Genomic DNA, 286,983 nt, shown 5'->3' with positions numbered 1-286,983 from the left:
TCGAGGAAGAGCGCTCGATGTCATCTACTTGGATTTCAGCAAAGCTTTTGATAGGGTCCAGCACAGGAGACTGGTGAATAAAATGAGAAGCTTAGGAGTGAGTGCCGAGGTGGTGACCTGGATTGCAAATTGGTTGACAGACAGAAGACAATGTGTGATGGTAAATGGAACCTTCTCTGAAGAGAGAGCAGTTTTAAGTGGTGTACCGCAAGGATCGGTGTTGGGACCGGTCCTGTTCAATTTATTTGTGAGCGACATTGCGGACGAGATAGAAGGTAAGGTTTGTCTTTTTGCGGATGACACTAAGATCTGCAACAGAGTGGACACGCTGGAAGGAGTGGAGAGAATGAGAAGGGATTTAAGGAAGCTGGAAGAGTGGTCGAAGATATGGCAGCTGAGATTCAATGCCAAGAAGTGCAGAGTCATGCATATGGGGAGTGGAAATCCGAATGAACTGTATTCGATGGGGGGAGAAGGACTGATGTGCACGGAGCAGGAGAGAGACCTTGGGGTGATAGTGTCTAACAATATGAAGTCTGCGAAACAATGCGACAAGGCGATAGCAAAAGCCAGAAGAATGCTGGGCTGCATAGAGAGAGGAATATCGAGTAAGAAAAGGGAAGTGATAATCCCCTTGTACAGGTCCTTGGTGAGGCCTCACCTGGAGTACTGTGTTCAGTTCTGGAGACCATATCTACAAAGAGACAAGGACAAGATGGAGGCAGTACAGAGAAGGGCGACCAGGAAGGTGGAGGGTCTTCATCGGATGACATACGAGGAGAGATTGAACAATCTAAATATGTACTCCCTGGAGGAAAGGAGGAGCAGGGGTGATATGATTCAGACTTTCAGATACTTGAAAAACTTTAATGATCCAAAGACAACGACAAACCTTTTCTGTCAGAAAAAAATCAGCAGAACCAGAGGTCACGAGCTGAGGCTCCAGGGAGGAAGATTAAGAACCAATGTCAGGAAGTATTTCTTCACGGAAAGGGTGGTGGATGCCTGGAATGCCCTTCCGGAGGAAGTGGTAAAGTCTAAAACTGTGAACGACTTCAAAGGGGCGTGGGATAAACACTGTGGATCCATCAAGTCTAGAGGGCGTGAATAAAGAGGAGGCAGCAAAACACTGCACGGAGCGGCAGTAGCCACAGAGGCATTCAAACACTGCACGGAGCGGCAGTAGCCACAGAGGCATTCAAACACTGCACGGAGCGGCAGTTGCCACAGAGGCATTCACGGAGCGGGATGCCAGTGGCCAGTAGTTGATGTTCCACCTTCACGGAGCAGAAGGATGGAGGGCTGCTATCTCAAAAAAAAAACAAAAAACAAACAAAGAAAAAAATAAAAACAGGGGTGGGTAAGAGTATGGGGTAAGGGTGTGGCTGACTTGTTACAGCAGTTGCTACCCCTAATTGAGCTGGACGTTCACTTGGATGCAGATACGGAGCTGCTCTCTAAATTGGTGGTGGGGTGAAGGGGAATTAGGGCTGGAGGGTACTGGAAGCCAATAGTAACAGTTGGGAGAGAGAAAAAGGGGAAAAAATGGATAAAGTGCGAAGCTTGCTGGGCAGACTAGAAGGGCCATTTGGTCGTCTTCTGCCGTCATTTCTATGTTTCTATGTTTCTATCTACATGGAATTTACATGTGAAGCGCACTACTAGCTATGCGTTTGGGTGTGCGTTTTGGATGCACTAATCTCCTTATTGCATCGGGTGCTAGTCTAGCATGTCCAACCGCACATAAACCTGGGTGCTAGGCTGGGTGCACATTGTTGCATTGGCTTGTTGTATTATCTTGCGCTTATATATCTTGAGCACTGTTTGTATCTTAAGTAAGCTGCATCTCTTTATCTTGGTGTTTTTTTTTAATACCCCCATATTAAGGTTACTTTTATGGAAATGATCATGTTTTTGTGCTGTAATTTGTATTTTTTTCTTCTATAACAAGTCCATAGATTGTGTATATTAATCTTGGTTTTTATTAGAAATACTGTAAACCTAATTAAATTGATGATGATAATAATAATAAAGCACCAGCACTTTCCCCCATGCAAATGTCAGACGGAAGGCAAAGTTTGCACCGGCGCAAACCCACGGATGGGTTTGAAAACTGTTCCATTCATTGTGAGGATGATAGCTGCTGGATATCCGGATTTGTGCAGAAAACAATTAAATTGAATAAACTAGTAATACTGTATTATCTCTTGCGGAGCACCGGATGATGATCAGCTGGCCAGTCTGGCACACGATAGCCCCAAAGGCTAGGACAATGGTCAGCATGTGAGGAGCTTTTGAATTGCATGTGTGTTTGATCTCCGATTAGCACCGCCGGAGTCTCTTTGAAGTTCACTCTTCTGAATGGTAAAGGAATCCCTCCAGGGGACGATATCCCATTGTGGAGACTTCCCTCTGTAAACAGGAGGAACAAAGACCATTACATTAGACACTTAATTCTGCTTTCCTAAAGGAAGATGCGTTGGTTCACCCCCTCCCTCAAGACTAGAAGAATGGACCGGAGCAAGGGAAACGCCTGGAAAGAAGAGAGTTCAGCTTTGTCTGTGGTCCAGCAGTTAGAAGGTAGGTAACATCTTCAACCGTAAACAGGACACCACAGGAGGGTTAGGCAAAACTGATCTGGGTTAGATTTAGCTTGAAAATGGTGGAGTTTCTGAGTAGAGGGTGTGGACTAGAGCCGGGCTTCTCAACTCTGGACCTGGAAGGCAATGAGCACTGTTCTGAAAACATTCATATGTAAATACATCTGATGAATATTCATTGTGACTTTCTAGTTGTGGTCCTGGCTTGGAACCGCTGTACTAGAGGTAAGAATCTTTTGTTCTGTGCCTCTCACTTTACCCATCTGCAACTGGGCGACAATAATACCCAGTAACACAGAAATGACAGCAGAAAAGGACCAAAAGATCTATCCAGTCTGCCCAGCAAGCTTCTTTATGGTTCAGGTTACCCCCATGTTTCTCTTAAAGACAGAATAGTAACTGCTGTTCTGTGCAGTTATCCCCAAGCCTTATGATAACCCATAAAACATTCTTATTGCGTGAGAAGCCTTTCTGAAAATTCAGACAGTGCTGCTTGACCTGCTTTGCCCATGGACTTGGCCTTAGAAGCAGTCCTGTGCTTTTTCCCTTATGTCTGCGTATCAGGAGCCCAGACCATACATGTCAGGGCCCATGTTGGTTATTGTCTGAATCCAATTCCCCTTCTTCCTACCATCCAAGCGGAGAACAATGCTGCAGTTGCCCAAAAAGCATCAAGGCTTGTTGATTGAGTGTAGTAATTCTGTTCCTTCTGTTAAGGTTGGTAAATGCCGCTCAGTGCAGGTTAACCCCATGTCTATCAGTACCCCAGACCATTGCTGTCTGAATCCAATTCCCCTTTTCCCATCAAGGCTGATCATAATAATAATAATTGTGTTCCTTCTCTTTCTTGTTTTTGATTCTCAGATTTTTTTTCCAAGGCTTTCTGATTTGTGGCCAAGGGGGAAGGTCTGCCCCAGGCTGCCCAAGATTGAGAGACATGCTGGAGGCAGTGCCCGGCGCTGCCCGCGGCCCTTAGTGGCTGGATTAAGGGTCCTGGTGCCTGGCCCCCACCTGAGGTTCCTCATTGCAATGACCAGACGGAGGTAAGTAGGGAGGGAGTAGAGAGGAATATTGCCCTGGTAGTTGTGAATGAAGGCTCCTGGCTCCATATTTGATCCCAGCTTCTGATTGAGCTGGAAGCCTAAAAGAGCAGGAGGACCCTCCCCACACAAAAACAAAATATGTAAAGGGGATTCTTCTTTGTTTTTTCTAACTAGAGTCTCTCAATTATTTTTTTAATCTTAGCATGAATTCAGATAAAGCAATCAGTGTTTTTGGAGGATGGGTAAGAATATTCATTTTTCTACTTGTTCAATCTTTCCCTGAAAACAGCAGTAGGGCTTGCCCTGCTCTTTCCTCCCCCCCCCCCTCCCCGGATGATGATGAGGGGGAGGGGAGCTTTACCCTCAACTCATTATGTCCCAGTGTGCTATTTAGAGGGTAGTTTCTTTAAAAATTGGGGACATAATGAGTTAATGAAACTTTAATCTGTCACTGTTGAGACAACCAAGGCAAGATCCTGTAGGCCTTTGTTTTCCTGTTGTTTGATTGTGGAGGTGGAGGTGGAAGTAGATGAGGAAACATGAAGCCCCTTGTTTTTCACTTTCAGAAATCCTAACATACAACATGGTTTGTACAATACCAGACTTTGAAGAACATTCAGCAGTAGTGCTGGGTAGATCTGATCATTCACCTGACAATAAAAATAAATCTACTACCCCACCCTATTCTGATTATTTTATGTGACTATTTTTAATCTCACTTAAAGCTGGTCCTACAGTGCCAGCCCCATCTTTAGGAGCCGATGTAAATTTGGGAGCTGCAGTACTGATCATAGAAACAGAGAAGATGGCAGCAGATAAAGACCACATGGCTCATGCACATCTCCTGCTCAGTGGAGATCCTCTCTCTGTGTTTGTCTCATGTGTTCCTGAATTCTGAGTCTGTCCTCCTCCACAGGGAGGCTGTTCCTTGGCAGATACTAATGCTGTAATCAAACTGAAACAGGCAGTCTGAACATAGCAGGAATGGTCACACAGTGAATTCAGGAAGAGAGATTTAAAAAAAAAAAAAAAAAGGGGGGGAGGTTTTCATAAAAAGGTAAATAGAGTACATATAAGAAATGAAAGGGCAAAAAGGATAAACACAACACCTAAATTGGCAAAATCAAGAAAGACAAGTTGATATTTTAAGAAATCAAACTAGTGCTGTGTGTTGTAAATGTGATGCTGGTCTCAAATAAGTCATGCTTAACCTCGACCTGAGCATTACTTAATCTCTACCAAGAGAAAACAATAGGCTATACTTGTTTCACATTAAAATGTGTATATTATGCCTTGATGATATTAGCAGTGACATCTAGTGGCATAAAAAGTAGGGCTTCCTCTTTGCTCTGTTCTGGCCTTGCTGTTCTGTCAGAAAGAAAGTGCTTTTTGCTTCCAGTTTGGGCTGCCTGCTTGCTGCCTTTGTTTGTGCTGCCTGGCACAAAAACCAATGGAGTCAACATTTTTCCATGGAAGGTGTAATAACAAACTTTAAACTTGTGGCCTAGCTCTCTTTTTTGGAAAAGCTTGTGGGAGGAATCCTGGGGAGAGCACCAGAGAGAACAGCCTGCCTATGGAAGTCTCAGCATTTATCTCAGCCTCTGAATTAAGTGACCGATCTGCTACTGAGGATCTGTGTTGGATTTTACCAGGAATGAATCCATTCCCTATGTTGAGGAGTTTGTTGCACTGTTGAGGATATTTTGGTTTTGCTGCAGTGTGTTTACTGTGGAACTTGATGGAGACACCCTATTTTTATGTTTGAATGCATTTGGACTGAACTGTTTTCCAAGGCTGGGTTCACCTGAGGTGGAGATTGCTGGTGAATTGTTAGATTATGTACGCTAGTTGGGGTTACATAAAGTAAATAACACAATGGGGTTTGAAAAAGATTGGATGTGTTTCTGGAGGTCAGGTCCAGTAACATTTATTTATTTAAAATCTTTTCGATATCGTCACAACGGTTTACAATAAGGCACATAAATTACTGTTGCTAAATGTATTAAGTTATATCAACTACACAGGTGCCATCAAGTTACGGTAACATAGTTTCATAATAAATATTAATTGGTGGGTGTGATAAATCATGTCCAATCCTATCTGTATCAGTTTTAAATAAAAATAGATTAATAATTGTATCTTATCCTTTGGTGGTGAACGAAAAATAAAATAAAATACACATGTCTTGGTTAAGGTGATGTGTGTGTGTGTGTTCTACTGTCCGCATCCTACATCTACTCTCCGTTCTCTTTGTAATACGCTTGTTTAAAGAGCCATGTTTTTAAACTTTTTCTGAAGGTTTTGATGTCTCGTTTAATCTGATCTCTAAAGGCATGGTGTTCCATAATATTGGTCCTGCTAATGATAGCGCCCTTTCCCTTACTGGGGTTAGCCTTGCTGTTTTGACTGAAGGAATAGTCAGTAGTGCTGACTATTTAAAAAATCTAGGCAGGTGTGGGAATTGCCAGCTCTTACGTCTGGGAATGAGAAACAGGGAAAGGATCTTCCCAGTGATCCGGACTGGCCACTGTTGAAGACAGGATGCTGGGCTTGATGGACCTTTGGTCTGACCCAGCATGGCACTTGTTATGTGGATCACAGAGTTGTGAAAGGGCTGGGTTCCTATCCCGCCACTGCTGTCACTGTGCGCGACCTGGAGCAGATCTACCGCCTTTACCAGTTACATTCTACATTCTTTAGTAATTTATCTCACAAAGTATCAGACCCAGAATGCGCTTCTGGAAGTAGCATTGCTGCAAAGAGTAAATAAAGGCATCTCACAGCGGTTTACAGACCTAGGAGGGGGATGAAAATGGGCTAAAAAAGGTGCCATTCCTACATCTTGGCAACAGGGAGGAAGGACAGGGCTGCTGTGTACAAATCAATCTCCGGAATGGTCGTTGTGAAAACCAGAGCTGGAGGGACCCGAGGCTGAGATCCCTGCTAGGTAAAATCAGCAACATGGAGAGATAAGGAGGGGAGAAATTGGTTATGGGGGTTCAGTAAAACAATCTCTAAATAAAGAGAGAACATCTTTGTGTAATGATATAAGGGGTCACCGGCAAGCGGCAGAGTCTGGCAGGCCAGGCCAGGCCCTGGCAGTTTCCAAGTGGCCTGGGAGGGTTTGCTTTGAAGTGGCTTCCTTTTGTCACAGCTGGAGGCTGCAGGCGCCAGCATCAAAGAGCCTCCAGGGTGAATGATCTTACAGGATACTTAAGCACTTCGGGTTGGCCGGCATGGGGGTGTGGGCATCCCGTGGCTCTGGTGCCTGAGGGGCTGACCCCTTGCCCATTAATGACTGCTGGGGGATGGGGGCAGGGTGGATTATTTGCCTTTTTATTTTTTTTTACCGGCCAGATCCTGCTGCCAAAAGAAAGCCCCGGGAGGCTGAGAAAAAGCTGGCGTGCAAGGGGGGGGCCGGGCAGTCACCTGCCTCCATTTCCCCCCCCCCCGAAGAGAAGGCTGGGCTGCTTCCCCCTCAAAAGCAGGAGGCGGAGCGGCGTCGCATTCAGCCGTGAAAAGGCTTCCTCGGTGCCCAGCGAGGGTCCGGGCCCAGGAAAGGAAGATTCGCTCTCAGCGCCAGCTCAAGCCTGGATCTGGGCTGAATTCACCTCCCAAGGCCTCATGAAGATGGCTTAGTGCAGGACCGAGCACGCTCAGTCATCAAGCACAGCAGACGTAATGCTGAGAAATTGCTAACGCAAAAAAAAATAGACGAGGAGGCGTGTGCTAATAATGTCTCATAAAAAATAGGCGACGAGGCGTGTGCTAATAATGTCTCATAAAAAATAGGCGACGAGGTGTGTGCTAATAATGTCTCATAAAAAATAGGCGACAAGGCGTGTGCTAATAACGTCTCATAAAAAATAGGCGACGAGGCGTGTGCTAATAATGTCTCATAAAAAATAGGCGACGAGGCGTGTGCTAATAACGTCTCATAAAAAATAGGCGACGAGGCGTGTGCTAATAATGTCTCATAAAAAATAGGCGACGAGGCGTGTGCTAATAACGTCTCATAAAAAATAGACGACGAGGCGTGTGCTAATAACGTCTCATAAAAAATAGGCGACGAGGCGTGTGCTAATAACATCTCATAAAAAATAGGCGACGAGGCGTGTGCTAATAACGTCTCATAAAAAATAGGTGACGAGGCGTGTGCTAATAATGTCTCATAAAAAATATGCGACGAGGCGTGTGCTAATAATGTCTCATAAAAAATAGGTGACGAGGCGTGTCCTAATAATGTCTCATAAAAAATAGACGACGAGGCGTGTCCTAATAATGTCTCATAAAAAATAGACGACGAGGCGAGTGCTAATAATGTCTCATAAAATAGACGACAAGGTGTGTGCTAATAATGTCTCATAAAATAGACAACAAGGCGTGTGCTAATAATGTCTCATAAAAAATAGACGACGAGGTGTGTGCTAATAATGTCTCATAAAAAATAGGCAACGAGGTGTGTGCTAATAATGTCTCATAAAAAATAGATGACGAGGTGTGTGCTAATAACGTCTCATAAAAAATAGATGACGAGGCGTGTGCTAATAATGTCTCATAAAATAGACGACAAGGCGTGTGCTAATAACGTCTCATAAAAAATAGACGACGAGGTGTGTGCTAATAACGTCTCATAAAAAATAGGCGACGAGGCGTGTGCTAATAATGTCTCATAAAATAGACGACAAGGCGTGTGCTAATAATGTCTCATAAAAAATAGACGACGAGGTGTGTCCTAATAATGTCTCATAAAAAATAGACGATGAGGCGTGTGCTAATAATGTCTCATAAAAAATAGGCGACGAGGCGTGTGCTAATAATGTCTCATAAAAATAGGCGATGAGGTGTGTCCTAATAATGTCTCATAAAATAGATGACGAGGCGTGTGCTAATAATGTCTCATAAAAATAGACGACGAGGCGTGTGCTAATAATGTCTCATTTCTAGAACAGTCAAAGCATTGCCCAAAGCCGGCACATCATAAGGCATAGCCTCCTTAGTCACCTGGACCCGATTACTTTGCTATTTAAGGATCTGATTTGTTCTTTCTGAAAATGGCAACAGACTGGATGATAATCGTATGCCCAAATGGAATGGTAAATTCATTTCTCTGGGGCACATTGAAGGCATTCTGTGTGTGCCACTCACTCTCAGTCTCCGGGGGGCAGAACAAGTAAGAAGAGAATTGCAGAGATTTCCTTTCGGTGCCTTTTTTTTCCCGGTTTAATGGGGAAACTTTTTTTTCCAGTTTTGGGCTTAGATCCATACGTTTTCTGGGAAAACATGGTTTTGGTCTCTAGTTTTTCTATGAATGCACCCATCCTGAACATTTGGTCGCTGTAGGCACTTGTAAGGATGTGCATTTGTTTTTCACAAATGCTGCAAATGCAAATAATGAGAACATTTTTGGTTCCTTTCAAATGGAATGAACTGAAAATGGACTCTGGTGAAAATGCCTGAAATGTTTCAGAAATTTTGATTTGTGCCTCTCAGAAGCTCTCTAACCCTCCTGCCTGCAAAAAGAAGCTGGGGGCCTGGGCCTACCAGGCTAAACCTCCCCTGGCCCCCTGACCCTCCCCCTCCCCAATCCCAGTCATAGAAATCTAGCCCAGGACCTAGGTCTGGCCGTCCACGCCCCTCTGATCCCCTCTCCAACCTTTTAACATTTTACAAAGACCTCCCCAGCTTCCATTTACCCCATTCACAACAATTATTTTTTTTGGGGGGGGGGCGGGCAGAAACAATGCCCACTTGCTCCTGCCTTCACATCCAGCACTTTAAAAATGATGCCAGAGGTGACCACTTTGGCATCCATTTCAGGGATGGTCGGTGCCATTTTCTTGTGCGGCCCTACACAGTGTAGTGTGAAAAGTATTTACACTAAAATCATGGCCCGGCTTCACACTGCATTTTCAAGTCAATCTAATTTAATTAACCAAAATAGTAACTAGTAAAAAAGTTAGTCTTACAAGAGCTAATCAGCTATAATTAACTATTTATCTAACTGTTTAGAGCACTGTGAATTCTATTTTACCCATTGGATTGGTTAATAGTAGATAAAGACTGACTTCATTTCCACCTTTTACATTTCAAGGCACCTTACATTCAGGTACTGGAGGTTCTTCCCTATCCCCAGAGAGCATAGGATCTGCGGGGTAGATTTTCAAAGGGGTATGCGCGTAAGATACGCATGTATCCCCCGAAAACCTACCCCAAACCCACCCTGCACGCGCCGAGCCTAAGTTGCATAGGCTCAGCGGCGCACGCAAGCCCCGGGACGCGCGTAAGTCCCGGGGCTTTGTAAAGGGATGTGTCGGGGGCGTGTTGGGTGGGCGGCACAAAGTTTGGGGCGGGGCGGGAGGCGTGTCGGGGGCGTGACGCTGGCCCGGGGGCGTGGTCGAGGCCTCCGGACCAGCCCCCGGGTCGGGTGATGGCGCACCAGCAGCCCGCTGGCGCGTGCAGATTTACACCTGCTTTCGGCAGGCGTAAATCTGCCAACAAAGGTAGGGGGGGTTTAGATAGGGCCGGGGGGGGGGGGGTCGGTTAGGTAGGGGAAGGGAGGGGAAGGTGAGGGGAGGTGGAGGGAACAGGCAGCACGCGCCAGGCTCGGCACATGCAGGTTGCACAAATGTGCACCCCCTTGCGCGCTCCGACCACGGATTTTATAAGATACGCGCGGCTACGCGCGTATCTTATAAAATCCAGCGTACTATTGTTCGTGCCTGGTGCACAAACAAAAGTACGCACACGCGTAAATTTATAAAATCTACCCCAGCAGGTGTAAATCTGCGCCCGCCAGCCCGCTGCTGGTGCGCCATCACCCGACCCGGGGGCTGGTCCGGAGGCCTCGACCACGCCCCCGGGCCAGCGTCACGCCCCCGACACGCCTCCCGCCCCACCCCGAAATTTGGGCCGCCCACCCAACACGCCCACGACACGCCCCCTTTGCAAAGCCCCGGGACTTATGCACGTCCCGGGGCTTGCGCGCACCACCGAGCCTATGCAAAATAGGCTTGGTGCGCGCAGGGGGGGGGTTGGGGTAGGTTTTCGGGGGGTACGCGCGTATCTTACGCACGTACCCCTTTGAAAATCTACCCCTATGGTTCTTTACACCTCCACAGGGCCAGCTTTAAGATTGTGGCTCCCATAGGCAAAGTGCCACAGTGATGGCCCTTGGAAGCTGTTCTAGCACATGGCACTAAAGCAAGCAGAAGGTATTTGGTGCCTTCAAAATGTGGCACCCTAGGCAATTGCCTGAGTTATTTGTGCCTAAATCCAGGCCTGCACCTCAACTTCCATTATCTCAGCAGCAAGTTTTGGAAATGTTAAACATTTACTGAAGCTAGTGAGGCTGCTGCCTGAACATCTGGGCTCCTAGATGCCGTGACTGTTCCTGGCCACCACCAGCCTGCCAGCTTTCTGAGCACTTTTAGCTGTTGGTAGCTCATGGCCTGTGGTAACTCTGTGTCCCCCTTTCTTTATCTTCACTTTGGTTTGTCCCAGGGCCGTGTGCCGTCATGAGCGATGGCCCATTGGTGATGTCGAGAAGGGCCAGGTTGGGAAACCTGACCCCCCCCCCCCCGACTTCTTATTGGAGGGCATGCTGGAGGGGAGGGGAAGAGTGACGCATGATGCATGCTCGACCCCCTAACCCCCTTCGAGCATGATCGCGCGGTGACATCATCGGCTGGGGACGGGCGTGCGACGATGATGTCGCTGGCGTGATTTAAAGGGCCGGCACATGCTTGCCAGCCCCATTTCCTCTCCCCAGTATGTGTAATAATTGCTTTAAGTCATGGTGCCATCCCGGGGGGGGGAATAGCCCGAGGCATTGGTGCTGGGTCTCTGCATCACTTCTTTTTACCTCTCCCCTCACTTCTCTATTTACAATAGTTCAGCCTCCCAACCCTGTTCTTATATTTGTCCATGCACAAGGTGTGCTTTTTGTGAATCACTGTTCCTGCATCCTATTCATTTTTCTCTGCAGATAAAGTTTTGTGCTGCATGGATCTGGCACTAGAAATCAAAGCCATAACAAGGCATTTTAGCATTTGGGGCAGGAAAGTGTATTTGCACTCTTACCTTGATTCCTCCTCCTCTCTTTCTCCACCAAAAGTAATGTTCTTAAAACAACAATAACAACAACAATAATAATAATAAAAATATATCAGGTCGGGGCTAATGGAGCCTCTGTCTGCCACTCCAGCTGTGATGAGGGAAAAGGATGCAAGTTACAAAGCTTCCAAGTCAGCATCCTGGCAGAGAATCAGCACTGCCCTCTGCAGGTCTCTCTTCCCTGCTCCCCTCTCTGACAGTAGGAGGAGAGCTGCACTCTTCCTGGCTCTTCATCTCCCATCAGTCCACACTTGCATTTCAGTTACTTTTCTGTCCTCCAGCTGCCCCTCTTGCTCATACCTAGTTACAGCCTTGCTAGGAATGATTTCCAGTTTAGGACACATTAAATTAGGCTTTTATTGTATATGTAAAGCAATGCCAGAAGCTTATTTCATATGTTATATGGTTGAAAGTTTGCATAAAAGCTGAGTTATATGCACATTCAGATCCTTTCTTTGAATTTGACTCAGTGACTTTTACTTGACTTGGAGGTCACTCAGACAAGGTCATCTTACCCCTTTAACACCTTCTTTTTATTCCAAAAGAAATGTGCAAAGAAGACCAAAAGGAGACTCAGAGTTGATATTCTCAAGTATTTAGCCAGCAGCACTGGTTATACAAATTCATGACTACCAGTGAATTATTTAAATTCTGTAGATTGGTTTTGCTGTCATTACCAGCTGTTGACGGTGAACTGCAGACTGTGACTGCAGCATCATTAGAAAACTTTTTTGGAAATGGCTTTTTAGCTGGGAGGAATCCTTTATGCACAAAATGGGATATGAACAGAGACACTGACCAACTCTGTTTTGTGCAGAGAATTCTGGAGTCGGCAATTCCCAATCTTCAGCCAACTCCAAGGAGAAACTTCCTCCTGGAGCCACACTGTGCAAAGAATCTGCAAGGCAGCACTTGGAAAAGGTCTTCTTTGTTAGGCACCTAGCAAATGAACTGGGACAGCAAACAAAGGAAACCCAGTGTCAAAGAACACAAATGAAGTGAGAAGTATAAACTAAGAGTTAATTCAATCATCACCACTGAGGAGATCAAAAGGTGATGGGCAAATGGCTGAAGGGAGGAGAACTTAAACTACAGATGCAGCACAGGCCAGTAGGCTATGGAGAAGATGGTGTAAAGTGAGGACAGAAAAATCTGGAAAAATAGACAGAGTCTGCAGCACAGGACTGGCTATGATTTTGCATCTAGTGCTGGGTGCGATGTGCTGATATCAGAAGGCACAATACGGTGGCAAGGCTCATCCACTGGGTAGTGGAAACACTGTCACATCAGAGTGTAAGAGAAACATTGGGCTCACGATCTTGACAGAATTGCAGAGAATGAAGACGTTGTGATTACCTGGGACATTCCTATACCAACAGATAAAAAACTCAATGCCAGAAAACTAGACATAGTGGTAAAAGAGAAAAACACAAGACTGGCATTGCTAATAGAAGTGTCAGTACCAGGTGACTATTCTGTGCTGTGCGTGGAGAGACAGAATACCATCAAGTACCAAGAGATGCAATCAGAGACTAGGAAAACGTATCAGAAAGACACAGATTTCTTCGGCACCACCAGCCTGATTAAAAAGAACTTCATACCCACCTGTTTGATATTACCCCTTACCTGCTCAAGAAGGAACGATGAAAGTATAAAGAGCATTTGGCAGAAAATGTAAGAGACTGAGATTGTATCCAACCAGGGGCAGATTCCCGATGACGACCGGCCCGGGGATTCGCCGCCCAGGCCAGCCCAGGACATACCACGTGGTCTGCCGAGCGCGGCTCTGCCACCGATAGGGCAGACCGCCCCTGTATCCAACAAACCCTGTCTTATGAGTGATGTCACAAAGCAAACCCATTAGGAGACTCTGTTTTAAGAATAATTATCAAATCTTAACAAAGATACCAGATCTGGGCACATTACAGACCTAGAATTTGCATTAAGCTGATGAAAGGTGCAGAGCTCTCGAAAGCTAGTTAACATTGTATTAAGTTAGTCCAGTGAAAAGATCACCTATAACAGCTCCAGTTAGGTCAACCCATTCATTGTACCCAAGTTACTAGTGCTGAGTCCGAAGCTGGAGCCTTTGGGAACAGAGCTAGGTGCAGGTTTAGATTGGAGGACTTCCCCTCCCATCACTCCTACCCTGCTGGTGCCATCGTTCAGAATTGGTGCCTGTTGGTTTTGAATGATGGTGCCAGCTTCAAAATTGGGTAAGAAGAAACCTGGTGGGCGAGGGCATAGAAGGCCAGCAAACTGGGGGGGGGGGGGGGGGGGGAGCAGGATATCAGCCAGGGGGAAAGGGCTTAACATTTGTTCTTTTGTTTGGAAGGGAGGGGGGGGGCTGTATCATGCAAACCCCTCTTGAGATTTTTGTAACTAAGGCAGTCTTGCGTTGGTGATGGTGGTGGAGACACAGTAAAGCTGATGACATTAACTGGCAGTAGAAAGTATGACTGGTGACAAATCCTTGGTCTTTCTTATTCACTTTAGCAGACCCCTGGCTAGCCACCGAGTGCTTTGGCTCCCAAGAGTCCGAGATGCCACTGCTTTCAGTTTCCACAGATTATTGACTGGAATTGTCTCTGGGTATGTATTTAGAATGTAAACCCTTTGGGGAAGGCTCTTATACCTTTATCAACTTGTGGTTTAGGACGCTATATAAATGTAAAACAAGAAATGGAACGCTGAGTAACCTCTTCCTTCTGGGCTACAGGATACAGGAAGTTAATCTGAGCCAGCTTTATTGTGCATTTTCCCCCTATTGACATAGAATGGGGGAAAAATCCGGCCCCTGGTTTCTAAAGTCAGTCTGTATGAAATCACCAGTCATAAAAGAGAGCACTGCATAGCAGGGAATACGGAAGTAGGAATTAGCTAACCCTAAGAACCATGCTGTGGCACCAAATACACCTTTAATGAGTTTAGCTGGAACTCGGCTTTTCTTATGCAGACTCCTAGGAGGCCTGGTTCCATGCAGCCTTCCTGTACCCCAGTACAAAGGCCGAAGAGGAGGCTTCCCCTTCTTGATTTAGGGCCATGGGTTGGCACAGCTTCAAAGGGACACTGCTGTGCCCCTCAGTCTGTGGGCAGCAAATCTAAGAACATAAGAAAATGCCATACTGGGTCAGACCAAGGGTCCATCAAGCCCAGCATCCTGTTTCCAACAGTGGCCAATCCAGGCCATAAGAACCTGGCAAGTACCCAAAAACTAAGTCTATCCCATGTAACCATTGCTAATGGCAGTGGCTATTCTCTAAGTGAACTTAATAGCAGGTAATGGACTTCTCCTCCAAGAACTTATCCAATCCTTTTTTAAACACAGCTACACTAACTGCACGAACCACATTCTCTGGCAACAAATTCCAGAGTTTAATTGTGCGTTGAGTAAAAAAGAACTTTCTCCGATTAGTTTTAAATGTGCCCCATGCTAACTTCATGGAGTGCCCCCTCGTCTTTCTACTATCCGAAAGAGTAAATAACCGATTCACATCTACCCGTTCTAGACCTCTCATGATTTTAAACACCTCTATCATATCCCCCCTCAGTCGTCTCTTCTCCAAGCTGAAAAGTCCTAACCTCTTTAGTCTTTCCTCATAGGGGAGCTGTTCCATTCCCCTTATCATTTTGGTAGCCCTTCTCTGTACCTTCTCCATCGCAATTATATCTTTTTTGAGATGCAGCGACCAGAATTGTACACAGTATTCAAGGTGCGGTCTCACCATGGAGAGATACAGAGGCATTATGACATTTTCCGTTTTATTCATCATTCCTTTTCTAATAATTCCCAACATTCTGTTTGCTTTTTTGACTGCCGCAGAACACTGAACCGACGATTTCAATGTGTTATCCACTATGACGCCTAGATCTCTTTCTTGGGTTGTAGCACCTAATATGGAACCCAACATTGTGTAACTACAGCATGGGTTATTTTTCCCTATATGCATCACCTTGCACTTGTCCACATTAAATTTCATCTGCCATTTGGATGCCCAATTTTCCAGTCTCACAAGGTCTTCCTGCAATTTATCACAATCTGATTGTGATTTAACTGCTCTGAACAATTTTGTGTCATCTGCAAATTTGATTATCTCACTCGTCGTATTTCTTTCCAGATCATTTATAAATATATTGAACAGTAAGGGTCCCAATACAGATCCCTGAGGCACTCCACTGTCCACTCCCTTCCACTGAGAAAATTGCCCATTTAATCCTACTCTCTGTTTCCTGTCTTTTAGCAGTGGGCTGAGAACCAGCATTCGTATCCCACGTCATCCTCTGTTGCCTCAGGTGTGAGTTTGAGGCCTGATTTACTAAGGCTTTTCTCTCCCTTTCTGTGTCTCTGGGAAAAAAAGCTTAGCAAATGAGGCCCTGAGCTTCTAAGCCCTCTGGGGACAGGGAACCACATCCTGTACCTGAATGATTTTATATTATCTTATTTTATTGCTATTGACTGTGCAAACAGATAGATTTTGATTCTGTATGTTGTAGCTGTATACTGCTGGGATTTATTAAGTAGCAGGCTAGAAGCCTTTAAAAATAAAAAAAATACTTAAAATCTAATCATGGCCTCACTGTTTTAACTCAAAGCCTCTTATTTGTTTGGTTGTCTATCTGTTTTGACTAGATTGGGAACGCTAAGGTGGAGGGACTGTCTATATCTATGTGTCTCTGTACAGCGCTGTGTACACCCAATAGCGCTTTACACATGAAAACAATATCTCTCTCCCAGGGCAGGGTTGGAGCCAAGGTGCAGATAACTAAGCACAGGCTAACCTGGCAGATGGGCTTCAGAAGGGATCAAACATTGAACTTCCTGCTTCCCTCTCTGCCCTAACCCAGACAGTAGGAGGAGAGCTGCGCTCTTCCTGGCTTTTCATCTCCTATCAGCCCACACTTGCATTTCTGTTACTTTTCTGTCCTCCAGCTGCCCCTCTCGCTCATACCTAGTTACAGCCTTGCTAGGAATGATTTCCAGTTTAGGACACTGCTCGCTAGCTAGAAACCAGATTAGCAGCGTAGTTAGTTGAATAGCTGACTTGTGAAGTCTTCCATGGACCCCTGGAGCTTGGCAGCTCTTTTTCAGACCTGCAGGCTGCACTGAGGAAGCTGCAGGCAGTGCTCATCCCTTTGGGAGCAGTGGATGTTTCCCAGGCCTGTGCCCATGGGCCGTAAAGGGATAGGAGCTGCAGGCTGCACTGAGGAAGCTGCAGGCAGTGCTCATCCCTTTGGGAGCAGTGGATGTTTCCCAGGCCTGAGCCCATGGGCCATAAAGGGATAGGAGCTGCAGGCTGCACTGAGGAAGCTGCAGGCAGTGCTCATCCCTTTGGGAGCAGTGGATGTTTCCCAGGCCTGAGCCCATGGGCCATAAAGGGATAGGAGCTGCAGGCTGCACTGGGAGGGAAGGGAGGCAGTGGGGGGCCTGGGGGCTCTTTTCATCCCACGGGCGTTGAGACTGGCAACAGGGGGTTAGAGGTGGAAATCTTTCGCTGTGACGTGTGCCGCCCCCAGATTTTTGCCACCCTAGGCAGAAGTCTAGTGTGCCTGCCCAGATATCCATTCCTGGCAGTAATCAATGCTAGCAAATAAATAAATACGGATAATTCACTTGGCAGGTAGAGCACAATAACAGCAGATGCCGCTAGAAGCAGTTCAGTTGGCTCATCGAGTCTGCCCTGTTACTCCTGGCCACAGTTTGACAGATGAGAAGCTTGGCCTCCAGGGCAGGTGCGAGGGTATTAGGCACCCCCCCCCTCCCCTGCTGCCGGCAGGATAGGCTCCGCTGCTGCCCCCAGGCCTCCTCCTGCAATGTTTCCACACCATCAAAGTGCGGTGAGTTTGCCTAATGGGAAGCCTTGGCCCTGTTGGCCTCTTGTAGGATATTTCTCCTGATTCACGTCAGTTTTTGCTTTACTCATGATTGCCATCCTGGGGAGATGTGCACACAACATACTATCCCCCTACCCCCATGTCTTTCCACCACGCTGTGTATTAGATAAGATTATGACAAAGCATGGCAGTTAAATCAATCATCAGGAGTCTTACCCTTTTTTCTTCTGAATTATAAGATATTATTATTATTGTTCAACCTCTTTGCTGACCAGGGCCTGGCTTGTTCTTATGTTCTTTAAATGCAGGCAAAGTTGTGTTTATTTAGATGGTTTGCCATAGTAAGCGAGTGGCATTCGTAAGGCAGGGCTTACTATTTATAACTTCCCATCAAGTGGGCCATGAGGGTATTAGAGCTTAAAATAGTAGCAAGAGAAAATCAATGCTCCATCCAGTACGCAGCTTGCACACTGCACTGACACAGGTGTGCATCGGTGCTCGCTCTTGCACCGTCTTTATTGGCTGCCTGCCTTCCTCCTACCGGGTTCAGACACTGAGCTGCACGTTTGGGTACCAAGGGACCCAGCACAGCCAAACCACATGACACAGACATGTAAGGTCCATCCACTCTGTCCGATTTGCTTCCTTTCCTAGTGCCCTAGTCCTCAGCCGATCTCTGTCTCTCCTGCTCTTTCCGCACAGCTGTGGCGCCAGTGGGGCAGGAGCCACCAGGGATGGCTCCTGCCTCTGGGACCCCATTGGGCCAAGGTAAGGTGTAGGGAGGAGGGACCCTGGAAGTGGGGCTCAGGGGGTGGAGAGGCTAGAAAGGCTCCCCTCCCCCTCCCTAAAACATAAATGAAATAAACTGAAATGAGCAACAAAGGAAAAAACATGGTTAGGTCCTTGGGTTTCATTTCACAGGGCTTCGGGTGCCGCATTTCTCCGAAATGCCTTTACCCTGGCCATGTCCTCTCGGAGGTAGGGCCTCCGGAGCAGGACCCAGAGCTCCTCACTAATGATTAGTATTACGTCCTCTTATCTACTTCTTATTAATTTATATTTTTACCATTATTATGTGGGGTCTGCAGGTAGTGATTTGTCTATTGCGGGTGAATTCAGATCCCTTAGAGCTTTGAATTTGTCATAGGTTTTGTATTATTTCACTTCAAATGTCCATTTTATTGGTTGTGCTCCTACCTCCGGCCTCTGGGAAAGGTGCTTAAAAGGAATGATAAATAAATGTCACTGCCTGGGCTCAGGCTCCTGCCCTGTCACATTCTTTTGCTATTTGGTGCACATCAGTATCTCAGGTCCCCCTCCCCCTGCATCCCCAAAGCGCAAGGCCAGGCTTTGCCTCGCAGCCCGAGGGCTCCTGCAGCTTGCTTAGATCACATCTGGGTATCACTGACATCCAGATGTGTGCACAGGTCCGGGACTCAGCGCTGTGGCCGGAGCCCTTGGGGGGCCGGCTTGACCCCAAGCCACACAAGTTGCTGGCCTTTGTAACCCATTTCTTGCTGAGGGCTGAGATTTGCCTGCGCGACCCCCGAGCCAGCTGCGGCGGTCCCTTTAAGGAGGCGGTGGCTGTACCCCAAGGCGGGAAAGTTCCCTCCCAGCGCCCTCCCGCTGCCTTCCCCTCTATTTAATCCCCCACTGTGCGTGCGAGTGAGCGCTGGGAGGGAAGGGGCTCCGCTAGCTTTTCCGTGCAATCCTGCCGCGTCCGAGGGAACAAAGCCCGGCTGCGGTTTGGGGTTTTTTTTCGCTCTTTAATTGATTGCATTGCATTTCCTTCCCATTAAAACAAAACTTTTTTTTTAATTTAATTTTAGTTTTTTTGTTTAACTCGGCCGCAATGTGGGATCTCTTACTGCTGGGGAAGCCCCGCTCCTGGGGTCCCCGGCAGCTCCTCTTCCTCTTCTTCCTCCTCCTCCCCCCGGCCCCCTGCCGGTCCTGCCCGCCCTCCTGCCAGTGCTCGGAAGCGGCCCGGACCGTGAAGTGCGTCCAGCGGGAGCTGAAGCGGGTCCCGGCCGATCTTCCCGCTTACACCCGGAACCTCTTCATCACCGGCAACAGCATCAGCCTGATCGGTCGGGGGGCTCTGCGAGGACTGCCCAACCTGGTCACCCTCTCCCTGGCGAACAACAGGTAAAACGCGTTCGGGGGTGGAACTGGAACCGGGGTCCGAGCACTGCAGGGCATCCTTTGTGGAGTTACTGCACTTGCTATTTCTTCCGATTGAGCTCGCACCTTTCCAAGGTGACTTACGATCGGCCAGCGGGCCACATCCCCTGCCCCGCAGGGCTTACAACCTTAAATGGGTACCTGATGCAACGGAAGGGGAATTGGCTGGCCCAGGGTCACAAGCAGTCGCTGAGAGAAGGGGATTTGAACCCTGGTTCTCTAACTCCTAGGGGCACTCGTACTCCACTACCAGGAGTCCCGGAAACGTCTGACCTGCCACGATCGGTGCACGGTAAATGAAAGCAGTTTTGTTTTTTCTTAAAGGGTAGTCCCTGCTTTTCTGTGCCGGTTACCCCAAATGAATGTGTAAATCTGAACAGTGTGTGCTTTGAATTTCACAAACTCCTTTCACTTTATATTGGCGTCGGGCGCACGGCACTTTTCAGACCATTCTGGCTTCCTAAATACGCGTAAACAGAAAAAAAAAGGTGGAAAATAATCCAAAATCTGGGTTTTCTTTGCACTTTCCAAGACTCGCGCAACCGCAGCCTCCTTGCACTTCGGAGAGTCCTGGGGGCTCCCCTCGGTTTCTGACTTTTGGGGGGGGGGGGGGCTCAGCGCCTCTGACTCCTGACAGGTGGATGATATTCATTATCCTCTGCTCGTGGCGCCAGGACTGCCTCGGGGGGCTGGGAGGAGGTGGGACGCCTTGGTTATTTATAAGCAGGTGGGATGCCTGGCTAGGAAGGAATATTTATTGGGGGCTGCTTTGCTGGGTGTGACTGGTAACGCAATGTATAAGAGATAGATTAGCCCTTTGAGGGTGTGAGGCCTTCCCTTGAGCTGAGGAGGGTTCCGTTCCTGCTTCTACCTCATTTGGAAAACTGTGGGCAGTTTTCTTATTCAAAAGGATATAAACCTTCAGCTACTGAAATGGTATCGCGCCAAAGATCTAAACATAATAATATACCCTGGCCTAGAGGGAAAGCCAGACAGGGGGAACAATGAAAGAGACGTGTAAATACCTAAAACAAGGGGTAGAGTCCGGAGTAACCGCAGGAGATATTTCTTTACAGCTGCATGGAAGGGCCTCCCTGTGCAGGTGGTAGAGACGGGGACGGGATCCGAATTCAGGACAGCGCAGGGGGTCTCTGAGGGAGGGATGAGAATTAGGGAGGTAGATGGGCCATGGGGTCGTCTTCTGCCTTTCTTCGCAGGACCAGAGGATATTAACCCCCTGCTCACCCAGCTCCGCTGGAAATACTGAACCACCTCGGGGCGAAGTTAAACAGAAAACCCACACCTTTCCTTACCTGGCCCCAGATCTGCAGGGTGGGATAAACCAGGGGAGGTGCGTGTGTGCGGTTTATTTTTCTCCCAAGGGCTCATGACAATTTTACTTTAAAAATCCTTGGAGTGAAAATTCAGCGCACGACAGCCCTGAGAGGAGGGAACAGCCTCCAGTTGAATTTTTTTTTTTTATAGCGAATAAAATCCCAAACAAACTTAGACTAAATCACAACTACATCAACCCAAGTTTATGTGAAGCCATTTCTATTCTCCAGTGATATTTGGCTCTGGACGCTGCCTGCCCGGCAGAGGAGGAGGAGGAGGAGAGGAGCAGCGCTGCCCCTGAGGTCCAGCCTCCTTGGGGATTTTGCTGGGGTATCTTAGATGAGATCCTCCTTGGGAGGGGACTGAACACAGCGCCCGCAATTACCGAACAATTCCCAATGGAAACCTTTCTTTTTTTATTTTTTCCCCAGTTCTGAAGTTGAGTGGGAAAGCGCTATTTCGGATGCTTACCTGCCTGAAAAGTGAAGGCTGTAGCAGGTTGACAAAGCGATTTTATTTTGGGAGGGTACTAGAAGGGTCTCCTATGTGCACCCCTATACCTAATGCAACCAGACCCCTCATGTAACGCAGGTCCGGGAAAGGGGCAGAGATTTATCTCCCTAAGTTCTCACATCCTTTTTTCTTGAAATGTCAATTCTTAGACTTGGGGAAAAATAAAGCTCAAAGAGTGCATAACATCGGACATCACAAGTGCTCAGGGCACAGGGACGCTCTGGCCTCCAGGGCAGCATGGGCTGAGCTGGCCCTTCGGTTGGATGGCGAAAAAGGCTTCAGTAAATGCAGCACTGGCAATATGTAAAGGTCCGAGGGAGTCTCTTCCAGCGAGCATTAGCATCCGCTAAAGACGAGTGCCCGAGATTCAGGCGGGTTTTATTGCCCTTCCTCGCAGAGCCTCCTCCCGGATCTTCTTCTCCTGGATCTGCTGCTGACCGGAACCTGGGGAAGGGTCATTAATAGCTGAACAGCACATGCCAGAGATGGGGGGGTCGTCTGAACCCAGGGCAATCAGTACTGCCCTGATATGCGCCTGCTGGCCCCTTGGGCTCTCCTATTCATCCCCCCCCCCTCATTTTCTTAAATTATACTTTCAAGATGCATGAAATTGTTAGGTATTTGCCCAAGCTCTCTCTGCCCGAGGAATGTACCCTTGAAATCTTCTTATCAAATGAGTGGTGAAGGAATCCGATTAGATATGAACTTCATCACAATCTCGGTCAGTCTGGTAGCATCTTTTTTTTAGTTTTGCATTTCGTTTTATAGAAAAAAAAATTACTAGATCTCCAGCAGAAAAAAAAGAGAAAACTTTAACTTCATGCCTGTACAGTTGTGCTGAATGTATCTGCCTTAAGAAAAGCAGTTTACAATTTCTTTATTCTCTAGCCCTGTAATTTCTAGATTAACTTTTATACAGAGCTGAATTTCTTCCTAATGTAAGTGTAATGACAATGCCCCCTCCTTCCTTTTTGAAGCAGGCATGGGGATTGACTTTATGATAGCCGGGGCCGTGCTATTAATAGAATCTGCACCCCGCTGCCAGATGACTTCTTATAGGTAAAGGTTTACAGTGCAGAGCCGATTCCAGCGGTTGGAATGCTGGGGCACAGCTGGAAAGAAAGGGGAGCGTCAGATCTGAGACCGGGAGATGTTGCCTACTCAGTACTGGGCTCTGGCCAGCATAAACCAGTTCTGTTTGACCTTAGGTTGTCGCAAGGACGCGCACGTGCTAAGGCTGTGGCCTTAGCCCTCCAGATTCTTTTGTTTAAACATGGGTTAAGGAGTCCGGCACACAGTTACATACATGGGTTAGGAGCCATGCACAACTGTACCTGAAGCAAGTTCCTTCCTTTAGGCTCTTAGCATGACTTGTTTCCAGCCCTCGAGGAAAGAAGCTACCTGTCAGGACCATAGCCACCCCCACTACCAGTCCCTTTCCCCAGAAACACCACGGCAGAGCTGCACCAGCTCTGATTTTCTTATTTAAACTGCAGCCATGTAGCTTGGTGTTTGCTGCTCAGCCCCCCCCCCCCCCGGTTCCAGTTGTGTTATTTAAGTAAGAGGAGGTCCAGCTGTAATTGGGTAATTATACAATCAATTTGTAAAGTGATATAGAAGAAGGAATGCATTAGTGGAAAACAAATGTCATGGGATGGAAGTAGAAAAGAAAATGTATATAATGTAAGACTGAATCACGTGTGCCCCTGTCCCACCCTCACCATGGGATCTTTGGATGCATTTTAGCTCTTATCCTATCCCTTGTGCGCATGCGAGTTCTGGAAGCAGACTTTTAACAAATAAACGCACATTTTAACCAGGTCCACGTGCAGGTCGTTATCCAAGCTCAGATGTTCTCTAGTCCACTGGGGACTGTTGCACCTGCCCATCCTGTGACGCAGGGGGAGGAAGAACGTTTTGTCTATTGCCCTAGCAGTGTCCAGAGCTCCCAGCTGCAGGGAGAGCCAAGCAATGGTTGGTGGGTTCCAGGCAGTCTGGTGGTCAGAAGTGTAAGGGTAAGAAACTTTGGATGTAAACTTAACAATTACCCACATTGGTTTCCTGTGTCCTGTTGCTGGCTAAATCTTCATTTACACGTTTAGAGAGCAGCAGCAGATTAATATTCTTCCAGACCACGGACCTGACTTAAAGAATGCACAGTCAGGGAGAGGGGGGCCACCCAAGTGAAGAGAGAGCTGTGGGAAGGAATGAGCCAGCAGGCTCCATGTTGGCAGCTCTCCTGGGCATCTGTTCCCTGGAGGTACTGCCGTACTGTGAGCCAGCACTGCTGCCACTGATCCCAAAAACACCAGCTCAAGCTTCAGTTCCACTTTAGGTTTGGATCTAAAATTGGATGATGTGTGTGGGGGGGTTAACCAGCTGAAATTATTCAGAGTTTTAGAAAACAAATAACATTTTGAAAGTTGGTTGTGCTCTTATTTTGGTAGCTTTTACAATCCTTTCATGAACTCCCATCTCTTTCCTCTGTGCCAGGGACCAGCAAACAGGATTTTAGCATGAAGCTAAGGTTTCCTGAATATATATAACCATAAACGTAAAAAAACAATTCAACAGGCTGGAGCAGGGCTTCCCAAACCTGTCCTGGGGACTCCACAGCCAGTCGGGGTTTCCGGATATCCATCATGAATATGCATGAGATACATTTCCATATCATGGAGGCACAGTATATGCAAATTCACCTCATACATATTCATAGTGGCTATCCGGCTGTGGAGTCCCCGGGACAGGTTTGGGAAGCCCTGGTCTGGAGGGATGAGTGGGGAGAGTTCCAACAAATTTAAAGAGGCTAGCAGCCACCTCTTAGAATGAACTAAGAAAAAAGATGGGATGGTAGGAACTGACCAGCGATTATCTTACTATAGACTATATATATTTATTTATTTTAAAATACCTCAAACCATGCAAATCAAAACTAACAACATTAAGTTTTAAATCCCACCTTACCAGTTTGCTCAAGGTCATGTACAAGAAGATATTACAAAAATATACAAATATAACTGTAACATAAGTAATACCTTTAAAATCGGCCCATAACCACGATGATGATAATACACGTAACACAATACAACCTTAAAAACTAGCCGCTTAAAAATAGCAGAAACCATAAAAATCACAAAATTGTAACAAGTAAATCAATTCCCTGTTTATAAAAAATCTCTTATTCAAATTTAAACAGTTTCCTCCTGCTACTTTGGACTTTGAGTTCAGTTGAAAGAAGCCTCTAACTAAGGGAACTGCAATGCTATAAACCTTGATTCTCCCTGTTCTAGGGTGGGGGAGGAGGGGTGTAGGTTAGGCTATCCAGGATGTATGCATCCCGAGACTGACCAAAAGATCCTCCTTTGTGCAATAGCAGAAGTTCCCTTTCCTTGGAAGCTGTGAACACTGCCTGCGTGTGCAGTATCTCTGGCTCCCAAGAAATAGAAGCTGGGCTCGGGTATCAAACCCAAATCTCCTGTAGAGCAGCGCACCTTACCACCACCAAACCATTGGGCTAACCCCACTGTGCTCCGCAGACTCCTCTACCCGGACTTCTGTTTGGAATAGATTTAGGACCTGGTTCATCAAGTGTATTTTACTATTTGGTGGCTAAGTTAGGCTGAAGGATCAGTAGGTTGGGTTTAAATTCCTTTCAACTTTCTTCCAGTACCATTTTATTTTTATTTTTTTTTAATATTATAAGACTCTGTAAAGCTGAGTGTAATGCTAGTACATAGCCTGACACATCTCCGATACCTACAGTAAACGAAAACCTTTCCACTGAATATGGGGGAAGCAGCTCTGGCCGCAAGTCTATACTGTAAGGCAGATTAGTCAGGCTGGTGACTGATAATTGTGCCTCTTGCTCTTACGGTCCAGGGGAATGGGGACTCAGAAGTTGCCTCCCTGTACTGCGGATGCCTCATTCTGAGCAGAGGCGTAGGGTGACTGCTGAAGTTGGTGGCCTGTCAGAAACTTTTCTGCTGCCATGTGATCAATTCTACGAGCTGCCTCCCCAGCCTGACATCATCAATAAAGGCCAAGCTCAAGGTGTCTCCTTTGACATGCTGACGCGATGATGCTGATGTCAGTCTGTGGGAGGTGGTAACTGATGCCAGCAGTTAGGGACAGCTCCTGGCAATCTGCTGCCGGAGGCGAGGAATGGGATAGGGTGAGGTACCCAAAAGGGATGCGCTCCCCAAGAGAGAGCCCACACCGGGCTCAGTAACAGCCACACAAACACCTTTTACTGCCAGAAATGTTTAGAAGTAACAGCTGGGAACTTCTGGTTTTCAGTCACCCTGAGGTTGCCGTGGATGGAGGGGAGCAGGAAACACAATGCACTTTCTCCTCTCTTCTTATTCCCCCTTCCCTCTCTCTCAGGTACACACACACACACACGCTGGCTCCTTTCCTTTCCTCTGTCGCTCCCACTCACTACCACGCAGAGTCTCTTCTCACTGGGGCGGGATGGGAACTCCTCCAGCACTGCTGCATAGGGCCAGTGCTTGCTCTTCTGCTTCCCTGTGTGAACAATTACCATGCTGGCCCCTCCTCCTCCTCCTGTTTATTTTGGGGGTATTTTTTAAACATTTAATTTGTATTCTTTTTCTAATCAGGGCCCGTGCAAGGGTATTAGCCCAGCCCTCTCCACACACAATTTAAATGTATGCATTTATAATACAAGGTTTTGCATGAAAAAGTGCAGTCTTTTGAAACAAATAATCTGAGGATTATTTGAAGGAGGTGGGTTGTCTGTGTCAGCAGGAGTAAGAAATGATTCCCTATAACAGAGGTGACTGCACACATATTTTCATGGAGATAGGGGCATTATCAGGTGATTGCAGGTTGTCGGGGCACATTAAGCTATATCCATTTTATCTATGAACTTGTAGTCCTGGTTTATGCAAGACAGTGTTTCTCAAACCTTAATAAAGGCAGTGCATTCAGATCTACACAGGGAGAATTTGAGGATATCATGGAAACCAGACTGGATAGGGGAGCATAGGGTTCTCCAGGACGAAGTACTGTATCACCTCAGGGACACAGCATGCTCGAGAGTTTTAATACCACACAGTAGGGCTAACTGATGGTTTTCTGTCTTCTGGGCCTGAACTTTCTTTTTTGATTTTTGTCTTGGCATCTCTGACCTTTTTCATAACCCTGTTTTGTGCAATAATGCTATATTAAAAAAAAAATGAAAGTGCACTCAGATTCTGTGGAAAACAAACCTTGCTAGTGATGATCCGAGAGGTAGACAGTCAAGACCTGCCTCGCCTTTGCAATGGTTGTATATTTTCTCCTTATAGCTTGTTTGATTGAAAATCAGCTTACATGCATAATGTCAGACCCCTCCCAGTAAATGCATTGGTGCAAAACACACAATTCTGTATCTTGTTGTATCCTTGGAAATTTGAAGGTCTTCCTAACCACTCGATATCTTCAGCTGATGGATAGGAAAATACCATCCTCATAGGCAGCGAGACAGCTGTACTATCCCATGCTGCTATATAAAATGATATGGAGCTTTCACACGTGGCACAAGCCCACAGATATAACCATACGTTCTTTGGCTCAGTTTTTTTTCTAACTTTGTCTGTAAATGATGACCCCATATCCTATTTCTAGAGTTGTTTCTTTTGTTCTAGGGCTGGTTCCCTCTAGCAGAAACTGAAATAGTTTACATGATTCAGGTGGAATCATGCAAGGAATCAAGGGCTGGTGAGCCCTTGAAGGGTTCTCCTGATGGCCTGCAGTGCCAAACGTTAAGTCAGGAAAGGGCTTTGTGTACTCGGGCTTTGTGGTTCACCTTGCACTTGTTGCAAATTGAACTTGATGTATGCAACATCTTCTTTTGTGCAAACTTTAAATGGAAGTTTTGTGCATGCTGAACGTGGGCAGATTTTTAAAAGCAGTTCCTTTTCTGGTCTGGAGGAGGCACCATGATAGGATTCTTTACCAGTCAGTTCTTTACATTTTCCCATTGTCAGTTTCTTTGTGATTGATTTATGGATCTCAAATACTTGGGTTTAAAAAAAACCAACCCAAAAAAAACAAAAACAAAAAAAGGCCAACAGGGTTTTTGACATTCGCTTTACTTTCAAAGTCTGACTTTTTGGTGGAGAAGATGGGCTCTTTGCTTATTATTACATCATAATAATAATAACCTGTAGTCAATAACGCAGACATCACTCAGTTATTCCAAGATTCAGATGGTATTTGTAAAGGTAGGGGAGGGGATGGCAGATGAGGTGGGGGAGGAGCATTCTCTGTTGCTAAGGGTTTTAGTAAGGAGAGGAATGGATAGAATAGGGAATTTCATCTCATGCATAGAGAGTAAGAGCAGAGACGTATAGGATCTATAGACACTGTTATGAGTGGTAGTTGTGACTTGAGTCTGGAAGGCTGAGTACCACAGAGGTTGATTTTAGATGCTTTTTGAAACTTTTTTTTGTGAGCAGCGCTAGAGGGCAGGAAACCATAGCAGTATGCTGCTGTCAGGTAAGACTTTCAGAGATGGCCCCAATGCAGGGGCTCCACCTTAGAAGTGGCTCTAAGTGGGAACCTCTTTCCTTGGACCCTTCCTGCAATGCAGGGACTGTTTGGGTGGAGTTTGTACCGACTGCTTCCTTCATGATGGGTTTTTTTCCCCTGCACTAAGTTGAGTGTTCTTGGTTATTCTGCATATGTGCTGAAACATTTTGCTGTCCATATTCATTTTCTTCCCCTCCTCTCTGTTTTTCCAGGATTAATACCCTAGAGATGCAGGCATTCTCCTCCCTGCCCAACTTGCGCTACCTTGACCTCAGTAATAATTTCCTGACCACTGTCCACCCCAATGCTTTCAGCACTGGGAACAACTCCATCCAGGAGCTGAACCTGAGCCATTCCCTCTATAATTCCTCTGTTATCCAGCAGTTGGCAGATGCGATCTCCAATGGAGGCTTCCACCACTTGTCCAAACTGGAAATGACTGACAATGGTATCGTCTCTCTGCCCTATGGAATGTTTTTTGGGCTTTCTAGCCTGCGGCAACTTGACCTGAAAAACAATTCACTGGTGGACATTAAGAACTCCACATTTGCCAGCCTTAACCTTGAGAGGCTTGACTTGACTTTGAATGCCATCAAGACACTAAGAATGGATGCCCTGACTGAGATGGGGAAGCAGACAAGTCTTCACCTTTTCCTGAAGGACAACCCCTTTGTTTGCAACTGTGATATTGAGGACCTGGTGGAATGGCTGAACACCAGCAACAAGGTGGTTGATGTGGAGAAACTGACTTGTGTCTTCCCCCAGGATCTTCAAAATGCATCATTAGTTTCCCTTCAGGAGACTGTTTTGGGTTGCCATGCCAATCAAGACCATCAGAATACATTGCAGACCTCATATGTCTTTCTGGGTGTGGTTCTGGGTTTTGTAGGTGTGGTCTTCCTGTTTGTTCTCTACCTGAACCGCAAGGGGATCAAGATGTGGATAAATAACATGAGGGATGCCTGCCGGGATCTAATGGAAGGATACCATTATCGCTATGAGATTGACTCTGACCCACGAGTCACACGAGTTGCTACTTCAGATGTTTGACGCCTATAGGACCAATTTAGGACTTCTTGAGGAACTGAAGGAGAGAGCCTTTGTGTTTCTGGTCTGGTGCTACCAATTCTTAGAAATTAATCTTGTTGCCAAAGTCATCCTCAGAGTTTGAAGAACTCTCATGTATCCTAATAGGACTTAGGAAGGAAGAGAAGCCCAATAGTGATAGGAAGTTTTAATGGTATCTTGCACTAGTAATATTTTAATTCCAAAAAGGTCATCGTTGTCCATTGGTTCCTATAACATGTAGAAAGTACCTGGACTTATCAAATTCTCAGTCCATGTGCTTTCTAGAGGGTTGATGGATCAAAGAGGTTTTGTTGGGCTTGGCCCAGATTTCTGGACTTTTATATTCATTCTAACAGCTCTAAGACAGTTGTCTCTGGTTTCAGAAGCCAAGTGGTTCCTGGTATTTCAGAATGCACCTATTGGTTTGTCAAGAAGTTTTCCAACCGGAGAAAAGCTAAGAGATGGAAGTGTCTCCCTAAATAAGAGAAGCTCTATTGATTATAGAAAAGCAAGTATTCTGCAGTCTTGAGGATGCAGCAGAGATGCGGCTTGGCATTGTTCCTCACAAGCACCTCAGAGAGCAGAATATGCTTAAAATGCTGCCTGTAGCAGGGTGACATGGAATTGGCCCTACCACTCTTCCTGTCCTTCTACCTCTGGTCTGGTCTGGTACTGGCACCTCCCAGGACTATGAACTAAGAATAAGGAGTTTTGGTTTTAATAAGGTTTGCAGGAACTTCAACTAGAGCTCCTTAAGGAAATTCCTAAGATAAACTTGAACTGTAGGCAGTCTCGCCTGATGCAAAACTCAAATTGCTGCCTCTTCAGGCACTTTGCTGAAGATTTGTGCTTTTGCAGTATCAAGGGTGGGGAAATGTCCTGTTTTGTAAGTCTCTTCTGGCCACCCTTGACTTTCTCTTTTTTTTTTTTTTTTATAAAATTGTGAATATTTGTACAAGATTTTAAAAAGAATGTATCAAACATGCATGGGAAATGATATACTGAATGCTATGCATATCTCCTGCCTGGAATAACACTTTACTTACTTGTGCATGCACTGTATACTCAAATGCAGTCTGCTCACTATACACACACAGGGTATATATGCATGCTTAATGCAGTGTACAGACACTAACTGACCACTCTACACCCACTAAGTGCCTATGCTCTGCATACTATATTGTGTACATTCAGGTCTTTCTACACCCATACATCATATAAATAATTACTGCATTTTACAAACACAGTAAAGGCTCACTCACATTTGCATGCAGGGCTGCATATTTGCACATTGCAATCAGGTCTAGTGTTAGATACATTGGATCCCTGGGCAGAAACTAAGTAGTAGGCCCAATCAGTGCCAGGTGGAGCTGTGCCTCAGTGACAGCTTGGCTTGGCCAATGGGGGGTCCCTTGTAGTCCTGGGGCCACAGGTTATTGATCTGCCTGGGCTTCCCTGGCCCTGACTGCAATGTAACCACAAGCTGCTCATGTGCATACAATAAGGTACACACTAAACTGATCTACTAAACCCACTGTTCTGTGAATACAGTTTGCTCTACCAGTGTATGTAATGTATACATTGTACCATGTACAGTCCCTTATTGATATCCCACATGTGTATACAAACTGTGTGCATGTATGCACAGACAATACTTCCTAAATTACTGCGCAGCTAAAAAATAGACCTAGAAATAGCATGAGTAATACCTGATACATGAGCCTGCGAAAGTTGGACTAGTAGATTAATTTTTGGAATTTAGTTTTTTTTGAGGGGAGTGGGCGGTCTTTTGGGTCCTTGCATGTCCTATATGCTGAATGATGTCTGTTCATTACTCCTGTATCTGACCTGATCAGGTCATTCCTCCGGGGGGAGGTGGGAGGGTAAGGAACAAGGTGGTGGTTACCATGAAATTAAACTGTTCCTCAATTTGAAATCTCTGCGGCAGTATTTTTTTATTATTATTTCCCAGTAGATCACCTTTCTTTTCTTTGGGCTCCTAAGCCTATGTGCTGCATGCTCCCTTCCAGGGGGACAAGTGACCGTAATTAATTTCTAGGATGACTTCTTGACTCAGATTCCAATACCAGAAGGGGATGGCCGAGATGCCACTTCTCAGGCATCTCCTACAAACGCAGGCTGTTTATAGGAGAGCTGTCAAAATAGGATATACTCTTCACATTCTGCAAGGTTCAGCTCTGGCTCCTGCATTCTTCTGTTTAGCACTGGGCGGACAGCATAACTGATTGATTCAACTTAAGAACAACAACATCCCTCCTGCACGGGGTCTTACCAAAGGCCGTTCAGCTTGGCTTCCTTCCTTGGACATTGGCAAACAGCCTGCGTTTATAGGAGAAGCCTGAGAAGTGGCATCTTGGCCATCCCTTTCTGGTTGGCATCATTCTTGGGATGCATCCTTGACTTACATAGTTCAAGATTGATTGCTCGATCTTCCAGAAATTTGGCTGTGAATTAGTTATAGTATTTGCCTCTAAGTCCTATAGCATTGGTTCCCACTGCTGATGTTTAGGTTCGTGTTTCTTGTGCTCTATAATTGTCTGGTGAGTAATTGCCTGCTTATGGTGCCCAAAATGCATTCTGTGTAGTTTAGTCAGCCAGAATTATTCAGCTATATTTAATCTCACATCCACCTTTTTCACTTGCATCATGTCAGCTGCGCAAGGTCTGGAGTTGGAATCCTGCCTCTTTCTGTTCCCTGATGAGGAAAGAACACTGCGCAGGCTTCCAAAGCTAGGTTAGCTCTGCAGTAGCTGAGTAAGGCATGCACTCTGGCACTAACCTTGCTGGCTTTCCGGGTGTGGCTCAGGGTTCGCACATTGGGCTTGTTTGCATTGCTTTTGCACAACGGGTCCCATCTGACTCTTACAAAACAGAGAGATTTTTCATTTTAAAAGAAACAGGTTGAAGAGAAAAAGTGTATGTACTAATGGGTCTGTCTACTTGGGAGCTAAAATTAATTTGGAAATGTTGCTATAGTAACGGTACTCAGCTCTTGGCTTTGTGGCATTTCCTTTTTAGATCAACTTTCCTGAAAACCAGGTACCTAGCACCAGCTGCTTGGTTGCTTTCACACCTGTCCACATGACCACATTTTCAGGGTATCCTCAAATGAATGAGAAATGCTGGTACACACCTGGTCCCAGAACTGGGCTGCTCTGTATGTTCTGTGTCCCCGCCTAGGAGCCAACTTTTCAAAATGATTGGGGAATGCCAAACTCAACACAAATTACCCCTCCCTGGATACAATAAGAGCGTTTGTTCAATCCCAGGGAGGTGATCAAGCACCAGCAGAGTTGGTTCCTTTGGTCAGGGAAGGCATGAGGTGGGAATGCTGTGTGAAGAGTTTGTGGCTCGGAGACTTGTAGCTGTGCTTTTCAGCAATCTTAAAAGCTGAGCAACAGATGAATGAAAATCCCCAGAAGCTTGCTTGCACTCCTCTAGTTTAAGCTCATGGTGTGTGTTTTACGCTGATTTCCGGCTCCCCCCATATAGTGAAACTTGTACTGAAGATGACAGTGGCCCCTGTGTTGTGTATAGAGAAATTCTAACTAAGCACTATAACATGAACTGGGTGCAGGAAACTTCTTGGTACCCATTGGTGCCTGAGCACCCCAACAATGAGAGAACTCTTTCACAGTACTGAGTTTTGCAAAGCTGGCTCCTATGTTTGTATCCCCTCCCCCCTCCGCCGGTGCGAGGATTCCAGAAGGACAGGGACTCCTATAAGAGAGGGCACAGATCGCAACCTTCTTACCCTGCCGGCCTGCAACAGCTAGAGCAGGGTTGAAGACGTGGGCGCCTGTTTGGCCATTAGCAACGGGAGTACAGTAATTTCTGACAGGGCGAATGTTAGTGCTGAGGGTTATATTAGCATATTCCTGTATTCAGTTATAATTGCACATTTAAAGTCTTTAAAAAGGTGCCTGGAGACAGGAACTTGTGTATATAGAACCTCCTGAGCTCAAGTAATGTCTCTGGTTACAATGAACAATGTAAGATGCTTTGTTATATTTCACTAATTCATGTACAATTAATTGAGAAATGGGCAGGGTATACTAAATCCCCTCTAGAGGTGGGAGATGAGAATTACAGCAGCTGAAGGTTTTAATCAGCAGGCATGGATCCTTGTGGATAACGGGTGGAGTTCCTGAATGATCGCTGCTTCTGCTCCTGCTTGAAATGCTTGCTAGGACTGCTGGTATTACTAAAAGGAGGTTCCTCCTGTGTTAAAGGTGCAGATGGATTGGTGTCCTGACCCAGGCCTCCAAATTCAACCAGCCACACCATGCACTGGTAGCTGATGGTAGAAAGGACTTAAGTGAACAATGAGCAACCTGCGAGCCCCAAAACTCTCAAATGACAGAACCAAAGCCCACCAAAGTGGAACAGTCCAATCTAACCAGCTCCCACCTTTCAGTACCTGAATTAGCTATGTACTGTTAAGAATAGCATCCACCCTGCTGCCCCCTACACTGGCATCAAAATGGGGGCTACTGTACTCCTTGGTCCTTTGCATGGAGGTAGTGCTAGGAGACCACTGGCTCTGGAGAAGCTGCTAATGAAGGGATTGCGTGATATAATGACAGGACCATTTGAAAGGCTCCCTCTGCTGAGAAGTTACTCATAAGTTGTCTTTATGCTTTTCCTGTCATGAGCAGCATCCCAACATGCAGATGCTCACTACCTCTCTTCTTTAGTTAACTCATCTATAAAATGGTAGATACAGCAGGCAAGAGGGTGGGGACCTCTCCTCTTGTGGGATGCTTGGCAGAGGGGCATAATGAGCAGAAAAAAATGGCCGCCATTCTAAAGAGTTCCTTGCTATCGCTATCAAGAGCTGACATTTTACCTTGGAGAGAAATGGAAGAATGATGGGGGGCGTGACCGAGCCAGGCACTACTGTCCTGCCTGGGCCGCTGGTACAGAGAGAACCTAGTCATGTTATCCTCGAGCAGGCTTTCCAACATCTCTGTAGTAGAAGGGGTCGCATTGTAAGCATAGTTATTATAGGGTTACTAAATGGCTCCAGGTCCTCCAGGAAAGCCTGAGTCAGGCCTGGTTTTGCTCCACTGAATACACTGGGCAACAAATTTTCACAAAAGTCATGTTACGGAAATGAAATTATTCAATTTTTATACATTTCTATGTGCTAAACATGAATGTGACACTGAAAATGCAAAATTGGCTCTAGTTTTTTTTGTAATATGCAATAATATAATTACATCTTGAACTGTATGCCAATAGTAGACCTACGGTTAATACCGTTTGAAAAATGAAGTCATAGACTACGTCTTAGATTTCTTTGCTTGTCTCTTGTACACCTGCTCGGGAGCATCTCTGCGGAGTGTCCAGCAGTAGTCAGCCAGCATGAATATTTCAAATGCTCACCCTTTCTGACTGGGCTTCATATAGTACACTGCTGACGTCAGCTTACTCAGCAGCAGCATGGCAGTAGAACTGCATTGCATCAGAAAATGATGTAATAAACTCTGGATGATGTGTGCATGATGGTATTATGCAATATGATGCAATATTACATCATTCTAGGCTTATTTACAGTCCTGGATAAATTTACATGACTAAACATAGAAAGTGAACTATATTAAATATCTTCAAAACGAGAGCCAATAAAAACTTTTCATGGTCATATTCGTGTTCAGCACATCAAGATACTAAAGAGTAGGACCTTTTTAGGTCTGTAACACTTTCATTGTTGCCCAGTGATACATGAACTTATAGTTCTGACTTCTAAGAAAATCTGACTGCAACAGGACACTATCAGGGCCTACTCAATCTGTTCTTTATGACCTAAAGCCTTCTGATAACCCTACTTTAAGATCAATCTCTTTTTATGCATCATTGACCTCATTTATTTAATTGGTATCAGCCTTTTAGACTTTTCCATTCTATCCCACCCCCACCTCCAAAATCCAGGTAAGCTTTAAAAATATACATTAAAATCTTTTTTGTAGTAACATCCCTTATTCACACCATCAACTGAGGAAGGGACCTAAATAGTCCCTAAAGCCAGATGTTAGCCTTAAAAAGCTTATCTCCTCCCTACCCAACTGCTAAGTTTTGTTTTGAGGGGGTAGGTTTAGCTAAGTTGGAAACTTCACTCATTTTACAATAAGTTGCTTTAAAGGGAGTGAAACAGAGGGACAGGATAGATGGGGCAAACAAGAATTTGTTGCCAGGGGATGTGGTCCGTGCAGTTAGTGTAGCTGGGTTTAAAAAAAGATTGGATAAGTTCTTGGAGGAGAAGTCCATTACCTGCTATTAATTATTAAGTTCTCTGTATTTGACTATGGAAATATTTTTTCCTGCTTTTTCTGTTTTATGTAAACCGGTATGATTTGCATTTTAATGTAAGAATGTCGGTATATAAAAATTATAAATAAATAAATAATTAAGTTGACTTAGAGAATAGCCACTGCTATTACTAGCAAGGGTAACATGGAATAGACTTAGTTTTTGGGAACTTGCCAGGTTCTTATGGCCTGGATCGACCACTGTTGGAGACAGGATGCTGGGCTTGTTGGACCCTTGGTCTGACCCAGTATGGCATGTTCTTATGAGTAGTAAGAGAGACAAGGCAGGGGAAGACTGACATGGCAGACAGCAAAGGTTGGAAAGTGATAAGTAAATAAATATTCCATCCTCAGCCTCTCACTCCATCATTGGCTGAGGATGGAATAACCTCTGCAATTACCGGACACATGTCACAAGGTTGTCACATCCAGGTCTGCTCCTATTAGATGTCTTTGACATGTGAGTGTCTCCAAATGGTTTTGATTTGCACTTCCTGTGACGGGAATGAACCTCCTTCTCAAGCTAGGGCATGTTGGGAATCATCTCACTCTTTCACATTCACTCATCGTGTCGTCTTTCTTATTCCTCGCAGAGTGCCAGAGACTTCCTGCTGCAGTTATGTGTGGAGGTGCATGGAAGTGGTAACCTGACCAGTACAATTAGGGCTGTTTCTTTCTCTTTCTGACGCGTTTTGCTGGTCTCTGATTACAGTTCTTAGTACATAATGGCTTTCTGTCTCTCCATACCTGGATCAGAATAGCTGCTTGATACTGACACTTTTATTAGCAATGCTGTTTTTGTGTTTTTCTCCTTTTACTATTATGCCTGGTTTTCTGGCATTGAGAATATTTTTATCAGTTGGTATAGAAATGCCCCCACAATATCTTTATTTTCTGAAATTCTGTCAGGGTTGTGATCTCTGTGTTTTTCTGATTCTGTGCTGTTAGTGCTTACAGAATTTGCAGGGGATGGACTGTGCTACCTGATTTGTGACTTTCTGTATCCAGGCCTTCTGACACCGGCACGTTGTATTCAGCCAAGAAACTGGAACTCATCTATGGGGGCAAGGGGGGTGCAGGGTGGGAAAGGAGGAACTCTGGTGTCCATGCTGCAAATAAACTTCCTCACGGGGTCCAAGTTTAGGCTGCAATCCCTAGAATGATCATTTCACCTCTCCCCAGAAATTACACTGTCCTGCAGCCTACCTAAGATGGGTGGTGACACTGGATTATCGGGTAACCCCCCCTTCCCCTCTGGAATCAAACTTGACTTCAGAGAGAGAGAGTGCCAAACTCATTTCACTTGTCTGCCTCTTAACGTGGTCCATGCAAATTAAACTGCACAGAAGTTTGGTGTAATTAGTTGTAGAAAGCTTCTGGTCCCAGGCCCTGGGCTGATGATGCTGTCCTGCTGCTGCTCTGTGCTGAGGTGTAACCCCCTCCCCCTCCCCTCTCCACACATATCACAGTTTTTTTTCCTTTCTATAAAAACACATGGACGTGCAGTCTGCCTTTCCCAAGATCATTCTAGCATGGTAAAGTCTCCGTGCGGATACTCGTTCTCTCTGTCTCTGTGTGCTTTGATTGATTATGCAGTCCAGGCCCGGCTGCTCTGCTCATTTGCAGATAAAAGCTGGGTTTTTTTTTTCTTTCCTCTCCCTGCTCTGCACTCCCCTCCCTCATCCTTTATATCACCTTGCACTATGTAAAGCATTCCTGGGTGCAGAATGAAAGGTTCCTCAAACTGAAACCTTGGTAAAATTGGGCTGGATGTGGGAAGGGAAACTTTCAAAACCATTGACAGGGCTCCACCTCTGTAAAGTGGCCAGCCCATGCAGCTAAAAGTCAATGCATGGCTTTAGTCGCATTGATAGGGGCAAATATAGGCCAGGGGAGCAAGATGACACTTTCAAAGCTTTGCGCGGACCTTTTCCGGCAAAACTTCACCCGCAAGAAGAACGGGTGCAAGCACCTGCCTGTGCTTTGTCCCCATGGCAATTTATCAAAGTGAAAGTCTGCATGCAGTCTCCCTTTTAAAACTGATGCAAAAGCCATGGGTAAAGACTAACTGTGGACATTCACCCACTCGGCTACCTGCACTGGGGCGGCGTTTTCAATGCGTCCGTGGGAAATAGGCTCCATTCTCCGCTATCTGCACCCATCTCCCTGCGTTTCCTGCAGTTCTCCTGGCTCTGGGGCTATATTTGGCTCTTCCTTTTCAATACAAGCAGGGTAGGGAAGGGGAGAAGGTGCATTTGACTCCAGACCTGCATGCTTCTCCTGTCTTAGGATATATTCATTCGGATTTCTCTTATGCCATAGATATGAAATCGGAGGGAGCGAGGCTCAAATAAATTGAGGAACTCCTTCACTGAGAAGGTAATGGACACCTGGACCAGACTTCCAGCAGAGGAGGTAGGGGCTAAAAGGGAGGCAGAACTCAAGCTTGCATTGGACAGATGGAAAGGGAGGGAGGAAACCACAGAGTAAGACCTGTGACAGCACAACAGAAGGTACAAATAGGCAGGCTGCATTAGATCAGACACTCCTAATCTGCTGCTGGACCTTTTTTAGATATAAAATTGTTTTTTTTATTTGTTCATTAGATAAGCTTAAGGAAGCATTAAATGCATCTCTGGTAAACAGGATTTAAAGTCCTTTGTTTGATTTCAGAGCTATAAGCTACGGTCCGTATTTGGAGTAAAGCAACAATATGAATCGTCTGATCCTAAGAGCAGCATTTGCAGTGCCTGGTTACATCACAAACGGACCCAAATTTAGACCAAGGTACCAGGACACCCAAGAACCTGCTTCTGCCTGAGTTAGGACTCTGCTCTAGTGCCGCTTCAAAGGTGGCCCCACTGCGGCACGCTGACCCCTGCTTCCTGACCCCTGGGGAGAGGAAGAATATCCTCCCCTCAATACCAGTCCTACCTGTAGCTGCCAACATCTGCAGCCCGGATCATAAAGGCACTCGATAGTGCCAGATAGCAGGAGCTGGATAGAACCGCATCAGACACTAATGCAACATCTCTTTTAAACAAAAAGGGGCTGTAAAAGGGTTTCTGATAGAAACATTGTTTCCAATCGACTTGCTTTTAATGAAAGAAAGTGGGTCCAGAATTAGGGTAACTTGTAGTTTTCCACTTTGGGGTTCTCTCATCCTCATGAGTGTTAATATCATTTATCTATCTATCAGACCCATGGTGTCTCTCTCTCTCCCCTCCCCCCCCCCCCCCATTTGTCTGCCTGCATCATCACATTCCCTCCTTTTCTCTCTGCAGCACTGTACAAATGCATATGAAAGATAGTCCCTGCTCCATAAAGCTTACAGACAAACATGCAGGGCCAAAGAGACTTTTGAAATTTCATTTATGTAAAAAAAAAAAAAAAAAGGTTAAAACCAATAAGACTGTGAGCAGGATCATTAAGAGGTTAAGCGTTAAAAGCAGCTTAAAAAAGGTGGGATTTTAGACTGGATTTGAAGGAGGCAGGAGTGCGAGCATGCTGACTCAAGAAGTCTATTCCAAGCCTATGGTGCAGTCAGGTGGAAAGCATGGAGTGGGCGCTGAAGGAGAAGGGCATAGATCCGAGCAGGGCTCCACCACTTCTTTTCAGATTTAAGGGCAAGAGCAGCAGGGGTTGGAGCCTGGAGCAGGCACTCTGCTCCCTAATTCAGCCCTTGCTCTGCCCCCTCCCCTCCTATTGTGCAGAGACCAAGCAGAGTGTGATCCTGCAGCCTAAAGAACAAAAACAAAAGGGTTGACTTAGCACAAGTTTGAAATTTGTGAGCTGTAATACCAATCATCAAGGCTTTAACTCTGGCGACTACCCTACTGCTCACACGTCTCAAACTTCTGCTAAATCAATGCTACCCAGGCTTTAACTTCTGAAAGAACAATCTAGAATGGTGTTCTGCTACCTTTTGTACAGGACCTGAGGCAGTGGAGCAGTATAAATCAGTTCTGCTGGGTGCTGACCAGCCAGGGACTGAGCACTGGGCTAAGGAGGAGGAAGAGGGGGTCCAAGTATGGGTCTAGAAGTGGGGGTTTAGGTGTGTTTGGGTGACAGAATCCTTGCCCCACCTTATGCTCTTATGTTGCACACGTGGCACCTGTCCAGATCCCCTCCTCTTCCTCATCAAGCTCCACAGCTCCACTTTGTTTTTATCTACAAATTGAGCCCTGGATAAGAGTGACTTGCCAGATGAGCAGAGTTCACAAAGAGGGGTGTAGGAAGAGGGGGGAAAAATGATACAGCTCTCTAGAACTGAATGATAAGACTTCTCTCTCCATTCAGCTGCCTTGACACGTGGGTTTTTTCTATTGGACAGGAATAGCTGATAAACTTTCCTAGAAGTCATTCTCTCTCATCAGTGGGGAATGAGAGGTGGTATTCCAGCATGTCCCTCAGAAATAAAGGGAGAAAGGACAGGCACCAGGCAAGTTTTGGGGAGTCCTAGGGACTCGGACCCTGTCCTCTTTCATGGTGGCAGAGGATCTGTCATCTTTGTGCTGTTCTTATAAGGAGCTTAGGCTGAGTCCAACTTCTCAAGGGCGCACTCTAGTGGTCATAGATGTGAAAGCTGATAGAAATATTAAGTCAATTATTGAAACAATGGGTTATAGTAAATTCTACATAATAATTTGCATTTCTCTAATGATTTCCATCTTCCCAGGACCTGAACATGCTTTCTACAGTCTTATCTGGGGGAAGAGTGTGGTAGTAAAGGGGCTGTACCCCATGGCAGCAGCTCTTCCTATACTCAGCTTGGTATGGACCATGTTTCCCCCTACAGAAGGGAGTCTGTGCATAGCATTGAGAGAATAACCCTTCAGGGCAGAGATTTCTGGGATACTTTATTCTCCTTCTCTCAGGACCTAAAGTGTTATAAACATAGGAATATTTTACTGAAAGTTAATAATCATGTATTTTCTTTCCCTGGAGTTGCCCGAACTGCCTCTTCGCGCCCTTCATGTCTCTTCTTTTCTGTTTATCTGTTTCAGCAATAATTTATTTAATAATTTGTTTAACTGTTTCAGCAATTATTGATTTAATAATTTGTTCTAATTGTTCCCTAATTGTTTTAATTGTTTTATCTGTTCAATGTAAACCGCCTTCCAGGTGATAGTTAGTTATTTCCTTGTAAACCGGAGTGATATGTATATTATACAGGAACTTCCGGTATAGAAAAGCCAAAAATAAATAAATAAATAAATAAATAAATAAATAAATATTGCAGCAGAAAAAGACGGCAGTGCGTTTCTAGTCTGCCCACCTGCCCAGTTAGGTTAGCTTTACAATTCCCATCACTCTCTGAGATCCCCTGTGTTATCTCATGCTTTCTTGTCTCTACCACCTACACTGGGAGTTAATTCCATGCATCCACCACCCTCTCTGTAAATAAATATTTTCTTAGCTTTCCCCCTCATCCCATGATCTCCTCGTTCTAGATCCTCCTTTTTTTTTTTTTTTTTTTTGAAAGAGGCTTAACTCCTGTGCAGGTAAACCTTGGAGGTGTTTACAGTAAATGTCTCTATCACCTCCCCTCTCTAGGTTACACATGTTGTCCTTAAACCATCAAAAATAAAAAGCCACAAGTGGTCATCGAACCCTTTTATCGGATTAGTGTAATCTGTTTCTGACTGACCTTAACAGGTCGTTGCCACCTATGTAGGTGGTGATCCCAGATACCTTGTATTATTAGGGTCCTTTCCTACAGCTTGTTGGACCTTTATTTGTAGGTTTCGCAGAAGGGAGATTCTCGGCTGATGTTTCTGAGATCAGATTGAAGAAAGCTGATTTAACTACCTGTGTGCACTGGACGCGTCTTTCTTGCAGGCTTGGCAGCATTTAGAGTCCACCCACACGTCGCCTCTGTATGTCGGAGCGCCCTGTTTTACCTCCTGCCTGAGGCCCGGCCCGGCCCTCCCCTTCTGGGTGGGTGAGTGAGTGAGTCAGGCTTAGGTGGCTGGGGCTGAGCAGAGCTGCAAACACCACAAGCATGCGGGAGGGAGAGGCCGGCGCAGACCTGGACTGTGGGTGCTGAGCGAGGGCTGCCCCCTCCCCCCCGGGCAGGACTGCAGTCCTGTACAGAGCTGGCGACTGGGGGAGCCCCCCCACTCTCCGCCCCCAGCAGGTAAGCTTCCCTTCTGCCGAGAGGTGGAAACTTCCACCTGCTCCACGGGCTCGGTGGGGGGAGGAGAGGACTGGCTGCAGATGTTGCTTTCTTAAAGTTTACTCCGCTGCCTTTCGCGTCCGAGTTGGGCACGCGCTCCGGGTATTTGTTCTGAGGAGCCTGTGGTCATCTTCCTGTACATGGTAGCCGCGTACCCTGCACCGCTCTCTCCACCTCCTCGCTGTCTCCAGTGAGCAAATGGCAGAGCTGCTGCTGCTGCCTACTCGGGAGTGTGGTTCCTGCATGGGATGGACCCTGAAGCTCCCTAACCTGAGAGCGGGGTGGGTGGGTGGCTGCTGAAGCTCTGTAAATACTGGGAGTCAGGGGATATAAAGAGATGCCTGATAGACCTGCTCGACCCACCTAACGCAGGACTGCAGATCCTACTTGCTCTCTGGCGTTACCTTCACTTCCTCATTGCTAGAGTCATTCGGATCCTGGAGGAAACGGGAAACTGGATTAGGGTAGTGCTACTTTCTGTAAAGGCCTAACAAAAAAAAAAAACCAAAGAGGATGTAGTCCATGAGCTTTCCAGGCCTGGCATGCTCTCAAGCGCTTAGGCACTGCAATATTGTGCTGCCTGTTCCCCACTGCTGGGCATGCTCTGCACTTGTCCTATACCTTGGAGAGCTCTTCTGTTCCTTTTATCCCTGGCTGGTGGCTATTCATTCCCCCATTACACTGTCAGAGCATAGGATTCACACCTTCTAGGAGGATTCCAAGAGATTTCTAGTCTATTAGCTTGGCCACTCACACCCAAAAATAATATTGGTGCTGTGTCTATCTTTTGTGGGTGAGTGGAATAAGCTACCTGACAAGGGATGGATGCAGGAGCCCTCCAACGTGGCAGAAAACAGGCGGCATGGGATGGGTACACAGATATCCGACGTTTTGGGGGATTTATACTAGAGAGGGTAATGAAGTGAACCAAAAGTCCAATACCACCCATCATTTCTGCTACTTAAAGTTTCTACCAGATGTACGCAGCACTGTACAGGTGCAAATGAGACAGTCCCTGCTCTGTGGAGCTTGCAATCTAGACATGACCTGCAGAGAAGACAAACAAGAGAGTGCAGGAAATAGCATTGAGAGGGGGGGGGGGTGTTCCTGGATGCGTGTTTAGGTCAGGGGAGCACATGGACAATATTTTCAGATCTTCACCTGGATGTTTCCAGCAAAAGATCCACCTACAGACAAAGCAGGTCCCAGAGAACAAGGATAAAGAAGTGTGTGTGGTCTCTCCTTGTCCCGTGCCTCGCGGGGACTTGCAGTTATGTGGCGATTGGCTCTGCAGAGACCCTTTGTGTTGTCAGTGAAAGTCACCCTCACGGCAGAGTTCTTCTCTTGGTTGACTTTGCTTCAGTTACTATTAGGGTTTGCGTTATCTGACTCTGGTTTGAGCTTCATAAACAAACTGCCGATCTGACCGCAGGTGCTCAGCAGAAGAATGCGTAGGCCTTTGGCACGGGGGAACCAGAGCGGAGCGCAGCCCTGGCCCTTGCCGTGGGAAGCACCAAAACCCACAGGCTCTTCTAGCCCTAGGAAATAGAAACCAACATCCTTGAGTCACAGCTGCGGTCCTGCTCCCAGCCTCTCTCTTTCACGCCTGTTGCTTTCCTTTTCTCTCTCCTCTTACCTGGCTGTCATTCTTCTTAACCTAACAGCCAGATTGCTTAGGTTAGAAATGATATTCTGAGCAGGGCTGGATTCGGCTCAGCAGATCTCACAACGCTGTCCAATGACTTTGTCGCACCCTGTTAGTTTGATCCGAGTCCTGACTCTGTGTATCCTGCCCTCGGAGGGGTGCACGTTCCAGGTTTGTAGTGCTGTGTGCAGACCTCCTGCTTTGGCTGTTGGGAATGGCTTGGCCTGCGAGGCCTAAGGCTTAGGATCTCAGCAGGAGCATCTGCCCTGGCTCTGTATAGTGGGACGCTGGGCAGCTTTTCTCCTTTTTCCAGTGCTACTTGATTGCCAGGTGTGGAAGTAACAGGGGCGGCTGGATCTCCGGTCCTTCGTTACGGGGTTATCGGGGTTTCCGTTCAGAGCCTCCTTACTGCAGCTTCTCCACTCCTGTCTTGCTCTTAGGTCTCGTGCATGTTACCAGCAGTAACAAAATTCTAAGGGGGTTTATAAATTGTTTTTCTTGGTTGGCTTTGCATCAGTATTTTGTATCTGATGAAATGCAGTGAAAGCATGGAACGCCCGCCCGGGGAAAGTGGTGAAAATAAAACAGTAATGGATTTCAAGAAGGCTTGGGATCCTAGGAGAAGTAGAGAGGATCTCAATGTCAAGAGGGAAAGCCAGAGAACAATCTGGGTCTGTGGTATTATTGCGCCAGGAATGAAAAAGGGCAGACAAGGTGGGCCTGATCTGGCATTGTATTCTCTGCTTTTCTCTGGGTCTGACTCACTTTCCTGTCCTGTAAAGACAAGAGCAGGTTAAGGCAGTCCGGGGCCGTCTCCACGCACCAGTGAGTGTATGGTCAGGGAGGAAAAGAGCTGGATGCCAGGTTGATCGCCCCCTTTTCACCTGCAAACTCTCCTGGTTCCTCTCTCTCACATGCATGTTCTTAGTCTCTCCTACTCATTTCCCCATTTCCTCTTTTGCTCTGCCACTTCTCTCTGCTGCTCCCACAGTGTTTCCTTCTCGTTCATTGGAAGGGAGCGAGTCTGTCCTGGAGAGAGAGAGGTGTGTGTGTGTGTGTGTGTGTGTGTGTGTGCGCGTGCAGGGGGGAGGCAGGAATGGGAGACAGCAACATTCAGGCCACACAGTGCAGTGGAAAAGCTGGCCAGACTGAGAGGTTATTGGATTTGACCCCTGAAAGCTTTAGTACTGGTGACCGGCAGGTGGCCTGTGTCCTCCTCGAGCAATCTGCATTAAGACCTTAGGAACTCGAAGAGCAGCACATGACACAGCGGACACTGGAAAAACCTGAAATTCTACTCGCCTGCTTCTAGTTGCCTAGATCTGTGGATCCTGTGTGGGTTGTGGCGAGGGCTATTAAAAGCACAGTGCCAGCCCTAATAACCCTTGTACTGTGTCAGAATTCCCCAGGTAAGCTCTGCTGGCACGGGATGTCCAGCTCCCACCCAAGACTCTGGTTTTAATGGATTGTGGGCCAGAGCTTGAGGTCTTGCCTTCGTGGTTAAGACCTGCCCTCTGCTTTGGACAGACATTGTAGTTGTCTTGCAGGACAGATTTTAGCGTCTGGTGTGGGGGAGGAGGGAAGAGCATTGTGTAAGACAATGGGAAGATGGGATTTCAGGTTCCATGTCCATTCCAGCTGCTGAGATGTTTGGGGAAGCCAGGTGTATATATACCCAGCCTTTCTACAACCCAAGCCCAACTTCTCCCTATCCACCAGTAGATAAGCATAGACGTCCAGTTCCACTCTTCTGTCTCCTGTTCGCAGATGCGAGAGTCCTTGCCCTTTCGGCCCACATTTTAACACAATTTTGTCAGCGTAGGACAGCCCTAAGGAACTGATGGGCTGAATTCTCATTCTCAGCTGGAATACATTTGCCTCTGAGGTAGTTTCTGGTTGACTGACTCCTGTATGGGTGGGGAATGGGTCACCGTCTTCTCGTGTCCATTCAGCGTCCTATTTCTCTCCAGTGATGAGCACATTTCAGCACATGTGAGGGGCCATCCTCAAGCAATGCGCAGACCCAGAGCTGGTGCATGGTCTGCCTCTCACCACAGTTGCAGGTGTCTGGTCTGCTAGATCATCCCCATTTAGTTATGTCCTACTTGGGTACAGAGCTGATTAAGGATCGTCCAGGTGGTCCATTCCTCCTCCTGCCTCTCCTAAGATTAGTTGGTTTAAGGCACCCTGTGACAATTCATCAGCTGTAAGTTAGGACTGGACAGATATTTTTTTTTCTTTTTGCTACATAGGCAGACTGTTCCCATGCCAGAGGGGCACACTGGGCAAACAAGGGCATGCCCAGCTTTTCTAATTGTAGCTGGATGTATCCTCCGTTTAAGTTTGCAAGCTTATGGATGATGTTTCTTCTCCGTTTCTGTGTGGATTTTGAAAGGTCCGTTCTACACACAGGATCCCTGCGGCCTAGAGAATGGAAATAAAGAAATGGGGTAACTTGGGAATAGCCTGCACAGAGCAGCACTTACTATTACACAAAACAACAACAAAGACACCTGACTGGGCAGGCTAGATGGACCGTGCTGGGCTTTATTTGCCTTCATTGTGTTACTATGAGGGGGATTTTAATTTGAAACCTCTGTTACCCAGCTAAACTGCTGCAGATGACTTTTTATATTCAGGAGCCATGTTGTAGCAGAGAGTTGTTTTCCTGTTTTTATTTTACTCTACCTCCCAAAATTTAGGTGACTAGACAGCTCCGTATGCTAATCCTGCCTTGGTTTTGGCCCATTGCCTCCTTGGATTTGTAGTTTCATTTTCTGGAGAAAAGGAGGAACCATAAGTCCATGCATGCACGGGGGGGGTTGGGCATGGAGCTATCGGCTCACTTTTTCCAAAATACACTGAAGTGGTGCAGTGCAAAGCTGCTAAGTGTCCCAGTCTCTGGAGAGAATCCATTTCTGGTGTTTGAATCCTGCCCCCCCCCCCTCCCGGTGCACTGTGGGATTTCTGGTCCCTGTTTTTTCCCCCCATTTCAGTTCAGCACTACAGCTCCCTAAAATGCATGAAACTTGGGTGGGAAACTGTGGTAAAAAATTCCAGGCCTGGCTTAAAATCACTTGGCAGCGCTGCTAAAAATGACCCCTGAAGCCATCTATAACGGAACAGTCCCTGAGCAATCTCCTACCCCCTGGCCATGCCGCCTTTTAGCTTTTGAAAGAGTGAACACCTTGGCTACCTAGCTGAGGCAGGCTAGGGAGCGGTGGAGCAACTGGGCCACCCTTTGCTTTATGGGAGACAAAGGCTGCGCTCCCCACCCTGAACAAATGTTTTCCTTCTGGGAGAGAGCCTCAGCCGCGCTGGTGCCGGCCAGTGCTGACTCTCTGCCAGGTCACCCACCTGCAACTTGTCTTCTCTCTTTGGAAGGGAGGCTTCCTTTTCCCTTCTGCAGCCCTGACCCCCTACGTTTTTATTTTACATTAGAAAATCGCGCTGGGTTCCAATCCCTTCCGCCTCTCCTCTTACCTGCTGCCAGGTCCAGGAAACGGAGCTGCTGTTACCTAATCGGGCGCCTTTGTCAGCTGGAGCGGGAAACCCTGCTTTATTTGTTTAAAGATAATCTGTAAATATTTAAAAAATGTAGTAAGCGGATATGCTAGGTTTATTTATTTATTTTTTAATATTCTTTCCATTGAAATTATCATATACATAAGACAATCAAAAACATGCCTTTAAGAAAGCCAGAATTTAAATATAAACTGTCCTTTATCTCACCCATAAAAGTCCCCAATATATTTGGAAAAGGACCTACTTTGACTTTGATAAGAGAGAAAAAAAAATCCCCAATTTCCCAATATCTTATAAAGAAAAAGCATAAAAAATAATAGAAAAACAAATGACTGGCAGGAAAGGAAAATCCATGGCTTAAAAAGTTTAATTCGGTCTAACATAGGGCTGGAGGACTCCCAGCCAGTAGGTTTCTCAGGATATCCACAATGAATATGCATGAGATAAATTTGCATGCACTGCCTCCCTATCATGCAAATTTTATCTCGTGGATATTCTGAAAAACTGACTGGCTGGGAGTCCTCCAGGTTAGGTTTGGGAACCTCTGGTCTAAACAGAAGAGACATCTGAATTCTCATTCAGGCCGATACTGGAAAGCGTGCTCAGCTGAGCGCACTGTTTAACACACTGTTGGGTGTGCGTTTTGGATGCACATCCCCAATCCCTTGTGCAATAAGGGGTTTAGAGCGACCATAACATGCATCCACACCCCCTGAAACTAATAGTGCTCGTTTCCTGCAAATGCATTTTGATGAGGTTATTGGCTATTCGCTTGGGATACAGTAACAAAGAAATGTGTGCCTGATCCACGCATTTTACACTCGGAAATTAATGCCTGCCCCAACAGCAGCCCGAAAAAGTGACAGAAAAGCAGAACATACTGCTTTTCTGTACACCCTCCGACTTAATATCCTAGCGCTATTAAGTCGGAGGAACCAAAAAGGTAAAAAAAAAAAAAGTCCTGGTGGGTCAGGTTAGGAGAACGGATGCTTGTAAAATTGAGCATCCGTTTTCTGAACCTGCTGACAGCCACCTCTCCTGGGTTTCTGCTGCTAAGGAGGCTCTAGGGATGCACTATTGTCCCTAGTGCTTTCTTTTTAGCGCTTCCCCTTATTTAAATACAGAATCGCGCGTGTTAGGAGAGCGGGCGCTCAACCCTGAGCACCTGTTTTCCCGCGCACTTTACAGTATCGGTCAGACTACGACAGAGGAAGTCTTAACCGTATGCAAACACAAAAGCTACCCCTTCCTCTTTTGTTTTTCAATTGATCTGGGTGAAAAATTCCAAACCTTGGAACTTAACTGAAAACACTGAATGGGATCTGTGAGAAAAGTTTATCTCTCACTCTTCCAGTGATTGATTAAAGAGCCTCCCTATCCCCGGGGCAGTGCTAACCCCCACTTTAACGCTCTGTGGTTCAAGATTTGCAAACATCATGTACAATCCTTCAAAGCCATTTCTAGACTTTCATTTAGGAAATGTGATTGAGGTTCTTAACCTTAAATCGCTTCTCTGCATTCTGAGTCTTAGCTTCTCTGTTGTTGACTCTCAAAACTCTGACACGTTTTTCAGCGAGCTCTGAATCTCGCCAGCCTTTTCCACAGCTCTTGCTGTAATCGTTTCATGCTGAAGTTTTACTTTACTTTATTTTATTTTTTTAATTGCCTGCATCCTGTTGCAACAAACTCATCCCCTGCTGTCATTGTAGACTCCGAACTTGAGAAGGCCCAACTTGGTCATTTTCTTTAGGAGGAAGAAGGACTTTTCAAATTGATCAATTTTCAAAAGGACCCTAGGACTCTGGAAGTGAAGAGCAATGAATCTAAAAAATATAGTCCAAACTGCACAACTCTCTCGGCAAACGGTCTCCCCGCTTATCGTCAGAGTACTCTGGGTCTCCCAGGTGAAGCTGCAGGGCCCCACGTAAGTCCCACCAGCTGAAGAGACATCTCGCATGGGCCATCTGCAGCACATGCCCAGTGTCGTCAGCCCAGAGAAGAGGGCTCCATCGGTTCTCCCGAACTTTCTCTCCTGTGTAACCACAATAGAGAGAAGCAGATCATTCATCCCCCATTTAACAAGTTTTTCAAAACTTACAGGTCGATGCAATACGGCGTGGGGAAAACGGGCGCTCGTGACTGAGTGCCTACTCTCCCGACGCACGCTGATCGACCTCTCCTGGGCGCCCGATTTAATATTTAATTTTGGTAAGTAAAAGTGCATGTCGGGAGCATTTTTTTTTATTTGCATTGGCGGGAATAGATAATAACATGCACTTACATGTGATGAGCGCTATTACTGACACGCTAACCCCCATTTTGCATTGGAGGTTATGGATGCGCGTCCAATTGCACATTGCGTCATGCGCTGCGGCCAGCGCACAGTATTGCATCGGCCTGATTTTTTTTTTTTTTGAATCGAGAGAATCACAAATAGCTTCATCAACATGCATTTGCATGTGATGAGCGCTTCTAGTTTCGTGGGGGGTTGGATGCACACTTTGGATGCACTAAATCCCTTTATAGAATAAGAGGTTGTGGACGGGCGTCCTGAACTCGCGTCCAACCAGGGGTTAAACAGTGCGCTTGGCTGAGCGCACTGTCTTGCGTCGGCCTGAAAGTGGAGTTGTGTGTGTATTGGAGTGGGGGCTTTCAAGGAATAAGATTCTGCCACTGAAGCTGCAAGAGGAACTTTGCTTAAAAACTTGAGCAAACAAGGAGGAGGAGAAGGTAGCCAGCCTCTGCTAGCCACCAGCAGAAGGCTGACGTGACCATCTGGTTCTCTTTTTCGAGGTGGTCACAAACTTCCTAACCTTTTTTTTTGAGACTACCTTAACCCTCCCATCCCATGATGGAACACAGGGATGTGGGATAGGTGGAATTAATAGTCAACAACAAGTTGGATGATACCCTTTGTTATTAGAATAAAAAGATCTCACCTACAACTGTTTGTTGAACCTTAATTCCAGATATGCAAGTGTAGGACTAACCCAGCAGTCACAATTCTTTGCTGCTCAGATAGGCCTTCCCTCCCCTCCTGTGTCCGTTCTCTCTTCTGCTCTGCTTTGGGATTTCTCCTACCTTTTCCCTTCCTTCTCCAGCTCTTCCTGCAGAGGGAAGTTTGCTGACTATATTTAAGGTGGTCTCATGAGTTTTGGCTCCTGCCGTGACTTGGAAGTATGAATTGCTTTCAATGTGGCAGTTTTACGGTTTCTCTTTCTGCTGCTTAATCACGTTTCAGCTTAGCTGAGGAGCTTGTGTATGTAGCAATCTATCGACTTTGACAATTTTGAGTAATGGGGTTTTTGTTTACTTTTTAATTTTCCTCACCACCGCAGCACATTCCGTGTGCCCGAACACGTCTGCACACGCACACGGGTGGGAATATATTCAGAAAACGTAGGCGTTATTTTGATGCTTTACTTTCTTTTTATAGTTTTAGATTTTCTAAATCTGTGTTTGCTTCCTTTCCTTCTATTTTTTATGTGCTTTTTGGATTTTTGGGCGCCAGATGACTTGGCATCGATCGTCGCCTTTTGTAGGTGAGCGAGTCCTCGTCATTCTCTGCAGCTTCACAGAACCAGTGACCCGAGCCTGTAAGGACTTCTCTGTACCATTCACCTCTCCTGGCCTTGGACGCTGCCACCAAGGTCTGCAGCCTCCTCTGGCTGGGCCTACTGGCTCCTCTGGTACGCTTATAGAAACATAGAAATGACGGCAGAAGAAGACCAAACGGCCCATCCAGTTCTGCCCAGCAAGCTTCACACTTCTTTTTTTTCTCCTTCTTATCTGATACTCTTGGCCCTTATTAGTAACTTTTTGGTTCTATTTACCTTCCACCCCCACCATTGATGTAGAGAGCAGTGCTGGAGCTGCATCTAAGTGAAGTATCAAGCTTAATTGGTTAGGGGTAGTAACTGCTGCAATAAGCAAGCTACGCCCATGCTTATTTGTTTATCCAGCCTGTGCAATTCAGTCCTTGTTGGTTGTTGTCTGAATATAATTACACTTTACTTCATTCCCCCCTGCCGTTGAAGCAGTGAGCTGCGCTGGATATGTATTCCAAGTGAAGTATCAGGCTTAATTGATTCGGGGTAGTAATCGCCGTAACAAGCAAGCTACATCCATGCTTATTTGCTTATCCAGACTGTGTAATTCAGTCCTTGTTGGTTGTTGTCTGACTATAAATCATCTTTTCTTAAACATCAGTGTATCTCTCCAACTTTCCCAAAACCCTTCTGGGTCCAGTAGGATATGACTGGACTGGGTGGAGTTCTGCCCCTCCCTCGGTCCCACTCTTCTCCTCATGTTACCTTGGTGCAACATTTTATTAATGCCTCTTTCCCAGTGCTTTGGGGCATGGCTTCTGGCATTTCTGGATAGCACCACTTCCTGCTGCAATGTATATATGTCAGCACTTGGTATTCCAAATCTAGGGCCTGGAATGTATTATTTGTTTAAGGTGGCTGCTGTGTTTAGGTCCAGAGTCTGGCAGTAGGAAGTGGTGTGATAAAGTGAGCACCCCTGGGTCTTGCAGAACATTGGGTACACAGAACGGTCTCTTGGTAAGAGAGGTGGTGTAAGAGAGCTGCTTCTGTGGTTTTTCACAGAGATAGATCTGCATATCTCTTCTACATATTCATTGTGGATATCCTGAAAACAGGGACTGTTTGTGACTCTTGAGGTCTGGGCCACTCCTGCACTAGTAGATAATAAATAGGTGGGTGGAGAACCAGTAACAGCACTGGTAGTGACCAGGTTTACTCTGGCAGGAACCTGATGTCAAACAGGGACCACTGAATAGCAAGGAACAGAGGGCAGTCATAGTCTGTGTGTGACATTCATACCAGAAAACTCCTAGGGGCCACATGGGTGCTGGAAAATAGCTATAGCTTTGCTGCCTTGTCCTGCGTTGCAATCTTTGATCTGTTACCTGGGAGCTGTTGATATTTTGTTCATTTAACCACATCCTGAAGAGCAATTTACTTCCCTCGCTGAGCAGGGCAGCAATAAGCAAAATCCTGCAAGCACAGCTCCTCTGCAAGGCTAGCCCTGCCACAACAGGCCAGCATCTTGCACTGCATTGTTTACCAAAGGTGAAAACTAAAGGTAACGTTTAACCAAAAACAAAAGGATTTCTAATGCACATAGTAAGATGTAACTTCTGGTTACTACAGACACCCAGTGCTCCATAGCGGATCCTGCTGGATGGGGCTAGGACTGCAAGCTCCCCCCACAGAAACACCTTTCCACACAATGGCACCTAGCAGGGAGGGGCTAGCGCTGCACAATATGTGAGCTTTCACCACAGCTAGGGCTCCTTATCATTCTTCCCAGTGACTCCTAGTGAGGAGACGCTGGCACTGCATGCCACATTCTGGGAGCTTCCACCACAGCTAGAGCTCCCATCCCATTCACGTTTCACCTCGTGCTTAGAGAAGCAGGTGGGCTCTTGAGTGATACTGAAAGATGTCATTACCCATATTACGAGGATTTAACAATGACAAATCCTATTTCCTGGTACTACTTGACCGAACAGCAGCCTTTGACACCGTTGACCAAACCCTGCTATGCCAGCAGTTGAGAAAAATCAGAATTGACGGCAATGTAATGAAATGGTTCTCCTCCTTACTATCAAAAACGTTATTCCAAGTCAAACTGGGCAACCACTTATCCGATACCTCTCTCGGCAACTCTATTCAACATCCATATGTTTCCTCTATGTAAACTTCCAACCGATCTAGAAATCATCTTCTACCTATACGCCGACAGCATTCAATTCTATATACCATGCACTAAATCTATTGAAAATAAAAAATTTACTCTAGCGACCCACATGAAGGCTATACAACACAAACTATCCAAACTTAAACTAACTCTAAAACTAATAAAACTGAAATCATTGTATTGAGAAGAATTCTATATACAGTGACTCCTCAAACACTTGACATGGGTAACTTCAGCATTACATCCTCTGACCAAGTACGGGACTTAGGTATACAGATTGACAAGAACCTAACAATGGAAAAGCACGTAAATAAATGAATCAAATCAGGATATGCCAAACTGCGCTTACTACATAGACTGAAACCATTGCTGACTCACGCAGACTTTCGCACAGTCCTGCAGGCCTTCAACTTCTCAAACTTAGAGTATTGTAACTCACTTCATCTCGGAGTTCCCAACTGTCTTCTAAAAAAAACTACAACTATTACAAAATGCCATAGCTAGACTCAACAAGTTCAAGGAAATTCGATCACATATCACATTCACTGATAGCTCTTCATTGGCTACCTGTACAATCGGGATCAACCACAAAGTCCTAACATTAATACACTCCACCATCCATTCTATCATCTCTGGCTTGGTTGATGTAGCTCTACAATCATACAGGCCACAGAGATCATTAAGATCTCAAAACAAAGGACTTCTAGCTGTGCCATCATTACAGAATACTCATCTAACAAAAATAAAAGACCGCATGTTTTCAATAGTTGGCCTAAATGATGGAACTCTCTATCTGAATATCTAGGACTGACCCCAGAAACAAAAGAAATTCAAACATGACCTAAAAACATGGTTATTTCAAAATGCCTATAACCTAACTTAAAATCACCTGAACACAAAGTCATTAAGAACTTATCTTGTGAACTAAATACCTTATCCCAAGTATGTGTCAATTTTTAATATGTATGTTGTTTGATCTCATTAAGTCAATGTAATTGTCGATGTATAATATGTACGTCATGTTGTAAAGCCGTTGTGATCTTATTTGGAACAATGGTATATAAAAATGACTAAATAAATAAAATGTTGCAGTAGAACTGTAAATACTGAGGCTGCATTTGTTTTGTTTTTAATGACTTTTGCTTTGAACTGGGGCCAGCTGGGCCTCAGGGTCCTTATCTGTTGTCTCTTTCTGTCTGTTTATGATGACAGGAAGTTGACTTTGCATGTGGTCACTGGGGAGCCGAGCGTTGCCTCACTCGGGCTGTATCAGCTGCATGCAGGCAGGCACACGAAATACAGACTGAGGTAACGCGTGCAGCGCTGCCTTAACGGAGCGGGGAAGGCTCGGTGACTGAGCGGAGCCTGGCGCATTGAATCAGAAAGATGATCAAATAACGCAGAAGATGGCGGAAAATAAAGCAATTAGGTCCATCTGATCTGTTGGATCTCCTCCTGTCTCCACTGCTTCAGCTCTTAGCTCTTCAAGCTTAATTGAGTCCTACTTGTGCAAGTGAGTTTTATTATCTTCCCTTTTATGTCCTCTATAGGCCGGACAAATAACTTTCTCTCTCTCCCCCCCCCCCCCCCCCCCCCCAGGTGTTATTTCCCTTTGAAAATCTGCAGGTCGCAAAGTTCCTGCGTAAAAGCACCCGTGAGCTTTCAAAAGAGAATGCACTTTCAGCTGAATGGAACAGGACCGTTTTCAGACGAGGGGGATTTATGTTAATTGCTTTGACAACTGTCCTCTTTGTGTACATTTATCTGGCCCTATAAGATCAGGCGAGAATCCAACTCCCCGGCCCAACGTTTACCTGCCCAGCCTCTCGCTCTCTTTCCCCTCTTCTTTCTGAGAGCCCTCCAGGTTGGCCCTAAATGTGCTCCTGTTCTCTCGGTTCTGATTTCCACCACTGGGGCTGGTAGGGAGCTTCCACCCCTCTTTCAGTACAGAAGGAGCCTCTCTCCCTCCAGCTTCCTAGCACGATTTCTTGTCCTTGAATTTCTTTTTCTTATGGAAAATGACATCACCTTGAACTTTGTTGAAGCTTGCTAAATATTTGAATGTTTCTATCCTCTCCCCTTTCCTCCAGCGAGTGCCCTCTGGGGCCGATGCAATAAAAGCGCGCGGTAAAACGGGCGCTCGTGTTGATGGATGCTGGGGTTTTTTTTTTTTTGCATCGGGGGCAATAACCTTATCTACATGGCATTTGCATGTGATGAGCGCTATTGGCTACGGGCTTATTTCGCACATTTTGGATGCGCTAATCTCCTTATTGCAGCTGGAGTTATTCTAGCATCCAGCTGTGCTTTAAGCTGTGTGCCTGGCTGAGCACGTTATATTGCATTGGCCCTTCTGTGTGTAGGGTTATACTGCAAGCCCCTGTACCATTTCAGTAGCCCTGCTCAATCTGCCCTGCCAGTCTCCTCCACCATCTTTTCCCTCCTTTCTTGTGCATGAGATTGATTCAGGTAAGAACATAAGCACATAAAAATTGTCAAACCCAAGCGTCATCTAACCTTCAGCAACCTGTCCGCTGGTGCATGCAGCAGGGGCTTGGAGGAAGTGCAGGGGTTAGTGCCTGTGTGTGGTAGTCCATGCCTTGTTGTATCAATCCCTAAAATCTGGATTTCTAGAAACTGGATGTCCTGAACCTTAGAAACATCTATCACATCACTGATGGGTATATAATAGGTCTAATTTTATCTTTATTTTACACCTTTTAGGGGTTCATAGAACAAACCCCCAAGGTGTTATGTTTTGAATATGATCCATAAACAAGCTGAACAGATTTTGACAGTGTAGTCAGTATGAGCTGGGCCTTTGCCTTCCCTCACCCTTCGGGAGCCAAACCTCTCCCACCACACTTCTCCATCTCCCCTCTCACTCGGGTTAAATCTGAAAATACATTTAATCAATCTTATCTAGGCATTTTCCTTGAGGCTTTTGCATACATCACTGGCTTGCCTGATCTTCCTCTGTTGCACCTACTTGGGGGTCTGTGTGTGGGTGTGGTAAAGACCCAAAGGGCCAGCGTCCCCTGGATAACTCCCACTGGTGAGATCCGCCACGCCAAGACACAAGGCCGGTATCCTGCAGTCTCCTTTTCTGACAGTATGGGCTATGCAAAACCCTAATCCACACTTGCACCTTGAATCAGTACGACTGTAGCTTCCAGGGTAATTATTATGTGTGCTTAGTTGTGTTTAAAACAGCAATACAGCGGAGATAATGCACAAAGGTAGCAAAGACAATGATAATAATAATAATAATGCAGCGTAATATGATCGTTTTGGACTGGGGGAAGGGGAAGACTGTTCCCTCTACCCTGAATCCACAGCACACAGAGCAACCCAGAATGCTCTCTCACTCAGGGGCCGATTCAATAAGGTGCGCCCAGCCTAGCACCCGATTTTATGTGTTGTTGGAGGGCACGTTTTGGATGCACTAGACTAGCGCCCGATGCAGTAGGGAGATTAGCGCGTCCAAAACGCACACCCTAACAAATGCGAATGTGATAGCGCGCCCATCAGACGTATGTTCCATGTAGATGAGGGCAATAGTTATTACCCTCCCCCCCCATCCAGGAAAGCGCTGGGCACCCACCGCACACATTTTAATGCGGCAAATTTAACTCCAGCCCCGGAGGTGGAGTAAAATCAACTCTCAGTCAAGGGCTCACAAAAAAAAAAGAAAAGAAATAGGATTTCTGTGTTGCAATGCGTGTCCCTCCTTCTTAATACCGTTGTGTCACTTTAATTTACTGCTTTAGGTGGAGAAAACTAAATGTATATTCTGATTTCATTAAAAGAAACTCACTTTTCTTATTGGACTTCCATAGCAAGGGGCACCTAATATTTTCCTGAGGCTGCTGAAGTGAATTATAACAGAAAAAAAACCCTGGACGCTCGTATTGAGCGCCCGTTGCAATAATCTATTGAGCGCCTCGGACTCCTTGTCTACTGTTCCAAAATAAGACATTTTAGGGCTAATTAATGACTCATTTATTTCCTTGTAATCACATTAGAGTAATAATGAAAAGTTCTGCTGTATCCAAAATCCCAGGCCATCCTCACCTCACTATTCCTTTCTTCCTGGAGCTTTCTGCTGCCCCCGGCCTCCCACCCCCCTAAAAGCATCTATTCAGCTCTGAATTTCTGCTTTCAGTTCTAGAGCAGTCTCTTTGCCCAGGAAAATGATTGGGAGGACTTCCTCAGGCCTCGCACCAGAACCAGAACCTCCCTGTAGGATTCCTTTCTTATGGAAAGCCTGACACTCATGTAGGTGAGATGCATATTTCAACGGCTCATCTTCTTCTTTTTCTAGGGTACCCTACCTTCCAGCTAGACCGAAGGATGCCTGCATCTGTCAGCATCAGCTGAAGAAACCTTCCCATCCTGGACATTGACCAATGTGGTCTTGTGGAAATACAATCAGGGAGCTGAATTCCTGGCTTGCATATAAAACCTTCATTTGCCTCATCTCCCTTCCCACCCCCACCGAGGGTAAAGCGATAGCTGCTACTCACCTGCCCATTCTCCCCAGGCATGGAACGACTCGGGATCGAGTAACCCAGGCTATTCTTGTGCCCTGCTTGAGGCTTCCACAGATTCTCCACTGCTCTCCGGGGGCTGCCGGGCAACTTGTACTTCCGCAGACTCGCCCAGGACTGAGCTCGTGGGACACTTCTCTAATTAAGCATCTCCGCTGAGCGAGGGAGCTGCTCGGACCCCCTGCTGCCCCAATGTCCCTGATCCTGTGATGTCGCAGGACACAGATGCAGCTGCGTTGCTGGACCTCAGCTTCCTGACAGAGGAGGAGCAGAATGCCATCGCTGAAGTCCTGATGAGGGACGCCCAGCTGAGGCAAAAGGATGAAGGTCGTATCCGGTGAGAGGCATGAGTTTTGGTTTCTCTCTCTCTGCAGGGGTGAAAAACTGTCCAGCCAATATTTGAGTCCTAAGGTGTAGCATCTTTCAATATTCATGAGGCGTACAAAACTTCTTTCTACCTGACTGCTTTGGCGATTTTATCTACCCCCTATGCCCTTATTGTATTCGTGGTGGCTTGACATTACACACCTGCTGTCTTGTCTGAAATATCCATCCCCTGATGCGCTGCTTCCTGTTAATACTTTCTCCTCTAAGCAGACGGGTATAGGACACCATGCTTACTGTGATTTTCTGGAAAAGGGTTTAAAATGTATTTATTTATTTATTTATGTTGTATGAATTAAATATTTGAAGCACTGTAGGAAGATAAGTACAAGGATCCTTCCTCCTACATCTGCTTTATACACTGGATCCTGCCTTCCACGGGGAATCCTGAGGAGTAGGCAGGGGAAGGGAAATGTTAGCTGCCCCCAGGTGCCAGAGTACAGAGGATAAATTCTCTGGAAACCCCGAGAGAAACAGGGGGTAACCAAGGAAAGGGCACCTGCATCTCAGGAAAGAGACGAGGAAGGGTGTTTGGTGCTTCCCAAAGACCTCGGCTTTGTACTGTGCATAGGAATGATCATCCATCCTGTCCACTCACTTCCTCTAACCGTTACAGTACCACAGACCCTCCATGCAGAATGTTCTCACTGGGAAAAAGGGGGATGGTTTCATTAATATACCCGAACTAATATTTTCTAACTGGAGCTTCCTTTAGCAGAGGAATCTTCAAAGGCAATTCTCCATTTTATAAACTGCCCGTCTGGTAAACTTACACGTGGGTGTCATGCATGCACATATGTGTACTCAGACTGAGCGGAGGCATTCCCGGTGGTGGGGAGAGGCTTGCACTTAGCGCATCCTATTGCCTTTTCAAAAGTGAGCGTGTAGAATTTGAAGAATCATCAGTGCATGTCACAGTCGGTGTAATGGGGTGCTGGGATAATTTCCAAAGTGCATTTACACTCGTAGATCTTCTTTGAAAATGGGCATAATTTAGGTGCATATTTGCAGGATAACCTATGCACGATATTACCTCCCTCCGCTGCCCCCCCCCCCCAAAAAAAAGTATAAATCCTGGGGTGTTACAATGCAAGGATTAAGCGGTTTGGGTTGTGCAGCTGCAGGATCAGGGATGACTTTAGGCTGAGGCAGGGCAATAGTGCAGGTGCACCATTCACACTGATCCGAAGACCTCCCCGCCGTGGATATCTTGGTGGAAAATCCCGTTGAGCCTGCCTGAGAGACCTTATCTGATGTCCCACAATGGATTTGGGGGGTGGAGGGTGGGGAGTGCAACCTCGTATAATAGCTGTAATATTGATGGTCCATCCACACAGGAGACTGCGGCAGAGCATCTTGGACCCGGGCAGGCTGAAGGTGCTGACTGGAGACTGGTTTTCTGATGTCCGGGCCAAACGACACAGAGACCAGCAGTTTGCATCGGATATTATTCGGGCCTCGATTCGCAGAAAGAAAAGGCCTAAAGGTAAATAGATGAACGTGTGGAAATGGATTTTGTGCCCTCTGGCTCCTTGTGTCGGTCGCTCTCTGTTGGGAGGGTTCAGGCGTTCTCTTGTTGGTAATATTTGCTCTCCGAAGAAGGAGCTGCACTTTGGGATACAGCTGGGTTTTCCGGTTTCACAGCTCCCAGGCAGTCTGCGCTACAGATCTAAAGCCATTTCTTCTGCATTGTGCAGGTCTTAGGTCTCAGCTGAACAAAGTGACTTATCTCCAGAGGGGCATTTTAATTTAACCCCGCCCTCTATTTGCATACATTTCTTACATTGCTAAATTCCTGCTGCTGTTTGTGCCTTTATCACATTTGAAAGCATTAATCAGGTTCCAAGTGGCCTAATTTACATTCCCATTTCTCAATGTCAGATTGAGGGCAGCAACAAATGCCTTTTGAAGGTAAAATGCTCTTCATTTTAAAGCAGCAGTGTTCGTGTACAGGACTCATTGAAGCCTGTGTGGGACTCTGCTGCAGATCCACTCTACAGTCGTCCATGCTGTATTCTTACTCTGTGTACCAGTCTGACACCTGCATGGGGCTCTGATATAGCTCTGCGCTTCAGCTCTCCGTGCTGTAGTCGTGCTTTGTGTGTGACACCTGCACGAGCTCTGATGCAGATCTGCTCTTCATTTTTCTGTACTTTATTCAAGCTTTACATGTAAGAGTATGAAGTTGGCAAGGGGCACGCCATGCCGAATAGTGCGTGTACTTGTAGCTGCATGAAGGGTGGAAAATTCCCCAAACTGCTTTTTTCCCAGGTAACTGGCTTTTGAAAATTACCTTCCCTGTGTATGGGCATGATATCCGCACGGATTCCTGAAGAGGAGATTAGCAGTACAAGACACGCTGTGCCTAGATTCAGAAGGATGCGTGCAGCTAAATAAGACTATTTTTCGGTAATCATTTCTTCTCAGGAATGATACAAAAATCAGAATTAAAAAGTGGAATTTCATGGCTCTTGTTGAACTGTCAAGTGATTTTATTTAAAAAAAAATTGCTTGCAGAGATAACTGTAGTGATTCTCTCTTGTCTCCCCACTGTCCCCTCTCTATATGGACATGCCTGCAGCTTCTATTTGCTCACTCAGCTCTTCCACTGCCTTGCCCATCATATTCTCCCTTTTCCTGTATGGTACATCTGGGCCTCTGAGCTTCCTTCACCTTTTTCAGGTGCACAGGAGCCAAACCTCTGGCCAGATGAGCTGGACGTGATTGGTGAGCCGGCCGAGGAGGAGGAGGAGGCAGCTGCGGTGATTGATAGCTCTGATGTAGATGACAGGTGAGTTGGTTTCTAGGGCTGGAGACTGCAGACTGCCCGCCCCTCGCATTCCTGATGGTATTCAGTTAGCAGCTCCCAGGATCTGCCGCCGTGACTTACTCCTGCCTTCCCAGTTCTTTGCTGTGTAAGAAGTCGGTGACTGCTTCTGTGTTCATCTGAATGCAGGGGTGACACAGCCCCCAAATACCTCTTAGTAGGTTAAAAATGGTTTCCCAGGGCACGGACTCCAAGGCGTGTTGGTAAAGACCTCTCCGTCACGTTCGGGTGTCTGCCTGGACGCTGAGGGCTGGTTGTATCTGCGCAGCGCAAGGCCGTCTGGTGAAGGCGTAAGAGGTTGCCTCGTGTGTCTGGAATGTTCTGTTTGACTGTGGGGTGGGCTTCTCCCTATGATGGCATCCTGGGTTCTCCCTTTGGTTCTCTGACAGTATAATGTCTGCTGGGGAAGAGATACTATTCAGTCCAGTGCTTGGAAGCGGAGGACTGAATAGAGAGGCAGGAGAACGCCTAAGGTTTGAGTTGTAATCCCTCCCAGGAGGACTTTGGATAGATTTATTTATCTTCAGTTTGGACACGGTAATTCAATAATAATCTTGATCCTATGTGGGATGTGTGTGTGTGTGTACAGGACCCCTCCTGCATACTCGGATTCCTGCAGGGATATCTCCCCTAACTTGCTGCTGGGGGCCAGGTGTCCTGCCTTGCAGGAGATGGGTTCAGCTCTTGGGCTGGGGCTGGGGGGTGCTGCGGAGGCAGTGCAGGGGGACCCTAAGTCTTGGCCAGACTTAGGGTCCATGTTAGCCAGGTTCTGGAAGGAGCCAGGGTTTGTAATCCCTGGCATGAAAGCTCTGTGGAGGGGAAGCTGGAGCAGCTGGGCACTGTAAACCAATACAGACCCGTTTTTCATTGAGCTGAAAGTCAAACCAGCAGAAGGAAACTGCCAGGAAACCCAGGGGAGGGGGGAACCCCAAATGCATAAGAATATGCAAGCTGTCAGTCCCAGATCTGCTGCACACGCCTGTCGGGATCCTGCTTGGAAGAAAGGTGGGAGGCAAATGCAAATGTACCTAATGCTGGATTCAGACTCTGTTTGTTCCCTTCTCGCATGGTGGCGTCCTCCCCTTCCCTTCCTCCTATTAATAGACGGGGTGAACGCCGGCTCCTTGGAAGAATGCAAAGGATCTTATGACCGCCCTGCCGTGTCAGCGAAGACTAATCACCGCCTCTCTCTTGCAGGGTCCCCGAAGACGCAGCGCCTCCAACACCGCAGCCCCTCGCGTTCCAGGTCGGTTCAGCACTGACATTCGTGATTTAAAGTCATCATTATAAAAATTACTCTTCCTATCATAAAAAAGAAATCCTGTTTGTAGGCGAAGACTGCCCTGCACCGGGCTCCCTCCATGAGGCTGCCTCTCCTGTTCCAAGATCGGTGACCTATGGAGCCGTCCCACGGCGGCTGCTGATTTTTAAATTTCTATAGTAAATGGGTCAGCTTTCAAAGGGGTAAACTTTGGGAGCTGTAAAAATAAATTCCCCACTTGCTGACCAAGTAAATGTAACCACCTCATTTCACAAGGCAGCCAAAGATAGCTGGGCTACAGAGAGGCACCTCCAGGGGCAGCTTTAAAAGCCGGTGCAAACGGCTTCCATTTAAGCCGTTCTACCTCTGTTGCACAAATAATGGGCCTAAATCTAACTGGCAAAGTTTTCAGGGCTAGATTCAGCCAAAAGCCCTGCCCAGTGTCCTCAGATCTCCCAGCTCTGGAAGGACAACTGTAAGCCAGTGGGGATGACTGGTGCAGGTTAGGCAGGATGTCGACAATACCATTGTATGGCCGTCTCCATGAGGGGCAAAGCTGGAAATGGATCAAGATTAAAACCAGAGGAAACCTGTACAGGCAGATGCCCAAGTTATGAAATAAGTTACCCCTGCAATTGCTTGAGGAGGCATTGCTAAACTATTTAAAAGGAATTGGGAGTTATAGGTTTCCCGCTTGGCGGGCAGTGACCGACACAAATATCTGTTTCTTGTCTCCTATTCTATCTGCCTACAGGATACCGGCGATGACTCCTTGGAAAAAGGTTCCGGTGATAAATCAGGTCAGTGTTCCCTGCGGTCTCCTGAGGGTCAGCCCAGTCTCCCTCATCCCATCTCCCCCAGCTGGGTGAACAGCCTAGAAACCAGAGGCGGCCTCCATCTCCAGAGCTTCACAGAGGCATTCGTCAGACTTGGGCGCTTTGTTTTTTTCTCCAGGTCCAGTGTGGTGAATAGACCGACGTGCGCTCAGGCACGGTGATCTTCTCCAGGATGCACTGTGGTTCCCGGGAGTCCTTCTGACTCCTCAGACCTGTGCACCTCAGCAGCGAGCCAGCATCTGTCCCTTTTTCTCAATCTGAGTGCTCCATCTTGGGCTGTTGGAGGCACGGCCTGCACGGATTGGATGGGTTAAGCACATCTCGGGGTGGATGCAAGATGAACGGGATACACACTTTGCTCCGGCACCCTTTTGCAAAGTAGGGGGAAGGAAGGGGGTTACATGCATGAGGGATGACTGCGTGGGGACTTTATCTCCATCATCCTACATTAGCACTGCCCTGGCCTCCAGTGCTTTGTGCCTCAGAGAAATCAGGCCCTAAATCTGTGACGTTATAAACAAAGTAGCTTCAAGCATGGTCTAATGGTGAAAATATTGAACTTTGAGTGACGACAACTCCCTGGTCACAGGTGCATATCCCACCCTCAGCAAATCTTTCTGCAGCCTTGGTCAAGTTGCTTTGTCTCTATGTGCATCTCCTTACCGATATTAATATTAATGCAATGCAAAGGAGGTGGGTAGAGCTGGTTATGTGTTAGGGTGATTACACATTGCCTGAGGAAAGCACTTCAGTTTGCATTACAAAGTAACTCATTAGCCTACTGAAAGTAGCAACTGTACCCAACTATTTTGGTTTTCTTTCAGTAAATTTGATTTTTGCTGGGTTAGCAGGGTGCTCCCTTTCTGCTTTCAGTAATAATAATAATCACAGCAATTGCATTTCATCTCCACTCTCCTTGGAAATGGTCTGCAGCCTTGGTGCCAACAACTGTGCTGCCAGGGCAGCCTCCCTGGAGCTGGCTGCATGTTTCTGAATTACAGACTTGCAAAGCATTGGGGGCCGAAGGCGCTTCGCTCTTCCTGATATTACTGTTGCGATTGGGCAAGACCTCAGCCCTGCCGAGACGAAACGCGTGCCCCTTGTTTTCTGTTTTCCAGATGCAGAGGTCAGCAATGGCGTTCGGACCCAGGTCACGGGAGATCCCGGGGAGTCGGATATGGAGGAGATTGTTTTATCGCCTATGGCCGTCACTGTTCAGGTAGGGGGGGGGGGGCAGGGACTTGCATGTGGCACAAGGCGGCCCCACCCTCGGGCTGGGTGATGTCTCTGCCTAGTAGTCAGGCTTTCCCCCCCAAATGCTAATGAATCTCCGCCCCCCCCCCCTTCACCTAGTCTCTCCCCTGTGGGGTAAAGGGCTGGCATTACCAGGTGTACCATGCATCAGCTTGTTGCATTATAAGAGGACATCCTAATTCACTGTTAACTCTTTAGTAGGAACAGAAATAATGCCCCAGGCAGTTCATCCCTGAAATGGTTGCCGTTTGTCCAGGAGCTCAGTTTGGCTGTCTCTGCAGCACGTGGCCACTTTACAGTTGGTAAATAGAAAAGCAGATAAATCACTGCACACATGTCTGCGGGTTATGGCGATAACTGAGAATAGTGTGAGATTAGGGCCTTGCTCTGGAAAGCTGCCTGCAATGTGATGAAAACCAAGTAGGAACATAATAGGATGTTGTTCCTGTACTTCTCCCCTCCCCCACTCCATGCTAATGTAAATAAGATCATCTGCGCCTTGTGAAAGTACTTTCACTGTGCCACGGGGCCTTTGTGCTACGTGCTGGCCATTTGTCAGTATTTGAAGGCCTGCTCAAGATAAAATTCCTGCACCAGTATGGTAAAATGCCCTTAACTGTCTGTGTGTGGGGGGCCTATCCCCTCGTACATAATTGGGGCATGTGTCTGACTTGCTTGCGTCCTTTTTTATGACTGACTTTAGCGACGCCTATTTGCCTGGTGTCTGCTTTTAGGGCGCGCACTCACATTCCACCTGTGCCGCGTTTTTTATTTCCCTGCATCCCAGAACCACAATGAACTGGAGAATGGCCACGAAGAGAGTGCCGTCATCAGCGCCCCGATCCCCCGCCATGCTCTGCTTATCAACAGCTCTTCCGTGTCAAGCCTCAGCTCGTCCACGGTACACAGCTAGCGCCAAACATCTGGAGGCTGCCCCCAGAAGGGTGATACCGCTAGTAAAGGCAGGGAGGCAAGAGGTGGCAGCAGCATGTAGTGTGTGGGAGGAGTAGAAAAGTGATTGTAGCTACTACCAGGGGGTGGAAATAAAGGATTGGAGGTGGAAAGGACCGTTAGCGGGAGGGTGCCTTTATGTGAACATCCTGGGGTGGGGGTGGGGATAAAGGAGAATGGTTAGGAGGCGATGGGATTGGAGCTGGAGAGGCTTAAAAAGCGGAAGGGTATCCAGACGATGTGAGTGTGAAATGTTGAGGGTAGATGGAAGAGACAGCGGGAGGTTGTGCCTGTGTTACTTTTAGTATATTGGGAAGGATGTGGTGCGGTGCTGGGAGTGTTTGGCAGGGAAGGAAAACTGAAAGCCTCCAGTTAACCCTAGTTTGTGTCTTTCTTAAATGGAGCCATGGATAATGGAATATTTACCCCATCTCTCTGAACCTCCATGCTCTCTGTTTGCCCGAGCTTCTCATCCTACTTTTCCAATGTGAGTGTCTGTAAGCGTCTCTCTCCCTCCTTGCCCTTAGACTTCTCTTAGCTTCTCTCCTCTAATGCATGTGTTGGTCTCCTGAATGCAGCTCAGTGGGAGCATTATGAGCCTGTACAGTGATGGAGACATTGGGAATGTGGAGGTCAAGGGCTGCATCCAGTTCTCTCTACAGTATGACACCAGGAAGAAGGAGCTGCATGTGGTCATCATCCAGTGCAGGGACCTGGCTGAGGCCAAGAAGCACAGAGCAGACCCGTGAGTACATTGGGGGAACTCCAGAAGGGTCTTTCTGTTCCCTTCCTTCCAGGAGGACAGGAAGGGGTTCCTCAAAGGGGTGACTCCAGGCATTGGACTGTCAGCTCCCTCACCAGAAGCAAGGAATAATGTTTGTTGGCGATAAACCATTAGGAATCTGCTGTGCTGCTCATGCTAACATCAGTTATCCCTGTGGGGGAATCCGTGAGATGCAGCTACAGGCAACTGAGCAGGAAAAGATATGCACAAGGCAAACCTAGAAGCTGCAAGTGACATTATCTAATGCTAACCTTTTTTTCTCTCTCTTTCACTAGCTATGTGAAGACCTATCTCCTTCCTGATAAGTCTTCTCAAAGTAAGCGCAAGACAGCGGTTAAGAAAAGGTGCCTGAACCCTCTCTTCAATGAAACTCTCAAGGTGAGGGAAATTTATTTATTTATTTAGACTTTTTATATACCGACATTCTTGATACAAATATCAAATCGTGTCGGTTTCCATTATAACAAAACAGTCGCGGCTAAGGCGTTACCTTAAACAAGGCATCTGAACAATAGAACGTAAATATTAAATAGTAATAAATGTAACATCGAACAGCGTTAATAGGCGTGACATGAAATGCATTGACTTCTTGGCGCGAGAGGGAGTGAACATCCAGATCTGGAAGAGGTGGATCTACCCCCACCCCCAATCAGATTTCAGGGAGCGACCGCTGCTGAGACAGGGGAGTGCAGGGTCCTTCCAAGGGCTCCATGAAAAGGCATGCATTTTGTCTCCTCCTGCAAGCACGGGCAGCGTCGTACTGCACTGCTGCTGCCTGGTGCGCCACACCTAACCGAATCGCTGTGCTCTTTACCCCGATGTGATGTTGCACTTGGCGGCTCTTACTCAGCCTTTTTAAAAGAAGAAAAAAAATCAAAGGTGGCAGGACTGAATTTTAGCTATTGAAAGCATGCAACAAAATGCTGAGTGGTAGAGAAATCTTGATGTGTTAAAGTTCTTAAAATTCAGAAAATTAATTAAAGCCTGGATGTTTACAAAGTTTTCCATCCATATTTCTTCATTTTCTGGACTTATAGTTTTGACCAATTACTTTTTCTTGATATTTTTTTGTTTTGACTGTGCTGAAAGTTTTGCCTACTTAATTATGATTTTAATTTACATTTTGTTAATAATGTTAATGTTAATTTTTTTGTCTTTTTTTTAATTATAATTTTAGATAAATAAGTTTCATTCAATATCTTTTTATTGTAAACCAGTTTGAAAATGTATTCGAAATCAGTATAGTAAATAAAGATTACCATTACCATCTTTTACTGAAGAAAATATAAAATAGTCAAGTAGCATTTTGCATTATTGTTTCATCTGCTGCTGCTGATCATGAGGACTCTGAATTGTTTGTTTCTGATTTCCCCTGTGATAAAGTACTGTTGGGGGCACTAGCAAACACTGAATACCAACAGCCAGTAAGAGAAAAATCTTTAGTTTTTTTATTATAAGATATCTTATAAGAAGCAGTGCTTATCAAACAATCCAGAATAAACTCCAGCTCAGAGTTCCCAAGCTTGTTACAGTCAGTTAAATATGTCACCTCAGGTAAACTTACACAGCAATGAGTTTCTTAGTTTACATACAATTTAAATATTAAACTGTTAGAAAATGTTATCTCATATACTAAGATTGCATTCTTATAAGTCATGATTTCTTGTAAATTGAATCCAGAAGACAGAAACAAATCAATATTGACCTTTGACATACTAACTAACCTTTGGCATAGTTTTAGCATTAACACAAACCAAAGCTGTTTAATCTTTCTGGGTTTTCTTCACCATCAACAAACTAGTCTGGCTTCACAGAGAATTTTTTTCATTCAATCCTTACAGTACAAGATAGAAAAGTCAGAGCTTCATAGCAGATTCCTCAATCTGTCAGTCTGGCATCATGACTCTTTAGGAAGGAACTTGTTTCTCGGTGAGGTGGAGATTGGGCTGAGCACTTGGGACTGGACCCAAACGCAACCTTCCTGGTTTAACCTACAGCCAAGGGTGAGCTCTGATGTAGAGGTGTAGCCTCTGCACTGTTCTCCATTCTATGCCTTATTAGATCCTTTTCCATCATCTCTTTCATCTCATTACTTGCCGAACTTAACCTTCTCTTATGTTAACCATATCTAACACTCATATACATCATTGTAAGGTTGAACGACCACCAGATATCTACTGATTCCAACCTTTTTCTGATTTCCTAACAGCTCTCTCGACAAACATTGCTTATTTCTACAAGCATTTTTCACTAAATTCATATGCAGCCTATCTGGTGTGGAATCAGATCTCATATACATCATTACTGTTTAGATTCGAGTAGTAATTACCATGTCAGGGCCAGCAACAACCTCCACTTTCCATTCCAGCTGCAACGGGGAAAAGAAAGCAAGATGAGAAAGGTTCCAAGTCGGTGACCTGGAGGAAATCACACTGGATAATTCTTATCTTGGCCCAATAAAAAGTAATGACGGGCTCCTCTTGGAATCTATTAAAACTTTTCAATTAGGATTATAACTCTGTAAATAGAAAAATTACTTACCTGATAATTTCATTTTCCTTAGTGTAGGCAGATGGACTCAGGACCAATGGGTATAGTGTACTCCTGATAATAGTTGGAGATGGATCAGATTTCAATCTGATGTCAGCCCTAGTACATATACCCCTGCAGGAAGTGCAGCTCTTCAGTATTCTCCTGACTGAATAATTTGAATAACTTGATTAACTTTATAACTTGGTTAACTTAATTAATTTGAATCGGTTGAATTGGTTATAGCTGGAGACCACCAGAACCCTCAACCGAGAAACCTCGACACTCGGTAGGATGGGTGTCCTAGCTGAAGGAAAGCATGGCTTACCCGTGAATCACTCGCTCTCGGGGATGTCACTCGAGAATTCCATGAGTAATGGCAGCCGTGGGTGGGATGCTGAGTCCATCTGTCTACACTAAGGAAAACAAAATTATCAGGTAAGTAATTTCTCCATTTCCTTGCGTGTAGCAGATGGACTCAGGACCACTGAGATGTATAAAAGCTACTCCTGAACTGGGTGGGAGGCTGCCCGTGACCCACTTAGTACTGCCCTTGCAAATGCTGTGTCCTCCTGAGCCTGAACATCCAGGCGGTAAAACCTGGAGAAGGTGTGGATGGAGGATTATGTAGCTGCCCTGCAGATCTCGGCGGGTGACAGCATCTTGGTTTCCGCCCAGGACCCTGCCTGGGCTCTAGTAGAATGGGCCTTGACTTGTGAAGGCGATGGCTTGCCTGCTTCTACATAGGCCACCTTGATGACTTCTTTGATCCAGCGGGCTATAGTTGCTCGTGAGGCCGCTTCCCCTTGCTTCTTCCTGCTGTGAAGGATGAATAGATGGTCCGTCTTTCGTACGGATTCCGACCTTTCCAGGTATCTGACTAGGAGTCTGCTGACGTTGAGATAGCGTAGACTTCGAGCCTCTTCCGAATTCTTATGCTCATCTGTTGATGGTAGCGAGATGGTTTGGTTGAGATGGAAGTGAGACACCACTTTGGGGAGAAATGACAGAACTGTGCATAACTGGATGGTTCCTGGGGTGAGTCTGAGGAACGGCTCCCGGCAGGACAGCGCTTGTAGCTCGGATATACGACGGGCCGAACAGACTGCCAGCAGGAAGGCTATCTTTAATGTTAATAGTCGAAGAGACAGGCTGTGGAGAGGTCTGGAGGAGGTTACTGCTAGGAAATCTAGGACCAGGTTGAGGTTCCAAAGAGGCACCGGCCACTTTAGGGGTGGTCGGATCTGCTTGACTCCTTTCAGAAAGCGGGAGACATCCGGGTGAGAGGCTATGCTGCCGCTCTCGCTCTTGGTTCTGTAGCATGACAATGCTACAGAATGGAGTTGATGGAGTTGAGAGACAATCCCTTCTGTAGGCCGTTCTGCAGGAATTCCAAAATCACAGGAATTTTGACTGAGCATGGTATGATGTCGCGGTCCTCGCACCAGGCTTTGAATACTCTCCAAATCCTTATGTATGTTAGGGATGTGGAGAACTTGCGAGCTCGGAGTAGGGTGTCAATTACTGCCCCCGAGTATATGCTCTTCCTCAGGCGAGTCCTCTCAATGGCCAGACCGTAAGAGAGAATCGAGCTGGATCCTCGTGGAGGATCGGTCCCTGTTGGAGCAGGTCTCTGTGTGGAGGTAGCGGAAGGGGGCTCCCTGTCAGCAGTCTTCGCATGTCTGCGTACCACGGTCTTCTTGGCCAGTCCGGGGCCACTAGAAGTACTAGTCCCCTGTGGTGTTCTATCTTGTGGATGATTGCACCCAATAGGGGCCATGGCGGGAAGGTGTATAACAGAGTCTCCTGTGGCCAGGTCTGTACCAGGGTATCGATTCCCTGGGACTGGGGGTTCCCACCTGCGGCTGAAGAAACTGGGCACTTGGGCGTTGGACCGGCTTGCCAGGAGCTCCATGGTTGGTGTTCCCCAACGGTTTACTATCAATTGGAATGCTGTGGTCGACAGCTTTCATTCTCCTGGGTCTAGACTTTCTCTGCTGAGGTAATCCGCAGCGACATTGTCTTTCCCGGCAATGTGGACAGCTGAGATTTCTTGAAGATTCGCTTCCGCCCATGACATTAGGAGGTCTATTTCCAGAGACACCTGTTGGCTTCTGGTTCCTCCCTGATGGTTGATGTAGGCCACTGTTGTGGCATTGTCCGACATTATTCTAACCGTTTTGTCTCTGAGTCTGTGACTGAACTGTAGGCAGGCTAGTCTGACTGCCCGGGCTTCTAAGCGATTGATGTTCCATCCCGACGACTCTTTGTTCTATTGCCCTTGGGCGGTTAGCTCCTGGCAGTGTGCTCCCCATCCTCGTAGGCTGGCATCCGTGGTGAGCAGGATCCAGGTTGGTGAGGATAGTCTCATTTCCTGGTTCAGATGGCCTTCTTGTAGCCACCATCGTAGTTGGGCCTGAACTCTGTCCGGGAGCTGAAGACGTACGGTGTAGTTCTGGGACAGTGGATTCCATCGTGATAGAAGTGAGCATTGTAGGGGGTCTCATGTGAGCTCGTGCCCATGGCACTACTTCCAGTGTGGATGCCATGAGACTGAGGACTTGTAGGTAATCCCATGCTGTGGGGCGAAGTTCGCTCAACAGGGTTCGTAACTGGGTCATCAGTTTTGATCTCCTTGTCGGTGTCAGGATGACTTTGTCTTGTTTGGTGTTGAACCGGACTCCCAAATATTCTAGAGCTTGGGAGGGCTATAGGCAGCTCTTGTTTGTGTTGACCACCCACCCGAGGCTCTCCAGTAGAGTTTTGACTCTGTTGGTTGCCTGGTGGCTTTCCTCTGGGGATCTCGCCCTGATTAGCCAATCGTCTAGATAAGAGTGCACGCGGATTCCTTCCTTCCTCAGTGTTGCTGCACCACCACCATGATCTTGGTGAACATCCGGGGTGCAGTGGCTAACCCGAATGGTAGTGCCCGGAACTGGTAGTGACGGTCCAGGATCGAGAAGCGTAGAAAATGCTGATGCTTTTGATGGATCGGAATATGTAGGTAGGCTTCCGACAGATCCAGGGATGTAAGGAACTCTCCCAGTTGTATCACCCTTATTACAGAGCATAGGGTATCCATGTGGAAGCGAGGAATCTTCAGGTGACGGTTGACCGCCTTGAGGTCCAGGATGGGCCTGAACATTCCTTCTTTCTTGGATGATAAAATAGATGGAATAATGTCCAGTATTTATTTGTTGTGGAGGCACCGGTGTTATAGCCTCTGCTAGCAATCTAGTCAGTGTAGCTTCCACTGCCATCCTCTTGGAAGGGTCGTGGCAGGGGGATTCCACAAACTTGTCCGGAGGGAGGTGGTGGAAATCCAGGTAATATCCCTCTCGAATGATGGATAGGACCCACTTGTCCGAAGTTCTCTCGACCCATCTTTGGTAGAATAGGGCAAGTCTGCCCCCTATGGCTTCTTCCTTTGGACGGGTCGGCTGATTTTCATTGTGGTGTGCGGCTGGGGCCTGGGCCCGAGCTGGCTCCCCTTTTGTTATGCTTGTTTGAAAGGACTGGCTTTGGCCTGCGGGTTGGGCCGCTTGATATGTGCTTCTATATGGGTTGAAGCACTGTGATCCTCTGCCCCTGGAAGTTCGGGGGAAGGATCGCTGGTTTCTCTTATTCCTGTCCTCTGGTAGCCGTGGCAGTGGGGACTCGCCCAGTTTGTTGGCTAGTTTCTCTAGTTCGCTTCCAAACAGGAGTGTTCCCTTGAAAGGCATCCTTGTGTGTCTCATTTTGGAAGATGCGTCGGCCGACCAGTTTCGGAGCCAGAGTTGTCGTCTGGCTGCCACGGCGGATGACACTCCTCTAGCTGCGGTGCGCACCAGATCAGAAGCGGCGTCCGCAAGGAATGATACTGCTGGTTCCAGGGCCTCCCCAGGAGTGTTATTCCTGGTCTGTGATAAACAGGTGCGTGTCACCATGGCACAGCAGGCCGCGATCTATAAAGACATAGCGGGGATGTCAAAGGACTGTTTGAGGATAGATTCCAGACGTCTGTCTTGAGCATCCTTGAGTGCTGCTCCTCCCTCCATCGGGATAGTAGTGCGCTTCGAGACCATGCAGACCATGGCAGCCACTTTCGGACATGCCAGGAGATCTTTGGTGGCTGGGTCCAGAGGGTACATGGCTGCCAGAGCCCGTCCCCCTTTGAAAGTAGTTTCCAGGGCATCCCATTCCAGGTCAATTAGTTGCTAGATGGCTTGTAATAGTGGGAAATGGCAGGAGGTCTGACGGAGTCCCTCTAGTAGGGGGTTCGTCTTAGGTTCCCCCGAGGCACTTGTGCCCGGGATAGCAAGCTCTTTTAAGCTGTGTGTGACCAGGTCTGGAAGCTCGTCCTTGGTGAAGAAGCGTCTCATGGTTCGGTGGGGCTTTGTCCCTGGTGGGAGTTTCCCTTCCTCCAGGGGTTCTGAATCCTCATCAGAGTTGTCCGTGTCCCCAAAGGTGGGGCTTCTGGGCGTTGGAATCACTTCCCTGGGCATAGAGGGTCCCGGGATGTTGGGGTCCTCTGGTGGAGGTTGTGACCGTATTATAGGAGGCCTCGGTTGCATGTGGACGAAGGTATGCAGACCTTTGAAGAATTCCACCCAGGAGTTAGATGCTGGGTCTAGACTAAGGAGCGCCGTGTCCTTGGGGAGCCCCGTTTGAGGGAGGCTCCCGCTATTCAATGCTAGGTCCGGTGTACTGCTCGAGAGGCTAGAACCCGGTATCGGCTGGGGAGGGCCATGAGTTGGATCCCCTAGGGCCTCTTCGCACTGTATATACAGGGCCGTGGCCTGCTCATACTGTGCAGCTCTAATGTGGCAAAGGCCCTGAGCCTTGAGCTTCTTTTCCGGTGGTGCCATGGCTTGTGCGCGTAAAATACAGTTGTGCGCTTCGGTGCGTCGAAGTTATGTGCGTAGGTTTGGTGCGCACTCAGGGAGATGTGCGTGCTGTTGTGTACACAGATCGAAGTTATGCGCCCGGCACAGTAAGCATGTGGCTATGTGTGTCGCTTGTGCACACGGTACTTGGGCGCGCGACATTGTGCGCACAAAGTATTTGTGTGCACGGCTCACCTCTGTGCGCACGGATCGGAACGGCAGACAGGGCGGCGAACGGATCAAAATGGTGACGGCGACCACGCAGACAATATGGCGACCACCTCGGAGGGTCTCCACGTGGGAAGACCCTCGGATCTGACCGGGGTCTAGCCCTGCTAGGGCAGATCAACCCGGTGGCATTGGTGCAGGCTGGTGATCTGTGCGACTCCTCGAGCTTCAGGGATCGGAGGCTTTTAAATAGATTTCTACATTAATTTGTCTCGGCGCTTCCCGGTCTCGTTCCGGGCGGTCTCCGGCTGCGGGGGGAGAGGGAAAATTCCTTCACCACCGCGCTCTAAGTTGTACCCGCTGCCTCTCAGCTTCACCCGATGTCGGAGGCTAGGTCCCCACCGAGGATCGGCCACCGGACCGAGGCTTACCTCCGAGGGATTGCAGAAATCACCTCGGGAATTCTCAACTGGGGGAGGGACCCAGCAGGTGTCACCGCAGGAGAGCGGGGCTCATCTGTAGAGGTAAGATTTCTTCTTAATTTGGTTTTCTTTGGTAAAATTACTCTAATGCTGTGCGAGCGTCCCTAATTGCTATGGAGACAGAAAATACTGGAGCACTGCACTTCCTGCAGGGGTATATGTACTAGGGCTGACGTCAGATTGAAATCTGATCCGTCTCCAACTTCTATCAGGAGTACACGATACCCATTGGCCCTGAGTCCATCTGCTACACGCTAGGAAATTGCCAAATTTTTATATGTACTAAGATCAGATGCATATTGAAACTCTTAAACCCCTCCCTCCCCCCCCCCCAACATATCTAAATGAAAAAAACTTAGTAAATGGAATAACTCAGGAAGCTGTATGCACAGCATTTAGACGGCCATGAAGATCCCACATGCAACGTGTGTTTGCGTGCCACCTTATGTTCAGAACTTGGCATTATAAAAGCCTTTCTCATCCCAGGTTCTGTCTTCTCCTCAGACGCCTGTCTCTGTTGATGGCATTGGAAGCCGAGGAACGATCACCGTGTCCTTGAAGTTTATCCCGAATGGAACTGAAGGTGAGATTTGGAAGGTGACCATTCTCGAGCATTTTCTTGTTTCCTTTTTAATGGAAGATTCTATGCATTATTTCTTTAGCAATATGTTCTTTTTATTCCTGATGGAATTTTGATTTTATTGCCCAAGAAAGTACATCATATTTCTTCTGAGAAAACCCATGAAACCTCAACAAACTATAGTGCCACAAGCACTGTAAGATGAGGTGCCATGAACTGGAAGCCTCATTGCTCGTTGGTGCACATGAAGGGGGTTCATCTAGCCCAGGTCTCCCAAACCTGTCCTGGGGACCTCACCACCACTTGGGTTTTCAGGCTATCCACAATGAATATACATGAGATAAATTTGCAGTGCAAATGTATCTCAAAAAAAGATATAGTTTCACTGGAGAAGGTACAGAGAAGGGCGACCAAAATAATAAAGGGCATGGAATGGCTCCCCTATGAGGAAAGGCTATCAGCTTGGAGAAGAGATGGAGGGGGGGGGGGTGGGTATGATAGAAGTTTACTTGAGTGGGTAAATGTGAAATGATTATTTACTCTTTCAGATAATACAAGGACTAGGGAGCACTCCATGAAGTTAGCAAGAAGCACATTTAAAACAAATTGGAGAAATCTGTTTTTCACTCAATGCACAATTAAGCTCTGGAATTTGGTGCCTGAGGATGTGGTTAGGGCAGTTAGTGTAGCTGGGTTTAAAAAAGGTTTGGATAAATTCCTGGAGAAGTCCGTAAACTGCTGTTAATCAATGGGGAATAGCCACTGCTTGTTGCCAGCATCAGTAGCATGGGATCTACTTAGAGTTTGGGTACTTGCCAGGTATTTGTGACCTGGATTGGCCACTTTTGGAGACAGGATACTGGGCTTGATGGTCAGATACTTGGTCTGACCCAGTATGGCAAGCCTTATGTTGTTGTTATGCATACCATGGAGACTCAATATATGTAAATTTATCTCTTGCATATTTATTGTGGATATCGTGAAAACCCAACAGGCTGTGGGGTCTCCAGGCAGGTTTGAGAAGCCCTGATCTAGCCCTCTAAACAGCTGATGCCGGCTTCCTCTTGATAGTTAATGACTGGAAGACTGAGCTAGCTGGGGGTCACGTCTGCAGCACCCAAACACATCAGTGCAGTGCTCCTAAGCCCTTCCTGTTCTCCTTGCTGAGGTCAGACCACACGCCAAGCCTTCCATCCTGTTATCCTTTTCTCATAATAAGAGCCATTTTTCCACAAGTCATTTGTTTTTTTATCCCATCCTGTTGCATTCATCAGTTCATCTTCACTACTCCTCTTTGTTATTCCATTAATTAATTCTTCCATTGGAAAGGATTAGAAATTAGTTTTTGTTTGATCATGCTGGCTAAGGCTGCTTATGTCAAGTGATTGCAGTACTTGAAATGTTTTAAGTAATTGGAGAACAGATTTCTGTAGGAATATGTTTGTGTATGAAAACTCTAAAATCCTAGTAATGTCCTGACTGGCCCTAACCCATTTGTGAAAGCAGTTCATTGGACTATGAAGTATGCTAGTAGTTAAGAGATCAATGCATCCACTCCCCTGCAGAGTGCATAGAGGAGGACCTCAACTGTCATCAATTTGAATGCATAATAAATGCTTAATAATGCTATCCTCATTTGTTGTTGGTGAGTGATTGAGAGACTCTACCTATTCCCACTTCTCTAATGGAGGATTTTCTTCTGTTGCCTCAGGGGTCAGTCTGCCTCCCACTGGCGAGCTCCACATATGGGTGAAAGAAGCTCAGAATCTCCTACCACTCCACACCGGCACCGTTGATGCCTTCGTGAAATGGTAACGCTTGAAAATTGGGTTACGGAGGGCTTTCAAAGGCTGGATCTGTCTTGAGTTCAGACGATCCTAGCGGGGGAAGAGATGCATTCCAGGAAAGGGAGACCCTGTTAGGGTGCTCTGCATTGGGCCTCTAAGAACGTATTAGGATGATCTGCATGGAGGGGCAGTTACAACCCTAAACAGCAGTGGTATGATTGCATCAGGGCCTGCTTGGAAAGGAGATAAGAGAAGGCTGCGAGGTCAGGCAGAAGACATGGATGAGTGGAAGCTGATGTATATGGACTCATCTCAACTGCACAGCCTGGCTGGGGCCATTTTGGTCTTTATCTGCTGTCATTTACGAGGTCTTCTCTCTTCAAAGCATACTGTTACAGATAAAGATCTTTTTTTGAATCTGTGGTCAAAAGTATAAAGGAGCAAAGCAGCTCCAGCAGCCAGAGAGGAGAGTAGGGCACACGCATTCCTCTTCTCATTGCTGGCCTATTTCTCCAGCTGGAGAGGCAGCAGGACAGAATTGGATGAGTTCATGCTCCACCTTCATCAGTTCCTGGAACTGCTCTATCAATGACGGGATAGTCACGGTGCTGCAGCGGGGATGAACGCTGGTTGGAGAAATAGGTCAGCACTGTCAGGAAAACAGGTGGCAGGCTGTTGAAATCCTTCCATGCTTGCTGCACCTTCCAGTGCTTCTCATTCAGTTTAGAACCTGGGGGGAATTCTCTCTTTACCCCTCTCCCCCAGATGTTTCCATTGTCCAGGTAATTTTGGCTTGTGTAATATGAAAAGTTATAAAGAAAGAGTAATAATAAAAGAAACCTTCAAGTTACCAGATAGTTTCCCCAGCTCAGCAGTTCTTCTTAGCGAGGCTTGGAGTCTCCTCAGTCGAGATTAAGCAGCCCCTCCCAGCTCCTTCTGTCCTGTTTGATTTTTCCTTCTGTTTGTTTGCCAAATGACGATGTGGCCTTGTACATACCAGTTCCCTCCATAAGGACTAATGTATTCACATGTGTACCTAATGAGGTTATAAATCCAGTAGGATCTGATGCCTTCATTTACAAAATAAAAATAGCATTTTTTTTTTTTTTTTTTGTAATTATAGTAACACTGGAAACAATGGCAGATAAAGATCAAAATCGTCCATCTAATCTGCCCAGCAAGGTGTTTAGGGTTGTAACTGCCCCTCCGTGCAGGCTGCCCCCTTGTCTTCTCTTTAGGGTTGTAACTGCCCCTCCGTGCAGGCTGCCTCCTTGTCTTCTCTTTAGGGTTGTAACTGCCCCTCCGTGCAGGCTGCCCCCTTGTCTTCTCTTTAGGGTTGTAACTGCCCCTCCGTGCAGGCTGCCCCCTTGTCTTCTCTTTAGGGTTTGTAACTGCCCCTTCGTGCAGGCTGCCCCCTTGTCTTCTCTTTAGGGTTGTAACTGCCCCTCCGTGCAGGCTGCCTCCTTGTCTTCTCTTTAGGGTTGTAACTGCCCCTCCGTGCAGGCTGCCCCCTTGTCTTCTCTTTAGGGTTGTAACTGCCCCTCCGTGCAGGCTGCCCCTTTGTCTTCTCTTTAGGGTTGTAACTGCCCCTTCGTGCAGGCTGCCCCCTTGTCTTCTCTTTAGGGTTGTAACTGCCCCTCCGTGCAGGCTGCCCCCTTGTCTTCTCTTTAGGGTTGTAACTGCCCCTCCGTGCAGGCTGCCCCCTTGTCTTCTCTTTAGGGTTGTAACTGCCCCTCCGTGCAGGCTGCCCCCTTGTCTTCTCTTTAGGGTTGTAACTGCCCCTCCGTGCAGGCTGCCCCCTTGTCTTTGTTGTTGTTTTTTTTTTTGTTTTTTTTTAAGGTAAGATGGAAGGCGCTTTTAACCCTAGACAAGGTGAAAATGGTATTTACATGCGCTGTCCATGAGATTTCTCCTTGAGGTCTGACAGCCACTGGCAACGCATCTGCTTGGCTTTTCAAGGCTGCTCACTGACACGAGGAGGGAGCAGCAGGCATTAGGAACACGGGGATAAAATGCTGCTTCTCCCAGCCATCCGTGAAGCTCTGCGCCAGATGCTGCTGATAATAAAGCGGCAGCTTGACTGCAGGCTTCACACTGATTCTTCATCGCCAACAGGAGGAGCTCCCTGCCTTTTCCCTGTCCCACAACAGTCAGAAGGAGGAAAGAAAACAGAGCCTTTCCTGGGGAGAATTCATTTTATTCTGTCTTCCTCTTTTTGAAGGTGCCTTTACGAACCTGTCCCAGCTTGCCTGTCTGGCAGATGCTCGTGGCCTCCGTGCTTGTTCTAGAAGCCCTCAGCACTTGCTTCTCCTAGCCCTGATCTCTGATGGGTTTCAGTGCTCTTTTCCAGCAGCACTAAGCAGCTGCAGACAGCATTTGTGGGCCGATAAGCTCCTTTTAGCTCACCCAGTTTGCGCAGTCTCATCCTTGCCTTACGGACTCAATACCAACCCTCCTCCTTCCCACCCTCGTTACTCAGGGGGGAATGGCGTGATGTCATGCAGCAGAATCTTCCGTCGCTGCAAAACAAAACCTCAGTCTCTCAGCACCAACATTTTCCCTGTAAAAAAAAACCTATATCTATATATATATATTTGCAGCTCATCTTCAAAATCCTGCTGGAGTCTTCTGCTCTCTCTTTCGCTCTGGCTTGGTTCCTGGCCATTCCATTGCCCCTTTGACTCATGGTGGACCCATCGATCACATGGTCTACGGTTCCTGGAAGACATGTTGATCAGGGGCTGAAAAGAAGTCGATTTTCAGACTGCACGTACTTTCTCTCTGAAATCTTCCATGTGGACAATGCACCAAAGGGCTTTGGCTCCCACTTTCTGTGGGGGTAGGTAGACTTTCTTCGGAAAATCCACAACGAGTAAGCATTTAGCATCGGAGGCACAGAAAGGCTTCTAAATAAAAAGCAGCCGTAGACATGACAATACAACAGGCTCGCGTTTCTCATCAAGGGAATGCCTCCTCTAACTGCGCTTGCACCTCGGCTGAGGCAAGGCGAATGTCAGGCGAGCCGGCTTATGCTTGGGTCTTCCCCAGGGAGAGCGAATCGGCTGCTGCCACCGCTCAGAGGGCTTTCTTCCTCCAAGCAATGCCACACCTGTGAATTAAACGCGTCTGTGGAATTCACAAACGTCCATCACACTTTCTGCTTCTCGATGGAATTAAGAGCCAACATTTTGGCGTGCACTTAGAAGATTGTCACTAAAGTCCTGTACAAGGAGCCTGTGTTAAGCCTCATGCAGCCTCTCTCTCAGTTGCAGATTTAGTGGGGTTAGAGATGCAGAATGCTGGGGCGGAGGAGGCAGCAGGGAGAGTGCGATAGAGAGTAAGGGGGATGCATGGTGGGTGTGCCAGGGTGATGGAGGGGAGGTGGGGTTAAGATCACAAATATTTTGCAGGTATCTGCTAGGAGTGATTCTGTTCAAAATCCTCTCTCCTATCCTCATGCATCCAACAAAAGCTTTCCCTTTTACTCACACCCCTTTCACCCTTATGCCCCCCCAAAGACATTTTGGCCAAACAACAGCTTGGGAAAGTGACCTCTGATCAGGGCTTCCCAAACCTGCCTGGAGACCCTACAGCTAGTTGGGGATTTCAGGATATCTATAGTGAATATTCATGAGGTAAATTTGCATGTACTGGGTTTCCAATGTATGCAAATGATTCTCATGTAGATCTGTTGTGGGGATCTGGAAAACCCTGCTTCAGATCTCAGCAGACAACCAGAAAAGAATGGGTGGGGGGAAGAGGTTGCTGGTTTTACGACCTCTGTGAATCTCTGCTCCCCATGCCTCCTGCTGTCCTTTCTTCACCTCTGGAGAATTTAGGAGGGATTATTGGCTTGTTACTTTTTATGTGTTGAATGGAAAATGAATATCTTAGCAAATGTATATGGTTTTAAAATCCTTCCGTAAATATTACCCCCAAAGATGGAATGCATGCCTGCATCTGTATCCTTCTGCTCAGCTCTAGGTGGCCAGGTGCCACCTCGCTTCGAGGCTTGGTCCTGCTCTGGTCTGGCTTTCAGGTGATCCACAATGAACGTGTGTGACCGTATTTCTCCAATCTTGTTCGCCCTCCGCTGGCTTCCCCCACAGTGGTGGATAAAAGATTCAGACTTATGACCCTGGCACATAAGACTCTGAGCAATGACATCCCTCTTTTGTAAATCAGTCAGAACATTGATCATCGCAGCAAAATTTACTAGATGTACCTTTGCTGAAATGTGTAAAGACTGGCCGAATTCCAGCATCGGATGCATGTGGAAGACGTCCCTCTGCAATTCTGTCTTGGACAAGCTGAGAGCAGAAGCCTGCATTTGCACTTAAGAAAACAATGGAAAGCAGAGCATTTGTGCTCAAACCTTTGGGCAGAGCGAGGGTTAAGGTTTTCTTTTGCAGTAAGATGACTGTTTTGTGCTCAGGCTTTTCTTTTATGGTATTCTGTAGGTTGGGACTGTATTTGTGTTAATCTGATGGTTGTGTCTTTGGCTATGGTGCACATGATTTGTGATTCTCTTATTAATTGGAGATTGTGGTGTCTGATTTAGTGTTTTTTTTTTTTTAGATTATGTATACTGTGCTGTTACACGATGAAAGCTCTAGCTTGTGTGGACTACAATTGTTTTTTTTTTTTTTTTAAATAATTATTTGCATGTGCTGCTTCTCCAACCAATGCAAATATAGCTCATGCATGGTCTTTGTGGATAGCCTGAAAACCCAACCCCCCTAGGTTACACTCCAGGGATTGGGTTGGAAAATGCTACCCTAACCTCTTCCCCTCCTCCCCGCAGTCCAGGCAGGATCCACCATCTCCACACCGTCCCGAACTTGAAATGCTACATTTCTTGAATTGCACTTAGCTGCTTTGTGCTTCTGACCCAGCCTCCTATGCTGGACGTGCGTGGTGGTTGCACATTCTGCAGGCTTTGCAGAATCCCAGGGGGTTAACTGCCTGCCTCTCCCCTCTGCTTTCCAGTTACATTCTTCCAGATGACAGCAAGTCAAGCCGCCAGAAGACCAGAGTGATTAAGAAGAGCTTGAACCCCGTTTTTAACCACACCATGGTGTATGACGGCTTCCGGGCTGAAGACCTGGTGGAGGCGTGCGCAGAACTCACGGTTTGCAACCAGGATACCTTTTCCAACCAGCAGCTGGGGGGTATACGCCTCAGTCTCGCTAAAGGTGAGCGAGGCTACTTCTCTCATAAACCTTCCTTGTTCCCGAACCAGGGCTTGGCTGAGGGCATTTTGCCATCAAGTTCTGGCTTTCTGTATAGATGGTGTGGTCTGGTCCACGTTTCACTGAATGGTTGTCACTTTTTTTATACTACGAATTTATCTTATTGAGAGCAACCCCGGATAAAAGTGAATTTCTTGCACTGCCAAGATCAGGTCGAAGGGCCTTCCGTATTCTGGCTCTGGTTAGCAGGGGAGCAGCAGCACTTATGGGTACCGGAGAGTTGCAGACTTTGAAACCCCGTATGGTTTCAGGCACCTCTCTCTATTATTATACAGCTTATTAGTACGTAGTGGTAGTGAATAATTATCCTTTCCTGGGCTGTCCTGCAAAGCTCGCCAGCTTGAGAGAGCTTGGCAGAGGGATGAGCGCATGAGAAAGATAGGAGAGTTCAATGAGACATGGGCAGGTAAGGGAATCTTTAGGACATCTTAAGTTAGGTGGGCACAGCGTAAAGCTCCAGCCTGGTTTGGGACTGGAATAGTGAGGTCATAGGGCATGACTTGCTTAGATGGCTGAACGTAATTAGCGTGGGCGCTAGTATTCTCTATCCCACTCCCATGCTAGCACACAGGAGGGGATCAGGGATATGTGACTGCGTGCACACTCTACTGGTGTCCCGATGGGATGGAGCAAGCCTGAAATCAGCCAGGCCTAGCCAAAATCTCTTTAAAGCAGCAATTCCGATCCAGGTACAAAATGTGATTCTGTCCTTGGTTCCATCTGGGGCTGTCAGGCTGCCTTCCCTGTCAATTTCAGGCCAGTCTGTTTGTCCTCTCTCCTTCTGCATGCTGGTCACACGTAGGCACTCACCCCCCCATTATGCAGGGAGAGGAAGCTGGTGCTAGGGAAACTTAATCAGGGCCACGGCCTGGTCCTCCCATTAATTCCAGAAGGCTATTGCAGGAGCAGCATTCGGTCCAGGTACGCAATAAACATACGGGTAGGAGGTTGAGATAGCCGCATCTTTTTATGAGAGCAAGGTGAGAATAATTCAGAAATTCTGTACTGTCCAGGCAAACCAGAATAGAATTAAGGAGCATCTGGCACTCAGAAATGATAAGATTACAGAGGCAGAGAGGTAAGAATAGATGTGGTCAGAACTGACTTAAGATGAATCCCTGTGCTATTAAAGAAGGAAGTTTGCATTTCTATAGAACAGCATTATCTCCTCTCTTAGGTCTAAATTGTAGCAATGTTATAGAATAAAATGGACTACTGTAACTCCCTCTTCCTAGGCCTCCCCTACTCCTCCATAAAACCCCTCCAAATGCTGCAGAATGCGGTAGCCAGAACCATGTCCAACGCCCGTAAATACGACCACATCACCCCTATCCTCAAAGACCTTCACTGGCTCCCGATCCCTTCCTGCATCCTCTATAAAACCCTTACCACAATCCACAGAGCCATTTACACTCACAATTCCACCTGGCTTGATGAGCCCTTCCGCCTCACCCGCTCTAACCGCCCCACCAGAGCCTCCAATAACGAGAATGGAGCACGGAGGAGATCGCTCCAGGACCCCCGCTGGACCACCAGGGACTTTTGGCAAGTCTTGGGGGGGGGGGGGGGGGTCAGGAGGGTGGGGGGTTGTAGTTAAAAAAAAAAAAAAAAAAACAAACCCCATCCCAACCCTTTAAATTTAATTAACTTTAATGGGAAACGAATACCATACGTAACTAATGGACGAATCGGGGTCCCCCGAAAACGGATGTAACTGATTTGGTCCCAACGAATACGAATACTGAATCGAACGTATCCGTCCCTGTTGCTCATCCCTAGTTTTTGGATATTAATACATGCACTAGATAAGACTGAAGCTTAGAACAGCTGCTACCATGCCTGAGTGCAGGAGATCGCTCCAGGACCCCCGCTGGACCACCAGGGACTTTTGGCAAGTCTTGGGGGGGGGGGGGGGTCAGGAGGGTGGATGTTTTATTCGTTGGGATACGTTGCATTCGTGAGGATTCGCCATACGTTTCGGAACCCCATGAATACAACAAATAGGGACCTACACGTTGCGGATTGCGCATTCGTTCAAAACGAATGCACATCCCTACCAAAAACTCCACAAAGGACAGGTGAGGAAAGATGGAAAAAGATTTATAGCCACATGAAAAGGACATGTACTTTAAAAGAGAGAAGGCGGGCATGGAAAATGTGATCATAAAGTGAGGGAAGTTATTCAGCCTTGGTTTCAACCTGCTCTGTCTCTCGCAGGGATGAGCTATGGCATGCCCGTCACCTGGATGGACTCCACGGCAGAGGAAAAGCAAGTCTGGGACACTGTCATCCACAAGCCCAATGTATGGGTGGAAGCGTCACTCCCTCTAAGGACCAGTCTGACTCCCAGAACCTAACCCCCTCCATCTGGATGAAACCAGCCCCACTCATGCCCAGGGCCGGTTCTGGCTTTCTTCATGCAGAAGGTGTGGTGATCAGCACACTGCAGCGGGACTTTTGGGGTAAACCTTACCCAGAGAGGCATCAGTGCTCCGAACATTCATAGAGAATTTTATGGCTGCATAAAAATAACAAAACAACTCTTCATCTACTCTTAGCGCAGTGGCCCCTGTACTGTCTAAGCTGAGGAGCCAGCCTGAGCTGTGTTTGGCTCAGGTCATGGGGGGAAGATGTGAAAGGTCAGCAGCTAGCCTTTGGCTTAGAATAACTGCTGTCACCAAAGAGCATGGGCTGTATAGGAGGTCAAGATGGTGGCTGGTGAGGGCCACCATTCCTTATCCAGTCTAGCGCTGCTTGCAAGAAACTGTCCTACACCAGAAACTGGTTAATTTCATCCCTGCCTTCAGCTAGGGGCCATGGTTCCCAGACCAGATTGTGGGGTAGCTCAGGGAGTTTTAACATTCATACCTACCCACATTTTATGACTTCAGTTTATTATTTTTTTTAAAGACTTAGTGTGTGGGTTTAACCAGCAGGCATCCAGTTTTAAAACAGCAGCAAGGAATATTAGGGGTTAAGCACCCATATTTTAAAAGAAAAACGGGTAACCCTGCCTTGTGAAAGCACAGATGCCCCTAGCCCGTGTCCCAGCTCCCCCATCTTCCTCCTGGCAAGCTGTGAAATGGACTGTAATATCCATGCCCACCTGTGGGGCAAGAGGGACAGTGATAATGTAATCATCGGGCTGTCCTGTAAAGAATGAGGACACAGCCTGGCTACCCCCCCAACCCATGCTCACTTCCAAACAGGAAATGAGTGAATCTGCCCACTCCTAATCCTATAGTGAAATCTAAACCTGAAAACAAACAACGTGGGGAAAAAAAAAAATCAAATCAGGCCACCGAAGGAGGAATATTCAGAGAAATGTATAACAGAAACGGAAAAGGTGAAAAGAAATCTGTAAGAAGAAAACTGGGTGTGTTTTACCTTTAAGGATTTGTATCTGTAATGCAGAATTTTAACTTCCTCATCCTGTCATAAACAGGCGGAGCCTGCTGCGTGGAGCTGGAGCTCTAAGATATTTGCACTAGGGGAAAGGTCTAGCCCTGCCACCGCACCCCCATCTGTTTTTTCTCTTCCTCCAATAATAATAATAAAAAATGCTTTGCAGAGATCTCAAGGCTCATTTTGTTCTTTTAAAGACAGCTAAACTCTCACAAATTCCCCTCAAACCTCCTCCGATCGCCTCCAGCCTGTGCAAGGTGGCGAGGACAGCTGCCCACTCCGTCTGCCCTGTTCAGATCCCGTCCTAACTTGGGCACCCTGCCTGTTTCGGTGACTGGGCCAGACGTGGTCATAGGACGATGACGCTCTCTCTCCTGCCCCAGGGGCTGTGAGCGCTGCCCTCCACTGCATCCCCAGCCAATCCAGGTCCCCTCCACGTGGCAGTGCTGTGCTTGATCACTGAGCCATCAGGCCGGACCGGGCTCTGCTGTCAAAGCGCATATTACTTTATGACCGAGTGGATTTACACCTTTCATCCAAAAGCAAACCAAGCCCAGGGACCTGGAAAGTCAATCCCCGAGGAAGCAAAGCAAATGAAATTAAAAACAAACAAACAAAAACCAAAACTCTAGTGTTTCAGCTCCTGCTTGTCACCCATGGAAGCCCAATTCTGCTGTTATGACAGAAAGTTAGAAGGATATTTAGCAATTCCCTCTTTCCTTCCGAAGCCTCACAGCCTTTGTCCTTTTCTGGGCAGAAGGATCCAGCCTTAGAGCGACCACTGTAGCAATTGGTGCATTATTAACTCCACATAACTCCAGGCTGGGAGTGGCACTGAGCCGGCACAAGCCCAGCTGGAAACGAGGGTCTCAGTGCAGAGGCGCAGGATCCGACGGAAATCAGCTCACAGGTGGCTCCCTCCAGCGCCAGATTCAGGCCCCATTGGCTGTACTGCTGTTGCCACTTCTGCGGGCCCTTCAAGGCACTTTTTCACTCCATCATCCCATCTCAAGCCATAACCCCTCCAAACGTCTCACTCTTCCCCTTCTCTTCAGTTGCTGCTCTCTGACATGGGGGTTATCTTTTCTCCCACCTACCTCGCCCGGAGGCTGTGGTGGTGGTGGTGTTGGATTGCTGCTGTCCCCCTCCTGCAGCTTTCAACCCCTTCTCCCACCTCAATCCCGCTCTTATTCTTCCTTTGAAGCCCATTCCATCCGCCTATTCACTCCACTACCCCTCCAGGTACCTGTCATCTATCGACCCCTTGATAAATCTCCCTCCTCCTTTCTCATTGACTTTGCTTCCTGGCTTTCCTTCTTCATTGACCCTCAAAACTCCTTTCTTTAACCTCTTCATTTGATTTCCAACTCTGCTCTACCATCCCTATTCACCAGCATGGCCCCTGCCTTGATCTTGTCTTTGCTTCCAACTGCTAGCTCGCAGACTTCACCACCTCATTTCTTCCAATCTCGGACCATCATCTGATAACTTTCACATTAACTGTTGATCACCACCTACTCATTGATACTCTGTCCTTGCTTGGAGTTCGGGACTCTGCCCATCTTGATTCTCTTCTTACCTCTCCCATCGCACTTTTAGCATTTCCTCTAGTGGTTCCTCTTCTACTGCCATTCCACTATCAATTGGTGAGTCTCAGGGCTCTGTTCTGGGCCCTCTTCTCACTACTTACCTTGGTGCTCTGATGTCCTCTCATGGCTTTCAATAACATTTTTATGCTGATGACTTTCAGCTCTATCTATGTACACCAGAAACTTCACCAGAAATCCAGTCTCAGCTCTTGGCCTGCCCTGTCTGACAGTGCTGCCTGGATGGCCTGCCACCACCTTAAACTCAACATGGCCAAGACGGAGCTCCTCCTCTTTCCCCACCTCTCCTCCTTTCTCTGTTTCTGTGGATAACACGGTCATCAACCCGGTCCCATCAGCTCGTAACCTTGGCCTCCTCTCTCTCCTTCTCTAAGCATATCCAGAACACTGATAAAACATGTTTCTTTCTTTATAACATTGCCAAAATCCATCCTTTCAGAACACATGACCAGAACCCTTATCCACTCTCTCTTCTCCTCCTGCTTAGACTATTGCAACCTGCTCCTCACTTCTCCCCCTGCAAGCCACCTCTCTCCACTGCAATCTGTCCTAAATTCAGCTGCGTGACTTATCTTTCACCAAAGTTGCTATGCACCCATAACCCCTCTTCTCAATTCACTGCATTGACTCCCTATCTGCACCCGCATACAATTCAAGCTCCTCTTTCTCACCTTCACACTGCAGCACCTCACTACCTCTCCTCTCTTATCTCTCTCTACACCCCTCCTCGTGCACGCCACTCATGGGATAAGCCACTCCTATCCCTGCCCTTCTCCTCTACTGCCAATTCCTGACTCCGTGCTTTCCACTGGGCTGCGCTGTGTGCTTGGAATAGTCTTCCTGAACTGGTGTGTCATGCTCTCTCTCTTGCCGTGTTTAAAATCCCATCTAAAGACCCACCTTTCTGAAACGGCTTTTAAATCTTATGGCTGATTGGCTGCTTTTAGTCTTGACTAACTTTCTTTTCTTTTAAGCGACTCTTGGGCTATATGTTTGTCTTATTATAGTGTAAGCTCTACTGAGCAGGGACTTTCTGTATATTTGTTCATGGCTGCGTATGGCCTGTACCGCTATAGAAATGTTAAGCAGTAGTAGTGATGGAATGCGCAGTGTTGCTGACTATCGGTCCATTTGCTACATGGAAAACTTTTATTTCAAAAGTCGTGTTAGTAAGGGAACTGCCTAAGCCTAACTTTATTAAAATTTATTAAAAATAAAAGTTAGAAGCTTACGTATTCAAAATATATATTTCTGGAAAAAAATTTAAACACTGAAATAATCTGGGACAGTGATAGCAAAACAGAATTATAGGCCAGGCCCTATCTGAGCCGAGGATCTAATAATCTGGATTAGGACTCTCCAATCCACCACCCGTATCCCAATCCATTTGTCTCTTAATGCAATAGCAGCTTTATAATCACTGAACTCCACAGTGCAACACAGGCTCAGTCACAGGCTGCAAAGTCTTGGGCAGCTACTGAAAGTCCAGAGCTCCAGTCTATTTAGCACTGAATGTTCATAGAAGAGGCTCGACTTTCCCACTAAAATTCCTGAAAACCACCAGCACAGATTGGGCAGCCCTTGGAGTGTATGCAGAGTTCGGGGAGGACTGTACTGTGGCCTGTGTCTGAGCGAGCTGCAGCCCACCTCATCGTCAGAGGAGGGAAATGGTACAGGATGCGGCGTCTCTATTGCTCAGACACAGCACCGGAAACAGAGGCTTTTCTTTCTCCATCCGTACCACACTATTGTCCCAGGGCTCCTCGCGCTGCTTCAGGCCGCTGTCACCTGCTCTGGCATTTCCGATGCTCGAGAATCGCTTGCCAAATCCTGCAAACCATCCCACCCCTACAGGGAGAGAGAGAATATTTTACAGTGGCTGCTAAATGTTTACTAAAGCTGAAAAAACAAGTCTAAGACAGAGAATGGAGGCTGTCAGGTTAATTTTAGTGGAAAAATGTACAGCTTTTGGTTCTAACTGGACACTCATCAATGCCAACCTAGAACCTTTTGGAACTACAGCAGAGGTTCCCAGTTCTGTCCGAGGGGACCCCCAGCCGGTAGGATTTTCAGGATATTTGCAATGAAAGGCACAAGATACATTTGCATGCAATAGAGGCACTAAAAGTAAATCCCTCTCGTGCAGATCCTGAAAATCTGACCAAAGTGGGAACCTCTGAACTATAGCCAATGAATTCGTTTTCCACACAGTGATAGGTGGAGGCTGCTACTAGCTCTGACCCAGTATTTTTTATTTTTTTTTTTAGAAAAAAACCCCCAGATTTTTTACCTAATCAGCATTGATAATTTTACCTTCAGCAACAGAGCTGTCTTCCCCAGCAAAATAATAAAAAAACCAACAAAAAACAGCAGCATTTTGCTGGAAATGACTTAGGTTAGAACTACCCTATTGCTGGAAGTCAAGCAAGTGCTCCTCACGAGTCACATTGGAGCTACCCTTAAATAACCACTGTGGCTTTAATGACCAAAAATCAAACAGCTGGAAAAAGAAGAGAAATCAATCTTAATGTCCCATAGAATTATCAGTAAATATCCCATTAAAGATCTCCTGCAAGAGCCCTTAAACAAGGAGGAGTCCAGGCTGAGCCCAGCGGCCCTGCTCACCTGAGCGGGAGGCTCCTTTCTAAGGCAGTGAATGGAGAGCAAGGAGGCAAAAGGCTCTTAGCACAGAGATCTAAAAATACAAAAAGAAAACCGAAAAGAAAAATCCAGGGTTTAAAACCAAAAGAGGCGAAAGAGAAAGCAGGGGTTAAAGCGACAGAGTCTGGAGGCACAGCCAAGGAGCGGGCAGGAATTCAGAGGGACGAACAGAGAAATGCAGCCCAAAAGGGGCAAGATGGCGTCGTCCCGGGCAGCAAGGCAAGGAGGCGGTTACAGCCACACTTTGGTGCAACGGCAGCGCGGGAAGAGAGATTCAGCTATCATGAACGCCTCGGCTGAGAAACTGCAGGCACTAGAGCGGGCTCCACGTAAAATGTGGCCACGGGGCACCCATCGCCCCAGGAGACAAAAACGCTCCCTTCCACCCAGGGGGCAGCAGACCTCGATCCTGGCTGAGGCCCGGCTACAGCGAGGGTCACTTCTAGAAGGGATTTTATTTTGCAATATAAGCCAGCCGCCCGATTCCCAAACTGGAAAGCCGATGGCCACGGGGGGAGGGGGCACTGCAGACATTACCTGATACCTGCATACTTCAGGTCACCGCGGGTCACACAGGTGAGGAGGTCCTGCAAGGTGAAGCCATGACTGAGCAGCTGCAAGAGAGATCAGGGAGAGAGTCACAAGGCCTGCCCCGGGAGCAGAAAACACAGAACACAGGCTTGGGCTCCAGGTTCTCTGCATTTATTTATTTAAAAAAGTGTTTAAATACCGCGAATCGGGCAGGTAACTGACCATCCAGGAGGTGTACAATCATACAACCAGAATTAAAACAACAGTACAAGCAAAATCTCAATATACATTACTTTTACATTTACTGAATACAATATCTGTAGAGGGTGAAAAACTAATATTGTTCTTGCAATCATAAGGGTAATTAACTGATTTTATAAGCAACGGAAAATAGGTAAGTTTTTAAGGATTTTTAAAATTCTTTTGTGTTTGCTGTTAGTTGTATTTCTTCTGGGATTGAGTTCCTGGTGTACTGGCACAAGCCCTGCTTAATCTCTGCTCCCCTCCCTCACCTCAAAGGTCCCCAATGTGTCCACCCCAAGCCCTTCTGAATTCGCTTCCATGCTGATTCCAGACATTCGTGACCCCTCTTCAGTGATGGAGCTCCTCCGGCACTGGCCTCCTCTAGCTTCGTACGGGGCTTCTTGTGCTGTTGAAAACGATCCTTACAACTATGGATTTTCGTGCCGCCTTTCCTGATGGTGCTCCAGGCAGTTTACAGCATTGTTAGAATTCAGGCACAATCAGCCCCTTCCCCAAAGAGCTTATAATCTAAGTGGGTATCAGAGGCAACAGGAAAGAAAGGCAGTAGGGAGAGGTGGGATTTGAACTCGGGCTTGGCTGATTCTCAGCACCTTCCTCTAAGCACCAGGCTACTCCTCCTCATACGCTGACTAAGACAGACAGGAATTGCAGAAAATACATTTTCATTGTAGTTATTTTGTTTTAAATGTAAATGAGTCATTTTACATTTGAATGTATATAATTTTAGGTTTGTATATAAATGTTTTGTTTTTATCGTAAACCACCATGACTGATTGTTAACGTCAGAATGATGGTATATAAATAGCTAAATATATTCCCCCATGCACAGTAAAGGTTTTGGGATGAGGAAGAGATGCCAGTGATACACGCTGCAAGAGAGGAAAAAAAAAATATCCACAGGGCACAGGTTTTTAGCGAGAAGACAAAGTGCCAGACCAATGGCAAAGCAGCTTCACGTGCACGCGATAGCAACGCAGTGATGTTCTGCTCCTTGCCGAAAAGCCGTGGATTTTATACAACAAAACCAATGCTTGGCAGACGATGGCTCGGCTGAGAATTTTTGGTAATGCCGTCTTGTGCCCGGCGCGTTTACGTGGCAGCCTCTCATCCTGGATCTCTCGTCTCCCTCAATGCAGTTAGGAGGATGTGCGTTTTGCTTTGGTTTTTTTTGACAAGGTGGGGGCTTTTAGCTGCATTCAGGGGAGGGAATTCCTGGGGCTTGCGTTTTGGGCAGGATGAGAAAATAAAATGTAAATGGACTGTAATGTTCCTTGCTAAACCAATCCAGGAAAAAAAAAAAAAAGAGCTGGTGTGAAAGGCTGCAGGTAGTTTGCACCCGTGGCAGCTTTCCGAAGGATAAATTACCCGTGGACTTCCCCTCTGAAATCTGCTACAAACTCCACAGCTAAAGAAAAGTTCCTGTGGGCTTCGGCCCGGAGTGGGCAGAGTAAAATCTTCACCCTCAGTGGTTATCTGGATGAGCTGATGAAGGATTAACATTTTGTAATGCTCCTCGTGGCCTTTCTTCCGTAGGCAATCGACTTTTCTTATGGCCTAACACCTGCATAGCTCAAAGCGAAGTTTACCTCTTACAGAGCTTTCTGACACAGGGCAAGGGAGATGAGGAACGCATGGCCGAGGCCCTAAGAGACACCTCTGGCAGAACATAAAACGCCACCTTTGAAGATCCCACAATGTGGGTGCTGGGCTGAGGGGGGAAGAGCAGGCGGTTCCCTTACCGTATTTACTGTGCTCTCATTCACCCCTCGACTCCGTAGCCACTGAACAAGTGTGGGGTCCGCAACATCTGCCTGGCCGCTCCTCCGCTGAAGATCTACTCGGCCCAAGAGAGAGCGAGATTACTTTTGGAGCACAAGTCGAGACACGGCCAGCAGCTAAGCCCACCAGTGGGAAATAAGAGCAAAATGAGTGTCTCGGACAAAAAAAAGAGACAGGTGGGCGTCTTCATACACTGGAACTAGGTGAGAATGCATGGCACAGCCACGTGGTGCACCGTATGCACCGAGAGAAGCGACTAAGATACCCCAAAACACACTGCCTCCAAGAAATCCTAAAGTTCAGACCGGCTCCTCTGCTGGGCTTTCAGAAGGGGCAGAGCTCTCTTCCACCCCGGGGATAACCCCTTCTCCTGAAGTGGCTCACCTGTCAGCACGGTGTCACCTCGGAGCTCCAGCACCTCCTGCCGGGCCCGGTGCAGGGACTTCACCAACAGCTCCTGATGCCTTCTCTCCTTCTCCAGCAGTTCTGCCAGCAACCTGCAAGCAAGGACATGGGGAAAAAAAACTCAATCCGCACCCTTCCTGCAGGAAGAGGCCTCGAGCGTGCAACGGCTGGCACCAACGCTCCGGCGCAGCCCGTCGCCCCCCCCCTACCTGCTGCTTTCCGCTCGGAGCTGGCTGAGCTGCGCCAGGAGTGGTGAAGAGACTGGAAGATTCTGGGATACGGCCCGAGCCGGCGGGGGCACACCAGGACTCGGGAGCTGGGGGCTGAGGACAGCGGGCGCAGGCTGACTCTCCTGGCTGGGTGGCACCGGGAGCTGGGGGTCTTCCTCCTCTTCTCCCTCACTTTGCTCTTCTTCGTGGTCCTGTGAGGTCTGCAGCTGCATCTTCAGTTCTGGAAGATAAGAGGGGACTTGGCTTTAAAATGTGCTCCAGGCAATTGGGCAACTCGCGGGGCTCAGATATCAGTCACTTGGGCCACCGGACTGCAAACGAGGACTGCACGAGTGTTCGAACGGTGTCATAACCCACTTCGCGCAGCAGTGGCCACGTCGCAGAGTCCCTGCCCCTTTCGGTGGAGACACGGTGTCGGCGGCAGAAGCCACACAAAGACGCCAGTCCCATGGCAGCCGATGCATTTCACAATGTTTAAATATGAGGGGGGAAAAAAGAAGTTTACATATGAAAAGCTGGGAAAATTATTGTACTATGCCAGATATAGCAGCTGACTATAGCCACCGAGCTGCACTGCATTTAAGCTCCAAGCGACTTCCTGAATGGCCCACACTACGGCCATTCATGAGGTGGGAGTTGGGTCGGGGGAGTAAGCTATGTGCATTACAGAGTTTAAGTATTAGTTCGGGGTTTCCCCTGCCAAACCCCCACTGGCAGATATAGCAGGGAGGCAAGGTACACGGCTACTCTGGTTACCCGCGTCAGCGAGTTCTTTCAAAAGGGAAATGTAACGCTCCTACGGATACCCAAGCACTCGTGTGGCTTTGCCATGAGGTGGTTTAGTGACCACCTCCTAAGTCACTGGGATCCTCGCAAAACACTGGAGGGCGTCCTGCATCGCACACAGCGAAAGGCTGCAGGTTTATCCCAGTGCCTCAGGGAGCCGCTGGACGAGCGCAGCGAGAAGATCGCCTTTACGGATACAGGACGTTTATCCCCCAGGCTGCAGCAAGTCCGGGAAGACAACAGGAGAGGGGGAAATTCTGAATAAGAAGGGGTGGAGGGGTGGGGGTAAGCAGGAGCCTACGCAAGCAGCGCCCCCAGCAGCGCACCTGTGACGAGGACGGTAAGGGTGCTCTGCACAGCCTGGCAGATCAGGTTATCCAGGGCAAATATCCAGTGAGGCTTGATCTGGTGCTGCCGGAGGACGCGCTTCACCTGGAAGGAGGAAGCAGGTGTACGGTGAGAGGGGGTGCGACTGCGGGAAGAGGCCAGGCTGCCGAGAAGGACAGCCACGAGGCGCCGCACCCCGTCTCATGGGGGACACATGGCACAGCGCTTCAGGATTTGACATGACGACACCGTAAATCTGGCACGGATGCCCGTCGCCTATCTCCCATGAAACTGGCAGAGGGGGCCGACTTGGAATTTAGGACGGCCGGCTTCCGCGAGTGCTTCAGTAGCCACGGACTCTGCCCTTCCCCACCCCTTTCACCTGTCAAAAAAAAAAAAAAAAAGGGGGGGGGGTTGCTTTATTGTGCAAACTTTTACCCAGATAAAAGAGCCTGCAAAATTTGCACTCCCCGTGGAGAAAAGCAGCCCATTCAGCTTTAACCAGGATCATCGTCTTTCTCACAAACAAAAACACAGGTGTTCACCGTCTTGACCAATTCAAAAAGCCTCTGACGGAGCCAGAAAGCCACAGGGAAAAATCCTCTTCCACTGGGGTTAGTGGAGGAACCTCCTAATGCAGGGGTGGGAGCGATGGGATAAACGTGAGCCCCTTCCCTGCCGAGTACTCACAGCCTCCTGGAAGCCGAAGAGGGGCACCTGCACCCTGGCAAGCGTCAGCCCCTCGCCATGCAGCCGGGCTCGGAGGCCCAGCAAGTTCAGGCCCAGCTGCTTGCGGTCGGGTAGTCGGATGTAGCTCTTCAGGCAGGACACCAGCTGGGTCAGGTGAACCGATGTCAGCTTGCCTTCCTCGGGACTCTGCGGGGACGGAAACACACACACACACAAGGAAAGAGAAAAAGAAGAGAGGGAGGATGGAGGGAAGGAGAAAGGAAATGGGTAGCTGCTTTACTGAATGTCGTCTCTCCCTTCTCCCCTCCCCCCCCCAGCAGCCCAGGGCAGGTCAGCATCCCACAGACCTGGCTTTGCGACTCCAGCAAGCTGGCGACGATGGCGGCCATGTCCTCCGTGAGGATCTGATGCAGCGCGGCCCGGCGCTCGCTGTCCTTCCTCAGCAGGAACGTGGCACCGCTCTCCTCCGGTGGGGAGGAAGAGGAGGCCGTGAGACCCGAGCCGACCGTCCCCGCAGCCCTGTGTGAAGGGAAGGGCCGGCGAAATCCAGCCAAGAGAGACAAAAAGACGATGACCGAGTGCGCGCAGGTCCAGCGTTAGGAGGGGAATTTTTTTTTAAATAGATTTTTAAACCTGATTTTCACATTTCTGCAGGGCTGAGGCCTCCTGGTTTGCGCTTTAGGCGTTCGCCATTTAATTCTCATCACTTGTCCCACAGAACTAAAACCTCAGAATGCAAAGAATTCCTAATTCTCGGCAGAGATCCCTGGCCAGGCAATTTCATTTTCAGACAGCCATGCCCAAAGTTCATTACCACATTTTGCCGGATGTCCCACCCTTCACCTTCCACAGCGCAGGGACGCCACGTTCCCGGGTGGGGGGGTGGGAATAACGCTCACAGTTTCCATTATCTACTCTGCACACGTTAGCAGAAAAGGGAGCTGCAAACATCCGAGGATGCCTTGCACCCGCAGCGATCCCCGTGTGTTTTCACTGCGAGACCCGCCAGAAAGGCTGCAGCTTAAAAATCTGCCAGAGGAGAGCCTGAATAATCCTTCCTACAGGAAACGGCCTTCATCTGCTAAGTCTCTGTGTCTGTTAAGCTGAGTTGGAGGGGGGAGGGTCAAGGACAAGAAGCACCGGAGAGGACAGGAAAGGAGCAAGAGGAAGGCATTCAAAGCCTGAAGCGGCAGCAAGAAATAGACATTTCCACCTGCCTTCTCCCTGCTGGCCACCTGGGGGCAGCACCTGCTTTATCCATCACTACAACTGCCTTCCATTTCAAGAAAGCAGGAGGTTAAGCCCTGTCTGCTGGACCTCAGCCTGCAGCTCAGCACTGGTCAAAGGTCCCACTCCATAGCCTCAGCCGTGCTCTGCAGTGTGATCCACCAGCACCTACCTCCTGCAGCTGCAGAGCGAGGCCACCTGACCCAATGCACCTTTTGGACTTTCAGTTTCCGTCAAGAAAAGGAGAAAGCTACACCTCCCTACATGCAATGGGGTAAAAGTGGGAGAGGATTAGCCTGGGGGAGATAGCATCCCCTCCCCCCCTGCACCCCTACCTCAGCAGGCTGTCTCTCAGGTCGGCGAAGGGCGGGCAGGAGCTCTCAGCGTCCTGGGCAAGGGCAGAACTGCTGCGGTTGGCTTTCAGGGATGAGGTCTCCTTCTGCCTCTCAGTGACGCTGCTGCTCTCTGTGCTTATGCAAAGCGGGACCGACAGACTCCGCTGGTAATCCCCTACAAGCAGAAAGGCACGGTCAGTGTATTGGAAACCCATCCCAGGGGCCACGAAACAAAACGTGCACATTTGCACAGAGCTGTAAAAATGCTATTATAGATTTTACAGTTTGCATTTTAATTGTCGAGGATATGCATTTACTTACAGTTGGAACGTGCCTGAAGCATTTGTTTAGAGAAGAGAAGCATAAAATTTAACTAAATAAATAAAATTGTGATTTGATTTTGGGTTTGTGTGCATCAGCTGTGAGGGGGCCTACTGAACAGTCAGAGCCCAAACTAGAGCTGGAAAGATGGAGGGGGAAAAACAACAGAAGGCTTGAACTATTGACAGCTACAGTTTGGAAGCCGGTCGTGCCATGAGCAGGGGGCTCTATCACCCCCGTAACTGCCCCACGACCTGGCTGAATGCCCTCCCCTGTAAGCACAGCGACAAAGCCCTTTCCTGCAGGGCCCATGGCTCTCAGAGGGACCCCGGCACGCGAGAGCTGGTACGGAGGGGAAGCGGGGAGGAAAGAGCCCGGAGCCATGGTGCACCGTGCCGCCACCAGTCACTGGCGTACGTCCCGCAGCGGCTGGGTCAGTCCTCTGCATCTCGCTGCCTCTACCGCAGGGGAGGATGCGCACGCAAAGAGGCAGAAAATCAAAAACCCGCCAAGGGCTAAGATAACCGGCTAAAACCAGTCAGTTATCTATAGATGAATTTTCAGCGGAGCCTAGCTGGCTCGGTTTTCAGCTGAAAATGTTCCTAAATCCAGCCGGTCAAAAATTTGTATAGAGGCAGAGTCCCCTCGACTACACCTAGCCGGTCCGTGATGAAAATCAGTGCTAACTGGCCCAAGTAACTCTTATTTAGAAGGAGGCCGATCTTGGCCTGAGTTCCCTCCCATCTGAAATAAAATATTGCCTGGGGGGAGGGTCTCTCTGCTTCATCCCTTTCAATATTGCCCTCAAAGTGATTGGGATCCCTGCAAACGCTTGGAATTACAGATTGGAACATTTCCCGACTCTGGTCATCTGGTGACTCTTCCGTCTGGCGCTGCGAGCAGGAGGGCACCCAGGCTGAAGCCGCGAGGACTGGCCTGTTCTGCGGCTGCACCACGCAAGCCACATTCCCCACTCTGCCAGCCCTGCCACTGCTGCCAGTACCTGGAGAGGCTTCTCCATCCTCCCCCTGTGCTGCCTGGTTCTTGGCTTTCTTCCGGCCAGGGGCCTTCAGGAACGGGTCCTGCAGCAAAGCAGCCGCACTCTCTCTTTTATCGGGGTCCGCCTCGAAGCACTTCAGGATGAAGGACCTGGCTTCCTCCGACATAGACTCCGGCACCTCGGGGTGGATCTTAAACATTCCCACCTGCAAGAGAGAGAGAGGAGGCGGCAGCCGGGAGTGCCGAGGAGAGGGAGATAGGGGCCAGCAGGCGGCGGCAGCCTGGCCCCGGGACCTGGCTCACCTTGAACATGGCAGCCTGGGGGCTCCCCAGCTCATAGAATGGGGGCTTCCCTGTCGCCATCTCGATGATGGTGCATCCCAGAGACCAAATGTCAGCCGGCTTCCCGTAGCCCCTCGGACCTTTGTCAATGATTTCCGGGGCCATGTACTGCAGCGTTCCTGACAGAAAGGCAAAAACAGGGGATGAGAAAGGGGTGGAGAAGCTGAAAGTGAGAAAAGGGCACAAGGAGACCATCTTTAAGGGGGAAGAGCTTTCCGTCAGATGTTGACAGGAGGGTCTCAATTACTCCGCGCTGGAAGGGAGGGCTTTAGATGCACGACCTCGTCTCCTTGCGAGGCCGTGACGACCATCAACACGTAATCCTAACCCCCCCCCCCCCCCCCCCGTCAGTCCCGATCATGCCAGCAGGCCCGCTCTCCTCCTCCTCCTACCTGCGAAGGTCTCGGTGCTGGGGCTGATTCCCGCCAGTCTCTTCGACGTTCCAAAGTCGGAGATTTTCAGCACGCCACTGTACGTGTTTATGAGGACGTTATCCCCCTGCAAAACACACACGGCACTGGTAGGAAGCCAGGAAACAAACCGCTTCAGGCCCCTGGCAGCCCAGTGCACCTCCCTCCCGACCCTCGCTATCCCTGTACCCAAGACCACACCCCGCTCTACCGATGCACCTCAGATCCGATCCGAGAGCAGCGACTCAGGTCGGTAGTGAAAGCTTGAAATGCATTTCCTCCTTTTCTCTTGGCACCTGCAGATGGCTCTCGGCTCTCCCCGTGCCCGCACTCTCAGCGGACGCAGCTCCTGGGTAGAATTCGCTCTGCTCCCGTTTCCCTGCCTGCCCTCACCTTGATGTCCCGGTGAACGATCTGATTGTCGTGCAGGTAGCAAAGACCCTCCAGGATCTGCTTCGTGTAGAAGACTATGGTGGGCTCATTGTCTTTCAGGGGTCCCCACTTAGATCGAAGGAGAGAGGAGAGGCTTCCTGCCCCAAGGCACAGAGAGGAAAAAAACAAAAACGTATAACCGTAGAGGAGGCGACAAGGCAAGGACAAACACTGCCTGCCCATGGCAATTCTCCTTCCAGTCAACCTGCCCCCAAGGGCCCCCGTCCGGCTCTCAGCAGGACCCTCCCCAGTCTGCACCATCCTTCCCAGCTCTCTTGGAGTGAGACTGACCAGCAGAGACATCACAAAGTCCTAGTGCATCACGGTGCCGCCCTCCAGCCCTCCCCACAGAGTTCCAAACCCGGCCCTGTCCGAGACCGAAAACGCCAGCACAGCCCGGCTCTTACCTCCTGGGACCTCCTCCATGAAGATCTTGATGAAGCCGTCCTGGCTGAGGGACCCCAGGTACTGCACGATATTCCGGTGCTTCAGCCGCTTGTGCAGAGCGATCTCCTCGTGCAGAGGCTGGGAGTATCTGAGCGAGAGCATACAAGGAGACCATCTTCGTACCCCAAGAGTCAGCCCCCCCCCCCCCCTCCCCCTTCTCTGGGGATGCCTGAACGCTGGGCCCACAAAGAACTGCCCGAGACTTTCAGTCCTTCCCATCCACATCCCACCGAAGGAGGACAAAGAAGAACCTGGAAGGAGCAACCCCCTGAGAACAGGCCCCCCCCCAGTCACTGCGGCTTCCCTCGGTCTCTGCCTCAGAGAAACGAGGAGGGGAGAGGCTGCAAGGGTGAACCAAGGGCAGCAGACAAATGGAAAAAAGAAAATGGAGTCTTTTTGTATCAAAGCTGCAGGACCCCGAGACCTCCCCCCCCCCATTTCATACCATCGTTCAGAAGCAGCAGCTCTCAGCCTGCTCGAGGACACACATGTGCCCCCCGTGAAGCCGGCACGCCCCCTAGAGAACCGGGGCAGAGTCGGGCTGGCGCCGTACCTGCTGTCCCGCTCTGGGATCTCTTTGATGGCGATGCGCACTTGTTTGCTGAGGTCCCGCCCGGCATAGACGACCCCGTAGGTGCCCCTGCCCAGGACGACCCGGTCTCCAGACTCCGTGTACTCATAGTCATACTGTGGGAAGAGAAAGAGAAGGCAAGGCCGGGAAAGCAGGAGACGCCGTGGAGCAAGATCCCAAGGGACGCCTACGTTGTACAGGAGCAACCTGCAGGTAACTGCTACACCGTGGACCACGGGGTCTGTTTCTAGCAGCCTGAGGGAAACGATCTGCCTCCCTGCCTCCCTCCCCAAAGGAACGAGTGAGCTACTCTCCCCAATACCTCCAGGAAGTCTTCTGAACAGCATCCCACGTCGTCACCGATAGCCAAGGTCTGCTCCACCGTAAATGAGTGAACAACATCACAGAACCTGCACCCAGAAAACAGCACAAGCCATCGGCATTCGTAAAGCATTTCCTTCCCCCCTACAGTCCTTGAGAAGTACACGTGCAGCCAGCTCTGGGGTGCATTCCCTCGCGCCAGCAGCATTTACATAGGGCAGAAGCCTGGATGCCCACCGTGTGCTCAAGGACACGCATACAACCCGTGAACAAGAAATACTGATCTCAGGAGTCCCTTTAAATTCTCTGGGCTCTCAGTTCTGTCGTCTGACCCAGTGGTACCACCTCTGGCTTAGGAGCCAGCTGTGACCCTTCAGCCTGGCCCCAAGGCAGATGATGCTCCCTGGGCAGACTGGGGAGCAAAGCAGGAGAAATCCCACTGCTCCCACCAACCTGTGGAGCAGCCAGCCCCCGCCCCTGCCCCATCTAACAGCCCGGGCGGCGACGCGCACTCACCAGCGGCAGTGGTGCTGCGTGGAGAAGTACAACTGAAAGTCCTCGGCCGTGTGCAGCACGTAGAGGAAGCAGCAGCGCTCGTCACATTTGGCGATGCTGGAATGACAAGAAGAGGGGTGGTCACCGCCAGCAACGCAGAGGGGGTGCATGGCTCTCGTCTCCCCCCCCCCCCCTTACATCACGCCTATCTTTTAGCCCTACAGGGCTTCTACGGGGAAGGGGAGAGGAGCCCGACCAAGAGGCTGTGGTCCAAGGCCCAAGTGCCCAGCAGTGTCACAGAAATATCAGGGCAAGAAACCATAATGGGGTCCCCCACGTCACTGAGAGGTCAGCAGGGCAGAGGTGAGAGGGGCCGGCTGGCAGAGACAGAGCCGGAGAGGGTGCAGCAGGATGGCGTCGCGCCATCGCCGGTCTTCACGGAGCCCCACACGACTGATGAAACCTCTCCGTCAGATTTAATCCAGACAGAAATCCATCAGCAAGTGCACGGAAGGAGCCTCGCTCCAACGTCCCCATAGCTGCCCACAAATCGGTAGGCGCGGAGCACGCAAGGCGCAGAAATTACCTGACGCCACGGATGGAGGCGGCTGGGAAGCTCCAGCTGGGGTTTCCTTTCTGCAAGAGAAGAGAAGACGTTAAGAGCAGAGCTCGGGATGCGCCCCGAGGGTGGAGGAGCTGCGGAAAGAGGCTGCTTACCTCCTCGGAAGGGCAAACGTGAGCGAGGGACACGGATCGCTCCATCTCACTGATGCACACGGTCAGCCGGGCCGGCTGCAGAACCTTGGATGGCTCAAGGATCAGGACCTGAAAGGCAGGCACCCCCTTAAGTATTCAAGCGAAGGGGCAGGTAATCTGAGGGACAGGGTGAGGGGCAATTGACGTTTTCACTATGGGAGGGGCAGGTCATGTCATTGGATGCCTCGAGAGCTGCTAACGTCCTCTTCAGCAGGAGCTCCCGGGGCCAAGTTTGTCTCACAACCTTCCCCAAGGGAAGGTGGTCAGCAAGTATCCTACTGCCTATCCCTGGGGGGGGCCCTGCTCTGTCTCACTCTCCTCCCCCAGGGGGAGCAGCCTGGCTCTGTCTCTTCATCCATGCATCCAGAGACAGCCGCACCAGTACTGCCACCGCCCTCGTGAGATGCACAAGGCAGGCAAAGGGTCCAAGCCCCTCTGGTGCTCACCGGGCAGCTCTCGGTGGAGATGAACGGCTGACAGGACTCCATCAGGAATGCCATCCAGAAGTCAAAGAGCTGCTGTTTTGGGAGCGTGCTCTCGGGGGGCGCGCTGAAGAAGGAACCTCTCTCGGGGCCTGCCGCTGCAGGGGAGGCTCTCTCGGCGGCAGTCAGGAGGGAAGATCTCTGCCCGGACACAGGCGACTCGTGGACCATCGTCGAGGGCGCCGTCTCGTCCGGAGTCACCGTGTGAGGCGACGCAGCCCCAGGGTCACTCTTAAAGTGCTTGAACATGAGAAAAGTCTCCATAACAGAAACGAGGTACCTAGAACAGGACCGAGAAGAGACAACCGGTTCCATGATGGAACTCGCACCCAACTGCATTGGACCCTCGCCGAATACATCAATAAGTCATGGCCCCCTTGGCATAAAACGCCTCTCCCCAGAGAACCCAAAAGCTTCCAACTGCGGCATTACCAAGCCCCCCCATGGTCCCACTGCACAATCATCAGGGCAGCTCTGGAGACTTCGCTCAGTTCTGTCATCCAAATCTATCACATTTTGATAAATCACACCCCTCAGCGCACACAAAGTTTATAATATTCCTGGCATTTGTACTAAAAACTCTTCCAGGACTGGACTCCCAGCTCTCAGTAAACCCTCAGAGGCGAATTTTAACACCCGTGCGTGCTTCCCGGCTCGCGCACGCACACGGACGCGGCGATTTTATAACATACGTGTGTATCTGCATGTATATGTGCGCATGTTATAAAATCGGCTATATGAGCATACGTGTGCGCCCAAATTTACGCCTCGAGCACGCAAGTGGGGGGAAGGGGGGATTTTAGTAGCTACAAGTGCCGATGCAATTACCTGTTTCCCCAGTTCGTCCCAGTAAAGGAGAGGACTTCCTAACCCCCCTAGCTAACTTGCCTCCCTTTCACCCTATTAACCTTGACCCTTAAACCTCACAGACCAGCCTAGCTTCTGTTATTACTTACGCGCCATCCATGGCAGAAGTTAAGTTATTCGGTAGGGGACCCCGATGTGCTCTTGTGTGTGTAAATTCTCACGTGCAGACTCCATGCTACAGACTTGGCCCGCCCCTGACTCGCCCATGCCACGCCCACTCCTCACCCCTTTTTTTTTTTAAATTTATGATTTGTGCGCGGACCAGGAGATACTTATGCGGTTTTTAAAATCCGCGCAATGCTCCCCAGGCCGAATCACGCACGTATCTCCCGGCTTTGGCGCACATAGGGCTTTCAGAATCAACCATTAAGAGCTTATTTCTCACATGCGATTCAGCAGGTAAAGAAGTACACGGTGCCACTCTACAGCCGCCCAGCGAGATCCCCTCCCTCCACCTACCAAGCAGGGGCGTTGAGCTTGTAGAGCCTCTCGGAAGCTCGTATCACCTTGCTGTGGTCATTGGCCAGGATGCCAGCACCTAAGTAGAAGCCAACATCCCAGTAATACTCCATCTTCTCCAGGCTGCCCTTCCGCCCCAGGAGGCAGCTCAGCTTCACCCCTGGTGGAAGACAAAAGGAAGTTCCAGTGCTGGCGAGGGTGAAGAGAACACTCATAAAACGTAAGCACTTTCTAGATGGGGTGAAGACACGAGGGTCCAGGGAGATGGGTGCAGGAGTAAAGCAGCAGCAGCCGTGCTGGATGCATGGAGCAAAATCTGTAATCGAGTTCAAGGTGGCAAGAGACAAGTGCATGGGGATGCTTAGCTGTGGGGACAGGAGAGTAAAGAGAGAGGCTCTGCTCACACTAGTGAGCACCAGCACGGAGGCTTTCTGACCCTCCTACATGGAAGGCAGCAGCAGGCTTAACGCCTGGACAGGCAGAGCACACCCTGCAACATGGATCTGGCACGTTGCCCACACAGGATACCACAGCCAGCGTGGCACTGGCTTTTAAAATGCAGAACCTGAAACGCCCTGGTGCACCTACAACACTTCCTGCAATTGGCCAGGACTTCTGCTTTTGCTATTAAAATAACAAAAATATTTTTCTGGACAATTGTCAAGTTTAAATTTCAGTGGACATCACACAGCTGGTGCTGCTGTAGTGCTACATACATTTAACAGCCTCTGGGCAGTACAGACCATGCATTAACTGGAATTATTAATCAGGGGAGTGGCCTAGAGGTTACAGCAAAGGGCTGAGACGCAGGGAGACCAGAGTTCAAATCTCCCCTCCCCTCTGACATTCTGAGTGACTTTGGGCAACTCCCTCTATCTCCCATGACCTCAGACACCCACTTACTTGTACATCAGAATTACTGTAATGAAGCTGTGAATCGCATTGAGAAACAACTGAACGAGATGAATTAATATAATTGCATATAGTAAAGGACAATTCCATTGTTTTTATGACAGCGTGCAAAGGGAGGAAAAGGCTGCCGGCTCTGGCTAGCAGCAGGCGGGGGTCACTGACCTATCTTGCGCAACTGTGCTGAGCTCTCAAACCGGTGCCCAGCGGCCATGAGGAGGACAGCAAAGTTAATTCCGGAGTGCAGGGTCGGTTCCACGTCGAAGGCTTTCCCGTACCTGCAAAGTCATGCAATGGGCGTCAGGAGGGGCGATCCAGCCCTGAACCAGGAAGAGGCCAGCGGAAAGCAGGAGGAGCCAGGCGAAGGCAGAGCAAACTCCCCAACCCCCATCTTTACCCCCAGCTCGCAGCAGCCTGCAGGAAGCTTTGCACTGGCGGGAGAGGGGGATACAGGAATCGTGCAAGCAGCTGATTAGTGCCAGACACGTGGGGCCAGCTGGAGCCGCTCTTATCGGTGACTGAGTGCAACCCACAGGCTCCAAGGTGCAATTCCAAAGTCTGGGAAAGAGAAAAGCTAAAGGAGCAGCCGGCAACACTCCGTTAGTTAATGATTTTGAAGGTAAATTTTTTCTGCATGAAGTCAGAATTGATCACATGACGCTGCAGATTCACTTTACATTAATTCAGGTTTGCACCTGCAACATCTTTCTGGAGGTTTAGGACGATTTTGGATTTTCCATTTCAGAAGCCTTGCACCTTGTTGACCTGATCTCAGGGGAGTTCAAGCTGACGAAGTCACTTTTGCAAAAGTATAATAATAAAATCAAAAAGGGGTGGCAGCACGTTGGCCCGCAGGAAGCTTCCCTTTCAACAGTGGCCTGCAAACTGTTGCCGGCGGCTGTAAATTGCCCTCCATGTAAAGCAAAATCTAAAAGCAACACAAAAGTCAATCACAAACCCAGGACAAAACAAACTATGGACCTTTATTCTCTGAATTTAATCTCCCACTACACGAATGGGGCATTCTGTCCGTCCGTCTATCTGTTTGACCTCTGACCGTGTAGCAGAAAAGAACCCAGAAGGAGCCTCACCAGGAGCAGGCCAGGTCTCTCTTGTTTGTATCCGTAAAGCCCGAGCTGATGAACAGGTCCTTGTAGATGCGACCACACAGGCAGTAGAGGTCAGGAGCTCTCCTCTCCTCGCTCTCCACCACCGTCAGGATCACCGAGAGCGCTTTCTCTCTGTCCCCCGGGAGGTTCCTCCTGTGCAGAGCAAAAAACGGGACAGGGTAGGCCGAGCCCAGAGGAGATCAGCACCCCCCCTCCCTCTTTACGCCCACTCACACAGTATCGGCCAGAGCAGACCCTTCCTCTGTCACAGAGGCCACCTGGCTCCCGCCACTCTCCGCATCACTGGCACAAAATGCAATTTTTTCCTGAATGCACCAGAACTATCCTTTGCTCCCACAGGCCCCGTCCTCAGCGTCTGCTCTTTTTAATTGTGCATCCGAGCTGTCCAAAGTGGCCAGCTCCGACGGGGAACCTGCCTCCGTCAGTGGGGGGCTTGGGGCTGAAAGTCACCTGTCTCACCTGTTCAAAGCAAACGAATAGTGAAACTTGATGTTGGGCTGCTCTGTGATATCGCAGGTGGGCAGAGCCTGCAGCGTCTCCACCAGCGTTACGATGGCATCGTAGTCCTGAGCAGAGGGAAAAACACTGGCATTAGTGCGGGCATGAGACCTGCAGGCAGAGGGCTCCTTAAATTCAAGCTACTGTGAAAAGATCAGCCAAGCTCGGTAATGATTTTAAAATACTCAACGACACCTTCCTTGCCATCAAAATATCTGCACCAAAAGCTTCCTGCACACATGGAAACATTTCTTGGACCACAGAACATGATCTGAAATCTCACAGACAGTCTGATCCCTAAATACACTCCAAGCCCTCAGAACCTGCAAAACCAAAACACCTACAGCACACGGTGCTTTGACTTCACTTATAATAACTTCCACCGTGGTCCGCCCAGCACTTCTCCACCCCACCCACCTGCACATCCCGATACGAGAGCAGGAAGTTCATGACGATATCCGGGCTGAGGCACTCCACGCTGTCCAGCCGCTGCTGGATGCGGGCCAGCTCCCGGCACAGCTGCTCCCCGCTGTACATCTCCCGCGCCTTGCGAATGTCTCGCCGGATGGTCTCCCGGAAATATTCACTGTGGAAACAAAACGCAGCCCTGAGCCTTCCGGCCAATTAAACTACAGGGGGCCGGGAGCAGACCAGGGCTTCAGAGAGGCAGAAATATTTCCGTAGGACTGCACAAAACAGTGAGCAGGCTATGGGTGCTCCCAGCCCTGCCATGGAGCATTCACTAACATTCCCCTCCCCTCTTAGTACAGAGGCAGAAGGCAAGAGAAGCAAGGCCTTAGGTGGGGCAGATGCCTGTCCTATGTCTTTAGTCATCCTGCTCTCCTCTTTTCAAAAGTCAGCCTGTTGGCTGAAGGTGAAGACAGTCAGCGGCGGTTTGCATCAAAGCTTACACAGCATCCCTTAAACCTAGACCTGCACAACCACCACAGGGGAAGATGTCAAACTGGCAGCTTCCAGACATTGACCATCTTACAATTAGCATCCAAAGCTACAAGAATAGCCCTAGGATCATGGAACAGCTGCATCCAGGCAATGCAGAGGTGTTTTTACCCGCCCTGCTCAAGACACCATACTCAGACTGGCAGAGAGTCATCAAGGGCTGCAAACAGCCCTGGCTTTTCAGGTCATTTGTACAGGCTGCTTACCCTGAAAGCTAGTCCTGTTTGCAGGTCCCAAGGACCATTCATTCATCAAACCCTTCAAAACCTTAACAGGGGTAGACTGGAAATCTTTCCAGGAGGCTAAAATGCAGTAAATCTGTGACATTTGGGGGCAGTTGCCTGTACCATCTGCCACTTCAATGGTACAGCGACCAGGGATGTGCATTCGTTTCATCCGTTTCGGCGGCATGCGCGCACCACGCCGACGTTATAATACACGCAAAAGAACAGATATGTGCATAACAATATTTAAAATGCACACATACTATCCGTTTTCCCCCCGTGTACTATAAAATCTGCGAGGTACGGGTACTGCCACAACGGATCAAACAAATGCACATCCCTAAGAGCGACCGGGTCCATTTGGTAGGATTCTGAGCAAGAACCCTCAGGCTCCGGGCCCAGTCAGGCGATTCCTGGAGCGCCCCAGCAGATGAATGACGCGGCACTGTACCAGGAGTTGGTGGAGGTGCCTTCCAGCAGCTTGGTGAGGCGTCCCGCCAGGGGCGTGAAGAGAGGCTCCACGTTGTAGCCGGGCTGGAAGAGCTCTGCCAGGCATTTCATCGTCCCTGCGTCACAGCACAGCACTTTTCCCTGCGCCGTTACCACGTACGGGACAAAGGTGTAATTTCCACAGCAGTCCTGAAAAAGCAGCAGGAAGGGGTTAGGGGACCTTTCCCTGCTCTGGTGTTCTCCCCCCATCGGTGATGGGCAAGCTCTTATGCCGTAAAACTGCCCACCACCCGCCAATGATCAGGTGAGCAGGGGGCCAGCCCCTGTGAGGGCTGCAGGTCGTATTCCTCTCGACTGCCAGCAGAATTGGCCACGGGTGCCATTTTGGGTGGCTTTTCCCCACCGGTTAATCCATCACCGCCCTACCCGTCTCCACTCCAGTAACGCGCTGTTCCTCATTCTCCCTCTGCCTCATCACTCAGAGAAATCATTTTCTAAGCGTGCTCTTGGGGCAAGCCTGGGGGAGGCGAAGGACCGAGACATCCATTTTTAAAGTCGAGGGGCAGGAGAGAGAGGAATTAATAGCAGGCTTCAAGGCGGCGGGTCACAGTTCCTCGGTGTCTCCCCTCAGCCTCTCAAGGCTGCGGGATCTGATCCCTGCAACAGGCGGGGGTCACTGGAGTTTGTGTCTCAGGAAAGAGCCTGCCGACTGCGTCTTACCCCCCCCCCCCCTCCTAACCTGGGAGGCGTGTGTGACGCAGGCCCATCACCAGCAGAGGAACCTCCCACCCAGGGCACGGTGCCCCAGGCTCCAGCGGCACCGACTGCCAAGGGCCGAGAGGAACTTATTTATTTATGTACAATATTTACTGCCTGCCTATCACAAAGTTCTAGGCAGATAAAGTCACATTAGAAATGTGAACATTTCAACAACATTACACCACAGACTGCGGCCCACGGCCGTAACCAGAGAGGAAGGGAAAATAAGCAAACCGAGGAGAAGCACAGAAAGCTGACGGCAGAGAGAGACCATGTGGCCTATCTGCTCCTGCCCAGCCACACCAACTGCTCGGGAGCCATAAAAATCGTGCACACACAGCTCGAGATGTTCTCAGAAACAACTTAGCAAACATCAGGAGGGCCCAGGGGAAGAAAGAGGAAAATAATCAAAACTTACGGAATTTTTCTGGCAAATGTTCTCCTAATGGAATAAAAAAAAAAAAAAAGCAGAGATAAAAAAGCTGTTTGAAGTTACTCCTGACAAACAGTTTTAGAGAAGCCGTTTCCCAGCAAGGAACAGCTCGTGCCCACCCTCCCCCCCATCTGGTAATGTTCTGCACTTTATATATTTTGGCCCGGTCGCCTCCTCCAGCTCAATCAGAAGCAGTCTCCGCCTGGGCTATTTACAGCCCGACAGCCCTAACCAGTCGTGAGCACACCCGAGGCACATGCCCAAGAGCGGATGGGCAAGGGCTTGGTCAAACCCAGGACAGAACAACCCCATGGAGGGCAGGAACAGCTACCCCTCCCCCTGCCCCAGTTACCAACACTATTCCAGGTCCAGAGGCACTGAACACTGCCTCGTCAGATTTCCAGTCCATTCCGGACTCTGTTTCGGCTCCCGGGCAGTTCTGGGGATCTCAGCACCTACCTTGAGGGCCTGCACATCGTGAAGGTCGCTGTGGCAGCAGAGCAGGATGTTGTTGGTCATGCTGAAGCTTTCCCTCACACCCAGATGGTAGAAGAGCGAGGGCTGGCACAGCGAATTGCTCACCTCCACTACAACCACATCTGGAGAGAGGAGGCACTGCACATCAGCATTTCTCGAGCAGCGTCTGAAAACCCAATATACTCTACCACATCCATTCAATTAATTAAAAAAAAAACGGTCAGTTTCTCACTAATCCTGCCCCCATGCCTGATAGTTTCCACATCTGTCCACACACCCGTACTGTTCATGTGTCTTGTGTGCATCGACAGCCTCCTTTACCCTTCTCTTGCTCTGAACGATGAGCAGCTGAAAACACGGCTCAGGTTAGGGGCTGGTTTTCTAATTCACTGGCACTATTTCTGCAGCCTCAGCTAAAACCCCCTTCCAGGCAATTTTCCCTCAAATGTTTGAAAGTCAGCAGGTGTAAAGATGTTCTTTTCTGCAACTTTTCTTAAGCCAAGCTCACGTTTGGGCACTACGAGCAAGTATAACGCAGCTAATATCAGGATTTCTTGTGTGCAGGGGGTACACGACCTGTGTGCACATGCACAAGTACCCAGCTTAGAGGGACCAATGCTTCCAGGTCAGCCCTTATATTCCCAGCAAGATCAGAGGGGTTCTTAGAAAAAAAAAAACCAAAACTTGTAAATAAAAAAAAAAAGCCCTCGTACTACTAAATAATGGGGAAGTGGATTTGTTTCATCCGTTTCAGCAGGTACGCGCGTAGCTCGCGACTTTCTAGTATATGCGAAAACAAACAGTATGAGCATAACTCATTAAAAATACACACATAGGGCCAGATTTTAAGACGTACGCGCGGGCGTACATTTCTGCGCGCAACCCAGCGCGCACAAATATACGCCCGATTTTATAATATGCGTGCGCAGCCGCGCGCATGTTATAAAATCCGGGATCGGCGCGCGCAAGGGGGTGCACACTAGTGCACCTTGCGTGCGCCGAGCCCTAGGAGAACCCCGATGGCTTTCCCCGTTCCCTCCGCCCCTCCCCCCACCTTCCCCTCCCCTCAGCCCTACCTAAATCCCCCCCTAACCTTTGTTTTACAAGGTGCGCCTGCCAGCCGAGTGCCAGCACACAATCCCCTGGTCTAGTGGCTCTACAGAGGTCTCTGGCCACACCCCGCCCCGCCCCTTTTTTCAAGCCCCAGGCCTATGCAAATTAGGCTCGACGTGCGTAGGGCTTTTAAAATATGCCCCATAATATCCATTTTTTTACGTGAACTATAAAGTCAGCGAGGTACGTGCGGAGCACCGAAACAGATGAAACGAATGCAGATCCCTACTATATAAAGGTCCCGTCATTTGGTGGAAGACATTGGCCCCGGGTGTTACATCATGAAAGCTAACATGATGCAACACCCGGGGCCAATGCTCTGAAGAAAGCGTTTCCACGTTATTTCCTGTTTCCTGCCAGATCTGCATAGGGAGGCAGTTTGTCACCATCTGTGCATTAATCCCAGTTCCCTAATTGTAACGAAATCAAGTGCTTCATTTTTTAAACCTAGTTCTGGGAGCTTGTTGCACTGGATAGAGCAAGAGTTCTTAAATTCCAAAACATTAAAACTGTGCAACTGAACCCATAGTCCCCCAAAGGCACAAGCTGCCTCATGTCATGGAAATAAAGCTTAACAAAAATAAAAAAGGCAATACTTAATACATTTAAGAACATAAGAACCTGCCATACTGGGTCAGACCAAGGGTCCATCAAGCCCAGCATCCTGTCTCCAACAGTGGCCAATCCAGGCCATAAGAACCTGGCAAGTACCCAAAAACTAAGTCTATTCCATGTTACTGATGCTAGTAATAGCGGTGGTTATTACCTAAGTCAACTTAATTAATAGCAGGTAATGGACTTCTCCTCCAAGAACTTATCCAATCCTTTTTTTAAACACAGCTATACTAACTGCACGAACCACATTCTCTGGCAACAAATTCCAGAGTTTAATTGTGCGTTGAGTGAAGAAGAACTTTCTCCGATTAGTTTTAAATGTGCCCCATGCTAACTTCATGGAGTGCCCCCTAGTCTTTCTACTATCCGAAAGAGTAAATAACCGATTCACATCTACTTGTTCAAGACCTCTCATGATCTTAAAGATCTCTATCATATCCCCCTCAGTCGTCTCTTCTCCAAGCTGAACAGCCCTAACCTCTTCAGCCTTTCCTCATAGGGGAGCTGTTCCATCCCCTTTATCATTTTGGTTGCCCTTCTCTGTACCTTCTCCATCGCAATTATATCTTTTTTGAGATTCGGCGACCAAAATTGATTTCTTGGCTAGTTTTCAGCAGGGCCAGTGCCCTAAGTGAACCTTTGGCCGTACACCCCTTCCCTCCGGCATAGTGCTCCCTTCTTTGGCACTGGCTCTCGTACTGCATCCCTCTGGGCCTTTTGCCACCCCTAAAATTTTGGAACTCTAGGCCAGTCCCTTGTTCTCCTAATGGTTGCACCGGCCCCGGCTTTCAAGAGCTAATACGCTCTTCCTCGGGTCAGGCTAGAACGAGCAAAACGACATTACCGGAGAATATTAGTGACTCGGTGACAGTGGGAAGGGGAAGGGGTCCGAGGGGGTGATGATGGGTGGTGAGAAACTTAAGAAACTCAGGTTTTTGTCCATTGCTCTCTTGTCAGTTCCGAAGCGTCTGATCATATTAACTTCAAAAAGGTCTTGCGTGCCTGGATTCTTTTACATTTTCCTTTCATTAACCTAATAAGGTCGTTAACACAATGTTCCAGCTCCAAAAAGTGCTCCCCACGGAGGTGCCGTCTCACTCTTCTCCTGCTTTTCCTGTCTCACATTTTCTGCACTGCATTAGAGGGGCACCAGTAGGATCCCTTCTGTTAACGCGGCGGCGGCTGCGAGGCCCTGCGATACGCTGCCTTAGCTTGCAGCGAGGCACATGGCATGGGAAGCTGCCATTTTCCTCCTTCTGAGTTTCCCTCAGGCCAATCTCCTGGGCGCGCGATTCAGGAGGGTGGCCTATGCAAATTAGGGCCTGCGGTAAAAGGAGGCGCTAGGGACACTAGCGCGTCCCTAGCGCCTCCTTTTTGACAGGAGTGGTGGCTGTCAGCGAGTTTGACAGCCGACGCTCAATTTTGCTGGAGTCGGTTCTCAAACCCAATGACAGCCACGGGTTCGGAAAATGGACGCCGGCATAATTGAGCGTCCGTCTTCCAACCCACGGGCCGATTTTTAATTTTTTTTTTTAATTTTTACTTTTGGGGCCTCCGACTTAATATCGCTATGATATTAAGTCAGAGGGTGTACAGAAAAGCAGTTTTTTCTGCTTTTTTGTACCCTTCCCCGGTGCTGGCCGAAATTAACGCCAGCCTTTGGGTAGGCGTTAATTTCTGAAAGTAAAATGTGCGGCTTGGCTGCATATTTTACTTTCTATATCGCGCGGGAATAACTAATAGGGCCATCAACATGCATTTGCATGTTGCGGGCGTTATTAGTTTCGGGGGGGGGGGGTGTTGGACGCACGTTTTTGACGCGCTATGACTGTATCGGCATGTTAGTCGGAGGAACAAAAAGGAGGTAAGGAAAAGGGATGCTCAATCTTTTCCTAACCCGCTGACAGCCACCTCGCCTGGACGCCTGCTGCCGAGGAGGCGCTAGGGGCACACAATTTCCCCTAGTGCCCCCCTTTTACTGCAGCAGCCAATTTAAATATTAAGTTGGGCTCCCTGGAGAAGTCAATCGGCGCGCACTGGGAGAGCGGGCCGTGAGCACCCGTTTTCCGCGCGCCAATATTGCATCGGCCTGATTGACTAAGGGGACAAGGACCTTGCCTGTGCCCTCTTGGCAGTTTAGTGGCTGGCAGGGAAGGACCAGAGAAATTCCATTTGCAAGCAGTAGACAACAATAACCTATCCCTTAAACAAACAGACATACTTCAAATACCTTAACGTGTTCTTGCAGTCATGCAAAGAAAAAAAAAAAGTAAATAAAGGCCATTTTTTTCCATCCTTGTAATACTGCTAAAAGGTGAATTCCCTTTTTAGGCAAAGGACCCATTCGTCCTCGTTTTCCAAGTAGCTACAGTGTCTCTGTCTGATAGAGAGAGAAACTGATCTGCTTCTGGAGGAAAACAGAGCCTAATCATAAGCATGTGTACAGGGCTTGATGCAGAAAAAGGAGGTTGTTTACTGCTCACTCGGCTCTCCACACCCTCCCCCAAAACCCACCTACTGGATGCTGGAAACATTTAAGAGGAGCCAAATAAGCAGAAACTCTTCAGGAATCTACACCCCCGTATGCACCCAATAACTGCAGAGCTGAGCAAAGTATAGTTGGGTCTCCGCCTACAAAACCGAAAATTAGCTGCCATAATTTTTTGTAAGTTTGGGAAGGCCAAGGCAGAGTCCTTGCCAGGCTCATCAGCCATGAACAAATATACAGTAAATGAAAGAGCGCCACTGTAAGCCGAGCACAGCGACCTCATGGGCTCAGGAAAGCTGGGGAATTCCATCTTTGGATACTTTTTAGGCTGCCAAATGAAGAATCCAATAACACAAGAACAAAGTCACCATGCTGACTGCCTGTCTAACGAGGGCTGTGCTTTTACCGCCTCACGCAGGCTGATCCTGTCCTGTACGTTCAGCTTCTCCCAAGAACTACCAAGCCAGGCCTGCGTGACCAGGCTCGGATCAGCCTGCTGGGCTGACCTGGGACGAGGGGGCAACACTAACCCCCCCCCCCCAAACGTTAGGAGAGCTGCCCCGCCCCCGCTCACCTGCATTGTAGAAAGTGTCCAAGGTGTGAGTGTCCCCCAACGCCAAGGTCCCAAAGGGCAGAGTCCGCAGCTGAGCCTGCAGCCCGCAGCAAGCCTCCCGCAGGCAGCGCAGAGCCTGAGGCTCCTCGGGCCCCTCTTGCAAGACGTACACCACGCAGAGGGGCCGCCCTCTACCCGTCCGCGCCCCGCACACCTCTCCGGCAGAGCCAGATCCCGAGTCGGCCACCGACAGGGACCGGCGGCAGCTCATCGCGATGGCCAGAGGGTCCTGCCAGTAACTTCCCGCCGAATCCGCCAGTCCCGAACTGCTCTCCATCCTGGGGGCCAGGCGGGGAAGGAGAGAAGGTACAGGGTGGCCGCGGAACCCCTCTCTGCTCCTGAGCCCCGCCCACCTGAAGCCAGTAACCACGCCCATTTCCTTTCCGAGCAGTCCCGCCCCGTTCCTTCTGAGACCACGCCCAGCTGTCCTCCTCTGATGCCCCGACCACCACCTCTTGGCACATTCTCTGACCTTCCTCTGAAACCTCGCCCATCGCCTCTCTTAACAGACCCTGTGGCTCCGCCCATCACTTCAGAGGATTGCCCATCGCTTCTCCGGAAAGTCCCGCCTCTTCTCCTCTGAACCCCGCCCATCATCTCCTGGCGCATCCCCGGCCCTTCTCCTTTGAGACCCCGCCCGGCGCCTCTCCGAGCAGCCCTGCCTCTGAGACCCCGCCCATGGCCGATCGTAGCTGTCCCCGCCCCTTCCATGAGCCCGCCCATCACCCCTCAAGCAGTACCCGCCCACTTCGCCTCATTGACTCTTCCCCTTTGCAAACTTTTAATTCCTCTCAGCGGAAACTTCCTTAAACTCCTGCCCAGCAGGAAGTGTTGCAGGATTCATGTAAGAACAGCATCAGCTTAGCCTTCAGACTCCCCGCAGAGCTGTCAAGTGGCCCGGTTCAAGCAGGGAGACTAAGCAAATCCTGGATTTTGGATACGAACACCTAAGATGTTAGGGGTATTTTTGGAGGGGAGAGAGAGAAGGGATTTAACCTTTTGTGCATAAAAGTCATGCATTGAATTATGAACTCCTTCCTCCCAAAAAAAAGATCTCTAGTCTTGATGCCTTACCTTCTGCTAAGCCCCTTTAGTTGCTTTGTATAGATCAGTTTGTTGCCTAATCATGGGGTTCAGAGAAGGATTCTCACAGCAGTGCGTGACTAAGCGGAAAACGCAGTCAAGATCTAAAAGATTGCCTTGGGGTTAAAAAGGGGGAAGTGGAACACCTTTTTGGTTCGGGGGAGAGGGGGGGGGGGCGACAAATAAAACAGCTGCCTCCCCAAGTGCTCTACTTGATGTAAGCTGGGGTGAGAAGTTGAGAGTGTCATGGAGCCTGTGGCCCACTCCATTCCTCTGCCTAGGGCAGGGCTTCCCAAACCCATCCTAGATAACCTGACCCGAAAAACCTGGCTCTCCAGGACTGGCCACCCCTGTACTAAGAGTTTTTTCCTATCTGGTGGTGATGGGGAAACAAAAGTTTAGGTCATCTCAGGATTTAGGCTTAGACAACAAAGGCAGTGCTGGTAGGGCACCATGGAGCCTTAGAATATGCAAATTTATCTCATGCATACTCATTGTGTATATCTATATTCGTATCATGTATTCATATCATGTATCATGTATATATCGTATATATATATATATATATATATATCGTATATATGTATATATCGTATCATGTATTCGTATCATGTATTCGTATCATGTATATTCGTATCATGTATATTGTGTATATATATATTCGTATCATGTTATATTTATTCTACCTGCCTCTATCTTCCTTCCAGCTTGTCTTTAAGCCTCCAAGTTTTCCATACCTTGTTGATTGTAACTTTGACTTATTCCTTTTCCTGTTATCTATTATTTACCAGAATTGTTACCTCAGTTTTACCCTTTGTTAAAATGTAAACCGATCCGATATGGTTATCTACTATGAAGGTCGGTATAAAAAACTGCTAAATAAAATAAATAAATAAATATCCTGAAAACCCAACTGGCTGTGGGATTCTCAGGACAGGTCTGGGAAGCTCAGCTTTAAAGCCCCGCACCAGCACAGCTTCAGAGGGCTGCCACCATGGCGCTGATTACAGGTGACGAAAGGGTAAATCCAGCCCTTCACTCCTCCTATTTCTGCAGAAGGATTTAGTAACTTTCTCCTCTGCCAGGACTGGAACACATCACGCCCAGGAGAACCAAGACGAAAGCATTGGAGGCAGTCTCATTCTGAGCTGCCCAAAACCTTCCTCTTCCCACCCCCTAGGACATAAGGAATTATAGGTAATGCTCTGACTGCAGAGTTAATTGTGCAACACTGTAAGCCACAAGGCAGTGAGGTGACAAGCAGTTCCATCTCAGGGCAGTGTCACACAGCAGAGCTCAGCTACAAATATAATTATCATTGAGTGCCTTCCTTCATTTGGAATGAGGAAAGCTTCACAAAGATGAGATTTCTGCAGTGTTCTCTCGTCCTAGCATGATAGTGCCCAGGTAGAGATGCATCCAGCTAGGGTGAGAGAACATTGCAGAAATCTCATCTTTGTGTAGCTTTCCTCATTCTAAATCACATCAAATCTTCACTGATGTGTGCTGTGCTGTTCGTACGTCTGCCTGTGCATGTAAAACTGGCCCCCAAACCTCACCTCGCTTAGATGACCCTCCTAGTAGAAGTTGACTACTATGAGAGCCTTATACAGAGTCTCTCTCTCTCATAAATTGAATGTGTGTTGCGGTAAAATACCTACACAAAGTGGTAAGTGAAAAATTACCCTAACCATTACACTTTTTTTTTTTTATCACGGGTGCTAGCCATGCAAACTTTATAGCATTTTGCTGAATCTAGCCCCTAATTTGCTAGCTGAGCAACAAATCTCCATTTCTTTTTGACCAGGTCTTCTACCAGGGTTCTCCCCACCTCCCGTCATCTCATATACTTTTTCATTTGTGGTCAATTCCTTTCACCTAATCCTTAGAATCCTTTGGCATTATCACATCTCACTAATCTGTATTTTCTTTGTAATCTCTTTACTATTAACTCCACCATGTTTCACTTTCTCCGGAGAAGTTCCTTCTCTTTAAAGTTCCAACATAAGAACATAAGAAATTGCCATGCTGGGTCAGACCAAGGGTCCATCAAGCCCAGCATCCTGTTTCTAACAGTGGCCAATCCAGGCCATAAGAACCTGGCAAGCACCCAAACACCAAGAAGATCACATGCTACTGATGCCAGTAATAGCAGTGGCTATTCCCTAAGTTCCATATTAGGAGCTACCACCCAGGAAAAAGATCTAGGCATCATAGTGGATAATACTTTGAAATTGTCAGCTCAGTGTGCTGCAGCAGTCAAAAAAGCAAACAGAATGTTAGGAATTAATAGGAAGGGAATGGTTAATAGAACGGAAAATGTCATAATGCCTCTGCATCGCTCCATGGTGAGACCGCACCTTGAATACTGTGTACAATTCTGGTCGCTGCATCTCAAAAAATATATAGTTGTGATGGAGAAAGTACAGAGAAGGGCAACCAAAATGATAAAGGGAATGGAACAGCTCCCCTATGAGGAAAGGCTGAAGAAGTTGGGGCTGTTCAGCTTGGAGAAGAGACAGCTGAGGGGGGATATGATAGAAGTCTAAGATCATGAGAGGTCTTGAATGAGTAGATGTGAATTGGTTATTTACAGTTTCAGATAATAGAAAGTCCAGGGCGCATTCCATGAAATTAGAAAGTTGCACATTTAAGACTAATCGGAGAAAATTATTTTTCACTCAATGCACAATTAAACTCTGGAATTTGTTGCCAGAGGACGTGGTTAGTGCAGTTAGTGTAGCTGGGTTCAAAAAAGGTTTGGATAAGTTCTTGCAGGAGAAGTCCATTAACTGCTATTAATCAAGTTTCCTTAGCTAATAGCCACTGCTATTAATTGCATCAGTAGCATGGGATCTTCTTGGTGTTCTTGGTGCCAGGTTCTTGTGGCCTGGTTTGGCCTCTGTTGGACACAGGATGCTGGGCTTGATAGACCCTTGGTCTGACTCAGCATGGCAATTTCTTATGTTCTTAATTGCAGTTAATGAACTTCTCCAAAGACTTCTCCAAACCCTTTTTGAACCCAGCTACACTAACTGCTCCAACCACATCCTCTGTCAACAGATTTCAGAGCTTAATTGTGCATTGAGTAAAAACTAATTTTCTCAGATTAGTCTTAAATGTGCTACTTGCTAACTTCATCTGAAAGTGTAAATAACTGATTCACATCCAAAAATCATCTTTAACTGTCTTGATTATTCTATTTTACTTCTGTTAAATATTTTCTGTCTTCTGTGATCCTATATGCATATATTCATCTTTGGAGGGACCACTCATTATTTGTAATGTCTATTCTTCAGTGGCAGAAAAAATTCTGCCTGCCTCAGGTACAAGGTGGCCAGAAGCAATGAAAGTACCCAAATGAAATCTGTATATAGCATCTTGCATCCAAACAAGATCCCAATAACCCTTCAGACACCCGATCACACAATTTATAGCACTTCAGAAACAGAGACGCAGTTACTGTACCTCGGAGCTGGAAGTTTGGTTGTCATTTCCCTTGGCTGAGGTGCTCTGAGCGATTTGACCAAGGTCATGCAGGTTTAGGACTCAAAAGTCTCGGAGGTTTCTCTAACTCACAGTTTGCTGCTTTAAACACCGGAACATTCCTCCTTCCAATACAGAGCCACGCAATAATAATAAAAACCTTGTCCCATTGACAATTCAATGGTGAATATGCATCTGCCACCTCCCAAACATGTCCTCAAGGACTCCAAGCAGTCAGATTTTCAGTACATCCATTGTGTTAGCAATAACACACTAGGAGTCTGTGAAAGGCTGACAAGACACCCCTGGAGAGCCCACCATGAAATAAACAGTCCACACTTGAGTGATGGATTCCAAACATAAAACAGCAGCTTTACTCAAAAAATTCAAAAGTTCAAGCAGGCACAAAAAAATAAAAAATAAAAATCAAAGACACAGCCCAAGATAGAAATCTCAAACAGAACACACTTCTCCCAGTTTCCTCGAATCACATATGCCAAAAAAGTTCTTATGCTGCTTGAGCCACATCTTTCTTCAAAACGGATTCCCCTAGAATTCTCAAAAAAGCTTTTTAGTCTTTAGAGCTCCCCAGAAAGTTCGAGAATCCTTTTCTCAGTGCCTCACTGATGGCTGAGTTGACCGGGCCATTTCCTCTCCTTTTCCTTATGGTTGGACCTTGCACACTGTCTCACCCTTTCCCCCTTGACTCACTCGGCAGCGCTGCCTCTGCCCAATCTCCCTCAGCACTTCTTATTAATTAACGTCTCCCAGTGACTTGTGCCACTTACCATTTACAGAGCACCTCTCCCACCCCTCCCAGGTGACACTGCTGCCCAAGACCCTCTGAGTACTGGAACAGTCCCCATTCTGATATGCATGGGATATGGTTTCATGCGCTACCGATCATTCCCTGGGAATGTCGTTTCCTCTCTTAGACCCCTTGGCTATCCCCGCTAACCAGTTAAAGGGGGAAGGAGACAAGGCCCATCGGTGGCACCAATCCTGTCCCCTCCCCCTATTTCATTCCAGCCATACACATTCCCCCCCAACCTAGAAATAAGCACACTGGCAAAATATTTTCCCTTAATATTCACTGGCAGCAAACCGAGTCTACATTCCTCTCACATAACCGCAGGCACCCCTCTCCCCCCCCCCCCTCTCTGATTTCTGTACATCAATCCGGAGGACCTGCCAACATAAAAAGCTCAGCTCGCCTTTGTACCATGTACGTGACCTGCTTGCATCTCTAAAATGTCTTGATTGCAGCCCCATCTCGCGCAGGACCTAAGGCACTTTCTTCCCACGTTCCTGCTGCTCTCGCTCTGCTGAGCCGCTTTGACTGTGGCATTCAGGCGCAAGGTGGGGGTTTTCTTTTCTCTTTGCTGATTGCCTTTTGTGTTTTCTTTTGGAAGACAGTGGTCTTTTTTTTTTTTTTTTTTTTTTAATCTTGATCAGGTCTTGGGGTGCACTTCGTTCACAAAAGTCATTAATTTGGGTGCCCTGCCATTTCTTATCCAAGCTTCCTGTAATCAGTTTTGCACAGATGACATAAAAAAAAATAGATGGTGAGGATGCCAAGAAGTGCAGCCTATGGTTAGCAGTGGGAAATGTGGCTGCTGGAGTCAGACTACACGTACATGGAATATGATAACCACGAGATGTACAGAGGAGAGGGCAGAACAGTGCAGCTTGCCTACAAAGGACAGTCAACAGGCCCACTCATTCCGTCCTTAATACAAAGGCTTTTTCATGCCATAACATAAAGATTGTCTTTATGAAATCTTGTCAGGTGGAATCATTGTGGGATCTGATACCTTTTATTGGCCTAACAAGCAAGACGGTGTAGTACAGAATTCGAGAGAGCATGGGACAAGCACAGGGGATCTCCAAGAAGGGAGGAAGAGACTAACAAACTGAGATGTAGATGGCCAGACTGGATATTATAGGCCCATATGATCTTTATCTGCCATCATGTTCTATGTTTCTAAGTTATGAAGAAGTGAAGAGAGACTGACATTGCAACAGGAATTAAAGTGGTCAGACTACAGTCCTTATCTGCAGTCATATGTTATATTTCTAATGCCTAGGCCCCTGCTTTGGATCTGCACTATACATGGAAAAGATATTGCCAAGATGGGCACTCGGTGTTTGTACAAGGCAGAGAGGTGCCCTGCCTCTTTGCTATTAAGCTGTAGCCTTGGGACCCCTGGTGATCCTGCCTGGGAAAGCAGCAGAGGGAGGGCAGGCGCTATAGACCACAAGCTTTTGGCGCAAGCTGATGACCCCCCTGCTCGTTTTTCAGGAGGAAGCTCTGGAATCAAAGAGTTGCACAGGCAGCCAGTATTAAATACATTTGGGGAGAGATCAAGATACAAAATGAACTGGCCCAAATCAGAACACTTGATCTTCAAAGACCAGCTACCAGATTTAAACACAACAGAATTAGGTACATGCAAGGGAAAAGCCCAAATCAATAATCTAGGCACATACTGGGCAGATCCTGCTGAAATAATGCCACTGGCCCAAATGAACTATCTTATTACACACATTTTATTCCCAAATGCATACTTTATTAAACTACTAAGACTGTATTTTTATTTCACTTGGAGCCATGAAAGAACCTGGACTGAAATATGTAAAAAAAACAAAAACATGCTGAATGCACTCAATCCCAAACACCATTACAGAACTTTCGATGTGGTGCAAGGTGCCTGCTCTGACATCATAGGGACTGGGCTGTAAACCAGAAAATGCACGTACAAAGAAAACAGACAGTGGAAACTATATAGTACTCAGTCTCTGGCAGGCTTACATAGAACATATCATGTATTTGCATGTCTGAGATTGCTTATGGGTAGTGTTTGCTTTCGATTCACGGAGATGATACCCCGATGACATCGTTGTCACATTACTGGGTAGATCCAGTTGTGGAGTACTTTATTGAGTCTCTTTCATGGTGCTGAGCAAATAAAATGGGATATGCCTAACATGACATGTCCTGGTGAAGATCTAAAGTCATTGCTAGAACTGGAACAATGGTATTGAGTTTATGAAGTGAATACTTTATTATTCTTAGAACATCGCTGGTGAAAGATTCAGTAAGGGCTCTGATTAGGATAATGGCAGTGAAGGCAGTCATATTGTTTAAGAATATGGTTTGAATGTTTTATGATGCTTGATTTTAATTGGAAGTTTGTAATTTATATAATTTATATAGTTTATATACAAATCACCCTTTCAAGAGTGATCATGGATGTGCACCTCTTAGAGTGTTAGTTTGTATTAGTGGTATAAAAGATTGTCACAGTAAACACATGGTACCTACACAATTTCTCTATGAGATTCAGTTTTATTATGGCTTTGTTTTTTGTTTTTTTGTTTTAATCCAAACAGAATCCTAGCAGGCTTTTAAAGCATCACTCCAGAAACACAATTAGCCACCTTTGGGGCAAGAGGCCATGCAGTCTGTGCAGGTACAGCAGATAAGGGCGATCCAGAGGTTACACCTGGGTGAACTGAGATAAACTCATACAGGTGTGTTACTCTAGCTACTCCTAGTGGCTGACTGCCAGTACTGCAGCGCCAGATCTCAGCTGCAGAAAGCCATCCCACAGGAAGCTGAAATTAGAAGCCAATGGCTCTTTCAACAAGCCAAGCACAGGAATTATCCAGGGGTATAATATTCGCATGTTGGTAGTTCGGCATATGATGGATAAATCATTTATGAATTATAGGCTGGGCTGTTGTTTTAAAATGCCAGGGAAACACACCAGTGAGATGTGTTTCATTTTGTGTTGTTTCCAATCCAAAATTACACAAAAAACAATGGATTTTAGTTTTCTTTCTGTCATTTTTGTGTGTTAACCCCCCATAAGAAACAGAAAAAGAAATAAAGACAAAACAAAATGAAAAAAACTAATGAAACAATTTTTTCTGCACACACCTCTAATGAATTATTTGAAAATACAGAAGTGTAAAATCAACCTTTCTGTCTACCTGTACAGATCCTGGGCTAGATATCTTTCCAGCCACTATGGTGAATATTGTTTTAAGATACTGTGTTGCCTTTTTAGCACTAAAGTACTGGGGTAACTTGCCCAGAGAGGTGGTTATAACCCTAACTGCAGTGTTACAGCTGCACCGGGCTTCCAGGGCATTGATAACACCCTAACTTCATTGAGCATGGGGAGGCTGCATGATCTGGACAAGAGCCTCACCAATCTGCTGACTGGCGATGAATACAAAGCTTGGTATGAAGACAGAGAAGGGTCCTGGGTATTGGATGAAATATTGGTCTTATAAGAATCAGAGCTGGCAAGGCTTGACCTGGCAGCAGGTAGTGGTGGACGCCAGCACTTTAATCAGATTTGGGGCCTGCTTAGGACAGATGTGGAGGGCAGAGGTAGGAAAAGGGTTGGGAGGTCAGGTAAAAGACATGGGGGAGGGATGGAGTTGGCATTGGGAATTTATATGAGCAAAGTGGACGAATATCCACTGGGTAGTCCCTTTTTGCTTTTATCTGACATCAATTAATGTATTATTATGTAACAGTGCATGTAATGTTGCCCCCGAAAAGTCCAGCACATCCAGCACGACCCAGCTAAGAAGCTACTGATTAAACCTTTAACTTATCCAGTGAAGGTTTTGCTTTACAAGGTAAATTCTTTTTTTTTAAATTTCTGTAAAGCTGACAAAGTCTCCCTTATTGTTTAGTCTTGTGTCCATAGAAGATTAATTGATTGGCTCAGCCCAGGCTGAGCCGCTGAATGTTTAGCTCTAAAATCAGACTTCTTGATAGCTGCACAATTTATGGCATGGGTATTAGTTCGTTTCTCATTAAGAGTTTCCATGAGCATGTGAGATGAAGTGTGCTATGTTTTTTTGTTTTTTATTTTTGTTTTTACATTTTTTCCTTGCCAAATTAATACAAGAAAGGGATACAATTTGTTTTTGTGCTCTAAAGAAAGAAAATTTAATACAGTTTAAGAAATTATTTCAAGAAGTTGGCTGTGTATAACATGCTTCCTGTAGGTATATAGCACTACAATATAGTGCTGTAGCACTACATAGGGACAGTGCAACTTTTAAAGTTAAAGTGATTTTCTCTGCAGTTCAGGGCTTGGTGCATACCAGGTTGATAATCTTTGTTACTTACCAAAAGCAGGGATATAAGTCCATGCATGTACACAATAAGGTACAAGCAGGAGTGGATTTAGCCTGGCTTTGATGAGATTGTGCAAGATGGCGAACCTACTTTGAGCTACTCACTAGATAACTGTTTCATTTTTCCCCCAGACTGGCCTCAGCTTCCCTTGAGATGTCCGACTGGCTGGGAAAGGGCTCACTCTATCGAAACTTCATTTCCGTATGCTTGTACGAGTTGCCGATGCCTCTGCCACTTTTCCAGTCAATGCCGTATTTTTGTGCTTCCTGGCTGAAGGCTGGGTAAGGCCCATTCAAGTTGGAATGATAGCAGCTGTCATACCACCAGGCGCCACGTACAACCTGGGCACAGTTCTGCTCCATACCATCGCTGTCCTTGTCGTAGGTAGAAAAGGGTTTCCCAGAGTGCGCTGTTAGGGAGTCCCCTAGAAGCAAATGCCAAAAGCATTAGGACCCCAGAGACCATACGGAATAGGAGGGGGCACTGGACTAGAGGGACCCTGGACAAAAGAGACTGAAAGCTTTTACATTCGGTGTGCTCTGCGGAAACTAACAAAAGTATTCTGTCCAGGAAATAGTTCACTGTGAGTTGGGGCAGTGGGAGACAGTGCCCACAGATGCTGAAATCCTGGTCTCAAACCCAAATGGCACCAGTGAAATGAGATTGTCATTCTCAAACCAGTTTTAGAATAATGGTCAGCCTCGGGGCAGGGAGAGGGCTGATGCAAGTCAGGCTAGAGAGCAGTGGCACCAGAAATAATTCTTATGTCAGGAGGAGGAGAAGAGAATGCTGACAACTCCTTCTGCTCACTATGTACAGCACAGGCTTACAGGTTCTACTTTGTATTTCAAGCCAGAGCGCTGCTGCTGCATCCCCAGCACACCTGGCTTCGGCACCAGTAACTGAGGTTCACTGGTAGACCTGTTGGGGGGAAGGGAGGTAGAGGACTCGGGATGGAACAGCAGGAGGTGCTGCAGGTCAGGGCTAAGGTGCACTGGTAGTGCTTGTGTGGGGGTCTCAGGACTAGAGTCGCAGGGGGTGCTGCAGGGCAGGAATGAGGTTCATCATCAGAACTGTGTGTAGAGGTCTCAGTACTGTGTAGTAAGGGTTGTTATGTGGAGTTAATTAGTAGTTTAATCCCCACAGCATCTGCTCAACAGACTCAGTGGCAGGGGAGGGCATGAGGCTAGAGTGGGGCTGAGTGCTCGGCCCCTGAAAGCACACCCCTAATCATTTAAAAGTACCTTCCTGTTTTGGGGGATGTATGGGGCAATATTTTCATGTCATGTACCCCCAAGGAACTTTTCAGTTTAGCCAATACTGAGCTAGGTTGTAAATGCTTCTTTAAAATTCACTTAAAAAATATCCACTTTACATATCACAATCATTCAGCCGAAGGGAAATGATAAAGAAGCGTCTGTAGCCTGAACCCAGCTCCGATAGGCATGGAATCCACTCCAAGATTTCCCTGCTCTGTCCCAGATGTTACTAATAACCACAAAGCTAGAAGCAGCCCCCTCTGTTTTATACTCTGAGTCTAAGGAGATAATTTTAAAAGGAGTTTCATGTGTAAATGTAACATACTCTCGTAGCAGTTTTAAAAGCCATTTACGCATATAAAGTGCACTTAAACATGAATATCCTGTGGACAATTCAATGGCCAATATTATAGCAATTTTCAAAGGCTTACTTTACATATGTAAATGCACGGGTAAAGTGCATTTACAAGTGTAAAACCCAATTTTAAGTGTGTAAATGCTTTTTAAAAGCAGGCCATAAGGTTCCAAGAACTTGATCTGGATTTCTCTGTCCCCCCTGGACTCTGCTACTAAGCCACACTCTAACCTAATCTTTGGTATCGATCTTTGTGACATGGTGTGGACTGAACTGGACAGAGCCACAGTCTGTGTAGAGGAATTGCCAAGGGAGGTCCCTGTTGTTTTAACAGAATACTGAGGGGCCAATGCAAAAAAAAAAATGCACCAAAAGCGGACCCTGAGTGTTCAGCACCCACTTTCCTAATGCACGCTCAGGCACCTCTCCTGGGGGAGCCCTGCAATATTTAAATTAGAGGTTGCACTGCCAAGAAGGCGCTAGGGTCGATTGTGTGCTGAATTTATCGGCATCCGTTTTCCTAACCAACGCACAGCCATGGGTTCGGGAAACGGATGCTGGTTAACTGAGCATCCGTTTCCCTGACTTTTCATTCCTCCAACTTAATATATCGCCACGATATTAAGTCAGAGGATGTATAGAAAAGCAGTATTTTCTGTACAACTTTTCGGGGTGCTGAGAAATTAACGCGTGCTCTGGGACTGGACGCACATTTTTTTTTTTGCATGTGGGGTGAATAACTAATAGCCTCATCAACATTTACTTGCATGTGATGAGCGCTATTAGTTTCGCGGCGCATTGGACGCACACTGTGGAGGCACTAACCCCCTTATAGCATAAGGGGTGGTGGACGTGCGTCCAAAACGCGCATCTGACCGGCTGAGCGCACTGTTTTGCATTGGCCCCTGAGCATGAGATGTGTGGAAAAGGTACAGACAATAAACTACTTTTACTTAGAGAAAGCAGCATGGTGGCACAAAAACAAACAAAAAAAAACAAAAACTGGGAGGAGCTTTCCAGCCTCCTCTCCTTGGAGCTCGGCATCTCAATGTTTAGCCAATTTCACAGGCAATTTCTTGTCAAAGATACAGGCTAGATAATAGGGATGTGCATCCATTACATCCATAGAAAGTACACGTGTACCTCGCGGACTTTATAAAAATGGATAGTATGTGTGTATTGTTAATAATGAGCTCTGCTGTTCAGCTTGGAGAAGAGATGGCTGAGGGGGGATATGATAGAGGTTTTTAAGATCATGAGAGGTCTTGAACGAGTAGATGTGAATTGGTTATTTACACTTTCGAATAATAGAAGGACTAGGGGGCACTCCATGAAGTTAGCAAGTTGCACATTTAAGACTAATTGGAGAAAATTCTTTTTCACTCAATGCACAATAAAGCTCTGGAATTTGTTGCCAGAGGATGTGGTTAGTGCAGTTAGTGTAGCTGGGTTCAAAAAAGGTTTGGATACGTTCTTGGAGGAGAAGTCCATTAATGGCTATTAATCAATTATTCTTAGGGAATAGCCACTGCTATTAATTGCATCAGTAGCATGGGTTCTTCTTAATGTTTGGGTAATTGACAGGTTCTTGTGGCCTGGTTTGGCCTCTGTTGGAAACAGGATGCTGGGCTTGATGGACCCTTGGTCTGACCCAGCATGGCAATTTCTTATGTTCTTATAAAGTCTGTGAGGTATGCACGCACTGTGAAAACGGATGCAATGAATGCACATCCCTTCCAGACAGTGCCTCGCCCTCCCATTTCTGGGAACCAGAGCCAAGAGATGCCGGCAGAGCCCTGGGAGAAAGTTTGAGGGCAGAACTACCACTCAGAGAAGTTTAAGCCTGCTCTTTGCATTGACTGGGTCAAGATGATGTTGTAGGGCAGTGGATCTCACCCCGAACCTCAGGGGTTACTTGACCAGTTAGATTTTCAAGATATCCCCAGTGACCATGCATAAGGTAAGATTTGCAAAGAGCAGAGTCAGTGCATGCAAGTATATTTCATGTATATTCATTTTGGATATCCTGAAACACAGACTAGCGGGGGAAGGGAGCGGGAGGGAGGGTGGTCACCGCTGTTGAGGATGGGAGGTAAATAGATCAGGTGCAGAATGACTGGTTTACTCTGGTGTTGCGTTAGGAACACTGCATCATGCTGCTGCTCCTAACAACAGGCCAAGCCAATTTGTCAACACCATAGTCTTGCTTTTTCCTGAATCCGTACTCAGCAGATCTGCCAGCACCATTCCAGTGTTCTGCGCTATGGGCTCCTTCGGTTCTCAGTTTATGAATGGAATATTGGGTCATGCAACAAATCAATGCCTCTTCCCTGCCATTACTATCAGAGCAGCCACGGAAATTAAAGCACACTCTCGCCTCACCTGCCGAGCCCTCCACAAACTGTCCCAGGACCAGCTGGTACTTCTCATTTTCTCCACGGAGCTGGAACCCCTTGTACTTGGCAAAAGAGCGTCCACCGCTGAAATCCAGCAGATCCACTCGCAGCTCGAAGCTTCCTAAACCCCAAGGGAAATGTCAATTTATTTGGCACACAGAGTGAGCGGGAATGCAAGGTCAACACCACGATCCTGGCAAGCGCTCAGCTCCGGCATCAGCCTTCATGAAAGCCTGAATGGCAAGAGCAAGGGAATTAATGAAATTTGAGGGGAAAGGGGGACATTTTCAAAGCAGTTTTATGCTTTGTAAGGGGTATGCAAAGCACAGTTTTGCAGATACTTTTATGCACACACTAAATAGGTGGTGTAGGGTAGCAGTGGGGTGGGATAAGGAAGGATATGCCTGCTTTTGATAAACCCACATGCACAGGGCTGCACCCGCCCTTTGTGTGTTTGTATCACGGGGGGCTCCAAGCACACCCAGGAATTTTCAAGGCAGAATTATGCACATAAATCCACTTTGCAAATTCTGACTGAAAATTGTGCAGGCTGTTCGAAAGTGACCCTCCCCATGTCAAAAAAGCACGCTGGAAAAAACATGGCAGAGAGGAAGGACTGAGCAGTATTTCTTTGATAATATGTTTAAATAATATTGTTTCTGAAACATTTTAGCCTCACAAATAGATTCTATAGTCCAGTGGTTCTCAACCTGATCCTCGCGTACTCCATTGTTAGTTAGATTTTCAAGGCATGCAAAGTACAATGAAGTTACTAGGTGTGACATTTAAAACTAATAAGAGAAAATATTTTTGTTCTCAATGCATAATTAGGCTCTGGAATTAGTTGCCAGAGGATGTGATGACGGCTTTTAGTGTACCTGGGTTTAAAAAAGGTTTGGACAAGTTCCTGGAGGAAGAGTCCATTAACCATTATTAAAGGAGAGTTGCAGAAATCCACTGCTTATTCTTGGGATAAGAAGCTTGGGATCTTTCTACCCCTTGGGGTCCTGCCAGGTTCTTGTGACCTGGATTGGCCACTGTTGGAGACAAGATACTGGGCTTGATGGACCTTTGGTCTGACCCCGTCTGGCAAACCTTATATACTTATGTAATGTGCATAAAATATATTTGCATGCACTGCTTCCATTGTTTGCAAATCGAGCTGATACCCTGAAAACTGGACTGTCCTGGTGATCCCCACTGCTGTGGACCACTCGTAATTCTCTAATGGCAAGTTTACATTTGTGGTAAAATGAACATTTCAGGTAAGAGGAGTAATTACTGAGCTTTTTTAAATTGTTGTTTTGTTTTTTTTACCCAGATATTTAGAAGCTAAATGTAACAGTGTTTGCATGCATCAGCCAAGCTGCAGACCAGGCATCACTGCTGTCCTAGAGCTTGCATTTTTACCATCCTTGGTGAGCATGTGGATGTTGTCATTCCCCAGCCAGAACTCAGACTCGTGCCTTCCAAACCCGTTCTTGTAAGACTTCCAGCCTCGGAAGAAATCTACTGACCCATCCTGTCGCCTCTGGAACACCTGGGAAGGTGAGGAAGGGAAATCCTATATGACAGGGATTACTGATGGACTGAAGATGCCCTGAGGACCCCCTTAGATCTGACCCTGTACAATGAGACACAATGGGCTTGAGAGAAAGGGGGCAGGCATGAGATTTCATCGATGCAGTGAGATAGAAGTGGAGTGACCACCTTGACCAGCTCAAAATAAGGAGCATCTTAGCCAAGATTTGCTGAATGCAAGGGGGGGGGGGGGGTTGGGGAGGGGGTGAACAATTATTCTGCAGGGAAATTGCAGCAAAGTAACTCATGTTAGGATTGTATCTCTCATGCTGGGTGATAAACATTTATAGTAAAGCAAATTTCTGTTTCTTCTAGAGGGTGCAACTTCTTTTAAGGGAATCCATTCCAAGAGGAACCTAACCAGGGCTTTTGGCAGATGGAATCATTTATAGCTGCGGATGTGTGTATCCATGTCCTGGAAAGTAGGGCCCATTAATTCTGCATGGAACGTCTTGTTAAAATCTCCATTCTTACTCCCTTCTCACTCAAATCAACCCCACTGCACATGGTCTCTCTCCCTGAAGCCTATAGGACCCGAGGACTCACCAGCCACCCTCCCCCATCAGTGTCCATGTCACAGAAGACTCTAAGTGACCGGCAGCCTTGCAGATAGATGGTGAACCAGCCGCTCAGGAAATCCCCTCTCTCCAGCAGCTCCAGACAGCTTTTAGGGCCTGTAATCCAAGCACAGTCAAGGGAAAGCATTTTCTCTCTGGTAGTGTATATGCCTGAAATTACACACACACATACACACACGTACACACACACACACGCACACACACATGCACACGCACACACACACACACGCGCACACATGCACACACACGCGCGCGCACACGCACACACACGTGCACACGCACACACATGCACACACATGTGCACACGCACACACACACGTGCACACGCACACACACACACACAAAGACTATATCTCATGGTTAGCAGAAAACATATGATTTTCATGACTGGATGATGAGAATGAATGAATAGAGGGGAATGGAGGTGGGGGAGAGGGGGAGAGGGGTTGCAGTGGGAATAAGGTTTATCTGCACTTTACCATTATACAGACCGAGCACTTGGGAGGCTGAGTGCTTTCCACAGTGAGACAAGGGTCTGCTTCAGAGCCCAGTCAAGAATCTTCTCCCCCAGTCTCAGTTCTCACACCGGGGAAACAATCCAGGCCAGGGCCAAAAGCAAGGCAGAGATCCTCCAAAATTAGCATGAACTGTTATTTCATAAGCAGATGCTTCAAAATCACCAATGGGTGGGAATTGCCCATAATTTACAATAAGACTGATTTTTTTTTTTTTTTAGGAAGTCAACAGTGCTTACCACTCTGGCACAGAGCTGAAACTGTATCGCTTGACTCCCCTAATGTGAAAACAAAACAAAACAAAACAAAAAGTGTTTACAGACAAGAAGGATATGGGACTTTCTAAATTGCTGCAAAGCATTGGAAGCTGGCTCAAGTACCCCTGCCCGTCTGCTCCCTGGTGGGCTCAGATTCCTGGGATCCCCTAAGGTGGAATGAAATGAGCCAGCTGAGAAGTTAAAGCCAAGCTTTAATGTACGGATGGGGAAAGCTGAGACAGGTCCACCTGGGACCTCCAGGTGCACTCCCCCCCCCCCATTACAGGGTGACCACCGGTCCCCAGATCATAAAGCACACTTCTCTGCCTGAGATTTCAGCTCCCACTTTTAGGGGTATTCTCAGCACTTTGCACTTCATATAAATAAGCATTTTAAAGACTGTTTTAATCCAGCCATTTGTCTCTCTGGACAGAAGCACAACTTTCATGAACGGTCACCAATGGGGTCCAAACTTTGGAGGAAAGAGTAGCATGGGACCAGCACCCACCCTGATGAAAATGACCTAGATCCGGTAATGAGGAGGTCGTTTTCAATAGGGTCAAACTTGAAAAGCGCTAGGAAGTCCCTATCTAAGCACACCTGGCTTTCCCATGAGGCACAGCAGGCAGCTGCCTAGGGCGGCTGCAGTGATAGGGGAGCCTCCTCTACCTCAGCTTCTTCTCACAGACATCGTTCAGCCTGAGCGGTGGTGTCCCCTCGGACCTACCCTCTTTAAAGACACAGGAGTGCAGGTGCTGGCACTCGGAGCCCTGTGAAACAGAACTGCTGCCAGCCTAGTCCTGTGCGTCAAGGGGACAGGGGTGGCAGGAGAAGCTGCTGGGCGGGTTGAAAGATGAGAGAGGCTCCCCAACCCTTACAGCACAGCACATCTTTGGAGGGGGATCTGCGCCTCCTTGGAGGAGAATTACCCCACTTCTGCTCCCACGTACCTGAAAAGGGATCCCCTAGTTCCTGCAACCTCGGAGGAGGCTCCTTCCCCTCCCCCACCCCCTATGCCTACAGGCACCTAAAAGGTAAGTGGAGCCCTTTGCATACAAATGGTTCTCGCCGTTCTTGATTTTATTATAAGGAGCCCCTCCCCCCCAAATCCTCTGCAGCAGAGATGAAGGAAAGGACTCACGCCCTTGCTCCTTATGGCCTTAGCCCAATCGCTTCCTAATCCCCCGATGCCCTGCACAGCTTGGGATATAACCTGAAGCACATGTCTGTCCTTTTGGAAAAGACATGAGGATATTTACCAGGGTCTCCTCTGTCGCCTTTCGGTCCTGCTTTTCCAGGAATTCCCTTTTCTCCCTGCAGCCCTAAAAGAAGAGCAGAAAGGAACGAGAAGCAAAGCAAAACCAAGAAAACAAAGTCATATAAAACAGAACAATTCCTAGGAAAAAACGTACAGAATGTAAAGCACACATTCAGCATCAAAAGGCAGAAGAGCGGAAGGAGAGGAGAAGATCCTTCAGCCAAACACTCATCCATGCAAGAGCTGCCTGTGTCTACCACCACCCTCTGCAGCCGTCAAAGTCCTTATTTACCTCCTCTGTCCCCCATCTCATACCTTGCTTGCCCGGTTCACCAGGTTGACCCTTTTCCCCAGCTGCTCCAACCAATCCTGGGGGTCCCAGAGCTCCAGGAACTCCAGGACATCCCTGCAGGATAGAAAGCCTGTCAGACCCGGAGAGCCCCACTACCTTCACATCTGCGAAAGAGAGAAGATGGATGCAGAATTAGCCTGGCACGTTGGGGATTACCGTGTTCGACACCGGCTGCCTTCTTCTCACCAGAAGGGGGGGTCAGACCCATCATCTTCACCCCAGAGAGAGGCAGCTAGAGAAGCGAGGTGAGGCAGGCAGACTGCAGAGGTGGGATGCACACTGACAGAGGAATAAGGGAGACAGACAGACGGACTGAGGAGACTGACACTCAGGGGCGCCCGAAGCCAGAATGGCCTGCCCCAAGAGGCTGCCCTGCCAGAGGTAAAGAGAAAAGCCGCCCAATTGCCTCCTACCCGGGCAGGTGGTACTATCGGGCTGCCCATGGACAGCACGGGCAGCGCACAGCAGGACAGGCAGCAGGCACCGTGGCAGGATATTCTGATGCATTGCTGGACTGCTCTTCGTTGGCAGATTGATTCTCCCTCTCCTCCTCTTAAACGTTTTCTGGAAACGAGGATAGCATGGCTGGGGAAGGAACTTCATTTCCCTCTATTGTTTCATGTCACAAAAGCTTTTGGGCAGCGGAAGGTCCTAGAACATGTTTTCCCCTGGATGGGGAGGAGGGCTATAAACAAAAAAATGAGGCTGGGTGGGTAGGCACAGGGTCTTTTGCACATTCAAACACTGCAGGGGAAGAGCTCTGAGCATAACATCCCCCCCTTGTAATATCTCTTAATCTGCTGCGATTTCTGTGACCTCCAGTAAGGGCTGGTAAATCTGAAGAAGTTATTTACTGAAGCCAGCAAACACACAGACTGCGAGCACCCCAGGCAAATGTAATAAATACCAAAACACTGGCCTTTTTTTTCTCAGACTTTGTGCATCACTTCATTATATAATCCAGCTACCTAGGAGTGCCATTCTGTTTACGAGTAATGTAATGCCATCCGTGCCCTAAATGATGCCCTGTGAAATAGCGAGGACGAATTTCCTGCTGCCTGTTGCGCACTAGGAGCAAGAACAAAAGCCAATCGCTGCTGTGCCAGAGAGTCTGGATTGAAGTAAGACGCGCTGTGATGACGCTGCTGGAAAAACAAAATGGCTCCCTCCATGGGTGGCTTAGGCAGGTTAGCTCTCTTTTCACCCTGTGTGAAAGGCACCTAAATATTTACCGCTATTACTAGCAATGGTAACATGGGATAGACTTAGTTTTTGGGTACTTGCCAGGTTCTTATGGCCTGGATTGGCCACTGTTGGAAACAGGATGCTGGGCTTGATGGACCCTTGGTCTGACCCAGTATGGCAGGTTCTTCTTAAATCTTTGAATATTTACTCCCAAAAATGTTTCAAATGGAGAATATATTTTTCTTTTCGGTAGACTGTATTCATGAGAGTGTAAACGGCAGTTTTTGTTTAAGAATGCGAGGGCATGGAGGTGAATGACGCAGTTAAGAGGGTGACTCTCCTTCTTACAATAAAGACAAGTTTGGGATGCCCATGAATATGAACTGATTGAGACGCCTGCTGCAGTCAATAACCTTCAAAAGCAGCCCAGTAAGGAACATACCCTTCAAGTCTTTAGCATGCTGGTAGTCTCCGGCAAACTGCCTGCAGATCGTCCGCAGCTCTCAGTGCCATCATCAATGTGGACTGAAGGCCAGATAATTGCTGCAGCCAGGCCCGGCGCCACCAGGTGTGCAAACCGTGCAATTGCAGAGGGCGGCACACCCAGTGGGGCATCGTCTGGAGCAGGGAGAAGCCTGTGCTGCTGCCGGTGGACCCGATCCCACAGGTGGCAGAAGAAGAGGAGGCCCGTGCTATCGCCGGTAAAACCGATCTCACCAGTGGTGGTAGGAGGTCTGTGGTGCCGCCGGTGGACCCAATCCCACCGGGGATAGAAGGAGGTCCAAGGTGTAGCTGGTGGACCCGATCCCATTGGTGGTGGAAAGAGATCTGTGGTGCCGCCGGTGGAGGAATGAATGTATGTGTGTGTGAGTAAAAGGAAGGCTGCCTGTGATGAGTGTGTGTGTGTGTGTGTGTGTGTGTGTGTGATTGGGAGGCCTCCTGGGATGGGTGTGTGTGTGTGTGTGAATGGGAGGCCTTCTGGGATGGATGTGTGTGTGTGAATGGGAGGCTGCCTGGGATGGGTGTGTGTATGTGTATGCGAATGGGAGGCTGCCTGGGATGGATGTGTGTGTGTGTGTGTGTGAATGGGAGGCTAATGGGGTGTGTGTGTGTGTGTGTATGTATGTGAATGGGTGGCTGCCTGGGATGGGTATGTGTGTGTGTGTGTGTGAATGGGAGGCCTCCTGGGATGTGTGTGAGTGTGTGTGTATGAATGGGAGGCTGCCTGGAATGGTGTGTGTGAGAGAGAGAGAGAGAGAAAATGGGGGTGCAGGTGGATTCCAATCTGCCAGCAGCTGACTGGAAATCAAAAGTTCCCAGGCATAGAGAGCGTGAATTTTAAAATCCTTTTTAGTTTTATTTTTCAGGTGTTATTTCCTCTGTCTGCTGTTCTGAAATATTTTATTAGTGCTTGGGACATTTAAAAAAACGTATATGAGTTTTTAGTTATTTGATCTTTTAATCATTTGCTTTTTATGAAATATTATTAGTATGTTTTTAGTATTATGATTATGTGTTTATTTTTTCTTGATATTATTGTTTGATGTTTGAGGAATGGTGATGGCTCTGTTTTTCATTGTTGCACTGCATAGAGAGTCTGGCTTCCTGCGGTTTCCAGTTCAGTTTTTGTCTGCGCGTTTGTATTTCTGCTTTATGGTTGCTCTGTTCTGTATTTGGTGAGGGTCTGTTTATGTTCTGCATGTGGGACTGAGGTGAGGCTTTCTCCTAATAGGAAGTGTATTAGAGTTTTAGGGCTTTCGGAGGGTTAAGCCCACACCCAACATACATCACAATAGGCCTAATACCTTATGGGTTCCAGATGTCTTTTCTGCAGGGATTTCTGGTCGGCATCACAGCAGTGCATGTAAATATAATGGAAGGGATATTTTTCATGTAAAATATAAATGCATAACTGTGTGTTTGGAATGGAGCAGGGTGGGGGCGCGTTGGGTAAGGTATAAGGATCGCCTGGGGCATCTAATACCCTTGCACCAGCCATTGGTACATGGGAGGGGGGGGGAGTCAGTTTTTAAAGTTTGTATCACTGAAGGGAGTTGGGTGTTTTTTGGGTGGGCCCAGGACAGAGAATGAAAGAATAGGGGCAGCACAGTAATAGCTCTCCCAGGACAGCAAAAACCCTAGCACCGGCCCCGGCTGTAGCCATGAACAGTTTGAAGGAAGAATGATCAAGGAAAGGAAACTCCAGAATGGATCAATCTTTGCCATCATTTTTCGGGATGGCCCTTGCTAATGCCCCTCTCTGCATGTCCCATAGCTCATATCTGTGACGCCTCAGAAAACCTCGCATTAAATCTGTGCACTTTGCACCTGCTATTTTGTGTGGGCAGTCAACAGGGCTTAAATAATGGATGGACATTTGGAACGGTCATCCAGGTGCACCATTTTCCTCTTCGATCTGTACAAACCCCCCCTCCCCCCCAGGAACGCCGCCTCACAATTCAGCACTGGGGAAGCCCAGAAAGCAAATCTTCAGCCAGTGGCAGGAGTGCGTTACACTGACGTTTAGGATCTGAGAGAACAATTGAACACGAATCCAAAATATGTTTAGCCAAGGTTTATTAGAGGAAAGTTCAAAGTTTCAAAATCACACTCATGTGTTTCAAAAGCAAGCTCCAGTCCTATTACAGTTCCCAGACACGGTCCATGTTTTGTGGGAAGCTGCACCAGGGAGGGACAAGGAAGAATCCTTTTACGTGTTTATCCGAAAATAATAAATTAGATAACCTCTTGTGAGGTTTGCCTTATCGCCACTCCCTTATTGGTTGTTGAAACTAAATTTTCAGCCAGGCCATTTTGTCCAGACTGAAAATCTCCCTGTCCACGTATCAGCACTTTCTGTTAGCTGGAAGCTCGGCAAGCTGCTTCAGTGGAAATTCAGGCTCGAGGGGCAGACCGGCTGCGCTACCTGCCCCTTCCTTGGGTTTTGTCACTCCATGGCCGGAGAGGAACCTGAAAGCCAACCTCAGAAAGTGGAACCACGAGGAGCTGTGATAGGGCAACGCGACCACCTAAAGAGGATCCCAAGAAAGAGCTGGGCATTGTTATTAACAAGTTTAACCCGCCGACCTAAGACCCTGCTACCCTCGACTTGTTTAGTGCACTACGGTATGAAGAGCTGGAGCTATAGCACTAAAACGGTATTGATAGAGGGGCAGTGCCAAGACTTTACCAAACTGTGCAATAAACGTTGGGCAGAGCTGCTAACTTTGTCTTTTGAAGAATAACCAAGGTACTTTTTATTTATAAAGGGGTCGTCACCCAAATTATTTTTGGTTTCTGGAGGGTGATTGGTGAAAAACCCCCAAACAAGAAAATCTTTTTCATGGCCTGAAAAAGGATATTTGGAGGGCTCGCTCCCATCCTCCCGGGACCTGCCCACAGTCACCCACCTCCACATGCAATCTTAGGTTTGCATTCTTGAGTTCTCAGACCAAAACAGATTTAGTCTTGCTTGGCGTGTGGGTGAATGCGGGCCAAAATGTTGCCACAGTCATCCAGCTCCCTTTACTTCTGGGAGTAATTTTGACATTTAGGGGGGGAGGGGGGAATACAAAATCTAGCTAGAACAAACCCTTTTCTTTTAGTGTATCAGATATAAGTTTAGGACAAACACAATTACCCTCCTCTATTTTGGAATGCAGATTAACGTTTCCCAAGCAAAAGTTGATTTTAAAGGGTCAGTGCTGCTTTTCACACTGGAATCGCAGCAATCTCCACCCAAAATTCATTTTATGCTATCCTTATGCCTATGGTGCCCCAGATAAAATTCACGCCATCTCTCTTATCCTAACCTTTGCTTCTTTTTCTTTTCATTCACAAATTTACCCTAAAGAAAAGGCGAGAGAGGAGAGATATGATAGAGACGTTCAAATATCTCAGAGGTATCAATACACAGGAGGTGGGTCTCTTGCAATGGAAAGGAGGCTTTGGAACTGAGGGGGTCATGGGATGAGGGTGAAAGTGGGTAGACTCAGGAATAATCTAAAGAAATATTTGGATGCATGGAACAGCTTTCCAGTGGAGGTGGTGGAGACAGGAACGGTATCTGAATTCACAAAAGCATGGGGCAAGCACAGGGGATTTTTGAGGGCATGGGAGGGATTGCATAGCTGAGCAGTTGTGTGCATGGGCAGATTAGAAGTGCCGTAGGATCTTTTCTGCCACCACGGTTTATGCTTACATCACCTGTGTCTCTCATACATTTTTACTCCACACACTTTTGATATACATCATTTTCTCAAATGCACTCCTTTATTTTTCTCTGTCACTCAGAACACATCCCCAGGACAGTAGAGAAATCAGAGCACACAAGCAATGTTGTCAATCTACATTACTTTTTGCACTATAAAGTACCACTACATGCCATCAATTTTGTATCACACAAACTAATTTACATACATATCACTCACAGCCCTCAACTTACTATTCACCATTCATATTTTTTTCTGCCATACACAGCACTTCTGAGCACAGGGGATACAAAAAAATAAGAGCTCAGAAAATATACAAAATATAAAAGCTTTTATTAACAGGAAAGCACCTTTACACTAAATTGCCTGATTGCTTGGCTGCATGCTGTTCTTCTGGGGTCGTGAGGTGAAGTGTGTGTGTTGTAGTGTTCAGTTTGTAGTGTGCGTCTCCCTGTGCTGTTGCATATTTCAGATTGTGGGCTGAACCTACCTATTTTGCGGGGGGCAGATGAGCATTCTTTTCCCCACCCCTACCTTGTTTATGCTATGTTGCTTTGTATAGTGCACTGTTGATCTGTCTTGGAGGGTCTTCCTATCCTAGGAGAGATAGAGTGGAGGCAGAAACTTCAGAGTAGTAAAAAGCAGGAAGCATCATTTATGAAAGGATCATTGCTTCTTGTTGGTGAAATGGCAATGAGGGCAAGGGAAGGTACTGGGGTTTGTTTGTTTCTTTTTTTTGGGGGGGGAGGGGGGGTGTAAATTCTGCATTTATGTGACTCCAGTATTGTATTCTCTTCAACTTCTTTCCAATTATGATAGCATTTTTCTCCAAGGTGCATGACAGATTTCTATTTTACCTTTCTCCCCATTGATCTTATTGAGGAGGGCTATGCATATATTATGGAGCATGTTTAAATGAAGCACTCAGGTGACTGAAGTGTGGGCAAGCTGTTTTAGCTTCTTGCCCTAAGTTTGAGTAAGCATCACAGTCGGAGCATGCTCAGTGAATTTGATGCTGTCATGAGAGTGGCCCCACCTATTAGGAAAGGGATAATGAAGCCCAAGCAGTATCAGGGGTCAGTCTAAAGTTCAGCCTGCAGGAGGTTTGCTCTCTTCCTAACATATGCAAGGCCTTTGAGACACAATGTTTTAAAGATGGGATGTGATTATTTTTATTTGCCAAAGGCAATGAATAGCTTTCTACCAGACATTGTTTTGCATCTCACATATGAGCACAAGGGAGGACAATTTTGAGTGTCTGTAAGCGGTGGCCAACATAACTCCCGCTTTACTGCTTACTACAGTGTCTGAAAATTGCCCAGCCTGGGAGTTGGTAAAACTATGCATGGTGATCAGTAACATGCAGACAACACACACCATTTTGGATTTTCAAAACTGTGCATATTGTTTTTCAGGGAAAAGGCATCCACTGGAAAAGCAGTTGCAGAGCTCAGAAGGTATTTTTTCCATGGGCAATTTTCAAAGTGAAAGTAAGCCCACATTTTGCATTTGAGAATTGGTGCAAAATCCATGGGCAAAAGTTCCCCCCAACTCTATGACAATTGCATAGTTTTGAAAATTTCCCCCTTGAATCCTACAGGAGGAGGGTGACCCAAATGGGCTCTGTACTGTAAATAGAGGACAGAAGGGGGAAGATTGTCTGATAAAGTCATTCAACTCTCTGCATGGTATAAAAAAATGCACAAGAGCTAAGCAGTGGAAAGGTAGGTCTAGAATGCAGCACCAGGAAGGGCAGGTCGGTAGATGCAGAGGGACTATAAAGGCAGCATTTATTCACAGAGAGAGGCCTAGATCAGCTTCCCAATGGAAGCAGCAGGCAAAAATAGTATCAGTGTCTCAAGAAAGCTTAAGCACAAACCCAGAAAGCTCTTAGTGGTGGGGAAGTCAGAGATCAAGCAGGATCTACTGCATTGCAGTGGGTAGAGAAAGTGGGCAGACTCTGTGTCCATCTTCATATTCTGCATTTCAGAAACAAAGGACTGGAGGGCTCTTCCCATCCATACTTGCCTGGATGCTGGTTAAATTGTTACTGTTTGTTCATGCCCCCAAATTCCATGACACAAACCTTCTCCTTTCTGTCCCCATTAATACAACACAAGCCAATAAAATGACCTTTTGTTTTTTTTTCTTGATGATGGACGAAGGTTTAGCCTAATATAATCTTGGTCCTTGTATTCTTCTGTTAGGGTTTTAGTGTGTTGGTTTTTTTTTTTTTTTCTTTTTTAGTGAAAGCTCCAAGTTAGGGACATTTGACTTTAGAAATCAGTAGGCATTTTGTATGCCAGCTTAATACTTACTAGGGATATGCTGTCTTTTGTTTTATTTCATGCATACTAAAATCAATTTAGCATGCACTAAACAAGACGGAACATTTTTCAGCTGCACCCCCTAACGTTTATCATTCATACCTGGCCTTAACTCTCTTATGAAGGCTGTTCTTTATCATGAATGCCCTTGTAGCAACTAAGCTGTTTCTAAGCTGGTTGTCTAGGGTAGGGAGTCTGATGAGCTATGTATAGGCACTGCTCATCGGCTGCCTGAGACTTTTAATTGTAGTTGCTTTGGGTTTCATATCAGCAATGATATCATCATCCATGTGAAAGCTCTTTCCTTGATATCTGATGAGACACAATTATCTAAAAAAAATAGTTAAAAAATGTAAAATTACATGAGGTGAGTGGAATGAAGAAACAGATTTAAAAAAAAAAAAAAGTGAATTATCCTTGATATCTTTCAGGTAGTGAGATGTGAAGGTGTGGGCAGGAGAGTTCTCCATCCACTCCACTGGAGCCTTGGCTTGAGAGCTTCTCCTACAGACTGCAGCTGGGATGAAGCAACAGGTAAACGTAAAGAGCCCCTGTGTCTGAGGACCGGAGTCCGCTTTCCCTAACGGGGATACCCAGCCAGCTGCTGTTAGTCAGGAGCATTAGCATAGCATGAAGGGATAGTGGTGGATAAAGAAAAGCCAATGACTTGATCCACTTGTGATTTTCTCATGCAGTACTGGCGGATTTGACTTCATTGTCTTCTGCCAGCTGACACATGCGTGTGATACATTCCCCCTTCTTTTACGCCTCCTCCCCACTGCCAGTGTCTCTGCTGCCTCAGCAAACATCCTCACCACTTGCTCTGCTTCTCTGCCCTTGTGAGAGAATATTGCACAGTGGAAAGCCTCAGGCTGGGTTCCAAAGTGATAGATTGTAATCTATCACCCCCAGGCCAGTTAGCTAAAGAAATATAAAACAAGTCACATAAAATGCAGACCTCCAAAACTTCACAGGCTGGTGTGTGAAAGCAGCTGCTGGACCCTCTGCCTCGCCGATTTTCACATAACCTTTATTCTAACAATTTCCAGTTTGCTTCTGCTTTTTCTTTTAAATCACAAGGGCTCCTGCATGGATCCAGAGCATGGCTGACTCCAGGAGCTTCTGCAGTCCATGGGCGAAGGAGGATCCTGACAGCCTTTCAGCTCACATTCCTGCCTACGAAGTCCTCCACCAGAAAAGGTCATGGCTCCTTTCCCATCTGCAGCCATCAGATCCTATTTCAGTGGAACAAAAAAAAAATAAAAAATGGGAAGTGGGAGCGTAGTAGTGAGTTGGCTCTAGGGAAAGAGCAATGGCGTTCTGGGCTTCAGGAACAGAGCGACACCATCCCCAGACCTCTGTCGCCTTATCTCTCATGTCATGAGAATGGTCACTCTCTAGGCAAATGCTCCCTACTCACAAGGTCCAGCAAATGTTACACGTTCTCAGGCTCCCGGTAGCATTTGCAGAATCGATCTAAGTACGCTCATGGGATCAGTTTCCATAGAAGGAAACCCCCCACCCACCCCCAAATGACCAAGTCTGAGTAGATTGAATGGGACCAGAACTTTCAACAATATCAGGAGGCAGGGAAGATGAGAGAAGGAATACTGATTTTTTTCCCTTTACTTCCTACCCCAAATTTGAGATTTATAAAATTCTGCATCTGTTGTACCCTGGCAGGGGTCCATCCAGAATGCTGCTGAGCAGGAAGACAAAAACTAACCGAGCAACGTTCTGCGGTGGAGAAAAACAGCTCAGCCTGGCAACGCTTCCCTCTCATGCTCTGGTCTCAACAGCTCCTGGCCAGCGCTGCTCAGGATAATCAACACCAGGGGGCAGCAGAGACCAGGAAATGCTCAACTCAGACTGCATTTTCCGGGATGAGGGACACTAGAGGGGGGCAGTGCAGCCGGAACAGAAGGCAGCTGCGGGCCATGTTCACTGGAGATAAACATTCTCTAAGCCGGTGTTGGCTAAGTCCCAATTTTCCAGTACGAATGGAGACAGGCGACACCCTTCTGCGACTATAATAAGGCACAGTGGCAACACTCAGCCTAGCAGTGCCCGAGACTGGCTCTGCTGCAGAGGATCAGCACCTGTAATGAGACCGTCACATCTGGAGGAAATGATTTTTTTCCTCTATAACCCATTAAACCTGGAACCAATATCATTTTATTCCTTATAAATTAGTTTGTATGATTTCTGCTTCTCGGGGGCCTCATCAAATTAAAACTTTTCTTTTAATGGGTGGTGGTGGTGGTGGTGTACCACCCTCGATTTAGGGATTACCCACGGGCAGTCTGGATTAGTTACCTGGATAACGTTGACAGGATAGTGTGGGGCACGGCCGAATACACTTTATGCCAAATTTTCACAGGCCTAATACGCATAAACCCCGGTACACGCACAAGTGCCAGGCCCTGAGAAAGGGGTGGGCTGGGGTGTGTGGTCTGGGCAGGGAGGGGCGGGGCAGAGGCCGGCCGGGCCATTAGCCGCTGTTCTGGGGAAGCGCGCGCCGGCAGTAAGAAATAAAATAAAAAATGTAGGGAAAGGTAGGTTAGGCAGCGGGGAGGAGAGGGGAAGAGGGAGGAAGTGCAGGCAGGGGGCTAGGGAAGTTCTCTCCTTAATTGGAGCGGACTGGGAGGGAACTGAGGAAGGCCCGATTGCATTGCCGCACGTATTTTACAAAAATTTGTCCCCCTTCCACGTGTGCCACCCGCAAACGTGCATGCGGCCATCTGATTTTATAACATGCGCGTGCCGGCACACGCATGTCATAAAATCGGAGCATCCATGTGTGCACGCGGCGGGAACTACGCACATATGGATGCATGCGCACTGCTTTGTACCCCTTAGTTTAATCAAAATTATACAGATAAGTTTAGGCCTACCTCACAGAATGACCAGCGTTATCCGGGTAAGTGATAAGGCTAAGTCACCCCCACCCTGGATAACATCTGGATAATGACTTAGCCAGCTAGGTCAGAAATATCAAAGATGGCAATTTTTCTGCTAAATCCTGAATTTAACCTTAAAAACCCATCTGAACCTGGCTTTGTATGATTTGTAAATATCCAACAAAGCTGGTGTAGGGAATGTTCTTATAACCATAAGAGGGTTTCTCTGACACGTTATCAGTATTTACTAGGACTGAAAGTGGTTTTAAGCAACACAGTAGCAAGGAAGTCTATGGAGCTGAGATTCCGCAGAATTCAAACCCTGGTATATACACCAAACCCTTCCAGGGTTTTTACAGGGAGGTAAAAGCACATCCCTACGATGTGGTAAGTATACAGTATTTACCCCTCTCACCTTACCTTTGCAGTTTCTTTCCTTAATGCTAAGAAAGTCCCACATCATTATTCCAAATACCCGCTTCCCTTAGGAGACACCTCCCATCAGCACCAAACAGGACTTGCACTCATAACTTATAACTATTTTATCTCCTTAGCTGCTTAAAAACAGATATTATTGACAAATGGTTTGAGAATGTAGCTCTTGTGCCTTTAATCCTGGAAGACGGTAAGAAACAACTTCAGCCCTCTCCCTCCCACCAAATACACAACACACAAGCATCCCTCTCCCTGCCATCCTACACCTTATTGAGCTTGCAAAGATGGAGTCACCGCAAGCCATCTCGGCACAGAGAAGATGCACAAAGACTCACGAGACAAAAAAAAAAAAAAAAAAGGCTTCCAGAAAAACAAATCACCTGCTAGAATTGTCTCCATTCAAACTATAAAACTTCCATTTAATGGTGTTTTGGGGGGTGGGAAGGGAGAGACAGGTTTAAAATGTCTGTTTATTTTGTAATTGTACACCACCCACATCTTTATCTGGGCAGTATATTATAATCAGAAAAAACACCCCACATAAAAATGGTTGACAAGAACAAAAGCAATGGTTTGTGTATCCTTTGTGAAGTGAGAGTCTTGCACCGGGAAGTGGCTGCTTCAGCTTGCCTTGGCTGGGGGAACCATATGGAAGATTTTATTTTAGTTTTAGTTTTGTTCATGCTCGGGTGAGAGAGAGACAGACACAGCAAGACCCATGCAAATACGTCAGCAAACTCATCGCAGCAGCAGCCCTTATCTAAATAGAAACTCAGTTCCCACCACAGATGCAGGGAAAAAAAAATCCCCAAAAAGTTTCAGGAAAAAAAGTCCCACAAAACCTTCAAAACGTCTTAAAGATAAACTAACAGGTTCCAGTAGCCGCTGGATTATTCGGCATATTCTCTTGCTTGGTTTAAGGTTCTATGAGTTCCTCTTCAGATCGTGTTCCTAAATTGTCTTCTTTTTGGTAACTGCATGTTATATTTCTCATTTTTTCACACTTTTTGGGAAAAAAGGGGGTACCTGTTTCAATAAAGCTGCACCCTTGTTTTCTCTTTTGACCTGGCAGTTTCCTCCTGCCCTTTTGGACCTAGAGCTCAAATCAGAACCATTGCTGGGATTCAGGTACCATTAATCTTCATTTACAAACCCCCCACCCCCCCTCCCGCAAATGTGCTCATTGCAACAATGGTGCTGGGCCAAGAACCATGCACCAAGGCGCCTTCCAGAATCCTGCAATCACGGGCCCTAAATCCAGCCACTAGGTGGCACCCTTGAGTAATAGCCAAGTCTTCCTCCCCATGAAGGGGGAAGGGCAGGCCACAAAACATCCCGAACCCCAGCCGACTCAGGGATCAAACCAGGGACCTTCTGCATGGTGGGAGGGGGGGGGGGGCAGTAGTGCTCCTGAGGCACCAGGCTAACCCCACTCTGCTTTTTATGTTCACCTTTATTTTATTAATTTTCACCATCTATAATTATCCCGCACATACATCAACAACGTAAGCAGGGCCACTGGTTGACACGTCCCAGGGTCCCCCGTTCACTACTGAATAAGACTGTCCTTCAAGCAAACCCAACATTTCCCTTCCCCAGCCCTGCCTGCAGTTACAGGATCATTTGTCTGTGCTGTATCCACACACCGTTTCTATATCTGCATAGGCTTCAAATGACCATCAGCACAGCAGCACCTCTGAGAATTTCTTGGTTCCATAATAGTGGGAGCAGCTAAGTCTATGAGCTTTTAGAAACGTAAATGCAAAATTTCTCTTCAGGAATGAAGTAAAAAAAACCCCAAAAAACAAAACAAGAAGAGGAAAAGGGAAAATCATGTAATTTGTTATAATGCTCTCTTGGTGGGTTGTCTGCATTTCTATTCTGCTAGTGCTGCTGCCTTAACTGCACAGCTTTGCACACCCCAGCATCAAAAACAGCCAATTACCAACAAGATAAAAGAAAGAGAAATAAAGCTGCACCTCCCGCTCCAGCCCCAGCCCTCACATTCCTTGGCTCCTCTCCCCCCCCTCCCCCTTCTTCAGGGTGAACGTTTGGAAAAGCCAGAAGTATTTCCGATCCTTCCTCCAAAAACACACACACACACACAAACACAGTAACAGTTTCTGAAAGGGCCACCCCCTTTCTTTGGGAGCTTGGTTAAAGATCATTTGAATGCCAGAAACCCCCCCAGGGGGATGAGGGCAACACGGCAGTGACCTGGAGTTGTACATTGTGAAGTAGGGTATCACAGTTCCTCTGGGCCAGAGCTACTGAACCTCCTCTCTGACGAAGTGCAGCATGGAAAAAAAAAATAAATAAAAGAGAGAGAGAAACACCCCAACCAAAAAAATTAGCAGCACTCAAGCAAAAGAAGAGATGAAACTTAAATCCCAACTTGACATTGAAATTTGGGAAACAAAAGGAGTCCTTCAGGCTGTCCAATATCTCCCCTACTGCCATTCGCCATGTCCTAAGTACCTCTCTTCACTTCTGCTTTAACCTTATACGATGTCACCCATGCCAAACACGTCCATGTCGGTCAGCAGTACACTTACCTGAAGTCAGGCAATTCCCACTGGAACTGCAGGAACTTGTCACCACCGTTCCAGAGTAAGCAACTTCCTATCCATTTATCCCTTTTCCTGCCCCCCCCCCAACCCCCTTCCTCGCCCACCAACCACAACTCAAGCTTTCACCTCTAGTGCCCTGTTGGTTCCCCGCTCAACCTGTGAAAGCATTCTAACCTCTCTGAAAGATGGCGCTCAAGATAGGGCACATGATGGAAGAGAAAGGGCAAGGAAGGATGGACAAGGAGTCTTACAATGTCTGGTAGGAGCTGTCCTTTGATTTGATGAACTTGATGATGAAGAAGAAGATGGCCTGAGCACTGAGTACCAGCACCATCCCTCCAATAAAACTGGACACATCAAAGCCTGATGGGTGTACCTCTGGTGAGGCTGTCAGCGGGGAGGGCGTTACCTCTGGAGAGAGAGACAAGACACACACACACATACACGTTACTGCAATCCAAGACAGGGATTCAGATAGTTGTGCATCTCCATAAGTTTCTTCCATTCCACATTTCCTCTCTTCCGGGTTTTAGTCATTCCCAAAATGACTAAGCCCTTGGCTTGAGTGTTGGAAGATTAGGTTCGGAAATCAAGGAATGTACCTGGGGTCACAGAGAAAGCAACTGTCCTTGGTGCTGAAGAGTTACCTTCCAAGACTGATCCCAGGGGAGATCATTTCCAGAGCTATTTGCACAAGTGAAAGAGTGGCTGCCCCATGGAAATGCACTTTTATAAACTTGCCTCTCCTAAATGTAGTTAAAAGGCTGCACACTGGGCTGCTTGTGAGAACTTTTACCAGCAGTGTCACCGGGCATTTTCTGGGGTGGGGTTAGTTTAGGTGCACATTTTTGGATTTCCTAACCCTACCCACACAAATTAACAAGTGGAAATGTGTGGACAATTTTTTCTAGGATCATTTTCAAAAGGGAAAATATGTGCCTACTGATGTAAAGTCCATGGGTAATTGAGTTTGAATCTATGCAGTTATAAAAACCACCCTCAGAACGCCACCAAGCCTGCCACATCCCCCAGCTGACGTTCTCTCTTGAAACATAAAATGAGATTTTAATAAACATCTGTTCTTTTGCAACATTCCCATGGCTGGAGCTGGCAGTACTGCTGAAGTAAGCCTCATGGATTCTGAGAAGAGGGAGAAGCAATTCTCCCCCGTGCAGAGGCAGAAGGGGCACTGATGAATTTTGGGCAGGAGGATTTATTTTCTGGTATCCCCCTCCCTCCACCATTGAACTGGAATAATTTCTCAGTGAAAGCAGTTTGACTGCAAGCTGGGAATTTTGTGCTGGTGAGAAAACCATTAACAAGCAAAAGAAAGGGCTGAACAGTGCTAAAAGATCCTCTGTCAGGAGCCGAGCTGGATCAATAATTGAAAAGAGTCACTGGTAGAGTTACTCATTTTAATTAGTGAAAGCACTCGGTCTGTGCTGCTGCCTCTGGCATACAGTTCATCCATTCACCACTTAGCTCTATTGCCCGTCATGCTCTACCCCTCCATCGCATATTCTCCCCTCCCTCCTCTACCCCTTTTTGCCTCTCCTCTCTTGCTCCTCCCTATTTTCAGTGCTATGCATGAGTTTTGACCGGCATCCTCTAGTAGTCCAGGTCTGCAACCTTGCACAGCTCTGCCAATGCATCTCCTGTTGTTACAGTTACAGCAACTCCAGCTTCTCCATGATCCAGGCCCCCACCTCACAGACAATCTTTTCTTTTCTGGAGGGGGAAGATTCTTTACTTCTTATTTTTGGCCTGGTAATTTTCCTCTGCTCCATTGGACTTCCACTTCAGTTGGAACCAGGGCTAGGATCTGGCCCTGTGAGCTCAATTTGTCTCCCCATCTGACTTACCCAACCTGGCCATTGCAGGGACAATCCTGGGACTGGGAGTCCTGCATCAGAGCTCCCTCCAAAATTCCACAACCGCAATTCTTAAATCCACCATTGAGTGACAGGTGGAGACTCCTCCTGGGGGCTGCAAGACCTGACTCAAGAACCAAACCCAGGTCCTCCCTGCATGGCAGGCTGTGGTACTGCCGTTGAGCCTTTCCCAGTGCTCCTCGCAGCGTTCCTGAACTGAAGCACCTCTCTTGGTCCAGTACTTGACTTTCACACGTAAGGAGGAATTTTGTTTCCTAGAAGCTCAAGGTGTTTCATAAAACTAATGTGCTCCATTTCAAACATTTATTTTCCATTTTTCAGGTATTTCAAACTGGATTACATTCACTACTGTAGGTATTTCCCTATCCCTGCAGGGCTCATAATTTAAGATTGCCCTCTCTTGCCACAGGTACAAAGAGACTTGCCCAAGGTTGCAAGCAGCATCGGTGAGATGTGAACCCCTGGCTTCCCTTGTTTGCAGCCCTCTGCTCTAACCACTATGCTACTCTTCCACTCCATAATGCAATGTGAATGTCCTTTACTTCCATCAAGGAATTCTGAAGGGAAGCTGACAGAACACAGCATCACTGGTACAAATCCCTTAACAGAAATAAATACCAAGGATGCTGCAATTTCAGTGATTTCCCATCATCAGGGATAGTTTCTCTTTCTCCAACTTCCCATCATAAACACATGAAAACATCTCTGATATACACAAGGATCTTACCTGAGGTCAAGTTCTCTGGCTCTTTGGTGGTTGTCTTAGTTGCTAAAGGGAAAAGTGACAAAACAGAAAAAAAAAGGTTAAACCTTATAAAATAAGATTATCCTATGCTTTTAGCATGAATGAGCTGTGAGCTTCCAACAGACAGCAATTTCACACTTTTCCCTACAGTTATTGCTATTGGGAAAAGCTAGAACTGCAGAAGCTGTGTACTCCCCAGAGATGGGTCTTCCACCTCATTCCCTACAGAGAGAGGCGGGGACTGCAGGAGCAGTGCACTCCCCAGAGATGGGTCTTCCACCTCATTCCCTACAGAGAGAGGCAGGGACTGCAGAAGCAGTGAGCTCCCCAGAGATGGGTCTTCCACCTCATTCCCTACAGAGAGAGGCGGGGACTGCAGAAGCAGTGAGCTCCCCAGAGATGGGTCTTCCACCTCATTCCCTACAGAGAGAGGCGGGGACTGCAGAAGCAGTGAGGTCCCCAGAGATGGGTCTTCCACCTCATTCCCTACAGAGAGAGGCAGGGACTGCAGAAGCAGTGCACTTCCCAGAGATGGGTCTTCCACCTCATTCCCTACAGAGAGAGGCGGGGACTGCAGAAGCAGTGAGCTCCCCAGAGATGGGTCTTCCACCTCATTCCCTACAGAGAGAGGCAGGGACTGCAGAAGCAGTGCACTTCCCAGAGATGGGTCTTCCACCTCATTCCCTACAGAGAGAGGCGGGGACTGCAGAAGCTGTGTACTCCCCAGAGATGGGTCTTCCACCTCATTCCCTACAGAGAGAGGCGGGGACTGCAGAAGCAGTGAGCTCCCCAGAGATGGGTCTTCCACCTCATTCCCTACAGAGAGAGGCGGGGACTGCAGAAGCAGTGCACTCCCCACAGATGGGTCTTCCACCTCATTCCCTACAGAGAGAGGCGGGGACTGCAGAAGCAGTGAGCTCCCCAGAGATGGGTCTTCCACCTCATTCCCTACAGAGAGAGGCGGGGACTGCAGAAGCAGTGCACTCCCCACAGATGGGTCTTCCACCTCATTCCCTACAGAGAGAGGCGGGGACTGCAGAAGCAGTGCACTCCCCACAGATGGGTCTTCCACCTCATTCCCTACAGAGAGAGGCGGGGACTGCAGAAGCAGTGAGCTCCCCAGAGATGGGTCTTCCACCTCATTCCCTACAGAGAGAGGCAGGGACTGCAGAAGCAGTGCACTTCCCAGAGATGGGTCTTCCACCTCATTCCCTACAGAGAGAGGCGGGGACTGCAGAAGCAGTGCACTCCCCAGAGATGGGTCTTCCACCTCATTCCCTACAGAGAGAGGCGGGGACTGCAGAAGCAGTGAGCTCCCCAGAGATGGGTCTTCCACCTCATTCCCTACAGAGAGAGGCGGGGACTGCAGAAGCAGTGAGCTCCCCAGAGATGGGTCTTCCACCTCATTCCCTACAGAGAGAGGCGGGGACTGCAGGAGCAGTGCACTCCCCAGAGATGGGTCTTCCACCTCATTCCCTACAGAGAGGCAGGGACTGCAGAAGCAGTGCACTCCCCACAGATGGGTCTTCCACCTCATTCCCTACAGAGAGAGGCGGGGACTGCAGAAGCAGTGAGCTCCCCAGAGATGGGTCTTCCACCTCATTCCCTACAGAGAGAGGCGGGGACTGCAGAAGCAGTGAGCTCCCCAGAGATGGGTCTTCCACCTCATTCCCTACAGAGAGAGGCAGGGACTGCAGAAGCAGTGAGGTCCCCAGAGATGGGTCTTCCACCTCATTCCCTACAGAGAGAGGCAGGGACTGCAGAAGCAGTGAGCTCCTCTACAGCCAGCCAGCTTCATCATCATCATTTATGTATCTCGTACATTACCAGTGCAAGAGCTCAAAGCATGTTATGGCAGAATTTGGGGTTTACAATAGGTATAGCATACATTGGTGGTCTGGATATATAAATATTAGGGATGTGCATTTGTTACATCCATTTCGATGGTATGCGCGTACCTTGCAGACTTTCTAGTACATGGGTAAAAACAGATAGTATGCTCATAGCTTGTTATTAAAAACGCATGCATAATATCCGTTTTTACCCATGTACTATAAAGTCAGCAAGGTACATGGGTACCACCAAAACAGAAGTAATGAATGCACATTCCTAATAAATATAAATGTAACTCAACTGAAGCATAAATGCACTAACATCAGTGAACTGCACATAAATAGTTTTACCTATAATATCATGCAAACAGCTTGAAACAGATTCAGTACTGTATCATTCCCTACAGCGATTCATACTAGGAAAAAAAAGATAGGCTTACAGGAATTGTGATGTTCCCACAGTAGGCACTCATGCTTCATTCCCTATAGTGCCCCTTGCTGGGAGATGCTGGGACAGAAGCTGGAGGGAGCATCTCCACAACTAGAGTTGCTAGTGTCTATCCTATAGTTAGCACTAAGTACCAGTCGCAGATCTCAAACTCTAATAACCATGGCAGTTTTTCAGCTTACCTTCACACATGGCAGTGGCATTGTAGGTCATGCAGCTCTCCCGGACAGCTTCACCCCTCACAATGCAGCTGCTGTTCCCTGAGGATAAACAGAGGCACAAAAAGGCAAGGAAAAAAAATAGTCAGATCCAGAATTATAACCAAGTTCTTTTCTTTAATTATGCACTTTGAAACATTGATGTGTTATCTGCCAGGAGCTATCTTGGGAGAGAGGTTATGTGCTGTTTGGCTGACCATATAAGACTCTTCCCGATTTAATAACAAGTACCCAGACTTTTAGACCTGGTTCAAACTGTCTTGAGAAACTACAAGACATGAGGAAAGAGGGAAGCAACTTTCAAAGCTGCAGCTACTGGTAAAAATTAAAGATTGAAATCCATTAGGCAGCTATTTTCTGTTGCATTCAGTAGCTTTCTTTCACCTTATTACACCTTGGAGATCACTCTGGTCCCATTTAAAGACAGAGATCTGTCATGCAATCTCAAAAATGCCAACGGTAGTTTTGGCTAATTGCTAGGCCAGGCCAATCCAATAAAAGGTTATCACAACCAGTAGAGAATCTGGTTTTCTCCTAGACCAGTCCAGCTACTAAACTACAGTATAGAAGGCACCAGAGGGGTTTTCAACCTGAGCACGAGAAATTCCCAGTTTACATAAACTGTGCTGCTTTTAAGGAGTGCCATTTTCTACTATTTCTTCTTCTTTCCTTCTCAGTTGCCACCAGCCATTGTTGGGCCCTTCTAAGATGCATGGGGGACCGTAATTACCATAGGTTGAACTGAATGTAGGGCTGACTCTAGATGGGTGCAGGGCATGGGGAAAATATGTCCAAGCAGGGCCACCTCAGAGTTGAAGAATGGGGGGGGGGGGGGGGGGGGTACTGAAAATCATAGCCATGAAGAACAGCCCAGCGAGAGAGAGAGAGTGCAAGGCACAGCAGGATTACTGGGCTGGCCATCGAACCCAGAAGTAGATGTGGGAGCACGGTGCACGCTCTCATCCCGCTGGCATGACGTTGGTGCAGGGCCCTCTAAAGCACAGGACAAGCACCCCAGTTCAACCCCCCTCCCCCACCCCAAGGACAGCCCTGACTGCACACGGCTGGCAGGAACCTGAGCAATTCAAATCCCAAGATGGCTGCAGAGTGCCCAGCAGTGAAATGGGCGCTAGCGCACTGCACGGGGTGACTCAAGGAAGTGGTGCACATTGCCACTTAAGGAAAATCTCTTTTTAAAGAAAATTGGGGGGACATGGCCCTTGTGCCTCTGCTATCTCACCTACTTGTAATAATATCCAGATTTCCAGGGTGTGGGAGACACTGCTTCGGCAATCTTCCTGCAGGCTATGAGTGACAAACCAACTTTTTTTTTTCCCTTTCGATTGGCTGATCCAGTTCTGTTTTATCACATCACAGGGCTAAACTAGACCTAGATTTGGTTATTAGGAAAATTAAAGGTCTCTGAAAAAAAGTCATATTTGGCCCCTGACACAGACTGAGAGGCAGAGCTATAAAGACTCTCTCCCTTCCCCCTGCAAATAAAATGCTTCTCTACCCTCTGTTTATTTAGTGACAAGACAATAATAGCTAGAGATGTGCATGGCTTATTGCCACTCTCCCCGACCCCGAACAAACACCCGTTTGAAAGCTCTTGTGTCATGTGTTTCTGCCTGGTGCGCTGCCTGCTCTCTCATCTCATTTCTCTGTGCCACGTGTTCTGCTGTTTTTCTTCCTCGTGTTGAAACAAGGCCATGGGGAAAACAGAGCTGGGATCTCAGTCAACCAGCTACTAGCACATGACACTCAACTGCTGCACAGAGGGCACAGCCCAACAGCCAGGGAGAAAACTCAGAGGGAAGAGAGATCCTGGGTGCCATGGTAATCAATGTTTCAGCTACTAGAACTAACAAGATGGCTACGTGACAGCTACAGCAAAATTATACACCTTCCAATCCCTTTAAGCATGTTTCAGAACAGAGAGGAGTCTACTGCCAAATCTGTCCATCCATCCATAGTATGAAGCAGGCACATGTACTGATAAGAACATAAGAAATTGCCAAACTGGGTCAGACCAAGGGTCCATCAAGCCCAGCATCCTGTTTCCAACAGAGGCCAATCCAGGCCATAAGAACCTGGCAAGTACCCAAACACTAAGTAGATCCCATGCTACTGATGCCAGTAATTCAAGTGGCTATTCTCTAAAACAACCTGATTAATAGCAGTTTAATGGACTTCTCCATGAGCTTATCTAAACCTTTTTTAAACTCAGCTACACTAACTGCACTAACCACATCCTCTGGCAGCAAATTCCAGAGTTTAATTGTGCGTTGAGTGAAAAAGAATTTTCTCCAATTAGTTTTAAATGTGCTACTTGCTAACACAAGTCATTTTATTATCTGAAAGAGTAAATAACTGATTCGCATTTACCCATTCTAGACCTTTCATGTTTTTAAAGACCTCTGTCATATCCCCCCCTTGGCTGTCTCTTCTCCAAGCTGATAGTTGGACAGATAGAGCTGCTGGAGACTGCTTGTAACTGCCCCATGCATGTAGGGGAGTTATTCATTTGGCCATCATGGGTCAGGTACAGGGCAAGCTGCCATTAAGAGCAGGGCTGGAATTACCTCTCAGATTCTCCTAGACACAGGAGTTGGGGGCAGGGAGGAGAGTCCCCATTTGAAGATGTAGGAGGGGTTCTTCCTCTGAAGATGCCCCATGATGAAAGGTCTGCCTTTTCCCATGCATGGGCAATCCTCAGCAATCAACCTGTGTAACAGCATCCTGTCTCATCTGTCCCCTTAAACGTTGCAGGGGTGGCCTGCAGCAGTTCTGATTGTCAGTCTGACTGCAGCTAGCCCAGAAGCCCCTGCACCTTTAAGGAGGGTCTAATAGCTTAGGCTGAGTGACAGGGGTGCAATTTCATTTGGAAAAGACATAGCAAGATCAACATCATTTATGTCACTAGCATCTGAAAGACATAGTTTTGTTATGGGGTTTGTCTCATTTTGGATCAGATACCCTTCTAAAAAAAAACCAAACAAACAACCTTCCCTCCAATCTGTGGGCAGGTTGTAAAGGGCAGGTTAATCTGCATCTCCAACCAGCACCCCAGCTCTCCGAGCCAGCAGCAGCACCTCCCCTCCCCCCTACTACCAGCTCGGCATCCAGTGTTGCTCTAATGCTGCTCTGGCTACAGTAAAGATGTCCTGTGCAGCGCTGCCTTCTTCTCAAGCAGCAAACAAACTAATCAGGCCCCTTTCCAGCTCCTCAGAAATGCCTCTTTGGGTAAAGCAGAGAATCCCCTTGTTTGCCTAGAAAGTTGTTTCCCACTATTGTGACCCCAATGTGTCTCAGGGGAACTGGGCTTCTGCCATTTCCTGTGCCATTGGAGAAACCTTTCCGTTTTGACCTGAGGAAGGGAGTCTTAACAACTAAACACAAGCCAAGAAATGCATTAAGCTAGTCCAGTAAACAAAAAAAACAGTATTGCCTTTAAAAAACAAACAAAACCCCCCCTATTTGTTAACCTTTATTTATAAGCATTCAAAGGGGCTAACGCAGCAACCTCACTCCGGTGCCACAGAGAAAACGTTCAACCCCAACAGGGCAAGCCACCAGAAGAGATGTGGAGTTTCCGCGCCCATATGTGATCTATTACTGTTACGTAAATTAACAGAGCAACAAGGTCTAAGAAAAGAATAACGTTATTTTCAAACTGACACCGAGTAAAAGCCAATACAAATCCTCAAACTCAAAGCAAAATCCGGAATGTGGGAGGGAGTCGGAATAGAATCTATTGCAAGATTTGTGAAAGCCCGAAAGGGGGAGGTTTAGAGGAAGCATTTTGTTTTGCTGAGCGCATGGCAGGTGCCCGGAACTGGGGTGGCAGCACAAGAGCCAAAGAATACTGGGAGAGCAAGTAAGGAGGAACGCAAGGCTCCTCCCGAGCGTGCGCCGCCAGACCATGAAGCCACCGCAAGGCACAACACAGCCTAGAACACTTCAGTTCCAACTGCAAAAACATTGTAGCTGATGGAAACCCTCATCTGGCGTTTCTGCTTCACCATTTCTGACTCTCAGAGTCACAATGTGGTTCTGCCTTCCTGGGACCCTCCCCTGACCTAACCAAAAGCAGAGAGGTGCCAGAGTGGAGGAAGAACCCAAACAGAGCCCGAGATAGAGAAACAGTAACAGTCTGGATCAGTACCTCTGCGCTGTGTGCTCTGGATCCATAAATGCCTAGAACAGGCCACAAGGCAAGCAGTGCCCCTCCCCCCACCTTATTTCCCCGCTAGCTTCTTGCTCATCATATGTCCTGGAGGCAGCATGATGAGTGTGCGACAGCCGCTGCCGGCATGTGTGAATGTCGGTGTCTATGTCAGTCTGAGGGTAGGCTCATGCCCGAGTTAGTCTGCTTGGCAGGATAACATTTCAATGCACAGCACCTACAAAAAATCACATGATTATGCTTGCCGAGCCAGTCAGACAAGAAACCTTCCCAAAGAAATACAAGCTCTCCCTCCCATATCCCTTTCCTCTCTCCACCCTAACCCGCATTCCCTGTGCCATGGCCCAGACCTGCTTCACACTGCATCCATTCGCAGCTGGTGATGTTCTGCTCAGCGCCTCCTTCAGTGCACTTCTCACAGGAATCCAGGTGCTTGCACTCAACTGTAAATCACAAAACAGAGTCCTTCAGCGTGTGGACAGGCTCTCAGACAGAGAAAACAGTTTCAGTGAGGAGAAAGAGCCCACTGGTTAGAACAACAGGCGATGAGGTTCAAACCCAACTTCTCTCATTGTGACCTTCGGCAAGTCACATCACCCTCCATTGCCTAAGAGATAGGGGCAGCGAACTACCTGCTCTATCTGAATTGTAACTCACCTTGAGATGGACCTTGGAAAGGCAAATAATTTAATCCAAATCCATACTAAGCTGCATGGGTTGCTAGAGAAGGCAGTAGCATATTTGGATTGTTAGATGCAGATCTGAGGAATTACCCCAATCAAAGGAAACCATGCATGCATATATTGCACTCATGGAAACGGATATACTAAGGGGCTGAATTAGCACAAGTTAGAAATATGCACCCGGTGGGGTCAATGGTTTAACCCTAATGGTTCAGTCTTGATGGTTGGTGCTATTGCTCTTAGGTGCATTTTAGTCTAAGTCAAGTATAAAAAGCTCAGGGGATAGGCTATTTTGTATTTATTCATGCTTAATTTGATATTTTAAAATGTTATGTTGTTTTCATGTTTTTTGTTTTGTACAGTTGGTATTTTTTATTTTACTATTATTTATTATGAATGTTCTTCTGTGATCACCACAAACCTTTGGAGTGGTAGGATATTAATATTTTAAATAGATTTTTAAAAAAGTGAACTAATTTGACCCCATTAATTAATTTTGAAATCTCTGTTTTGAATTATATCCGGCATAAATTCTTCTGGGATACTGCAAACAAAATTGTTGTGAAAGTAATCTGAAGACTTGAAAGGAATACACAATTCTTTTTCAACTAAACAATATCACTATCTGAAGTGCCCATGAATCAGCCCATCCATTAGATCTTTCCAGTAAGAAACAATGGGAGTGTGCACGTTAATGAACTGGCCAACTTGAGAATTTGATTTCCACGAACTCGCAGGCTGTAGCCTTGCCAATATACCCCAGTCCCTGAACTACAGCACCCACCTGCTTTTATAACACTGAAACCCCCTCCGCAGCTCTGCCAGTGCACCTGTCTTACCTTGCGGCACCCCTTATTACTCCAGAACTGAAATATTCCTTCCCCTACCCCTTCTCCACATACACAGACACAGCTCAGCCAATACAGCATGACCTCAGGCCTGACCTGGAGCATCTCCTGCTATTTCAGTGAAGGATTAAAAGGGGCAATGGTCCTAGGTCTAAACCCAAAGGGGCCCATAGAGGCTTGCATTAAGAGTAAAGGTTATTATTATTATTATTATTATTATTTTTAATATTCCACTGTTCAAGACACTTCAAAGCGGATTGCATTCAGGTACTGTAGGTACTTCCCTGCTCTAGTGAGCTTAAAATCTAAAAGGTGAATTTTAAAAGTGCGATGCACACCAAAACCGGGAGACATGTGAAAAGGTCGGGCCGTGTGAGTGCGCAGAGCGGATTTTAAAAGCAGCCTGAGTACGCGAGAACCTTCTGCCACTCGCACAAAGGAAAAGTTCCAGAAAGGGGCGGGGCACAGGTGTTCCTAGGTTTCAACTTCAAATTTGTGCATAAATAATTGCACACACAGGTGTGCGCTGTGGTCCCCTTCTGCTACGGAGGATGTGCAGGTAATAAAATAAATTGATAGGTCGGGCTTTTAAGGGTCGGAGCTAACAGGAGAGAAGGGAGGCGATGAAACTAGGAGGGTTTGGAAGTCCTGTGCCTTACCTGGCGAACTGGGAAAATTGGTAATGGCTTCAGTGTATGTGTCTAGTAAAATCCTCCCCCCCCCCCCCACACACTTACGTGGTGGAAGCAGCATTTGCATGCGTAGGCACGTGTCCACTTCAAATGGACACACGTCTGCGTGCGGTCGGGCTATTTTATAACATGCAACGCTATAAAATGGCTGCGTCCTGGGTGCGGGCCAACAAATGTATGAAAGTTATCATCTCAATTTGTACCTGAGGCAACAGAGGGTGAAATGACTTGCCCAAATTCACAAGGAATATCAGCAGGGTTTGAACTCCGGTTTCCCTGGTTTTCAATCTACTGCTCTAACCACTAAGGCGCCCTGCCCCCATCCCAAGACCACACGTGCAGCTCTGACCCGCGGCATGGCCGGCTATGCCTGGATCAAACGTGCAGCACTCTGCACTGGCGCAGGAAGAGTAGGCGCATCCTCTTGCAATTTGTTTAAAGCACAAAATTAACGTATTTGGCAACAAATATAGCCCAAGATTCCCCTGAGCTCTTGGGGAGCCAAGCATCCTGCTTAGGTTAGGGGCCATGCTGGGCCAAGTCCAGGTCAGTGATGGATCTGGGCAGACGCAGCTCCTACCGTAGTTGCTGCTGGTGTCAGTATCACGGCACTGGTGCCCCCAACCCCTGGGTGAAGCTCTCCATCCCTGACCTCTGCTCATCTGATGCGGGAAGTGACCAACATGGGGACTTAGCCTGCACGGACAGGTCTGAGCCCCCAGCCCCACTCCCTAACATGGAAGCCCAGTGAGTCAGGACCCCGAGCATAGGATTAGCCCCTGCACTCGCTGCATTGCTGGAATGGAGCAGGGGTGCAGCTGCAGTTTTTGGAGATACAGAGCAGGACTGAGGATCTGCAGGGCGGCAGGGATAGGAAATCTCTTACCCCCGGCCCAGGCTTGGTAGGCGTGTGAGTAAAAGCCTGGAAGCCTTACCTGACAGTCAGACGCACGGGGGAGGAGGAGAGGGAAAGTAGCTCCCTGTTTAAACATGTTTTCCCTTCCCCTATTCCGGTCAAAGATGGTTGCCGTTAGTTCTTACTGCGGTCTCCTTAGAGACTCTAAGCCAATTGCAGGGTGCACTACTAGAGAATAACAATTTATTCTCTCTCCAGGGGATCTTCCCTCACTGCGACCAGGTCTGGACCTGGCATTACATAACACCACTAAGGAGCCAGGGAACCAGCCAAGAGCTTGCTTCTAAACAAGTAACAGCGCTAGGGATTTCTCTTCCCCCAACTCTGAACAAAAATATTTTCTACTGAAGAATATAAGAAGTTGGCTTACCGGGTCAGACTGAGGGTCCATCAAGTCCAGTATCCTGTCTACAACAGTGGCCAATCCAAACACTAAGCAGATCCCATGCTACTGATGCCAGTAATAGCAGTGGTTATTCCCTAAGTCAGCTTGATTAATAGCCGTTAATGTGGCGATGCTGCTTGCGGCTAGGCCACAAGCAGTCTCTTACCTCTCCTGCGGCCTGGCTGCCGCTATTCCTCACCGCTGCTCATGCTCCTCGCGGCCCAGAGGCCGCCACCATTGTTCCTGTCTTCGTGGCAGGAGCTGCCTCCAACCTTCTCTTCTTGCGGCTGGTAGGCCGCCCTGGAGCTCCTTTTTGTGGCCCGGAGGCCACCGACGCCATCTCCTCCCCTGTGCAGGGAGTCTCTGCCTGCAGTCTTCTCTTTTCACGGCAGGAGCCACCTCCGACACCTCGGGCCTACTCCTGCTTCAGCTCCTCTTCATAGCATGGCTGCTGTCCCTGGTCCTGCCTCCTTAGGCATGAGGCCGCGCCTCCTCACTCCATTTAAAGGGCCAGCGGTGAGCAGTCCTCCTGGGCTCCTCCTGTTGACGTCCTTTAGACGTTTCCTCTTCAGCCCTATAAAGAGGGCCTTCCTTCACTCAGTCTTCGCCTTCGCAAGGAGTTGGTCATGGAGTCAGACTGCTCCTGGATCTTCAGTTCCAGCTCTTCATCCCAGGAGTCCTCCTTGATCCTTCTTCAAGGCACTCTGTTCCTCGTTGGTACTCCTTGTCTTTGTCCATGGTTCCTGATCCTCCACCCTCGTCTTCGTTCCATGTTCTGGTCTCTTGACGGATCCTGTCCTCTTGTCTCCAGATGTCCTGATGTCTCCATGTCTCCAGATGTCCAGACGTCCTTGCATCTTCAGATGTCCAGATGTCTTCCTGTCTTCAGGTGTCCTGATGTCCCCTTGTCTCCAGATGTCCAGACATCTCCTTATCTCCGGATATGCTGACATCCCCTCATCTTTGGATGTCCAGACCTCTCTGTCCTCTGATGTCTTCATCCACCATGTTCCAGACGTCCCTGAGGTCCTCTTTTCTAGAAGTCCCTGATGTCCAGTGCCTGTCTAAGTCTCTGAGTATCCTGAGGTCCGAGTCAGAGTCCCTCCAAGTTTCAAGTCCTTGTCCGAGTCCTTTCAAGTTCCAAGAGCCCTCGTCTGAGTAACTGGAATCCTCTCCTCAGACTATGTCTGATTTCTTTCCATGTCTGAGCATCTTGCATCTGTTCCAAGTACTAAGTGTCCTCGTCTCATCTGAGTTCCAAGTTTCAAGTATCTTCGCCTTGTTCAAGTTTTCAAGCCTAGTCCAGTCCGAGGTCCCATCTTGTTCCAGTACCATCATCTGTCCTTGACCTCTGTCCGTCCTGCCGCATCTGCCGCTCCTTAGTGGCAGGTCCGAAAGGGCTATTGAGTGGCAGGAGGGCTACCCCAGAGACCAGCATCGCATTGCTGGGTCTCTACTAGTGCGTGCAGGTTCGGCAGAGGTTAGGGCGGTGGTCAGCCTGCTCCTCCCATGCTTGGACCATGGGAGGAGCAGGCTGACCGCATCATGGTCCAAGGGCACACATCTCCCTGGAATCGGGAGCACTCCCTAGCGCTCCCCCAACAGTTAATGGACTTCTCCTGCAAGAACTTATCCAAACCTTTTTTAAACCCAGCTACACTGCATCATAGTTGATGATTCGATTATTAGAAATGTAGATAGCAGGGTGGCTGGTGGATTGAGGACTGCTTGATAACTTGCCTGCCTGGTGCGAAGATGGCAGACCTCACGCGTCACCTAGATAGGATTATAGACAGTGCTGGGGAGGAGCCGGCTGTCGTGGTACATGTGGGCACCAACGATATAGGAAAATGTGGGAGAGAGGTTCTGGAAGCCAAATTTACGATTTTAGGTAGGAAGCTGAAATCCAGAACCTCCAGGGTGGCATTCTCTGAAATGCTTCCTGTTCCACGTGCAGGTCCCCATAGGCAGGCAGAACTCCAGAGTTTCAATGCGTGGATGAGACGATGGTGCAGGGAAGAGGAATTCAGCTTTGTAAGAACTGGGGAAACTTTTGGGGAAAGGGGAGACTTTTCCGAAAGGATGAGCTCCACCTTAACCTGAGTGGAACCAAGCTGTTGGCACTAACTTTCAAAAGGAGATAGAGCAGCTTTTAAACTAGAACAAGGGGAAAGCTGACAGTCACTCAGCAGTGCATGGTTTGGAGAAATGTATCCTTGAAGGATACTAATAAAACAGGAGCGTTAGGGCATCCCAACAGAGAGGTTCCATTAAAAGCAAACATAGTCCATGTGCCTATATGTAAAAAATCACTGAAGCTAATGATTTCCGAATTATCCCTAACATCTGAAAAGCAGGTTGTTAATACAAACAAAAAACACACTTTGAAATGTCTGTATGCCAATGCCAGAAGTCTAAGAAGTAAGATGGGAGAGTTAGAGTGTATAGCAGCAAATGAGGAGATTGACTTAATTGGCATCACAGAGACTTGATGGAAGGAGGATAACCAATGGGACAGTGCTATATCAGGGTTCAATTATATCGCCATGATAGGGAGGATCAACTTGTTAGGGGTGTGGCACTTTATGTCCGGGAGGGTATAGAGTCCAACAGGATAAAGATCATACAAGAGACTAAATGCTCAGTAGAATTTATATAGGTAGAAATCCCATGTGTGTTGGAAAAGAGTATAGTGATAGGAGTATACTACCGTCCACCTGGACAAAATGGTCAGACAGATGATGAAATGCTAAGAGAAATCAGGGAAGCTAACCAATTTGGCAGTGCAAAAATATTGGGAGATTTCAATTACCCCAATATTGACTGGGTAAATGTAACTCAGGACTTGCTAGAGACAAAGTTCCTGGATGTAATAAATGACAGCTTCATGGAGCAATTGGTTCAGGAACCAACAAGAGAGGGAGCTATTTTAGATTTAATTCTTAGTGGAATGCAGGATTTGGTGAGAGAGGTTACGGTTGTGGGGCCACTTGGCAACAGTGATCATAACATGATCAAATTTAAACTAATAACTGGAAGGGGGACAATAAGTAAATCTGCAACTCTAACACTAAACTTTCGTAAGGGAAACTTTGATACAATGAGGAAAATAGAAAAAAACTGAAAGGTGCAGCTGCAAAGGTTAAAAGTGTTCAACAAGCAAGGACATTGTTTAAAAATACAATCCTAGAGGTGTGGTTCATATGTATTCCACACATTAAGAAAGGTGGAAGGAAGGCAAAATGATTACCATCATGGTTAAAAGGTGAGGTGAAAGAGGCTATTTTAGCCAAAAAAAAAATCCTTCAAAAATTGGAAGAAGGATCCATCTGAAGAAAATAGGATAAAACATAAGCATTGTCACGTTAAGTGTAAAACATTGATAAGACAGGCGAAGAGAGAATTTGAAATGAAGTTGGCCATAGAGACAAAAACTCATAATAAAAACTTTAAAAAATATATTGAAGCAAGAAACCTGTGAGGAAGTCTGTTGGACCATTAGATGATGGAGGGGTTAAAGGGGCTCTTAGGGAAGATAAGTCCATTGCAGAAAGACTAAATTAATTCTTTGCTTCCGTGTTTACTAATGAGGATGTTGGGGAGATACCAGTTCCGGAGATGGTTTTCAGGGGTGATGAGTCAGATGAACTGAACGAAATCACTGTGAACCTGGAAGATGTAGTAGGCCAGATTGACAAACTAAAGAGTAGCAATCACCTGGACCGGATGGTATGCATCCTAGGGTACTGAAGGAACTCAAAAATGAAATTTCTGATCTATTAATTAAAATTTGTAGCCTATCATTAAAATCATCCATTGTACCTGCAGACTAGAGGGTGGCCAGTGTAACCCCAATATTTAAAAAAGGCTCCAGGGGCTATCCAGGTAACTATAGACCAGTGAGCCTGACTTCAATGCCGGGAAAAATAGTGGAAACTATTCTCAAGACCAAAATTGTAGAGCATATAGAAAGACACGGTTTATGGAACACAGTCAACATGGATTTACCCAAGGGAAGTCTTGCCTAACAAATCTGCTTCATTTTTTTGAAAGGGTTAATAAACATGTGGATAAAGGTGAACCGGTAGATGTAGTGTATTTTGGATTTTCAGAAGGCGTTTGACAAAGTCCCTCATCAGAGGCTTCTAAGAAAACTAAAAAGTCATGGGATAGGAGACAATGTCCTTTCATGGATTACAAACTGGTTAAAAGACAGGAAACAGAGAGTAGGATTAAATGGTCAATTTTCTCAGTGGAAAAGGGTAAACAGTGGAGTACCTCAGGGATCTGTACTTGGACCGGCGCTTTTCAATATATATATAAATGATCTGGAAAGGAATACGACAAGTGAGGTTATCAAATTTGCGGATGATACAAAATAATTCAGAGTAGTTAAATGACAAGTGAATTGTGATACATTACAGGAGGACCTTGCAAGACTGGAAGATTGGGCATCCAAATGGCAGATGAAATTTAATGTGGACAAGTGCAAGATGTTGCATATAGGGAAAAATAACCCTTGCTGTAGTTACACGATGTTAGGTTCCATATTAGGAGCGAGCTATCACCCAGGAAAAAGATCTAGGCATCATAGTGGATAATACTTTAAAATCGTCGGCTCAGTGTGCTGCAGCAGTCAAAAAAGCAAACAGAATGTTAGGAATTATTAGGAAGGGAATGGTTAATAAAACGGAAAATGTCATAATGCCTCTGTATCGCTCCATGGTGAGACCACACCTTGAATACTGTGTACAATTCTGGTCACCGCATCTCAAAATAGATATAGTTGCGCTGGAGAAGGTACAGAGAAGGGCAACCAAAATGATAAAGGGGATGGAACAGCTCCCCTATGAGGAAAGGCTGAAGAGGTTAGGACTTTTCAGCTTGGAGAAGAGACGACTGAGGGGGGATATGATAGAGGTCTTTAAGATCATGAGAGGTCTTGAATGAGTAGATGTGACTTGGTTATTTAGACTTTCGAATAATAGAAGGACTAGGGGGCACTCCATGAAGTTAGCATGGGGCACATTTAAGACTAATTGGAGAAAATTCTTTTTCACTCAATGCACAATTAAACTCTGGAATTTGTTGCAGAGGATGTGGTTAGTGCAGTTAGTGTAGCTAGGTTCAAAAAAGGTTTGGATAAGTTCTTGGAGGAGACGTCCATTAACGGCTATTAATCAAGTTTACTTAGGGAATAGCCACTGCTATTAATTGCATCAGTAGCATGGGATCTTCTTGGTGTTTGGGTAATTGCCAGGTTCTTGTGGCCTGGTTTGGCCTCTGTTGGAAACAGGATGCTGGGCTTGGACCCTTGGTCTGACCCAGCATGGCAATTTCTTATGCTCTTAAGTTCTTCCTGGCTAGAGCAGCAGGCTGGGAGCCAGGGAAGTCCGGGTTCAAATCCCAGCAATGTTCTTTGTGACCTCAGGTACAAAGGGCCCTGCTTCCGAAAGGTTCTCTCCCATTGGGTCTCGGGTGGGGGACTTGCCCAGTACATGGGGCCCTTAGTGTGTGAGCACTGGGGTCAGTGCCTGGAGGTAACTTGCTTTGAGCCACCACTGATGAAGCCTGCGCCAAGCCCTGCTAAGGAAAACCTGGCTCTTTCCTGGGAGCTCTTTCTGGCTGTTTACCCTCAGCTGCGTCAGAGGGGCTTTTGGCAGCGGCTTCGGAATCCTTAGAAAATAAAAAGTTATATCTCCTGGGCAGAGAGAGAGAAATCAAGCACAACACAAACCTAAGGAGGGAACCTGCAATTGCATCTGTTACACTGTACCAAAAAGTATATAGCAGCGCTATTTGGAATATTTCTGGTACACATCAGTACACCAAGCCCCTGGGAAGGAACTCAGCTCGCTTTAACGCGCTATCGGGACGCTTATAAAGGATAAGGCAGCAGAGTGGGACAACATCTCTTATTTGCATTTACAGGAAACGACCCTTTTCATTTCTTTACATTTTTAATTACCATTTGGAGACCTAAAAGGACTGCAACATGAGGCTAGAAAGTGCCAAAGAGAAGCAGAGCAGCCTCCGCCCTCCGATCCTGGCCAAGAGCTCAGCTCTCCGGCGCAGGGGGAACTTTCACGCAGCTGCTTGCGGCTTTTTTTTCCCTCTTGTTCGCCAGCTTTGAGGGCAGGGCCGTGCCCGGGGTGGGCAAGGATCTGGAAGCAGAGAGCAATTTACGGACACCGAGCAAACGCCCTGGCAACGCTCCGAACCCTCCCGGAGCAGGAAACTCCCCCCCGGACCGGAGCCACCGGCAGCTGCAGAGCGGATCCCTCCCAGAAGAAGAGTTTACCTGCCGGGGGCTGAGCCCGTCCTCTGCCGGAGAGAAGGAGCAGCAGCAGCAGCAGGAGCGCCTGAGGAGTCGCGGCCCGGGGGCTCATGGCTGTGCCCGGGCTGGGGAGGGAGCGATCGGCGGAAAGGGAGCCGGGCGACTGCGACAACTGACACCCGAGCCGAGCTGCTGCCTGGGAGGGAGGAGTCCAGGTGTGCACCGCTCGGCCCCTCCTCCCCCTCTCCTTAAAGGACTGGCAAACGTCCAGGCCCCCGGGCAGCAGGCGCTCCTCATGCCACATGTCACAGATGCCACTGCTGACCGAGGCTCTGAGAATAAAATGGGAGATGCTGCTTGCCATATGGACCTTTGGTGGGGCGAGTAAGTAGGCAAGGCCTGAGCAGCCCCTGGCTGTGCCAACATGAGGAGGGGACAGCAGACCCTCTCTGTCTTCATTTCCTTGCTGGTTTTGATCCTTCTGCCTATTTTTTTTTTTTTTTTAGGTAAAGGTTGGCAATGCAGGCTAGGGAGAATGTCCTTGGAAAGACTTATCTGGGAGATTTCTTGAACAAATGGTACCATGCTTGAGGCTTTAGGTCAACAGAAGCAAACCCTACATGCAAAAAAAAGAAAAAAAGAAAACCCACACAGGGGAGAAGACCTACAAGTTAATAGGGAACATTTTAGGAGGTAATGAAAAACAGCAAAATTCTCGATAAGTCCCAGAGGAGCTATGACAAATAGAAACTTGATTGCAACCGGAGTATGTCTCACAGCTCTTCTTGGTATAAATATTGTGTCACATAGGGAGGCAATAATCAGTCTGTGCGGGTTGCTGCAAACCCTATGAGTAGTTTGAACTCTGGGGGTGCATCGTAATGATGAAAGCAACACCGCACAGGCTTACTGTCCTGCCCATGGCGTCCCACAGACCGCCCGGCCTGCCATCAGTGTCTCTCTCACTCCGTGCTGTGAGCACAGACTGAGTCACAGCGCTGGGGCCTTCACTCCGTCAGAGGAGCATGTCCTTGAAGCAGAGGGCAGGGGCGGGAGATGGCAGAGGGAGCACAGTGAGGCTCAGAGGTTCATTGGTGTGGGCAGGCCCAGGTTAGGGTGCTAAATGAGCGCCACTGTGCCAAGGAGGTGCCTGCTCCCTCCATCCATTTCAAAGGGGCTGGAGCCAGGCAGTTTGGCACCTACGGCCCAGGTGAAAAACTGCGCCCTCACCCATTACACAAGACACGACACCACGAGCTGGGAGACTCTGTTCAATGTTTGTACAGCAATGCCCATGGCCAGTTCAAGGGTATTAGGTGCCCTAGGAATACCTTACAGCCTTCCACCCCCACCCCAGCACACCCTCCTCACACACAATTAAAAACGATGCATTTATAATAACAGATTTTACATGAAAACGAATATTCAAAGCACAGTCTTCTGAGGTAAAAATATCACTTACAATATGTATATTACATTGACATGCACTGCTGAGGTGCCAACCAGAAATCCCTGCAAAAAAGCAGGAGATACTTGGAACCTATATGGCATTAGGCCTACTGTAATGCACCTTGGGTATGGGCATGACCCTCAGAGAGCCACTCAAACAGCAAGAATGAAAGTTAATACTATAAATATTGCACCAGGCCTAAAACAGTAATCCACCCCCTATTAGGAAAACAGAACAAGCCAAGCTGCTATTGATCCCTACATAGAAACTACACACTATTGGAATACCTCACCTCAGTCACACATGCAAAACACAGATAGATCCTTAAATACATACAGAATAAAGAGACCATATAAAGAGAAATGTACAGACAAAAACTGAACTGGAAACTGCAACAAGCCAAATTCTGTATCCACTGCAACAATGTAAAAAACAGAAACATTACCATTCCTCAAAACAAAATTAGTAAAACCATACCAATAAAAAGAATAATTCAAAACAAACAATGAACAGAATAACATTCAATAATTAAGTATTCCAAACATTAATAAAACATTTCAAAACAGATATCAATTAACACCCAACAATTAAAATGAGGATTTTTTTTTAAATCCCCATTATCCATACCTTGGAACTTTTGATTTCCAGATGCCCTGAAATTGTCATGGATTAGCAGGCAGAGAGCAACCAGGGTAGTTGTGTACACACATGCTCCTGCTCATACACATACATGCTTTCTCTCACTACCCCACACACATAGACACATGCTCTCTCTCACTCTCCCACACACACATGCACACATGCCCTCAACTCACTTTCCAACATACAAACTCACATGCTCTCTCTCACTTTCCCACACACTTTCTGTCATTCTCACTCTCCCACACACAAGCACGCATGCTCTCTCTCACTCACTTTCCAACATACAAACTCACATGCTCTCTCTCACTTTCCCACACACTTGCTCTCACTCATTCCCACTCTCCCACACACAAGCACACATGCTCTCTCTCACTCACTTCCCTTGACTTAGCAGGCAGCAGCAGTCTCCTTCTTCAGCCCCCGTAGCCAAGGGAATGACTTCCAGCCACGGGGAATTGGACTACTTCCAGGAGGGTGTACTCCTCCTCCTCCTCAGCATCGTGTCCCTGCCGAAATTGACGGCGTCATAAGTGCTGCCTTAGTAAGTGGAAAAGCAGTGCGGCCCCACCAGAATCAGCAGCGTTGCTAGCAGGACCGCACTGCTTTCCCACTTACTAAGGCCACACCGACCATGCTGTCGATTTTGAAGGGGTTGTGCTGCTTTTTCTCCTTGGCGCCTTTTGGTAGTGGCGCCTATGACCATGACCATATTGGCCATAGGCACGCTACAGCTCTGGGGCTGGGACTTTGCAGGGTAGTGAGAGGGTAAGGGACTCCCGCACATGCTTATCTCCAGGGTCTTCCACCCCTCATTCTCCAACTCTGTCCATGGGTATAAAGTTCTTAAGTCTGGTCCTCGACCCCCCATTGCCTCTGGGTGTTCCTGCTTTAAATCCAGCCCTGGGTGTGGGGTGAGCAAGGTCCCACAGTATTGGCAATAATAGTAGCTAGGGGCAGCTAGGGGCAACTTGTGCCCAAATCAATCCGTGAAACTGCACAAGCAGTTTAGCTTTTATTTCTGTACAGAAAAATAGCTTTCTCTGAGGGTAATTTTTCCATTAAAATACAAATACAAAGTAGTCTTGAATGATCAAAACTACACATGTTCCATTCTCTGCCCTCGGGACGCCTCTGCAGTCCACAGATAAACATGCATGACTTGTTGAACAAACATAGGAACATAGGCTGGGACGATTTCGGCCGCTAAAATGCTTTTGATTTTGTCTTTTACAGGTTCTCTCTCATTTTGTGTCCAGGGAAAGCTGCTGGGTGTGCAGGCAGGGCCTTGACTACCACTAACTCTCCTTCATTACTCCCCGGCTGCATTCTCTGACCATTCTTCTCAGCCTCAACCAGACTTTAATCAAAACCCCCTTGGCACTGATAGATTTATGAGAACCCTTCCTTGCCTCAAGGGGCCACGAGTAGAGATTGCTCCTAGGGAGAAAAAAAAAAAAAAGGAAAAAGCTGACCTGCATTGCAAACGTCTCCTCTGGCCTCAGTAGCAACTGATCAGCCAAAGACTCTGCTTAGTCTTTAAGGGACTGGTTTACTAAAGCCCAGACAAGTCTTAGGGCATTCTCCTTAGCCTGCGTACACCCTGACCACTGCCAACCAGGGGAGGGGGGCATTTGAATTCTTTACTTGGAGGCAGGGTCTATTGACAGGGGATGGGATTGAATCTGTAGAGGGGAAAGGGTGTCTGCTTGGTAGGGGGAGGAGAAGAAGGGTAACTTGTATTTATTTATTTTGAATTGTATATTTGATGCTGCTGTTGTCTTACGCTGCTTTGTACTTCGCTGGGGGTGGGTGGGGGTCATAGACATAATTTAAATGAATGTAAATAAATAAACTTATTGCCCACCTCCCCAGTCCTTGTTGGACTGCCCAAAGTAGCACACACATTCAGATCACTGGCAATTTTTAAATCACACAAAACATAACACAATAACAAAACAAGTTAAAACAGGCCAACCCAAAAACCAACAGTATCATTGCAACCAACTACCTACCCCTCCATCACCATTCCAAGCACAAATGCCTCCATTTCATTGTCCCAACTTCCCCACTGCCATCCCCTTCTAATGTCCCAACCAGCCTCAGAGCCAACCTCTCCCCCCTCCCCTCCCCCCCCAAGGAATAAAATGACCAGAAATCCACCTCATGTCTCACTCAGACCATCCCAGATTCTTGTCCAGCAGCTGTGACAAACTAGTCCATCACATCCCTGGAAACAACCAGGTCATCACCTTCTTGTGAAATCATGAGTAGTTTAGCTGCACTCTAACATCTAAGGTAAAACAAACTGTCCTGGAGGACCCCCCAGCCAGTCGGGTTTTCAGGATATCCACAATGAATATGCATGAAATAAAATCTGCATGCTATGAAAACCCGACTGGCTGGGGGGTCCTCCAGGGCAGGTTTGGGAACCTCTGATGTAAGGTATGACTCTTCAATAGTGTCAGTGCAGCTACTGAGAACACCCAGGCTCTCAGCTGCATCTCTCTAATTGAAGGTGTCACCAGTAAGGCCCATTGGCTTGAACAAAGCTCCTGATCTGGGTATACAAGCTCATCTTCTTTAAAAAAAAAAAAAAAAGATACTGGTCCATTACCTTACATTGCTTGAAAGGTCAACATTAACAACTTAAACTTGGTTCTATCAGTTGCAGGCAGGCAATAGAGCAGAAGTAGTAGAAGTAATATGTTCTTTCCTTGATTTACCCAACATGGTCTTCACTGGACCATTTGTAAGTTGTGTATGAGCCTTAAAGTGATGCCCACTCACAAGCCATTGCAGCAGTTCACTGTATCTTCTGGGGCATCATGCTTGGGGCTGTGTGCCCCTTTTAGGACTGTAGGCCAGGGATGGAGGTTGGGAGTCAATTAGTGTGTGTGGCCTGATAACGCACCCGCAGGGTGTTACGTTACCGCTGCTGGTAATGAACATGCACTTCCAACTGTGAGAATATGATACCAGCACAAAGGTGGAATCTACCAAGAGCTTAAATCCCTAGAGAAAATCCTGTGTTTGTCAGGGGATAGTAACCCATATTAAAAAGTGCTTTTAATGCACTTTAGTAAATAATAAATATATCCCAGAGAGAGAAAATAAGAGAGAGACAGAAACAAGAATGGACTTTAGCATTACTATGTGGCCTGCTCCTACAAGTTCAACTTAGACTATGTGCTCCAGAGAAAACAGAAGTCAACATGGCATCGCCATATTCCTAGAAGTGAAAACTGCACTTTAGAGGAAATCATGGATGTGTCCTGCCCTTTCCCAGCACTCTGCATTTTCAAGAGGATTAAAGCAGCAACCACAATCCTGGCAGTTAGACAAACACTACTCGGAACCCCAGGCTCCCAGGATGCTTCTGAGCTGCACTGTACTGGAAGGATCCCAGGATGGAAAAGACACTTGAACTGCACAGGTCCGGAGTAACCCTTTCTCCCAGAAAGGTTAACCCTTAGAGCACCCTATTGGGTTAGCAATACCTTTATCAGGATTAACCTTGCAGCCCAGGCAGTTGGCACAAAGCTTGGTGCTTTCTTTGGCACAAAAACAGATTCAGTTTCTTCCTGCTCCTTTGCCTTCCAATTCAATCAGAACCAGTTTCCGTCAAGCTATGGTGCCATGAACCTTACAACCTGCCCCCCCCCCCCCTCCCATACAAATACCGTAGCCTAGTCATTGCAGAGACTGGGGGCCCCAACACTGTCTCCCTCCAGAGTGCAGTATGTGGGCACCCTGAATCTGGCAAGTAGGTGCTGCCTTTGAGAAATGATTGAGTCTCTGCTCCAGGGTTGTGAGTGCTGTCTCCATGGCATCCTTAGTCCTGGCTGACCTGGGGAATGGAAGATCAGCCCTGGAAATCACACCCGGATCCTCCACATGCCAATGTAGCATTACCTCTGGGCCAGCCTATAACTAATCTTTCAGATTCTTTTGCAGTGCCAGGGAGAGGAGGCAGAGAGAGCTATACAAGGATTATTCTGTGCACCCCCCGATGGCGGGGCTCAGCTGGGCTCCTGTGTGCACAGAGCACTGCTGGTTCTTCCCTGCCGGGCTGTGATAAACAGCATCTCTGCAGCTGCAGCACTTTGAGTGGGAGGTGAGAGATCAAGGACTGTCTCCATGGCAACAGAGTTTGCAGGGTATCAAGACATAAGAAGCAACACGCTCGCTCGTAAATTCAAAGTTTGGAAGGTCATGGCAACTAAGTGTGTGCACACATGCACCGAGCACGTGCATGCATTGTGTGTGTGTTGTAGGTTGTTCTCCAAGGAGCGAGAACGGTTGTTTATGCAGGCTGCACATGTCATTTCTATGTGTATACTGTGTGCCTGATGCAGGAGGTGGTGTGTGTTGTGTGTAAATGAGGGAAAGGCACCCACTAGATGCGTGCTATCTGTGTGCAGGCATGGTGCATCAGAACATATTATCAGAGTATGCTCTGTGATCATTTGTGGGGAGAGGGGGGGTTATATCGTCTACCATGATGTACACAAGTGCATATATTTATGTTATTTGCATGCCTTGGGTGTTACGAGCGCGCGCGGGCGCGGTCGTCTTGGGCGGGTGGTGAGCCCTTGGGCCACGGCAGGACCCCAGGAGGAGCCCAAGGCCACACCGTGGGAGGTGAGCTGAGCAGGCATGGTGAGCCAGGCAGGCAGGAACAGAAGCAGGAAGTCCGGCCCTCAGCCGGACCTGCATGCCCATGGTAGCCAACACGGGGAAGTTGACTAGTGAACGGTCCTCCGACTGTTCCCGGCCCTTTCGGACCCGCCGCAGGGAACGGCAATGGGCAGCAGGCCGGACAGAGGCGAGGGCAGACAGAGTCCTTAAACTGAAGACATCAGACGGGGCAGAAGCAAGACGAAGACATCAGGACAAGGGCTGAAGCGAGACACAGGAAAGGCCCAGGCGAGCAGGAACTCCGATGCTGGGATACTCACATCCGAAGCCCCCTCGGCTGGCAGAAGCTCAAGAGCCCGTGGGACGAATCCCTCCTGTTGGCCACTCCAGGGCCCAACAGGACAGAAGGCTCAGGAACCAGGTCAAGGCAGAGACAGGTAGACATCCGGACAAGGGCTGAAGCAGACACTGAAGACAAGGCTGGACGGGAACATTGCACTGTCCATCAGGGCGCCCTACTCAGCCCACCCGTGGGACTGAGTCGCGGACCACCCTGTCCCAGACGCGCCCTACACAGCCTAGGAAGGCTGGTCGCGGACCACGCTGAGAAGGAGGGCGCGGGGAAGACCCAGGCGAACAGGACTCCGATGCTGGGAAACTCACATCCGAAGCCCTTACGGCTGGCAGGCACAGGAACAAACATCTAGGCAGGGTCAGAGACCGACATCAAGGCAGAGACACTGGATATCAGGAACAGCAAGCAGCAGGAAACATGGAGGACCTGGACCGGCAAGGTTACAGACAACTGTAATGCACAATCTGCAGGCCAAAGACAAGCAGGAGTCGGCGTCACGGACCGGAGTCAAGGCAGGCTGAAGACAAGCAGGAGTCTGAGTCACGGACCGGAGTCAAGGCAGGCTGAAGACAAGCAGGAGTCTGAGTCACAGACCGGAGTCAAGGCAGGCTGAAGACAAGCAGGAGTCGGAGTCACAGACCGGAGTCAAGGCAGGCTGAAGACAAGCAGGAGTCGGAGTCACGGACCGGAGTCAAGGCAGGCTGAAGACAAGCAGGAGCCGGCGTCACGGACCGGAGTCAAGGCAGGCTGAAGACAAGCAGGAGTCAGAGCCACGGAGGACCTGGATCGGCAGGGTTACAGACTACTGTAGGGCCCGATCCGAAGGCCAAGACACAGTGAACAGAAAGTCCTTAAATACTGGAGGTAGAGGGCAACTCCCTGGGAGGAGCTTGCCAGGACCGCCCACCGCTGGTCCTATAACTAGGGTAGAGAGCTGCGGGCCAGCCCCTAGGGAAGGGCGTCGCCCAACAGGAAGTCCAAACACTGAGGCTGCAAGCCACCGGCACAGCTAGGCCTCTCAGGCCCTGGAGCAAGTCCTGGATGATGCGCAGGCGAGGCCCTGGCTTCAGAGCGGCCTCTGGAGGAAGGTAAGAGACCTCCTGCAGCGCAGCAGCAGGGGGGATCGCAACATTGGGTATGTACAATGTATGTGAGCATGCTTAGACTTTGTGTGGGGTACTGTGGATGTGATTTCTTGCCATCATACATTCTGCATGCATGTCTGTATGTTTGATTTGTTTGCATCTTACATTTTGTGCACATTTTATTTCTGTGTGCTAGCATGTGTAATCTGTATTTGTGTGTCTGAATGTGCATGTTGAGTATGATGGATTATGTGTGTGCACATGCGTGTATGCGGTTTGTCTTTATAGAATATGATGAAGATAAGGACTATAAAACTATTCGAGCCTGCCTAATTTTCTTCCTTTTGCAGTCTCATAGACCCCAGGAGATCTCTGCATGTCCCTAACCGTTAAGGATCCTTTCTGTTTATCCCAGAATTTCTTGAATTTGATTGCTATCCTTGCCTCTATAACCTCCCCTTTGAAGCTGTTCTATGCATCCACCACCCTTTCCATGAATAAATATTTCCTGATATTACCCCTGAGTATACCCCCTTTGAGTCTCATATATATTATTGAACTTCTTTTCCCCTGCACAATATTTTCTTCTTGTGCATTATGTATACCTTTGAGGTATTTGAATCTCTGTATCACAACAACCCCTATTTATAGGTCCTAAAGGCTCAATTCATAGGGTTTTTGCTGTAACAGTTTGGTCGCCTTTCTCTAGACCACCTCTGCTCTATCTGAATCCTTTCAGCGACACGGTCTCCAGAAATATGTGTCTGTGTGTGGTTTGTTTTCCAGCACTGTAGGTCTGGACATCAGACAGCAGATGGCGCTCACCTCACTTTGCAGTCTACGGTTGTTCTCTGAGAAGGAACCGGAGTCTCTGGCGTCAGCGTGCTCAGCACCTCGAGCTGTGACTCATGAAGTATTCATAACTCCAGTTAACCAGAGGTCTCCAGAGGCCACAGGACTTTCCCTTCTTCTTATGGAGAGCTGCAGTCCAGCTTCAGCCCTCAAGTCTTCCTGGAAAACAAGACACAGGGCCATGAAGCAACCCAAGTACAGTCCAAAGACAGAAAAATCCAAATCCATTCCTTTTCAGCCATGGGTGGGAATGGGGGTACCATAGGCCTATTTCAGGGGAACACAGGAATCTAGTTCAAGGTTTGCTCCTGGCAGGAAACACAGTTGTGTCTAATTTCTGAGAAAAATCCAAAGAGGAGGAGGTAATTTCTCTAAAGAGATCAAAAAGGAATTAGGAAGGTATTCAGAACCTCAGAGCTGCAGAGGGAGCTATCCCTTAGCAATCAGAAAGTGGTTTAGCCCTCGAGCCATCAGCAGAATAATTATTTCCAGGAAAGATGGAAAATGCTAAGGGAAGTCACAAATACATTGGACTATAGTGGGGAATGAAGGGCTGTGCGGGGGAGGGGCTCCCCAGGGACAGCTGGTGTGGACAAGAGAAATACAACTTAAAAAAGGAAGCTGAGACATGGCAATCTGGTGCAGTGCAACGCGCTGGAGCTTTTAATGCTCTCTCATTCTCATAGGGTTGCCAACTCACCCCAAGTCAGTTGAACAGGCTGATCCAATCCTGGTTTTGCCTGGTTGAATGCTTGGAGCTATAATTTGACTATCTATGAAAAACCAATGGAAGAATCTGAACTACAACTCCATGCATGCAATGGGGGAAACAAACAGGATTCTATCAGCCTATTTATTTATTTATTTATTTAAAAGCTTTTCTATACCGTCATTCGTAGTCACATCACAACGGTGTACAATATGTTTAAATCTGTTTGACATTTACATATTCAAATACAAAATAAGATAAACTTAAAGCTAAAAATACAAATCATAAAACAATTAAAACTTATTAAACTACTCTAAAAAACTAAAATAACCATAAAAATAAAACTTAAAACATATTAATGATGACTCAAAGAGTTGCCTTGTTCAATTGACCTGGGGTGAGTTGACAACCCTATGAGGCTGGTCCACAAAGGGTTTTGCCTTTAGTAAATGTGGCTCTTTATATGCATATGGATGTGTGTATAAGTGATCTGAGCGTCTGAGTGTGTGCTGGTGTGCATCTACACTCTTTTGTGTTCACAGAAAGTACAGGGAGTGAGATTGCCTTAGAATGAATGGAGAACTGCTGAGGTGTGTGTCGGATGAACTCTGGAAGGGAGTGGAGCTGGAGAGGAGTGCAGCCTTCTAACAAAGTTAGAAGGCTGCACTCCTCTCCATGCATTCGCATAACATGAACTCAACCTACCCATTGTGCATGCATTCGCATAACATGAACTCAACCTACCCATGTGAGTGTGAGTGCATGTGGTGAGCTCCTTAATTTCTGCCTCCATTCATATCCTCAAAACCCACATGAAGAAAAGCCTTTGCGCCTCAGAAAGTAGTGAACATGAGGAATCTTTTCAAATAAGTGATTGGTCTCCAAGTTTATCATTCTCCTCTGGGGCAGAAGGAGAAGAGAAGGGGCCTGAAGTTTCCTGACTCATTCAGCAGCAGAGGGTGGGGGCAGGAGAGGGAGGAAAGGGAGGCAAATTACAGCGACAATACCCCAGGCAGGTCCTGAAGGTCACAGGACATGGTAATCCGGCCAGTCATTGTGAGACAGAGATCCCTGTGGGAGTGGGACCCGAGCGAGCAACCCGTTTAGTCACTCAGCAGTGGACAAAAGTGTGGGGGAAAATGCTACGAAAGAAAAAGACAGAGCAGCACCATGAAGCAAGGACCAGAGGGCAAGGTGGATCAGGGAGATGCCTATGTGGACTTCAGCAAGGCTTTGCCTGCTGTCCTGCTCAATAGAACTGGAAAGCAAGTTGGATGATTTGGGAGTAGACCAGAGAGTTGTAAGCCGGGTGAGGAAGTGGCTGAGCTTTGGGATGGAGAGAGTGGTGGCAAATCGTGTCCACTATGGTGAAGGCAAAGGGATCACTGGGGTTCCCCAGGGCTCGGCATTGGGCCACTTCTTTTCAATATCTTTATTAGCCACATTGATGAGGAGCATAAAAATAAAAATTGGATTATTTGCAGAAGGTACTAGGATGGATCTGTAACGGGTAGACATGCTGGAAAGAGGGAAATGATGAAAGAGGATTTGAAAAACCCGTAAGAATAGTCCAAGGTTTGGACAACAGGTTTCAATGTGAAAACGTGTAAAATCATGAATTTGGAACACAAAAATCCATTACCATGTATCCATTAGAAGAACAAAAGCTGGAAACTGTCAAGTAAGAAAGATCTAGGAGTAATCCTTGAGGCTATTCAATATAATAAAGCAAGTGGGCAAACTAACAGTATTTATTTCTTTGATTTATATTCCACCTTTCAAAGAAGGGCTGATGTATAAGAAGAGGTATTATCTGCAGGAAAATTAAGATAATATTGTCTTTGTATAAGTCACTAGGAAAAAACCACCTTGAGCTCTGTGTTCATTTCTGGATGTTATAATTTCATCAGGACAGCGAGAGGATGGAAAAGGTTCAGAAAAGAGTCAATTTCAGTGATGCAAGGCATGCAATATAAACCCTATGAAGAAGACTAAAAAATATATTCACTGGAAAGAAGGGATAAGGGGAGACACAACAGAAAAGTCCAAATATTTGATAGACTTTAATAAAGCATGGAAAGGTGAACTTTTCCTTAGACAAGGAAAATCAGGGAGAAGGAGACATGAAGTTGCAGGGAGGGAGGGAGGGTACAAAGGGAGCATGAGTAGGTACTGTTGTTACTGAGAGGCTGGTGGATGCCTGGAAGAGCCACCAGCAGAGCTGGCAGCAATAAACCGTGACAGAATTTAAGGCTGCTTGGGACAGATCCAGCAGTATAAAATAACTCCTGGTGCAGTGTAACGTGTCTCATAGATGGATTGCATGGACAGGTCTTGGAGCAGTGTAACGCAGCTCAGTGATGGATTGCATGGACAACTCCTGGTGCAGTGACGGATTGCATGGGCATATCTTGGTGCAGTGTTACGTGGCTCAGTGACAGAATGCATGGATGGGTCTTGGAGCAGTGTAACATGGCTCAGTAATGGATTGCATGACAGATTCTGGTGCAGTGTAACACAGCTCAGTGATGAACTGCATGGACAAACCTTGGTGCAATGTAACATGTCTCATAGATGGGCTGTATAGACAGATCTTGGAACAGTGTAATGCAGCTCAATGATGGATTGCATGGAAAAGCCTTGGTGCAGTGTAATATGTCTCATTTGATGGATTACATGGACAGGTCTTGGAGCAGTGTAATACAGCTCAGTGACAGGATGCACGGAAAGGTCCTGATGCCTTGCAACCTGTTCAGTAACAGAGTGCACAAACAGGGTTCTAGTGCAGTGAAGGGACTCACTGGTTTTATATGGATAGCTTACACATTATGCGCGTAAATCCAGGAGGATTTACGCGTGTAGGGGGGTTACGCATGCCAGGCCCATTTTCAAATGCCTGGCGGCGCGCATAAAGCCCAGGGTGGTCCAGGGGCAAGGCAGGGGGTGCCCAGAGGCAGGTGCAACTTATACAATAAAGGTTGGGGGGGGGGGGGGTTTAGGTAGGGCTGGGGGGCGGGTTAGGTAGGGGAAGGGAGGGGAAGGTGGGGTGAGGGGGGAGGGGAAGGTGGGGTGAGGGGGAAGGAAAGTTCTCTCTGAGGCCGCTCCGATTTCGGAGCAGCCTTGGAGGAAACGGGGAAAGCCAGCAGGGCTCCCCACGGGCTCGGCGCACGCAAGGTGCACTATTGTGCACCCCCTTGTGCGCGCCGACCCCGGATTTTATAACATGCGCGCGGCTGCACACGCATGTTATAAAATTGGGCGTACATTTGTGTGCACCGGGTTGCGTGCACAAATGTACGCCCACGCGTAGTTATTAAAATCCGGCCCATAGTTACATACAGCTATTGAAAACAGCCAATAAATATTACTCATGGTGCCAGGTAAAGTCTTCTCAGGATAACTGATAGAAACTTCCAGGTCTGCTGAAGAACAGAAAAACTCAGTGTAGGAATCAGTGAGCAGATACATCTGTGAAACAGAACAGAATACTAAGACTTAAACTTAAGCTCAGAAAATAGGACAGCAATGAGTGAGGAGTCGGCTTACAGTCTGCTCCCTGGTAGAGAACAAAATGCAGGCATGGGAGACTGAGTGGAGGTCTCTAATACATCAGAGGAGGTCATTCTGTGCTCTGAGATACTGCAGGGAAAAAGCTAATGCTCTCTCTATGTCTGAGATTATCCCACCATTAGCCCGATATACTCAGTTTTCCTGAAACAGAACTGTGTTTTATAATCTCTCCACTGTGGCTCAGAAAAAGCCTGTCTTCCTCCATCCTGAGCTGCAGCATCCGTGGGGCACCTCTGCAGTGTGTGTGTGTGGGGGGGGGGGGGGGGGCATGGTGTGGGTGAATGCTGCTGTACCTATTGAAAAGCTTCCCTCAGAGCCCCAGAGTGAGGCATTGACGGCACAGGAGCTGTGATCCTGCCCTTGATGATGCTTGTGCAAGCTGCTGCTGCAGCACTGGCTGGATCCTGGCAGCAAACTCTTCTTCCAGCTGCTGACAGCACAGAACTGAAGAGAAAGCTCCAGGGCCTCTCTGAATGCTAATCTAAGTCCAGCAGGCTCAGTGCAGGCAAAGCTGCAGCTCTCAGATCTAGGGACAAAGTCTGCCTCCTGCAGGAGTTGAATCCTGGAACCCAGGGGAGAGGACAAGGATAGAAGCAAGACCTCGCAAAGAAAGGAAATGGAATGGAATAGAATATGAAACATGCAAGGGGAGCTTTGAAAAGGCCTCATGGTAGGGAAGGGTGCAGGAGCACTGTTACGGATCCACATAACATTATGGCACCCACCTTTAACCAGCAAGTCAGTACAGGAACACTCAGTGATCACCACAGGGAGTGCTGTAGGAATGCCGATTTGGAGGAGTTCAGGGTTATACTGGTCTGAAGTTCTTCTGGCAGAAGGCATTACAGCTAATGGCATAAATAAAATAGTGAGACTGCTCACAAATCTGGCAGATCCAATCTTTTCCAGCAGGGGTCACCAGAGCGCAACAGTGTAAAAGCACTCAGAGGAGATTATGAGCTGTTTGTCCCAATATACACCCAACAGTCAATGCATGAATCCTCATATGCAGGTTTCTTCCATCCCTCATGGTGTAAGAAGATAAATCTATTAGAGAGAGTTGCTGTAGAGCAGCAATTTTTGAACCAGTCTAATTTTCACAATTTTCCTAACAAATATGCATGAAATAAATTTACATATATTGGATCTATGAAACAGATTGATGTGCATAAATATAACTTTTGCTTATTCATGAGGGAGATCCTGAAAACCCAAGCAATCAGGGACTTCTAACGACCTGTTAGAGAACTGATTTTTTTTTCTTTTGACTCAGAGGTTTTCTCCCGCTCCTTCGCAATTTTAGCTCAGTCAGAACCAGGGTTGAGATTTGGTATCATGAGTCTTCATTTGCAGCTATCCTGGGATTTTTCCCATATTTAATTTCTTCTCTCCCTACCCCCAACATACCGAATGTGGTCATTGTGGTGATGGGTCCTGAGCTGGGGGCTCTGCACCAGAGCCAGAACACTACAATCATGGGCCCTGAATCTGGCCGCCAAGAAGACAATTTTTTTGTGGCTTCCAGCTCCTTAGATGGGTGATCTATGGTGGTGAGTCATGTGACTGTGTGAGTGATTATTTTTCTCTCAGGTTGTCATTCTTGAGTGATTGGAACATAGAAGCAATAACAGTGTGTGGGAAGTCTTCTAGGATTCCATAGAGTTGCTATAGCTTAGCACATAGTTGGAGACTATTAGTGCAGCCTAACGCTGCACATTCTCAGTGGCTGTAGAAATAATTGTTTTGTCCGGGTATTTCAGTTACGCTCACTGTCGACAGAAAGCATGTAATCATTAAATGAATGGCCCCATCATTAGAGCTGCTGACTGGAATGTTAATGACATTGCTCTTTTCTTTGCAGACCAAGAGAATTAATGGCTTAATCACCTTTTCCATCAAAACATCAATCACGCATGGAAAACTTCGGTCCTTCCATCTCCGGTGTGTGCAGTCACCGCCATGTGAGCTATCACGGTGTGTGAATGTGGGGTTCGGAAAGTTTTAACTCCTCCACTTTCACAGTCTTCATTGCAGCCATTGGGAAAGTAGTTTCAGGGTCACTTCTGGGCACCGTATGTCTTGGAGTACCCACAGGGAGCAAGGGTGTAGGAATTGTGGGAGATCTGCAAGGAGATTTAGCCTTTAGTGACTCTTCTATGATCTTAGAGTCCCTAACTCATAGAGACATAAACAATGGCAGCAGATAAGACTATTAGGCCCATCTAGTCTGCCAAATGTATTTCCTGGTAAAAAATAATGCAGTAAAGAAAATGTCCAGGATAGGAAACAATATATCAATTATCAAATAAATCCTTCCAATATAATTAGCACCAACGTGAACTATATAAGAACATTTTTTTAAAGGTGGCAAGACCATCATATCAACAGGCATCATCTTTGCTGCAAATTTCACGGCAACTATTTTTTACCATCTGAATATTTTTTAATCATCAGGCTGTCCACCAACCTTCCCAATATTTTAGCCAATTTTTCATACCTATAAAATTTTTTAGTATAAAGGTGAAAAGTGAAAAGTGATGCTATCGGATAAATCAACATCCCAAGGGGGCTGCTTGTGGATGAATAAAAAATCTTTTCATGAAGCAACATTGAGTTACCCCAAGGGAAGATTCAGACTGGTTCCCCGAGATAGGACATTTGGTAACTTCTGAAACATGAACTAGGTTGGCATGAAAGACTAAGGAGGTAGATTTTCAAAAAGCATGCACGTGCACATGGATGCGCGATTTTATAACATGCACGCATGTTAAAAATTCCAGGTTGGTGCATGCAAGGGGGGGTATAATTTTGCAAAATCATGCAGCAATGCATTGGGGCCTTCCCCAGTTCCCTCCCACCTACCCTAACTTCCCTTCCCCTTCCCTTATCCTACCCTCCCCCATCCCTATCCTAAATACCCTTTTTTTTTTATTTTACCTTTTGCTCCTGCAAAGGAGCAGGAGCAAGTTATGCGAACCGGCATCCTGCAGGGTGCTGGCACACAGTTCCCTGGCACAGTGGCAAATGGCCATTGTACCGGGCACCTCTAGCCCTGCCCCGCCCTGCCCCCTTTTAAAGTCCCAGCACTTACACACGTCCCGGGGTTTACGCGTGAGGCCGGGCCCATTTGAAAATAGGCCCGGTGTGCATAAGGCCTGGCCATGCACATAAACCCCGGGATATACGTATGCTAGGGTTTTAAAATCTACCCCTAAATGAATTCTTTGCTTCTGTGTTTATTAATGAGGATGTTAGGGAGATACTGGTTCCAGAGATGGTTTTCAAGAGTGATGAGTTAGATGAATTGAACCAAATCACTGTGAACCTGGAGGATGTAATAGACCAGATTAACAAACTAAAGAGTTGCAAATCACCTGGACCAGATGGTATGCACCCCAGGGTTCTGAAGAAACTCAAAAATGAAATTTCAGATATTTAATTAAAAGTTGTAACCTATCATTAAAATAACCCATTGTACGTGAAGACTGGAGGGTGGCCAATGTAACCATAATGTTTAAAAAGGGCTCCAGGGGCAATCCAGGAAACTATAGACCAGTGAGCCCGACTTCAGTGCTGAGAAAAATAGTGGAAACTATTCTAAAGATCAAAACCAAAGAACATATAGAAAGACATGGTTTAATGGAACACAGTCAGCATGGATTTACCCAAGGCAAGTTTTGCCTCACAAATCCGCTTCATTTTTTTGAAGGGGTTAATAAACATGTGGATAAAGGTGAACCGGTAGATGTAGTGTATTTGGATTTTCAGAAGGTGTTTGACAAAGTCCCTCATGAGAGGCTTCTAAGAAAACTAAAAAGTCATGGGATAGGAGATGATGTCCTTTCGTGGATTACAAACTGGCTAAAAGACAGGAAACAGAGAGTAGGATTAAATGGACAATTTTCTCAATGGAAAAGGGTAAACAGTGGAGTGCCTCAGGGATCTGTACTTGAACTGGTGCTTTTCAATATATTTATAAATGATCTGGAAAGGAATATGACGAGTGAGGTAATCAAATGTGCAAATGATACAAAATTATTCAGCATAGTTAAATAACAAGCGGATTTTGATAAATTGTAGGAGGAATTTACGAGACTAGAAAAAATTGGGCATCCAAATGGCAGATTTAATTTAATGTGGACAAGTGCAAGGTGATACATATAGGGAAAAATAATTAATGCTGTAGTTAAATGATGTTAGGTTCCATATTAGGAGCTACCAACCAGGAAAGAGATCTAGGTGTCATAGTGGATAATACATTGAAATCATCAGCTCTGTATGCTGTGGCAGTCAAAAAAACAAACAGAAAATGTCATAATGCCTCCATATCACTCCATGGTGAAACCTACCTTGAGTACTGTGTAAAATTCTGGTCACCACATCTCAAAAAAGATATAGTTATGATGGAGAAGGTACAGAGAAGGACGACCAAAATGATAAATGGGATGGAACAGCTCCCTATGAGGAAAGGCTGAAGAGGTTAGGGCTGTTCAGCTTGGAGAAGAGACGGTTGAGGGGGGATATGATAGAGGTCTTTAAGATCATGAGAGGTCTTGAATGAGTAGATGTGAATCGGTTATTTAATCTTTTGGATAATAGAAGTACTAGGAGGCACTCCATGAAGTTAGCAAGTAGCACATTTAAAATCAATCAGAGAAAATTATTTTTTACTCAATGCACAATTAAGCTCTGGAATTTCTTCCCAGAGGATGTGGTTAGTGCAGTTAGTGTAGGGTTTAAAAAAGGTTTGGATAAGTTTGAAGTCCATTAACTGCTATTAATCAAGTTGACAGAGAATAGCCACTGCTATTACTGGTATCAGTAGCATGGGATCTATTTAGTGTTTGGGTACTGCCAGGTACTTATACCTTGGATTGGCCACTGTTGGAAACAGGTTGCTGGGCTTGATGGACCCTTGGTCTGACCCACTATAGCAATTTCTTATGTTCTTATGATGGTCCTTTTCCTTTCGGAGTGTATTTGTGCAGTCCAGATAGGCGCTCAATGGACATTTAAGATATATTTTACTTTTCACTTATATCCATACTAAAAATGGTTTCTTGGTACAATGCCATAGACTCTAGTTGATCTCTGGCTTTCTCTTAACCTCTTTACAACCAGGGTCTTCTTTGCTTATCATGAGAATTGAACAGGCTGGATACAGCTTCTTTTAACTAGGCATGCAACTCCTAGGAAAAACCTGAAATTAAGGCTTTGAAAGGTGGAAGTTGGTGGCTTCATTCCTGTTAAATCAGAGACTCCATTGAATGATTCTGAATTTTGTTTGATTTGTTCCAGTGGATCTATTTTCAGTGCAACAGCCAAGGTTCTCAGTAACATATTAATGCCACCAGCAATGTTTCAACCATGACAGTCCAAGCAAGATGGAGACAAGAGTTGCCTAGTTACCTGGATAGGGGCAAACCAGGGATTGAATTACTCACATTTGGAGGTTTGAAAAATGCAAATGGCACCCTGCCAGCTGTGTTCAAGGTCCTCATCAAATATTTACAGGTGGACCAAAGTTCACCAGTCTCTATTTTTACTTTGAGCAGCAACTGAGCATGAGCTATTGTACCTTAGGTCAACAGCCTCAACTCCAGTAGATAGAATGGAGAGGGCAGAAGGTCAGAGTCTGTCTTTGGGACAACAGATAACATGTTTATTGGCATTGGATTGTAGGAGTATTGAATCCCATTAGTTATGTCCTTCCAGGACCTCATGTTGTTACAATATCAAGCTGTGTCATGTTTACATCATAACACATGCCACAGAAAAGCCAAAGTTTAGACACAAAGGCTGAGGACTAGAAATCAGGAACTCTTGGGTTTTAATCCCCATGCTGCCTCTTCTTTTTTGTGTGACCTTGAGGAGATAACTTTATCTCCATGTGGCTAATTAATGTTATAACTCAAAATATAGCCCCTTCTTGCCATCCCCTCCACAGGTGAAAACCACTGTTTTTGCTGGTAAGTTTTCTGATGCAGGAGAGGCTCTACCAGAAAACCAGATTCGATTCTAGGACCTGCCTCTTCTCCTCATGCTGGTCAAAAGCATATACTAGTCAGCCAAGGAGACAAAGGGCCAGATTTACATTTAAGGCAAAAATGTGAAAACGTTTTAAACCCGCAAGAGTTTTAAACTGCTAATATTTTGTGCAAGGGTTTAATTTCCTGAAACTTAAAGAAGGGATTAAAAAAAATCCACAGAAAAAAATTGTGTGAGCAGAAAGTACTCTGGGATTATGCCCCCAAAGTACTAAATTTAAGAAGCAGTCCTGTGGTGCTTTGCTAACACCAGTTTTTCTTGTGGAGTTTCTTTCTCTTCCTGAAATTGCAGGAAATTAAAGGGCAGGACAGGGTGGGGCAGGAGAATTTTCAAACAGCCTGCAAACTATCGGGCCATTTCAGAAAAGTGCGCTGGGCCATGCGCACTGTTCAACACGCATTTGGCCATGTGTTTTCAAGGGCGTCTATTACCCCTTATACTGTAAGGGGTAATAGAGGCCAAACCCCCCTGAAAACTAATAGCGCTCACCCACCTGGGATTCAAAAAGTAAAATGTACGGCCAATCCACAGCCTGGAAAAGTGTACGAAAAATCAGAAAATACTGCTTTTCTGTACACCCTCCGACTTAATATCCTAGCAATATTAAGTCGGAGGAACCAAAAATGTACAAAAAAATAATGTGCCAGCTGGTCCGGTTAGGAGAATGGATCTCAATTTTACCGGTGTCCGTTTTCCTAACCGATCGCTGTCAGCGGGTTTGGAAAACCGACGCTCATAAAACTGAGCGTCGGTTTCCTGAACCCGCTGACAGAGCCACCTCTCCCGGGCCAAGGAGGCACTAGGGTGTGTAATCGTCCCTAGCCGCTCCTTTTAGCATGACCGTTCATTTACATATAGGATAGTGCGCCCAGGAGAGGTGGCTGGGCACGTGTCGGGAGAGCGGGCGCTCAACACAGAGCGTCCGTTCTCCCGCGATCGTTTCTGTATCAGCCTGATGCACTTTTAATACAGGCACTTTTTTCAAATTTTCAAAGAGAAATTGCCCAGGTTGTTTCTCCTTGACAAGGGCAAAGTCCATGCTCTGAAAGTGTCTGTGCTCTTTGCACCCTGCTATTTGTGTGGGTGCCTGAGTGGGCCAAAAAACTGAGTGTTCGGCTGCTGTCCCTCTCCCCCCCCCCCCCCCCCCCCCCCCCATTTCTTTTCCTGTGGCTGACAGTATGCTTGCTATGGAAGCCTCAACATACTGTGTTTTTCAGTTTTAACATTGTTACCTGTAATTTATCTAATACTCTAGAGCTCATAATCGCCTCCAATTAGCTGAGCAGTTCTCAATAACTCCTCTATCTCCTTTTTGTTATCCGTGACTGCCATTTGCAGAATTACTATCTGACCTTCACTCCATCTTGTGTGCATCCTCAGACAATTTTTATGCTGTTGCCCTTCGATGTATGAGCACATGTGTACAGCGTGGACCTTGGCACATGCACATACAGAGACAAGACCATTCGTGCCGCTGGATCCCAAGGGCTCCAGGTTTATATTTAGTACTGTTCTGTGATACCTGTCTTCACCTGCCCTTCGGTGACGTCAGATCTCTCCAACACCTTGTAGCTCTGCAGCCTTCTGCCCACTCTGTCAAACAAGAAAGCAGAGCTTGTAAAGTGAAGGAGAATGTGAAGGACATGGAAAGTAGGGATGTGCATTCATTTCATCTGTTTTGGCAGTATGCACATACCTCAATGACTTTATGGTACACGCGAAGCATTTTTAATAATGAGTTATGCGCACATTATCTATTTTTACTCATGTACTATAAAGTTGGCGTGGTATGCACGTACTGTTGAAATAGGTGAAATGGATGCACATCCCCAGTGCAAAGTGGGGGCAGGACTAAAAAGAACCATCATATCCCAGATCTGAGAAGCAGGAGAAAGGAGGAGAGAAGCAGAGACAGATGCAAGATAGATAATGAGCTCCTCCCTGGAGGGCAATCATTCAGTGCTGCAAATTTTAATTCCTGTTAAAGGAAAGCTGGATACTCTGGGCACTGTGTGTGCAGTGCTCATATTCATGACAAAAGTATTAGTTAGGGATGGGTGTTTGATTGAAACGAATGTGTAAAATGGGATGAATGAGGCCATTTTCATTTTGTTTTGTTTTGCATGAAAAAATGTAAAAAAAAACAAAAACAAAACCCAAAACAAAAACTTTCTTATAATTGACTTTCAGTAAATATTGTGCAATCTTTGCAAATTGCATGCACAATTTACTGAAAATAAACTACATGCAAAAATGAATAAAAAATCTCTAGGACAGAACAGAATAGTGTCACCATGTACCACATTGGACATGGGATTTCACTGATTTAGTCTTCACTATGCCAGAACAATAGCTGTCAATAGAGAAAACATTTGGGTCATAATGACATCATTGGTGGGTGTCACATGACATAAGATGCACAGATACCATCTGCAGCTTTCTTGTAGGCAGGACTGCCATCTAACTGCATGCCATCTGGAACAGTTTGAGCCAGTCCTGGTTTTGTAGGTTTTTGCTTGTTTTTTTCAAATAATCTCCCACTCCAAAGTATTCTGGGATTTCTCCAGTTGGAGTTCATGCCCATAGGAGAACTGGAAACTCCAGAATGCCTAGGGGGTGGTAGGTTGGAAATGCTGAGCTGGCTCATCCTAAACCTTAGTGTTTGGCATTAACTGGCATCCCTGCTCCTAGAAAAAAAGATAGCGAGATTGAGAAACAGAGAAGACAAATAAATAATTGAGAAAAAAGAAAGCAATCAAAAGATGAAGGGAGAAAGGAGAAAAAAGATCTCTATGTAATGCTGCTATAAACATGTCTATTGGACAAAAAGATAGACAATTATACTCAAAGTCACAAAGGAATGAGAGCTCATCATTTCCCAATTCTTGCCTTGTTTTTCCAAGAGGTTTTGCTTTTCTTTTTTTTTTTTGCCTAAATAAGCCAGTGCTGCCTGTCCTCATGGCAACTACCCCACTGAGCCTGCACAGAGCTCTATCTGCCTACCTGGGGGAGCTTCTGGAAACTGAGCAGATCTGGCTTTACCAGGAGACAGTCTTTGGGGTGGGGAGTGTCAAAGGATAGTTGCAGTGACAGCAAAGCAACAGGTCATGACAGCCTCACAAATCCAAAGCCCGTGTTTATAATCATTTTCTCTTCACATTATTCCTATGCAGAGATAAATAACCACATATGGCTTTGTATATTTTGATATATTAGGTTTGTTTGTTTTTTTAAGTGATTTACTCACTTTGTCTCCATGCATCTGACAGGACCTGATCTTTCAGTTTTGTTCCCAAGACTTACAGGCTGATACAGAAACAACTGCAGGAGAACGGGCGCTGTGTGTTGAGACCTGCTCTCCTGACGCGCACCCAGCCATGTGATCCTATATTTAAATGAGGGGTCGCGCTAAAAGGAGGCGCTAGGGACGATTACGTGCCCCTAGCGCCTCCATGGCCCGGGAGAGGTGGCTCTGTCAGTGGGTTCAGGAAACTGATGCTCAATTTTATGAGCGTCGATTTTCCAAACCCGCTGATAACGATCGGTTAGGAAAATGAATGCAGGTAAAAGTTAGCGTCCGTTCTCCTAACCGGACCGGCCAGCACATTTTTTTTTTAATTTTTAATTTTTTTACATTTTTGGTTCCTCCGACTTAATATTGCTGCTCTGACTTAAAGGGCTGCTCATAAATTAACGCCTGCCCTTGGGATTGGCTGCACATGTTACTTTTTGAATCGCAGGTGAATGACTAATAGGCATTTGCATGTGATGAGCGCTATTAGTTTTCAGGGGGTTTGGCTGTGTGTTTTTGAGGTGCTAAACCCCTTACAGTATAAAGGGTAATAGATGCCCCTTGAAAATACATGGCAAATGCGTGTTGAACAGTGCGCACAACTGAGCGCACTTTTCTGAAATGGCCCGATAGTTTGTGGTGCAGGAAACAGGAAACCTGTCACTCGGGCTGCACTTTCTGTAATCTGTACCTTTACTTCATTTATGACCATTTTGTAACTGTTTCCCTTCTTTCTTACCCTTTTATTTAAATCATTCTGTTTATTACTTTGCCAACACATGTAAAATAGTCATGCTAATAAAGTTATCTGAATCTGAACAGGAGGGGAGGGGGTGAGGTGGGAGAAAACAGTGTTAATCTGCTCCCTAATCCATTCCCTCCCCTTCTATTGTTTCCCCCTCTCATCCCGGACAGTTGTGAAAAACAGGAGGCTAGGGGGGCAAGGCTGGCATGGATGGCAGAGCAAAGAAGAGTTCAGCTTTTAGTTGCAGATTTCTACTTCTACATTTTGGTCGGTTCATCTGAATTTGGTGAGGGTCTGTATGTTGTGTGCTACATGTGGGGCTGAAATGAAGCATTCTGCTACCATATAGTTTCTGTACAGAGATCTGTTGCAGTCAAGCTTCTTCACTCATCTCTCTCCCTTCATTTTACTTCCCTCTCTCGCCCTTTCCCTCCCCTTCACTCACTCAATAATTCACTCACTGCCCTTACACTGCTGGGGCCTGGTCTCCTTGCCAGGAAGCTGTTCATCGAAGTGACTGCCAACATCTCATCTCCTTGCCAAGTCTCATTCATTAGGGTGGGTCCTGGTGCCTCTTCTCCTGCCAATCAGTGGTGTCCTTCATCAAGGCGGGTCCCGGGGCCTCTTCTCCCTGCCAGCCTTTCTGTCATCCACCATGGATAAAAAAAAATTAAATTCCTTCATGGACCAAATCCAGCCACCCGAAGAAAAAGCTTGGTGGGCCAACTAAATGAGCTCAGCCCATGGGCCGTAGTTTGGGAATCTATACATTACAGCAGAGACAGTAGAGTTTCTCATTAGCGTTATCTATATCTGTTAGAATAGGAGATTTAATTCTACTTTGGGAATGATCCTAACATATTTGTCCCCATTAAGGTCTGCCCTGTCCCTTTCTTAATCTCATGCTAAATGACAAGAAAGTGCAGTCTTCATTTCATAGCTCAGACCCTATACGTAGATCTTAGCCAAAAGGCCAAGAAGCAAAAGATGTCTTCCTTTCATTCCTGGCATGGGTGGGTAGCCTGATCTAGTCACATGCAATCTAATATTGTTACCATTTAAAAACAGGCAGTAGCGCACATTCAGTCCCGGGGTCTTTATTTCAGATTTGTGATGGCAGGAAATGTGACCTCAGCTGCTCTGATTTCATTAATGCCAACAACGGACATCGTGGTGATGGTAGAAAAGGTATCAAGCTGGGGCCAGTGGTGGCCTCCATCTTCCAAGGAAGCATTTAAAAAGGTTTCAGGTCAGGGCAGAAGCTCCGCACTGAGTAGGCGGGGTTTGAGAAGAGGAACTGGTCATTTTCAAAGGTCGCCTGCTCTTCCTCTTATGGTTTGTGCGCTTGGATCGGTCCCTTCATCACTAACAGGGATGAGAATTTTCTTTCTAAACGAAGACTCCTGGATAACAACAGCTTCCAACAAAAAAATTCAAGTATCTTGGCTCAAATGCCATTTATAGTGATGAAGGGAGAAGGGGGAGTGAGGAGAAGCATCTCAAATAAGCCTGGACTCTGGAGTCCAAATCTCGGAATAGTGTAGGAAGAATGAGAAGCAGATTGATCTCCCAGCCCTGTTTCCCAGGAAAATTAGTCTTCCCTCTTTCGTCCCAGCCCCAGAAGCTCTGCTGGAAGACGCGGGTAAACCAGGCATATGTAATGCATCCCCCTCCTTCCGTGCATGCAATTCCTGCCAAGGGACCCATGAACATATGCAGGGGACACCTAGAATACCCCCTCCCCCCTCCAAAACCCAACGAACTGTTCAGATAGAAAAGTCAGCCCCCTCTCCCTCCGGCAGCCTATGCGATGTGCTGATCATATAGTACGGAAGAAGTGGTCCCTCGGCTCCTCACCAGGCATCCACGCTGTTTCAAAAGCTTGGAGGAGGGGAGGGAGGCAGAGAGAGCGAGAGCTGCAGTGCAGACAGCATTTGAATTGCGAACGTACAAACTGTATTGTTTTTTAACACCAAAATATTATCTGCAGTAGTGTGAGTCAGACATGTAGCCTGCTCCAACTGGGTACATCCTACTCGTTTTGATTCATCACTTGCCATTTCAAACCAACTCAGCTGTTAGCTGCATTTTTTTTTTACATATATATATGTACATTTCTGACCCTGGCTCCCGCCCCCTTTGCAGTCTTACAACTATTCCCTCCCGAGCACACACACAAGCTGCAGCACTGTCTCCTCATCCCCGTGACTCAGGGAAGCAACGCCAGCCTTGGGGGTAGACGCTGTCATCGCAATTACCTGAGAGCCCAAGTCAGAAAGGGCGCCAAGCCCAAGGTTATATCAAAAGCAATGCAGACTCCGCATAGCGTTAGGATGAATCCCAGCCACCCCCACACAGATGGGTCTTTTCCCTTCTGCACTATAACCGCTTCTACGCTGCTGATAAAACAAATACATTATTTCAGTGACTTTCAGTGCTCCCAACTGGCGGGCAAGCTTCTGTTGTAATTCATGCCTTTAGCAATTTTTAACGTCTAAACGTTGACCCAGGAGAATGTGGTAGTGGAGACAGAACACCTGGTTTGGCAAGCTCCAATATTTCATTTCCAATATTGATTATGCCGGGGGAGGTACCAAAATCATTATCTTTATCACTACGTACTTAAAAAAAAAAACCAACCCAACAACAACAACAACATAACGTTCAGCCGATGGAATAAAATGCTAGAGACGAGGCACAGGAGCAATTTCGATGCATTAGCAGAACTGTGTGGTGCCTCGTGCTGAAACAGCAGGAGATGCTGCACTTCGGAATGACGCCTCGTTTGCCACAGCTATGGGGAAGAGGATAGGTCCCCTACTGGAATTTCAGGGAAACTGCAGGCGGGTCTGTGCTACACTCGCGGGCCAAAATGAACAGCTGGCAGAGGAGTACGGCACTCAGGGCAGCAGTGGCTAGGGAAATTGCAGGTTAGAGAATGATGCACATTTGAAGAAAAAAAAAAAGTGTGAGTGAAGCTGCCAACACTGTGCTTGACTGGAGCCAAATCCATGACTCGTTCACTTTCATACATTAAAACAAAGGGAAAGAGCGTTCAAGACACCATAATGGATTAGACCAAAAGGCCCATCTAGCCCACCATCCTGGTTGCAGAAAGATCGAGTAAAGGGGAGCTGAGAAGTGCAGAAAGTGTTAAGGACCACCTCATCATACCCTCTCCCTTTTCAGCACTCGTGATTGGGGAATGCACTGAACCTAAGGTGATATTCATGACCGTTTTGCTTAAAAGGTCAGTCAGAAGCTATCTTCCAGAAACTTGTCTAATCTCTTTCTGAAGGCAATTATACTATGTGTCTCCATAACATTCAGAACACACAGAGATGAAAACTGCAAAGGAGAAGGAAGAGGTAGGAATAAAATGAGTTGTAAGTAAACACTGTTTGCAGCTCTCAAGGACCTCTGATCTATAGCTTTGCTGAGATGCATGGGCAACAAATGTCGCATATAGCCTTGTTCCTTCTAATCAGAATCAATGCAATGCCGTTCTTGCCTGTCACATACGACATATGACAGATCATCACATGGAAATAAGGACATTTGTCTGTGTGAATAGCATCATCACTACGATATTAACTCTAAGGAGGACATGGGTATCTGTTCCAGGAAAGGGGGATGGCTCTCTAGTGCAGGGTTCTGGAATTCATGTCTGTTACTCTCAGATACTTATCTGCATTGTTGATGGTTGGAGCTTATCAATAAATAAATGATATCCTGTTTGTTCACAAATGATTGAATAACGTTTGCTTAAGAACTAGCATATTTTCCCCTGAGTACACTTTTAATTTCTTGCCCCACATCATGGTTAAAATTACATTTGTGTTCTGAAATTAATAATAAAACTATATTGATTCCACTGTCTTCCTGGAAAGAAACAAACTGTTGTGTAGTTAATAAATGTACTTATTAGAGCATATTAAAATCAAGATAAACTCTTGAGGTCAATAGTACTTCTTTCCATGTTACTAACTAATGTCATAAATCAGCCGTCATAACCACACCTGAAACAAACTTCCCAGAATACTCTTGGGCAGGGCTTCCCAAGCACTTTCTTCACTGTGAATATGCAACAGGTGCATTTGCATAAACAGGAGTTGCACAGCTATCATGCCTATGCACTATGGATATCCTGAAAACCGAACCGGCTGTGAGGCCCCCATAACAGGACTGGAAAGCTCTGCTCTTGGGGAGGACACTCACCGGCTGTGTGGCTGTAGTTAGAGAAGAAATGCATTAAGAGAGCAATCCATGGCATGACTGGACAACTCTGGCCCTGGAGAGCCACAAGCAGGATTGATTTTCAATATATCCGCACTGAATATTAATCAGACGTAGTTAGCATACACTTATTCTAATAAACCCAAGTAAACTGTATATCTTGTTTACCTTGAAAATTCCATGTTTTCACAGTTAAAAACTAGACCACTTCAAAGGTCTTTAAATAAAAGAGGGAGGGGATACGAGAGGGAGATGGGGAGGGGAAATACAAAGCTAGGAAATTCATAGGTCGCTTGCCTAGAGTGTTTTATATAATTGTCGATAGTCCCAAATGCAAATAGTGAAAACCATCTGCAGATTAAACAACGTGTACAAAAAGGAAACATTAAAATTCAAGGCACTGGTGAATATAGGAAAGTGGAGGGTTCAGGTAGAGCTTGTACTGATAATTTCAGTTGGAGGTGAATTTGTACCCAGATGTTACAGTCCAGCGGCTCTGCAGCACCATGGAGAGTTCCTGGCACCGCGCCGTTTGCAGTAACCTGAGCCCGGCCATTAATCAAGGCTTTCGTGGAATCGCTTGTTTTTACAGTTCCTGCGAAACGCATAGAATATCACCTCGGGCAGGATTAAATGTGCAAGTCTTTGTTGCAACTTCAAGGCAAGCAATCTATTATTCAAGCCGTGTGCTCGACGTTTCTCTCCTGCCTCCCTCTGAAGCAGCCTTTCCGAGAGCCGGTTTTATTCCCTGGCGGCTCCCAAATCTTCAGAAAGCATGACTGAAAGCAGAAGGGCTGGAGGTAGCTTCTGCCTGCAGCTCGATGATAAACCCTTGGCCAATCGCTTCCCCACTGTTAGCTGTGGGGGTTTCCTGCGTTAGAATCTGGCAGGGATTGCTGCAGTGTGTGAAACACAATCTCTGCTAGGTCTTCGGAAGGAAGCCAGACTTTTGCCTTTCATATCTCCAGGACCAGTTTACACGAATATAAATACAACCCGTCCTCTCCCCCCGAGTTGTGCTTACTTCGGTTGAGTTTGATAAACCCTAACATTTATAGGTAGAACAAAGTGATTTAGTGGTTAATCAGGTGGAAACGAGGAGAGCCGGTCCCCTCTCACCTGTGCCACTGATACTTGCTGTGACTTGGAGGAAGTCACTTTATCCCCTTCTGCTTCACGTGCTCAGCCAGACTGGAAGTGCCTTGGGGGAAGGGACGCGTTACACTTGCACGCATTTTATTGCATAGGGCACCACATGAATGCCTAAATAAATAGACAGAGGCAATTCAAAGAGATCTTAGGCAATTATAGATACATTTAAAAAAAAAGCACATGCCTGCAGCATTCACAGGAATTGGGCTAAAGTGAAGAGTCAGTTACTGAAACTCTGTCTAAGCTAGACAATGGGAAAACGTGTAATTATCTAAAAGTTGGAGTGGGATGAAATATAGGGGAGGCCAGAAAAGAGACAGTAATCCAATCAGGGAAGAAAACAACAGGCGGTAGAAGTTAAAGAGAAGGGGATACTGTGGATATTAAAAAAGAAAAAAAAAACCTGGAAGCAGATGGACAGAGAGAAGAGAATGGGAAGAGAGCAGGATGGATCGACAACAATACTGAAGTTTTCCACAGTCAGAGATAGATTCGAAAGAAAGGAAACCTGATGTAGGATTTGGAATTAAATCTCTATAGCAAAACAGTAATATACAGCAACAGCTCATCACAGACCCCTCCCACCACGTGACAGATTAACCTTGGGTAATACATCCCAGGAAACGCCTTAGTCTGGCAGCTCATGGTTTTAAGAGGAAAGAGAAGAGAGACAAGTCTATAGCTGGCGATCTAAAAGGCAATCCCTCCTCATTCCTGGTAGCTTTTCCAGAAAACATGCAGCTATTTTGTTTATGTGCATTAAATAGTTACTAATTTAATCATTTATATTTAGATAGTACTTTTTTTTTTTTTTTAATCCAAATAGGATCGGCATGCACTTTATAATTGTAACGCTGTGGTGTGGTGAAGGTCCCAGTGCTGGCAGGGTCCCCAATTCCCTCCAGGAAAAGAAGAAAGCCCATAGTGCAGTGAAAGTCGTGGTACTGACAGAGACCTCTGACCTTCACCTGTACTGTGCTGTGGTGAAGATCACAGTGCTGGAGGGGTCCCCAACCCCTGCCAGCAGTCTGAGGCACGGTGAAAGCCATGGTGCTAGCATGGTTCCCAACCCTTGCCAGCAGGAGGAGGAGAGCTGCTTGTAGCATGGTGCTCAACTCCCCCAGTCCCACCAGTGAGGAAATTCTAGTGAGGTGAGGGGAAGCAGAGAGGAGTGGAAGGGGTGAAGAGAAAAGGGAGGAAAGAGTTGAGCATGAGAGAAGGAGAGGAAGGGGAGTATGAGAGAGGAGCTGAAGGGGAGAAAGTGGGAATGAGGGGAGGGATTGAGAGAAAAAGAGAGAGGGGATAGAGGAAAAGGGGAGGGAAATCGAGAGAGCGAGTATGTATGGGGGAAGGATGGAAGAGAGTGCAGCACAAAATTACTACCCTGTCATTCATCTCTTCCCCCGCACACAAATAACCACCCACCCACCCACACTCCCCCAGGGAGATGCTGAGGAAGGAGGGAGGCAAGTGGTAGGGTTCCCTAGGTGTGGCAGAGTTGCCATCTTGCTAGAAATATTTCTACTGAGACCCTATCTGCCATATCTCTGGGGAAACTTTGCCCCCCTGTCTCCAACTTTCACAGCCAGACTCCAAGGGGGAAGGGCTTTTTTTTTTTTTTTTTTACCACATGAGTGTCAGGTTAACCTGCAAGCTAAAAATCCCAGTAGTCATTCATACTAACTATCCTTATTAGCTCCCTTTGTAAAACAGAAGTTAGCAAATTATAAATTGAACCTTTACCTTCCATGTCAGGGGGTGGGGAAGAGGCTTCTTAGGAATCCGCACTACTTATACTCTACCTTATATACATACACATATAGGTATATATTTTTATATTATTTATGGGTATATTTTCCAGGTTTATTGAACCATAGCTGATGAATTGCCTGCTCTCTTTCACCACTGACAGCTGGGAGGTGGTGGGGAGAGAGGGCATCCCCCTCTTCAAGTTACCTAGATTAGATATGGACCACTTGAGTTCTCTTTCAGCATTTTTATTCTTGGTCTCTTGGGACTGTAATAATTTTGCTTCAGGATCCACTGAAAGTCTGCATCCTCCACTCGCATTATTATTAATTAGAGAGATTGATGGGACTGGTACTGCCAGATTCATTTAGTCTCCTGTCCATCAAGGGAAGGTGCAATCTGTGGATAATGTGCATCAAAGCTAGCCTGAAACAGCATGTTGGGAAGGATTTAATACTTCCGGCATTTCACCTTGGCTCAGGAGTAACCTAATGGTTAGAGCCGCAGACTAAAAACTAGGGATGTGCCTTGGGTGAAACATTTTAAAAATGAAATGAAAGAAAAATAAATGTAATTGTGTTTGCTTTTCTTTCATTTCATTTTCAAAAAAACACTAGCCATGGGCCCCTTCACCCTCATCCAAAAAAAACCAAAACAAAAAAAAAAAATGATGCAAAAATTTAAATTAAAAAAAAACATTGAAGCCCTTCCCCTTTTCCCCCACTTCCTCTCCCTGGAGCCCCCTTACCTCATCCAAGGTTCTGCAAAAACCCAATTAGAGCAGGAGTGATCTCCAGGTGCTTCTGTCCCTCCAATTCTCTTTTTAAAAAATGACCCGGCGGGCCCCAGGCCGGCACTATTTTGTTTGAAGAAGATACGAAACCAGGGGAGGGATTCTATTTCAGGGTGCATTCCAAGGAATATTTTTTTTGGGGGGGGGAAGGGGGGAGAGAAAGGGGGAAGTGCACAGTCTAGGGTTCAAATCCCACTGACACTCCTTGTGATTTGGGCAAGTTACTTCACTTTCCATTGCCTCAGGTAAGAAGTTTTTAGAATTTGTGGGCCCTCTGAGGTGAGGACCTCCCTACCGTACCTGAAGTGTAACTGGTCTTGAGCTGAGGCTCGAAAAAAGCCCGGAATTGAATCCAACATACAATCCAGTCGCAGGCAGTGCTAGAAATGAGGGGACTAGGGATTAGGTTTTAATATCGGTCATGAGTACAGAGAAAAAGAAAAACTAGAGTAGACACCTCCAGCCCCTTTCCCACCACAGTCTCAGAAGGGCTGTGGGCCTATGATGCAGATGTACAAAACAAAAGTGAATTCTTCTCGTTTCCCACTAAGGTAGACACTGAGGCAAGCAGCGTCCGATGGCTCTCTCTCTCTGTGGCCTTTGCTGCAAAAGCAGCCTGAGGACGGGACTGCGTATATTTTTATGAATGGAATTCTCTAGTTCCAACCTTATTGCTATGCTGAGCGGCGCGGGCTGCCCTTACTCCAAGCCTGATTGGCTGCTGCTTGCCATTGACGTCACCGAGAAGGGAGGAGGGGAGGGGGAGGGAGGCCAGGCTGCCAGTTTGCAACAGGGAGTGAGTCACTTCCAAGGTAGCTTATTGACTGCTAGGTCAGATCATAGGGATCCTCGGTGTGTCTGCATCTGCCCCTCCACCTGCAAGGCATCCCGGCTCATCCTGCACCCTGCTAGGACTGGAAGAACAGCTACGAAGGATCGGCTCTCTTTTTAAGCATTTGCCTTCCAGACAGCCTTGCCTTTGAATGTGTGCTCTCTCCCATTCTGCAGCATCACCTCAGGTGAGGAAAGCTTCGGCTTGCATTGCCAAGTTCCACGTTGTACTAGCGTGGGCATTGAGGGCGGCACTGTACACAAGGGTGCATGGCATTAAATTACTAAACATGTATTTGAAGATGTTACTTTACAGAACTTGTAACTTGTATTTGCAATGAAATATCTGTCCGCCTTAAATACAGAACTTTAAAAGATGTAAAAAGTGCAAACAGGGTCACGGAATCAGTCACAGGGTGCACGAGAGCTTTTGCTTGTAGGTATTTGCACGGTAATATATATGTGTGCATATACATGTGTGTGTGTGTTATATACATATACACTTACATATATTAGTGTGAAATACCGTCTCAGTTTTATGCCTACTTTTGAGTGAGAAGGGGGAATGCTGAAGATATAATTGCATTAGCACAGCTGGCATAGCTAAAGCAAGCTGCCTCATTCCGGCTCCCTCTTTATATGAGCTAAAAATCAAACTGCTCTTGAAAGCAAGAACGTCTGTTGGTTTGCAGAAATCTGTTGAAACAAGAGATAGAAAACAAGTGAAAAAATTAAGAGCATCTAGGTTTTCAAATAGTTTCAGTTTGAGGAAAAATCGATATGACAAGGGGAAGGAGGGCATTGTCCGATAACCTGTGGGGATGGGGGCGGGGGAGAGCTGAACACCAAAGCAAACCATCCAGGAATGTACTGATCCATTCTTGTCACATTTGCCGAGCTGCTCTCATCCCTGAGTCCTGTAAACGTCAGCAGAGGTGAGAAACAGTATCTGTTGGTGCGGTCCCCCATCTGTGTTGTTATTTTTTTTTTTTTTTGCTGAAATTGTGCAACATCAGACCATTAGAGCAAACACAGGCAGGAGATTACCGGACGTGTTGTTTTCCTGCCTTTTTAAAGTAAAAAAAAAAACAAAAAACAACATGCAGTATCTGTGCAGAAGTGTCCTCCCCTTTCGTTAGCAAATATTGAGCACGAGTACTGAACACGTGCAGCCAGAATAAAGCTGAACCTGCCACTTTAACCCTGTGGAAGGAAGCTTTGTATGGAGACAAAAAAGGAGGGGGGAGATGGAAAAGCCAATTGGATGCAAGGATTGCTGGTCTGCCTCGAACATTTCTAAGTCAATGGATCTGAAACTCGCCAAGTGATATAATTGGCTGAAGGAGGATCAATTGACACGTGAGAGCCATCGTACTGCCTTTCTACAGAAAGCACTGTCAGGCAGGGCATAGACGGTCCTCACTGCACTGTAACGCTCTGCCATTAAATAGATCACTAAGGAATGGATTTCGGCTAGGACCACAGCTCTCAGGTATGCTGCAAACTGCAAATAGCAGAAACTAGCAATTGAATTTATATTATGGTGATAGCCTCAGTTACAGCTGGCTGCTGTCATTTCCCCCAGTCCTGTACTGCTCTATAGATCACAATTAAAAATGGACCTTTACATCTTTATTGCAGGTTACTGCTGGACGTCATGAATGAAAACGACTCCCAGATCTTCTCAGGGGTCCAGCCAGGCTGGTTTGCTCCAAACAATGAAAGCGGCTTCCTGGATCTGGCCTCCGAGAAGCGGCCGCTCGTCTTGAACCCATGGGACGTGGCGCTCTGCATATCTGGTACCATCATCTCCTGCGAGAATGCCATTGTGGTGGCGATCATCTTCTACACCCCGACCTTCAGGACTCCCATGTTTCTACTGATTGGCAGTCTTGCCACTGCTGACCTACTGGCAGGACTGGGGCTGATTTTTCATTTTGCCTTTGTGTACTGCATCCAGTCCCAGGCAGTCAACCTCATCACGGTGGGACTCCTGGTTGCATCGTTTACTGCCAGTGTAAGCAGTCTGCTAGCCATTACTATAGACCGCTACCTGTCACTTTACAACGCCCTGACTTATTATTCAGAAAGGACAGTGACCAGGACTTACGTCATGCTCATCCTGACGTGGGGGGTTTCTCTCTGCTTTGGGATCCTTCCCATCATGGGCTGGAACTGCCTGCATGAACTGGCCTCCTGCAGCATTGTGAAGCCACTGACCAAAAACAACCTCATCATTCTGTCCATCTCCTTCTTCATGGTCTTCGCCATGATGCTGCAGCTGTACATGCAGATCTGTAAGATCGTGTGTCGGCACGCTCACCAGATCGCCGTGCAGAGGCACTTCCTGCCTACCTCCCATTACGTCACCACCAGGAAGGGAATCTCCACCTTGGCTGTCATCCTGGGGACTTTTGCCTCCTGCTGGTTGCCTTTTGCCGTCTACTGCCTCCTTGGGGATTATACCTACCCCCCTCTCTACACGTATGCAACTCTCCTGCCGGCTACTTACAATTCCATGATCAACCCTGTGATCTATGCCTACCGGAACCAGGAGATTCAGAAAGTACTCTGGACCATGTGCTGTGGCTGCTGCTCTTCACGTATGCCTTTCAGATCCAGGTCGCCCAGCGACGTCTGATTCAGCTTTCTTGACATTCCTCATTTGCACATCTTTTGCACAATTCTTTCAAAGGTCTTAAAGATACAGTGTCTCTTTTCAAGCACTTCCAATCCGATTCCGTTGCTTATGAAGCCAACGCCATCCATTTGCCTCTAAGATGCTTATTAACAAAGGGGGTTAACCCTCTCCCACCCGGGCACTACTTTATATGAAAGCATATTTCAAAATCCATAATTATTTTTGTGTGCAGTCTTAACAAAGATGAAAGCGTATTCTACATATATATTTTTTCAGACGGTATTTATAAAGCACGAAAAAGGGAAAATGTATCTCTAAGACAGAAAACTTCTTGCGTTTTGTACTGTGTCTTGTTAAATTACCTCAGAAACTTTTTTCATTAATTTAACAAACGAAAGCATAAAATACCAATGCTTTTTTTTCCATCAGGATGAAGTAGGAAATATCGTTTCTGTTGTTTGTTTTTTTTTAAATTTCATGCATCATCTTTATTGCTGTTTATGTAATCAGGGGATCCACAAAGCTTCTTTAATTTCTGTGGATCCATTCAGTAGTGTCGTGCTGCCCTCCAGGGTTTACAATGTAAAATACAAGGAGGGAGGGTTAGCTGCATGATCAGACAGTATTATAGGCAAGGTACAATAGTACAAACTAAAACATTATTTAATATATACGAGAAAAAGACAGGAGAAAGACTGCAGTGTTAATCCGTGCCTGTTTTTTTAGATTAAACGCCAATGATTCTAAAGACAAGATAGAACTGCTTAAAAAAACAAAACAAAACATTGCACTATAAACCCATTGAATGAAATCCTTAATTCCCCATTTAAAAAAAGGAGCCCTGGATCCCAAATCCCGAGGGAAGGGGCACAGGAAAAAAAATGTTTATGTACTGTAAACTCAAATTGCACATTTTTTAGGGCAAAAAATGATTCTGAGCATGAATGTAAGAGGCACTTGCAGAAAGGATTTCTTTTTTGTACTGTTACACAATAATCTAAAGGGGATCCTTCCCTACCGGGGCAAAGAGAAAAAAAAAATTCCAAGTTCATTTGCTTTGCCTGTGCTGGTACCTGCTCGGGTTGCTATTGCTATGGACAGGGGGCATTCGAATCCGGGTCTGGCACAGCCAGGGCCGAGCGAGGAAGCTGCGGAGCGACCTCGGGTGGCCTCTGTAAAAGGGATGCGCCGTGACGTAGGAGACACCTCAACCCCCTTTTTCTCTGCCCCGAGCAGGGAAGGCCCCCTTTAAGTTAAGCTGTTGTTTGCAAGATATGAAGTTACTGTACTGCTGTTTACAAATCACTGGGTAAAATAAAGATAATTTTGAGATATTGTGTGGTTTCAGAGAAACTTCTTTGGGGTTGTAGGCTACCAGAGGGGCGATCTCGGCTTCCCAAGCTATTGAATGAAAATTAAGAAACACCAAGCAAGTTGACTCTCTGGCCTACAGAGAGAAATTTTCATTTATTGAAAAAGTGTGCCAGTTCTTAAAAGTTCTCGCTCTCTCTCTTTATGAGTAGTGATTTTCTGTCAGGTCATTGAATTCAAATCTTTTGGAATTGTGTTTCCTTTTCTTCATTGCAGCTGGAATGGGAGAGAGAGGGAGTTGGTTGGACCCTTAGATGACCAAGGGGTTAAAGGGGCTCTTAGGGAAGATAAGACCATTGCAGAAAGACTAAATTAATTATTTGCTTCTGTGTTTACTAATGAGGATGCTGGGGAGATACTGGGTCCAGAGATAGTTTTCAGGGGTGATGATTCAGATGAACTGAACCAAATCACTGTGAATCTGGAAGATGTAGTAGGCCAGATTGACAGACTAAGGAGTAGCAAATCACCTGGATTGGATGGTATGCACCCCAGGATTCTGAAGGAGCTCAAAAATTAAATTTCAGATCTATTAGTTAAAATTTGTAACCTATCATTAAAATCATCCATTGTACCTGAAGACTGGAGGGTGGTCAATGTAACCCCAATATTTAAAAAGGGTTCCAGGGGAGATCCAGGAAACTATAGACCAGTGAATCTGACTTCAGTGCCAGGCAAAATAGTGGAAACTATTCTAAAGATCAAAATCATAGAGCATATAGAAAGACATGGTTAACAGTCAACATGGATTTACCAAAGGCAAGCATTGCTTCTCAATTCTACTTCATTTTTTTAAGGGGTTAATAAACATGTGGATAAAGGAGAGCCAGTAGATGTAGTGTATTTGGATTTTCAGAAGGCATTTGACAAAGTCCTTCTTGAGAGGCTTCTAAGGAAACTAAAAAGTCATAGGATAGGAGGTGATGTCCTTTCATGGACTGCAAACTAGTTATAAGTCAGGAAACAGAGAGTAGGATTAAATGGTCAATTTTCACAGTGGAAAAAGGAAACAGTGGAGTGCCTCAGGGATCTTTACTAGGACTGATGCTTTTCAATATATTTATAAAATGATCTGGAAAGGAATATGATGAGTGAGGTAATCAATTTGCAGATTTTACAAAATTATTCAGAGTAGTTAAATCACAAGCGGATTGTGATAAATTACAGGAGGACCTTGCAAGACTGGAAGATTGGACATCCAAACAGCAGATGAAAATAATGTGGACAAGTGCAAGGTGATGCATAAAGGGAAAATAATCCATGCTGTAGTTACACGATGTTAGGTTCCATATTTGGAGCTACCACCCAGGAAAAAGATCTAGGTGTCATAGGGGATAATAATTGAAATTGTCAGTTCAGTGTGCTGTGGCAGTCAAAAAAGCAAACAGAATGTTAGGAATTATTAGGAAGGGAATGGTGAATAAAACAGAAAATGTCATAATGCCTCTGTATCGCTCCATGGTGAGACAGCACCTTCAGCACTGTGTACAATTCTGGTTGCCGCATCTCAAAAAAGATATAGTTGTGATAAAGGGGATGGAACAGCTCCTCTATAAGGAAAGGCTAAAGAGGTTAGGGCTGTTCAGCTTGGAGAAGAAACTGCTCAGGGAGATATGATAGAGGTCTTTAAATTTATGAGAGGTCTAGAATCGGTAGATGTGAATCAATTATTTACTCTTTTGGAAAATAGAAGGACTAGGGAGCACTCCATGAAATTAGCATTTAGCATATTTAAAACTAATCAGAGAAAATTATTTTTCACTCAACACACAATTAAGATCTGCAATTTGTTGCCAGAGGATGTGGTTAAGGCAGTTAGTGTAGCTGGGTTTAAAAAAGGTTTAGATAAGCTCATGGATAAGTCCATTAACTGCTATTAATCAAGTTGACTTGGGGGATAGCCACTGCTATTACTGACATCATTGGCATGGGATCTACTTAGTGTTTGGGTACTTGCCAGGTACTTGTAGCCTGGATTGGCCACTGTTGGAACCTTGATGGACCCTTGGTCTGACCCAGCATGGCAATTTCTTATGTTCTTATGAGAGAGAGACCTATCCAAGTATGACTTTCACATTGAGAATATAAAGAAATTAAGATAAACATTTTCTTGTCTTCATTTGAATACGGTTGGGAGAAAAACAAAACCTGAGAAAGTGGAGGTGAATTCCGGGTTCCCACGTGTAGCATGAAGCAGTAGCAGGTTTGAAGGAGGTGGATGAGAACATTGACTAATGAAGGGATACAGAAGTGGGAGGCCGTGCAAGCAATTAAACACAGGTGTGCAATGCATCTTGGGTAGGGCTTTACATTTGGGCATCCCTAGGAAGGATTGGAGAGGGGGGTGTAGACCCTCTACCTCTCCTCCCCTCCAGAGTGCCAATAGCAGTGCCCTTTTGAAGTGGATGGCTAGAGCAGGCTCCTCCTTAGCACAGCTGAATTCCTCTTTGACCAGGGTACTTTATTTATTTATTTATTTTTTATTTTTATATACCAAAGTTCTTGTGGGAATTACAAATCACTCCGGTTCACATAAAACGATGAACTGCCCAACAGCGGAAGGGGGCTTTACATAGAACTGTAGAACATAAGGAACAATAAAACCGGAGATTTCAAATTTGACGCCCTAGGCAATTAATGTCTATGCCTAAATCCAGGCCTGATTTTGGACTGCAGTTCTAGCTCTGCCACCCTGGCTGTAGAAATGTGATGTAGCGATACAGCAGGCCAGGCTGAAAAAGACTGAAGTTGCCCAGTGATATTCCAAGAGGGTGATCAGTTTATCACAGTCGATCTGCCATTATGATCCGAACTGACTCCCAAAAAAGGGGGGTTCTGCCAGCTATGAGGTCATCACTAAACTAAGCTACCCCATTACTTCTCGTATGCTCCTCTTAATGTCCACCTATTGAATCAGCTTCCCCTGGACGCAACAGCTCACTCACTGCAAGTTTAGATCTGATAAAATCTTCCTTCCACTTACAGGTCATCCGTGGCAGCCGTGATTCCTCAGGGCCCCCTCTGTGCCAGTACTCAGCTGCTAACTTGTGTCTTTCTTTTTTTTCTCAAATAGACTCAGAATGAAATAAATTGGCACCAATTAATTCAATTTCAATGTCATTTTGGAACGTGACCCTGGGAGATGGCGCTCACCGAGTGATACAGGCTGAGCATCACTGCTGTGTGAAGATACCCCTGCGCTCCTTTATCCTGTGAGCTGCCCGTTAAAATCCTGTAATGTGTATATAGTCCCACGTAATCAAGTCCCCCTTCCAGCCTTCTATTTAAATAAGGGAAGAGCTCGATAAACGTTTCCCTCCGCCCCTTGATCTAATCTAATGGTCCTTCTCTACACCTTTCTTTCTTTAAATTCTTCCCGAAACTGCACCCCCAAACTATAGATATAGTCTGACAACTGCTCTGAGTAATAGCAAGACAGCTGCTTATCTTTCAGTTCAGCTGTGACTGTTCCCATGGCAGCAAGGGAGCCACTTCGGTAATAATAAAAAAAAAATAAAAAGCCAAAATCCCGAGGACTGCACAAACTCGGTCCGCCTGCCAGCGCTCAGAGCTGCATCTACAACCCAGCAGGAGGTCACCGCAGGTTTCATGGCGGATCAGACCGTCCGTGTAGGGGGCCCCACACGCGGGCCTCCCGTCATCAGCCCGCACCGGGGATCAATAAGCCTGGCAGCCGGCTCACTGCTCTGGCTAGCAGCTTGGACGTGCTCTGCACACGTCGAGAGCCTCCGCAGGGACCGAGGCAAAACGGCAGCCGCTCCTGAGCGCGAGATCCAGGGCCTCAGCCGCAGCAGCAGCACCGCTAGGGAATGGATTCAACGAGGGGGTTTGATTTGCAGAGCCCTGGATCGTAAAAGACAAGATTATCCAGCAGCCTAGAGTCAGGCCTGCAGTCCCCCCCATCCACCAGGTTGCAGCCCCTGCCTCCCAAAACTTTTATTGCGTTGCTTAGCTTTGGGGCTGAAATGTTGCACGGGCCCCGGCTTTAATGAAACAAACAAAGAAAAACAATTAGTGCAAGCCAGACAGTGCAGGCTCTACTTACCCCCAACAGCTGTCTGCTTGGAAGGACCATCTGCAAATGCAGAGTGACAAGTGTCGCCTTCGGGGAATCGGGAGTGGCCGGTTTTAACGAGCCGGCCCTTTAAACTTCCGTGTATTTATTTATTTAGTTATTTTTGCTTAGCTGCATTGTCGTCATTTGCAGCCATTAGGCGGCAGACCTTCTGGCCAGGATGCTGGAGCTCTGCCCTCCTGCACCTCTCGCAAGGCAGAGGGGCCACCTAATGGCCACTTAAACATTCCCAGAGCCCATTGCCGAAGGACCAGAGCGAGAACGAGCATCGCTGGGCAAACCGATTTCCATGAACGGTGCGGAGGAAACGACTTTGGTTAAGCGTCAAATACGCTTGGTAAATGTGTGCCAATTAATGCACTGCTTACTTTAGCATCCTGCCTCAGTCTGAAATAGGAGCCAAGGTCGCCTTTCATAATTATTGCAAAGGGTCTGACGATACCTTCCACCACTGGGATTTTATATTTAATTGAAAAGAGAACTAGTATTATACACACCTTAGCTCAATTTTTGAAGATCTAAGCTCAACCAAGAGACATTTCACCCACTCTTTAAAAAGAAAGAGAGCAGGTATAGTAGAGAATGAGAGAAACTTAATTGGCATCGCCAAGACATGGTGGAAGGAGGATAACCAATAGAATAGTATCATACCAGGCTATAAGTTATATGACACTAATAGGGAGTTGCAACTTGGTGGGTGTGTGGCAGGGAAGATGGTGATTTATGTCCAGGATGGTATAGAGTCCAACAGGCTAAGGATCCTACAAGAGACTAAACATAGAAATGACAGCAGAAAACAACCAGTCTACCCAGCAAACTTATAGTAGCATCTGCCACACCATACAGGTCACGCCTCTACTTATCAGTTTCCCAGAGCGTAAAAGTTAGGGCCCCGGTTGGTTGCTGTCTTGATTCCCCATGACCTACTGCAGTTGAAGTAGAAAGCAATGGTGGAGTTGCATCAACAGGATGAAGGCTTATTGGGTAAGGGTAGGAACAGCTGCCTCAACAAGTTAGACCCATGCTTGTTGTCCCAGAGTGTAACATTAAATGGGCTGATTGGTTGCTGTCTGAATCTAATTTCTCTTTTCACACTTGCCCTTGACACAGAGCAGTGATAGAATTGCAGCAGTAAGATGAAGGCAGATTGGTTAAGGGTAACAACCTCTACCCCCGCCTCTTTTCTTCATTTCCAGCCTTTAGGAATCCCCATTGTTTATTCACTTTATGGATAGAAATGCCATATGTGTTGGGGAAGAGTATAGTAAGAAAATATATTACCATCTACCTAGCCTAAATAATGGGACAGACAATGGAATGCTCAGAGAAATTAGGGAAGCTAACTAAATTGGTAGTGCAGAAATAATGGGAGATTTCACTTACCCCACTAGTGACTGAGTAAATGTAACATCCGCACATATTAGAGAGATAAAAGTTCCTGGATGGAATCAATGATAGCTTTATGGAGCAATTGGCTCAGGAACCAACAAGGGAGGGAGTGATTTTAGAGCTAATTCTTAGTGGAGCACAGGATTTGGTGAGAGAGATAATGGTGTTGGGGCTGGTTGGCAATAGTGATCATAACATGATCACATTTGAATTAAAGACTAGAAGGGGGGGAGACTATAAGAAAATTCATGGCTCTAATACAAAACTTTCAAAAAGGAAACTTTGATAAAATGAGAAAAAAAAAACAACCCACTGAAAGGTGCAGCTACAACAGTTAAGAGACGATAAAGCCATCACAGAAAGATTAAATTCTTTCTTTGCTTCAATGTTTACTGAAGAGGATGTTGGGGAGATACTCATTCCGGAGAAGGTTTTCATGGGTAATGATTCAGATGAACTGAACCAAATCACGGTGAACGTAGAAGATGGGGTAGGCCTGACTAACTGAAGAGTAGTAAATCACCTGGACTGGATGGTATACACCCCAGGGCTCTGAAGGAACTAAAAAATGAAATTTCAGATCTATTAGATAAAATTTGTAATCTATCACTCAAATCATCCATTGTAGCTGGAGGGTGGCTAATGAAACCCCAATTTTTAAAAAGGGCTCCAGGGGCAATTCGGGAAACTACAGACCAGTTAGCCTGACTTCAGTGCCAAGAAAAATAGCGGAACGTGTTCTAAAGATCAAAAATCACAGAACACATAGAAAGACATGGTTTAATGGAAACAAAGTCAGCATTGATTTACCCAGGGCAAGTCTTGCCTCACAAATCTGCTTCACTTTTTTGAAGGGTGAACCAGTAGATGTTCGTTTTTATAACGAATCGTTTTTATAACGAATTGAAATATCATACACTATTTCTTAATTTGTTATATATCGGCTAAAACGTGAAATGAACACTTTTGCCCCCGAATTTTTGTGACAATCGTTTTTCGGGTTAGCACGCACTAACTCCCATTAGTGTGCGCTAACAAAAAACATTTTTTGTTATTTTTTGTTAGCGCACACTAAGCCGAAAAACAATTTTTTACAAAAAAAAAAAAAAAAAAAAAGCCGATCCACAGGAAAATGAGATTTTCCCATGGCCACACAAACCCGAAAGTGCAAATGATTGGGCACCCGATGTACATCCCTGGTAGATGCAGTGTATTTGGATTTTCAGAAGGCATTTGATAAAGTTCCTCCTGAGAGGCTTCTAAGAAAAGTAAAAAGTTATGGGAGAGGTAGCAACATACTTTCATGGATTACAAACTGGTTAAAAGACAGGAAACAGAGAGTAGGATTAAATGGACAATTTTCTCAGTGGAAAAGGGTAAACAGTGGAGTGCCTCAGGGATCTGTACTTGGACCGGTGCTTTTCAATATATATATATATAAATGATCTGGAAAAGAATATGACGAGTGAGGTTATCAAATTTGCGGATGATACAAAATTATTCAGTGTAGTTAAATCACAAGTGGATTGTGATACATTACAGGAGGACCTTGCAAGACTGGAAGATTGGGCATCCAAATGGCAGATGAAATTTAATGTGGACAAGTGCAAGGTGTTGCATATAGGGAAAAATAACCCATGCTACAGTTACACGATGTTAGGTTCCATATTAGGAGCTCCCACCCAAGAAAGAGATCTAGGCATCATAGTGGATAACACATTGAAATCGTCGGCTCAGTGTGCTGCAGCAGTCAAAAAAGAAAACAAAATATTAGGAAGGGAATAGTGAACAAAATGGAAAATGTCATAATGCCTCTGTATCGCTTCTTGGTGAGACTGCACCTTGAATACTGCGTACAATTCTGGTCACCACATCTCAAAAAGATATAGTTGCACTGGAGAAAATGCAGAGAAGGGTGAGCAAAATGATAAAGGGCATGGAACAGCTCCCCTGAGGGAAGGCTAAAGAGGTTAGGGTTGCTCAACTTGGAGAAGATATGGCCAAGGGGGATATGATAGATGTCTACAAAATCATGAAAGGACTTGAATGGGTAAATGTGAAATGGTTATTTACTCTTTTGGATAATACAAGGACTAGAGGGCACTCCATGACATTAGAAAGTAGCACATTTAAAACAAATAGAACAAAAATTATTTTTCACTCAACACAGTTAAGCTCTGGCATTCATTGCCAGAGGATGTGGTTAAGGGCAGCTAGTGTAGCTGGCTTTAAAAAATTGGATTTGGATAAGTTCCTGAAGGAGAAGTCCTTAAGCTGCTATTAAACAATAGGTACTAGCCCCTGCTTGGTGCCAGCATTCGTAGCATGTTTTCTATTCAGTGATTGGGTACTTGCCAGGTTCTTGTGACTTGGACTGGCCACTGCTGGAAACAGGATACTGGGCTTGATGGACCCTTACTCTGACCCAGTATGGCATATTTTATGTTCTTATATAAAGACCAATTGAGATCCTCAGACATTAGCAGAATCTTCAAAAGACTGCTTCCACAAATTACATATTCTGAAAAGAATAAAGCCACTTTTCCACGCGCAAGATTTTAGATCAATCCTGCAAGCAATAATCTTCTCCAAACTAGATTATTGCAATTCTCTACTACTAGGCCTCCCAGCTTCTTACACCAAGCCTTTACAAATGGTACAGAACACAGCAGCTAGAATACTTACAAACTCCAGGAAAATCGACCATATCTCCCCCATCCTCAAAAACCTTCATTGGTTACCGATCCACTTCAGAATTATGTACAAAACCATCATGATTATCTACAAGAACATCCATCAACACACTCAACTTGACTTACAAATCCCTTTTAAAAAATACACAGCCGCCAGACCCATCAGGGAACATTACAAAGAATCACTTCAGGTACCTCATGCCAAAACTTACCAACATAAATCCTACAGTTCAAGAGCTCTTTCATCAGCAGGTCCAATCCTCTGGAACTCCATCCCACCGGACTTAAGAAAAGAACCATGCGCCCCAACTTTTAGGAAGAGACTAAAAACGTGGCTTTTTAAAAAAGCGTTCCCAGAACTGGATTAAATTCCCCACCCATCAGCACAAACACAAAGTTAGTGAACTGTAATAAACCCACTAACTTCATACGCAGTCACAGCATCTTATTATTATAATTCACAACAGCATCATATTTGATCATTTTTGCTACTCATCTATATTTTTATACTATACATATTTATTAATTGATACAGTTGGATAAAATGTTAATATTCTTCCTTCAATTTCCTCCCCTTTCAGATCCTAGTTATTTTTCCCTGTTTTTTGTAACTTTCTCACATCCTAAATATTGTTATTATACCTGTTAAGTTTCATTCTATATGTGACGTTGAATTGGGAAATGTTTTACTATGTTACTCTCTGCCTTTACTCACATTGTTAATTGTAAACCGGGTTGATGTGATTCCATCATGAAACTCGGTATAATAAAAATAATAAATAAATAAATAAATAAATTGTATCTTTCAGAAGTAACTTGCAGGCCACAAGGCCAGTAACAAGCTGGCAATTTCAATTGTCTCCATTTTAAAATTCCCAAATGAATGTGCAGGGAGCACAGCAGGTAGTAATAGCCAGGAACCCCAGGGTTTCCACTCACTCAGCACCCTCAGGAGCTTTTTAGCCAGTCGCCTCTGCAACCCTGCTTTCTTTACAGGTTAGCATGCTCAATCACAGCTCCCATGAGCCAGATGACAATTCTCATCTAATTCATGTCAAAAAGCCATGGCATTTAAACTGAGAAAGTGCTGGCAACCAAAATGGGCTTGGGGCACGATGCAGAAGCAAAAACAGCCTTCAAGAGGAAAACAATCAGGATGTAGAGGTCGTCTAAGATCATGCATATAATTTAAAAGCAACTGAATCTAGAGAGACCAGACACATGCAAACTGGAAAGCAGCATGCACATCTCCACCAGTGGTTTATGGCATCCTATAGTCAAGGTTTCAAATTTTACTTTTCCAAACACTGATGCACTTGTCCAAATTGGGGTTGGTTTTGTTTTTTTTTTAAGGAACTTGTCATAGTCTTCTTTAGAAGATTGTGGAGACATACCAGGGCAAAAGTAATTTTAGTGAGGAATTTGACCTCTAGCTCCCCTTCTTCCCCTTTAACCTCCATTCCCAGCACAGCCTGTCAGCCATCAGTCATGCCTTCTTAATCTCTTTGACAGGGTGTAAAACCTTCAACTTTTAAACCAAAAAGGCCATACCTTTATCCCCAATCCTCTTATCTTAGCCCTGCAGCAGATCACAAAATACTGATATTGAATGCACACGACAAGAGCTCGTGGTAAGGAGCCTGATGCGCTTGGGAATAGCTTCTGTGGACTGTTTCCTCCTCTTTCCAGAACAATCAGAGCTAGGGCTGAAATCTGCCACCTTTATTTTAGGGTCTCTCTCAACTTTCTATAGGCCAGTCATTGTAGCAGCAGTCCTCAGCTGGGGGTCATGATGGAGGGCTCTAAATCTAGCCACTAGGTGTCACTATTGCACAATGATCATCATCTTCCTCCAACACCCCCCCCCCCCCCCCCGGGCTGATAACACTGCCTGTGCAACATTCCCAGCAGCTATAAAGAGCAGGGATATGCATTCATTACATCCTTTTCGGCATTACCCACGTATCTCACCAACTTTATAGCACAGGCAAAAAAAACAAATAGGATGCACATAACGTTATTGAAAAATACATGCATATTATCCATTTTTCTACGTGTACGATGAAGTTGGTAAGGTACGGAGGTACCGCTGAGACAGATGTAATGAATGCACATCCCTAATAGAGAGCAGAGGACCTGATCTGTGAAGCAAACCCAAGTCCCTCCGGCTGGCGTCTACAGCAGTGTAACTGAGCTGGCTCATCAACCTTTTCCTACACTGTCTGCATCTGCAGTATCCGCTTTGTGCGGCATTCGAGGTGTTTGAGCAGCTGATTAAGCTTCTCTCTCTCTCTCTCTTTTGGAAGAGAATCTACATGGTAGGGCAGGGGTGGCCAACGTCAGCTCTCAAGTGCCCCAAACAGGTCAGGTTTTCAAGATATCTATCATGAATATGCATGAGAGAGATTTGCACGCACTGCCTCCACTATATGTAAATCTACCTCATGCATATTCATGGTAGATATCCTGAAAACCTGGCCTTAACCACCCCTGGGCATGGGCAATGCCTATGGTACAAGTCTCAACACCCACTATTTTGAAAAAGTCATAGCTTCCTTTGTCTACTTGTATTCCAAAGTAAAACAAAATTGCTCTTCTTTTTTCCCTTTGAATGTTTTCATGCAATACCAGCACCAGCAATGGGTTGCTAGGAAATGCTACCCTGGTATACTTCAGTTCCAAAGTGTTAAACGCAAAAGAACCGGCATCCTTTTTGGATAAAGCAGGCTTACTTACCTGTAACAGGTGTTCTCCTAGAACAGCAGGATGTTAGTCCTCACACATGGGTGATGTGATATAGGACAAAGCCCAGCCCAGAGAACTTATGACAAAGTTTCTAGAACTTCGGGTACACTGAGCACGCGTCATCCCTCTTCAGTCTTGTAACATAGAATTACAATAGAAACATAGAAACATAGAAATGACGGCAGAAGAAGACCAAATGGCCCATCTAGTCTGCCCAGCAAGCTTCACACATATTTTCTCTCATAAATAAAAATAAAATAATAAACAATAGGAGAAACCCAACTCTGCGGGGTGGCGGGTGGGTTTCGTGAGGACTTACATCCTGCTGTCCTAACAGAACACCTGTTAAAGGCAAGCAACTCTTTCTCCTAGGACAAGCAGGATGGTAGTCCTCACACATGGGTGAATCCCTAGCTACAGGCTGCTCCCCAACACAAAAGGGGACCAACAGGCACAACAACAGTGATGTTGGTAACAGAGAGGGGAGACAGCCTGGACCCACGCAATGGGCCCTAGGCAGGGAGAGTTGGGTTCTACCCTTCAAAGAGATTCTGGAGGAAAGACTGGCCGAACCTACTGTCACATCAGCCATTTCTATCCAGACAGTAGTGTGATGTGAATGTGTGAAGAGAACCCCTTGCAGATCTCCTCCACGGGAACTACTAACAAGTGGGCCACAGACATTGCCATGGCTCTGACCGAATAAGCCTTGACATGACCCCCAAGCCAATTGGATAGTGTCCGTTTGGCAACAGCAACTCTCAATCTATTTCTGTCAAAAGAAATGAAAAGTTGGGTTGACTGTGTATGGGCTTCTGCCTGTCCAGGTAGAAGGCTAAGGCTGTCTTGTAATCCAAAATGTGCAGTGCTTTTCACCTTGGTGTGAATGGAGCCTGGGAAAGAATGTTGACAGGATGATTGATTGGTTAAGATGGAAATCAGTCATCACCTTAGGGAGGAACTTAGGGTGTGTGTGTGTACAAGACCACCCTATCATGATAAAATTTGGTATAAGGTGGACAAGTCACTAAGGCCTGGAAATCACTGACCTTGCATGTTTAAGTGACCTCCACCAAAAATATGACCTTCTAGGTCAGGTACTTCAGATTACAGGTGTGCAGCAGCTCAAAAGGAGCTTTCAATAGCTGAGCTAGCTCCACATGAAGCATACAACTACACCTTGATGGTATGCTCCAATTGCACTTCGATGAACTCTAATGGAGTTTGTTTTTAGGCCAGTCTCCAATAGGTGCAGAAGATAGTCAAGCAGTTTTTGTGTGGGGCAAGAGAAAGGATCTAGGGCCTTCTGCTCACACCACACAGAAAACCTCCACATCAGTCCGTAGAACATTCTAGTGGAAGGCTTTCAAGAACCTGAGACATTTTTGGAAAGATCCAGCAGCTGCAGAATCAGCCTCTCAACATCCAGGCTGTGAGTGACAAGGCCTGGAGGTTGGGATGCCACAGTGCTGTCCTCAACGGAGCTTCCTCCTCAGAGGAACTGGCAACAATCACATCAGGTGGGGGGAGCATCAGTGCCTCGCTGGGCATCTATGGCCCCCTGGGAACCAGCACCAGCTAGGTCAGTTACACCCCAATGAACACATCAAGATGCTCCACAACAGTTCCAATAGGGACAGTGCGGGCACCAGTGCCACTAGCTTGATGCTCTGCAGTGCCCAATCGACCACCAGTTGGACTCTGCGCTCCAACTCCTCCTCAAACGTTGTCGATGCCAAAATGGACTGGGAGGCAGGAGGGGTGGCCACTGGCCAGGTCCTCCTTGGAGCCTTGAGATGGATCGGCGACTGTCACCAGGACCAGTAGAGACAGTCACAGACCCCTTGCATTGCTGGAGGATAGGTACTCACCGCAAGGTCGCTTCGGGGGCATTATGGCAAGTGCTGACACTGACCCGAACCCTGCAATGTGCATCAAAGGCAACCGGTGCCGATGTTTCCTCAGCTTCCCTTGGTGCTCGGCCTGGTCTTTCCCCAGAGCAGAGGTCGAAGATGAAGAACCCAATATCCTCGACTTGGAAGAGACCAAAGGGGCCAGTCCCCGGCGCCCCTAACCACCGGCGGCATTGATAGAGTGGACAGCCCATCGATGTCGCTGGCTCGGTGTAGCTCCATGGTCCTTTGGCATAGATGCCACTGATGCAGATGTCAATGGCTCAGACTTTCTCGCCCCAAAGAGCTTCTCCATCTTTTTGAGGCGGGCACGACATCCCTTCAGAGTCATTTGGTCACACAAGCGGCACTGCTGGACATTGTGTGATGCCCCCAGGCAGAGGATGCACACATTGTGTGGGTCCGTAATGGACATAGTCCTTGGGCACTGACAAAAACCCAAGGCCATGACGATACAAACCAAAGGGGCGAAAATGACAGCAGAGGCAGCAAGTGATCGACGCTGGCGAGCACTGAGGCACCACCACCACAGGGGAACGGAAGTGAAAGAAAAAACTTACCGAACCACCAAAAATCTTAAGATAAAGGGGAACTGAGAAGGACCTGCATGTGGGAAAAATCAGATACCGAACAGTGAAAAGTTTTCCAAATACTTTTTTTTTTTTTTTTTTTAAACAAAGAACATGAGCTCAGTAACCACGAGGCAAAAACTCTGCAGGGAAAAAAAGGAGACTGAAGAGGGTCTCGCGTGGACATGCGGTATGGGGCATGCTGGGCATGCTCAGTGTACCCAAAGTTCTAGAAACTCTGACATAAGTTTTCCATGCCAGGCATCATCCAATGATGTCACTCATGTGAGGATTACCATCCTGCTTGTCCTGGGGGAATAATTTTATTACCTGCCTTTTTGAACACCACAATAGTGTGGCAGTATATAATCAGGGATTAGCAGTTTGCTATAGAATAAGGTGCCCAACAATATGAATAATGCCTACTTTGAATACATACAACCCATCTTACAAACAGCGTAAACCTAGCATCTCAAACCAAATAGAGTGTTGTAGCAGTAGATTCGGATACTTAAAAAACAGTGAACGAGGTAGCTCATCATAGTTTTGTTTAGTTGAGAGCAGTTTGAAGTGGAGAGTTTGGTCTTAAATGCCTGCCAAAAGAGCCAGGCTTTTGCTTGCTTCCTAAAACAGTAGTTGTTCATTTGGCTGAGCTCTTCTGGAAGAGGGTTCCATAAGGCAAATGATGCTCCCAAGAAGAAGGATTGGTATTATTTGTCCTTTTGATTTAGCACCAGTATTATTACGGAGGCCCCCAGTAGGATCTTAGTCGGTTAGAGGGAATATACAGGGACAGTCATTCTATCACAGAATTAGGACTGTCACATCTTAGACCCTTGAAGATCAGTATCAGGATTTTGAATTGGGATCCCAGATGGGACTAGAAGCCAGTGTAATCTGTGTAGGACCAATGTAAAATGATCACGCAACTTGCATCCTTCTAGCAACCATACAGCCGAATTTATGGAAGGCCCCCAACTGTAAGACTCTTGTAGCGAGTGTTACAATAATCCAGCTGTGTGGATACTGATTAGGTTCATCTTCTCAATGAGAGGGCACAGTCTTCATAAATTATGAAGTTTGAAGAAGCAACTCTTTACTGGCACCTGCAGAAGTCCAAAAGTCATAATTCTACACATTGCCATCTGAATGCACTTGCAGCATCTTTCCAACCACCCTGTAAGGTGGTTTCTCCAAGAGATTGGTTACCTCTGCAGACTTTTATGTTAGTGAAGAAATCTCTACCTCATCTCTCTTAGCAGGGGTTATGGAACCAAGAGTCATGTCCAACAGATGAGAACAGCCTTAAAAGCACCACTTAAGAGAACTATTATGTATGCAGGCATGCTTAATCATAGAACACTTCCCTGACCCTCACAGAATAATAAAGACATAATTTCAGGATGATCATTAAGTACAGAAGCAGAAACAAAATAGATGAGTTGACAGAAAAGTTTATCTTTTTTTCAAAAGTTTACAAAAATGCATGTTTTATATGATCTGAGATAGTCTATGGAACGAAAACACACAAGTATAGCCAAGTCAGAGCACAGTTTTAAAAAAGGTGTTACAAGTGGGAACAGAAAAATCTCTGGGATTCCTGAGAGACAGGGCTCACTCAGCTAACAATGTAAAGGCACATGATGTAATCTGATCAGGTTTTGGGGACAGAAACCTAGCATAGTCTTAAAAAAAAGTCAGAAATATAAAGCTGTTACAAAGGTCTCAGAACACTCTTAAAAAGGACCAATGACAATAAGCAAGGTTAGATGAAGTACTTTGTTAAGATGCTAGAAACATGATTATGAAATCAAATACAAATATTTGCTATCACACTACTACTGATTTTTTTTTTTTTAAAAAGACATTGTGAATTCTGAATGAGAATCATAATCATTTTCTAATTTCAATGCAAGTGCTCTGAAAAGCGGCACACAGTCACTCTGCAAAATCTATAAGATGACATAGGAAAAAGTACGGTTCCATTTCAAAATTAATTACATAGGTTGGAAATCGCAGATAACATTTAGCATACACACACACATGAAAAAATCCCCCCTCCCATATTTGCATAGTTATGGTAATTCTGTGCTGCCTTTTTCAAATTTTAGATAGGAGATCACAACTGCCCAATAACAGATTCACCAGGCCTGCTTGGAATCCTCATTTATCTCCAAGACACTGCAAAAAGTTTAAAATTAAAAAAAACGCAATGTAAATCAATTTATTTAAAAAAATAAATAAATCCCCTTATTGCTCCATGTGCACAGTGTCTTTCCCTGCAGTTGGAATATCTACACTAGAGGTGCATTCATTGGAAACGAAACAGGAAATTTGAACTAGATTTCCCGCCTTGTTTAAAAAAAAGAAAAATGAATCAACTTGTAGTTTTCATTCATTTCATTGCAAAAAATATAAGACAGTCACCCCGCCAATAAAAAAAACATGTTCTCTTGGTCCCCTTTCCTCCCCGGACCTTCATTCTGAAAATCTCCTCATGGGGCCAGAGCGACCCCTAGTGGCTCCTGTCCTGCAGCTATTGCAATGGAGAACTGGGGAGGGTGGCTGCAGACTCAACTTTTTCACTTTTGGTTTTAAATGGTTTGTTTTTCATTTTAATTGAAAAAAAAAAAAAAATGAACCTCCTTTCCATAAAAAAAAAAAAAAAATAAAAAATATGTCTGTGCACACCCTTAATCTACACACACAACATTTATATTACATTCAATAAAATAAGGCACTTTATGCGCTTTTTATGGCTCTAAGCACAATTTAAGATACAAAAAGTTATTTTTCACATGAACAGCTTTTGAGAAGGGACTGAAAAAAAAAATCAAACTGCTTCAGCCACCAGCTTCAAGACTTTGAAAATGTAGAGACTGGACACTTATCTGCCTGTCAGGTCTTTAGATTTATTTTCTTTTTAAGATTTTGCTGGTCAGAATGCACTTCCTTCCTGCCCCCATGCAGGGAAATAATGCCTGCCCGACAGGGGACCTCCTCTACTCTAGCTCAGCATGCCTCAAAGCAATCACATGGTGACCTTCAGAGTCTGCTTTTCGCTTGCCTGACCTGCTGAAGTTGCAGGACAACTAATGAGTCGCTCCCTCCTCATCTCCTCCCCTCGTATACTGGCACATAATGGCAGGCAGCAAGCAAGCTAAAATATGGAATCTTTCAGTGCCTTTCTGCAGCTGGACAAGGTCACCCTTATGGCACATGGTCTGCCCACTGCACTTTCAAAACAACAACAGCAATCTACTGACCATTCTCTCCTGCATCCCAGCCTGACTGCCAACCTCACCTTCACTCCAATCTGATGTAGCTACTGGGAAGTCTAACCTTCCCCTCCCCCACCAAAAGCAATAATAAATCCATTCTTACATATTAACCCTGGCCCTCTCAAGAAACAAAATCCTCGGCCAGTCCATGGCTTCCCTTCCAGGACCCGATCTCACCACCTTTGGTCAGCTAAATCCCCAACTACCCAGAATCTGGAGTGTGGAGGACATAGGACCCACTGTTACTAAAGGTTCGCCAAGCAAAATTAACACACGCTAAACAAGCAAAGGTGGAAGGGAGGAAATATGCTTAAAAAGGAAACGCTTTTCACCTTGAAAGAGGCTTGGCAGCTGCGGGCATCGCACTCACTAACCTTCTAATTCATAAACTAAGAAGCAAAATGCTAGGAAGAGCCGACTTAGCTGTGAGCACACCCAGGTCTCCAAGTTCAGTGATGGGCACACAACTTTTAAATGCCCAGTGGCTTGGCATCTGAAAAGGGAAAATGGTTGGAAAAATTCTCTTTACATCATTCACAAAGATAAGAAAAAAACCTGAACTGGGAAAGAGCTGGGCTAAAGATGTCAGATTATTCCCAAAGATAATGAGTGGGCTCTATTAGATTGCTGTACTGGATCATATTCAGACCCACCCAATGATCTGCACCACCAGAAGAAATATGGGGCACATGTATTCAGAAGGAGATGGCAACTATTCTTTACATCTGGAAACTTGGATGCCTCTCCAATTTGTGCTGTTTTGGAATGTATTACATATTTTATACACATACATACACAGAGCAATATTACAATATAAAAATTTTTTACAAAGCTCATAAAATACATAGCTAAGTGGCCAATTGGCTACGAGAGCTGGTATCCCAGCCTGTGCTCACAGTAGCTGCAAGTTTACATCCCAGAGTTATTGGGGGTGGGGAAGGGGAGCGAGAGGGAGAGGCCGGCCACGTCCACACCTCTCAGGCACTGATTACATTAGAAAGTTAGAAAACCGCTCTAGACTTAAGTCATATGAATATATACAATAGTCAATCAGGTTTAGGTCCATTCCCATACTAACAGTGATTTTAAAGCTCAGTCACTTTACCTATTGGTTGCATGAATACAATAGTTAAAAATCTTAATGAGCCCTTCCCTATCTGGGACCTCCACTAACTGGATGGGGGCTGAACACAAGAAAGCCCATTCCCTCCTGGAAGGAAAAGAATTGACTCGCATGTGTCGGAGTTGGCGAGAGAGCTTGCTTGGTTCCTCATTAACTCATGAACACAGTGCATTCAGTTTGTAAGGACAGGCAAGTCCCACGTGCATCCCTTCTTACAGAGTTAATTCTTGTTTCAGTATGGTTGTGGGTTTGTTCACCATATGCATATCTGGGTGCCAAATCTATTTTTAGAAACAAGATAAATCTTCTGCACCCATTACTCAGAACTACTATAGTAGATATCTGCTGCCACCACCACCACCACCACGACTGTGCGCCCCTCCTTCACAAACATCTGTTACACATTACATCTCTCCCATGCACATCAAGAAAAAAGGGTGCGGGATTAAAATCTCTTAATGGCAACAGGGAAGGTGAGGAAAAGGCAAAAAGGCATTTCACATAAGAATACAAGAGGACATTGGTACAACAGCTCTGATTAAAGTTAAAATCATTTGGTCCCCAATACAGCCCAGGCAGAGGCTAGGAAGGGAATGGGAAAAACCGTGAAATAAGGCTCTTCTGAAACTTTAGAGAGGGCTCTGCTTCTAGACAGGGATCCTTGCTGCCCCTCCTTAGAGGGAAGATATGACTGGCTGAAACTGGGGGGCACGCAAACGAGGATCTCACCGGAAATTCAGAAGGACTGTTTAAAGAATTAGAGATTTCTGTGCATTTGAAGGTGGAACTAATGGCAGCTACAATCTGGGAACCTCCTATTGATCACTTAATGTGTTTCCTATATTCAAGTCTGCATACAGTACAATGTCCTACTCGAGGGACTGGGAAATAAGGCAGCTGTTGGAGGGTGGGGAGTGTGTGAGGCGTAAAGAAGAGTACAGAGCCACAAATTCCCAAATCGGGTCTACAAGCCTGAAAGGTTTTTAAAACCTACAGACAGCACATTTCTGATCCTGGACTTGTACAATGCACCAGGGTAAGCGAGAGAAGCGCACTCTCAGATGGATACAGACTATGAGTCTTCAATCAATGCCCCCTTAAAGTGCAGCAACAGCCCACAACCAGTCTGAAGGAACACAGGGGCGAATCTCATGGTAGCCCAGGCTGAGATGTCCAAGTCCAGTGTGCTCTGCCCCAGCAGGGTGTTTACAGCTTCATAAAGGGGGGGGGAAGGGAGGGGGAGAGGACACCGCCTTCAGAACCACAGCAAGCTCTGAGAGACAAACTGTTCTAGGGCAGTGATGCATCTAGTGCTGGAGGCCAGGATATGATGAGGACAGCTAGAAGTGGCCAATACTGGATGACCTGGAAAAGTCAGCAAGGTGAGGACTGTGCCTACACTTCAGAAACAAGAACAGCTGCTGCACAGGCAGCTGAAGCACACAGTACATACAAATTAAAATATACTGTTGGCTGCTTATTCCTTGTATGTTCCTATGTAATCTTATTCTCTGCTGATTTCAGAGTGTTAAGGGAATTAGCACCTACGTCATCAACTTGCACCCTTTTAGTGATAATCAGCATAAGTGTAGTATTTACACAGACTCTCCACCAACCTACCCCACTTCCTCCAACCACCATAAAATTGGCCAGACTTATCAGCACTTCCAGGGAAGGTATTCAGAGCTCTCTCCCCCCTCCCCCCCTCAAAGCCTGCTGTGGGTGTCTCAGGCATGTGTTTGAAGGCACTGGTAAACCTCTAATCTTCGAGTCATACAGGACAGAGGAGCAGTTTTGGCAACACAGTGAGTGGCTGAATCTTTAGGAAGAGGTTTGTTACAGGCTCAGTCGGACCAGTCATCTTCGTCAAACTCGGAAGAGTCATCCTCCGAGTCACTGTACTCCACGGCGATGCGACGGGAGAGGATGGTCGCCACATCATTCCCCCCAACGTCCCTCTTCTCGTGCTCCAGCTGCTCCTCCACTTTCCGCAACTGGAATCCTGTAAGGAAAGGGAAAGGTGGCGATGGTAATTTGAGGCAGTGAAAATGTGGGAAAGGGAAGGAAATAGGAACGTTTCCCAAAGCAAATCTCATATAGTAATCTAATTAGTGCAACGTGTTACAAAAGTTAGCAGAGTTAGCAATAAATCACCTATTTTATTCTTTCAAAACCATTTACATTATCTAATATAATACTGTTATACAGTTATCACAATGCACACATCACAGGTCCAAATAAGCTTACAATTTAAACTTTGAAAACAAGGAGGAAATTAAGAGACTTGTTCTAGATCACACAATAGGCAAAGCAGTGCAGGCAGGATCTGAGTCACTTTTCCACATTTCATAGCCATTTGGCTAGTAGAACAGATGTCGTATGGTGACACCTGTGAAAAATGGTATAAACCTAATAGCAGCATAGAATCATACCCTAATAAAGTATACACAGAAAGCAGTGAAACAAATTTGTTTACCATAAAAGGATGTTTTCTGTAAATAGCAGGATGAATTAGCCATTACAGCAGCACCAAAGGGACTAGTCTCTCCTAGCTAGTAGAGCTTTGAAGTCTACTGAGCATGTACGGGAACTGCCATGCAGGTGGTGCCTCATGAGCCTCCTCAGTCTATATCATAACTAAATTTAAGTAGTTGACTCTCCAGGGAGGCGAGCAGATACTGCATGGCTAATTCATCTACTATTTACAGAAAACAGCGCTTATGGTAAGCAAACTTTATTTTATTTTTTTGTTTTATTGATAAGCAAGCTGAACTAGCCATTGCAAGTGGGGAGGCCCAAGCTGAGGGTTGCAGCAGAGTGATTACTGAATAGCAACCCGAACCCCACCTTGGAGAAAGACTACTGCGAGAATAGGTTACATAAAACTGCTTATCAGAATTTACTATCAGTCCTTGAGAGGTTGTCCAGACCGTAATTAAACATAAAAGTGTGAACTGATGACCAGGTTGCAGCTTTGCAAATGTCCTCGAGGGGCACTTCTCTAAAATGAGTCATAGCTCTGACTCTATGAGCCTTGACAGAGTCTGTGATCTGCAATTCTGCTAAAGTGTAACAGTGCTGAACGCATTTTGCTGTAAGTTCCGACAATGTACAGTTGGCCACTGCGACGCCAAGCCTGTTGGATCGCAAGATGAATAATTGCAAAGCCTGGCAATGAGCCGAGTTCTTCTCCTACAGCAGGCTAAGGCTCTTGCACAATCTAAGCTAAGAAAGGCTGTTTCTCCTTCATGGACATGCGGTTTCAGAAAGAAGATAGACAGTACGGTGATTGATTGATATGGAAAGCAGAGAACATTTGATAGAAATTTGGGGTTATTGCGAGGGCCTACCCAATTGTGGAAGAATGGCATGTAATGGAAAAGGGGACAAGAGCTTAGAGTTTGCCAATTCCTTTAGCTGAGGTAACTGCGAGAAAGAACACTTCTTCCATGTCAGGAACTTAAGAGAAGCTGTCTCTAGTGGCTTGAAAGGCAGCTTCATGAGTTGAGAAAGGATGAACTGGCTGTTTCTGTATCAGAGATATTAATGAGGTACAAGTCTTTCACAAATCCCAGTATCATGAATAGAGAGGGGCTTAGCACCCACTTGACAAGAGTTGCAGATTTACTTCTACCCAAGGAAGAGTAGATTTGTCTCCTCAGATACTCCCAGATTTCTGGCACCACTCCTTTTATTCACATACACCACTGCCATAACATTGTCAGATAGCACTATGACTGCCTTTCCCTCGATTAGAGGAAGGATATGACAAAGGGCTAGTCTGATTGCCGTGTTTTCTAGCCAATTTATGGCCCATGTGGCCTCCTTCTGAGACCAGTCACCTGACGCAGACAATGAACTACCCAACTGGTCAGACTTGCATCCATTGTGACTAGAACTCAGAAGGAAGCAAACAGACCGCCCCCTGCGAAAGGTTGTGAGAAAGAGACCACCATTGGAGGGAGAAGAGATGGGCTCCTCAGTCCCAGAATTACACCATGAGACAGAAGAGAAAGTCTGAGCCTGTGCCCAGGGAACCAGATCCAAAGCTGCCGCCATAGTCCTGAGCAGTTGAAGATAACCCCAAGCCCTTGGGTGTCGCAGAGCAGAGAATGTCTGAACCTGTCGAATCAACTTATTCACTCTGTCCGTTGTCAAATGCACACAACTTACTTCCATACTGAAGTGCACCCCCAGGTATTCTAAGGCCTGAGAAGAGATAAACTTGCTTTTTGTAAATTTGATAACCCAGCCCTGTGAGCTGTGAAGCCAGGGTATAAATCCCACTGCTACTCCTTGTGACCTTGGGCAAGTCACTTTACCCTCCATTGTCTCCAGTATAAATTTATATTTTGAGCCCTCAGGGAATAGGAAATACCTACAATACCTGAATGTAATCTGCTTTGAAGTACCTGAAAAAGAATATAAATCAATAATAATAAAAAAAAAAAAAATCTGTACTGCCAAAGCAAAGGAAGTAAAGAGGTCCTTCATCTTCCTATCCTGAGGATCCTTGAGAAGCACTCCCTTCCCTCTGGGATATAGTCTTATGCCTGGTTACCACCGTGACTAGAGTATTCACTTCAGGGTTCAGGAACAGACACTGAACCATGTCTGGAGGAAAAGGATACAACTTAAGAGATTTCACAGCCTTGAGGCCACTCTCTGGAGCGTCCCATTCCGCCAACACTATTTCTTCCACCGCAGAATGCAGGGGGAAAGCCTCGATGGAACTGTGGGCCCCCTTGATGATAGGATCCCATACCAGAACCTTCTTGACCTTAGAATCCACCAGCCGAAAACAAGATACCTCCTGATCAATCAAGGCTACAACCTCCTCCCTATGAAAAAGTGGAAACTAAGTCATCCTCCCTAGCAGAGGGAATTTCACCTTCTTCCATGGATCCACAACTGGCAGAGTCCAGCTGGTCCGCAGACTCGACCTGCATCTCAGTTACCCCCAGGGGCAATGGACCTGCTGTCTCCCTGAATCGCATGCGAGGAGCAGGTTCCTGAGGAAGCAGCTTAATAGCCTCAGAAGAAGCCTGGTTCTTCCCCTCAGGCATCAATAGCACAAAAGGCTTGACGTACAGAGAAGAAAAAAAACACCAAAACATATTTACAAAACTGCAATATTGACCACAAATGAGTCAAACAGAGGGCCCTTCTACAGGTGTGAAACCAGGGCATCTTCAAAATCTACTGCAGGACCTAAATGCAGCTAACTGGAGGCTCCCGCAGCAGTTTGACTTAAAACAGCCGACACTCTCGTCAAAACTGCCAAGCCAGAGGCCTCAGCCTGCTTGAGCTACCAATGCAGGCCCAGCAGAGAAGCAGTTTCTGATGGCGGGAGGAACAGCAGCAGCTCCTTTGGAGGATTTAGAATACTCCAAGAGTTTCCCTGATCTGAAACACTCTGAACACAATGGCCCCCCTCTCATATCCGTAAGCCCCACAATGATAAAATGGGCATTTCCATACACACCTTGCACCCCCCTCAGTGCCGCGTGAAACAGAGAAGACACTTGAGACTAGCTGCAACCCCCAAACACTTAGTGTTGAATACAACGTGCAGAGGTCAGCCTTCCAGTCTGAAGTGCCTCCAGCCTAACGTTATGCCAGGGGTTGCCAACTCCTGTCCTCAAGAGCCACAAACAGGCCAGGTTTTCAGGATAGCGACAATAAATGTGCATGAGATAGATTTGCATACAGTGGAGGTAGTGCATGCAAATGTGCCTATCCAGGAAACCAGGTCTGTTCGGGGCTTGTGAGAAACAGGAGTTGATCATCCCTGCACTAGGCCCTCTGCAACCTTTTTTTTTTTTTTTTTACGAAACAGGTTGCCATGTAGAAGGGGTTGGCAAAGGAAGGGCAGGAGGATTCTCTCTCCTCTGTTTTTACCTTTGTTAAAATGATCTTTATTTCCTCCAATCAATACCCCCTCCCCCACACTCTACCAAGTCCCCTCTGGGACTGGAAACCCTTCACACTCGGCTCACTACTGGGAGAACCAGAGGCCTGCCCTGCAACGTCAGTACCCATCAAGAAATTCTACCGCACCTCCAGAATGTTCCCATCTGCTGGGTTCTCCTGTGCCACCATAGTGGCAATGTCATGGTTCTGCCTCCGTCTGCTGGTAGGTGGGGCATAACCCACCTGCTGGGACTGAATTGGACTGGAATACCAGGATGAAATGGAATTTGTTTTTGCAAGGCTCACCACAATGATAAACGAGTGGTAGGCACAACATGGAAACAAGAGCCAAAGTAAAACTAAAAATTATTATTGAAGAAAGTAAGCACTCAATACATAAAAACAGGATGAAAAGCAAAGCAAGAAGTAAGCTTAACACAGAGGAACTGCAAAACAAACTGACCTCCAAAAGTAATGTGCCAACACGTTACAGACAATGGCTATCTCCAGGTGGAGATGGTGCACAGTGGTAAAGACCCAAAAAACAAAGCGGAAGCCAATCAATATTGCTGAGTAGCGAAGAAACAAAAAAAAGATCGGTATAACAAGGGACTCTTTATTCAAACTTGCCCGACTCTGGCCGAGTTTCACTCACATAGGAGCTGCCTCAGGGGCTACTGTACAGATGGGTTCTTTTAATATGACAACTTCAATATGAAACCATCACAATATATTTATTTATTTCACATTTTTCTATACCGAGCTTCATGGTTGAATACCATATCAGATCGGTTTACATCGAACGAGGGATAGAGAAACTTGTAACAAAAAACAAAAACGGAACAGTAAATTATAATCAGAAAGAGAGCAAAAAAGTTACATTGAACAAGGACTATAAACTTGGAGGCTTTACAACTTGGAGGCTTTACAGCTTGGAAGTAAATAGAGTAAAAGGCCCGAGCAGATTAGTATATACATATACATATATATATACATATATATATACACTAATACGATTCTTAGCGCTGTCAGTGCAGTCAATGCCACGGATATGGTATTCAGAATTGTACCAGGTATGATTAACAAAATATCAAAATTGTATAGTGCCGTCTCTCATAATGAATGGCAAAAGGGCACTCTCCCGTATTCAAACAGTCATTGTAAACAGGGAACTGCAGCGTATAGATTTGACTATGGAATAATTTTCCAAATTTTCTACGCATCAAGATGATGATAGATTTTTATGTTTAGCTGAATCTCGTTAACTTAATCCAAATATTTTTCCACACACAGTCTCTTATCATAACTTTCCAAACATGGTTCATGATACAATACATTAGAATGGATATCTAAAGTGGGAATTGCAAGAGAAGAAACAGACTTCTCAATTGTGGCAAGTGCTGACCACAAGCGGGTTTAGTCAAATCTGGTCTGACCGTAGGAGCCTGGACAGCATCCCGTACCTCCAGGGAGCAGGGAGTTGCATTGTCTAAACCCAAAGACGCCCAAGACTCAACACAGCATCATCATCTCTATCCCGTGGAAATTGATAAAGTGAAATGCAGCCATGCTGCAAAGCAAAGACCCCCCTCCTTTCACTGGTACAGAAAAATCTACTCAACTTTACAGAATGCTTGCGAGTTCTTCTGGCAAATTTAAAGATTTGGGGCTTTTTCTAGTGGTGTAACATGCACCGGTATCTTCTGGAACTTATTGCTGAAATTTAATTGCAGTACCTGCATGACATTCTTGGTTACTTTAATCAGTTATCAGCACCAAGGCTAGTGGGCACTGTAGCAGATTTTCTTTTTCCCCCAAGTGCAATGGTAAAACTGGGTTTAACACAACTGGTGCCTGCACCAACTCATATTGCATATAATATGTTTTGCTTTATTGTTTTACCTTATGTCATGGAAGAAGTAGCCTGGAGGTTAGTGAATCTACAGATGTAACTCTCACGGTTTGATCATTTTCTTATTCTTTCAGTCTCTGTGCACACTATTACAACGTTTTTCCAGCAGAGCACTTGCATACCATTTGAGATGGAAATACAATTTGTCAAGGAATTAAAAGCCCTTTGCAATATTTCTGAAATTCCGCCTTTAAAGGTGAATGGAATGTAGGGGTGGGCAATTTGTTTAAGAACCTGGCCCCAGAAAAGATGTCTTTTCTTGCTTTTCTGAAGAATTACATATCCAGAGAGGATCTGACATGAATTAAAAAAGTATGGAATTAGATAAGCAAAGATTCCCACTTCCATTCCAGATTCAACCCTGAAGGAGAAATTGTGCAGGCTAAAAATCGGTATTATACTCTGTCATTTCAGGACCAAGCCTCAAAAACCCAAACGTTATTCAGTGTGAAGCAGAGCTTGCTCCATTCCTCACAGCCGGATCCAGAATGACGTGACAGGCTGTTTCTCAAGATCCACCATCCCACAATCCAGTGGGAGCAGTGACAGGAGAGGATCACCTTGCTGGTAGCTGGAAAGAATCAGTAAGTACTGCTTGGAGAAATTTTTAAAACTTCAAAGTATTGGGGAGAAGCAAACTATTGGGGCATATTATTTAGTGTGTTTTGTTATAAATAGTTTAGTCATAAAGGCAGGCAACGAACAGAAGTTTGTGTGTTTGTATTTCCCAACCCTCCCCAGCTCATCCTTTAATTTATAGACAGGTGTCACTTTCACACTTAATAAATAAAAAACAGCCTTTTAACTTAAACTCAGAAATTCTCCACACCTTATCAAGAGTTTGAGCATTCCCCTGTAGGTCACTACTAGATATATAGTAATACACTAATACATTTAAAGTACCCTAATTAGACACATTCCTACTCCCATAGCAACCTAAAACTTAACTAGGAACTGAACAAATTTAAGATGAAGGCAGCAATCCAGCAGCAACAGGAGAGCCTCCCAGTCTTTTGCATCGAGTGTCACATGTATGATTTTTTACCCGCCAGTGAGACACATGTGTGCATCCGATGCAAAGAGCTCCTGACTCTCAGAGAATGAGTCCGATATCTGGAGGCTAGAGTGGAAGACCTGGAGGAGATGGAGACAGAGGTATATAGATGAGACCTTCAGGGGACATAGTAGCCAAGTCCCAACTCTAGTCTGGCAGCCCTGGTGCTGCCTTGGAGGAGTAAGGTTGTACCAGGTCATATAAAGCTGGTAGGAGGCGATCCGAGAGATAAGCATCGATCCCTGGAAGACACGCCGGCCAATGGCATCCAGGAATTTCTGTTCCTTACCTGGGGGAAAGAAGAGTGGGGTTTTGATCTTTTTGCCCTCTTTTGGGCAGATTCTACAACCACAGATTGGTGATCCAACTGAGGTTTCTGGAATCCTGGGGCTGACTGGACCAAATAAGTGGTATCAGCTTTTCTGTTGACTGGAGCAACAGAACCAGGGTGTTCCCAGTTCTTTTTGAGGAGATCCAAAAGAACCTGGTGAATAGGGATGGAGGTTATTTCCTTAGGAGCATCCAGGAATTGTAACAGCTCCATCATTTGGTGCCTATCATCTTGCTCAGTCTGTAACTGGAAGGGAACCAATTCAGACATTTCCTTCACAAAATTTATGAAGGACAAGTCCTCTGGAGGAGAACGCTTCCTACTTTCAGTAGGAGAAGGTGGCGATGGTAAATCATCGGTGTCTTGAGAAGAATCGTCAGTCCAGGTGTCATAGGGATCAGCACCTGTCCCTGTAGGAACCTGAGAAGGATTGGACAATGGTATTCCTGAAGGTCCTGGTCTAGGATCTGAAGGCATCGAGGGAAGTACTGGAGGCACCGATGAAGGCATCGAGGGCACCGATGGGCGCATCGGCATCGATGGTTGAGGCATCAGAAGGACTCCCGATGGAGGAATGCGGAATGGTGTTTCCCTTCCCGATGACAGGGTAAGCGGGGAAGGCACCGGAGCCATCGGTGACCCAGGATCCAATCGGTGGAATAGTGGCTATGAGCGCTTCCATCTTCAAGAGCAGCGGTGCCAATGCCGCCGGAATGGGATCGATGATTGGTTCCGCAACCGGCACTGAGGAACCTTGGAGTCTGTACATCGCCTTATCGATGGCCTCCTGAACCATCTGGTCCAGTTCTTCACGGAGACCTGCAGCAAGTAGCCCCGGCTCTGGAAGGGAAGAAGGAGGCAGAGGCATAGCCGGAGGGACCACCGTTAAAGGCGGAGTCGCAGCTCCCGATACCCGTCCGGGTGAGGGTTGCCTCGGTGACCTGGTCGCAGAAAGGGTCGGTGCCTTTTCTGGACGAGGTGTCTTCGATGGCAATGTCGATTTTCCTTCATTGATAGTCCGAGACTTCCGGTATCGATGCCGATGTTTTTCTCTACGATCCCCTCGGTCCTGAGGGGGAGTAGAAGTAGTCGAAGGCCGAGAAGTCATCAACGCTGGACGGTCACCGGTCGGTGGCTGATACTGGTGCGAAGTGGACAGTGCTGGCTCAGACGACGTCGATGCAATAGACGGCAGAGTTTGAGAAAGGAAGAGAAGTTCCACTTTCTCCATTCTGGCCTTGTGACCTTTTGGTGCCATTAAGGCACATTTGGTGCAAGTCAGGACATCATGCTCACACCCGAGACACATTATACAGACTTTATGCGGCTTTGTTATGGACATGGTGCGAGTACAGTCCGGGCAGAGACGAACCCTGACGCCATGGCCTTTGAAAAATTTAGCTGCGGTATGGTCGACGGCCAGTAGGCCGCGAGGGCCAAACTCGACGGGAATTGACCGAAAACGGGTAAAAACTTACCGGAGTACTGCGGAGTCAAAAATTCAAAGGAGGGACCCCTGTGGGGTATGAAAGTTTTTAGTAATTCCGTGAGGAAAATTCCTGTCAGGAATCTCTGTGGAGCTCCTTAACCTGCATGGAAAAAAGAAGACTGAAGGGGGACCCCTGCTGGCTGCAGGTTTAGTGCCATGCTGGGCATGCCCAGTAAGTGCCAGTCAAAGTTCTAGAAACTTTGACAAAAGTATTCCATAATTGGGCTCCATCCTGTGATGTCACCCATATGTGAGGACTACCATCCTGCTTGTCCTGAGAATCACATTTATCCCTATCAATTAAAAAGCAGAATGAAAACACAAACAAAAACCACATTTTGAAATGTTTGTATGCTAATGCCAGAAGTCCAAAAAGTAAGATGGGAGAATTACAATGTATAGCAGTGAATGATGACAGACTTAATTGTCATCTCAGAGACATGGTAGAAAGAGGATAACCAATGGGATAGTGCTATACCAGGGTATAAATTATATCGCAAAGACAGAGAAGAGCATTTTGGTGGCAGTGTGGCGCTTTATGTTCAGGATGGCATTGAGTCCAACAGTATAAAGTTCCTGCATGAGACTAAATGTACAATCAAATCTTTATGGGTAGAAATCCCTTGTGTGCTGGGGAAGTCTATAATGATAGGAGTATACTGCTGGCCACCTGGCCAAGATAGAGGGATGGACAGTGAAATGCTAAGAGAAATTAGGGAAGCTAACTAAACTGGTAGAGCAGTAATAATTGAAGATTTTAATTACCCTAATATTGACTGGGTAAGTGAAACATCAGGGTATGCTAGAGAGAAAGTTCCTGGATGGAATAAATGACAGTTTTATGGAACAATTGATTCAGAAACCAACGAGAGAGGGAACTATTTTAGATTTAATTCTCAGTGGAGCACAGTGTAACTGGATTTAAAAAAAAGATTTGGATAAGTCCCTAGAGGAAAAATCCATAAACTATTATGGTAATTAATAAGCAATAGTAGCTTGTGATTTATCTAATGTTTGTGTACTTGCCAGGAACTTATGACTTGGATTGGCCACTGCTGGAAACAGGATGCTGGGCTTGATGGCATATCTTAAAAAATAAGTAGGATTGGATGTGACTTAGCTGGACAGTTCAAGCCAATAATTTCAGATTAAGTGGGATTTGACAAAGGAGATACAGATTATGGAAGTTAACCTGAAGGAGGTTGAAGATATAGTAAGGCTTGTGTCCTACAAACACACTACTGGATCATTGTTCAAGTTCATTGTGTGTTAATAAAATCCCATACTGGGTTAGAACAAGATGTCCATCAAGCCCCAAATCCTGTTTCCAACAATGGCCAATTCAGGTCACAAATACCTGGCAGGATTCCAAATAGTAGATAGATCCCATGCTGCTTATGCCTTGGGGATACATCTTATGTCTGTGTACAGCCTATCCATGTGGCTTCAGTGAGGCCACTGTTGGAAAAAAAAAAATCACTGGACCCAAATAAACTAGAAAACCACTGTGCCATTTCCAATGTAGCTCATTTGTCCAAACTGATAGATAAAAGAGTTTTAGCCCAATTTTAAAAAAGGTTTGTTGCTGGCAACGATATTCTAGATACGGTTCAACCTGAGTTTCAGTACCTTCATAGCACCGGAACGGTCTTGATGATTTATGACAAGAACTTGCTAAAGGTTATTACTCTTAGTACTTTTCAATCTTAGTGTGACATCCGATAGCACAGGCCATCAAATTTTGTGATCATACTGGGCCTCTAAGTATCTGCTCTGGGGTAGTTCACAGCTGGTTGCTTCTTTTCTGTTAGGGAGAGGGCACCTCTGATCATTATCCCATTAGCTGTTGAGTTTGGCTGGGTACATTACTTTCCATTTGTTTAATATTTATTTGGAGCCACTTAAAAGTTTAGCGAGGCTGGGGTGTGTTTTCTTTTTCATATTTTTATTTAAGCACATGACGGAGAATAGTGAACATGAATCAGTACTGAACAAATATTAACAATAAGATTTCAAACATTTGTAAACAATCGGCCATAGTTCTTACAATAAATTCACCATCTTACCCCATCCATATGCGTATTTTCAAGTATTGCCTACATTGAAAATTACCCCAAAATACAGCCCTACCCATCCATTCATCATTCAAACACCTCACTGCCTAATACAATTCAGAAGGAAAGTATCTTTATGTCCAATCACCATTTTGTAGAGTACCCACTAGCTAAGAATGATTGCTTAAGGGACATTGGTAAAAGGTTGTATGTAAGTGCCCACAATTTCCTCTTGTACTTTCCGTCTACTAAGCTTGACGTCCAGTCTATCTGCATCCAGCCAGCAATTTTTTGGTACCACATCATCGGCGTGGGGCCTTCTGGCTTAATCCACCAAAAAAGAACACAGGATTTTGCCAACAATATCAAGATATGCAGATATTTTACTTGATGACCCTGGCAAGATAAATTCCCCACAAAAAGGCCGTTTTTGCTGCAGGACCGACTCAATAACTTTTGACACTACATTCCAAAAATGAAACAGAACTGGACATAAAATAAAATTATGGATCAATGTATCCTTTTCAACATGGCACTTAATGCATGTATCCGCATCTCTAAGTTTCATTTTACATGCCCTCAACCATGTCTATATACATTTTGTGCAACTTCCTGCAATCTTACTTCTATGGTAGTTACAAAGGCATAATCAAAATTTATCATTATCGCTTTCTCTGTTACATTTTTCTCCAGCGATGAATAAGCCAAAGGAATAAGCCAAAGCTGAATATAATGACAAAGTCTCTTTAGTGAAGAGGAGCTTATACCAAAAAGATAGCGTGTTATTGTATCTTTTAACTTTGGTAAATAAAACAATGACCGTTTTGTGCCTGCTCATATGAAGTACACAGTGTTGTAAACCACATTGTGCTTGTAACTGCCCAAAAGAGAACACATTTCTCTGGGTTGTATAGTAAAATTTCTCAATTGTTGATAAACCTTTATGTTCCCAATCTTTGTAAATCAAGTTATCTAGACCTGGAGGAAAAGCTGGATTACCCATCAAATCCAACGGCTTTGTGGCACAGGGATGGGGTGTGCTGTCAAGTCTTTGCTGATCCCCATTGGGGATCAAACCGAATAGCAGCACTGGAAAGGTTAAATGACTGCTCGAGGAACATACAGATTTGGATGTGTGAAAATAAACGTTAAGCCTTGCAAGGCAGAACCTTTATCAGTACGAAAAAAAAAGATGCAATGTTCCTCTGCCATTCTATATTATGAGATTATCATCCCATTGAAAGATCAGGTGAGGCGTTTGGATATAGAGATAGACGCTACACTGGTGCTAGGACCACGGATTTAGTCTATGTTGAGAATGTGTTTTTATTTGCGAGTGATTGCAAGCATCAATTTCTAGCGATTTGCCTGGTTTTTTATTTTTTGCTTTTTTTTTTAACTCGAGGATTTTGCCCAATTGGTTTACACTGTAATTATGTCAACTCTGGACTATTTTAACACCTTATACTTTTAATTACAGCCAAAAAGAACAAAGTATGTGCAATTAGTCCAGAATACTGCTGCTAGAGCTGTTAGTTGGGGTGACATTTCAGAAGCACGTAGCTCCTACCCTGCTGAAGCGCCACTGGATACCTGTGGTGTCACAGGCCATGTGTACAGGTATGACAGACTTCAGAGTCCTTCACGCCATGCAACCTGTTTATCCTAGGGGACACTGGAAGCCATATGCCCCAAGTCAATTGCGGCGTTTGCTGCAGGCAGAGGGAGGTCCCATCTCTGAAAGTTATTACATCTTTTGTATTTTTATCAACATTTATAATCCGCTACTTCAATGAAGATCTCAGCAGAGTACAGCAAAGCAGCAAACATGTACATAAACACAATTAAAGTAAATATAAAAAGCCTAAAACACGAAGCTCCTAATCGTGTCCCGTCCTGTGTGTTTGCTGGTGGAAGGAACACATTGTTGTCAGAAAGTCATCTTAACTACTTGTGGGCTTTTAGGTGTGCGTGGAAAACCCTACTTTTCACTCGATCAAAGTCTTGCCCCCTCCCCCTGGTAGAATTCAGCAGATGTAACTGTGAAACGTGGATTGTGTTTTATTTTAAATGATTATACATGTTATTTTGTAAGCTAAGGATGTTCACAGGAGGACAGTGGATAAAATGGAATAAACTGGGGTCGAACAGCACGCAATTGATGGGCTTAAGAAAGTAATAAAACTGCCTGGAAGATCATGGCTCAAAAGGCACAAAGCACATTCAGGACTGTCCCCTTAGGCTACAGCCATCCAACGCTGCTCCTGAGGTTCAGGGCCCAGCTTTAAAATCCCAAGTATCTGATTACAGTTTGGGGGGGGGGGGGGAGGGGGGAATCAATGGGAGATGGAGTGTATAGCAAATGATAAAAAAAAAAAAGCCCCCAACAAATCCACCCCCGCACAAATCATAGAAATGACAGCAGAAAAGGATCAAATGGTTCATCCAGTTTGCCCAGCAAGCTTACGGTAGTATCTGCTGTGTCGAGCAGGTTATCCCCATGCTTATCCGTTTCCTAAACTGTAAAAGTCGGGACCCTTTTTGGTTGCTGTCTGAATCCCATCTTCCTTTTCCCCTGCCGTTGAAGCAGAGAGCAATGATGGAGTTGTGTTATCAGCATGAAGGCTTATTGGTTAAGGGTAGTGACTGCCACACCAGCAAGTTACCCCCATGCACTCTTTTCTTCATTTCCTTCCTCTAGCTTTTAGGGATCCACAGTGAGTATCCCATGCCCCTTTGAATTCTCTCACTGTTTTTGTCTTCACCACTTCCTCTGGAAGGGCATTCCAGGTATCCACAACCCTCTCTCCTTGAGGAAATATTTCCTGACTTTGGTTCTGACTAGACCTCCCTGAAATTTCATTTCATGACCCCTAGTTCTATTGGATTTCCTTCCAATGAAAAAGGTTTGATGATTGCACATTATTAAAACCTTTCAGGTATCTGAAGGTCTGTATCCTATCTCCCCTGCACCTCCTCTCTTCCAGGGTATACATATTCAGATCCTTCCACCTCTCCTCATTGGTATTCTGATACAGACCCCACACCATTTTGGTCGCTCCTCTCTGGACCACCTCCATCCTGTCTCTGTCCTACCTGCAGATACAGACTCCAAAACTGAACACAGTACTCCAGGTGAGGCCTCACCAAGGACCTGTGCAAGGGCATTATCACCTTTGTCTTACCACCTCCATCCTGTCTCTGTTCTACCTGCAGATACAGACTCCAAAACTGAACACAGTACTCCAGGTGAGGCCTCACCAAGGACCTGTACAAGGGCATTATCACCTTTGTCTTACTGGTTTTTCCTCTCTCTATGCAGGAAAGCATTCTTCTAGCTATAGCTATCGCCTTGTCACATTGTTCCGCCATCTTCAGATCTCCAGACACTATTACCCCAAGATCTCTCTCCTGGTCCATGCACATTAGTCTTACATCCCCCATCACATGTACAGCTCTTCTGGATTGCTGCACCCCAATATATGACTCTGCCCTTCTTGGCATTGAATCCCAGCTGCCAATCTTTGACCACTCTTCCAGCTTTCTTAAATCACTTTTCATTCTCTCTACTCCTTCAGGCATGTCCACTCTATTGCAGATCTTAGAATCATCCGCAAATAAGCACATTTTACCTTCTATCACTTCTGCAATGTCACTCAAAGATACTGAACAGAACCGGTCCCAACACCAATCCCTGTGGCACTCCACTTAACATGGTTCTCTCTTCAGAGCAGGTTCCATTTACCATTATACTCTGTCTCCTATCAGTCAACCAATTTGTAATCCACACCACCACCTTGGTGCTCACTCCCAAACTTCTCATTTTATTCACAAGTCTCCTATGCGGGACCATATCAAAATCTTTGCTGAAATCCAAATAGACACATCTAGTGCTCTTCCCTTGATCCAATTCTCTAGTCACCTAATCAAAAAAAAATCAGATTTGTCTGGCAGGACCTGCCTCTGGTGAATCCATGCTGTGTTGGGTTCAGCAACCCATCGGATTGTAGGTATTTCACTATCCTTTCCTTCAGCAGAGTCTCCATTAATTTTCCCACTGCTGAGGTGAAGCTAACCGGCCTATACTTTCCAGCCTCCTCCCTACCACTTTTGTGAAGCGGGACCACCACAGCTCTTCTCAAATTCTGCAGCAGCATTCCTGTTTCCAGGGATCTACTGAACAGCTCCTTCATCAGATCTGCCAGCACATCTCTGAGCTCTCTCAGTATCCTGCTGTGTATCTCATCTGACCCCATGGCCTTCTCCACTTTGTTTGTGTAGCTCCTTCTATATATTCTCTTCTGTAAATGGAGTCGTCTACTCCATCCCCATCTACAGTCTTATCAGCATCGGGCCTTCTCGAGGGTCTTTAGTGAACAGTGAACTGAAGTATTTGTTTAATATTTCTGTCATTTCTTTGTTGCTCTCCACACATTGCTCCTTGTCACTTTCAGTTTCACTAGACCACTTCTGATCTCTCTTCTTTCACTGATATCTGAAAAATGTTTTGTCTCCTTGCTTTACCTCTTTGGCCATCCTTTCTTCTGCTTGACTTTTTGCTTTCCTTAATTCTTTCTTCGTCTCCCTCAGTTTTAACAAATTCTTCTGTGTGTTCCTTTTTTTGGGATCCTTTATACTTCTTGAACGCTGTTCTTTTTGCCTTTATTTTTTCAGCCACTTTCTTAGAGAACCAGATTGGTTTCTTATTCCTCTTACTCGTTTACTTTTCTAACATATAGAGTTGTTGCCTTTGTAACAGCTCTTTTTAACTTGGCCCACTGTTTTTCCACCTCACCTATTTTCTCCAAGCCTTCCAAGTTCTACCTCCAGGTACGCTCCCATTTCCACAAAGTCTGAATTTTGGAAATTCAGGGTCTTCATGTATCTTCTCTGTATCTTATTTGCAAAATCGGACATAACGTCTGATGCTCACTGGTGCTCAGGTGAGCTCCTACCTGAACATTAGAGACATTATCACCATTAGTAAGCACTAGATCGAATATCACATCCTCTCTCGTGGTTCCATCATCATTTATTTGAGCAGAGCCCTTTGAAGGGCATCCACTCTGTCTCTGCTTCTCGTAGATTTCACAAAGGGACTCTCCAATCCACATCTGGCAGATTCAAATCTCCAATGAGCATCACTTCGCTCTTCTTTCCCACCCTTTTGGATGTCTTCTATGAGTTCCCTGTCCAGTTCTTCTGTTTGCGTCTGTGGCCTATAGTTCACACCAGTAAAAATGAAAGCACCATAAGGACAGTCCACAAAGCTTCTTCTCTATCCCATGTCCCTTGCAATTCAGTTGCTTGGACATTGTTTTTGACATAAAGAGCTACTCTTCCCTTTTCTGGCCTCACTTACAGGCCGATACATTTTACTTACTGTATCGCGCGGGAATGACTAATAGGGCCATCAACATGCATTTGCATGTTGCGGGCGCTATTAGTATCAGGGGGGGGGAGGTTGGACATGTGTTTGACGCGCTAGCTATACCCCTTATTCAGTAAGGGGTAGTCGAAAACGTGTGTCCAACCCCCCCCCCCCCCCCCGATACTAATAGCGCCCGCAACATGCAAATGCATGTTGATGGCCCTATTAGTCATTCCCGCGCGATACAGTAAGTAAAATGTGCAGCCAAGCCGCACATTTTACTTTCAGAAATTAGCGCCTACCCAAAAGGTAGGCGTTAATTTCTGCCGGCACCGGGGAAGTGCACAGAAACGCAGTAAAAACTGCTTTTCTGTGCACCCTCTGACTTAATATCATGGCGATATTAAGTCGGAGGTCCCAAAAGTTAAAAATAAAAAAATTTTTAAAAATTTAAAATGGGCCCGCGGCTTGAAAACCGGATGCTCAATTTTGCCCGCGTCCCGTTTCCAAACCCGTGGCTGTCAGCGGGTTTGAGAACCGATGCTGGCAAAATTGAACGTCTGCTGTCAAACTCGCTGACAGCCGCCGCTCCTGTCCAAAAAGAGGCGCTAGGGACACGCTAGTGTCCCTAGTGCCTCTTTTTGCCGTGGGCCCTAATTTAAATAAATTAAATTACTGAATCGCGTGCACAGGAGACTGGCCTGTGCGCTCGCCTGCTCCCCCGCGATTTTTACTTATCGGCCCGTTAGCAAGTTATAGCCTGGGATGGCCATATCCCAATCATGAGATCCACGAACCATGTCTCCATAACTGCAACAATGTCCAAGTCCGCCTGCACCATTAGGGCCTGCAGGTTTGGGATTTTATTACCTAGACTTTGAGCATTTGTGGTCATAGCTTTCCAGCTGCTCTTCCTAGTCACCTTTTCTGCATTTTTGACTTGATTGATTGTTACTTTCTCTCCTCTCTTCCTGTTTTGCTTGGGAGTGACACGCCAAGTTTCCTGGCCACGTCCTGCCAAACCTGTTCCTTAAGTTGAAATGCCTGATAATGTATGATCTGAATTTTTTCACTTACAATCCTTTTTCCTGCCAGAGACAAATGTAGGCCATCATTACCGTATAATCTTTTATTGCTCCATACACGGCCCCAGTCACCAATGTATCCAAATCCACATTCTTTACACCAGATTCTGAGCCAGGCATTGAAGTTATCTATATTGCATGACCTTTCCTTTCCCTGAACAGGAAGATCCCACCCACTGTTGCTAGGAGTGAAGCCCAGGCAGCACAGAAGTACTGGGGGAAAAAAAGAAAAAAAAAGAAAAAAAAAAAGGAATAGTAAAGCTGTCCCTACCCTGGATAGCGAACTTGTCAGGTTACCGAATGCACTAATCACGCTCTGCACAGCAGATGCATGAACAGCCTCCCAGTGGAGGTGGTAGAGACAAGGACAATATCTGAATTCAAGACGGCACTGGGCAAGCACAAGAGACCTCCAAGGGAGTGAGCTGTTGTGTGGATGGACAGACTAGACAGGCCGTATTGGTCTTTCTGCAGTCATGTTTCCACCCTGAAACTCAAAAAGGCTTTGTGTACGAGTGCAGATGCAGAAACAGCAGAGCACAAGGCAGCAGATTAGGGATCAGTGCACAAACTCTTGTGGCATCATTAAAAAGTAAGGAAGTGGGGCGGGCGGGGGAGAGGATTTGAAAGCAGACTGTCATAATGCCAGTCCTCCTGCTGCCCTGAGGAAAGAACAGAGTAGAGACAAGGGCTCCCTGGTAACCATAGCAACCCACATTGGTTTCATCAGCAGGAAAACAGTAATACTGAGACGAGTTGGGGAGAGAACAATGCAACATAAAAGGGATTTTTACCTTGTCGAATGGCAGACAGCAGGTCACATCTGGCATCACTAACAGGAGGCAGAGAGGACTTTGGCTTTGGAGTGGAGGGAGGCACAGAGGAGTCTGAAGGTGGGAAAGGTGGCGGTGGGGGACCATCCACTGCCCCAAAGGCCTGAGGCGGAGGACCAGGTGGTGGAGGCGGGGGAGGAGCACCACCTGGCAGGGGAAAAGGGGAGGGTGGCAGGGTGGAAAATTCCGGCGCAGGCGGAGGCAGTGGAGGAGGGGGAGGGGCAATAAATCCAGGGTGAGGAGGGAAGGCTGGAGGCGAGGGAGGGGATGGAGATGAAGGAGCTGGAAATCCCAGAGAGGGTGGTGGTGGAGGAACTCCAGCAAACGGGGGTGGTGGTGGTGGAGCAGGGGGTGGAGAAAAGCCTGGTCTGGCACCAGGTGATACAATTGGTGGAGCAGGAGGGGGGTGGCTGGGGCTGACCAAGCTGGAGCGTTTCTGGCCTCCAGAAAGAGATCCGCTTTGGCCATCTCCCGGGAAGCTGCAGGAGAGAGAACGAAACAACATTAAAATCAAATCATAACAAAGATGCCTGTAAGAAAAACTGCACAAAGTCTGAGGTTTTCAGGTTAATAGAAGACAGAGGCAATAAAATGGAATTGGAAACTGAGAATTGTTTATAAAGCGTGGGACAGATTTAAGACTACAGCACCCATAGGCAGAGGACTTGGGGAGGTTTACCTCCAGAAATTACAGCCGCAGCAGGGGACACCTTCAGATGTTGGAATCCTACACACACGCCCTATGTTACCTGGGCCTAAATCCAACCCCGGACAGCCGCAAGGATATGCTGACAAAAGTGGCAAGAATGAAGCAACGGAGCTTAGTGGGAGCCAGCTCAGCAGGACGGGACAATTTCCACATCTGTGCTGCAAACGCCAGTCACAGTCACTTCAGTGGGAGAAGCACAGCCAAGAGATTAACAAAAAGGTGGCAAAACATCCGGACAAGGTTTTTGTTTGTTTGTTTAACTTTGAAATGTAACAGAGGTCTCAGGGTTATTAACCCTACAGATGGGAGGCTGGCAAGGGTTTTTAAAAATCGGTTCAGCTTTTCCACACCCGAGATGTCACATGACTAGCTCATGCTCTCTTTAAAGATTTAAATAAACCTATTTATAATCAACCGCAGAACTTCACACCAAATCCACTCAGTCTCACAGCAGGGTAGTGGGTGCAAAATAGGATCATCATCTATGTAACACAGCAGAACATCCAGACAGAACAGCATCCTTCCAAGCAAGGGTTACATACCGTAACCTTCTTATACAATCATGTTGGCCCAGTATAGCAAGATCAATACTGCTACCAGATATCTGTACTACAGCAAAGGATCACAATTCCTTTACTTCCATATTTCTGGATCAATTCAGATTAAACACAGACACCCATAAAAAAAAAAAAAAAAAAAAGAGAACAGACCTTCCCCCCCCCCCCCCCCTTTACAATTCATAATTCTTATAGGGTTAAAAGCCTTCTTGCCTGCCATCTCCATATTTTTCTCCCAGGTTAAGCTGTCCACTAACCCTTGCAATCAACAAGTGAGCAACTGATTCTCTTCTACCTCAACTCCTCCCAAGACAGGAGGCGGGCAGGCTGGATTATTAGGGACGGAAGGCCCGACAATACCAGCAGAGGCTGCACTTCAAAGCCATGCAGGTATTCACTTGCAATTTTATTAAACAGGTCAGGGCACCACACAAGAGGGTCTAGTAAAGCTGAATCGTTCTCCACCTTATTAGTCTTGACTTTTTTCATCCTTCCAATTCCAGAGAGCCTGGCTGACCACCCCCTTAACACCTCTCCAGTTCTCGGATGCAAATCTTCATTCCTTTTCTTACAGAAAGGCTCAAATAGTCCCGAGCCCTAGGGAAGAAGCCTTTACCCAACAGGATCTGCCAAGACCTTCTCTCATCACCAAGGTCGGGGGGGGGGGGGGGGGGGGGGGGAGGAGGGCACTTCTCACATCTGCTTACAGAAGCCCTCCTCTAGCATTGCAGAGAAAACTATGGAAGTCATCCAAGACACACTACATTATTTTTCCAACTGTAAGAGAGCAGATGCATTGTACTAATTCACCTTTTCGGGTGGGGAGGAAGCCGAATATATTTTGCGATTCACATTTTCTCAAATCTGACAGCGTCCCTCTAAATTCTGAAATGAGGCTATGGTAGTGAGGGATGCTCAGCCACTGAAACTTACCTGAAATCCATAGGAGGAGGGGGTAGAGAGTCATCGAAGAATGAGGGAGAAGATGGTGAAGCAGAGTCGTATTGTGGGGGTGGTGGATAGTGATGGAATTCTGTACTTTCGCCGGAGCTTATGGAGCCGTTCTGGTACACCATGTTGGAAGGATAGCTGCCCAAAAAATAAATAAATAAACAGCTTTTATAAAGACACATCAGCAAGGTTACAGCAGCTAAGAACTGATGCGTGGGAGGAGTTTAGTTTTCTGATCATATCACAAAGTTCCATAAGCTAGGATATGTTTCAAAGACTTACCTGCATCTTCCATGCTATGTTCAGATCAATGTCAGAGATAGAACAAGCATCCCTGATCAAAGAGCTTTCCTCTAATGTACACCTAGGTATTCTAAACTCACCCTATGCCTGCTTAAGTCTTGGCTACATTAAACAGACTCATGCTGCAAAACAGTGCAGAAAAAAAAAGGTACAGGAGAGAGAGGGCTCCAAAGATCAAGAGGTCTGCGGCAACACAGTCGACGGGTATAAATGGACAGATGGTATGGACCAAGTAGCCCTTATCGACACACTGATCCTCCCCGCACAAATAAAGGGATGCAAGAGGGGGCAGGGAGTACTCATGGGAAAGAACTCTAACAAACAATAAAAAAAGTCAATGCCGTCCCCGATTTACAACACGTCGCTTTTCATAAAGCCTCAACATCTATTTGGCAATTTTAATCTTACCCACTACTTATTTTACAAGAAAACTAAACTAGCGATGGGATGGGGGACATCATTCCATGGTGCACAAGCAAGCAAGCTTGTGGAAAAAATGCAGAGCGGAGGGATCAGAGCTTCAGCTGCCCATTCAGACAAGGCTGCAGGAAGAGAAGGAGAAAGCGTGCATGGGGTGAGAATCAGGTAGAGATCCTGCTTGCAGGGGGAGGGAGTTACACTGCCAGCGGCTCACGTACCCGAGACGGCTGGAAAGAAAGGGAAGTGGCAGACAGACCTGGCCTGCAGACTCACATTCCTTAGGGAAAGAGAAGGAGGAGAGGTAACACGCAGACATTCCAGTTCCCTTGAGAGGAGGGAACGGAGCCGGACATGGAGGAGATTTTTCATACCCAGGTAGCAGGTTCTTGTCCTTCTGTTCCACAAACTCCTGCCCCATCTTCAGTTTCTCCCATTCTTCTCTCCGGGTCCTGATCTTGCGTGGATTCACATTACCACGGTTTGGATTATCTTTCTTCTCTTTCTAAATGACACCATGGGAAAAGCAGTAATTTTCAGAAAGTAAAATTCTTCTCAAGAAGAAAATCTCACATTTTGGCTTTCATTTTCCATGATGTAGGAAAATTCATATTTCAAACAACTATGGGCTTCAGTTTCTCAAGGTGTTGATGGCTTGTTCATGAATGGTTTTTGTTTTCCTCCCTTCTCTAAGAACATTGCTAAAACGTGGTTTTGAAGGGGATAATGTGCACTATAAAAAACACATTCCTCATCTGTTTCAGACACCTTAGGAGGTTTCCCTTTGCATGAGTGCTGCAAAAATAAGATGTTCTCGTCTGTTTTTTCTGGATCTTAAAATGCAGCAATTAAGAAAAACATTAGCAAAAATTAAGCTGTGATTTCAGCAGCTAAGTAGACTCAGGCCTGATCAGTACTTGAATGGGGCCACCGCCATGAAACAGTAGAGCATGCTGGGAAGTAGCGCTGGTGCTCCAGTTGATAGCATGCTTTCTTCAAGGCCAGAACTGAACTAATGTGCTAGCATGTTACTCTTTTGTACAGTGCACACCAGGCATACACAGTGCTGTACAGAGACACACTCCTTGGAGCTTACAGTCTAGTCAAGACAGACTGAGAAGACATTCAGAACAAATAAGAGGCTCAGAGTTAAAACAGTGAAGCCATGATTGGGAAAAAAACTAAACCATGGGTTATAGGTGGGTTTAAGTGAAGAACGGGCAACTTTAAACAGGGGAGGTGCAAGTGCACTGTACTGCAACTAGAATCTTTCAGTTAACACATTAAGCAAAGGTCTTCTTTACAGTTTGATCATGGAAACAATAGGTGTAGCATGGGTGCCTGTAGCCCTGGTTTCTTGGCTGGCTTAAAAATCAGTATCTGTTCAGTGGATGCGAAGGTTTTGTATTTGGTGACTGTGGCAGAGGCAGCAACCTTTTCCTATATACATTTCTTGCAAACTATTATTATGGTTTAAAGCAGAAAAAAAAACCAACCACACTCCCAGTATAGTTTCCATATTTAAGCACTTTAAGACTCAAAGACATGGAAACTGGATTTACAGCGAAGTCTGCTTTGTCTCCATTAAATTCCAGTGGCTCTCTCCCCAAGGTCCTTCATGCCTTTGTCCCCTTCTCGACAGAGGATTTTGTGTCTGCTGCAGCACTTTACAGCGCTAAAGCCTTTTTTACAACTACCGGCCTTTGGATCTGAATGTGCAACTTTTCGGCTGCAAACTGGGAACGACCAACAAGCTAAAGCAGCAGCTCCTTTCGGCAGGCTAGGAGAACCCACGGTTTTTGGCCATTTGATTTCCCTCCTATTACTACCCTGCCCCCAGGTGTCACTCCTTCCACGTTCCCCTTGTGCCTCTTACTCTCGCTTCCTTCCATTTCCCCCACGCCCTCTCCAATGCTTATCTTTCTGATATTAGGTTCCCTGCCCACCCTCACTACAGCATTCACAGCTGTCCTTCCATCACAAGATTGCCAAGACACCTTTCTTCATAAAATCTCTGTATCCTTCCACTTCCCTCACCCTGTGTTTCCTCTTCTCTTTCATGATATCCTTGGTATCCTGAAGCATCTTCTCCTTCCACAGGTCGAAAAAGTATGAAGGGTCGGTATAAAACTTGAGAGCTTCTTTGCCATCATCCCTGAGGGAGGACAGAACGCATGTGACTAAGTCAGTATCAGAAGAACCAAGCCCAGCTTCAACATATAAAGCTTTTAGCCCCCTGAATGTCATCTCCGGCTTCCTGTTCTTACACAAATGAATCAAACCCCCCCCCCCCCCCACATAATACAATGCTGATCAATAGCACGCTCAGTCATTCCAGCACAGCGTTTGCTAGGTGATGTGCACTGCAGCTAGGCTACTTCTGGGTTCTGTCACTAGTGATTGGAAGGTGTTGCAACCAACACAAAATAGGACAAGGTGTCACAGTGGTGAGAGGTGGGGCTCTCTCTTATCAGAAACTACAGTTAGCTTTAATTTCTGCTCCATAATTTCTCTGCTTCAGCACTCTCCAGCTTGGTGGGGCTGCATTCTACGCAAAATTACTGAACAAAGCAGCTCCATCTCTCTATGCTCTCACACTCGCTACTCCCCATTTTGGTTTTTCTTCTCTAGAGAACCAAGTCAGCTGCGACTCCTGCTGACACAGGCAAAACGACGACTGCTCCTTGCATCTGAGCATGCTCAGTAGCAGCAGGAAGCTGCAGACTGGTCAATGTCTGCATCCAGCATTCACAAAAAAACAAGAAAAAAAAATCCCAGGCTCCTGCTATTCCCTTTGAGAAAGGCACAAAGAGACAAACATTTCAGAGTGACCTAGTGGAACCTTTCTGTAATTTTCTTTTTGCAGAAAACAGCAACCTCTCGCTCTAAGGTCCTTAAATCAGGCTGCTGTCCTTGAATTCCGGAAGCACTAACAGTATTCTGCCTTTTACTGTCTCAAAGCAGCAGGCACATGCCTCTAGCAACCTGAAATCACTTTTTTTTTTTTTAACCTGTTCAGGAAAATCATTTATGGGCATGGAGGGGCCAATTATAGTGACATTCCTAGACTGCCCCCAGCTTCATTTGTATTTACAGGATTACACAACCAGAGCATTTTCCAAGAAGGAATTAACCTTGGTTGGCTTTCCTATCCTTCTCCCTGCTTATGTGACATTAACAGCAGCCTAGGATCAGAAACAGGCACACAAATACTGATAAGGAGGCTGAACATGTCTGCTGCAGTCAGACTGCCCCAGACAGCTCCTCCTTGTGCTTTCTAAGCCAGATCTTTGGGTAGGACTAGAATGTGACATGATCCACTCCCAGTGTGATCAAAACAAACAGCATAAGTAATCAAACTGGAGCTTCACACATTCCCTAAGATTCTAATAAAGAAGAGCACCACTGGTGGGAAGGGCGAGCGGACCGGGGCTTTGAGTTCCCACAAAATTCTCGCCTCTCTGTATTACTGCAAAACACAAGCAAGCCAACCCTTCATAATACAGCTTGAAGCCATGGTGCACATGTTCTCCATTTCAACTACCCTATGTGTGGAGGAGGTGGGGCTAGAGAACTACATAAGTACATAAACCAATGTACTGGCTGCTTTTCATAAAAATCAAAAAGGATAAACAACTTTTTTATAACAAGAAAAAAAAAAAAGGTTTTATGTACTTGTGCTGGCCAACTCCTGAACAGAAGCATGGCTTACCTGTATGGGGAAAGAATATTGAGGGGTGGAGGAGCATTGCATGTGCTGTAGGTTTCACAGACAGGGACTGGAAGGGAATCCCGGACAAACAGCTGCTGATCCTGGGCTGTGGAGCTCTTAAAGGCTTTCCTTGTATTAATACCTTGTAGGGACACTGAGGGAGTAGAGGTACAGATACACAGTAAACACACCACCTTTGCTGTGTGTTCTCCTGCAATAGTCTTAAAAGATCCTTTAAACAAGATTTCTATGTATGTTTTTGACCAATAATATTTAAACAAAAAAAAACAAAACTTTAAAAACATCCCCAGCTTAGGGCACTGTAAAATATGAGCACTTTCAGGTACAAAGTTTGCTTACTGTATACAGCGTCTCCATAGACAGCAGAATGAATTGGTGGGGTGACATCATCCAGCAGCACTGAAAGGACCCTTCTCTCTAAGCTCAGAGCTTTTGCAGGAATTGCCTTGTGAGCCCCCTCTGTCGATTTAGAGCTAATTGTAGCTAGGTGGTCACCTCTCCAAGGAGGTCAGTGGGTATTTAGCATAGTTAATTCATCCTGCTGTCTATGGAGAACACCTCTGGCAGATGTGACTACTACATGGAATATTACCATTGACATAGGAACAGAGGCACTACTGTAGGAGTCATATATGAAGGCAGGTTAGTGAAACTACATAAATCACTACCGTGTGACCTAGAACAACTAGTACTTCCCTGGCCATTGAGTGATCTGTGTTCTATACACAAGGAAACCTGAGTGTGTTTGCTTGATCCAAGGGAAGGAAAGCTCTCTTTTGCAGAGAAACTATCCATGCTCAAATGAATGATTTTCTGGGAGAGAATTAGTCAAGTTCTCAAAACTCACCAGAAACCTAATGACTGTAGGAGTTGAATTGATCTTTGCACATTTTCTCTAGAGATTACCATCAGTCAGTGATCTAGGAATGGGAAGTCACTGACAAAGATGTGCAGCTACAACAGCCAGGCACTAGGTTAAAACCTAAATTATGAGAGGTCTAGAATGGATAAATGTGAATCGGTTATTTACTCTTTCGGATAATAGAAGGACTAGGGGGCACGCCTTGAAGTTAGCAAGTAGCTCATTTTAAACAAATCAGAGAAAATTCTTTTTCACACGGTGCATAATTAAGCTCTGGAATTCAATGACAGAGGATGTGGTTATGGCAGTTGGTGTAGCTGGGTTTAAAAAAGGTTTGGATAAGTTCCTAGAGCAGAAGTCCATAAACTGCTATTAATCAATAAGGATTAGAAGCTTGGGATCTATTCATTTAATGTTTGGGTACTTACCAGGTACTTGTGACTTGGTTGGCCACTGTTGGACACAGGATACTGGGCTTGATGGCTGACCCAGTATGGCATCTTATGTTCTTATGTTTTCTCTGATTTGTTTTAAATGAGCTACTTGCTAACTTCATGGAGTGCCCCCTAGTCCTTCTATTATCTGAAAGAGTAAATAACCGATTCACATTTATCTGTTCTAGACCTCTCATAGTTTTATAGACCTCTGTCATATCCTGCCTCAGCAGTCTTCTCTAAGCTGAACAGCCCTAATCTCTTTAGCCTTTCCTCACAGTGGGAAGACTTCACCACAAAGCACAAGTAATGTGAGTGGGAGGGATGGATGGGTATAAAAGCATAAGCATCCTTGAGATCCAGAGGGCACATCCTCTCCCTCCTCTGGATGAAGGGTAGAATCATGTTGAAAGAATTCATTTTGAATTTTCCCCAGAGTATATGCTTGTTCAAGCTTCTTAAATCCAGGATGTCTTAATCCTCTGGGTGTTCTTAGGTATGAGGAAGTAGCAGGTGTAGAACCCTTAGCCCTGGTGGTGGGGACTGGGGCAGAACAGGTTCTATCGATCACTGATTGAGGAGCAACACCTTCAAGTGAGAGATATGGATTGAAGGCTGAACAATGAGGGAGCATGGGAAGCAGAGAGAAAATGCAAACTGTATCCAGACTCCACAGTCTTGAGAACCCAGTGATCTTTCATGATAATGTGCCACTCCTCCAGGTAGTGCTCGAGTCTGCCTTCTACCAGAGAGCATGTTTGCTGGGTTTGCGAGATTGTCAAAAACTTTGTCCAGGTTTGGGCTGGACCTGTTGTGTTGCTTTTGGTTGTCAACGCTCACATTGTAGCTGTTGCGGAAATAGAGGCAGGACTCAGTAATGTTGGAATTGCTGGAAGAGGCCTCTCTGAAAATATAGCCTTTTAAAAGTATAGTAAGAACGCCTCAAAGAAGACTGGAAAGGGATTGGGCAGCCACAAGTTACTTTTATTTGAGCCAACATTTTTTTTTAGTTTTTCTCCAAAAAGGTGATTACCTAGACAAGGAACTTCTATCAACTTGTCGTGAACATTGCGCAAGCTACTGGCTCTCAACCAAGCCATGGGGTGTGCGCCAATGGAGGCTAATGAAGTGCTTGTCATAGTATCAACCACTTCATAAATAGATTGAATAAGATGGCGTGTACATTCCTTCAGCATCTAAGAGTGACTGAGGGTATGCAGATCTGCCCTCACAGCCAGAAGGAAAGGCTTTACTTGTTATAGGCAATCATGTAAAGTATTGAACCATTTAGAAGTGGTGAAAAGAAATGCATGCATTAAGCATGGAGCTATGGGATACATTTTTACCAAAATTATCTAGTAGTCTAGGATCTTTCCCCTGCTAGCGAATTGAGAATATTCTTGTTTTCTTTGCTTTTAAGCACCGATTCTACTACAACTGATGAACTAGTTGCACTATTCCAAACCCCAGAAATTTTTGCACTCCATGTTTGACATCTTGCAATTGGGACACATTCTTATTTATAATCTTTGCAGGATATCATAGATTGAAATGGCTGCTTGCTCTGCCATTTCCAAAATTTGGAGGAGGCCAAACGACCTCTGTGCAAAGGTCCTTGTCCTTATGCACATTAACTCCAATTACTTTGCCCAACTTGTCCAGAAATCTGGATTAAGAGACGAGTGCTCAGGAGGCTTAAGTAGGGGGGTCAGACCTGTCAAACCCTCTATGGAGCCTAGAAGGGAGGGAACACTGATCCAAGACCCCAATGATGAAGATGATGAATGGGGTGGGGTCCTTTGGTGTCTTAGAGAGTTATACTCTTATACATTTTCTGATTTGGCTGCACTCAACCGCAATATAGACAGCTGTAGGTTAGAACCACTTTGCGGGGGTTTTGATAGCATGTTCCTGTGAACTGGGAATAATGGGACTCCTTTTCAAGGTGGTTAAATCTGACATTCTGGAAAGGAGAGGTTGAAAAGTTCCTTCCGTACCCTTAACTGCTAGAGAGGTAAAAGAATCCTTCACCAATTCCACCACTTGGTCTAATGCTGACATACCCTCCCTCTGGCCTGGATGAATGGTAGCACATCTTATGGGCTTGGAGAATTTGTATTGGCTGAGAAGTGGCAGGGAACAAATGGAGTCTGGGATCTCCAGACAAAATCCTTGTACCAGCAACTTTGCGGGTGAAAGTACTTCTGCCCAACAAAATTCTCAGCATGTCAGCAAACAGCTATGTTGGAAGCACTGCTGCATATGATGTGGATAATGGAGCAATCTGTTCCTATGTCAATGGTGTTGAAGCCTGCTTTACTTCATGTTCTGGGGTTTAATAAGTTGAATGTGCCGAGGACTTATGCATCAATCATGCCAGTATGCCATGCGTTGGTGTTGATGCTCCAGAGAATATTGCGTAGATGGTGCAGATACTCTTATTGGCGCCAGCTGCACTAGTGTCTCCCACTGAGTGGTGCTTCTTTCTCTTTGAGGCAATTTAAGTTTACTCGACCCTAAAGACTCAGCTTGCTCTGCCGAAGGAGGAGATATTTTGGAGGAGCTCCTGTTCAGCTCCACTTCAGGAAGTGAACCAATTGTGGCTTCTCAGAGACTTGGGCAGTTCCTCCACTTTGCAGGTCCTCAACTTCAGGGAATGTGGGGACATCCGGCCACAACAATTGGCCTGGTCGTGGGTCACTCTGAAGTAGCAGTAACAAACTTCATGTATGTCAGTTATGGATATTTTTCTACCACATATACAGTTTTTAAAGCCACTCACTATGGACTTTTTCTTGCTGAATATCCTTAAGAAAAACATTTTTTTTTAGTAGTGCTGAAAAGTGCTGTTTGGAGGCTGCTGAGGCGAGGCAACCTTAAGAGAAAAATGTTAAGAATATTAGTAGAAAAACTGAAGACAAATACAGACAGATGGGATACATGCCCCTACTGGTGCTCAGACAAAAAAATCACTACTGATCAACGTAAGGGGGCTTATGAAGCAGCACCCTAGAGGGAATTCTGCACATGCTCAGAAGAGCAACAGCTCTACAAGATTAGAGAGAAGGGTCTATTCGGATCTGCCAGATGATATCTCACATGTCATGGCTAATTCAGCCCTGCTTGGCAACAAAGAACTGTGTCTGACTTCCAGCTTACATATGGGTCTTACTCTATTTAAGATCAGGTTTTAAGACACAAGTACTGCACACTAAAAAAAAAAAAAATGAAGTTCAGGATGTGTTTTTCTACAGCTCCAATACTGGAAGTTGATATCAGCTCCAGAAGGCATACACCTAGAGCTTCATCTTCAATGTTTAACACCTAAGAGGTAACACGATCAGATGTGACTTTAAAAGTGCAGCAGCACTTGAATGGTAAGACAGCTCCCTATCACTTTAAATTAATCCAGCATTTCATACAATCCTATGTACGATGAGTATATTTTCCCTCACTTTTAAAAGCATTTAGAATAAGGATAGAATCAGTTCTAGATCCTTGCCAGCACATGAAATAAATTGAAAGTAACTTTATGGAAGGATTGAAAACCTCTAAAGAAAAATATAAAAAATAAAAATGGATCTCTTGTAGGAAGAGAGAGACATATGCTTTGAAGTCTGTTAGGATACAATTTCCCACAAAGAAAATACAAACTTTCTCCTTACCTTCCTCCTCTTTGGGATCCAGCTGGGTGACTTTCACTTGTAGACGGTCAACCCTTTCTCCTAATGAGGTCACTCGAATGGCAAACCTACTCGCTTCTGTGAACAGTTCACCAAAAACGTCTTCTGCATATTTACCTAGGATTATCAGAAATAGATAAATTACGTGCCTTCATCTGCACAAAAACACACTCTGCATGCAAGTTTTCTACAGCACATAAGCTTAACTTTGAAATTTTGTTGGGCTGTGCACTTCTAGTACAATTTTATCCTATGCTGCCCCAGCACAGACCTCAGGCATACACGGAGAGCACATTCCCTGGAGGCCAGGAGTATTTCAAGACTCAAGTTATATGAGAACAAATAAAATGGCTGGCACCAGACATGCTGAAAGACAGTGATATACAAAAAATGTTTCTTCTATCACATTTGATAGTTCTTCCCCAGTGGTGCTTGGTGAGTGTAATTATCAGACAAGCAATTATGACAGCTTTAGGTAACCTTAAACCATCACCTTAGAGAGACACAACCCTATCACTTTACAGCTCAGAAGACTACTCTTTGACCTCTTTTGGAGAAGAGATGAGCTCTTAAAATTCCAATAAATTGCAAATTAAGTACTTCCCAGGCAATTGGGACTTGATTAATCCAGAAAAGCACTGACCCATGAGTTACCTTCAGGTGTCGGCAATGTAAAAACCAAAACCGCCTTCAAAACATAAATGCGGATATTCTAATTATCTAGAATGGAGGCATGATCCAGTGGTTAGAGCAGCAGACTGAGAACCAGGGTACCAGGGTTCAAATCCCACTGCCACTCCTTAAGATCCTGGGCAAGTCACTTCACCCACTGCAGAAATGTAAACTGTAAGCCCTCTGGGGTAGGGAAATACCTGCTGTATCTGAATGTAAATAGTCTTCAGCTACCAATGAAAAGACATGAGCAAAATCAAGTAAAATAAAAGGAGCACACATGCTGAAGGAGGAAATCAGTGGTCTATGGCAGGATATCCAACATTATACAACTTCAGAACTGATCAGAGAAGGGAAGTCTCTATCAACATTATATCACTACTGATCAACGTAGCAAGCTCTATCGATGAAGAGATGACATTACTAGTAGTCAGACTGTCTAAAATCACATACACGTCATTAACTTGTATTACAAAGTAATATATTCAGAATTGGAGGCTTTTATGTAATAAATGGTGCCAGAGCAAACAGTTTCAAGAAAACAGGGTTTGCTAAAATGGCATTTCCCAAATCAACCTATTAGCTGTCAGGGGTTGACCGCAAAAGCAAAGGAGAAACAGGGGCAGCACAGACAAGGGAAGAACAAAAGCACAGGGAAAAGCAAGCAGAAAACACTCAGTCCCCTTAGGGCTGTTTACTACATTATAAATAGAATGTTTAACTAGGACAAGAGGCTAGCCCATGAGCAGATGGAGTCACTAGAAAGGTTTACTGACCTGACGTCAGCTATTTGAGGGTGGCCAGGATTCCTCCTTTTCTCCTGTTCTAGGCGGCCTCCCACGCTGCACTGGATTTTTTCCACAGCACCACTCTAGACATGTCTGACCCATGATGGCATGCACCAGGCCACAAGTGACAGACAAATGGGCACCCTCTCCCAGTAAGTGACTAGGTTGCAATTTGATTTCTAGCACTTCCTGTTCCCATCTTCCAGCATTGTAAAAACAGACTGGGATACCTGCAGATTCTGAAGCACTAAATGGTCTGCAGGCATTTTCTATAAGTACTGGCATTTCAAAGATTAAATCACAATACAGAGTACAAATCTACTGCTAGTTCAAATATTGTCAATGCTCATTTTCCATCTGCTCCTTACAGACCCGGGCATCGAAAGTTTTTGTTATAATTCATTCCTCGCTGGCAATCTAATAACCCTCTGCTTGCGTGAAACATGTTCACAGCAACAAATGACGCCGATGTCAAAGCAGGGGGAACTCAAAATCTAATGGAGTTCTAAGCAGAAATTAAAAAAATAAAAAGCTTCATCTCTCTATTTTCATCTAAAGCAAATTAGCAAGAGGCAGCAGGAAGGAAATGGAAGGATATAAATGTATTTTCTGTGCATATTTTGTTTACAGAAATTATCCCAGTCTTTGCAGAATATGCCAGTGGATCTTTAATAACTGTGGCACATGGCCATCACAGGGCCGATCTTGTATGGATGGAAAGCACCAGCACAAACCAATTCTAAAAGCAGGGGCGGGGAACATAGTTCCCTCGAAGCAGAGGGAGTGTGCGATCGCTCATACATTTTGGAACGTCCCTCGCAGGTTTTACATGGCTGCTCACATACATTTTCCTTTGTGCTATATCGGAAATGCATCACTAATATTGACGCTGAAAAATTGTCGATTTAAAAAAAACAAAACAAAACCCCGATGCCCCTGTGAAAAAGAATTTGCATATAACTAGTCAGTCCTTGGAGGGCACATTGGCAGGAAACCTCCAAAACCTCTAAGGCCACACCCAGGTCAGGTTTTCCTGTATGAATGTACATGAGGCATGCAAACTCGTTAGGGAAAGCACAAAAACCAGACTGGGGTGGGCCCTGCACCTCTTTCCCAAAGGGACTGGGCTGTTACTCTGAGAAACAAATGTATTGCTGGATTCTCTCAGCATTGTAATACTTGAACTATTTTATTTCTTTGGTCTTTCAACTTTATAGAAAGTTAGTTAAAAAGCACAGTCTGTCCGATACAGTACAGACACTAAAAAAAAAAATAAAAAAAAAGCACGTCCGTTTTCAGCGCCCACTCTTGCAACGCACACACAGCCCCCTCTCCTGGGCTCGCGATACAGCATGCAAATGAGGGGTCGTGCTAAACGAGGCGCTAGGGACAACTGTGCACCCTTAGCGCCTCCTTGGCCCAGCGAGTTAGGGAAACAGATGCTCAATTTTACAAGCATCCGTTTTCCTAACCTGTGCACGGCCACACGTAAAATTGAGCATCCATTTTCCTAACCTGACCCACCTTTTTTTTTTTTTTTTTAATTTATTTAAAAAAAAATGTTTTAACCTTTGGTTCCTCCGACTTAATATTGCATGATATAAAGTTGAAGGATGTACAAAAAAGCAGGCGTTAATTTCTAAGCGTGAAATGTGCGAATCAGGTGCACATTTTTTCTCAATATCTGGGGCAAATGACTAATAGCCTCATCACATGCATTTGCATGTGATGAGCGCTAGTAGTTTCGGCGGGGGGGGGGGGGGGGGGAATTTGGCCATGCGTTATGAACACGCTAAACCCCTTATTGTATAAGGGATTGTAGACACGCGTGCACTCAGTCGAGCGCATCTTACAGTATCGGCCTGAATATTTTTAAAAATACATACAGGAGGAAGTAAACCCCCTCTGTCAGTTTTAAGCTGGTCTCTTACAACTCCCCTGAGCCCCAGGAAAAGAAAATTGGTTCTTACCTGTATTTTTCGTTCCTGTAGTACCACAGATCAGTTCAGACTCCTGGGTTTTGCCTCCCTTCCAGCAGATGGAGACAGAGAAATTTTCACCTGCGTAGCACCTGCAGTCCCTTCAGTATTACTATGTACCCAAGCTAAGACAGGAACCCCTGCAACAAATTAAGGAACAATATCCCCCCAACGAGCAGGGGAAAGAGAAAAACTTACAACCATAGACAGTAAAGAAACTAAGTAGTGATCAGAAACCTGTACTATTCTTCAGACAAAAAGAGAAAAAGACAGAACGAGCAGACTCTCCAAATGCTCTTTCCTCCCCCGGGCAGGACTCTGGACTGATCTGTGGTACTACAGGAACAAAACTTGGCAGGTAAGAACCAGTTTTCCTTTCCCTGTATGTACCCAGATCAGTCCAGACTCCTGGGATGTACCAAAGCTTCCCTAACCGGAGTGAGTCTGCGAGAGTCCTGCTCGAAGCACACTTACACCTGGATGTCCAATCGGTAATGCCTGCAAAGGTCTGCAGAGACTTCCAAGTAGCTTCCTTGCAAATTTCTTGCAACACTAGCTGACATTCTGCCCAGGAGGCCACCTGGGACTGGGTAGAATGAGCCCTTAACCCCTCCAGGATAGGACGACTGAGACACAAGTAGGCGGAACCAATAGCTTCTTTCAACCAGCGCGCAATCGTGGCTTTAGGTGCCTTCTGACCCTTTTTTGCATCACTCCATAATACAAAAAGGTGATCTGACAACCTGAAACTGTTAGTGACCTCTGGGTCCCTCAAAGCAGCTCTTCTGACATCCAGACACCTTAATTCTGCAGCATGAGGCGCACCAACCTCCAGGTTCAGAAAAGCCGGGAGCTCCACTGACTGCTCTAAGTGGAACGCTGAAACCACCTTGGGGGGGGGGGGGGGGGGGGGGGGGGGAAAGAGACAGAACCGTTCTCAACGATACCCCGGAATCTGAGATGCGTAAGAAAGGCTCCCTGCATGATAAGACTTGAAGTTCAGATACTCTTCTGGCTGAACAAATCGCCACCAAGAACACTACCTTCAAAGTGAGATCCTTTATGATAGCCCTCTTAAGAGGCTCAAATGGTGCTGCACACATGCCCTTGAGGACCTAATTAAGGTTCTAAGATGGACACATCAGATGACCAGGCACCCGTAAGTGCTTAACCCCCCCCCCCCCCCGAGAAAACGGACAACATCCGGATGCGCCGCCAGCTGCTTCCCATGAACCTTGCCTCAAAACCCCCGAGGGCCGAGACCTATACTCTTAGGGAACTAAATGACAAGCCTTTAGTTAATCCTCTGTAGAGAAGTCAAAATCTGTGCCACTGATGCCCGCTGAGGTTTAATCCTTTGACCAGAGCATCAAGACTCGAAAACCCTCCAAACCCTGATATACGCCAAGAAAGTGGAAGTCTTTCGAGCCTGCAATAGCATAGTAATAACGTCCTCAGAATATCCTCTCTCTTAAATGCTGCCTCTCAAAAGCCAAGCCACCTGATCTGAAAATATGGGCCCCTGACTTAGTAGGTTCGGAAGATGCCCCAGATGAAGCATACCGTGCACTGCTAGATTGACCAGATCCACGAACCAAGGCCTCCAGGGCCACTTTGGAGTCACCAGGATTACCCGGCCCGGATGGATCTCTATTCTCCTCAGTACCTTGCCCACCAGAGGCCATGGCGGAAACACATATCAGAACATTGTTTGGCCAAGGGAGAACCAGGGTATCAACTCCCTCCTCTCCCACGACTGAAAAATTGAGAAGCTTTGGCAAAAAAAAAAAAAAAAAAATCAGCAGAACCAGAGGTCACGAGCTGAGGCTCCAGGGAGGAAGACTAAGAACCAATGTCAGGAAGTATTTCTTCACGGAAAGGGTGGTGGATGCCTGGAATGCCCTTCCGGAGGAAGTGGTGAAGTCTAAAACTGTGAACGACTTCAAAGGGGCGTGGGATAAACACTGTGGATCCATCAAGTCTAGAGGGCGTGAATAAAGTGGAGGCAGCAAAACACTGCACGGAGCAGCAGTAGCCACAGAGGCATTCAAACACTGCACGGAGCGGCAGTAGCCACAGAGGCATTCACGGAGCGGGATGCCAGTGGCCAGTAGTTATTGTTCCACCTTCACGGAGCGGAAGGATGGAGGGCTGCTATCTCCAAAAAAAAAATAAAAAAATAAAAACAGGGGTGGGTAAGAGTATGGGGTAAGGGTGTGGCCTGCTTGTTACAGCAGTTGCTACCCCTAATTGAGCTGGATGTCACTTGGATGCAGATACGGCGCTGCTCTCTAAATTGGTGGTGGGGTGGAGGGGAATTAGGGCTGGAGGGTACTGGAAGCCAATAGTAACAGTTGGGAGAGAGAAAAAGGGGAAAAAAAATGGATAAAGTGCATAGCTTGCTGGGCAGACTAGTTGGGCCGTTTGGTCTTCTTCTGCCGTCATTTCTATGTTTCTATGTTTCATTCTGCTGAGTTGCCATTACATCCATATGCGGAACGTCCCACCTGCAGGTAATGAGTCAACGCTTCCTCCGACAACTCCCATTCTCCGGGATCCAACAACTGGCTGAGAAAAATTGGCTTGTACATTGTTGGACCCCTGCAATATGAAATGCCGCTATCCAGCTAAGAACATGGCCAATCCAGGCCATAAGAACCTGGCAAGTACCCAAAAACTAGGTCTATTCCATGTTACCGTTGCTAGTAATAGCGGTGGTTATTAACTAAGCCAACTTAATTAATAGCAGGTAATGGACTTCTCCTCCAAGAACTTATCCAATCCTTTTTTTAAACACAGCTACACTAACTGCACTAACCACATCCTCTGGCAACAAATTCCAGAGTTTAATTGTGCGTTGAGTGAAAAAGAAAAGAACTTTCTCTGATTAGTTTTAAATGTGCCACATGCTAACTTCATGGAGTGCCCCCCTAGTCTTTCTATTATCCGAAACAGTAAAAAACTGATTCACTCCTACCCATTCTAGACCTCTCATGATTTTAAACACCTCTATCATATCCCCCCTCAGCCGTCTCTTCTTCAAGCTGAAAAGTCCTAACCTCTTTAGTCTTTCCTCATAGGGGAGCTGTTCCATTCCCCTTATCATTTTGGTTGCCCTTCTCTGTACCTTCTCCATCACAACTATATCTTTTTTGAGATGCGGTGACCAGAATTTTACACAGTATTCAAGGTGTGGTCTCACCATGGAGCGATTTAGAGGCATTATGACATTTTCCGTTTTATTCACCATTCCCTTTCTAATAATTCCCAACATTCTGTTTGCTTTTTTGACTGCCGCAGCACACTGAACCGACGATTTTAATGTGTTATCCACTATGACGCCTAGATCTCTTTCTTGGGTAGTACACCTAATATGGAACCTAACATTGTGTAACTATAGCATGGGTTATTTTTCCCTATATGATTCACCTTGCACGTGGCCACATTAAATTTCATCTGCCATTTTGATGCCCAATTTTCCAGCCTCACAAGGTCTTCCTGCAATTTATCACAATCTGCTTGTGATTTAACTACTCTGAACAATTTTGTATCTGCAAATTTGATTACCTCACTTGTCATATTTCTTTCTAGATCATTTATAAATATATTGCAAAGTAAGGGTCCCAATACAGATCCCTGAGGCACTCCACTGCCTACTCCCTTCCACTGAGAAAATTGTCTATTTAATCCTACTCTCTGTTTCCTGTCTTTTAGCCAGTTTGTAATCCACGAAAAGACATTGCCACCTATCCCATGACTTTTTATTTTTCCTAGAAACCTCTCATGAGGAACTTTGTTAAATGCCTTCTGAAAATCCAAGTACACTACATCTACAGGTTCACCTTTATCCACATGTTATTAACCCCTTCAAAAAATGAAGATTTGAGAGGCAAGACCTGCCTTGGGTAAAGCCATGCTGACTTTGTTCCATTAAACCATGTCTTTCTATATGTTCTGTGATTTTGATGTTTAGAATACTTTCCACTATTTTTCCTGTGCCACCACCCTGATAGCTGATGTAAGTCACCGCTGTGGTTTTGTCGGACAGGATCCGGACTGGGCGATTGCACAACAGAGGTAGGAATGCCTGGAGGGCTAGCCGAACCACTCTCGTCTCCAGGCGATTGATGGACCACGATGCCTCCTCCAGCGACCATTGTCCTTGGACCGACAGATTGACATACCTGGTTATATGCCAGTGGCTGTGAAAATTTCTCTGTCTCCATCTGCTGGAAGGGAGGCAAAACCCAGGAGTCTGGACTGATCTGGGTACTTTCAGGGAGACAGGCATAGTTAGAGAAGTGCCAGATATTACTTTGCCCATAATAGGGTCCGATTGGTTCATACTGACCCTGAGACCACATCACCACAACTAAAACAAACCAAAGTGTGGGGATGAATTTCAGGCTCTCCTCCTAAAATGGCACAGAATTTAACAAAAATCACGACTTAACAGTGACATTTTGAAATGCTATGATTATTACTCCTGGCCAGTGTGTACTTTTCAAAGCAGTTTCCATAGACAAATCAAACCCTGCATTGTCTGCCTGCCCCCATGTATTTCGTCAGACAACAGTTACGCTTTGCTACTTTCTAAGCTCCACAGGGTACAGGCTTGCTACAGCCTAATGGGGTTTTTTTTTCCATCATATTCCTTGTGTATGTCCTCCTTTCACAGTATCATCTTTTATATAGCACCTTATACATTAAATGATAACCAATAAACCATGCTTGTGCATTGAATCTTTGCTCTTGCTAACATAAAAGAAAAGGAATTTTTATTTGCATTTGACAAGGAAAAGCAGATGGGGGAGTCCGAGCAGCACCAGTGGAAAACCTGAGCTAAATAAAGATGAAGCTGCAGCAGAGCAGCTCCGCAGGGGAAAGCAGAGCCGGCCTCGCCGCGGCACTCACTCAGGCTGCCCAGCTGTCGGATGACATTTGCCAGGGTGATGTTGGTCATACATTCCAGCTCGCTTTGAACGCTGGGCAACGTCTGACGGCACAGGTGCCTTGGCTCAATGCTCCTTGTTACTAACGGCATGGTGCCCCCGCTTCAGGCAATGTTCTGGAAAGATCAAGACAACCTAAAGAACAAATAAAGAAAAGAAAAAAAAAAAACAAAACAGGAAATCGTTAGACCTCCACCATGCTTCTGCTATTAGCTATGCTGCATTTGAACAACTCATCTTACCCTGAAACCTTTCCCACCCACAATTAGAAAACTGACAATTGCAAAAATAAAGATCCAGCCGGTGACCTGAGACCTGCTTTATCTGGAAAGCAGCAGCTGAGTGTCGTATGTGTCTGCCAAAGTATTAACTGGCTCTGCTTATGGAAAAGCAGCAAAATGACAAGCCTGCTACAGCAGGAACAAAATCAACCAAACCCCATCCCTGGAGAATTAATCCAAGCAGCCGGATCTTGGGGTTTACATGCTACTCAGTATTCTGGGGCCATGTCAACAACCCAAGTGCGGCATAGAAGTGTATTTTGACCTAGCACATGTCAGTACTTTCAGGAAAGCCATCTACAGGAAGGAAAAGACAGTAAGAAAGAAGGGAAAAAGCGCAAAGGCAAAATAAATCATTAACTTTAGGCTGGGATATATTTCAGTATTCACATGCACAATGGATAGGATTTTTTTTTTTAATCTGGCTCAGTTAATATCCCCTGTATAAACAGAATGTGGTCTATATTTATAACCTGATGGGAAAACAGGCAACTTGTACAAAAACCTCCTAAAATTATAAAAATAAGTGAGGCTTGAGATACCCATCAGGGTATAGTAATTCAAATCATGAAAAGGTGGGAAGTGTGCCATAGGCCAAACAGACCGTGCACGATTGTTGGTGTTTAACAGAAACTCCGCATTTGGATCAGCACTTTTGGTAATTCTTGTGATTTATCCACCTATACCGTTAACTTGGAAAAAAAAAAAAAAAGTTGCTGAAGTGTTTCCTTTCCAAACGTTTTAAAAAAATGCGTTGTATTTTTTTTCAGGATTGTTACCAGGTTTCTTCTATTTGAGATTTTTGTGATCACAAAGCCAAGGTTTTTTACATCTGTTTTGGCAATACCCACGTACCCCACGGACTTAGTACATGGGTAAAAGACAGATATTATGAGCTTAACTCGTTATTAAAAATACACACTATCCAGTTTTACCCATTTATTCTAAAAAGCACTACCGAAACAGTTGTAATGAATGCACATCCTTATTATCCATAACCCATAAGATTTCCTGCCTTACCTAACCTGCTCTTTCTGCTGCCCCCCTTGTCACTTTTCTGATTTCAGCTATAAATTTTGGTCTAGCAAACTAAGGAAATGCACCTTCCTAATGGCCAACTTCTCATCAGTGCATGGCTATAAAGCCACCATAGGCTTGATTAATTAAGCTTCACCCCCATCACCAAAATAGACAGGGCAAAATAATTTTGTAAATAAGGCCTTGAGTTTGAGAAGAATTTCTGCTGTTCTGACAGAGTTGTTTCATCAAAATAGGAGACGGGAGCACAGACAGGGAGCACAATACCTGAACCTGAAATGCCCTCCTGGAAGAGATGGCGAGAACAAAGACAGTAAAGAAATTCAAAAAGCCACTGGGGATCCCTAAAGACTGGAGGTTGGAAATGAAAAGGGCGCATGGAGCGGCAATTACTACCCTTAACAGTAAAGCAGAGTTGCTTACCTGTAACAGGTGTTCTCCAAGTACAGCAGGATGTTAGTCCTCACACATGGGTGACATCATCAGATGGAGCCCGGCACGGAACACTTGTCTAGAAACTTTGTCAGGCACACTGAGCATGCCCAGCATGCACGTCCACACGGGGTCCCTCTTCGGTCTTATAACAGAGTTCATGAAAAAAATAAAATAAACCACGAGAAAAGCCAACTCGGCAGGGTGGCGGGTGAGATACGCGAGGACTAACATCCTGCTGTCCTTGGAGAACACTTGCTTTCTCCAAGTACAATCAGGATAGTAGTGCTCACCATGGGTGATTAAGTAGCTCCAGGCCTCTCCAAGCATGTGCAGCAAGGACTAGGTGTCAACGTGCACAACTGGAACTGCAGCAACCACAGGAGCAAGCCTGCACGCAAGGATAGGGCCCATGGAGGGAGAGTTGGGTTTTCATGGCTGGAAGAGACTCCAAAAGATGTACTGCCCAAAACAACTGGCCTGCCGGCCATCCTTGTCCAAGCAATAATGTGAGGCAAAAGTGTGGAGGGCACTCCAGGTCGTCGCTCTGCAGATCTCGTGAATGGGAACTGCACACAAGTGAACCACTGAGACAGACATGGCCCGGACAGAGTAAGCTTTGACGTGGCCCTCAAGCTGCAAACCCAGCTTTGCGTAACAGAAAGCAATGTAATCCACTAACCAGTCGGAAAGAGTTTATTTGGAGACAGCGACTCCTAATGTTCTTGTTGAAGGATACCGAAAGCTGAATGTTGTCCACCCCCAAGAGGTACACTGCCTGGAGAGTGATGCCATTTTCGATGGCCCACGACCAAACATGGACCACCTCCGGGCAGAGGAGGGAACGACCCTATCCCCCCCCCCCCCCCTGTTTGTTAAGGTACCACATGGCCACCTGGTTGTCGGTCTGAACCAGAACCACCTTGTTTGCAAGCTGGTCCCAGTCGCCTGCAGGGTATAGCAGACTGCCCGCAACTCCAAGAGGTTGATCTGGAGCCGTGACTTATGAACCAACCAGAACCCTTGGGTGCGGAAGCCCAGATCATGTGCTCCCCACCCCATCTGGTGAGCGTGGCCTGGGGCTGAGCACTCCAAAAAGGGCAACCCTGCTTCAGGTTCGAGGGGAGTGTCCACACTGGAAGGACTACTGCAGCCATGTCATAACTAGAATGCAAGCACGCAGGTCCTGCATAGCCTGACATCATTGACAGCATAGTGTCCATTGTGCCCGGCGCATGTGTAGCCGAGCAAATGGGGTAAAGTGCACTGTCACCACCATATGGCCCAGTAGTTTGAGAAACTGGTGAGCGGAGATACGGGGCAGCTGGAGAAATGCCGGGCAAGAGCTGCTAAGGTCTCTACCCTGTCCTGAGGCAGGAAAGCCTTCGCCTGGACGGTGTCCAAGCGCGCCCCAATGAAGTCCAGTTGCAAGGATGGCTGGAGATGGGATTTGAGATAGTTGATCAGGAATCCCAGAGTCTCCAAGGTGTCAATCATGAGGCGCATGGCCCTCTGAGCCCCTTGTCGGGAGTTGCCCTTGATGAGCCAATTGTTGAGGTAGGGGAAAACGAATTCCCTGCCTTCGAAGATGGGCACCGACAACTGCCAGACATTTGGTGAAGACACAAGGCGCAGATGCCAGGCCAAACGGCAGAACTCAATACTGATAGTGGTTTCCGTCGACCAGGAATCTCAGGTATTGCCGATCCGCCTCAAAAATGGGGATATGAGCGTACGCGTCTTTTAGATCAAGGGAGCAGAGCCAGTCTCCCGCCTTGAGAAGGGGAATCAGGGTGCCCATTGAGACCATTTTGAACTTTTCCTTTACCAAGAAACGGGTTAAAGCTCTCAGGTCCAGAATGGATCATAGACTGCCCGTCTTCTTGGGAATTAGAAAATATCTGAAGTAGAATCATTCACCCAGTCGACTGGGCGGAACGGGTTCGACTGCCTGAGCAAGAATGAGGGTGGAGAGCTCCACTTGAAGTATCTGAATATCCCCTGCAGCTCTCCACCGGGAACACGGAGGGGAGCAGGGTGGAAGTCACTGGAAATGCAGTCAGTAACTCTGATGAACGATGGATAGGACCTAGAGGTCCAATGTGATCGAGACCCACTTATCTACAAATAACTGGAGTCTACCCCACGGGGTTCCGTGAAGAAGGTTGGCTCATGCTCCCTAGCCACCAGTCAAAACCCTGTGGCAGGGTTCTGCGGCGAGACTGTAGGCCTGAGGTAGCCTAGGTTGCCTCTGCCTCGTCTTGGGGACAGGCCTGAACCTTTGGAACTATTCACCCACACCTGAACCTCGGTGTGGGTGGATAATATTTACGAGGCCAATAGAAAGGCTGTTTAGGATATTGCCGTGGGGGCTTCCTGATAGGCTGGGTGTTGTAGGTACCAGCCGACAAATGCTGAAGGGTCTCCTGGTAGTCCTTCAGCTGAACCACAGCCTCTTTAATCCTGTCTCCAAATAGGTTCTCCCCCATACATGGCAAGTCAGCCAGAGGGTCCTGGACCTCAGGGTGTAAGTCGGAGGCCCGTAGCCATGCCATCCGACAGGCTCCAATGCCCGCTGCAGTGGATCTCATGGCTGTCTCAAAGACATCATAAGCTGAGCAAACCTCGTGCTTATCGCACTCCTGACCCTTCTGGACAACAGATTGGAAGTCATCCTGGAATTGTTGAGGCAGACACTTACTAAATTCCAGAGCCTGCTTTCACAGGTTCTGGGAACACTGGCCCATGTAAAACTGGTAGCAAGCTATGCGGGCAATGAGCATGGTGTCCTGACATACTCTGCGCCCCAACACATCAAGAGCTTTATACTTGCACCCTGGAGGAGCAGGGGCATGGGTATGAATCCTCTTAGCCTTTGTCAGGGCTGACTACCACCACCAACTGGTGGGAGAGTTGTTGGCGGTCGAACCTAGTGGACGGCTGGACTAGATATACCGCATCCGTCTTTCTGTTAATTAGTGGCACTGAGATGGGATGCTCCCACAGGCGGGTCACCAGCTCCTTGAAAAAGTAATGGACTGGTATCGCCACCACTTCCCCTTCAGGGCATCCATGAATTGTAGGGTCTCCAGTATTTTATGCCTGGAGTCCTGTTCTGTCAATAGTTGGAAAGGCACCAATTCAGCCATGGCCTTGATGAAGCCCGCGAAGGAAAGATCCTCGGGGGAGATCACCATTGTTCCTCCAGTGGAGAGTGTTCAGAAGGCAAATCTTCCAATTCCTCGGAGTAGGATAACGTTGCCTCCCCCTCCCAGGGGTCATAGGGAGCTTCCCCCTCACTGCGACCCTCCGGGGATGCAGGGGGCCAAAGGATCATCTGTGTGCGTGGCCTGGTCCTCGAGGGCACAGAGAGAGAGGCACCGGAGGCAGAGGGGCCTCGAGGCTGCACGGGCGTCAATGGGATCAGGGGCACTGAAGGTATCGGTGGAACAGACCCTAGGAGAGCTGGCAGGTGAGGTGGCACTGTGTGTATCTGGGCCGCTATCGAGCCCTATGGCCTTTCCTCCTCGGAGGAGTCGCTCATCTGTTTAGGGGTCGGTGGCGGTGGCAGCCTGGAGGCATCGGTGGGGGTCGAAGACCTCCTTCGCCCTCGACCGCTTTGTGGGAGGCACCAAGGTCGATGCCTTCTCACGGTCTGGTTTCGAGGAAGATGATGATCTATGACTGTTCTTCTTAGACCTTTCTCAATGAGTACCACAGTCCTTACCTGATACTGATGGAGACATCGAGGAATCCTCTTCCTGCCTTGCCTGGTCCCTGTGCCTAGCTTGGGACCAGGCAAGGCAGGAGGAGGCGAATCTGACTGTGATGGGGCTGGGGGCTCCTTTACAAGCGGGGTGGAAGTCCCCAACGCAGAGGATGGCTCGGACCCAAAACGTTTTTTCCATTTTGTCAAGATGGGCTCGAATACCCTTGGGGTTCATCTGGGTACAGAGATTGTAGATGTGGACATCATGAGAAGCCCCCAGGCAGAGGACACAGACCTTGTGGGAGTCTGTGATGGACATGGTCCGGGGGCACTGGGGGCATCAATGGAAGCCGGTCGATGCCATGGAAAAAAAAAAGTGTGTGGTGCATGGTTGATGGTCGGTGGACACCAGGAAGGAAAGACGTTGAGAATCGACCATGAGGGTACGAAGCACTTACCAATCGCTGTCCAAGGAGGACGAGGGACCCTACATGACATGTGGAAGGAAAAAAAAAAACACTTCAACTAGCCAAAAAAACAAAAAGAAGCACGAGCTCTGAAACTGCAAGGCGACAGCTCCATGGAAAAGAAGGGACTGCGCATGGACGTGTGGTTAGCAGCATGATGGGCATGCTCAGTATGCCTGTCAAAGTTTCTAGAAACTTTGACAAAAAAGTTTTCCGTGCCAGGCTCCATCCGATGTCACCCACGTGTGAGGACTACCATCCTGCTTGTCCTTGGAGAACATGGGGGTAACTTGCACAGAGTGGCAGTTACTATCCTTAATAGAAACATGGGGGTAACCAGCAGGGTGTGGCAGATACTACCATAAGAAACTTGCTAGTCCATCCAGTCTGCTCATTTGGTCTTTTTCTGCCCTCACTATGTTACATCATGAGAAACTGAGAATTTACACAACTTCTAGAAAACAGACAAGATTGGTAATGACCTTCAGACAGCTGTTCTCTGAGACAGGCTAGGTAGGGCAGATGTGGACAATGAATATGCATAAGATAAACTTGCATATAATGGAGACAGTGCATGCAAAATTTGTCTCATGCATATTCTCTGTGGAAATCTTGAAAACCTGACCTGGCCACCCTGTGCTAAGGTATGGGAGTGTTTGAGATTATGCTACCTCCTCCTGACAGTTGACCTTGGGTGATGTTGCACTGTACCGAGAACATATTTAGAACAATGTTTCTCAATCTTCTGAATGCCAGGGACTGGCTAGCTACCTTCCTTAAATTACGTGGACTGGTTGCAGCACTGATGAGCCAGTGGAGAGTTGGTTATATTCCTTCCCCACCTGCTCTTTAAACTAATGGGTCAGCCCTGTAGCTGGTCTATGTCATTTAAGAAGCTAACTAGCCAGTTTTAAAACATTGTTTTCTAAAATAAGTTATTCTTATTTAAAGAGCTCCCTCTCTCCCTTTTTCCTAGCCAGCCAACAGTACTATCCTCAGAAATGAAAAAAAGAAAGATATTTTCCTCTCCCTCCCAGCCTTCCACCAGTAGATCAATGAAACAAATCTTCACTTCTTTCCCTCCCCCCTGCCAGCCAGCAACGCTACTCCAATTAATACCACCACTCCCTGGATCCTTCCCAGTTGGGGCCAGTCCTGAGGCCCAATCTCTGGGAAAAGAGCAACTGCAGCTGAATGTTAACGAGCTGGCATAAGACTGAGTCAGTGTCTGCTTTGCTCTCAAGCCCTGCAGTGGCCCCATCCCAGCTTCTGTACAGGAGGTGAGGCTTGAGAGTGGAGCAGATGCTGACTCAGTCTCATGCCAGCTCATTAACATTCAGCTGCAGCAGTTCCCTCCAAAAGATGGGGCCTCAGGACTGTCCCCAACTGGAAAAGAAATGTGTGCTGGGCATGGCAGAGTAGTGACGGGGTAGGAAAGTATCTCTGCTGGCAGTAATACAGGGTGCAGAGCAAAAAAGTCTTGCTTCCTCTTCATCCTCCTGCAATTACTGTTACTCCTGGGGTCTGGCAGGAATGCTGCCAGGGACTAGCGAGTTGAGAAACACTGATTTAGAAGATCCTAGTATTTAAGAGGGCTCTTCAGAGTCCTACAATATGCAAAATAAGTAAATAAATAATAATAATGGCAAGCCCTCCAAAATACTGCAAGTTTTCCAAGACATCATCCTTAGGGTCTTGTGATAATTCTTAAAACAGTGGTACATTTATTTATTTATTTATTTATTTCGGATTTTTATATACCGACATTCTCAATACAAGTATCGAATCAGGTCGGTTTACATATAACAAAACTTTCGCACAAAAGGCGTTACATGGAACAGCGTTTCTTAACATATAACGTATAACATATTGCATTTAGCATATAACCTATAACATATGGATATTAATAGTAGATTAAATTAAATATTACATAGATAATAATAATAATAATAATAGTAACTCGTCAACAGGACGTAGGTGAATGCTCGGCATGATTATAGCGAGAATAAATATCTAGAAAAAAATTAAAGGGTACATAATTATCTTTCATTTATATTTTGGATTTTAGATTTAAAACTAGTCACCTTTTCACGTACAAGCTTAAGGCAAGTTACAAATCAGATACTGCAGATATTTCTCTGACCAAGAGAGTTTACAATCTAAGTTGTACCCAAGGCAATGGAAAGTGAAATGATTTGCCCAAGGTCGCAAGGAGCATCTGCGAGAGAAGCTAGATTTGAAGCCTGGCTTTCCTGGTTCTGTCTGCTGCTCTAGCCATTAAGCTATCACTGCACAACACTTGCCATAACAAACACCTTTTTCCTGCCTGGTCTTCTAGAGGCTAATTTAACAGGAAAACCGGAAGCCTCTCTCCTTTTTTAAATACTGTTGGGATAGTCTATGTGAGATCAGCTACTCTGGATATTTCCCTTACCTGGGCTTGCTCTGACTTCGCGAGGCTCCTAACATAAGCTTGGCCCACACTGCAGCAAATAAAGTGTCCTTCCAGAACATCCAGACAGTAAGAAAATAAATGACGGCAGACAAAGACAAAATGGTTCATCCACTCTTCCCAGCACAAGATACAGCAAACAGGCAGTAAAAGGGGAGTACAAGTAAATGTCAGGACACAAGATTTAAAAAAAACAGAGGCTAATCCAAGAGAGCATTAGGAATAAAACAAAGCTGCACTGGAAAGCCCAAAATAGGCATCTTGTATGCAAGCTCAACTCAGTGGGGAAGCAAACAGCAACATGGGCTGATGGCAACATGTACCTAATCTAACAACTTATTCAGATCTTTTAGACTCAGACAAACGGAGAAAGTCCCAGTCCTTTTGGTTATTTCTCTTTTTTTTTTTTTTAATTGGGGGGGGGGGGGGGGGGGAGGCCTCTCACCCACAGAACTTCACGTGTGCTACAGAACAATGAAAGCACCATTACAGCAACTGTCGGGCAAACGTCCAGGCCACCCAGGGCGTGTGCAAATCAAACAGGAAGTGAAATTTAATGGAGGAACTCAGCTTCCTTCCCGTTCAAGCTGCCACAAGAATCAGCTGTTTACCATTACAGGCTTGGGAGCAGTTTGATGACTGAGCTTTAAAGACCATCCACAAAGCTTCCTCCTGCCCTGTATTTCTTTTCTTTTTATAACTGCCACTCATCTAAGGAGGTCAGGACTCACTTTAGTTCTGCAATGCACATGGAGTCTCTTTACCAAGCCCCCACCACAGTATAACATACAAAAAGGTCATTGCTTTGGGATCTTCTTTTTCAGTTATTTTATTTTTCCTGGAAATGTATCAGTGAACAAAAACAGGAGAAAAATCAATGGGAAAAACCCCCGATTTAAAAAAAACTGTGTGCCTGACATGCACATTTTAACCCTCAAAAATTAACGCCAGCCCCAGAGCTGGTGTTGAGGATCCCCAAAAGTTGAACTGAAAAACAGAAAATGCTGCTTTTCTGTGGTTCTTCCGATTTAATCCTGTGGAGATATTAAGACAGAGGAATCACAAAAAGCAACATGAAAAAAAAAAAAAACGACTTGACGGCAGTCAGGTTAGGAAAATAGATGCTCAATTTATGAGCATCCGTTTTCCTAACCCGTGCACAGCCTCTGTCTTGGGTGCCTGATGCAGAGGTGCTAGGGATGAAAAAATTTCCCCTAGTGCCGCCTTTTTAACGGAGCAGCTCATTTAATCTACTGCATCGCGTGCCCGGGAGGGGCGGATGGGCGCGCGTTAGGAAACTCTGATATTAAAATCGGCCTGTTTGTGTCCAAGAAAGTTTCCCACAGTACCTGACAGAGAGGCTGGAAACGGTCCCGCCAAACATTTGTTTTCAAGTTCACAGGGTGCATTCCCACAAGATGAATTTGTAAACATCGGAGACCTGGTATATGCAAATCTCTTATGTGCATTCACTCTGGATACGATAAAAACTGAACTGACTGTACTGGACACAGACAAGTCTGAGAAGCCAAGCTGGAGTGAATACGTTTTCCCTGCACACCCACAGCCCTTTCAGTTTCAAGGAAGGACAGTCTGAGTGTTTTCTGTCTATTTTCATGCCATTAGCAGAGTGAGCTCTACTAAGTGGGAGGATACAATTATTTCCTCATATTTTGCAGATGCAGTAAAGCTACCCGTTTCTCTTCAGAAAAGAATCCAGACCAACTGCAGGAACATTGCCCACTGCATCATCTGTTAACCGTTTTACAAAAAAGCGGGGAGAAGCTAGCTACCTTCAGACTTCCTTTTCCTTCTCTAAGGAGAGTCCAAACAGCTCTCATCTCTGGCCACAAACATTATTCTAGCATTAGGAAGGGAGGAAAGTACAGGTCTACCTAGAGCAAAAGCAAAACGTATGTTTGGAGCTATGTATGGAGCTACTAAAAGACAACAGCGGATGCTGTTTTGTATTCCGTAGAGCACGCAGTCCGTAACATAAGATTGCCAGACTGGGTCAGACTAAATGTCCAAGCGCAGTATCTTGTTTCCAGCAGTGGCCAATCCAGGTCACAAGTACCCAGCAGGATCCCCCAAGGGGATAGACAGATTCCAAGCTGCTTATCCCAAGAATAAGCAGTGCATTTCTGCAACGCCACCTTAATAATAATGTTAATGGACTTTTCCTCCAGGAACTTGTCCAAACCTTTTTTAAATCCAGCTACACTAATAGCTTTCCACACGTCCTCTGGCAACTAATTCCAGAGCTTAATTATGCATTGAGTAATGAAAAGGCAGGATTCAGAAAAAGTTCACCCCATTGTTTTAAGGGTGATAAAACCCCCAAGCCCATGCTGTCAGAAGCGTCTCAAAAAATAAAGCCTGAGAGCCAAGGTCCCAAATCCCAGTTAAGCAATATTTTTTTCACATTGCTCCCCTCTGGCACTGCAAAGTTACAGTACATAGAGACTTGGAAATGATGTTTTAATTTGGGCTTCTGCTTTTTCCAGCAAGTGGTTAAGTGCCAACCAAGACATTTTAGAAGCTTCGTACTTATTCCTCTCCTTTCCCATTATGAGCAGTCACATGCACAGCATTTGGAAAATATCATGCTTGCATCGTCAAAGTCTGACCTATGTGCACATGAAGGGAAAACGTACTGTCAAACACAGCCATGTTTTCATGGGAATCCTTCCTCCATGGAAACTTCAAGTCAAAGTCCCTGAAGTCTTTCAGCTCATAACATACTCATGAGATGAACCAGTTAGCAGACGGCAAGATTTAGGAAACAGCCAGAATTTGAAATACCCGGTCACAGGAACAGGGGAGGAAAAAAAAAAAAAGTGTTTTGTTTCACTGTGCTAGCACCATCTAAATGCCCTTTTTAATCACTCTGTATCTCGGTGATAGCTCATACATCAAGCTCTAAAGCAGAACGACAAAATGAAAATGACTTTTGCCGCCCTTCTGGAAAGGATGAGATCCTGCGTAATGTACTTTTTTTGTATTATAAACAGGAAATATGATAGTTGTGTGGCAGAAATTAATACAATTGCTAGATTCACCACATAAAGCAGGGAAAGGTAGGAGTCAAGAGAAATACTGGAACAATTTGTAAACCCAAGGAACCAGCACGGCAGAAGTGTCTTAATTAGCAATCAGTGCCACATCACAAGAGCTCTGAAGCAACAGGGAGTGTAATTATTCAGAAAGCTGCCATGCAAAGGCGCCATCAACCATTCCATTCCTCTGGCTGATATTTGTTCCAGAAGATGCGTCACGTGCCCTTCTGTAATCATGGCCAAGCACACTAGCAGCTAAAAGGTCACAGGATGGGGCAAGCCTGGCTGTATCGCCACACACTGCACACCTTGCCAGACATCAACCACACCGCAGTATCTCCCCGACTCATCCTCCATCTAACTTATCGGTTTCTTCCATGTTGGTTTTACCACAGGAGGTAATTGTATGCAGTTGCATAAAAATCTAACAGCTCCAGTTAGCTACAAACCTGGTGTACAAAGCCCAGCCACCAACCTGGGGAGGAGGGAATAGGGTGGGATTTGGTTTTGGATTGCATCTGTTTAAAATGCATCCCAAAGGTGCTTTTAAAACATAAATGGGGAAAGCGCAACCATCACTGAGCAGAAGGCGGCAGCAACCATTCATAAACCTGAGAACTGCCCACTGGGGAAAGAGGCATAACAGAAGATGGTGAAATTAAGAGTAGAGACAGTTGAGAGATTTTTCTGCAGGTCACCCAGCAAGCAGAATCACCAAGCTACATGTATGTTATCTTTCCAACTGTTATACTGCATTCCTGGCCTCAATGGAGGTCATCCATCCTGCTATACAGACATTAACAAATAAAAGATCACAAACACACAAAGAAAAAGCACAACAAAACATAAGGATAAAGAATAATATAAATATACAACCACCAAGCAGCCCATCTCTACAATCTCCTTAGAGTGGACCAGTAGACAATGTACCACGTCAAAAACTGCTTAGATCCATCCTCCACAACCAATCAGGAAACCCTACCATGGAAAATTCAGTCTTCACTTTCTTCTGGAAAGCAAGCTAATCCTACTTTAACTGGATCCCCAATGGGCTCTTATTCCACAGAAATGGAGCTACTACTGAAAAACCTCGCTCAATGAACAGAGTGAGCTAGCAGCACCCTCGACAGAGTGGAATCTCCTATGCCAATTATTCTTTCAGATACGAAGGCCATTCCCTGGAACATCAAGGACAACAATTTAAACTGTATACACGCCCAAATCACTTAGGGGCAGATTTTATAAAACTACACGCGCGCAAACAAAAGTATGCCGGATTTCAATAGATACGCACGTAGCCGCGCGTATCTGTTACAATCTGGGGTCGGCGCAGCCTGCCTCCGTTCCCTCCAACCCCCCCACACCTTCCCCTCCCTAACCCACCCCCCCACCTTTGTTGCACAAGTTACGCCTGCCCAAGGCAGGCGTAACTTGCTCGCACTGCGCGGGGCCGGCCGTCGGCACACCATGGTCCAGTCCGGAGGCCGCGGCCATGCCCCCCGATGCGCCGGCCCTGACACGCCCCCCAGGAAAGCCCCGGGACTTACACACGTCCCGGGGCTTTGCGCGCACTGGCAGCCCATGCAAGATAGGCTCAGCGCGCGCAGGGGGGGGTGGGGTTTGGGGAAGGTTTTCGGGGGGTTACGCGCGTAACCCTTTTAAAATCTTCCCCACACTGTTTTAATGAGGGACACCTTAACAATTTCAAAACTTAAGAGGTACATATTCATGAGGACTTTCACTATTCTTGTCCATTTCGCTCTGTAACTCAGAGGCTAAGGCTGGCTATTATGGTACAACTATAGCACAGTATTTATTTTAAAAAGTTTTATATTTATCCCAACCAGGTACTATAAAAGAAACAAAACCTCATGCTACCAAGCACTACACCCAACATCCAAAGAGCAAAATAAGATTTATTAAACATCTCCTAGGGGCCACTAATCTGCTATTGGGGTATATAACACTCCATGCCTGTGAGCATAGTTTTAAAAAGTGTTTTAATTCATGACCAAGATCGATTTTATAATAAATGTTGATACGTATATCGTTAGGGCTCCAATATCAGCCAGCCAGTGGCAGACCTGTGCACCACCACATAGTGTAGTTTTTCAGATACATTCGAAGTAAAAAGCCAGCAAGGGAGTCAGTTGGACCATAAGATGATCAAGGGGTAGAAGGGGCATGTAGGGATTACAAAGCCATAGCAAAGAATTCTTTTAGTCTCTCTACTTCGGAATTCACTGAGGAAGCTATAAGATATCCATACCAAAAATACAAGCCCAGCACTATTCACAATATAACAAAAAAACAAAAAGAACAGCGGAAAAAATCTTATATCAGATTACCAACAATCCCTCAACCAATAGGACAAGCAATAAAGCCCGATATCATAAATGGTGAAACAGCAAGCTAAAGGTGTGCACAAAACCTAACAGGGTATATAACCAAGCTCTTAACAACACACATTAGACTGTGTACCACCATAATTTTAATCATTTATCAGTTTATTGACAGCATTTTTCTTTCAAACTACATGAAGTGAGACGGATGTCCGAAATCAATAAGTTGCTTCCACTATGTCCCCTGAAGCAGGCAATTGGTCACTGAAACACTGCAGAGTTGGGACTCTGTGAAAAGTGGACTTTAGGTGCTATAGTGATCTTATATACACACCATAATAAAACATGTAATGGGAGTTCTTCAGAGAAGTACACATTTTTTTTTTTTTTTTTTTTAAGTGTTTTGAGCATGTTTTTTTTAACTACAAAAATTTTTTTTAAAAATGCTCTCAAACTCTGATAAATGATTAAAACTGTGGTGATACACAGTCTAACATGTGTTGTTAAAAGCTTGGTTATATACCCTGTTAGGTTTTGTGTGAACCTCTAGCTCACTCTCAACATTTATGATTTCAGGCTCTATTGCTTTTCCTATTGGTTGATGGATAGCTGTTAATTTGATATAAGATTTTTTCCACTGTTCTTTGTTTTGATTTGTTTTTTTTGTTTGTTAGAGATACCCATTTTATTTATTTAAAAACTTTTCTATACCGTCATTAAGTTAGGTACCATCACAACAGTTTACAAGAAGGCACCAATATTACTATTGGAAAACAGATAAAATCTATCACTAAACAAGTGCCAAGACTTTACGGTAACATGGCTCGTTTATAATTACTCATAATTGTAAGTGTTATATCATGTCCATTCTTTATTGTATCATATTTTAAAATTGAGAGCAAACATATTTAAAAATAAAAGTAGAATATATACCCGTGTAGGTTGGGGTAGTGTGCATGAGTGTTCTACAGATCGTTTTTTTTTCTTTATCCCTGTATACTACTCTCCTTTCTCATTGTTGTAAGCTTGTTTAAATAACCATGTTTTCTGAAGGTTTTGATGTCTGTTTGTAAGCGGATCTCGACAGGCATGGCATTCCATAGCATAGGACCTGCTAAGGAAAGCGCTCTTTCCCTTACTTGGGTTAGTTTAGCTGTTTTAATTGAGGGGATGGTCAGTAAGGCTTTATTTGCTGATCTTAGGTTTCGGTTAGGGACCTGTAGGCGGAGGGCTGTATTCAGCCATTCGGCTTTTTCATTATGTATTAATTTATGTATGGTACATAGGGTTTTGTAATGTATTCTTTGCTCAATGGGTAACCAGTGTAATTCTATTAGGGTTTCATTGAGGAACCATGTTTTGTTATCCTTTCTCTTCTCATCTACTTCTTGTTACCCCTTCTCCCAGTTTTGACTTCCCAGTTAAAATGTAATTTCCAAGCTTAACCCGTTTACTGTAAACCGGCATGATGTTCACAACTAATGCCGGTATATAAAAATGTTTAAATAAAAAAAATAAATAAATGTGGTCTCTTATTTTTACCAGTCAGAATTCTGGCAGCCGTGTTCTGCATTATTTGGAGTGGTCTAATCGTTGTTTGTGGTAATCCAAGTAGGAGGGAATTACAGTAGTCCGTGCTAACGAAAATTAGAGCTTGTAGCACTGATCGGAAGTTATTTGTTGTAAGTAGGGGTTTTAGTCTTCTAAGGGTCATGAGTTTGGCGTATCCTTCCCTTACTTTTAGCGATATGTGTTGTTTTAGGTTAAGTTAAGTGTCAATTATTACTCCGAGGTTTCTCACTTTTTCTGAGAGTTTAATTGTTTTTGAGTATGATGTGGTTTTGGATGAATTCAATGTTTTTGCGTTCCAGTAGTAGGAATTCTGTTTTCTCTATGTTAATCACTAATTCCATCTGGTTCAGTAATTGTTTGATGATATCCAGATACATGTTTGCTATATTCAGTGTCTTTTCAATTGTGTCATCAATGGGTAAGATTAACTGAATATCATCAGCATAAATGTAAATTGTGATGCTTAGACCCGCTAGTAGGTGACATAGTGGTAGTAAGTATATGTTGAATAGTGTGCCATGCCAGAAATGATAATCAAAGGTAATGATTCAGAGGAAATGAAATAAATCTCAGTGAACCTTGAGAATGCACTAGGGCAAGTTAAACTAAAGAGTAGCAAATCACCTGGCCCAGATGGTATATATCCCAGAGTGCTGAAAGAACTGAGAAATGAAATTGCAGATGTGCTATTGGAAATTTGTAAACTATCATTAACATTGTCCAAGGTACCTGAAGACTGAAGGACTGCCAATGTAATGCCAATTTTTAAAAAAGGGATTAAAGGGATCCAGGAAATTACAGAGTAGTCCGTGCCAGGCAAAATGATAGTTTCTATCATAAAGAACAAACTGCTGAACATATAGATAGGCATAGTTTAATGGGACAAAGCCAACATGGATTTTGCCAAGGGGAAGTCATGCTTCACCAATCTGCTACATTTTGTTAAGTGTCTAAATAAAAATGTGGTTAAAGGTGAGCTAGCTGATATAGTGTATTTGGATTTCCAGAAAAGTCCCTCATGAGAGACTTCTTAGGAAATCAAAAGTATTGGGATAGGGGGCAAGGGGGCAGTGTCCTAGTGTGGATTGCTCACTAGTTAAAAGTTAGAAAACAGGAGTAGGCTAAATGGTAAGTTTTCCCATTGGAGAAAGGTGAATAATGGAGTGCCCCAGAGATCTATTCTGGGCCCACTGCTTTTTAATATATTTATAAATTACCTGGAAATGGGAACAAAGTGAGATGATCAAATTTGCCAATGACACAAAATTATTAAAAGTTGTTAAATCACAAGAGGATTGTGAAAATTTGCATGAGGACCCTGCAAAACTAGGCATGCAGATGGCAAATAAAATTTAATATGGACAAGTGCAAAGTGATGAACTTAGGGAAGAGTAACCCAAATTATAGCTACACATTACAAGGTTCCACATTAAGAGTCACCATTCAGGAAAAGGATCTAGGTTTCTTCATTGATAATATTTTGAAATCTTCTGCTCAGTGTGCAGCAGCCAAGAAAGCTAGGAATGATTAGGAAAGGAATGGAGAATAAAATAGAATAATATAATGCCTTGGTATAGCTCCATGGTATGACCTCCTCTTGAATATCATGTGCAGTTCTGGTCCCCACATCTCAAAAAAGATATAGCAGAATTAGAAAAAGGTACACAGAAGGGCAACCAAAATGATAAAGGGGATGGAATGATTTCCCTACGAAGAAAGGCTAAAGCGGTTAGGACTCTTCAGCTTGAAGAGACAGCTGAGGAGAAATATGACAAGAGGTTTAAAAAATGAGTGGAATGGAATGAGTAAACATTGTTTACTCTTTCAAAAAGTACAAAGACTAGGGGGTCACACAAAGTTATTAGATGTAAATGTATTACCTAGTAAGAGAAAACATTTTTTTTACTCAAGAATGCATAATTAAACTCTGGAATTCGTTGCCAGATGATGTGGTGAAAGCTATTAGGGTAGCTGCGTTTAAAAACGGCTTGACTGGCTACTAGCAATGGTTAAAGGCCTTGAAATGCTGAATCAGCAGTTCTGAAGCTGCTCTTTACTCAGCCTAAAATTAAGGTGAAAAATAGATTTAAACAGATTGGCATGTTCGGAAAAATCCAGGAATATAAATAACCATGAAAAGAAAAATTGGTTTAAACTGAAAATGAAGGACCTTAACTTAATTCACTTAAACACATACGTAATTATCTGTACACATTCCTACTCAAATGTTTACATTTCATATTAATATTTTAAATTTGCTTTTGACAAAGTTTCAGGCATCTAGCATCCTTTTGTAACAATTCTTAACTGGCATTGAGCCTAGGTGTTTAGAAACAGCTGCAGTTTAATGAGTAGATGGTGGTCACCCAAATGGTTTTGCAACTGGTCCAGCTCATCTGCATCAGCACATCTGGCCCAAAGATGAAAGGATAAATGAGAGAAGCACCAAGCTTACTCCTTGGTGCTCACATTTCACAGTATACTTTGTTGATAAAATTAAACTAAAAACTGTCCAGGATAGTCAATTTTACTTTCAGCTAACAAAATTTTGAAAGCGTGTGCAATGGTACAATTATTTTGATCTTACTAAAAAAAAAAAAAAAAAAAAAAGATCCTCTTCCATCAATTTCATAAGACCCTCTACAGACAGTTAAAGTAGATGTTTAGCTTCACTGCATATAGTGGTGACCTTGCCCATCTATGTATAATTTCAGTCATGTCCTACTGTGACTATGGCACACTAGGGCTTGCACTGTTGTATTACATTATACACGCCAAATGGGTTGACGTGAAAAGGCAACAGCAACCATCTGAAAGTTAAAAAAAAAATGGTTTTATCAATATTTAAAACACAGATTTGCCTCACAGGAGTGCAAACAACCGAGAGTTCTTTTAGCAAAGTTTTGACAAAATTAAAAAATAAAATGTTAGCACATAAGGAAATTTTCAACTCTGCATTGTAGAGTATAATTACAGTCCTGAGAAAGCAGGAGAATCAGCCGAGTCATATTCTCAACTCTCCACTCATCACCGATTTTCTCTTGATGCTATGGGGGGGAGGGGCAGGGAGAAGAATTGGGAAATTGACCCCCAACTATTCTGCTGCACCCACCCCTTCCACAATTCCTTTCATCCCATGGTCCCATTTCACCCTTCTTTGCCCATCATATCCACCCCTCTTACCACGTACATTTCTTCTGGACAGGGCGAAGTTCCAGAGAGAGCAGCAAACATCTTCCAGAGGATTGGGGGCCACTGCTAAGTAAGCTAAGGACAGCAAATAACAGAAGCCGCTCCCCCAACCAGATTACTAATCAACAGCCAGTTCAATACTTGATATTTCCTTACAGTTGTCAATGTTTGCTGTTGATCTCTTTTCAGCTCCTACTTTATTTTAAATTAGTTTAACACATTTGTTTAATTTCTTTGAAAACCCTTCCCATGGCACTGCTTTTTTCTGATCCTTTACAAACACCAGTTGCCAAAGTAGCTCCCTATAGGATAGAAGAGAGACAACATTTCATCCTTGGGAAGCCTACAGATTTGGAGGCTAATCTGCAAGAAGCTATCTTTTGCTTTTGGTGGGGCTTCCCAAACCTGTCCTGGGGACCCCACAGCCAGTCGGGTTTTCAGGATATCCACCATGAATATGCAGGAGAAACCTGCATGCACTGCCTCCATTATGTGCACATTCATGGTGGATTTCCTGAACCCCTGTGGGGTCCCCAGGACAGGTTTGGGTGGCCCTGGCTTAGGGGCTCCCCCTGCTCCTCCTCTTGTTCTATAGCTGGATGGATAAAAAAAAAACAAAAAACACACTCCATGATAGTTCTGGAATTACCACTCACACAAGGGACACAGAAAAATATCCTGGAATTCTTTTTTTTTTTCTTTTCTTGGTTTAACGTTAAAGTAACTTGACTAATATACACAAAGCCTCAGGGGGGAAATAACCTGACCAGACAGGCAGTGTAGAATATTTGTCTCCACCTGCTGGTGCAAGAAGAAAGCCCAGCAGTGCAGAATGATACATGAAGAGCCAGAAATAGAAGATTCCAACTGTTATCCATCAGTCTTCAGGTTAATAACATACACAGAGGTGCGAGGTAGATTATGATTAGCATGCATGAACTGAGATTTCAGACAGCTGCAAACACACTATAAATTATTTGAGAACACAGCCCACTGCTTTTCAACTTTAAAACATTTAACTGCGTGTTGTTGGGGGTGGAGCGGTATAGAGGGCAATAAGGAAAACAAGAAAATGACCTATGCTGTGTGTGTTGGTGGATGCAATCTCTACAGACTCCCCCGTCCCCCTGTGAGGGGGGTGAAAGCATAGAGGTTTGTGTGAGTGCATGTCTGGGGAAGGAGTGACTGGGTGGCTGTATATACACTCTCTCCTCTCCCCAGGTATGTACAAGGATGGGTTATGTGTATATGAAATGGGGCTGGTGTGAGTTAATGGTGCGTATCAGGGAGTGGCTGGGCAGGTAGGAATTGTGTGGGAAGAGGGAGTGGGGGTGCAAGGGTGGTTATATGGGCTAGGGGTGCATGTGTCCTCTTTTTCTCCTTTCCCCATGCACCAACTCTCTTCCTCCAACATCTCCTGTACCCTATTGACTCATTCCTCCAGCCCCTGCAACACCTTCTGTGCCTCTCTCCTTCCAGCTCTTATGCCTTAATCTTTTTCTCTCCATTCCCTGTGCCTCCTCTCTCCCTCCTCCAATCCCTGTATCCCCTCCCTATTGTCCTCTCATCCCTTCCTTTTTGCCTCCTCTGTGCCACTCTCTCCCCTCTGAGGCATTCCTGAGATGTGCAGGAAACTACTGCCGGGGGGGGGGGGACCTGAGCTATGGCCCCCACCCCTCTCTCCACAGCCTCCAATCACAGCAGAGAGAGGGGGGTGGAGGAAGAGCCACAGAGCAGCAGTTAGGGTGCGTGCACTCAGGTGAGGTCCCACCCCCACAGCTGCCACTCAGAGTATGGGGAGATGAGACAGGGCAGGGCTGCAGCTCCACTCTTGTGCTGAGCTGCCCATTTTGCCTTACTCCCCTCCCCCTTCTGTATACAGGAAGTGCTGCAGGGTTCTAGGGGACAGCAGTTGCCTGCTGCAGGTGTCCTGCTGCTGCCAATACACTGACTAGCCCCATGGAATGCAAACTTGCCCCATGCTCTCTATAGTCCTGCCTACTGCTCCAGGTGAGTTCATTATATCACGCATGCGCAGATGTGACACAACAAATACACAAAGCCCTAGTATTATAATTTAGAGGAGAAAAGAAATACACGCTACATTAAAGAGACTGCTACAAAAGGGCAAAAACTACATTGATCTATAAGTAGGGTGCACCACATTCAAGGAGGCAAGATGATCCAGACCCCATGTTACCCACTGCATGTATGGAGATGATGTTCTGATTTCCCTCACAGAAGCAGAACTACAGCTCCATGTATGCAACAGGGTTAAGACTACTTGTTGGCCTTGCACAAAATGCTATATGGTGTCCTTGTTATATAAGTTATGCTTTTTTTAAATCATCATCATCATCAAGATAAAACAAAAGCCACTACAGTTTAAAAGAAAACATTCATCAATTTTGTACATCTTCTTCAACAGTAGTTAACATTTCAGGCAATTTTCACATACTATTTTTATGTACATGAGAACTGAACTACATTTATTAATTCCATTCATGGCATTCTCTCACAACCAGGCACACGCCCATGTTACTCAGAACTATGCAGCCACATAATTTGATTCTGTTGCCACATTACAGAATAGCCCATTACTATCAGATTTGTTTTTGACAAACATTACAGAATAGAAATGTTTTCTCCAACTATTGCATATTCTTTTACCACTTATCCAATGACTAAATTAACATGGAGCCTTTCCATTTGCATATAATCAGTCATCTAAATGTAGCCTTAAGACTAAAATATAGAGTCATTATCCAATAACTTGAGGTGGATTTCAATAAGGCAAGATGTATAAGTTTATTTGAGCCTTTAAGATTTTTTCCATGCCTGGGGGATCCCAACAGATTAGAAAGGATGGGTAGTGAACATGCAATATTCTCAATTACGTTAAGAACCTTTCCCCAAAAACGTTGTATCTTATGACATAACATGAACTTATGTACCAATGTACCTTGATCCAGTTTACCTTTCAAACATGGGTCTGCTTTGGCCATCCCTAGGTTAAACCTTTTTACGCTATGTACCAATGATGCAAAATTTTAAAATTGCATTTCTTTAAGATATGAATTTTTGGGAGTTTATGTTGCCTTAGCTCCAATTGCCAGTGGTCACCTAATTCTTCTAACACTTGTGTTTGGTTTTCCCTCATTTTCTACCTATTTGATATAGAATTAATCAGGTGTCCTAGGCACCTTACTTTTTTTTTCTAGCGAACCCTCACTTTGTCATGACTGCATATAGTAAGCATACAATAATCTGCTTGGAACATACTGATTTTGTATTTGGCCAAAAGCTAGTGTTGCCATTTGTTTCATCTAGTATTTATACTCTTTCAGAGAATGATGGATTACTAATAAGTAATGTATTCTAATGGGCACCTGGGCAGTAGTGATAGGTATAGCATTGACTCTTTCTACTGCTTTAAAAAGGGACAGTTCTTCACTTTCAGCAAAATCTATAGAAGAAAGAAAATGTAAGTGCGTTTTGATGTATTCTAAAAGGTAACCAAGTCCACTTTCAATGGTACAGCTTTTCAACCACCAGTGTGTCCACAGAACAGTACAAGTAATCACGGCACACTCTCATATGCTTAAGGCATACACTTCACTGCCACAAGCTATGAAATTTCAGCAAGGTGCCTTTGTAAGGTTTTCTAACGCTGAGTTTTAAAAACACTGCACATGATGCATGGCCCTCAAAATGGATGTCACTTCAGTCACCCAAAAATCCTTAACGACAATGACACAACACTTCTTAAAATAGATTTACTGCTCACTTTTGTTTAGCCTACAAGGGGGAAGTAGAAGAACTATTGCATTTCCTTACTGTTCAGTCTCAAGGTTAAACTGGACAAGATGCTGGGCAGCAGCAGCAGTTATTAAGCACAGAACTAGACTGGCAGCTGCTAGAATGAATGAGAATTTAATTTGGAATGCAAAACAGGATCCTGCCAACTCACTGAACAAGCTGAAAAGTAACTCATAGAAAAGCAGACAGAGCAGCAAGTTCTGAAAGCATCCCATCCCATTAGTCTCGCCATCCTTAAAACCAATTACAGATTTATTAGAAATAGGAATAAAAATTTATCAGGGGTATTTGCAGTTAATGCCATAGCTAAGTCATGGATTGAGGGATAAAATTCACACCCACAGCTCTAATGATCTGCCTCTCTCTAATATTCAAAGACAGACCACCTTTGTAAAAATTCATAATTCATGTCATAAAATATCTCTTGGCAGAATGTGAAAATAGCATATGGTGAACACTAAGAAGCACATAAGCTGTGAACGCCTATTTTTTCTGAATGGTTGCCTGAGTTAAGTAAACTGGTTGCAGCATAATCCAGAGAAGAGAATTAGACCAGTGTCTCCCAGCATTGGGCTGTGGTACACTGGTGTGCCACAGAAAAGTCACCACTGCCTGATACGAAGATCCAGAGCAGCGCCTCCCAACAAGAATCACCAGCAATGCTCTTTACTATGTAGGCGCTCCTTTCTGAGAGCATGTGCAATCCCAGCTACACCATGAGCCCTGGAATGTAATTAATGGGCAGCAGGCAGGGTATGCACAACCTAGCCTTGCTCTGTGCAGTGCACACAGTGCAAACATCACCTCCTCACCTTCCTTCTGTCTTCTTCCCAGGCTGAGTGAGAAAGGGAAAGCATGCACTGAATGAGTCTTGCTGGGAGCTGCAGCTGTGGAGGAGCTCTGACAGCCACATGCAGCAGCTAAAGTAACTGACCACTGTGGCTGCCCACCCCACACCAACTTCTCCCTTCCCTTGCACTTGTATGTAGAGGGAATTAGTTCATGTGTGTTTCTGCCCCCTCTCTCCTTTTGTTTTAAATTCTGAAAGACTAGTGGGGCTTTATTAGATTCATAATCCGCTTTTCAGCATTTCAAAGCGGATTACATTCAGGTACTGTAGGTACTTTCAATGCTTCCCCAGATCTGCTTTTGACCATACGAGTCCTCTCCATGCTCGTGCTGCCTATCCTATGGAGGTTAGCGTACCACGCAGCATTTTTGTTAACATTGCTATGCCTTGGGCTTGAAAAGGTTGGGAAACACTGACTTTAGACATTAGGGATTAATTTCTGGGATAGAGTTCTAATAGCCCTGTGGTAACAGGAATAAAAATTGTGCAGAAAGATTTTAGTTTAGGGCTTAAGATTGATAATAGGTTAACTAAGAAGTTGCAAATACCTTTGGTGGTAAAGACATCTTTTTATAACTTGAGCATGATTAAGCAATTGAGTTATTTGGCACCAAAGGGCTTAATTAGTTATACAAACTCTCTAGTAGGCTCGATTATTGCGATTACTCACATCAGCAATTGTCAGGCATAAGTGCAGTATTTACAGCTGCAACACATATGAAGCATTAAAATGTGATCATATAATCCCAATTTTGCAAGATCTGCATTGGTTGCTGGTTGAGGCAAGAATGCATTTCAAAGTCCTAATGTTGGTTTTTAAAATGTGTGCACTACAGCCTTCCTGGACATGCTGGTATAGGCCTGCGTGGGATCTGAGATTTTCCCAGCAGGGGTTGCTAGAGATTCCTTCTTTAAAGGATTTTAAGTTGGTTCTGACACAGCCTTCAGCTATTCTGGGCCCACTTTGTGGGCAAAATTGCTGGAAGAAATTAGAAAAGTAGTTAAAACTTGTGGTTAATTACTCATGAGTGAGGCTATGAGTAAACTTACAGAGAAGAAGAATGAATGAAAGAGGCAGGCTGAGGTTTGGTGGGGGATTTTAAGCTTTGTAATGAAATGTTATATTTTATGATTTGTGTGTGATGTGTTGATTTTATAGTCAGTACCTTGTCTTGATGGTGTGCTCTAAGAGGCATGAAATCAAATTCAGATTAAAAAAAAAAAAAAAGCCATTCAAAAAAGCAAGGTATTCTCATAGCAAAATTTACCAATATAGCTTCTCTATGCAAGCTGATAAAAAATAAATAAATAAATAAAAGTACTGTTTAAGTAGTAAGGGCAGTAGGATACATAGTAAGTACATTTCTTATCTAGTGAGGGCATATCCTCCATCTCACTCTCTCCCATGTCCTCCATTCTCCACCCAGGTGCAGTCCTCTATCCCCTTCACCTTCCCTTCCCTCTCGCCCCTCCCAGATTGTTCCAGATGAGAGAACAGGTAGATTTTTCAAATTCCGTGTACAACGTAGCTACTCAACATCGCCAAGTTAAAATTTGCTGTTTAGTGGGGGTACTGTGGCAGGAGCATATGTGGCTAGTAATTTCATCCCTGCAAGTCATGGAGGAATTTATCAAACTTGCAAATCCTACACCCCCCTCAAAAAAAAGTCTCATTCCCTGGCAACTTCCTAGTAAACGTCAACAGAACGCTGGTCTTACTTTCAAAAGATTTTGCCCAAGGCCACCACCCAGTAGCTTTTACAGCACAACTCCTAATCAATATTTTAGATAACCTGTTTTGTGATTAATATAACAAATTTAAGATTCCATTTTATGCTGATTTGATGAATTCCATTAACATTAACATTTTTTAAGCCTCCTCCTACTTAGCCAAACCCATCGTGACAAATCAGTATAAAATTGGGACCCTCTAGTGTTGATCTCTGTAACAACTCCCAGACAGCCAACAGAATGATCCATATAAAGCAAGAATACACTAGTGTTAAGAATGGAGACAGAAATGAGAAGAGCCAGTTAAAGAAAACTACTTTAACTTCAAAAAGGTGCAATATAAAAATAACTTGTGAAAAACAAAAAGGAATCTAGGAATAAGACCACAATAAGAACAGGAGACCCCCCAATTAGCTAACATCAATTTTTTTTAAATATTTAAATAGTCTGTATTGTTAAAACTACAACATTTCCAAATGGTTTCAACTATTTTGCAGAGGAGAAGAAACTGAAGTTCTTGATTCTTAAGGGCCACAGAAAGACCTGTGTTTCTAAGTGTATACAATAAATATTCTCATAGTCTTGGTCAAAGAAGTAGGTTCATTTGCATATTTTGATTACTCTGAAAATAAACCCGGTTTGCTGCCCTTGAGAACGGAATAGCATAACTGAATAAAACCAGGGCTTTCCAAACTAAAACGTTATTTTGTCAATGTTGCAGTAGTTGGCAAAAACAAAATGATAGGGCCAGATGTACTTGCCATTTCTTGCCAAAATGGCATTGCATATGAAATTGGTGGGGTGTATCTCAACTTGTGAGCAGATTTTCTCATTTAAGTCCATTTTGATAAGGAATGGCAATAAGCTCTCTGGGGAAGGCACTTACAACTAGATGAACAAAACATAGGCTGTCTGGGTGAGTACCAAAAGCTGAAGAGTACACACTTTAGCATGTGCTGACCAGGATAACAAAGAAAACCTGGCTCAGAGGGCTTACATTGCAAAATTTACTCCATCTCAGACCTAGAAGTTAACTCATTTCTGGTGGCCAATGTTGTCCACCTCAGATCCAGGAAGAGCTTAAATTTCCCACATAATTTCCCTGAGGCTAGAACCTACACCTGAACAATGTGTAAGCTCTCTGGGAAGTATGCCAAAGTCAGGATGCATCACACCAAAGTGCATACTATTCAGCTGAAGGTGCCTGCCCCAGAAAGCTTATATTTTGTTCAGTTGTAGGTACAAACCCCAGAGAGGTTATGGTGGAAATGTAACTCCATTTTGGTCTGAGGTAGAGTAAACTCACATTAATGGTGGCCAAATGTATTCTGTTGCTGTGAAAGAAACAGACAGACACTACTACTTGGGCACAGCAATAGATCATGGCCCCCAAACAGGAGAGTTACAGGTGCACAGAGGTAACTGCTTGATGTTGGAAGGAGTGTGACCAAAATGGCCTTGCATGCAAGACTGGCACTAGGCATTCCAACTTGGGCACAATCTTGCATGCCATTTGGGCAAGGCATGCCAAGTGAAATCAAAGGATAAGCTCTCTGGAATGGGCATCTACAGCTATTAGGGATACTCAGTACCAAAGTGCATAACTCTTCTGCTGTAGGTGCCCACCCTACAGCAAATACCCTTTGATTTTACTTGGCATGCCTTGCCCAAATGCCCTCACATGTGAGACTATGCCCAGGTTGGGATACCCAATGCCAATCTTGCATAGACACTCATTTTGGTCACACTCCTTCCAACTTCAAGCACCTACCTTTTTACTCTTATTTTAAAGCACTTTTCTGTATTAGTGCTGATTGTTCAGGTTAACTCACATTTAGTGTGCCTTTTTTTTTTTTACACTTCTGCTCAATTTGCATCCTATGAGGGATGCATGTTAAGTAAAACCCATGCTAAAACGTAACTCCAATTTTAGCACAGGTTTTGTTACATCAGCCCCTTGGTGGACAATAGTGAGGGACAAAGGAGAGTGTGATATTACCAGGGCAGGGGAAGAAAAATGGGAGAAGAAAGTGGTGGCAGGAGCAGATACTGAAGTGTTTTGAAATGAATCAGCAGTCTGAGGACAAAGTGACAGCACCCAGGAGTACAGGAATGGTAGCATAAGGAGTGGAGTGAGCAGCAGCTAAGGGGCAGGAAGAGAGAACAGAGTGAAAGAAGTATATTGGTATGGCGGAGGGAAGAGTGTACAGTGCACAGGGACAGCAGATTGGAGCTGGTGGAGAAAAACAGCAAACTCTTGTAAACTACTAAAACGCACCTGGACACATTAAGCTTGAAGATGTTGAGGAAAACCCGGTTGTCTGGAAGCCCTAGCTATATAGCCCGCATATGTTGCCGAACAATTATCACTGGATCATTCTCTAACACGTTAAGATAGTATTGTCATGAAATATTTGATAATCATGAGAGAATACCAAACAGACTAAATCGAATACATAAACATAGATATCTAACTTGAGGCATCACTAAATTTTGACACCAAAAGGCCCGCCCCAGTCAAGTAGACCGAATGCTTCTGCCAAGCAGAATTCTATAAAAACGGATTAGATTCGCCGAGGCAGCTGCTCATGCTGACACTTCTGCCCATCCTCGGCAAGCTGAGAGGAAAGAACAATCTCTTCCTCATTTAGGGATCCAAAACGCAGAAACCGAAGAAATTACGATCAACCCCTGCCGAGAAACTGAGCACTGAAAGCGTTCGGCCGTGCAGCCACCTCCTGTCAGCCTGCCCCTCTCCAGCTCACATTTACTACCTCAACGGGAAATGGAAGGTTTTTCACTCCCGCGCGTCCTCTGGAGGTGCAGGCTGCGGCGGCCGGAACACGCCTCAGACTTTTAAAGAGAATTTATGCCCGGTCCCCCTGTCAAACATTTCAGGAGGCGATTTCCGGGCCCCAGGCCCAGAATTTGGCAAGAATGGGGCGAGGCCGGCTGCTACGGCCCAGCGCTAGCTCACTATGTGGCAGGGCCTGTCCCACCCCAGCTTCCGCCTCGTTTCCCCCCCCCCCCTCACCGCTGTCCGTCAGCTGCCCCGAGACCTCAGTCTGCGCCTCGCCCCCGGGGAGGGGGCCTGCTTCTCCTGCTACTCCGGCCCTCCAGGAAGCAGGAGCACCTGCAGCGCTCAACTCAGCGGCTGCAACACGACTTCCTGCCCCTACCGGCCGCCATTCCTCGATGGAGTCTTTCTCCCCTCCCTCAACTAAGAAACTTAGTTGGCCCGCGGCAGGTCCCGCCGCTCGAGGGGCGCCGGGCTGGATGCTGATTGGCTAACTCCCGGGGTTGGCCTCCTACTGATTGGCTTTTAGGACCTGCCCGTCAAACTACACGCAATTTGCGTATGCCAGAAGACGCAAAATCAGGAACTACACCCCAAAGAACTCCGTAAAGGGTGTAAACAACGGGGAACGTACCAAGAGAGAAATGTACAGAGGGTAAAGGTTTTCAAGTAAAACAAAGTGTCAGAAATGCTTATTATCCTATAAAATAAAGTAAAATAATAACTATTTGGTAACATATTATAGTCTTGGCAACTTTATACTACCTTTCCAACAGCTGTCTAGAAACGCTGGCCCTCTCCTACTCTGATTCCCCATTCTAGGAGTTGGTCTTGTCCCCTTCACTTTTGCAAAGAGCCCGGAGAGACTGCCCCACCTAGGCGTGCTGCTCTGCTCTAGCGCGCTGCAGGGCCCCGCGAGGAGCCAGGGCTGGAGGGGAAACAGTGAGAAAAGAGAGAGAGAGAGAGAGAGTGCGATGCACTGCTGGAGAACTTCCTGTCCTGCCTCAGCCTGTACTTGTCACCCCTAAGAAGGGGCTATTCCCTGGGTAGAGTGTGGGGCTTATTAAAACAGTCTCACAATTAAGCCCCACCCGCAACGCGCCGGAAGGCCACTTTGGTTAAAAGGGATTTTTTTGCCTGCGTAGGCTGTGTATGTAGCACCATAATGAAGCGTGCTTGTGAGTCGGTGGGCCAATAAC

The 286,983-nt window shown here is 46.1% G+C and overlaps 7 protein-coding genes across 15 annotated transcripts; 3 read left to right on the top strand and 4 right to left on the bottom strand.

Moving 5' to 3' along the window:
* Positions 1-19,272: 19,272 nt before the first annotated feature.
* On the top strand, positions 19,273-31,033 carry LOC115073346 (trophoblast glycoprotein-like). The gene is made up of 2 exons (XM_029571693.1): positions 19,273-19,735; positions 28,366-31,033. The coding sequence occupies exons 1-2, from the start codon at positions 19,443-19,445 to the stop codon at positions 29,201-29,203; spliced, it is 1,131 nt and encodes a 376-aa protein (XP_029427553.1). The 5' UTR covers positions 19,273-19,442; the 3' UTR covers positions 29,204-31,033.
* Positions 31,034-41,504: 10,471 nt separating this feature from the next.
* SYTL1 (synaptotagmin like 1) lies at positions 41,505-84,712 on the top strand. 2 transcript variants are annotated; one of them, XM_029619507.1, is made up of 15 exons: positions 41,505-41,692; positions 56,953-57,515; positions 58,900-59,048; positions 60,245-60,353; positions 61,587-61,635; positions 62,405-62,450; positions 63,605-63,705; positions 64,528-64,641; positions 65,270-65,436; positions 65,751-65,853; positions 67,317-67,478; positions 74,024-74,102; positions 75,811-75,910; positions 80,876-81,081; positions 83,356-84,712. In XM_029619507.1, the coding sequence occupies exons 2-15, from the start codon at positions 57,388-57,390 to the stop codon at positions 83,493-83,495; spliced, it is 1,653 nt and encodes a 550-aa protein (XP_029475367.1). In that variant the 5' UTR covers positions 41,505-41,692; positions 56,953-57,387; the 3' UTR covers positions 83,496-84,712. The 2 variants fall into 2 exon arrangements, with proteins under 2 accessions (XP_029475367.1, XP_029475368.1); XM_029619508.1 differs by lacking the exon at positions 41,505-41,692 and adding an exon at positions 53,894-54,141.
* Positions 84,037-113,360, bottom strand: MAP3K6 (mitogen-activated protein kinase kinase kinase 6). 4 transcript variants are annotated; one of them, XM_029619504.1, is made up of 30 exons: positions 112,918-113,349; positions 108,110-108,249; positions 107,636-107,659; positions 106,460-106,647; positions 105,242-105,410; positions 104,786-104,892; positions 104,288-104,458; positions 103,362-103,474; positions 102,288-102,447; positions 100,926-101,241; positions 100,441-100,548; positions 100,310-100,359; positions 99,745-99,840; positions 99,230-99,317; positions 98,890-99,023; positions 98,297-98,424; positions 97,851-97,987; positions 97,440-97,545; positions 97,009-97,166; positions 96,710-96,911; positions 95,386-95,560; positions 94,171-94,342; positions 93,824-94,009; positions 93,133-93,238; positions 92,000-92,240; positions 91,770-91,882; positions 91,346-91,440; positions 89,349-89,425; positions 88,776-88,845; positions 84,037-87,998 (listed from the first exon to the last, which is right to left on the bottom strand). In XM_029619504.1, exons 1-29 carry the CDS (start codon positions 113,330-113,332, stop codon positions 88,833-88,835), a joined length of 4,188 nt encoding a protein of 1,395 aa, XP_029475364.1. In that variant the 5' UTR covers positions 113,333-113,349; the 3' UTR covers positions 84,037-87,998; positions 88,776-88,832. The 4 variants fall into 4 exon arrangements, with proteins under 4 accessions (XP_029475364.1, XP_029475363.1, XP_029475366.1 ...); XM_029619503.1 differs by lacking the exon at positions 88,776-88,845 and having other exon boundaries at positions 112,918-113,347; XM_029619506.1 differs by lacking the exons at positions 88,776-88,845; positions 106,460-106,647 and having other exon boundaries at positions 112,918-113,056.
* Positions 113,361-118,923: 5,563 nt separating this feature from the next.
* On the bottom strand, positions 118,924-131,812 carry FCN3 (ficolin 3). Of its 2 annotated transcripts, XM_029619509.1 has the most exons (8): positions 131,654-131,812; positions 131,204-131,344; positions 130,890-130,952; positions 129,613-129,651; positions 128,827-128,954; positions 128,110-128,239; positions 126,686-126,820; positions 118,924-123,113 (listed from the first exon to the last, which is right to left on the bottom strand). In XM_029619509.1, exons 1-8 carry the CDS (start codon positions 131,745-131,747, stop codon positions 122,872-122,874), a joined length of 972 nt encoding a protein of 323 aa, XP_029475369.1. In that variant the 5' UTR covers positions 131,748-131,812; the 3' UTR covers positions 118,924-122,871. The 2 variants fall into 2 exon arrangements, with proteins under 2 accessions (XP_029475369.1, XP_029475370.1); XM_029619510.1 differs by lacking the exon at positions 131,204-131,344 and having other exon boundaries at positions 131,654-131,809.
* Positions 131,813-136,952: 5,140 nt separating this feature from the next.
* On the bottom strand, positions 136,953-164,305 carry CD164L2 (CD164 molecule like 2). Of its 2 annotated transcripts, none has more exons than XM_029571407.1 (6): positions 164,018-164,305; positions 154,543-154,635; positions 149,968-150,045; positions 147,488-147,529; positions 145,120-145,279; positions 136,953-140,198 (listed from the first exon to the last, which is right to left on the bottom strand). In XM_029571407.1, the coding sequence occupies exons 1-6, from the start codon at positions 164,295-164,297 to the stop codon at positions 140,192-140,194; spliced, it is 660 nt and encodes a 219-aa protein (XP_029427267.1). In that variant the 5' UTR covers positions 164,298-164,305; the 3' UTR covers positions 136,953-140,191. The 2 variants fall into 2 exon arrangements, with proteins under 2 accessions (XP_029427267.1, XP_029427266.1); XM_029571406.1 differs by lacking the exon at positions 136,953-140,198 and adding an exon at positions 142,755-144,581.
* Positions 164,306-196,134: 31,829 nt separating this feature from the next.
* On the top strand, positions 196,135-200,081 carry GPR3 (G protein-coupled receptor 3). Its single transcript, XM_029572056.1, has 2 exons — positions 196,135-196,328; positions 197,782-200,081. The coding sequence occupies exon 2, from the start codon at positions 197,798-197,800 to the stop codon at positions 198,779-198,781; it is 984 nt and encodes a 327-aa protein (XP_029427916.1). The 5' UTR covers positions 196,135-196,328; positions 197,782-197,797; the 3' UTR covers positions 198,782-200,081.
* Positions 200,082-214,995: 14,914 nt separating this feature from the next.
* Positions 214,996-286,569, bottom strand: WASF2 (WASP family member 2). Of its 3 annotated transcripts, none has more exons than XM_029572053.1 (9): positions 286,550-286,569; positions 258,006-258,178; positions 249,635-249,769; positions 244,653-244,806; positions 242,978-243,095; positions 241,315-241,445; positions 240,203-240,358; positions 237,965-238,482; positions 214,996-219,963 (listed from the first exon to the last, which is right to left on the bottom strand). In XM_029572053.1, exons 2-9 carry the CDS (start codon positions 258,133-258,135, stop codon positions 219,806-219,808), a joined length of 1,500 nt encoding a protein of 499 aa, XP_029427913.1. In that variant the 5' UTR covers positions 258,136-258,178; positions 286,550-286,569; the 3' UTR covers positions 214,996-219,805. The 3 variants fall into 3 exon arrangements, with proteins under 3 accessions (XP_029427913.1, XP_029427911.1, XP_029427912.1); XM_029572051.1 differs by lacking the exon at positions 286,550-286,569 and adding an exon at positions 286,022-286,240; XM_029572052.1 differs by lacking the exon at positions 286,550-286,569 and adding an exon at positions 285,266-285,972.
* Positions 286,570-286,983: the final 414 nt, after the last annotated feature.

The sequence above is a fragment of the Rhinatrema bivittatum genome, chromosome 11 (genome assembly GCF_901001135.1).
Source record: "Rhinatrema bivittatum chromosome 11, aRhiBiv1.1, whole genome shotgun sequence".
Lineage (NCBI taxonomy): Eukaryota > Metazoa > Chordata > Amphibia > Gymnophiona > Rhinatrematidae > Rhinatrema > Rhinatrema bivittatum.
Note: the sequence above shows the minus strand (reverse complement) of the source record. Positions and strands in the feature narration are given on the sequence as shown.

What these genes read in the sequence shown, in the direction of transcription:
- LOC115073346 (XM_029571693.1), top strand. Translation starts at nt 19,443, where the DNA reads ATGTGGGATCTCTTACTGCTGGGGAAGCCCCGCTCCTGGGGTCCCCGG. An exon ending in CTCTCCCTGGCGAACAACAG is followed by an intron (nt 19,736 to 28,365) that starts GTAAAACGCGTT and finishes CTGTTTTTCCAG; the next exon opens with GATTAATACCCTAGAGATGC.
- SYTL1 (XM_029619507.1), top strand. Translation starts at nt 57,388, where the DNA reads ATGTCGCAGGACACAGATGCAGCTGCGTTGCTGGACCTCAGCTTCCTG. An exon ending in CGCAGCCCCTCGCGTTCCAG is followed by an intron (nt 61,636 to 62,404) that starts GTCGGTTCAGCA and finishes ATCTGCCTACAG; the next exon opens with GATACCGGCGATGACTCCTT. An exon ending in TATCCCGAATGGAACTGAAG is followed by an intron (nt 74,103 to 75,810) that starts GTGAGATTTGGA and finishes CTGTTGCCTCAG; the next exon opens with GGGTCAGTCTGCCTCCCACT.
- MAP3K6 (XM_029619503.1), bottom strand. Translation starts at nt 113,332, where the DNA reads ATGGGCGTGGTTACTGGCTTCAGGTGGGCGGGGCTCAGGAGCAGAGAG. An exon ending in CAGCACCGAGACCTTCGCAG is followed by an intron (nt 97,167 to 97,439) that starts GTAGGAGGAGGA and finishes CCTTTCTGTCAG; the next exon opens with GAACGCTGCAGTACATGGCC. An exon ending in TGCTGGAGTCGCAAAGCCAG is followed by an intron (nt 94,010 to 94,170) that starts GTCTGTGGGATG and finishes CCGTCCCCGCAG; the next exon opens with AGTCCCGAGGAAGGCAAGCT.
- FCN3 (XM_029619509.1), bottom strand. Translation starts at nt 131,747, where the DNA reads ATGCATCAGAATATCCTGCCACGGTGCCTGCTGCCTGTCCTGCTGTGC. An exon ending in CGATAGTACCACCTGCCCGG is followed by an intron (nt 131,345 to 131,653) that starts GTAGGAGGCAAT and finishes TCTCTTTCGCAG; the next exon opens with ATGTGAAGGTAGTGGGGCTC. An exon ending in CTGATGGGGGAGGGTGGCTG is followed by an intron (nt 128,240 to 128,826) that starts GTGAGTCCTCGG and finishes TCACCTTCCCAG; the next exon opens with GTGTTCCAGAGGCGACAGGA.
- CD164L2 (XM_029571406.1), bottom strand. Translation starts at nt 164,297, where the DNA reads ATGTGGCATGAGGAGCGCCTGCTGCCCGGGGGCCTGGACGTTTGCCAG. An exon ending in ACGGGCTCAGCCCCCGGCAG is followed by an intron (nt 154,636 to 164,017) that starts GTAAACTCTTCT and finishes TGTGATTTACAG; the next exon opens with TTGAGTGCAAGCACCTGGAT. An exon ending in ATGGATGCAGTGTGAAGCAG is followed by an intron (nt 150,046 to 154,542) that starts GTCTGGGCCATG and finishes GTTTATCCTCAG; the next exon opens with GGAACAGCAGCTGCATTGTG.
- GPR3 (XM_029572056.1), top strand. Translation starts at nt 197,798, where the DNA reads ATGAATGAAAACGACTCCCAGATCTTCTCAGGGGTCCAGCCAGGCTGG.
- WASF2 (XM_029572053.1), bottom strand. Translation starts at nt 258,135, where the DNA reads ATGCCGTTAGTAACAAGGAGCATTGAGCCAAGGCACCTGTGCCGTCAG. An exon ending in CCGACAGCTGGGCAGCCTGA is followed by an intron (nt 249,770 to 258,005) that starts GTGAGTGCCGCG and finishes TGATAATCCTAG; the next exon opens with GTAAATATGCAGAAGACGTT. An exon ending in AAGAGAAGAGGAAACACAGG is followed by an intron (nt 241,446 to 242,977) that starts GTGAGGGAAGTG and finishes GGTGTCATTTAG; the next exon opens with AAAGAGAAGAAAGATAATCC.